This window comes from Trichosurus vulpecula, chromosome 2 (genome assembly GCF_011100635.1).
Source record: "Trichosurus vulpecula isolate mTriVul1 chromosome 2, mTriVul1.pri, whole genome shotgun sequence".
Classification (NCBI taxonomy): domain Eukaryota; kingdom Metazoa; phylum Chordata; class Mammalia; order Diprotodontia; family Phalangeridae; genus Trichosurus; species Trichosurus vulpecula.
Window position 1 is genome coordinate 218290774 of NC_050574.1, and position 270873 is coordinate 218561646.

The window sequence follows — 270873 nt, forward strand, 5'->3', positions numbered from 1 at the left end:
AGGATCAAGGAAAGAAAGAAGCCAAAGGCTCTTAGAGCATAATGAAGCCTCACATGTATATACCACTAATACTTTCTTCAAGAAGAGTTTCAGAAAGGGCTGAGTTTTTAAAATATTGAACCAAGCCACAGAGGGTAAAAATGAAATCAAGTAAATCTGAAGGGAAATTAAAAGTTAACCAGTTGGTTATAGATATGTCAGTCATTTTAAAATTAACTGTACATAGAAAGACCATGGGCTGGTTAGAGTGGAATTCAGAGTGAACATCAAATGAAAGAAGGAAATAAGCATTTATTAAATGCCTACTATGTGCCAGACACTGCACTAAACACTTCCCAAATATCTCACATGATTCCCCCAACAACCCTGGCGGGAGTGGGGGGGGCGGCGGTAGACACTGTTATTATCCTCATTTTACAGTTGAAACTGAAGCAAAGATTAAGTGACTTGCTCAGGGTCACACTGCTAGTAAGTATGTGAGGACACATTTGAACTCAGGTCTTCCTGACTCCAAGCTCAGTGCTCTATCTACTATGCCACACGGCTAGCTCTAACGAGAAAAAAAAATAGACATGAGAAGAGAGCAATATGTATGATTCAATCCAACCTGTGTAAAAAAACTGTCCACTCAAAAAAAGGGAGGGAGGGAGATAGATAAAACAAAAAAAAATGACTACTGTTATTTCTTAAGGAAATTTAATCATAGAAAACAGACACAACCAGAATAATAATGAATTAATAATCTTAGAAACAAGAGAAATGTGACAATCAAGGCCAACATTGTTTTAGGGTACAATTTCATTTACCAAATGTTATAGAAGAGGAACATGGAAATTGGTTGGCAACATTGTCTCACAAAATGGCACAAAGAAATCGAAGACAGAATGAATCTTGAGAGATCTTGATAGGAGACCTGGCTAAAAATCCAAGTAGTCTGTAGAGCATTTAAAGAAGGAAACTACAGTTTGAGGAAGCACAGTATCTACAAAATGGAACAGACTGGCTTAGTCATGTTTTTCCATCAGCCAAAATAGGCCTTTGTCACATTGGTAAACTTTCATTTCTATACCTGATAAAGTAGTAAAAAAGATGAAGAAGGGAAGTGGAGCATGACCTAACCCAATAATTACAGATGGAATCTGTCCTGAAGATGAAAGAATTTTAAATGTACCCAATGATTGATTCCTAAGATATCTCAAAGGAGGGAACATTGTGCAAGCATGGGGGTGGGGGGTGGGACATCACAGTGCTCTTACCAAGTAAAGACAGCTAAGAAGACAACAGCATTTATGAATACATTTTACTCATTTTCTCAAATCTATAAAATCTTTATGATAATTATATATGTATGCATTGTTGGCATCCTAGATGGATACCTGAGAAGGTGATAGGCAAACTGTTTCAGGCCATTTTATGCAATAGACTGAATTTTTTATGGCCACAGAACTAAGAAAGTAAAAAGAATGAGACAGAATCATAGATTTAGAAACTGAGAGTGACTTTAGAAGTCATGGAGGCTCCCTTTGTGTTTTTTATCTTTTGATTTAAAAAAAAGTAGTGGACTTAGTAGAGCAAAATGTAGCCTTGACAGCTCTCCTCAGACAAGCTGTCTCTCATGTGCACATCAAAATCATACAAGACTCCATGACAGATGTGCCCACAGAGACAACTTTGTTCAGTGAGCCCAGGAGTATTGGCATCAAGTAAGGTCTTAAGCAAGGAGGTAGCTATGTTCACCAAAGGTGTCTGTCATTATTATGGAAGATATATAATGTCTGAAGTCTAAAAAAAATGAGGATTTCCTGTTGTTGGAATGCTCCCTTCCAAATGTAGAATTCCAATTTGTAGAAGACAAGATACTAACTATATGAAGCCCTCAAAGTACTTTATATCTTCCTGAGAGAAAGAGATTAGCCTAACTAGACCCACCAAAAAACAAAATGGATGGAAAATATATAAATGCCCATATTCTGAAATGTAGCTAGAAAGACAGCCCATCAGATTAGTGCCTCAATACATGTGACTTGGTCAAGTGCTACAAATGAATAGAATTGTTCTCAGAATTAAGAAAAGCAAACTGGACAGAATCGAATTTGAAGATGTACACGGCGTCTTCAATGATTCCAAATTTTCCACCACGACAAAAGTTTTCTCTCTTTAAGACAAATATTTTCTCAGTGTTATTGTATGGCTGCAAACACTATCACAGTCTCAGATAGACTAAAATCACAAAGAACCCAAAGCATTGTAAGTTGTAAAGTTATAAGACTCATTGTTAACAAGAAGCAAATTACCTATGATAGTGCACAAAAAAAAAATGGCAGAAAACACTTTATGGATAATATGTTTGAATGGAAAAGTTGGTCATATAAAGTTATGTAGGAAAAGTAAGAAATAATAGCTGGATAGCTATTTTGAGAAATTTTCTAATTGTTGAGACTTTACTATGTTTTTTAAACTTGTGAAAAAAAATTCCCTTAGAATAATAATAACAATAGTTAACATTCATGTGGGACTTTTAAAGTTGGAAATTACATAAATTGGCTCATTTGAGCCTCACGATGATCCTGTGAGAGAAGATACTATAGGTATTAATTATTACTACCATTTTGCAGCTAAAGACCATGAAGCTGAAAGAGAAGTAACTTAACTATGGTCACACAGCAAGTAAGAATCAGTGGGAGACTTTGAATCCAAGCTTTCCTTGCTCCGAATCGAGCACTCTGTACACTATGCCAGAGGTTGACCAACTATGGTCAGTAGGTCAAATCAGTCCCTCGGCCCATTTTTGTAGGGTCAGCAAACTTGGAATGGTTTTCATATTTGTAAATAAAGTTTTACTGTGTTTGAATATGTAAAAACCATTCCTAGCCAGCAGACTGTATGAAAACAAGCAGAGGGAGGTATTTGACCCTCAGGCAATAGTTTGTTGACTCCTGCAGTATCCTTTCTATATGAGATGATGCTTTATCATTCTTATCTTATAAGAGAAAGCGCTTTTATCGTTAACTCAACAATTTTTTACTAATTCTTCAAAGAAAATTTTCAGAAATCTTCAAGAAGCTGTCAGAGATTCAGCCAAGGCTTTATTGCGTTGTTCCTACCATTCCTACCACCAATCTTGTGGTTTCAAGATGGCAGTTTTCAAAACAAATCAAAGAGCATTTATTAAGTGATTACTATGTTCTAGGCACTGTTGACCACTGGTAGTACAAAGAAAAAAAAAACCTCCAAAATAGTCCCTGCCCTTAAATAGTTTACATTTCATCAGGAGACATATGCTCATATTAACAAAGACAGAATATAACAAAGTGCATAGTCATTTCAAGGGCCTGGGGTTACTTGGAGCTGGGAGCGTAAGGGAAAGATTTGAAAAGGAAGTTATCTTGAGTCAGCTTTGATAGGAGTTTGGGAAAGTAAGAGGGAGAAGTGAGGAGGAATTGCATCTCAGACTTGGGGGACAGCCAATGGAGAGGGATGGAGATAAGAAATGGAGTTCCATGTACAGAAAACAGTAAGGATGGTTGGACCACAGAATGCAGAATAAGGAGGAAGTTATGCGTAATGAATCTAGGAAGGTAGATAGGCTTTAGCCAGATTGTAAAGGACTTCAAAGGCTACACTAAGAACTTGTATTTTATTCTAGACTCAAGATGCAGTCACTGGCTCTTTGTGAGAGAAAAATGCCATGCTGACATCTCTCCTTTAAGAATATCATTTGGGTAGCTGTGTGGAGTCTGGAGGGGAGGGACTAGATGTAGGGAAGAAAGGCAACCATCATCGATTAATTACTTATATGTCAGGCACTATGTAAGTGCTGGGGATACAAATACAAGCAAAAAGAAAGACTGCCCTCAAGAAGCTTACATTCTAATGGCAGAAGAAAATGCATAAAAGAGAACTGGAAGGGTCAGGGAGGGAAAGAAGATAAGGGGTGCCCATGAGACGACCTCTAAATCCATAGAGTGAGAAGCAGAGCCAGAAGGGGACCCAAGCATGGCTGGTTTGTGTCCATTCCCAAAATAAAGACCCTGAGAGGATCTCACCAGTGGGATATCGGTGCTGTCATTGTGGAGGGATATTGTAAGATGAGAAGGCCCCAGGAGATAGGGAAGTTACCGTATAACATTGTTCACACCAGATTCATATGGGAAGGCAGCGACAATGCTGAATGAGTTCTTGTTTCAGTTTTCATTGGCATCATCAGAGCAACATGGATTCTAACTCCTCTGTTCCTCTGACTTGCTCTTCCAACCAAGGTCTGAGCACCCCACTCCTCCTGTGTCAAGAGCAAGAGGACAAAGAGGCCAAAGACTGAGTCCCATTTTGAGGGGGGAGAATGGGAGGTAGAGGGATGGGGAGAGCCATATGGCCTCAGAGGGAGAGATCCTGATTCCTTTTCTTTGATCCCATGGTCTCATTGGCTGTTGTGAGAAAGTCACCAGCTCTGATATTTTATATTCTAAGCATCCTTCTCTGGTCTATTGTTCCATGTTCTAAGATGCTTTACATCTCTAGTATTCTGTGTTCTAAAGTATCTCCCATCTCTGATACACTTCGTTCAAAATGATATTTGTGTTCCAAGGTCTCTCCCAGCTCTAACATTCTATGTTCTAAGCTCTCTTTCAATGAAGATGTGTTGAGTCTGTGATCTTAATATGATAACATACTCCAAACTGAATTCATTATCTTTCTTGCCAAACCCTCCCTGCTTCTCAATATACTGTCAAGGGCACCACAATACTCTTAGTCATCCAGGCTCAAAACATAGGTATCATTCTCAGCTCCTTGCCATCTCCTCCATTCCCACATCCAGTCTGTTGCCAAGACCTGTTATTTCTACTTTTTAAAAAGCATCTTGTGTTTGAGCCCTGCCTATCTTCCTCTGACGCTGCTACCACTCTGATGCAAGCTCTTATCACCTCACACCTGGACTTTGTAATAGCCTGGTGGTTGGTGTCCCTGCCATAAGTCTTTCCCTACTCCAATCCATCCTCTACTTAGCTGTCAAAGTGATGTTAAAATACAGGCCCGACCATGTCATGTCCCTCCCCTTTCATTCAATAAACTCCAATGGCTCCCTATATATCCCAAATATAAAATCCTCTATTTGTCATCCAATGCCCTTCACAACCCATATTCCCCACACTTCCAATCTTCTTATACCTTATCATTCCCATACACTTTGAGATCTAGTTACACCGGCCTCCTCGATATTCGTCAAACAAAACATCCACAGACTTTAGGCATTTTTACTGGCTGTTTCCTATGTCTGAAATATTTACCTCCTTCATCTTCATCTTCTAGCTTCGCCGGCTTCCTTCAAGTCCCGGCTAAAATTCAGCCTTCTACAGGAAGCCTTTTTTGATTCCCATTTAATGATAGTCTCTTCCCTCTGTTGATTATTTCAAATTTATCATGTATATATATATATATATATATATAATTATGATTATATAAAATATATAAAATTACAAAGGAAACCGAAGATTAATGAAGATAAAGATGTATTTTTTTCCATCCAATTTACAAACCCCCTGAAATCTATTTTTCTGTCCATGGATCAGTCCATTAATCCTACTATAAGAATCCCTGCCTTTAAGCATATGTTCAGGGAACTTAGACAGCCAAAGGTTTCTACCTACATTAATTGTTATGGTTTGTCCTCTGCAACATTTGACTTAATTGATGACTCTCTCCTACTGGATAATCATTCTGCTATAGGTTTTTATGACACTGCTTTCTCTTGGTTCTCTGAACTCTTTTTTTGTTGTTCCTTCTTAGTCAATTTTCCTGATTAATCACCACAATGTTGTCCTCTAACTGTAGCTATAACCTAAAACTCTCTCTTGGGCCTTTTTTTCTTCTTCCTCTTACTTGGTGATCTCCTCAGTTCTCATGGATTCATTTATTATTTCTATGTGGAAGACTATCAGATTTATACATACAGCCCCAGTCTCTCTCCTGATCTTCAGTCCTACATCACTGGCTACCTATTGGACATATCTAAATATCTAAATACACATCCTGGAATTATTTCAAATTCGGCATTTCTAAAACAGAATTCATCCTAAAAAATGACCTTTCTTTCACCTGCCTGTTTCTGTCAAGGCCACCCTAATCCTTCTCGTCACCCAGGTCTACAACCACAGAATCATCCTCAATTTCTTACTTTCTCTCATTCAATCAGTTGACAAGTTTGGATAATTCTAACTCCAAAGCATGTATTGTATCCATTCCCTTCTACTGACACTGTAACAGTCTTAGTTTGGGCCTTAATTAGCCATTGTCTGGGCTGTCGCAGTAACAATAGTCTCCTTGCCTAGAAGCTAATTAAGTCTAGCTAATTAATTATTATCAACTGATAATCTTTTCTTTTTTTTTTTATTTTTCTTTAATATATTTAACATATTTAGTTTTCAGCATTGATTTTCACAAGAGTTTGAATTACAAATTTTCTCCCCATTTCTACCCTCCCACCCACTCCAAGATGGCATATACTCTGGTTGCCCTGTTCCCCAGTCAGCACTCCCCTCTGTCACCCCACTCCCCTCCCACCCCCTTTTCCCTTCCTTTCTTGTAGAGCAAGATAAATTTCTACACCCCATTGTCTGTGTATCTTATCTTCTAGTTGCATGCAAAAACATTTTTGTTTGTTTTTGAACATCTGTTTTTAAAACTTTGAGTTCCAAATTCTCTCCCCTCTTCCCTTCCCACCCACCCTCCCTAAGATCAAGCAATTCAACATAGGCCACATGTGTATCATTATGTATAACCCTTCCACAATACTCATGTTGTGAAAGACTAACTATATTTTGCTCCTTCCCAACCCATCACCCTTTATTGAATTTTCTCCCTTGACCCTGTCCCCTTTCGAAAGTGTTTGTTTTTGACTACCTCCACCCCCATCAGCCCTCCCCTCCATCATCCCCCCATTTATTTTTATCTTCTTCCCTCTTCTTTCCTGTGGGGTAAGATTCCCCATTGGGTATGTATGGTAATCCCTCCTTAGGCCAAATCTGATGAGAGCAATGTTCACTCATTCCCCCCTCATCCGCCCTCTCCCCTCCTCCCACAGAACTGCTTGCTCTTGCCTCCTTTATGCGAGATAATCCACCCCATTCTATCTCTCCTTATCTCCCTCTCTAAGTATGTTCCTCTCTCATCCCTTAATTTGATTTTATTTCTTTTAGATATCTTCCTTTCATCTTCAACTCACCCTGTGTCCGCTCTCTCTCTCTCTCTGTATATACACACACACACACACACACACACACACACACACATAGATATATACATACATACACATTCACCCATATATATACATAAACATATATGTATGCATATTCCCTTCAGCTACCCTAATACTGAGGTCTCATGAATCATACTCATCATCTTTCCATGTAGGAATGTCAACAAAACAGTTCACCTTTAGTAAGTTCCTTGCAATTTCTTTTTCTTGTTCTTTTTCTTGATTACCTTTTCATGCTTCTCTTGATTCTTGTGTTTGAAAGTCAAATTTTCTATTCAGTTCTGGTCTTTTCACTGAGAAAGCTTGAAAGTCCTCTATTTTATTGAAAATCCATATTTTGCCTTGGAGCATGATACTCAGTTTTGCTGGGTAGGTGATTCTTGGTTTTAATCCTAACTCCATTGACCTCCGGAATATCGTATTCCAAGCCCTTCGATCTCTTAATGTAGAGGCTGCCAGATCTTGGGTTATTCTGATTGGGTTTCCACAATACTCAAATTGTTTCTTTCTGTCTGCTTGCAGTATTTTCTCCTTGATCTGGGAGCTCTGGAATTTGGCGACAATATTCCTGGGAGATTTCTTTTTGGGATCTATTTGAGGAGGCGATTGATGGATTCTTTCAATTTCTATTTTGCCCTGTGGCTCTAGAATATCAGGGCAGTTCTTCTTGATAATTTCTTGAAAGATGATATCTAGGCTCTTTTTTGATCATGGCTTTCAGGTAGTCCAATAATTTTTAAATTCTCTCTCCTGGATCTATTTTCCAGGTCAGTCGTTTTTCCAATGAGATATTTTACATTGTCTTCCATTTTTTCATTCCTTTGGTTCTGTTTTATAATATCTTGATTTCTCATAAAGTCACTAGCTTCCACTTGCTCCAATCTAATTTTTAAAGTAGTATTTTCTTCAGTGGTCTTTTGGACCTCCTTTTCCATTTGGTTAATTCTGCCTTTCAAGGCATTCTTCTCCTCATTGGCTTTTTGGAGCTCTTTTGCCATTTGAGTTAGTCTATTTTTTAAGGTGTTGTTTTCTTCAGTGTATTTTTCAGTATTTTTTTGGGTCTCCTTTAGCAAGTCATTGACTTGTTTTCATGGTTTTCTCGCATCCTTCTCATTTCTCTTCCCAATTTTTCCTCTACTTCTCTAACTTGCTTTTCCAAATCCTTTTTGAGCTCTTCCATGGCCTGGGACCAGTTCATGTTTTTCTTGGAGGTTTCTGTTGTAGGCTCTTTGACTTTATTAATTTCTTCTGTCTGTATGTTTTGGTCTTCTTTGTCAGCAAAGAAAGAATGCAAAGTCTGAGACTGAATCTCGGTGCGTTTTCGCTGCCTGGCCATATTCCCAGCCAACTAACTTGACCTTTGAGTTTTTCAGTGGGGTATGACTGCTTGTAGACTACAGAGTTCTATGTTTCATGTTTGGGGGAGAGGTGCCAGCTCTGCCACACCAGCACTGCTCCTTCCCCAAGAACCCCCAACCCGAACTGGGCTTAGATCTTCGGCAGGCTGTGCACCCCTGCTCTGATCCGCCACTTAATTCCTCCCACCAGGTGGGCCTGGAGCTGGAAGCAGCAACAGCGGTAGCTGCCCCACCTCCGCTGCCCCTGGGGCTGGAAGCCGAACTGCGAACTCCTTCTACTCCCGCAGCTTTTCCCACTAACCTTCTCAGCAGTCTTTGGTGTTTGTGGGTTGAGAAGTCTCGTAACTGCTGCAGCTCACTGATTCAGGGCGCTAGGGCATGCTCTGCCCGGTTGATGGTCTTGTTGGTCCATGCCGCTCAGGCTGGGCTCTGCTCCACTCCGTTCCCAGCTCCCAGCTCCCAGCTCCCAGCTCCCAGCTCCCAGCTCCGCGTGGGATAGACCTCACCCAGAGACCATCCAGGCTGTCCTTGGCTGGAGCCCTGCTTCCCTCTGCTGTTTTGTGGGTTCTGCCATTCTAGAATTGGTTCAGAGCCATTTTTTATAAGTTTTTGGAGGGACTCGGTAGGGAGCTCACATTATTCCCTGCTTACCAGCTGCCATCTTGATCAACTGATAATCTTGAAGAGTAAGGGCACTGGTAGAGACTTGAGATCTATAGTTTAGAATCCTGAGGGGAGACATAATATTCAAATCCTGGGGACCCAGTTTACCACTGCAGACAGGGTTTTAGAGAGGAGCTCCCAAGCCTGCTACAAAAGCACTGAAGATAACAAGAGATGCCTGGTCTTCTAGGAGCTGTGATATACGTCACCTTCTGAGACACAACTTGTTGGAATAAATCTTGCTTCCCAGGAAGTGCCTTAACAGTTGGTCAATAAAACATTTATTAAGTGCCTACTGTGTACTAGGCCTGGTGCTAGATGCTGTGCATAAATAGAAAGGCAAAAGATGATCCCTGTACTCAAGGAACTCACAGTTTAATGAAGGAGACAACATACAAATAACAATATACAAACAAGGTATGCGTGTATATGCATATGTATACAGACTTATATGTTCATATGTATACATGCATATATGTATGAACACCCCTTGTTTGTACATATATGGGTGTATATACATGCACACATATATACACACATGCCTTGTTTGTACATGTATGATATATGCATGTATGTGTATATACACAACATACATGGGTTATCTGCACACATATATACATGTGTACACACATGCTTTGTTTGTACACATATGGGTGTGTGTGCATGCATACACACGTATGTGCACACATACCTTGTATGTACATTGATATTTTCATGCTGTCTCCCTCATCATATTATATACATTAATAAAGATATATGTGTGAGCACATATATGTCTTCATATGTAGAGATATCTTCCAAATGCATATGTATAGTAATCTTTGGTTTCCTTTGTGATTCTATATACTTTTATTTTATGCGTTTAAACATTTCTGAGAAAGGGTCCATGGCCTTCACTTGATGCCAAAGGGGTATATATCACACACAAAAATTAAAGAAAGACTAATCTAAGGAGGTCTTTCTTTTTTTGTTCCTGATAGTGGCCACAGTCCATCTGATTTCCTGTTCACCATGACCCTTATAAGAATGTGCTGCCTGATGTAGGCTGCACAGCTGGGGGCATACTTTGAAACATCTGGGAAAATTATGTTATTTCCTGGAATCTGATCAATTCTAGCAGCAACATTTTATTTTCTATGTTAGAATGGGGATGCCTTTGACAAATTTAGAAGCTTTCACTTCATTCTGTTTTTGACAAATCTTGGAGCACAGTTTGCCAACTACTCAATCACAAGTAGGCTGCTTTTCTCTCATAATCCATCTTGCCCTATGAGAAGAGGATTCTCTAGGACATTTTAGAAAGTTTGCTACCTTTCAGGCACAAATAGAAGAAGACAAAGTGAACATTTTATGCCTTCTAAACTGCTTGGGACAAGAGATCTTAACTTATGCATTTGTTTTTAAAATATGGTTTGATAATTATATTTCAGTATAATTTCCTTTGTAATTCTATGTATTTCATTTTATGCATTTAAAAACATTATTCTGAGTGGGGTTCCATAGACTTCAACAGATGTCAAAGAAGTCCATGATACAGAAAAGATTAAGAATGCTTGACTTTGTTTCTTCTTTGTGTGAAGGAACCTACAATGGCCAAAAAGATAGAAATAGCATTATCTGTGCTAAGTAAATTAATGATATCACTCCCCCTCTCAATTCTTTTCTAAATTGTACCAAGTACTATGATCACATATGCATATATATGTGTGTCTATGGATATATTCACATATATAGACACACAAAATAACTAACAGTGAATATTTGCACATATTGACAGCATTTTTATAGTGCTATCATAATAAGTGGTAAAGTGGAGATACATTCATATTTATAATTTTTCCATTTTTTACATTTTTGCTTAGAAATAAATAATGTGATAAGCACTTTGTGATCATTACATTTTGATGTGCAGGTATGTATGAAAGTATGAAAAAGTATGAAATGTGAGACATATATGTATATATATTTGTGCATGTATATATACATACATGTAGATATATATTTAAAATTTAAGATATCAGGGGTTTTTCTCCTAATAAAAAGACAAACTCATGTTCCCCCCTTCCCCAGATTTCTTTGCCCCAGGTTCTTGCTTCTGTCAAAATTGCTGTCCTTTAATGTGTGAAAGCACTTGCTACTTGCCAGCTCTTTAATTATACAATGCCTCATTTTCACAGTCAATTGCGAATGCCATTTAACTATTGCACTAAACCTCTGATCTTCACTTCATCACTTAAGGAACACAGGACAGTCTATCTAAATTCTTCTCCTTGTACAAACAGATTTATGTTTCCCTCTGAAGTACCTTGGTCACGTTTCCAGACATGAAATGATCTTTTCAGGGCGGTGAACTCCGTGCTCCTAGGAGAGACATTTTTACACTGGGAAAGAAAAAAAAAACACTTGTGATTATAATGTAAATGATAACACTAAAAGAGAGTCAAACTCTGATAAATTATGATGAATAATCTCAGTCCCAGTGGCCCTGGAAACCTGCTAGTGAAATATACCTCCCTCCTCTTGGTGGAGAAGTGGAAGACAAGCATTGAGCTATCTGGCCCTGAGGTACCCTAAAGAGAAAGTATTGATTAGTGAGGGAGACTGTGCAGGATTCCATACCCCTAATGACTACTGACATAAGCAGGGTTTGCAGGAAACTAGAGACAGGTATCAAAGAGCAGGGTTTGTTAATTGCCTGGTCCCTGAAAGAGGGGCTGAGAGGTAACTGGCAGCATGTGAGATGGACTCTTGGGGGTGGGGGATGGGGCACTGCTTCAGGTGCAAAGACAATAGTAAACAATTAATCAACAAGTAGCTATTAAATGCCAGTTTAATATGTTACTGAGATAGTAAGTGCCAACTATGTGCCAAGCACTGTGGTAGGAAATAGGAATAGAAAAATAAGAGGGAAATTGTCTCTTTTCCCCAAGGATGTTAGAGTTCCACTGGGAGATAGAATATATACATATACAGACATATAGAAATTTTTTGAAAAGATGATTTGGGAAGTAATTCCAGTTGGTAGGCATGGGCCACAGTGGGGTGGGGATCACTTTAAAAAGCCATACTGTGAAGGATATGAGTCATGGTGAAACTATAACCATATAGACATAGATATAGATATAGATGTAGATGTAAATAGAGATATAGATATAGGTGATATATAGATATAGATGATATAGATATAGATACATAGGTAGATATAGATAGATACAGATATAGATATAGATAGATATAGATATAGATGATATAGATATAGATAGATATAGATGCTATAGATAGAGATATAGATAGATATAGATATAGATAGATAGATATAGACATAGATATAGATAGATACAGATATACATAGAGATATCTCATATCATAGACACACTCTTGCCTTCCTCCCCTAGGTCTCGCACCAAAAGAAAAGGCCAATAACGCCATGAAGGTGGATAACTGTAGATGGTACATGGAATATTGAAGGGACAAATTAATTTTTTATGAGGCTATGAAATGGCAAAAGAGAAACCCATAGCAGCAAAAACTAACTCTGACTTATAGAATAATATATATAGACCTGAAAGGACCTTAGACACCATTAAGTCCAGTCTCTTCATTTTACTTATGAGGAAACTGAGGCACAGAGGGATTAAGTGACTTGCCCAGGGTCACATAGCTACTTAGTTCTGGAAACGATATGATCTCAGGAAGAAGAGTCTTTATGACTCTAGACCTGGCATTCTATCTGTTGTGCCACCTAGCTTCCTTTATTGACTTCTCCAGCTGATGACAGATATAACCAGAAAGGACCTCTCTTTTACAGTGGACCATGGAAGGTGGAATTCTATTGCTGAACACTAGAAGACAAAAGTTCGTGCTGTGTTACATGTAATGTAATATGTTTTTTAAAGCCCTTAGTCCAGTGCCTGGCACATAGTAGGAGCTATATAAACATTCATTCCCTTCCCCCACCTTTAGCTATTTGAAAGCTCTCCACCGTTAGAGAGTCAGGAGGAAATGGAAAAAAAAAAAAGCCAGACTCTTCTCCATTCCCATTTGTACCACATATTACATGCAACATAAAAAGAACAACATAAAACATGAAATAATTCCTTTCTTCTACTGCTGCCATTGATCCATCAATAAGCATGTATTAAGTGTCTTCTATGTTCCAAACACCATCTTAGACACTGAGCGTACAAAGACATAAATGAAACCATCCCATCTTTCAAGAATATTACATTCATTAGCAGGAAACAATACATACACATGCAGATACGTACAGAAATTTAAATTACCTTTGAAATAAATACGAATACATTTAAAATACAAATGCATAAATACAATATACAAATAAGTTCATTTAAAATAAATACAAATTAATTTGGAAGAAGAGGAGTAGTAACTGTGGGATGTGTGTGTAGGGTGTGTGTGTGTGTGTGTGTGTGTGTGTGTGTGTGTGTGTGAAATCATGAAAGGCTCCATGAAAGAAATAGCACTTGAGCCAAGCTTTGAAGGAAGCTAGGAATTCTAAGAGGCCAAGGTAAGGAAGGAGCCCCTTGCAGGCATAGGGGATAACCTGAACAAAGGCATGGAGATGAGGATAGAATGTCTCACCTAAGGAACTACGAGAAAGCCAGTTTGTTTGGCTAGAACAAAGAGTGTGTGAAGGGGAATAAGATTTAATAACGCTGGAAGAGTAAGAACATCCTTATGATGTTCCATAATGGACTTCAAACAAATTAACAGAGGACACCCTCTTTTTTTTAACATTTCTTTATTCATTTTGAACTTAAATTCAAAAAGACAAAAAACAAAAAGAACATTCTTCCTCTTCTTAAATAAGGTAAACAAAGAGTATGTTTCTTAAGAGAGCCATAGACTTTCCTGCATGGGATGACACTGTGGATGTAGTATTCTTTGCGTCTCATGTTAAGGCCATTCTTTAAGCCTCTAAATTGATTTCCAATACATTTTACATGATTGCACATATATGACCTATATCAAATTGCTTATCATCTTAGGGAAGGGGGAGGGAAGGAAGGGAGGGAGAAAACCAGGAACTCAAAATTTTATAAATAATGAAAGTTAAAAATTCTTTTTACATGTAATTGAAAAAATAAAATGCTATATAAAAAAAAATAAAGTGACTTCCATCCCATTTTATGAACAGTCCAAGCATTTCACCACTGCTCTGAAGTCCTACTGCCCTTGTTTCATCCTTTCCTTCTCTATGTCCTATTCATCCATTATTTTCAGAGTAGCTGCTAAGTGAGGCCTTTGTCTATCATCCCACTTTCCCCTTCACATCTTCATCCTGGCAATGATTTATGGTGGGAATAGATTCTTCAACTCCCGAGGTACCAAGCTGGAGCTTTGTCCTGCCTTCTACCTCCTGACCCCTCCATCCCACTGTAAAGAGGTCAGTCCTGAAAGTTCGTATCCTTCGTGAAACCTTTACTGAATAATTGAGAGATGTAGTCATTTCCATGTGACTGATCTTCACAATCTGCATTCCCCGTGATATATATTTACTTATCCAAATATAACACGAGTATTTTCAGTTTCATGGTTAATGCTTGTTCTCTCTCTGTCCATGTCAGTGCAAAATCAGAAGGTCCCAGTGATCAGAAACCACATTTCTTGTCAGTACATAGAACTGTACAAAATACTTAGTAAATGCTGGGTTTTTAATGTGCTGAATTCTCAGGAACACTCCTCTCTAAAGCAGCAGTATTCTGACTTCAACAATACTCCAAGGAATTTACTTACTGAAGGACAAAAGGACCTTGCTACAAGAATAGTTTCATTTAAAAGAAATAGCAAGAAGTCCAAGAATGACATTATAGTGAGATCCTAGTGCAGACATTTAGTTTACAGTGTTTTTACCTATTATTATTTCTTTCTCAATATAAGGGCTTATATCAATAGAAAAATTTTTAGTAATGCCTGGTTTGCAAGAAGCTACCTAACTGATCAAATTTGGTTGCAATATCTTCCTTATTGCAGTTATATTTCTAGTTCTAATTCATAATTATCTCAAGTAAAAAAAATCCCTACTAAGCATAATTAGATAGGCTCCAAAATGATAATAATTATAATTACTACGACTCCTGTTTGTCTATCTCTTTGTGGTTTACAAAGCACATTCTTCACAACAACTTTGTGAAATAGATAGTATAGAGATAAGATTATTCATATTACTTACTTCCCAGAGATTTTATTAATGAGAGGAAGCATGGCACAGTTGATAGAGAACTGGCCCAGAAGCCAGAAGACCTGGGTTCAAGTTCTGCTACTGGCATATACTAACTTTTTGACTGACCACGACACATTAGAAAAGAGAAGCAAAAGCAGGTAACTATGGATTAATACAGAAAAAGAGGTAAGGCTAGATAAGGTTATCTTCTAGAGTGTTCTGAATGAGCTATCCCTGGAAAGAGAGGTTATAGACTAAAAAAGGGCTTTTAAAAATTATGTTGGAGGAAAAAGGAGAATCAAGGAAGGGATAGAATTGCTGACTGGGGCAGATGGGACAGAAACAAACCAGGTAGGAAAGTTAGAGTTTTCATTTTGTTTCTGTTCTCCTCTGCTGTATCAGTAAGGCAAGATTTATGATATCGATGGTGACCATGAATATGCCTGTATAGTTCGGAATTGCAAAGTATAAGAGACTGTCTGTATAGAAGGCAGAAGAAATAAAACATTTATTCAGACACCAGAGGATCAAATCCCAGAATCAATAACCCCAATTCGACATAGCAGTAATTGTATTCCAAAACCAGTAAGTCTACCTCAATGTAAGAGCAAGGAGATTAAAACACAGTATCACAGCAAAGAGCCAAGCCATCCTGTAACCTTCCCTTCTGCTAGGGCCTTCCTGTAAACATTCACTCATGAGTCCTGTCTGCTTGCCTGTGTCCTCTCCTCCTACACTTCTGAAAGCCCTGCTAGTTCTCAGAGCCCTTCCAGTTCTTCCTCTAGCAGTTCTCTAGTCTGTAGTCTCTGAAGCTTTCTGGTCTCTACATTGCTACAGCAAAAGGCAAAGGTCCTTCAGCTCCCAGCCAATAGAGTATCCTCTCTTCTATAGGACAGACTTCATTAACCCTGACAAAAGGTGCAGTGGACTCAACCCTGGTGAGCTCCAGTTATACCCAGACTTGTAGAGTCCTCCAGATTCATAATATTATACTGGTTTGTGGCCTGTACACACAAGTTGCCTTGCCTTCCTCCAATTCTCAGCTAAAGTTCTGCCTTTTGCAAGAAGCCTTTCCAGGACACCTTAATCTTAATGCTTTCCTCCTGAGACTATCCTCAATTTAACCTGTATATGTTTTGTTTGTGTGTAGTTGTTTGCAGGTTGTGAGCTGTGAGCTCCTTGAGAGTGGCTGGGTGGGGGGGTGGTTCTTTTTTTGTTTTGTTTTGGTTTTTGATTTTCTTTGTATCTTCAGAGATTTAGCACAGTGCCTTCCACTTAGTAGGTTCCTAATTAATGCTTCTTGTTTTGCCTTATCTAGAACAGGAGTTTTTAGCCAATCTCTCTCTCTCTCTCTCTCTCTCTCACATTGTTCCTTTGGTAGTCTGTTGAAGTCTATGGACCCTCTTCTCAGTATAATGGTTTAAATAATTGAAGGAAATGCTAAATTTCAGTTAGTGGTTAGTGAAAATAAAGATGCAATTTTTTTCCTCCTTGAAATTTGTTCATGGACTCCAAGGTGTCTGTAGACCACAATTTAAGAACCCCTGATCTAGAGTTCAGAAGTCCTTCCCTGTGATGAACTCCAACTTCCTCCAGGGACCTGTACAACCCTTTTCACTTTTGATATCTATCATACTGTTCAGTGTAAAAAAAAATTGTCATCTCTCCCCTGCACCTGCATAGTCCATCAGATTCACATTACCAGTGAAGGGCAAGATCCAGATTTGCTCTTGCTCTTGCTTTCTCTTGCTGTTCTAGTTGATGAGTGGGTTCAAGAGGTTTGGTCCAGAACTTCTCTACTGGTTCCAGGAATTCTTCTGGCATTTTACCACTACTTCCAGCTCACTTTCTTGCCATTTCTAACTTTACCCAGTACTTCTTCCCTGTTCCACCACTGCCAACTCTGGAGCCACATGGTTCTCTAATACTTAATGGTTTCCTAGAGCAGATGGTTCTTTTATGCAAATGGTTTCTGGAGGGGTTACCTGGCCATGCAGATTTCCCTCAAAGAACACCAGTCCATGTTCCTGCCTCTCTTTTTTCTCTGCCTGACCTCCCAGTTCTTATTCTCCTTTCTGTTAGATCTCCCAGCTCTCTGTCTTTAAAGGTCACAGCCACACCCAAAGATTGACCCCATTGTATAAATTGGTTTTGGAAATCATCCTTAACGTAATGTCATTGGAGCAGGGAAAGCCAAAAAATCTCTCTTCTTAAGGAGTTAAACTTGGTCAAGGGAATTTCATATCTTACTGAGGACACATTATCTATCTGAAAAGAAAATTACCATGTAGTGCATTCTGCACCTTGTGCAGGGCAACATCAGTAATACCAGAACTATGTTTTCATCAATGAAGTATATGCAGACTAGTAATGACTTGTATAAATTCATAAATGGTGTGATTATGAAATCAACAGGTGGCACAAAGCTAGAAAGGGATAGCTAAACCATTGGATAACAGATCTAAAATCCAAAAATATCATGATGGGTTAAAATGAATCCAATAAGATGAAATTCAATGGAGAAAAATGTAAAGTCCTATACTAGGGCTAAAATACAATCAACCAATAGGCTTAAAAAGGTGGAATTTGTAACTAGAGATCAATTTGTCTGAAAAAGACCTGGGTTTAATCAATTGAGAGCTCGATATGAATCAACAGTGCAACATGATATCCAAAAAACATGAATGCAAGCTTCTGCTATGTTGAGAAAGGCATCTGTCCAGAATCTGGAAAATAATAGTTCTGCTGTACACTGCCCTGGTGAGACAGCAACTAGAGTGTGGTGTTCAGTTCTGGGTGCCCCATTTTGAGAAGGACATTGAATATCTATTTGAGGTGCTTCAAAAGCCATGCCATATTGGTTGAAGGAATGGGATGTTCAGGTAGGAAAAAATAATACCTCAGGAAGATATGATAATTAAATTCATTTTCTTGAAGGGTTTTCATAGAGGAGAAGTTAGACTTAGTCTGCTTGGTTCCAGAGGACAGAGCAAGGAGTAATGAGTGGCAATTACAAAGAGGTAAACTTGGGCTCAACCAGATAGAAGAAACTTCCTGTGAATTAGAGTGATAGTAAAATTGGCAGGAAGCCTCAGGGGATAATGAGTTTGGTAGAAATTATCCCAAGAGAGATACTACTTGCTTGAGTCAATAGACCTTGAGGTCCTTCCAAATCTAAGATTGTGATTTTTGGATTCTGTGGAAAATGATCGTATTTGCCATCTACTAATTCCAGAAATGGATTCGGTTGTTTTTTTTTAAATCACTATCTTAACAGAGGTAATGTAGGTAGTAGAAAGAAAATGGAATTGAGAGTTGTAACCTGGGGTCTAGTCTTCTGGTCTTGGCTCCGATATGTCAAAAACAGGGTGCAAGCCTGTGATTTCCTTGACAGAGAGCACTGGTACCAAACTCAAACAGAAATAGGGCCACTAAACCATATATAAGGATCCCTGCCAGTGCTGATTAACTTAGAAAACCACATATTAATATTATCTATGTCTTATTTTTATTTATGTTGTTAAGTATTTCCCAATTCCTTTTTAGTCGGGATCTGCCTGTACTTAGGAGAAGGCCGTAGACCACGTTTGACACCTCTGATATAGAGGCCTCCTGGATGAGTCCATTTTTTAATTTATTTTCAATTCTTTGCTGCCTAGAGCACTGAGAAGTTTATGTGTCTTGCCTAGGGTTACATATCCAGTATATGTCAGAGGCAGGACTTAAACCTGGTTTTTATTGGACTCAAAAAGGCCAGCTCCCTATCCACTATGCCATGCTGACGCTTTGATAAATCATTTAAACACTTGCTCTTCAGTTACCTGACTTATAAAATCAGGACACTTGGCAAGACCATCTCCAAGGTTGTTTCCAGCTCTAAAAATTCTGTGTTATTTAATGCAAATAGTGTTTTTGTTGCTGTTACCACAATTATTCTGGAAGTAATTTAACTTATATATTTCTGCATCTGTAAAGAGCATGTAATAAACATGTAATAAACACATGTAATTTTAAATGGAAGTGGGGGTGAAGATCATGGTGCAACAAAAAGACAAGATGCAAGTTGATAGGATGATTATGATACAGAGAAGGAAAAGAAAAGGGGGGCCACTGAAACATTAGAGTTATGAAATTGGTTGTAGGCTTTTTGTATAGGATTTGGAGGATGCAAGACCTTTTAAGGAACAGCCTACTTCCCCCAAACTATAGAATGATCAAGAGAATTTACCATTACTTATAGGAGAGAGATCATCCAATACGGTTCACAGGAAAAAGAAAACATGGTGTTGTTTAGCAACTGTCAGGTGAATGGATACAAAGGCACTGGGTAGATCAAGGGAATATGTCAATGTAACATGAACAACCAGAAGTACTACTGCCATCCCATGACATATATCTATGGATTTCAGTTGTGACAACTTTTTAAAGCTTATTAAACCTTAAAAACAATACTCACTTCTAGCAATTGATGGAAGGATAAATGATGCCAGGAAGAACCTAGAAAGCATCTCCAAGAATTGTGAAACTCTGGGCAAGAAAGTGAAGACCGGGTTTATTTGTTTTATAATAACTGCTGGTGATTTAAGGTAGAGGCTTCAGAATAGAAAGATGTATTTGGGAAGGGAATAGTTGATTCAGGTGGTGTCAAAGGATGTCGTTAGAATTTCTGGACCAGGGTTCAATCTATAGAAATGATGGACTCTTGGCCAGGGCTAGAGTACATATAACAAGGCATGGAAGAATACATTTGCCTTGAGACTTGCAAATCTTTAAGTCCCATACAAAATCCCACTTTCTACAAGAAGTCTTTCTTGACCTGCCTTAATGCTAGCACCTTCCTTCTATGATTACCTCCAACTTATCCTGTCTATATCTTGTTTGTATAGGGTTGTTTGCATGTTGCCTCCACCCATTTGACTTTAAGCTCCTGTAATCAGTAAGGCAATAATAACAAGGTGGATGATAATTGTCAAATGCCTATGTAGTTCTGTATCACAAAGTACATGAAACTCTCCACATAGAAGGTAGAAGAGGTAAACCATTTACTCAGACACCAGAGGACCGGATCCCACAAGGCATTTATCCAATCTATTAGAGCAGTAAAACATTCAATACACAATATCGCAACATGCAACATCCCCATCCCCAAACTTCTCCCATCCCCTGCTGGGGTCTTCCCCAAAACAAACTCACAGTACAGCTAAGTCAGCCTATTCAGTTCTAACAATCACGAGGGGGGCCATTAGCAGCCATTAGCAGTCATAACTGCTCAGTCCCTCTCTCTCTCTCTCTCTCTCTCTCTGCCTCTTTCCTCTCTCTCTCTCTGTCTCTCTGTCTCTCTCTCTCTTTCTCTCTCTCTCTCTCTCTCTCTCTCTCTCTCTCTCTCTCTCTCTCTCTCTCTCTCTCTTTCCCCATTTCTTGTGACATAACTTCCTTTTCCCGTCAGGAAGCTTCTCCCACCACAAGTGACTTGGGCTTCCTGTGATGTAAGCAGGTCACAAGGCCTATTAATGGGTGGGAAGGATCTTCAAATCTAAATTGCTACCACAGCTCCTTGAAACAGGGACTGTTTTTTGCTTTTCTTTGTATCCCTGACACTTAACATGGTGGCCAGTACCAAGTAGGTGCTTTATAAAATGTGTGTTGACTCATTTACTTGTTGATTGAGATGGCTTTAACATGAAAACGAGGAAGGGGAAAAAATTGTCAACATACAGCCATTAAATCAGATATTACAGAGTAAGAGGTATGAAACAGGAATAATATTCATATAAAGAAAAGGCCCATTAATTAAGCAGAGACAATATACATAATAACCACCCATGGTATTAGATATTCATGCAAAAATACAATCAGAGAAACCTATCCATGGCACAACTGAGCTGAAGCTGGAGAGATGAGTAAATCAGAAATTATAGACCAAAATTTAATCTAGAAATCCCTAAAAAGAAGGAACAAGTTGCTCCATAACAGCTGCAAGCAGAGACTAAAAGAAAAAAGGGAATTTCCATAATGCCTACAGGAATGCCTGGAATAAATAAAGCAAGAAATTTTAAAATTAAGTAAAAATTCTAGAGGAAAGAATTGGAAGGATAATGAATAGCTTCAGAAAGAAATTGGTTAACTTTACTCAAGAAATAGACTCCCCAAAATAGAAATATATGGTTTCAGTGAGAAATATTAGAACAAAATCAAAAGATTAAAAAATAGAAGAAAATGATTTTAAAAAAACACAACTGACCTCTGGAAATCAAGGAGAGATGATTTTAAAATTATTTTTAAATTTCTTGCTTTATTTCTTCCAGGTATTCTTATAATCATTATGGAAAATACCATTTTTCATTTGATCTCTGCTTGCAGTCGTGATAGAGTCACTTGTTCCTTTTTTAGGAATGTCTAGATCTACATTAATTTTTTATATTGGTTGATAGTTACTTTGATTTACTCATCTCTCCAGCTTCAGTTCTTGCATTGGATTCTTTGCCAGGTCATTACCAACCCAACAGAGGAAGGCAGAGAGAATGGATAACATGCAATAAAGTTACATAAAAAGCACAATCATCTCACTAATGCTTATTTGTCCCTTTCATAGTACACCTATCCAGAAAAACCTTTGTGGGTCCCAATTTTTGAACTACTGTAAACTCTATTGCTCCTTGGACTCAGAATCCTGGCTATCTTTTAGTTGACTGAGCACAGCCTATGGTTTACTCCTTATGGTCATAACTTGGCCTAGACCTCTTACTTCTGGACCCCTAACGATTTCCCTTAATCACCAGTACACAAGGACCCTATCCCCTTTGGGGGTTAAGGACAAAAGCTCTGAGACAATATCTGAACATACCTTATAAGTTCTGCTGGAAGCACACATATCAGTCTAGATTCAGGCTGTTCCTTAATTCCATTTAAGTAACCCATAAATTCTATTTCTGAGGTGTATGGGGTATTCAGGGAGGATCAGCACCTCCGCTGAGAGGGCTTTCTAAGCCCTTTTCTGGGCTGCTCATCCACCTTTGGTGTCCACCTTCACACAACTATCACCTGTGGCTCCAAGAAGCTGTAGAATGCACAGAGGCCAGATGCTGGTGAAGCCTCCTCAGCAGATGGGCTAAACCAGGTTGAAGGTAACTAACAGGCTTCAAATCTGTGGTGAGTTAGGGGGATGCCTATCCCAAGCATGTGAAGATTTCTCTTGGCAGAACGAGTGGATGAGAACAATTTATTCCAATAGTCATGAAGCCAGCTTGGTCAGACATTGAAGACTCCAAGATCATCCACTGCATCCTGGGCCATTACCAGCTGTCTTGATTTTAGTCTTGCTGCTGGATTTTGATGATTCTGGAAGAAAGAGTGAGGCTGATGACTTTGTGCAGCTCTGCCTCACTTAAATCCAATTCACGTGGGAGTCAAGACATCACCCTGCAATGTCATTGTTCCTCTTAGAAAACAAAGGATGAACAACAACAACAATGTTCTATTTCTACTTTTACCTATCATTATATAACACTACTTCCGTTGACTGGCAGTGGTCAGCTATAATTCACCTCTGGTTGCTGTGGAAACCCATAATTTCATATTTCATGAGACAGTAACTAAAGTTTCTAAGAGTCTTTCCTAGGGAGTGTATACAATGCATTTTAGTTTAATCCTAATTGATATTTTACCTTGAAAGATTAGAGAGTATACTTATGTCATAGTAGCTACAAACATTTCAATCCAGGTGGGAAAAATACAAAATGAAGATAAGATGTCAGTCTTTATTGTCATTGTTTGATATTAATTCAAGAAGAATGTGCCTAGACAATGTTACTAATAGCACCAAGAAAAGACATCTATGATTTTTTTTAAAAAATCTGATTTATAAAACAAAAGACTAAGTCATCTTTTTGAAAAAACTTCCCTTTTATTATGCAATTAAACAATTTTATTTTTAAAAACACAGTTTTAAACTGTAGTTAAACATAAAAGAATAAATTTCAAATTATGAATAAACCTATATCATTTCCTAATCCCTATGATTATACACTCCTATATATGTATATTTTAAATGTGCACATATACATATATAAATAAACAGATAGACATGCACATTTAAAACACAGAGCTAATGTGAGCACCGTATTCTTAATATTGCTTTTTCTTCTTTGAGTTAGCCATATTTCTGTATATTCCTGATAAAATAAGATTTGGATTATCCAAATAATTCAATTTTACATCTTTTAAATATTTCAAGGGAAAGAAAACTTTTGTTTACTTTCTCTTTCACGAACTATCCAGTTATTAGACTTTGGTTGAATTTCCAAGGGTTGTATAATTCTTAAAGACCTCTGGAGCATTTCTTGTTCTAAACATTAAAAAAAAAATTTCCCCACCTGCTGAATAAAACAAATGCTTATACAACCATTGAGCCCTTCTGTGCAAAGAACAATTTTCTCATTCTTACAGATTTGATTTGAATCTATATGTAGCTCATTGAAAAAAAATTGTTTGCCTTTTTTCACATAGCAGATTAATGCCCCATGCTTCCAAATGATTTTTCTGTGTGTCATCTTTATATCTGTGCCATTTGTATGATTTAGGTGCTTGTTTGAGGCCATGCCATTCATATGATGTTTATATTATAGTATTCAAAACAAAATCCATATTCAGTTCTCTCTTTGAAAAAGTAGCTTTATGCCCCCTTTTGAAATGTCTTTCCTTCCTTTTTAAGGAAAAATGAAGGACATAACTACGGATTGAAAACATGGTTTCAGAGGCCTGAAATCTGCTGGAAGAAACTAGTGTTCTTGAGATTGTAAGGTCAGTGGTTTAGAAATTATTATGTATATCTTAATTAACGTAGTCTAAAAGTAACTACATATGTATATATACATATATAATAACCATAAAATATTTGTGCTAATGTGTAAACTATTTAGGTAGGAAACATTTCTATTTTCATAATATTCATAATCTAAAATAAAAATATCTCTTAGGGGGATATTTGTGCTTACTCATTTCAGAAAGGCATCATTTTATCAGTGGGTTCACCCAATATATTGTTTACATAACATTCAACTGTGTATTAAAATTTTGCCTGACATTTTGTAAAATGTTAGCACTATTAAATGGGATAAAAAGTAGATTTATGATAGTTCTTTAAGACTTTCTACTTCGATGTGTTTTTATGTTTTAAATAGTAGACATTTTCTTGGTATGTTTCCCCATTCACCTCAGTCTCCTAAATGGTATGGGAACATCATAAAACTTTCAGAAATCACTGGACTTTACCCTTGACCTTTCCTGAGTTCAGGAGAATTGGATGAGCCGTTAGCCAGAGACCATGGTATCAAAATATTCCCTGCTCCCCAGCTCAATTGATCCTGCTTCAACTCGAGTGTCTAAGTAAAATGATGATAAAGATAGATGAGTCAGGAGTGTTTAGGGATGTCTTCCAGGTTGGATTTGGGTTCTTAAGAGTAGAAAAGGATACTGAGCAAAACAATAATGATGCCCACTATAAACTGACTTCTAGCTATAATAATGTATAATATAGTATTAATTTTGAAGTTAAAACTAAATTGCACATGAAATGGTTACATTTTGATGAAATAGACCAAGGAATATGCTGTCTTCAGATTATTTTGTTATCTGTCCCAATACTATATCATAATTATGCACATATATATTTTTAAATATAAACTATCTCAGTCCTAAGATAATTAACTACCTGAAGAAATGTATTCTACTTCAATTGCCACAAAATTGATTATTTAATTTTCTTTTTCCAGTATCTGCAAACTACCTTCTCTATCTCCTTCCTTCCACCCCAGCTATATCTCTCCCTTCCTAATTCACTCCACCCTTCTCTCCCCCCCTTCCAATTTTTTACATTTCCCATCGTGAATTTTTAATTCTGAGCATGCCTAGTCCATTTTTGGCTATTCTTAAAATTCCTGTTGAGCTTATATGCATTCAATAAATTAATTTTAATACCGCAAATAAAAGCATAATTAGAAAGGCAAATTTGTTTTTAAATGACACTAGCAATTAAATAATAAGTTGAATATTGGCAAGGAAAAAGAATAGAGGGAACTCATCAACAATACTTCTCCCCATCATGATTTCTGGTGGACACCATCTTTCTAGAAGGTGTATGATTGCCTGCCTAGAGGATAAGTCCCTCAGTAAGTCAGTGGCTACTCTCCATTCTAAAGGTAGAAATTCCACAAAAGAGCATATCCTATTAATAGGTACATGGTTTCCCCAGAGTTAAGACTCTTAGTACATTGCCAGTTACCCTCTAAGAGTTCCTCAGGAGAGCTCACAAGTGACCTGGGACCAAGGGGTGGCCTGAGTCTTTCACCAAGTCACAGGTCTGTTCTCAGAAGTTTAACCCCTCTCTGTTGTGACTGATAGAAATGCACTTCCCAATTCAGGCATCTGCCATAGTCAAAATCTGTACAAAAACCTAAGGAAACTGTTTTGTGTACCTAGTGATGTTTATTGCTGCAGGTCATTCCTTCCGCCTTGTTTCCTAGAGAGAGAGAATAATCCCCAATAAAGCTCATGTTTCCCTCTTTTCCCCTTTAGTCTTTCCACAGCAGCATTCTATATTGTGCTGAAGTGAAAACAAAGAAATGCACGTGGTCATGCATTAACTTTAGTTTTTTATTTGGTATATTACAACAGTATCTGTTAATTGCAAATAAAAATTTAGGTTAGTTTTTTAGTACAATACAACAAAGTCTGATTACAGCTTTTCCCAGTGACTACCAGAAGCCTGTTGGCCATTTCCCACATCCCCGTTCTGAGCTTTCTTCATCTGTCGGTGTGGTTTATAAACCCCCTTGGACTATCCTTACCTTTCCTTTACACTGTTTGACTTAGATCAACCTCCTTTGTCATATGATTACTGGTTTCCATGACTATACCCACTCCTGGTTTTTGTTTTTGTTTTTTAATTCTTCAACACTGATGCCTTGACTCAGTCAAATGCTTAGAAGGCAATTCTGTACATCACTATATCACACAGGGCTCAGCATATGCTAGCACAATGAATGCCAAACCCAAATGTGAACGACTTTTGGTTTATTCGGAATTTTGTATTGTCCGTACCTTTAGTGCAGTTAAGAAAGTAGGTTGCTATTACCACTTTCACCCTGCCTTGTGCCTAGTTGACGACTCACTGAAGTATAATATAGGAGAATGTGGTACAAAATAGGAACCTGCATTACATTCCAAAAAAGACAATCCTGCATTGCCAAAACTGAGAATCTAATGTTGCAGAAATAATTGTGTATAACAGCTGTGAAAAGATGCAGAATATGGACGTTGCCTCTTTTGTTCTTCCAACTCAAAGCATCAGGCTCACCAGAGGACTTAATCATTCCCCCACTGACCTAGAAAGGCAGATACTTTAGGAAAGATTGAAAAGTATAAACCCCTCAGGATCCATATGCAAATAACAGCTGGATGAGTGAAGAGACTGGCAGGGGTGGGGAGGAATGTGCTCTCTGAAAAAGGATGTGCTAAAAATGGAAATACATGATCACATGCTTCTTGTGAAATTTCTCAAAGTCGTTTAGACCTAAAAGGTAAGTTATGTGATTATATTAACTAAGGCAAGTAAAACGAAATGTTCATTCGGGAAGAAAATGCTATGGCAGATATATCACCCAAGTGTTGTCTCTACATTCAATTCTTCTTCACTGTATTCCCATAGATTACAGTAAACCAAATTTCTCCTGAAGCCTTCGATAGGTGGCTGGCATATGCCACCACAAGGAACTTTTACAACTACTTAATACCCAATTTGAAGAATGTTACAGACCTGAAATCAATTTTTTAATGCAGTGAGGAATTTGATACACCCATGTAGTATAGAAGCAGATATCATGCTGACAAGGCAGGTAGAGTACTTAGCAATATGGGCTCCTTATGCCAGTACATCCTATGAATACCCAATGACTCAGTCCTGCATTTTGTTGTTGTTTGTTAAAGGAGACTACGTTGTCTCATTTGCTTTCTTTAGAGCCAACTAAAAATAAATGTAATAAAACTGAACATATGCCCCGTAAGCACTTCCTAAATGTTCATTTTAATAATGGTTATTAAAGCAAAAGGAGCAATTAGACTATTCTGCATCCTGACAGCCCCAAAAAGAACAAAAAGCAAACTCATATTGTAATAAAAGATGATGCATTTGCTAATGCACGTGATAGCATTTTGCCCTAATTGTTCAAATAAAAAATAAGTCTCTTAATCAAAACCTACTTATCCCACTATCCTTAAGAGGTATAATGAATAAGGTACTGGATTTGGTGACAAAAAAGACCCGGATTCAAATTCTACCTCAGCTATTAGCTGATGTTAGATAAGTCACTTAACTTCTCTATGCCTCAGTTTCCTTATCTATAAAATAAGGACTCAGTGGCCCCTAAATTGCCTCCACTCTCTACATCTATGATCCTAACATGGAAAAATTTCCACAAGAAGGAAGGTAAGGAAAAAGAGAGACGGGGGATAGCTAATATTCTTCTTCAGAAAAAGAAATTTGAGCCTAGGAAAATCAGTACCTCTTTTTAATCCTTGATTTTTAGCAAAGAATTGAACATTGGAGTAGAAGTTACAGGAGATGCTTTATACTTCCAGAGTAAGTTATTAAAAAGAAGCAGCATGGCATACTGGCCAGAGAGATGACCTTGGAGTTAAGAAGACCAGCATTCAAATCCTCCCTCTGACAAGCACTGGCTGAGACCCTAGACAAATCAATCAATTTTTTAGTGCCCCAGACAACTCTCTAAGAGAGTAAATTGCAGACCAGATACCAGTGTGCTTTGGTAAAGGGTGTTTCTTCTCTGGGATTTCCTAATAACCAATGAGATCACAGGTCCAGATTTAAAAAAGCAAACAATTATGATAATTTACATAAGGAATCATTATGTTAACCTCATGTACTTGCTCAGTGGTATGTGCTTTCTTTCTCCCCAAAACTACAGGCAATCAAAGTTATTGTTGTTTCTAAACATGAATCTTCTTAGACCTCATTTTTACCTTTGGTTGGAAATTTGATTGAAAAGAACCTATGGAGTTTGGGCCTGAGAGGTGGTTGTCCAGAATGAATGGTTTGCATCCCAGATACTTTCTGACTCCATTTTCTATGACACATTCGGAGGGCATTTGGGCATGATAGTTTACCCACAATAGCGGGCAACTAGTTTACCTGATCTTTCGAGTTCCTTGTTAAGGTCATAAAGTTTAAAAGGATTCCAAGGAAATTACAAAACATTTCTTTCTGAAACGCTAAATCACCTCCCCAACTCAGCCCTGCTCTTTAGAATGTGATCAAGAACACAGCTAGATAAGCAAACAAGTGAGAATTTGAGATCGATTGGAGATGAAAGATCTTTTAACCCAACCTAGTACTAAAAATACAGCAATCTTCCAAAAACACAAATATTTTTAGGGCAGAAAATCAAAGGGAAATAAACATCGACAATGGGATTATCAAAGGGAGATTAATGCCTTATACTGGAATAACACGTAAAGTAAGGATTAGAATCCTGCTGAGGTCTTATCTTAATTAAACCAAGACATATAACTTTTGGTTACACACATTGTTGCAGGGGAGAGAAGTAGAACAGTTCCAGTGAGGTCATAAAGCCACAGCTGACATTGTCTGTACCCAGTAAAACAGAAGGAAAGGCAAGGTCAAGTTTGTCAGACTCCAAAGAGAGAGACCAGGTTGAGAAGAGAATTAAATTAGAAGAGAAGTTTTTTCCTTTAAGGCTTCTAGTTAAAATATGATGAAGGGGTATAAATAGAAAATGGCAGATTCTTTTCCTTGCTTGGATCCATATGATCCCTTTATCCTAGGCCAGCTCTCTTGGACTTCCTGACATTTCTACTAAGAATTCCAAGCATCCTGGGAGTCATTTCAAAGGTCATCTTAGTCAATCCTTTGTACCTCTAGCAGCTCATCGTGGTCATGCTGCTGATGCTAGGGTTCTGATAAGAGGAGAAAAAAAATCCATTTCCTTCTCTACCTGCCTTCACTCTCTGTGGTGTTTATGGGAATTAGAGACAGAGGGAAGTTAAGAAGGAATAGAGAAAACAAGATAAAACCACTTTAAAAATAGAAAAAAAAATTGACTCACCTTATGTGGCAGTAATTGCATAAGCAATTACATGACAGCTATTTCTAAGCCTTCCTTGCCTAGCCACTTTATTAAAGAATCTTAAAAACAAAACAAAATAAAACTTCAGATTTACTTTGTCCTCTCTGAAGCAAGGTAAGCAGTCATAAGTTTTTGTCTGTAAAGAGACATATAAAATTTTTATTAAAAACATATTTGAGGAAACCATCTATAAGAGAGCAAACCTTTTGAGGCAACGAACAATTTGGGGGCAGAACTGTGATGATTGTAAAACATGGTTGATTCAATGTTTCCCCTTCTAGAGTTCTGAATAGCATTGTCTAGTTCCAGTCATTCCCTCTATACACTCATTATTGGGACATCCCTGCACCAAATACATCCAGCCAGCATGTAAGCAGTAAGTACAAAAGCCTGGGACGAAGGTAAAAATCCAGTTTTGTTAAAGTGAATCAATCCTGCAAATTTAGTCGAGTTGAATACAAACTAATTCTTGCACTCTAGTAGTTTACAATCCAAAAGGGAGGATACAAACCAATGCAAATTTTAAAAAATAACCACAAACAAGAAACAAATAAAAAAAATGAACTGGACTGCCATACAATTGCATAAAGGTCAAATAGGTATGTAAATCAACTCAAAAAGTATTTCATCCACATTTATTAAGCACCTACTATGCAACCAGGTCCTGTTCTGGGTACTGAGGATTCAAGTACAATGAATAAAACAATCCCCAAATGCAAGGAATTTATTTAAATTGTGTGCATGGTATCAGGGAAATTGTATACTAGCTAGCACATGGTGGAGGAGGTGAAAGTGAAATAACAGCTAATTTTTGTATAGCACTTTACAAATATTGTCTATTTTGGTACAGCAATCCTCTGTGGTAAATACTGTTATTATCCCCATTTTACAGATAAGGAAACTGAGGCTGGGGGAGAGTAAGTGACTTGGATTTGAACTCAGATCTTTGACTCCAAGTCTAGCATGCTCCCCACTGAGCCAAGTAGTAGTCTAAGAGAATTACTGCCTTTCTTCCAGATCATCAGTAAAGGCTTCCTGGAGGAGGTGTCGTTTAAGTGGCCTACTTAAACATATTTTTTTCCTTTGTTGAATGCAATGTCCTCATCTCCTGCTTTCTGCTTTCTTTAAACAAGGGCTAATTTCAGTCTAGTTTCTGCCTTAGGATATGATTAGGTTTGAAGTTCTTGGCAGCAAGTCAAACATGTGATCCTAACAGGTTGTGTTACTTGGACTTGGTTCTTCCCTTTAAAGGGATAGCTTTTCTGAAATGATGTCATTTTTATCTCACTCCTGGTTATCTTCAAAAATGAAAAGAAAATATATATTTTGTATAGGAGATATTTTTCATATGGCTTCATAGATTAAAAAAAACCCAATAAGTAACAGATGGCAACTTCTTTCAGGAGGGCTTAAAAAAATACACCCAGGATTTACCGTTGTTTTCTTCAAAATGACCTAACTGTTCCCCTCAGGAAGATGATATCATGAAGTTTCTTGATTATGAATGTTCCCTCAACAGTCATTCAAGGGACTGCCTTTAGTGTATCTTTGATTTCCAGGGTTTAGTACTGTGTGAGTGCAACCTCTCCTGGAGTCAGTGAATATGACTTTAGATGGTAGACTGCAAGCATTGAAGAAATTGAAAAAGCATTGAAAGAAAGCATTGAAAGAAGAGGCATGGAGTTGTTGTTTTAATTAACAATTTAACTTTCCAAAGGCTTTTTAGGCTGTGAAACAAGCTATGTGATATAGCTCATATCCAAGAAACATATAATTAGATGAGCACATCTTATTATCCAATAGCATTCCATTCTGTTCATTTTTATCTAAGATATGGTATGCGTGTGTGTTTTCCCCAGAATGCACCCATGGAGATTGCTTAGAGCACCGTTCTTCTGCTTTGCAATCCATCTTCAAACGTACCTAGCAGCAACTGGTTTTTCTTATTTATCCTTCCCTATCTGACAATCTAATGAGGTCAGAGAGGGCTTAACAAACTTGGTAGAAGAGGTCAAGGTGTCTCATGCACACTGTTTGGTCTGTGTTGATACTTGGCTATTGATGCAGTAGAGAAATGTATAGAAAAATGAGGGCACAACCAATTTCATAGGTGGCCTTTACTCTCTCTCTCCCACAGACCACAGGATGAGCTCTGAGGCATTAGCAAAAGTCATCTTTGAAAAAGGGAAACAGGAGAACTTTCACTTTATTTTTCTGTAAGCTAAAATGTCGGGGTTTTCCCTGAGTCCCAGAGATGTTTCACTAGATTTTTTTTTAAATCTTAGCAGGATACTGCTTATATTCTAGAGAAATAATGTATTTCCATTTCACTCCCTCCTGTGACAGGCATATGTGAAATATAAAAGTATTAAATTACTTTCACATTTAAATGTGGGGCCTGTAGTACAAAGGCAACATCACTGACAAAAGGTATCTTAAAGAATACACAGAGCATATGAAAAAAATTTGTTTTACTCTTTTCACCAATCTGGTTTGGGATTCTTTAAATGCTGTTTTTGACGATAGGACTAAGCCAATTTTAGTACACAATGTACTACCCATGACTAACCCTAAGCACAGAATACAGTAAGTTCATCTTGTTGGTCCTTTAAAAAAAAAGGAAAGTATAATTAAAAAGCTGGAATGTGAATTCAACAAGCATGTTTATGTGACTTTCTGGGAGACGGTCTTGTTTTCTCTACTAATGTGCCTGGGAATTGAGTAAATTGGGTATATTTGGTTATAATATATTTTGTGAGGTTTTAGCAATCAAAGCATTGTATAAAAAAAGTTAAAGCAAATTGGTTGTTGAAACAGTGGCTACAATGACATATAAGGCCTGGTTTTAATTGCATATGCCTACATAGAGATTCCATAGGCACTTGCAATATGCTCATGTTTGGCATTTGTAGAGGAATAACAGATGCAGTTATTGCCAAATTATTTGTTGCATCTCAGTCTTAGTTAAATCAGTGCATTGTGAGGACGTTAAAAGAGGATTTTTAATCCAACTTCTGTGGCATTCTTCTGAAGAAATCAAATACCTTGAAAATATCCAGGCACATACTTAGGTCATAGAAAAGAAAAATAAAGGCATCATTTGGGCCTTCAAAAAATTGATGTGCTGGGAACTCTCTTTGTATTCTGAATTTTTGCTTTTGGTATTTGTTTTCTTTCTGTCTTTCATTTTCCATTCCTACATATCCACTTTCTATAGTAGCCTGGTTTTTAGAAGAAAGAAGAGGAAAGGAGAAAAAAGAAGAAAATGGTTTTCCAACATTTGACAGAAACTTTGTCATCTGTGGCTCAAACAGTACTATGTGGGTAGATGCCCACTCTCTGAAAGCTTAGATTTGGTCTATAAAAAGAGAGATGATACACAAGATAGCCTTCCTGAAATCCAGGATAGAATGGGAAATTCATTGAGCTCATAAGCACTATTAGACACTTGTGCACCAGCCTTTTAGAATTTTATTTCTGCCCTGTCTTGATGTTATGTTTATGGTTATAGATTTTTTCTAAACTTTACTATCTGGTACAGAAGCTAGAATATGAAGCCTAAGAATTACAATTTGGAAACAGGTGGCTGTCTTCTATTATCATCATTATTAATAACAAATACTTGTGGAACCCCCATTAGATTCATAACATTGAACTAAGTGCTGCTGGACTTTGTAATTATTCTTTAAAGCCAGGGATTTTCCATGTATTGGTCCTAGTTGCTAATATTATTGAGATGACAGTTAAAACGGGAGATTCCTCTGAACTGGTTGAGTTGTAAAAACTGATTCTAGTTCAGAGAATTCCCTAGTAGTATATACTGAGACACACCTTGTTTTCCACACTGGACCCCTCTACAAAAGAGAGGACATTCGGCAATATATTATGTGCCTGGCACTGTGCTAAGCTTTGGGAGCACAAATAAGAAAAGAGACAGTCCCTGCCTTTATTCTAATGGGGGAATACAATGCACAAATGGTATAGGTGTATGAGGTTCAGTGGAGTGGAAACCAAGCAGAGATACTGATGAAAAATGCAGAGATATAGTCTTTCTATATAGTGCTGCCATTTGTCAGAGATCTAGGATGATCAGTTGTCTGACCAGTGCTCTGCAGAGCAGGAGATTCTTAACCTGAGGTACACACACAACTGTGGGACCATGGAGAGACTTTGGAGACCTGGGAATTTGTTTTTAATCAATATTTTGATAACTATTTCAATAGAATTGGTTTCTTGTGTAACCCTATGAATTTATAGTATGTGTTTAAAAACATTCTGAGAAGAGGTCTATCAGTCTTCTTCACTGCCTGAAGGCCATGATATAAAACAGGTGATGAATTACTGATGTAAATGAACAATGCTGATTGACCACTGTGATGGTTCTTTAAAAAAAATAGCATACCCAAATGAAAAAAAAAAGCTCTCCTTTATCATACCCTTCTCACTAATCTTCAAAACACCAATTTAAGTACTTTTCTTTGAGTTTTCACTTCTCCCTTCCTTCCTGTCCAAGACAGACAACCTGTTCCATGGGCAGGAGGGGGAAGTTGAGGAACAACACTGACTACTATTTTTGTGCTCAGCTACTGCTTTTTCATATTGCTGAGGATGGGACTTAGAGAGCTGGGAGGAAGTTATTTGCAGAGCTCTGGAGAGTTTGCCAGGAGGGGGAGGAGATGTTTGCAGAGGAAAGGAAGAGTGTTGACTGTCTGGTGAGGGTGTTCATAGAATGGATCTCAGGGGACATAGATGCCCTTATCAAAAGCAGCTTTGCCTTGAAGTTTCTAAATTGAACTCTTCTTCACTTAACGTATTGTAGTAAATAGTGTTTCTAATTGTTATAGAAGATTGACTATAGGAATGAACAATTTTATGAAAGCATAACATTTCTTAACATCATCTGTTACTCTTTATGTTTCATAAACAAGAAAAGTCCAGGAAATTGTTGACAAACTCCCAAAAAATAATTCATTCTTAACATTTCTTAACCATGTTCATGAGAGTTTGAACAAAATCCTTGCTTTCAAGGTGTTTACAATCCAAAAATTAGCAAATCTCTGAATTTTCTAGAGAGGAATTAGACCAGGCTAATTAGAATTTTAATAAATGAACTTTTCTGGCTATCTCAAACAATTCTCTTCAGTAGACTTTTTCTTTCTCCTCATCTTCAGTTATCCACTTTCCTTTTTAATCTGCTTTTTCCTTCATTTCTTATCTATCACATAGCCTGGAATTTCTTCTTTCCTTCCCACTTCCTTTGGTGATGAGTTAATTACCAGAGCTCATTTCTCATGGATTGCATCTGTCTTATGTGTACTTGATTTGTTTGGGGTGAGGCCAGTAAAGTTGGGTATTTCCTGACTAGCGGGAGAAAATCCAATTCAGCAAGTGAAGGAAACAGTATAGTCAATCTTGCCCATAAGCTAACCAGACCTCGCTTTCGAAGGCTCTCTCACCCATAAAACTCTCCCCTACTGTATAGAAAACGGGACTTGGACACACCTGAAAATATACTTAGCTTATTTCCTAATTTTCCTGACCTAGGTGGGCAACAGCAGTAGATAAGATGGGGTTTGGGGAGTCAAGCCAAGCCAATAAGCATTTGTTAATTGCCTGCTGTGCTCCAGACACCGTTCTAAGTGCTGGGGTTACAAATAAAGGCAAAATCCAGCCCCTGCTCTGAAGAAGCATATTCTCTAATGGGAGAGGAGTAGTTTTGGCTAATGTTAACTATGAGCAAGAAGTTATCATCCATATTGCCACTATCATTCTGTTCTTTTTAAATCTTCTTCAAAAGTAAATTGAGTAAATACTCAATATGCCACAGAACACAGAATGTTGGAATCAGAAGGTACTTTACAGATCAGTCAGCCCTCATTTTTTCTTTAGTATGAAGAAACTTAGGGGCTAAATGATTAAGGTCCCACAGATAGTACATGGCAAAGAAGGGATCTCAATCTAGCTCATTTGACCTTAAAGTCCAGGGCTCTATTCACAGACCAAGATACGTCTCCCTCCAGGAGCCAGGACTGTAAGTCTGATACAGATATATTACAGAAATAGGTTAAACAAACATATCCATTCAACCATGAAAATATTTGCAATAAAGATAACCAAATGGGTTTAACACTGTTAGTTAGGAGAAGGTTGCTATGAAAGCTACCTGTCAACGAGGGAGAGACCGCCACTTCCCTCCTATTCAGGAAAGCCTTTTTATAGAATCTGGCCTTATGATAACTATGATACAGTGGAAGGAATGCTGTACTTAAGAGTTACCAGCCCTGAGTTTAACTCCTGCCTCTGCCAAAAAGCAGGACCTTGGGCAAGTCATTGTACCTTTCTCTCTGAGTCTCATTTTCTTCATCTACAAAATGAGAACATTGGAGTAGGTGTATACTAATGTCCCTTCCAACTAGAGAGCTCTGATCCTATGGTTCTATGGATTCAATGAGTGTTTGCTGAGCACCTTCTACTCTATGTGCAAGGAATGTCTGGATAATAGGAAGAGGAAAAAATGATTATTTGAAGTTTTCAAGGCTTTACAGAAGTGCATTCTAGTTTAGGCTTAATCAGTGTAGCTCCTAAGCAGTTAGGTGGTGCAGTAGATAGAGTGCTGGGCCCAGAGAAAGGAAGACTCATCTCCCTGAGTACAAATCCAGCTTCAGACATTTACCCTGGACAAATCACTTAATCTTGTTTACCTCAGTTTCCTCATCTGTAAAATGAGCTGGAGAAGGAAATGGCAAGTCACTCCAGTGTCTTTGCCAAGAAAACCCCAAATGGAGTCATGAAGAGTGAAATACAACTGAAACAACTGAACAACAACACCATCCATCTCCCTCCTTCCACTCTTACTGGCTCCCCCATGCTGTTTCTTCTGCTATTTTCATTCCCATATACCCCAAACCCTCTTGATTCTGTTCCTCTAGCCCCTTCTTACCATGCCCTTTTGTGTTCCCTTTCTAGGTAACTCCACATCTTGGTGGAGGAGGAAAGGGTGGAGAATAAAGTTACTCAGTGTGGTAGTAAGGTAGAGGAAGTCCAGAGTACAGTCTAGTGAGGAATTAGACATGGTTGGCTGGACAACCTCTTTAAATGGCAGTTCTGGAAGGAGCCATCCAATCAGGAGAGGTCACAAGGGCAAAGGATACTTCCAATATGTTAATTCCAGGGCTGGAGGGAAGCTTCAGGATAAAGAGCTAGGGAATGGTAGAGGAATTTTGGAATGCAGCCTGCAAAACAAATGACTTTTAAATGTCATTTGAAAAAGTCTTTACTTACATTATCTCACTTGAGCCTCACGATAACCTGTAAGTTATACTACTTTTGTACAGATCGTGAGATCATATATTTAGAACTAGAAGAAACATTAGAGGCCATCTAGTTCAACACCCTCATTTTAAAGAAAAAGAAACTGAGGGTCAGAGAGGTTAAGCCACTTTTTCTTATAATTACCCAACTAGTAAGTGTCCAAGGTGGACTTTGAGCTCAGGACTCTTCAGATCCCAGGTCCTCCACTAATTTCCACTATAATTCCATACTACCTTTCAATCTCAGCTGTCCCAAAAGAAATCCATGTCCAAAGAGAAGTATCTACTCAAGCTTCTCTGAGATGCAGCATATTTAAAAGAGCACTAGATTTGGAGTTGAACCAGGGTTCCGAGCCCATCTCTTTTCCTTACTACCTGTGTGTGGTCAGGCAAGGCACCTTTTTTTCAGCTTTAATTTCCTCGCCTGTAAAATGAGTAGGTTGGACTGAATGGTGTCTAAGACTCCTTCTCTCTCTGAGTCTCTTTGGTCCCTAAGCTAAGTTCCTTTGTCTTAGTTCCATTCATTGCAAATTTTCTTACAAGGCATCTCAGACTGAACAAGTCACGATTAACTCAAGTGCAACATGATCAAAATGAAGAGGTTCATCTTCCTTCTGTAACCCTTTTCCCTCTTCCCAAGTTCCCACTCAGTGATCTTTCAGGCCAGGAATATTGGATAATCTTCACATCACACAAGGATTAGTGGTCAAATTCTGCTACTTATTTCCACGCAGCTTGTTCTGTGCTTATCCTTACTGCTAGGGCTTTCCTTCCGGTCCTGATGAAAATTTCAACCTCAGGCATTGCCTCTGTCCAATTTTTCTAAAACCACTGCTTCTCTCTTGTTTTTTTCCTGTGTCATCTCTTTCTTAAAATCTCCCCAGGAGTTTCCCATATCTTATGGTCAAGCCCCAACTCTTCACTCATCAGGATGTCCTAAATCACTTAACTTTTTCCCCCCATTTACCCTTATCGTGTGTCCGGCTTCCTCCATTTTAAAATTCTTTTTGTGCTTGTCCCTCTTTTACTTTTGAGTCTTCTCAATAGCAAAACTATATGTTTGGCCTTTCTTTCCCATAAAGACATCTACCTTCCATCATATAGCTCCTGAAAGCTAACTCTTCCCCCAAAGCCTTTCCAAAATTAATTAGATAAGACAGAACCATTGCCCACCCAAATATGGGACTTATGTCCCAATAATGTGAGTAGCCCTTTCTTCAATTCCTACAATATCCTTACCCTTGACCTGTGATATGGATGCCTTGTTTCTTAATGTATTGGTTTCACATTTCAGTTCTGCTTGCACGAGAGTAAGGAATGTTTCATTCATTGTACTTGTATAGCCAGTGTTTACCATAGTGCTTGGCACATGATAGGTGCTTCATAAATCCTTGTTGAGTAATTGATTGATTCTGTTCTGTGTACTTATACTTAGGTCAGGGCAGTTGTCAGATCAAGTCAAGTCAACAAGCATTTATTAAGCACCTATTATGTGCCAGACAACTTGCTAAACACCAGGGAGACAAAGAAAGGCAAAACCAGTCCATGTTGTCACAGAGCTCACAGTCTAATGGGGTAGATAGCATGCAAACAACTGTACAAACAAGATAGATACAGAATAAACTGGAGATAATGTCATAGGGAAGACTCTAGCATTAAGGAGGATCAGGGAAGGCTTCTGGTAGAAAGAGGGACTTTGGCTGAGACTTGAAGGAAGTCAGAGAAGGCAGGAGACAGACATGAGAAGGGAAATCACTCCAAGTGTGGAAAGGATAACTAGTGAAAATGCAAACAGTCAGGAGCTAGAGTGTCAAATTTAAGGAAGGGCAGGGAGACCAACCAGTCACTGGAAGGTAGAATTGGTGGAGGGGAATAAGGTGTAAGAACACTAGAAAAGTAAAAAGGGGCCAGGTTATAAAGGGCTTTTAAAAATCTAAGAGGAGTTTATATTTGATGTTAGAAGTAATGGAGAGTCACTGGAGGTTATTCGAATAAGGGAATGACATGGTCAGACTTTAATGGTAAATTCCTAAAAGACAACAAGGACCAAGGTGACTCAGTTCTCTTTGTACAGAACCTTATATAAAACCCACTCACAATAACATGCCTAATGAAAACTTTGTAATTATGGATTTTTTAAAAAATTATTTTTCCTTTTATTAAATTCACATTTAATAAGAATTTATGTTTGAACTCTGAGTATTCCACTGTTAGCAATGACTAATAGTGGGAAAACATGGGAGATGATACAATAAATCAGCAAGCTAAAGGAAATCCTTTCTGGTAGGGGACAGATAATGGGTATGGGCCCTGTTGGTTAACCAGTGTATGAGACTGATACCTGTTGTTGAAACAGATGCTGAAAATTCAGGTACTAGAAATTAGGAAGCCTAAATCCTTGAACTTTGGAGATTTTAGGTTTTCTCATAACGAGCCAATAAACCCAAATGAAAGAATAAAGAGTCAAAAGCAATTGACCAACAAGTTAATCCCTAATAAAACCATGGAGAAGTCAAAAATGTTCTCCAGCCTGAACCTATGAACAATTAATATTCCTGGCTGCAAGAATGCTTTGTCTCACTGAGGTATATTACTGGCAGGCTCCCAGATAGCTTTCTCTTTTTGCTCCAAAATGAATAGAATTTGCCACTGAACTTGTTTATGTTATTTGCTTCAGTGACTTGCCTTGGCAAATTACTCCCTGCCTTTATTGTTAAATTCAGTGTACTGCTAGCATTTTAATTTTAGGTTGTAGCCCAGTGTTTAACATTTCCCCTAGTGTAAACAATATTGGATAAGTTGATATTCTGTCTGAGACAGAAGCTTTAAAAGTACCTCTTTCTCAATTTGGAAGACTTCTACCCAATTACCTCTAAGTCTATGGGATTTTTCCACTCAAAGTAAGACTAATTTTACTTTAAATTTTCAAAATTGCATATGAAAACTCAAAATAGTAACATTATGCCATTATACAGGGCTCCTTCCCCTGTCTTTCTTTAACTCATTCATTTATTTGATTATAGATCTAGACCTGTAAGGGACCTCAGAGATCATCTACTCTATCCATTTGTTTTACCGATGAGAAAATTGATACCAGTGAAGTTATTGGACTTGTCTAAGGTCATACACATAGTATACATCAGAGGCTAAATTTGAACCCAGGTCCTCAGACTCCAGTGCCAGGGCTCTCTCCACTATACCATGCTTATTATGTGTCTTTATTATGTGCCAAGCACTGGAGATACAAATATGAAAAAAAAACCCTATGAGAGTAGGGAGATACTCTTAATTTTAACCATGTAGTCAGTTCCTACTTATCATAATATTCGTTTTAAACCTCATAGCCTTTCCAATTAGTGATCTATTGGCCTTTCTATAATATTCCATATCTGTACCAGTTTTATTGCTATCTTACTTTTTAGTTTCTAGAATCCCCATTGGACTGGAGTCCTAGAAAGTACAAAGACTAGGACTATAAACTCAGATTTTTTTTCTAGAGTGACTGAAAAATTAGGACACTTTTAATGCTGCAATTAATCAATCTATGTCAATAGTTACTAAGCAAGTTTAGTTGGTCATATTTTTTTAATTTATTTATTTATTTTTAGTTTACCACACACGGTTCTACATAATTTTGAGTTCCAGATTTTCTCCCCTCCCTCCCCCCTCCCTTCCCAAGACGGCATGGAATCTCATACAACTACTATGTATAACTTCACATTGAATTAATTTATACACTAGTCAAGTTGTGGAGAAGAATTATGAACAATGGAATGAATCATGAGAAAGAAGAAACAGAACCAAAAAAAAACCCAAAAACAAAAGAGAAGCAAAAAAGGCGAGCATGTAGTGCGCCTCAATCTGTATTCAAACTTCACAGTTCTTTCTCTGAATGAAGATAGCATTCTCCATCGTGAGTCCCCTGGAGTTGTCCTTGCATGTTAGGTTGCTGAGAAGAGCGAAGTATGTCAGGGTTGGTCCTCACGGAATCCGTATATCTGTGGCTGTGCACAACGTTCTCCTGGCTCTGCTCCGCTCACTCAGCATTATGTCGTGTAGGTTTTTCCAGGTTGTTACGAAGTCTGCATCATCCCCATTTCTTATGGCACAATAGTATTCCATCACTTTCATATACCACAGCTTGTTCAGCCATTCCCCAATTGATGGGCATCCCTTGGATTTCCAATTCTTGGCTACCACAAAAAAGAGCCGCTATAAATATCCTTGTACATATGGGTCCTTTTCATGCTTGTGTGATTTCTTTGGGATACAACCCTAGAAGTGGTATTGCTGGGTCAAAGGGTATGAACATTTCTATAGCCCTTTGGGTATAGTTCCAAACTGCTCTCCAAAATGGCTGAATCAGCTCACAACTCCACCAGCAATGCGACAATGTTCCAATTTCCCCACATCCTTTCCAGCATTTATCATTTTCCTGTTTTGTTATTTTAGCCAATCTGACAGGAGAGATGTGGTATCTAAGAGTTGTTTTGATTTGCATTTATCTAATCAGTGATGATCCAGAGCATTTTTTCATATGCCTATAGATAGCTTTAATTTCTTCCTCTGAAAACTGCCTGTTCATATCCTTTGACCATTTCTCAACTGGGGAATGGCTTGTATTCCTATATATTTGGCTCAGTTCCCTGTATATTTTAGAAATGAGGCCTTTATCAGAGATACTAGTTGCAAAGATTTTCTCCCAGTTTTCTGCTTCCCTCCTAATTTTTGTTGCATTGGCTTTTTTTTGTACAAAAACATTTCAATTTGACATAATCAAAATTATCCATTTTGCATTTTGTAATGCTCTCTATCTCTTGTTGGGTCATGAATTCTTTACTTTTCCACAAATCTGATAAGTAAACTATTCCTTGCTTTCCCAAATTACTTATAGTATCAGCTTTTACTCCTAAATCATGAACCCATTTTGACTTTATTTTGGTATATGGTATAAGATATTGGTCTATGCCCAGTTTTTGCCCTACCATTTTCCAATTTTCCCAACAGTTTTTGTGAAATAGTGAATTATTAGCCCAGAAGCTAGCCTCTTTGGGTTTATCAAAGAGTAGATTGCTAAACTTGTTGATTTCTCCTTCTTGTGTACCTATCCTATTCCACTGATCCACACCCCTGTTTCTTAACCAGCACCAGGCAGTTTTGATGACTGCTGCTCTGTAGTACAGTTTAATATCTGGTATGGCTAAGCCACCTTCTCTAGCATGTCTTTTCATTAATACCCTAGATATTCTAGACCTCTTGTTTTTCCAGATGAATTTTGTTATTATTTTGTCCAGCTCAGTGAAATAATTAGAAATCAAGAAAACTATTGAATTAATAAATAAAACAAAGAGCTGGTTTTATGAAAAAAACCAATAAAATTGATAAACCTTTGGCCAATTTGATTTAAAAAAAAAGAAAGAAGAAAATCAAATTACCAGTATCAAAAATGAAAAGGGTGAGGTCACCTCTAATGAAGAGGAAATCAAAACAATAATTAGGAATTATTTTGCCCAACTGTATGCCCATAAATTTGACAACCTTAGAGATATGGATGAATATCTACAAAAACATAAACTGCCCAGGCTAACAGAGAAGGAAGTGAAATTTCTTAATAACCCCATATCAGAAAAAGAAATTGAGCATGCCATCAATGAACTCCCTAGGAAAAAATCTCCAGGGCCAGATGGTTTTACATGTGAATTCTATCAAACATTTAAAGAACAACTAATTCCAATACTTTGTAGACTATTTGGGAAAATAGGTGAAGAAGGAGTCCTACCAAATTCTTTTTATGATACAAATATGGTACTAATACCCAAACCAGGTAGAGTCAAAACAGAGAAAGAAAATTATAGACCAATTTAATTTTAAATAAAATATTAGCAAAAAGACTGCAGCAACTCATCACAAGAATAATACACTATGACCAGGTAGGATTTATTCCAGGAATGCAAGGCTGGTTCAATATTAGGAAAACTATTAGCATAATTGAACATATCAACAACAAAACTAGCAGAAACCATATGATCATCTCAATAGATGCAGAAAAAGCCTTTGACAAAGTACAATACCCATTCCTATTAAAAACACTAGAAAGCATAGGAATAAGTGGAACCTTCCTTAAAATTATAAATAGCATCTACCTAAAACCATCGACAAGCATTATTTGTAATGGGGATAAACTAGATGCATTTCCAATAAGATCAGGGGTGAAACAAGGATGTCCATTATCACCCCTATTATTCAATTTGGTACTAGAAACATTAGCTGTAGCAATAAGAGAAGAAAAAGAAATTGAAGGAATTAGAATAGGAAAAGAAGAAACTAAATTATCTTTTTGAAGATGATATGATGATTTATTTAGAGAATCCTAGAGAATCAAGTAAAAAACTACTTGAAATAATAAACAACTTTAGCAAAGTTGCAGGATATAAAATAAACCCACATAAATCCTCAGCATTCCTATACATTACCAACAAAGCCCAACAGCAAGAGATAGAAAGAGAAATTCCATTCAAAGTTACTGTAGGCACTATAAAATATTTGGAAGTCTATTTGCCAAGACAAACCCAGGGCCTATATGACACACTTTTCATGCAAATAAAATCAGATCTAAATAAATGGAAAAATATCAGTTGCTTATGGTTAGGCCAAGCTAATATAACAAAAATGACAATTTTACCTAAATTAATCTGTCTATTCAGTGCCATACCAATTGAACTCTAAACTCATATTAAGGCGTCTACCCAGATACCATTGCTAAAGTCTAAATTTTAGTGGCTTCAAGTATGACCACATCCAGCTGGCATATGAATGCTGTTGACCACCCATTTTGTTATTGATTGCTGTTCTCATTTTTAGCTTCAATTATCCTTTAAGCATATCTGTAATTCATTCATTTCTCTTATTTCTAAATTATGCCCCAGAACCATTTTTCAAATTTTTCTTTTTAATTTCAAAAAGGTTTGTATAACATTTTTAGCTGTACATGTTTTCCTTTTTAAAAATGTTGTGAAATGTATTGTCTTGTCCAAATAGTCCCAAATACATACATGTGACCAAGTGGTATTTTTTTTTTTTTACTGCTAGGAGTATGACCCTCTTCTTTGGACCTGATTGTCTGAGTGTTAGGGTATACTTGACAATCTATCATCAGCTTAAGCCAATGACTCTCACTTTATCACGTAACCTGGCAGCAAGTTGTCATTCTCTTGACCCAGATTTTTTATACACAATAATTCTGCGCTTACCCGAGGAACATAAAGGAGCAAGAATGACTGATATAGGAGCAGGTAGATAAAGATAGTAGGTCTTTCTCATACTATCTAGTGTTTCTCACCCTGTCTTTACGATTCTGGAGAGCTAAGCTTCTGGTTTGGGTCCTCTATATATCAATTGCCATCATTCTGCAGTTACATGGTACAGTGGATGCAGTGTTGGACATGGAGTCAGGGACATCTGAATTATATCCTGCCTTATATCCTTACTTGTTGTATGACTCTGGATAAGTCACTTGGCCTCTCTGTTTCCTCATCTGTAAAATGGGTATCATAATAATAGCCCCCTACTTCATAGGCTTGCTATCAGGATCAATTGAGATGACTTATGCAAAATGCTCCGTAAATATTAAAGGACAATATTACTACCACCACCACCACCACCACTGCTACTAATGACAGCATCCCTAGATCCTTCTTTTTGATGTACAGCTTCAAAAATAGTAGGTCTGGAAGCTGTTTCTGTTAGTGTCCCCAAGGTCTCTCCTCTCTCCTCAGTGAACAGTTCCATATCCTGGATCTGCCATCTGTACCTACAAGACGTTGCCTGGTACCCAGGAGGTTTCTTCTATCCATGTACATTACAGCATGTATTTGTTCTGTCTCGGTACCTGGAACCTGGGTATGTAGTTATGTGCCATTTGGATTGGGCTTTCAAAGATGTGTAGGAATTAGACAAGTTGAGCTGGAGAGGAAGTAAATGAGCATTTATTAAGTACCAACTATTTGCCAGTCACCGTGTTACATGCTCTATGAATAATCTCATTTAATCATCACAATAACTCAAAGAGATAGATGTGATTATTATCCCAATTTTATAGTTGAGGAAACTGAGGTAGATGAAAATCAAATGACTTGCCCAGAGTCATAAGTTAGTCAATGTTTGTGGCGAGATTTAAACTCAGGTGTTCCTGACTCCAGGCCCAGGGCTCTATCCACTGTGCTAACTGGCTGCCTCTAGGGGAGAAGGCATTTCATGCAGAGGAAAAGTTGCAACTCTAGGGAGAAAAAAGTACAAATCACTTTTAAGATCTGGCTCTCTACAGAATTTTCTGAGTTTTTTTGAATTGTCTAGAGAAGAGGGTCATGTCACAGTTCCATCTCTCTATAAGTTCACCAAGGCAGAACACAATTTCAATGAGGTTCTTTTGGCTTAGTTTAGCACCCATCATATCAATCTTAACTGTAAGATTGATAGTAGAAATTGCAGTACCTCATATTTGGGTGGTGCCTTATGATTCCAAAGCATTTTCGTGTGTATTATTTCATTTTATTCTCACAACAACCCTTTCAGCTAGGCAGGGCAGGAATTCCCTATTTTACAAATCTAAAAATTGAAGCCAACAGAAGTTAACTGACTTCTCCAAGGTCAGAGAGCCAATAAATTACAAAATCAAAACTGGAATCCAGGTCCTAGCATTACCCCATATCATCCTTCCCATCAATTGTCCACACTGAGCTAACTTGAGGGGGGGGGGTTGCCAATAATCCCAAATTCCCTTTTATACATGGCTCCTGTGAGGTAAAGGAAATGTGCAAATTATGCTATGGGAACCTCTCAGAATACAATATAATTTTTCATGATAAATATGTAAACTAATTCTAATAATGTCCTCGGTTTGTAGAAATAATGTATGCTGAAGACCAGGGTGTCCCAGCAGCTCTAAATTAAGCTATCTTTTTCTACACTCACCCTGAATCTACTCTGAGGAGAGAACAACTAGCATTCTCTTTGATGAAAATAGCTCTAAGTGTAATGCCTGAACATTGCAATCTGTTCTCTACACTATTGCCAATGGGATTTTTCTGAAGTGCAGAACTGACCATGTCATCCCACTACTCAGTAACGCCAATGGTTCCCTGTTATCACTAAGATCATGTACATCCTGATATTTAAGGCTAATCCCAGCTGGTCCTTTCCAAGTCTTCTACCATATTTTGTTTACCTTCACATGCTCTACAATCTAGTCATCCTGGCTTACTTGCTGTTCCTCACACATGAATCTCCATCTCACATCTTTTTGATTGATTAATATCATATATAAATATGCTCTGGTGAAGCAAACTTTCTCCTATGCTGAACCTTTAAAATAAAGTTAAACAAAACTTTGGTTTATTGGAATGAAGATTTTATTTATAAAATGCATAGATGTGGTATTTTAGTGATAATTTAATAGATCTGTAATCATTAATTAAAGTAGCCATACTACTATAGATGGAAAGATTGAATTAAGTAAATCAAATAAATTAATTTTGATTCCTATCTCCACCAAAAACAAACTTTTCAGTAATATGACTTTTACCTAGCATACCTCTTTTTTTACATTCTTTTTCATATGTTAAACTTAGAATATCAGTCTATTTCAAGTGTGCTAAAAGGAAAGTCCCTTCTAATAAGAAGAACAAATAAAAAGAATACTGGAAGACCTTAGAGACAGGGGAGAAAAAACAGCTAGTGGTATGGGAAGGTATGTGGCATAGTTAAGAAAGACAAATTGGACAGCTTGGTCAAGGAAAAGGAGAAGAAAATCCCCAGTCCTCAAATTAAATGTGAGTCAATTAATGTTCTGATTATACCAGGAAACCAGCTAACTGTCACCTACTAGCCTCCTTGAGGAGGGAGGTAACATGGTTCAACTGTTAGTGAGAGATAACTTTTTCTCTGAACTATTTTAGGACAGGTAGGGAACTTTCTGTTTGTTGAAGCATACTTTTTTTAATTTAGAGGAGAAAAAGTCATCTAGATTTTCATATCTTTTTTTTGAAAGCCTTCTTCCTAAAGGATAGGTATGAGAAAATGTCTATTCTTGTAGCAGAGTCATAAATAAGAGCATTTGCACCCAGATTGGAACAAACCACAACCCAGGCAAGCACACAGAATGTGACCTTCAAATCAACTTTTTTAAGGGGAAGGGGGCTAAGAGGAGGCAACCAGGGTGATTCTTACAGTGGTGCTGACCTTGAATTATCACTCAGTCATTCTCCTTGACTATCACGCGCCCTTTGTTGCTTTCATTTTCTGCACGCAAGGATGGTGGGGACAGAGCGGGCAAGACCTTGGGAATAGTAGTGATTCTTTCCTCTTTTTATGAAGTGATATGTGTGAATATCAGTGAAGAAGGGTAACTGTTTAGATAGCAGTACCATTGCAGGCACCCATTTCCAAATCTGGTCATGTTTCATCAAAGAGTTCTGGCATTCTGCTATGGGAGGCCTTTGTCTTGGGACTATCCTTACCTACCATCATCACAAAGAGAGAGGGATAGTTTCCCAGGTCATGCATATGTATGGATATAAACAAAGTTGAAAGCAGGAAGCAGGGTAAGAGGTTGGGGAGGGGCGTCCAACCTCTCTTACATTCTGAGACTATAGTCTTGCCAATCCCCCCACATACTGTGGGACTGACAGTGCTCTGGCTTGTGGAGGTTCCTTGTCACCTAAATCTCTTTTCCAACAGAAACCATGGGATAGCTACTACCGCAAGAGCTTTCATTGCTCTCCAAATTTAGTGCTGTAGAACAAAGCCCTGGTCCCTCCAGTCTATTGATGATTTTTTCTCTTGGGTAAGGCTACTGTTGTTTGTTGTTTTTGATGGCGTATTTTAATTTTTTTTTTTTTTGGCATGGTGAGGTAAGAAATTACTGAGAGTAGATGTTAGTGTCTCTTCCTCTAGGGGTATTTAAGATAAAAGAAAATGCCATTCTTTGTGGTTAAAAGCTCTGTAATCTCAATTCAAATGGAATTCATGAAAAGTAACCTCATGTCCATTAAGGTTATATCCCAGTTAAACATAGTAGTATAGGCTCTATACTACAGAAGCAAATACATACAAACTCTGGTAGGGCCTAGCATCATCATCATCATCATCATCATCATCATCATCATTATCATCATAACTAGCATTACTATAGCATTTTCAGGCTTGCAAATTGCTTTGCAAATTTTATCTCATTTTATTCTCACAACAAACCTAGGAGATAGGTATTTTTTATCATCCTTCCCATTTTCCAGATGAGGAAACTGAGGTAGACAGAAGCTAAGGGACTTGCCCAGGATCATACAGCTAATAGGTGTCACAGACCAGATGTGAACTGAGATCCTCTTTAAGCTAGCTCCAGCATCCTATCCAACACACCACTCAGGGAGTCAGCAGTCAATAATGAATAAGTGCTAGGGATTACAAAAAAAGGCAAAAGAGCTTCCCTGTCCTCAAGGAGCTAGCAATCTAATGGTGGAGAAAACAAGCAAACAAATATATACAAACAAGATAAGAACAGGGTAACTACAGTGAGACCAAGCTACCTGAGTGTATTAGCAAGGCAATAAACACAAAATCAATGATAATTGTGAATATGCCTATGTAATTCTGCATTGCAAAATATGAAAGACTATCCATATAGAAGGTAGAAGAAGTGAAACATTTATTCAGACACCAGATAACCAAATCCTATAACCAATAAGTCCATCCCATCCAAGCAGCAGCCAACTGTAAGCCCACATTATCAAACCAGCAAGGAACTTAAAACACAACATCACAGCATGGAGCCTCACCATATGCACCCCCCCCCCGCCCCCGCTAGGGCCTTGCCACCAACAATCACTCACAGCACAGCCATGTCTGCTCTCTCCCTCAGCTCTAACTGCTCTGTCTCTGCATTTCCTGTGACACACTTTTCTTTTCCTCTCAGCAATTTCCTCCCACCACATGTGACTTAGGCTTCCTGTGACATGATCAGGTCACATGGCCTATTAATGGGTGGGAAAGTTCTTCAAATCTAAATTGTTATTACACTGAGTCGGAAGAGTCTCATCACCATTTTCACTGCTGGGTCCCAAAGCAGATCTTGAAGACCACCTAAGAGTGGATGATCTTTAAGTTTCTTCCAGATCTATATTGATGATCCTACGAACCCTTAACCCATTGTCCTGTTGGGAAGTTGCAAATGGCATTGGTGAAGGTAACATTCATTCTGATGAAATGATTAATCACTGAGGTATGAAAGCATGAAGTAACACCCTCCACAATGTGTATTGCTTAGTAAAATCCTAACCACTTCAGAACTGAGATAGAGTTGTGTTTTTTTCTGGTATATGCCCTGTGGTGACTTTCTTTCTTAGAATCTGTTTTCCCATAAAAAGTTTATTCATTTTAGAGACATCAGAAGTTATTTCATAAGAGTCATTGAATCTAGGAGATCTTATCTTGGCTTAACAAAAGCACACATATTTTAAATAGTTTTCACTAAAGCAATGAGGTGCCTGCTTTAAATAGGTTTCTGAGAATATCCCTAGAATGGAAGGATACCCATTTATTTTTCTCTTGTGGTATAAGAGCATCCTTCTAATTGAGCAAAGAGGGGTTTTTCTTTTTGGCTAGATTTTTGGCTTTGACTTAAAGAAAAGAAAAAACAACCTACTAGACAGCTAGAGAGCATAGTGGATAGAGTGCCAGGCCTGGACTCAGGAAGACTCAAATTTGGTCTCAGACACTTACTAGCTATGTGACCCTGAGCAAGTCACTCAACCCTATTTGCCTCAGTTTCCTCATCTGTCAAATGAGCTGGAGAAGGAAATGGCAAAACCACTCCAGTATCTTTGCTAGGAAAACCCCAAATGGGGTCATGGAGAGTCGGACATGACTGAAGCAACTAAACAGCAACAAATCTACTTGTTTCTTCTAGTAAAAAAGTTCTTATTGACACTGAATTATTTATTCATGCAGCTCTTGTTGAAGTGTTTCAAACTGCACCTAATTATATGTTTTAGTCACCTTGAAATGAAATATTAAATACAATGCTGATTTATTTTTGGTTTTTATTTTTCAGAAAATTTCCTTTGAGCAAGCAGATTATAGGATATAGAATCAGAAAACCTTGATTCTACTCCCTGTTGGTTCTACATGCCTATTGGGTTCTAGATGTTCTAGGTGGGCAAATAATGTAACCCCTTGAAGCCTCAGTTTCCTTACCTGTGAAAAGGAAATAATATTTCTACTCTATCTCACAGGAACATGCACATAGTAGATAGATATTTTAAAATGTTGGCTAAATTAAATTAAATGGGGATATTGTGAAGAAAGCACTTTATAAAGGTCTTTATGGTACAATGGATAAAGTTCTGGATTGAGATTAAAGGGCCTGAGTTCAAATTCTTGTTCTGCCACTTAATACCTGTGTACTGTAGGCAAGTCATTTAACCTCTGTGGGCCTCAGTTTCCTAAGTATAAAACAAAGGAATTGTACTATTAGATGATCTCTAAAGTGCCTTAAAGTTAGAAATCTAGTTTTTTGTTGTTGTTTTTGTCACTTTTCAGTCATGTCCAACTCTCCGTGACCCTATTTGAGTTTGGTTTTTCCACAGGGATACTGGAATTGTTTGCCACATCCTTCTCCAAGCAGACAGGGTTAAGTAACTTGCCCAGAGTCACACAGCCAGTAAGGAAGTATCTGAGGCCAGATTTGAACTCAGGAAGATGAGTCTTTCTGACTCCAGGCCTGGTACTTTTATCTATAATTGTGACTGAGTGACTTTTTATTTTTATTTGTATTAGGGTTCCTTCACAATTGTTCAGTCATTAAGTTTAGGAAACAGAACATTTGTTAGGCTTCCTTCTGAGGCCTTGGGGAATAAACTTCTTCAAGTATATGTTTTGGAAGTAACTAACATGTTGACTACTGTCTTTGTTTCATTATATAATAAAAACCCATTTTGTTTTACCTTTAGAATTCTTAATGGGCATACCAAGTTTCATTCTAGTCACCTTATGTCCAAAAGTGTTTGTCATAATATACCATAGAGAAGATAATTAGGGCATAAGAGAAATAGTGGTTTATTATGAAATGTAATGATTTTATTATGGTCTAAGATTGATTGGTTTCAAGGTACTTTGAAATCCAGAGTACTTTAAAGATCACATATCCTGAAGAATTAAGAGATGTCAATGTCACGTGATAGCCCATGGAGGAGTTTATCAGTAATCCTTTTGTCATTTATTTGAGAAAGTTGGGATCTGAATAACAGGTGAGGCAGAATTTGGAAGGAAATCATTTACTAGCTTTTGATTCTGGGTATCTGTCATCATTTAAAAAAATAAAAGCACACTCTACTGTGGACTAAGCATTCTTTAGATGATGGGTTTGGCCTGAAGTGGGCTAAAAGATAAAACTATATGTGTCCATGGTATTGTCTCAGCTACTCCTTTAGAGAGATTTCTGTTATTGGGTGGAAGAATAGGATTGAAAGGATTCATTATGGAGCAGGATTAATGAAATTGTAATTTTCTTTATCATGGTTTCCCACTCTGTAGCTTTCGTTGCCCTTTGTATCCCTTTGATTTCCAGTTCCTCTGTGTATTTTTCCCTTGTGAGTGATGAGGAAGACTTTTATGGATCTCTTCTGGTAAAAATCCTTTTGAATCCTGGCATAAAACAGTATTTATTTTCATCATTGTTGAGATTGTTTATTGATCGAGGGATAGATTGATTGATTGTCTTGCTTATTTTAGTGATATCATTTTTGGCTTAAAGTGGTGCTTCACTTTATGAATACGAAAATACTCTTCCTTTGAAGAGTATTTCCTTTGAATTATTTCAAGATAAGATATACTAGTTTTCTCCAGATAAATGATATTGGTGTCTGTTATTTATGCATGTATTTCCTACTTGATGCTTTAGGTTAATTTGTCATCTTTGTTATTTATATCTTTTTAAACACTGACATATTTGGAACTGGTGCTAATTAAGACTTGATAGTTAGACTATCATTATTAAAATGCTTCCAAAGATTGGTGGATGACTATTTTTCCCCACTCCACTACTGATCTAATAATGGAAGGAAAAAGGGGGAGCTTGTGCATAGGGAACTGAGAGCATAACAGTAATCCATGGAAAAGAAAATACCAGTTTTAAACTTTACATTTAAGTCAACAAATCCAAGTTAATGGTAGCATAATGGCAGATAAGATAAGCAGATTCATTCCTCTAGTCCTGCAGGACCCTGATATCCTTTCTCTTCTCATGGTGTGTTCATACTGCTCTCTCCCTGTGTGTCTCATCTGGGCTGAGCAGGTTTGACTCTCTGAGCTTATTGCTCTCTGCAGCACAACTCCCAACGGCCAGGGATGACAGAGCTAATGCTTCTCAGATATGTTGCCTGCTTTGACCCATTGGCCATGTCATCCCACTGAGAGAGTAACTCCTTTGCAAGATGCCATGACATTTCTTCTATATGCCATTTAGAAGTTGGCTCCTTAAACTATAGGATTCTTATGGTTCCATCAACTGTTTGATTGAGATAAGAGACACACCCTTCATGATTTCACCTGTCTTAATGGAAAAACAGAGCTGAAGCATGAAATGTCCCATCCAATTGTATATAAAAAGTGAGGCACTAAACAGTATTAGGGCTGGTGAAATCATGAAAGCTATGGTTCTTATTCCCATCAGAAGGGTGAATCGTATCATATGGCATATCCCCCATTACTAAACTCCCTTTCCGGACTACTCCCACCATCTGCCTCCTTCACTCTTATTCATGTGCTATCACAGGTACCTGGGAATACTACAGATTTTATATTATATAATCTCAGTGGGCCCTCATGGCATCAAAGCAATCCCTTTACATTTTCCAAATCAGTTTGCTGTTCCACCCACCACAATAGCTTTTCCAAACCTTTTCAACCCTCCTTTAGCTTCCCACAGTGTTCCTTCACCCCACCCTCTTAGCCGAGGATCTCTGGCATTGAGAAGATCCAGCACAGATTCCAACTTAGTCAGTCAATAAGCATTTATTAAGTGCCCACTATGTGTCAGGCATTGTGCTAAGCGCTGGAGATACAATGAAAAGCAAGAGAAGTCCCTCCCTGCCCTCAAGGAGTTCAAGACAACACATAAAAAAGTAGGTACATGGAAGTGTGGAGGGGGTGGCAATACTGGATCAGGGCATGGGCATGGTGAAGTAACTACCCTGGATGCCCTCCTCCAATGGAAGATCTGAGAGGAGCTCTCTGATGTCCATCCTCCTCTCTGATGTCCATCCTCTACCCTCTGCAATAGGAGGGAAAGAGGGGCCCCAGGGGCAGGGACATTAAGGAGGTATGAGTTTCAGAGTTGATATCATCTTACAGGATAATGGCCTTCTGGAGATTTTAAAGTCCAAGACAGTAAGCCTGATTGGGAAAGAAAAGTAGTTCTCTATATGGTGAGATCCTCCAGACTATCCTGTATGCAGACGATATCAGGCTGGTTGCATCAATCTCTACTAGACTACAGAACTTGTTGAATGATATTCAACCCTCAAAATTAATTTGGCCTAAACATCTGGAAAACAAACAGGTGAAGACAAAACCAAAAAATAAGTGGATGAAAAATGCCTTTTGTTCAGAATTTAAAATGTAGTTAGATAGACAACTTATAGAGCTAATATAGACAATGACTTGGACCTAGAATTTTAAAAAAGAGGAGCAAACTGGTCTTGATTGACTACGAGACATTACAAGTCTCCTTAATGACCCCCCAACTTCTCTCTGAATTGGAGGCCTATCTTTCTAATATCAATATTTCACCAATATGTTTGCATGACTGCAAGTCTCTGAAGAATTAAAACCAACTCACTCAGAGAATAATGGAAAAGCAGTTAGCAGTATATAATAGAGAAGAGCTATCGAGAAGAACCAGAGAAAAGGTAGAGCAGTGGATAGAGCACCCTGCCTAGAGCTGGGAAGATTTATCTTCTGGCCTCAGACACTTAACTAGCTGTGTGACCCTGGGCAAATCACTTAACCATGTTTGCCTTAGTTTTCTCATCTGTAAAATGCACTGGAGAAGGAAATAGCAAACTGCTCCAGTATCTTTGCCAAGAAAACCCCAAATGGGGTCACAAAGAGTCAGACATGACTGAAAACAGCAAATCACATGATTATAAAAGAGGAAAAACTGGTACTATGGTGAGAACAAAGTAACACAGATGCATGGCTCATATGTTCAGCTAGTATAACCATAGGGTTAAACTGTTTTCAGTGAACTCCCTTTTCTTAACATCTCAAACCCCTTGATATCATCCTCCACTGTCTTCTACTTTACTCTCGACTCTTATGACAAGGTTGTGCTTCTTTTCACTAATGCCAGCCCCTCCCTATACTTGATCCCCATCCCCTCCTGTCTTTTCCCACAGACTGTCTTTAAGTCATTTGCTCTCTACTGATTTTTTTCTCTGATGACTAGAAAAGTACTTCAAACCTTTCCTTGACCCTGCCATCCCCTCAAGCTATCATCATATATCTCTTTTCCATTTCTTAGTCAAACTTCTAAAAAAAAGCTCTCTACACTTGCTGTTTCCATTCCCCCTCCTCTCACTCACTCTTCAACCTTTGGAACTCTAGCTTCTGATCTCATCATTCAACTGAAACTACTGTCTCCAAAGTTATTAATGATCTCTTATTTGCCAGATCTGATGGCCTTCACTCTTTCTTTTCCTCCCTGTACCATTTGACATTATTGACCACTATCTCCTCCTAGATAATCTCTACTCTCTGGATTTTAATAACACTGCTTCTTTTTGATTTTTTTCCCTACTTATTGGCCACTCGTCAGCTTCCTTTTGCAAAATTATCATCTACATAATGTCCAATGACTTTAGCCATTTGTCCTGGCCTCTCTTCTCTCTCTACTTTCACTTGGTGATTTCATCAACTTTCATTGGTTTAATTATAATCTTTAGGCAGACAAGTCACACATGTAGGTATTTAATATTATCCTCTCTCCTCCATCACCAACTCCCCACTCAACTTTTGAAATTGAGTTTCTGTAGTCATCTCAAACTCAACATGTCCAGAAAAGAATGTATTGTATTTGCCAACCCTTCTTTTGAACTTTTCAATTTCTGTTAAAAGCATCACTATCCTTTTAGTCATCCAGGTTCACAACTTCAGAGTTATCCTTAACTCATTTTCCCTCACCTCACCACCTCCGATCAGTTACCAATTCTTTTCAATTCAGCTTTCATCATATCATTTGCATCCATCCATTCCTTTTTTTTACTCATATAGCCACCACCCCCAGTTCAGGTTCCCATTACTTCTCTCAAGAAATATTGTAACTAACCTCCTAATTGTTCTCCTTGACCCAAGTCTCTCCTCTCTTCCATCTATCCTACATACAACTACCAAAGTAATTGTCCAGAAGAACAGGTCTGACTAGGTCATACCCTACATAATAAACTCCATTGGCTCCTCTTACCTCTTGTATCAAATGTAAATTTCCTTCCTTGTAATTTTCTCCCGTTCTTTCCCCAACCTACCTTCTCCAGCCACCTTACTGTTCCATATATCCAACATTGCACTTCCTGTCTCTGTGGCTGTGCCCTGGCAGTTCCAAATTCTGGAATGCACTCCATCCTCACATCTGCCTCCTAAAGATCCATTGTCTCCCCTCCCCCCCCCCCCCCCCCAGTACAAGGCCAGGTGTTACTTTCTACATGATTGCCTGATTCTCCCAGCTGCTGGTACTATTCCTGAAAAAAAAACTGTTTTTAAAAATATAGATATTTTATATATACTCCCAAATAGAAAGGAACCTCCTTGAGGTCAAAGATAATTTTGTTTTAGTCTTTGTATTCACACTGCCTAGCATTGTACATCCAGAAGCCACTTAGCAAATGTTCTTTAGTTGACTGGTTAGTCAAGAGAAAAAAAAAAGATTTTCTTTCTTACCACTCCCCCCACCCCCAACACACACATTGGATGTATTCCTTGCAATAAATTTAGGCAAGCAAATGTACAAGAGTCACACAGGATGGACAAACATGCATGAGTTGCCATTTTCATCATTGAGGAGAACATCCAGAATGATGACATCACACATTTCTTTTAGTATCCAGTATCATAAATGGTAAAAAATACTAACTCAAAAATTATTTCTTTTATTTTTACCTTAGTTCATTGTATCCCATGGAAAGATAATAGCAATTAAAAATCATCTAGCCCAAGCATTTTATTTTATAAATGGAGAAACCTGAGCCTCAGATAGCTGAAGTGACTTGCCCAAAGCTAGTATTCTCGTTGTTGCTAGAATATATATATATCCTGACTCTTGGCCCAAATGAATGAATATAAATTCTTTTCTACTTGTCTTTTCTTCCCATTTGCCTGTATAAAATAACTACTTCTGAGGCTTAGTTGAAGGGATGCTGTTACTTGATTGTCTTCCCATTCTCCCTCCCTTTCCCCAGTCCATCAAATTGTACCTATCATTTCACTTGGAAAAAAAAAACTTTTAAAACATGCACACAACACAACCTATCAATAATGTAACATCTCAATAAGAGCACCTATGGCTTCTGAAAAAAACTGGCAAAGCCAATCAGTTGCCAACCAGTTGGTAATTGCATTAAATTTAATATTACTAGCCAGGATTTCTTTAAAAATCCATAACCAATGTAACTCCAGGAATTCAAATATTTCGAGATTTTCCTAAATAGCACTGGTGAAGAGTTCAGCTAATAAGCATTCTTCCAAGGACTATACTGACATTATTAATGATTCTGGGACACAGACAAGTAAGTTAATAAAAACCTATCTTAATTTCAAATGCCAGTGGAGATACATGGAGGGAAAAATCAATGCTGATAAAAGGAAAGTATACAAAATGTTACTTCTGGCTTGTAAAAGTATACTATAAATAAGAGACTATTTTCAAAAGCAGTTCTTTGTATCTGTTTAAACTTTGAATGGATTTTATATGGTTCTACAGAAGAATAGAAGAAGGGAAAGAGAACAACCAATTTATTTTCAAACAAATGAGAATAATGTTAACAGCTCAATTAGGTGCTGACATTTTCAAGCTAGCTAAGCATCATTATTTCACAAGGGAAGGCTAGGATTTATTTGTCCAATCTGTTTTATGTTTCCCATGTGTGTGAACGGAAAATGGTCCTTTGGTGGCCTTTTTGTTGACAAAGAAAACTAAGAGAAGACATGCTTTCTATTTCCTAGCATCTTCAAATTCTTTGAACAGTCTGTAGTTTGACTGATGTCAATTTTTAGAAGTTTAGATAAGTAGCAAAAGAGCATTTAACTGATGAAGTCAGTTAAACATTTGTTAATCACCTACTATGTCCCAGACACTGTGCTAAGCCCTAAAGTTACAAAGAAATTCAAAAGACATTCCCTCCTCTCAAGGAGCTCAATCTAATGGAGGAGGCAACCATATACAAACAAGCTATGTAAAGCAAACAAATAAAAAACCCATTCCTGTCTGACCTAAGATGTTTACCTTCTGAATATAGATTCTCTGGGGTTCTAGAACTACAAATAAGATGAAATTTAGGGATTTCTTCGGGGTGAAACTCCTTGTCCCTCTCTCCTCCCAGACCAGGGACACTAATGTCTTTGTTCATTATCTATAGCTTCTTGGATACGTGACTTCTCTTGGCTTTCTCTGATGGATCTGATCAGTAGTGAGCATGTTAACATATGGACAAATTCTTGGGGGACTGAATCTATCCCCCCCACTTTGATTTCCTTTCTCTGCCTTTGAACCCAAGCATAGATGACTAATATCTTAATTTCAAATAACCAGGTTTGTTAATAGCAAATTTGCACCTGGTACAAGTGGCACCAAATACATAGAAGGGAAGAAATATCAAATTCGCCCTCAGTTCAGCTGGGGGTGCTAAGTGCAATGATGGAGAGCCTGGTGCATTGTGAAGCACTTGCTGTACATTGGGGAGGGGGAACAGGCAGGGGTATGGATTAACCAGGCCAGGGATAAACTTCAGCTGAGATGAAATTAAGATTGTTTTAAATCATTAAACTTGCTGATTAAATGCTGAACTCTATTGTTTCTACACCAATGAAGTATTGCAAGTGCCATCGATACCCTCTCAATTTTGGTGCCCTAGGACATAGCCCTGGTGCTCCCAGTCTAATTACGGCTTAAGTAATAATAGCTATTCTCAGAACATTTTCATAGTTTACAAAGCATTTCCCATACATTGTCCCACAGAGTAGAGTATGGAGACAAGAAGATCTGAATTCAAATCCTGCCTCAGATATTCAGTAGCCATATAACTCTAGGCAAATCATTTGACTGTATCCTGCCTATTTCCTTACCTGTAAAATGGGTATAATAATAGCACTACTGCACAGGCTTGTTGCAAGGATTGTATGAAACAACACGTAAAATGATTTGCAAAACTTAAAGTATTAGACTAATGATATTAATTGTCATGGGCAGATAATGCTAATATTATAAAAATGACAATTCTACCTAAGTTAATTTACTTATTCCGTATCTCATACCACTCAAACTACTAAATAATTATTTTAGAGAGCTAGGCAAAATAATAACAAAATTCATATGGAAGAACAAAAGGGGAAGAATGGGTGAAAAATGTGAAGAAAAATAGCTCAGCAGTATCGAATTTCAAATTCTGTTACAAAACAGTAATCATGAAAATAATTCAACTAAGAGTGGTAAGTAGATCAGTGGAATAGATTAGGTACACAACAAACATTTGTAAATGACCATAGTAATTTAGTGTTTGATAAACCCAAAGATCCACAGTTTGGGGCAAGAACTCACTATTTGACAAGAATTACTAGGAAAACTGGAAAGCAGTTTGGCAGAAACTAGGCATAGACCAACATCACACTGTATACCAAGATAAGGTCAAAATGTGTTTATGATTTAGACATAAAGGAGCATATCATGAGCAAATTAGGAGAACATGGAAAATTTTATGTGTCAGACTTATGGATAAGAGAAGAATTGATGACCAAAAAAGAGATAGAAAGGATCATGGGAAACAAAATGGATAATTTGGATTACATCAAATTAAAAAGGTTTTATACAAACAAACAAAACCATTGTAGTCAAAATTAGAAAGAAAGCGGGGAAAATGGGGGAAACTTTTACAGCAAGTTTCTCTGATAAGGCCTTTATTTCTTAAATAAATATAGGGAACTGAGTCAAATTTATAAAAATAAGAGCCATTTCCCAATAGACAAATGGTCAAAGGATATGAACAGGCAGTTTTTAGAGGAAGAAATCGAAGCTGTCAGTAGTCACATGAAAAAATGGTCTAAATCACGATTGATTAGAAAAATGTAAATTATAACTCTGAGGTACCATTTCACAACCTTCATATTGGCTAACATGACAGAAATGGAAAATGACAAATGTTGGAGAGGATGTGGAAAAATAGGGACACTAAAGCACTGTTGGTGGAGTTGTGAACTATCCAACTATTCTGGAGAACAATTTGAAACTACACCCAAAAGGATATAAAACTAGGCATATCCTTTGATCCAGCAATACCACTATTAGATTTGTATCCCATCAAAGAAAAGGGGAAAAGACCTATCTGTACAAAAAAATTATAGCAGCTTTTTTTCATGGTGGCAAAGAATTGCAAATTGAGGGGATGTCCACCACTTGGAGAATAGCTGAACAAGTTGTGGTATATGACTGTGATGAAATACTATTGTGTTATAAGAAATGAAGACCTATATGAATTGATAGAGTGAAGTGAGCAGAACCAAGAAATCATTGCACACAGTAATAGCAATATTGTAATGATGTTCAGCTGTGAAAGACTTAACTACTCTGATCAATATGGTGATCCAAGATAATTCCAAAGGACTCATCATGAAAAATGCTATCCATTTCGAGAGGGAGAACTGTGCAAATTCTAGTATAATTTTTTCACTTCTTTTTTTTCTTGCTTTTTTTTTTACTACTTGGCTAACACGGAAATATATTTTGCATAATTTCAAATGTATAATTGATATCACGTTGCTTGCCTTAAGTGGAGGGGCTGGAGGAAGAGAATTTGGAACTCAACATATTTTAAACAAATGTAAAATAAAAATTTTAAACCTAAAAATTTTTTTTAATTGTGGGACAAATGCTAACTCTCATCTTCCCAGTGTAGGAACTTGTTGAATCACAGCTGTAAACATTTTTAGTATTGTAGTAGCCTGCTGGTTGCCTTCTCTATCTCAAATTTTTCCTTACTCCCTTCCAGCCTCCACTCATCCACATGATTTTCCTAAAGCACAAGTCTGAACGTATCATTCCCCTATTTAACAAATTCCAGTGTCTTCCTATTATTTCCAGGATAAAATATGAAGTCTTCTGGCTTTTAAACCCCTTATAACCTGGCCCCTTCTTACCTTTTTAATCTTCTTACACCTTACACTCCATCTCTGGACTCTCATACATTTTAACAGTCTCTCTCTCTCTCTCTCTGTCTCTCTCTCTCTCTCTCTCCCCCTCCCTCCCTCCCCCCCCCCCCCATCAGAGAATGCTTTTCCTCCTCACCTTTGCTTCCTAGCTTCACCGGCTTCCTTGAAATCTCAACTAAAATCCCACCTTCTGGAAGAAATCTTTCCTGGTCCCCCTTAATGCTGGTGCCTTCCTTCTGAGATTATCTCCAATTTATCCTGACTATATCTTTCTTGTACACAGTTGTCTCCACGTTGTCTCTCCCATTAATAATAGCTAGAATATATATAGCACTTTAAGGTTTGCAAAGAGCTTTACAAATGTTATTCCAACAACCCTGGGGGGGTGGGTGCTCTTAGTATCTCCATTTTACAAATGAGGAAACTGAGATAGAGCTGAGGGCCTTGCCCAACCAGTAAGAGCCTGAGGTAGCCTTGTCATTTGGGTCTTCTTGACTCCAGGTTCAGTGATATAGACACTGTGTCACTTAGATCGTGAAGTCCTTGAAGGCCCTCACTGTTTTTTGTGTCTTTGTATCCCCAGGAATTAGCATAGTGCCTGGCACACAGTAGGTGCTCAATAAGTTAACTTCTTTTTTGTTGTCGTTCTTCATCTTCTTCCTCCTCTCCCTCAATGTTCTCTAGTTACTTCTCCCTGCTAATGCTACTTTTAGTTAAGTCAGCTTGCCCCATCTGTTGTTCTAAGCTAGCTTTCGATCCCAGTCTTTTAAGTCCCTCTGCAGTCAAGATGGTGGCTACCATTTTGTGCTTCACCTGCCATATGCTCTACCTTCTTATCTTTCCCAATTATATTTTTTCTTTCACCTAATAAAAAAAAAACAGAACTTTTCTCCTCCTAAAGTAGCTCCCTTGGATCTCCCTTCTAAGTTCCTTTTCCTTTTTACATGAACTTAGCTTATTATTGCCTGAAGTTCAACAACTACTTGCTCAACATCATAAGGAAGGCTAAATCTCTTATATTCATAATCACTGACTGAACTTAACCACTGCCCCTCACTTGTTCCCTTTCACAGCTGAAGCTAAGGGCAATCTGATTAAGTTTTCCTAGTATTTATATTAATGCTTATGCTATATTAATATATTTTAATATCCTAATAGTTCTTTAGATAGGCATCGATATTATCATGCAAATGATCGCAATAGAAGGAAGGACGGACGGTTATTCCATCACATACTTTTCCCGTGATACCCTAGCTGTTTTCCGCATTTCCACCCTGCATAAATGTTAGGAACTGTTACTATTCTCTTTTCAGCCTCCCCCAGGGCTTAATCACAAGCATAAATGGAGAATTTGCACATCAGTTATTCTTAGGTGTGTCTTTCAGTGAAAATATTTATCCTCAAAAATTCCTACAGATATTGATAAACCATCCATTCCTAGAGCAATAGGCTCTCAGTTGTACAAAGTTGTACAGTGTACCCAGGGGAGCTCAAATGTAGCATTTTGAAACAATAAAAATTACTTGAAACAAGGTGATAATTAGCAATCCAGATGGTCCCCACATAATGACAATATTTTATAATGGTAGCACTCTGGTTTCAGGAGCATGAAAAGGGCTGAAATGAGTGAGCTATGTTCTTGGCATCCCTCCCAAGTCAGAATCCTAATTTCATGCTGGTAGCAGTGTGATACAGTGAAGAGAGCTCAAATCAGAATCAGGAAGAGCTACATTTGAATCTAGCATCTGACACTTACTAGCTGTGTGACCCTAGGTAAATCACTTAGCCTTTCTGAACCTCATTTTCCCCATCTGGTACAACAGCTGTAATACCTACCTCATAGGGTTATCACGAGGTACAAAAAAAGTGCTATATAAATGCCTGTTATTATTTTCCCATAGAAACATGGCCTAGATGACTATTAAAAGGCTCTTTAGCTAACTTATTGGTTGAAAGGACATCTAATCATCTATGTGAATCAACAGTGGGCCTGGGAGCACAGCCCACTATTTATAATGTTGTCTCTTTGTATTCCAAATCCCTAGTAGCAGACTTGTAAACAAACTTTTAGAATGCAAAAGACTCATAAATTGGGAGCTTCCAATAGTCTGAATTCTTCTAATATTCTATAGTGAGCATTCTCCAGTGCTATTTAAAGTCTTTGGTAGTTCATTCAGGTACCTGCCTCTCCAGTCTTCAGCCCTGGGGTATTATAATTATTCTCGAGAATAATCCTATTTGTTATGTGTGAGAAATGTGGTTTTGGCGATCACTGGACTTCCTAGGCAGGGCCAAAGTCCTGAAGAAGAACCCTGTGATAATCCCTAGGGAAGGCTGTACAGACCACAGGACTCCCAGAGGAAGACCAAGTGGTAGCCATCCCTTAATCTGTGGGGATCACAGGGCTTCCTAGGGGTCAGACCCTAAGGAAGACCCAAGTGATGGCCCCTTAGGATGGCAGTAAGATCACAAGGCTCCCGAGACAGGGCCAGAAGTCCCATGTGATGTCCCCTTAAGAAGGCTGTGCAGACCACAGGGTTCCCCAAGGGAATCCAGAGTGGTAGCCCTCTTAACACCACAGTGGGGATCACAGAACACCCCAAGACAAGATCCAGGAGTAAGCCTGGCAAGCTTCCGCTGCCTGTTGCTTCCCTTCACTTGACCTTAGGAAAATCCATGTGATTTGCCCATTCATACCCAAAGAATTCAGGACCAGAGTGGGCAGAGGAAGGCATTTTATTACGCTCCCCGGGAGAGGGGGTGCAGTGCTCGCGGGAACACTCACACTGATACAGCTGCAGGAGCAGGGGTAACCATTCCCTCCACTCCTGCTAGAGTCATGGTTAGTTTACAATCTTTGTTTTTTACATAGTTTTCCTAGGTTATATAGTTTATATAAATAGGATAATGAGGATACAGAAGCAAAAGTGAAGTTAATTAGATTTTCCTTGTCTTAGTTTAGGATTAAACTATATTCTTTTACTTCCCCTATTTTCCCTCTTTAACATATGCAAATTACGCAAATCAGTAGGCCTGGATTCTTGACCAAGACCAGACCCTAGATAAGCTTGAACAGGTTCAAGTGGGTTTGGCCTCTCTAATTCCCCAGACTGCCTTCTCAAAAAGTATGCACATGCGTACAAGCCTCTGACCTCTCACCTGACCGACCTTGAGGCCTGGTCTCTGCTAAAGCTGGGGTGGGGGAGGGCAGGGAAGCACACTTTTAGTTCTGTGGAAACAAAACTCCTCCTCCCATTTCTTACATTATGTATGGTGTCTTATACAGTGGACTTGGATTCAGAGATGTATGTTTAGTTATTGCCAACAAACATTTATTAAGCACTTCTATGCCAGAAACTGAGCTAAACACTGGGAAGACAGAAGAAAGGCAAAAACACAGTCCTTGCCCTCAGGAAGCTAACATTCTAATGGGGAGACAACATGCAAATAACTCTGTACATTCAGGATATAGGCAGTGTAAGCAGAAGGTGGTCTCAAAGGGAAGGGTAGAGAGGTGAGGGGCATAGAAAAGGCCTGTAGAAAGAAGATGAGATTTAAAGGAAGCCAAGGAATCTGGGAGGTAGAGTTGAGGAGGGAGAGCATTCAAGGCAGAGGGAACATGTTTAAGTACGGACTTCACCTTTTACTAGCCATGACCTTGATCAAGTCACTTAAAGCCTTTGAGCTTTTCTTCTTTATCTGTGGAATGAAAATAATAATACCTACAGAGTTGTGGAGAGGGAAGCATTGTAGAAGCATTTTGTAAACTATAAAAATATGAGCTGTAATTCTTAACTAAACTCAAGGAACTCCTTGATGCTTGGCAGCCACAAAAAATTCCACATCTAGTACAAGCCCTTTGGGCAGCTTGATGGTGCAGGGACTCATCTTCCAGAGTTCAAATCTGGCCTCAGACACTTTCTAGCTGTGTGACCCTGGGCAAGTCACTTAACCCCATTTGCCTCAGTTTCCTCATCTGTAAAACTAGATGGAGAAGGATATGGGAAACCACTCCAGCATCTTTGCCAAGAAAACCCCAAATGGAATCAGGGAAGAGTTGGATATGACTGAAAAACAACTCAACAGCAACAAGCTCTTTATTCTTTGAGATAAATGAAATTGAGGCCTAGAGAATTAAGAGTATATACTCACTCAAGGTCACACAGATAAGTTAATGCCAGACATGAATTAGCTCCAAAGAATTCTGTTGTTAGCAGGTGTGGCATTTGTGGGTCTTATATCTCTGTGGTCTATTATTGCTCACTGATCTGGCAAAGTTTTTAGGCTACTTTGATGAGCTTAAGAGAATTTATCATCTGTAAAATGTGAATGTGGAGAAGGATGAGGGGAGAAAGGTGTCAAGCCAACAAATATTTATGAAGTACCTTCTATGTATCAGGCACTGTGCTAAGAACTGGGACTACAAGGAAAGGCAAAAATAGTCCCTGTTTTCAAGAAGCTCATGATCTAATATAAGATAACGTGCAGACAACAATGTACAAACAAGATATACTGAGAATAAATTAGATATTCTCAGAGCAAAGGCACTAAGGTTAGGGAGACCAAGGGAAAGCTTTTTGTGGAATGTGACACTTTAGCTGAGACTTGAAGAAATCCAGGGAAGCCCAGAGGCAGTGGTGAGGAGGGAGAGAGTCCAGGTATGGGAGAAAACCAATGAAAATGCCTAGTCAGGATATGGAGTGTTGTGTGTAAGGAACACAACACAGAGTCCAGTGTCAGTGGATCTCAGTGTGTGTCAGGGAAGTAAGACTGGAAAGGTGTCAGATTAGAAAGGCTTGAAGAACAAAAGATTTTATATTTATGCATGGAGGTAGTATGTGGCCATTGGAGACCAGAGGATGGGAGGGTGACATGATCAGATTTACATTTTAGGAGGATCAATTTGACAGCAGAAGGGAAGAGGATGGTTTAGAGTATAGATTGAGACTTGAGACAGGGAGACCAACTACCAGACTATTGTAATAGTCCAGGTTTCAGGTGATGAAGGTTGGCACTATGGTGTTGACAGTATCTGAGGCAAAAAAGGTAAATATATCAGAAATGTTGTGAAGGTAGAAATGAAAGTCTTGGCAGCTGACAGAGAGAGAGAGAGAGAAGAGAGAGAGACATAGAGAGTTAGGAATCAAGGATGGGTGGCTGAGAGGATGGTGGGGTACCTTAAATAGCGATAGGAAAGTTAGGAAGAAGGAAGGGTTTGGGTGAAAGATGAGTTCACTTTGGATATGGCAAGTTTCAGATGTCTACCAGAAACCCAGTGCTAGATGCTAGGGACCAAGAAGGACAAAGATAGTGCTTGCTCTCAAAAGGCTCATCTTTTAATAGGGGAGCAGCATATATAAAACAGGTACAACACAGAGTAGATGAAGACAGTTTTTATAGTGTTTTCTCACTGGGTTAGGCACAGGAAAATTATCTTGGAACTTAAAAGATTTGAATTAGAGAGGCTAGCCTTCACCCTTATCCCAGGTGAAGTTGAATTATATTAATATAGAATATACAACTATGATTTTTAAAAAAAAAGACACTCAAATAAACCTGACCATTGAGTAATTGTAGTGATGAATCTTGACCTTGGAGAAGAAGGAAACAGGCACTTAAGTGCCAGGCTCTATGCCGAAGCTTTACAAATATTACATCATTTGATCCTCACTACTACCCTAAGAGGTAGGTACTCTTATTATCCGCATTTTTTACAGATGAGGAAACAGAGGTTAAGTGATTGCTCAGGGTCATGCAGGTAGTGTGTGAGTCTCCATTTGAACTCAGGTCCTCCTACTCCAGACCCAGGGCTCTCTCCATTACACTACCTAGAAGCCATATAGAAGTCCCACTGTCCATAAAGGAGAGAGGTGTATGAGTATGAGTACAGAATGTCATGTATGTGGTTACTGTCACTTTATTTTTGTTGAACTTTTTCTTTGTTACAAGAGAAGCTTCATTTTGTGGGTGAAGGTATAGATCTGAGAATGACTATGATACAAAAATGAAAGGAATAAATATAAACTTTATTTCTAAACCATAAATTAGAGCATTCCCATCCATAGGACACTGCTCCTAATTCTCTAATGAAGTAGAGGTATGGTTCACAGCTCGGTATTATTTTTAAGATGTAAAAAAGTAAAGTATTCCCTTGTAATTTATTTTCATAGCCAAATACAGCACTACCAATCACGAATACTTGCTATTGGTTCTTACCCAAATTGGACAGTTTATCCTCTTTCATCTATGATCTGTCTCAAAGACCTTTTTAATAATTTTTTTTGAAACATAACCATGTTCAGGTCCTTCTTTATGATTTATTAGGTATTTCCCTGATATTCATGTTGGCAGATGCACAAATGACTAGCCCCATTTTAGAGATGAAGAAATAGTGTTTCACAAAGGTTAAATATCTTGGGCAAATTCACACAGTTGGCTAAGCATCTGAGTCAGGACTTCACACACACACACACACACACACACACACACACACACACACACTAGTGCTTGCAGGTAACTCTAGAAGATGGTGAGTTACAAGTTGCAGATTTGCATAGGGAGAAGAGGTTCCCTTACCAGGATATCCCCACACCAATAGAAATCTGGGCCAAAAGATAATCAGAGTGAAAAACAGTAAGAAGATAAATAAGAACAAAAGAAAGCTCACAAGCAGAAAAAGTTTGCAGATCTTGACCTACCTATGGTATCAGGGGACTGATCCAGATGATCAGTTGTATGGTTCTTTTAACCAGGTTCAACTAAAAATATTTTTGTCTGTAGTCACAATTTCTACTGTGTTGATTCAGTTCAATTTAGTTTCCTAGCAAGAAATACAAAACTTAGATTAGACACTGTCCTCACGGCAGTATGGTAGGGGGCTTTGACATAGACACAAACAAATATAATACAAAATAATGTATTGTAGACTTGTTAAGAATGTGCGAAACAAAGTGTTAAAGATAAGGTCCAGGAACAGGGGTAGGGAATGAAGGTTTTTCTTTTGTTTGTTTTTGTTTTTACCAATGTAGGGACAAAGGAAGACACTGCAGAGAAGGTGGCATTTGAACTGGGCTTTCAAGGATGGGTAGAATTTCAAGCAGAATAGCACTTACATAAATGTGCTAGTGATGTCATGCATTACTCAGTCTATTGTGACTTTGCAAGTCCAAGTCTTTCATGACTTTGCAGGCCTTCAGTTAACTACCACAGTTCCATTTAGCCTCCCCAGAAATCTTTGATTCACCCTTTGACTCCTAAAGGAAACTGCACACATGTCTACACATAAGGATTTTCATGTCGGTAAGACCATTCTGATCGTTAATCTTCTAGTGAAATGTCAATGACTTCTAAGAACACTCAAAAGTGACTATTGGTAAGGTGTGGTTTCCAATGACAGAGGATCTGAGCATGGGGCATATGATGTAACAGGAACCAGGTATTACATCTAAACACCTAGTTTATCTCCTCATACTTTCTTCTTCAGACAGTAAGGTTGGTCTATTATAACACAGAAGGCAGGCTTATAACCTAGTGAAAGATTAGCAATCATTAGAGGGCAGAGGAAGAAAAAAAGAGAGACACTGTGAAGGGGGAAAAGGAAAACCACTGACATGGATCTATGATTCAAGAGACAGAGATTATACGTATTTCCTTCTGTTTTCATCAGTTCTTCAATACTATCAGAGGTTCTGTTGTTCACAACTTTGACACCTTCAATAAATCACTGATACTGGGAGGGCAGGGAGCAGGAACAGAGCTCAATCTGTTGGAGGTAAAAGAAACAGGATCATAGGCGAAACCCATCAATTATCCCTCTCCATGGATGGAGGCCAACCTTTGGATCAACATTAGCAGTTGTAATATTTCACATGATGTTTGGGTTCCTCTCAAAATGTTAAGAAAAAGAAAGAAGATGTAGTCAACACTTTGACGAGCTTTCTACTAAGCATCCTATGTTTTGCTTAGTGTATAAATGCACTAGCCCAAGCTAAATGTTGAGAAAGTGACATTTTTAAGCATGGAAAAAAAGAAACTATAATTTACCAACAGCCTATGTTTCAGAAAAAAATCCTAAAGTCGTCACAATCACAGAGAAGTTGTTAAAGGAGAGGAGGGAAGTAATGATAGAACTAATAATCGTATTAACAAAGAAAACAATATCCAATTATCACCACTCAGGTTTGGACACAATGGAAATTAAGTTGGTATAATTACAAACATATTAAGAGACACAAAGGATAATAAAAATAGAATAAATGGAAATTGTCAAAGTCTACATTTCTTCTATTTCCTCCATTATTCTGGTTTCTTTTGGAATAAATCCCCACAGAAATGCTCTTTTTAAAGAAAATCCCCAATTCCCATTTTAATCCCCTTTAACCCTAAGACAGGGGTTCCTGTCTCTATTACTTTCCCTGGGTAAGATATGAATCTTTTATGTTTTCCTGGTCAGGTTTTGTTGTTCGTACTGCAAAGAATGGAAAATTTCCTTGAAAATCCTTTAAAGTAGAGATTTCAAATTGGAATGGTTAGGAGCACTCATTTAAATCCCAGAACTCAACTCTAACTATCTGCTCCAACAAAAGCTTGAAGATGTGAGTTGAGCAGTCACATCCCTTTGACACCCACTCCAGCTCTAACAAACCGCTCCCAATTTAGAAACATTCTCTACCCATCCATCTTTTCCTGTATCCTCTTACTCCATAAAGCACTATAGCCAGTCTTCTCTATCTCTACCCAATTCACTTTTCTTTCTCTTCAAAGGCCATCCTATTAGTCCTGTTAACCACCACCCTTCTGTTGTTTTCTACATTCACCCCACCCCTCTCACATTGACCGTTCTGTCCTAGTATGAAAGTGCTACCAAAAAAAACCCCAAATCTCAGAATATCCACAAATCATTTCCTTAACTTGTTGATCAAATATAAAATATAAATCCTCTTATAGAACCAGGCTTTTCCAGTTGATGCATTTGGCTCACAAATCTGCTCTTTTACTGAAGTGTGGTTAATCTCGTGAAACTGTTTGTCTCAATAGTACTCTTGATATGATTTGGCCCACTGAAGCTTCGACATTAGAGAAGGGGGAAATATTATTTTTTATATATGGCTAGAGTTGTCCACATTCACAGACTACATCCAGGGCCAGAAAATAGCAATTTAAATCCTCTCTTCACTTCATATACTAAAGATAAATATTTCAATTCCTTATATTACTTACTGAGGACAAAAAACTTGTCAAATATACTTCTCCAGCTATACTTTGAAAAGGGCTGAGTGGGTGAAAAACAGTTTAGAAAAGTTGCCAAGACAATCTATTTAAAAACTTTGTACCTTAGTTTTCCCATCAGTAAAATGGAGGATAGTATTAACTCCTTTCTTCCCTCCTTACAAGAGGACTATAAGATAGTAAATGAAAGCTTTGAATGTTTATACAAAATGACTGAGAAAAAAAATATAACTCAAGTGCTGGATAAATCAAATATGGCAGGAGAAGACTTCCTCTTCCCAAAGTTATACTTAATAATGTACTTATAAAAATAATAATGTATTTTTATAATGGAGGCAGAGAATGGAAAGAATCTTTTCCAGGTCTTCCCATACACCATTTTTTCCTTAAAAATTCATTTGTTAAGAATTTCTCTGCTTATTCCAGCATAGCGTAGTTAATAGAATATTGGACTTGGCATCAAATAAGACTTAGGTTAAAATATTGCTTTTGATATTACATGGGCCATCACTTAACCCCTTAATTTTTCATTTTCCTCAGTGGTAAGAACAGTATGATAATGCATGTAGTACCCACTTCATAGGTTTGTTGTGAGGCCCAAATAACATAAGGTTGTTAAAACATTTTTTGCAAACTTTAAGGTACTATAGAGATGCCAGTCCTTACTATTATTCTAAATGAATTCCAGCTTTTCTGAATTTTTATTCTGGCAACATAATTGCCAAGTTACTAAAAACAGAATGTTCCTTGGTTTGCCCATATGCAAAAATTCCATTTAATCCACCTTCCCTAAATTTACCCTAAATGTTTTAAAAATTGTTTCAACATAGACCATGTTACACTTTCTTTCTTGCCTTAGTAAGGTTTTTTTTTTCTATTTTTTGTGACTAAACTGGCATCTTACTGTTTGTGATGGAACAGGACGTTCTTCCCTTTGAGAGAGGTAAGAAATAGACAGTAGTGATAGACACCCAACTAGCAATGAATTTCTGCTTTGCAAATCAGTTGTTCTGGCCCATCTGTTTTAGGTTTGACTGAGTTGCTTTCCTTAGTCAGTTCCATACTAAATAGGTGCTTCTTTGTTGTTATATAAAAGAAATAGACTCCATTGCAATTAGTACTTAAAAAAAGACATTTGGGCATTTTATACTATTTGAAATAGTTTTACTTATAGATGTCATACATTTACAGAAATCTTCTGTTACCAGAAATGCTATTTTTCATAAAATATCACATTACAAAATATTGGTGGATGATGATCAAGTAATCTTAGTCTAGCACATACTTTTTAATGACAACATGCCCATCACCTAAAAGAAATTAGGATCTAAAGGTAATCAGATTACACACATATGACCTGTATCAGATTGCTTGCTGTCTTGGGGAAGGGGGAGGAAAGAGAGGAGGGAGGGTAAGAGAAAAATTTGGAACTCAAAATCCTGCAAAAAATGAACCTTGAAAACTATTTTTACATGTAATTGAAAGAATAAAATACTATTTACATAAAAATAAAGGTCATTAGACTTTGGTCCTAAAGGAACTGCTATGAACAAACCAGTGATTTAAATGTCACAGAATTTATTACACACTAAATGCATTAGTATGTAAGCTCCTTGAGGTCATAGAGTATTTTTTTTTTGCTTTTAAATTTTATCCCTACCACTTAGCACAGTGCTTGGTACTTTGTAAGGGCTTAGTGAATGCTTGTTGATTGATCAATGAATGGGATTAGGTGAAGAGAGAAACCTGTCTAAAAGAGACTGGTATACAAGCATAGGGAAGTCAGTAACAAACTTGTGTTTTATTTTGTTTAATGCACGTATAGGAGAGAGAGGCAAGAACAGGCATCGGAAGACGTGCATTTGTAAATAATGTTAGCCATGCTAGAGCTTGGAATGAATTAAAGTCGGTGAAGGATACTTAGGACAACAAAAGAATGGCCTTTTTTCAGTATGGTGAGGCAAGAAGAAAATCAAAGAGCACTTTTTCCCAGAGTGGAAAGGGCTCTGACAATGAACCATGGATTGAAGGTAGAACTACTCAGCCCTTATTTTGTGTTTGTTTTCTCTACTAGGAAGGATAATCTTTGGGCTATGGAGTAGCAAAAACAAACAAAAACAAAAACAAAACACACTGAAACCTACATGGATGGCATAATAAGAAAATTGCTAGTTGGCCTCATTGAGTTCAAGTGATCAGATTGAAATAAATGAAAATGAGAGTGATGAAGGAACTGGTATATAGAATTGCTGAGCTGATGCCAGTGATCATTTTTAAACTGTGCAGAATGGAACAGACATGAGTGACAGAAAGAAAGGTAGGTGTCATCCTTATTTCCAAAGGTAGGAAGAGGGTAGTCTATAAACTGCAGGTAGTTGAATTTGACTCTCTTGATGATTTTATTGACTCGTGGGTTTAATTATTATCTCTATGCAGATAACTCATAGACAAATGCAGCCTGATTCTCTCCTGTGAGCTTGAATTGTACATCATCAATTGCCTATTGAACTGGATATTCCAGAGCCATGTCAAATTTAATATGTCAAAAACAGAACTCATGATCTTTTCCCAAAACTCATCCCTTTATCAAGCTTCCCTATTACTATTGAAGACACTACCATTCACTCAATATCCCAAATTCAGAATCCTTGGCATTATTCTCAACAAAAAAACTTACTCTCAATCACCCCACATATTCGATCAAAATTACCAAATCTTTCCATTTCTATATGCACAATATTTCTCACATCTAACTCCTCTCTTCCCAACATCCAACATCTAATGATGGCTTTCATCACCTCTTACCTATGCTATTACAATACCCTCTTAACTGGTCTCCCTGCCTCAAGTCTTTTCCCACTACAACAGCTGCCAAGTGATTTTCCTTAAGTGCTGATTTGACTGTCACTCTCCCACTCAATAAACTTCAGTAGCTCCCTGTTCCCTATAGAATAAAACATGAACTCTTCTGTTTAGTTTTTAGAGTATTTTACAACCTGGGTGGGCCCAACCTCTTTCCAGTCTCATTATACATTAAATTCCCCTCCTTCACACTGTGATCCAGCCATGCTGACCTCTCTTTTCTTTCCACTTCACACTCCATCTCATGTCTCTGGATTTTAACATAGACTGTCCTCCACACCTGGAATTCACTGTCTCCTGACCTTTTTTTTTGAGACAAAAAGAAAAAACCACTTACTACACGAAGTCTTTCCTTATTGCCTCCCCTTCTGCTAGTGCTATTACTCTTTAAATAATTTATATTGATTCTGCAAATACAAATGTATGTATTTATCTCCTACATTAAATGGTAAGCTTCTCAAGCGTGGCAATTGAACTGTTCTTTATATTTTTAAACCCTCTACTTAGCACAGTATCTGATACAGGAGCTTAATAAATTATTTAATTAGACAAAAGAGAGAGAGAACAAGACACATAAAGGAAGAGAGTGAGAGAGAGAGAGAGAGAAATAGAGAGAAATAGGCAGACAGAAGAGGTACAAAGACAAAGCCTTGGGGGCAGGAGTACATAATATGGATCATAACTCAGATAGGTAGGAGGAAAGAACCAGGAGAGAACAGTGTCACCAAAAAACAAACAAACTCAACAACAGAAAGGAGAGAACATCCAAGATGAGGTGAATATTTTGAAATGCTGCATCAAGAAAGATGATTGATAATCTTGGATAGAATAGCTTCAGTCAAATGGTAGAGTAGAAAGTCAAATTGCAAAGGAGTAAGAAATGAGTAGGAGGTAACGCTGTGGAGGCAAGATTTGCATATGACATCTTTTAAGAAACTGGGCTTCAAAATGGAGAAAACACATAGAATAAAACCTGGAAGGGATAGTAGGATCAAGTAAAGATTTTTTTAAGGGTGATGAAGGTATGGACATGTTAGTTCATATAGATGTCAGGGAAGATGGCAGAGATTGATGCGAGAAAGAGTGAAAAAATCCATCTATCATATCCTTCAATTACTTAAAAACATTATTCTGGGAAGGGTCTACAGATTTTACCAGACTGCTAAAGAGGTCCATGACACACAAAAAAGATTAAGAACCTCCATGACAAAGAGTCAACAAGGGAAGAGCAGAGGAATTGCTATACAATGGTGAGAGCCCAGTTGAGAACAGATAATATAATTTTATAGTGGACCCAATCAAAAAGATGTTGTGACTTCCTCCAGTGGGATTCAGCACTATGCCAGTAGGAGCAGAGGAGGCTCTAACTCTGGTGGGAGTAATCCAAGTTTCCAGTCTGAAAAGAGAAGCATGGTAATAAGGCAAGGAGGCAAAGAATTAAAGGGTAAATTACAGTGTGAGCTTGAATCAGTGAATTATAGGAATATAACTTCAAAGGGAGGAAGGACAGAGGAGGTATATTCAAATGAAGGCTGGGTGTTCACCTGGCCATGTTGCAGAGGGGATTTCTCTTCAGGTACAAATTGGACTAGATTACCCTTGTACTTCATGGACATGATGACTCTGTAACAAGAAAGAGGAGGGGAAAGGGGCCACAATAATATTTGTGAACTTTAGAAAATGAAGCAGGGTAAAGACCTGTTACAATCTGTGGAATGGTCAGTTTTGTTAAGATAATCAAATCCATCCAGGCTGAACCATTTCTCATCAACAATAGAGATTGTGACAAGCTTGTAAAACAGTCCCAGTCTTATTTGATTTCTTTTATGTTTTATAATATGTTCAAGGACACAAGAACATGGAAGATGGTGTTCAGCTCTGCTTTTGGTCCTCTGGGATACTTGCAATTCAACAGACTATGAGCATTATCAAAAGTCCTTGAGACAGCTATCTCAGAGCTCTATAAACACATGGACAAAAAAAGTCACAGAAGAAAAAAATAAACCATTTTGCAGGTGGTTCAATGTACCAGGAAAACACTTCACAGAAACAAATATTTTTATTGTCAATGCAGACTAAAATTTGCCACCAAATTCTGTTAGTTGGAGAGACTTCACTCACTTCTAATATACTGATTGATAAGTGTACAAGTCAGCAATACAACAAAACTGTCAGCAGCTGTAGCTTTTCATTCCATAGCCCTGAAATGTCAGGCATTCTTATCCCCAGACTTCCAGATACTGTCTATTGCTGAGACAGAAAGAAAGTCCAACCCCTCTGTTCTTTCATCTCCCAGCTGTTCTTGGACCACACTGTACACTTAGCAAGAAAAAAATGCAGCCTTTAACCACTTAATCACCCCTTCCCCTAACCTTCCTTTTCTATTCTGATGCTAAATGCTTTCCCCACTGCTTCATCTAGGTTTTTTTCTAGGTGCCTCTCTGATTTTTATTGCCCTAGTACCCCTACCTAGGGCAGCTAGATGGCACAGTGGATAGGTCACTGGGCCTAGAGGCAGTAAGACTCATCTTCCCGAGTTCAAATCAGGGCCTCAGACACTTATGAGCTATGTGACCCTGGGCAAGTCACTTAACCTTGTCTGCCTCAGTTCCTCATCTATAAAATGAGATGGAGAAGGAAATGACAAACCACTCCAGTATCTTTGCCAAGAAAATGATGCAATGGGGTCACAAAAATAGTCTAACGTGACTGAATGACTCCTTCCTAGTTCCAACCTTTTTTAAAAATGAAAATATATTCCCTTCTTCATGAAAATAAAAGTATTCTTTTTTATATGGCTGACCAACAGGGACAGAAAGCGTTATCCAAGATATAACATTTTTTTCTACCTCTCTCCCCCTTTCTTTATTCTCCACTGTAGGTATTTGTGAACAAGGGATATTTGGGAGGGGAATTAATGAAGAGCAGAAAAAAGAGACTGTCTTTTGGGAGCCTCATAGATAGAATACGACAGCAATGTGGCATCCAGGTTTCAGATGCACTCTCTAGAGTGGAAGTAGTGTCCAATTTTCTTTGTCACTGTGAGACTTGGAGACATAAGGCTTTGTGAAGAGTTTCAGCAGCATGGCTCCAGAGTCATGCTTAACCTTGCCATAAAATCCTTGGAACAGTTCCACAGCTTCTATACAGTGAACTAAAATGAAAGAGTGTTGCCGGCAAGTTGAGGAAGATGAATTTAAGTATACCTTAAAAATGCTTTATTTGAGAAATACGAACTAAAATCTTACCAAGTTAATATTGCATAAAATGTGAATACCACATAATTAGCCATAGGATTGAGAATATGTAGTAATATGAACATTAGAGGTAAATAATAAATATATGAAGGATCCATAATTTTCTTTACCTTGGTGAACTTCAAATGCCTTTCTCTGTGGGAATTTCCAGCTAAGGAATAATAGTAGTTCTAACACAGAACCTGAGTTCAAATCTGGACTCACCCACTTACTAGTTGTATGACCCTGGGCAAGTCATTTAACTCCCCCTCAGTTCCCTCATCTGTAAAATGGGTATCATAATAGCACCCCCTCAGAGCTGTTGTGAGGATAAGATGAGGTAATGTTAGCACTTTGCAAACCCCAAGCCATTACATAAATTCTGGCTATTATTAATTTGCCTAAGGCTGAGCATCTAATATATCCAATTGAGGATCAGCATAGATTAGACCTTTCCAACTGGAAAGGAATGTAGAAGTCCAACCTTCTCATCTTACAGATGCAGAGTCTGCATTTGAACTCAGGGCTTCTGATTCCAAACCCATCATTCTTTCTACTGTAATATGCTGTGTCTTACACAATCTGTGAAAAATGAAAATTCTCCTTCTATAAGCTCATGAAATATACCATAATGACACACAAAAGGCACAATTTCAACTGCTGGCTCCAAACTGTATATTCCTGGGGAACAATAGCAGTCTTTTCCTGGTCTGAACCCAAGACATAGAAAACTCTTTACAGGGATGGAGATCCCCCATTCCTTTGGACTCACTGTCTCAGAAAGTTGCCTAGGGAACGAAAAAGAAAGGTGAATTGCCCAAAGTCATCTCGCTCCTTTTTATTAGAAAAAAACTTGATCTAGGATTATCTAACTCCAAGATTGGTTTTCTACCGATTGTACTACATTTCATATCATATGTACTACATTTCATATCAGCGGCTATATACAAAGTTTTACTATGGTTATCAGATGTTTGGATAATTGAGAATACTCTCAGGATATCCTATGATATAAAAGAGTAGAGTTACAGATAGCAGCAGTTACCATTGTCTTATATAATTCCCAGTTAAAGATAACCAGAGATCAGTAATTTAGTATGGCCTGGGCTTCTTATGCTTGTTTTTTAACAAATGGTTTGATTATCTTAGTTCATAACTGCTAATTCTTTAGGGGAAGTTAGCACATCAAAATGTTATTTTTGACCCTATAATCAAAATAATTCTGCTTGTTTTTATTATTTTCAGGGCTAATTGGGTTTTTAATGCCCTTTTAATATGCTAACAGAACTGTTACACAACTAATTGCTATGTGGCTACTTAGCCGCAACCATACACATAAAACATTACCACCTTATAGAAAGGATAAGAATAAACAATGGAGATATTTAACAACCCAAATCACTCAACATGAAGTTAAGTGACTTCTTTCTTTTCCATATAAAAATTGAGCCAAAGGTACTAGCAACACGTGACTAAGTAGTTAAATCTTTGATAAAAAATAAGGAATGGAAAAGAACGTAGTCAAGAAAAGACTGTCACAGAAACAAGTTAGAAAAAGCATTCTTCATGTCAGAGAAATCATAGACTGTCATCGATAGGAAGCTATTGAATCCAGCTGATTTGCAGACTTGCCTGCAGGAATTTCACTTATTTCTTGTATTTAGTCATGTTGTCTGATTAATATGAAGAATGGAGGTGGGTTTCTTGATGAGGACACTGATTTTAATCTACATGTAAAACATATATATTTGTCTAATGTAAGTAACATAATTAGGTTCAGTGGAATAGATTTCTCCTCTTGAAGTCTCATGAGAAATGCAGAGAAATTTTTTCTACCCCTTGAACTTTTTTCCATGATACTAAAGTGTTTGTCTTATATAGAATGTTAATATTTACTGGACAGAGTTACTTAGGAGTCTGGATTTGAATTCAGGCTCTCAAGGTAAACAACTAAGTGAGTAAAAAGTGAAAACTATTTCTCTCTAAATATCCATTCTATACTTCAGTCAGCCAATCAAAAAGCATTTATGCAGTGCCTACTGTATGCCAGGCACCATGCTAAGTACTGGGGGTACAAAAGACAAAATTGAAACTGTCCTTACCTTAATGGAATTTACATTCTATAGGGGGAGAAAATATGTGTATTTAAGGATACATGAAAAATATACAAAATAAATATCAGGTAATTTTTGAAGAGAAAAACATTGGAATCAGAAAATGCCTGATGGTGCTTGATTTCAGCTTGGACTCCAATGTTTCCAAAGATGCTTATTTTTTTTGCATGTAGGCATTCCCTCCAGTGATACAGATACCAATCATTCTGTACCTTAGAAGTCTTTAAAAAAACTTTTTTCAATTATCAATCATTTATTTTTTTCTTGCTTCTCCCTCTCTCCTACTGGTTATATGTGTGTAGAGGGTGGCAGAAATCCCTTGCAACAAATAACCATAGTAAAGCAAAAAAAAAATGCTATATTGGCCACATCTAAAACTATGTGTCTCATTCTACTTAGTTTGTCATTTCTCTGTTAGGACATGGGTAGCAGTCTTCATCATTCCTGTGGAATCATAGTTAATCATTATATTGGTCAAAGTTCTTATATACTTAAAAATTGTTTATTTTTACAATGATGTTATAGCATAAATTGTACTCCTGGTTCTGTTCATGTTACTCTGAATCAATTCACCAAAGTCTGGCTTTCTCTGAATTTCCTAAAACACAATAATATTCCATTATCTTCATATAGCATAACTGGTTTATCCATTTCCTGATAGGCAGGCATGCCCTTAGTTTCATGCTCTTTCCTATTATGGAAAGAACTACTATAAATTTTTTTTTGTACAAAAAGGTCCTTTTTCTATTTCTTTGATCCCTCTGGTATACATGCCTAGTAGTGGGTGGTATCACTGGGTCAAAGAATTTATAAATAACAATTGCATGTCTCTACCAAAAGTGCCTCAGTGGGCCTATTTTTCTGAAGCCCTTTTGACATTTGTCATTTTCCATCTTTGTCAACTTTGCCAATTTGTTTAGTATGAGGTAAAACCTCAAAATTGCTTTAATTTATATTTTTATAATTATTAGTGATTTGGAGCATCTTTTCACATGGCTAGAGATTGCTTGGGCTATTTTCCTTGAGAACTTAACAGACCATCTTTAAGAGTTGTTGTGTCCCCCAAAATTCAGCATGTGGTGGTCAGCCTCCTGCTGGTAATGAGCTTCTCTAAACTTCCTGGCTTCTCTGAAATGAGAAGACTTTTTCTGATTTAGTAGAAGCTGCTGGCAATCTGCTGACATGTTCTAAGATCACAAGATTTAGAGGTGCAAGGGTTCTTAGGTATCCCATAATCCAAACCATTCATTTTACAAATGAACAAATGGAACCCAGAAAGGCTAAGTGATTATACCTACCTCACACAGGTAGCAAATAAGAAACTAGGGCTCCAAACCTCAAACCCCAAATCCAGGACTCTTTTACCTCTTTCTTGAGATCTGAGGGTCTTCTGAATGCCACAGTAAAGCATCAGAGTAGGACTTTGGTGGAGAGTCTATTTCGTCTAAACTCTGGGGAGAAGAGCTTCTTTAACTAGATTCCTACAAGCTTTGTGCCTTACTAAGTGGTGTCCTATAAGCACTCAATAAATGCTTGTTGATTTGACCTGAAATATAGGTGCAGCCAAATTTATCTTGAATACCACAACAGGTGCCACAAATAATGTTGGTACTCAACATTGTCACCATAATAATTTCATTTAAGTTACCTTTGAACCCTTCCACTTTATCTTTAACTGGGGGCTGGGTGTGGAGAGGAAGAGGAGAGACTCAAAGGGCCAACTGTGTCTTGCCAAAGATTAGAACTCAGAACACGCTATGATGGTTAAACTCTTTCAAGGACTCTACTCCACTTACCCTACAAACATTTTTGCTACAAATAATAGTATATGTTTTGTCTTTTTACATCTTGTCACATTTTAGTACTACATGTGTTTTCATTTTATAGAGGCAGCTAAGGAGATAGAGTAGAGGAGATAGAGTGTTAGGTCTGGAGTCAGGAAGACCTAAGTTCAAATCTAGCCCAAGACATTTATGACACTCATTAACTGTGTGACCCTGGGCAAGTCATTTAATCTCTGTTTGTCTCAGTTTCTTCATCTATAAAATGGAGATAGTAATAGCACCCACTTCTCAGTGTGGTTGTGAAGATTCAACATTTGTAAAGCGGCAAGTGCAGTGTCTGGCACACTGTAGGCACTATATAAATGCTCATTTCCTTTCCTCCATTGTACCTTTGTATTCTGTGCCCCAACGTGTTTCAGATTAGCTCCATTTCCTAATTCCATCTAGGAAAGGATCTTTGCAATCTTCTCTGATCTGGGCACTGGGAAATGAACGTCTCCTTTGTGTCCTTCTAGGATAGAGGGGCTCACCTAATTTGCTCTTTCCTACAGTTATATGCTTTTTTTGGATCCCTTTATATTGTTAAAGCTTAGAGGGATCAGGCCAAACTGCATCATCTTCATCCCCAAGTAACTTTGCATAGTAACTTCTTAATATCTATGTTCAGATGACTTACCTACATTTTTCACATGCCAAGCAGAAGCAGCTATGAGTTTATTCCTACCATTTAACCTGCATCATTCAGAACATTAGTTTTCTGCCTCTTAACATCTGCCATTTTGCTAATCTAACAAGCAGATGTAATTAGGGATCAGGAGAAATCTGTCAGTGAGCTTATTTGCTTTCAAGGTTATATTTTTGCCCTGAATTTGGAGTCACAGAAGTTTTCTATTTTCTCTGTGGAACACTAGGTTGTATCTCATTCATTAGGTCATATAGAAGCAATGGAATGTACAGGGTGGGAAAAATACCAGGCTTGAAATGGTGAGGTCAAATACCTCTTCTAACAATTAAGCATTGTATGATCCTGGGCAAATCACTTAACTTCTCTGGGCCTCAGTTTTCCTCATCAGGAAAATGGAGATAGGAACACCCATAGCATCTACCTCACAGAGTTGTCATGAGGGTCAATGAAAATGATGTGGGTAAGTTGTTAGACAAATGACCTACTACTACTTACTCCTCCTTACTATTCCTTTTTCCTTAATAGGTCAGAATCAAACTGAAGGAAGGAACATTTTAATTATAACATTACTCACTAATAATATTCTTTTGGGACTTCCATCCAAGTTGGTTCAATTTTTTTTTCACATAGTCTCATTTACCCTCCCAGCATTAAGCCCTTTATAGAGTGTCAGAGATGATAATCTCCATTTTATAGATGGAAATAATAAGCTTCAGAAAGCTAAAAGGCTTTTTGCTTATGTCAGTGTCGCAAGATTAGTTTAATGTTCTCTATGTCTCAGATGCTAAATAAAAAAAAGGTTTTAGGCCTAGAAGGGACCGTAGAGATCATCTAGTTAGCCCCACTCCTATCTTTCAATGTGATGGGTCTGATACCTGCTCCCTTTCTCCTTAATTCTAAAAATCACTGCTCTTTGTGTAGTTCCTTGCCTTAAACTATTTCCACCTCTTCTTCCTCAGACTTCCTGCCTCTCTCATAACTTCCCACTGGTCTTCTGCTGCTGTCAAAGTCATCGTCTCCTCTTGCTGCTTTAGCCATGACCCTTTCTCTTAAAAAAAAAATAACGAACTTTTGGCATTTTCTTAGTGCCCTCCCTAATTATCAAAAATACTCCTCATCTTCTATTTCAAAGACCTTCAGCAAGGTGCCATCATCATCCTTTGTCTCCTCCTGCAGCTTGAAGTTCAGATGAGGCATGTCCCCCATGCTACTCATATGATAAGAAACTACATTTATATATTCCTTTAAGTTTTGCAGAGAACTTTCTTCATGGCAATTCTGAAATAAGGTTTGCAGGAATGACTTTCTCTTTTTTACAGATGAGGAAACTGAGTCTCAGAGACATTAAGTAACTTAATACTTGCCAGAGTTAGCATTTAAACCTTGGTCTCTCCTGACTCCAACTCCAGCATGCTTCTCAATCTACCTACTGTCTATGATCCTAATCTGGTCTCCAAGTCTTCTCACATGCACCACCTCATACTTAAGTTTCCCCTTTTCCTTAGTCGGTCCAAAACCATCTCTGAATTTCTGAAATACAAATTCCTCCATCAAATATTTTTGCTTTTAGTTACAGACCTATGGTTTTTTATATTCCTAGAACTCCTAGAGGGTAATCTTCCTCTTCTAATTTAGAACCAGGAAAAGTGCTACGGAGGAAAGCCTTAGAGAATTGACTGGGACACTGAGAATTTAAGGATCATACTCTGGAGTCTTCCTAAAAGGCTAAGAAGAGGAATTAGGTGGTGAAGTAGACAGAGCACTGGGCTTGGAGTCAGGAAGACACTTCTTGAGTTCAAATCCAGCTTTAGACACTTACTAGCTGTATGACCCTAGGCAAGTCACTTAACCCTGTTTGCCTCAGTTTCCTCATCTGTAAAATGAGATGGAAAAGGAAATGGAACACTTTTCCAATATCTTTGCCAAGAAAACCCCAAATGGAGTCACAAAAAGTCAGACATGACTGAAAATGACTAAACAACAACATAAGGATAAGAGACTATAACATAATCACAGATTTAGAGTTGGAAGGAACCTTAGAGATCTAGCTCCTTTATTTTGTAGACGAGGAAAGTAAGGGTCGGTGAGGATGAATTCGTTATTTGCCCAAGATCACCTAGGCAGGATTCAAACTCAGGTCCTCTGACTCCAAATCCAGTGTCCTTCCACTTCTCTTTATGGCATCCAGGGGAGATCTGATGGTGGCTTCTCCCAATCCTGCTCATTTTGTCCTTCTCTATTGCCTCCTACTTAGATCTCAAATTAACTTACCCTTTGCCATATTATGTGTATCCTTAATGTTCATTCATATTTTACAAATTTATTCTTCTTCCTCTGTTTTATATGTGTCTTCTCTGCTTCCTATTAATTTGTGCCTTTTATTTATACCCTCCCAGAGGGACTGTGGATGAAATACCTGTGCCATCTACAATTACCTTTAACAAATTATTTTATAATTATTTTTTTTATTTTATATTATTTTATTTTGATTATTTTATAATGATTATAATATCAGTTTCAGGTATACCAAGAATGTTTTGATTGCACATAACTTGTGTTTGTGCAAGATTCTTTTCTCTTCCTAACTCTCCCAAGTTTCACCCTATCTCTGCCCTCTTTCACAGCCACAAGCCCCTACAACTTGCACGTCCTGTCTCTCCTTTTAGGGAACTACCTAAACAAGTACTCTTTTTCTCCTACATATTGTTATTGCCCTTGCACTTTAAGAACAGACTTGAGTTAATCCAGGGCTTTGGAGCTGGCTAATCTTGTGACTGTTAGACTTCATTATCAGCACAGGATTATCCTGAGGGAATCAGACTAAGGAGAAGGGGGAGAGGGCAAAGGAAGGGAGATGTGTGACAGGGTGCTAAGAGCACCTCATTTAGTCAAGTGTGGCCCCATGGATAAATACCAGCAGAAACAGCTTATCTTTCCAAATGTATTTTATATTACTTTTCTCCCGTGCATTCTACGTAATAACCACAGTTTCCTCAATCTCATGCTTTCCTCCTGCCTCTGTGCATTTGTCTAACCTGTCCTTCTGCACTTAGAATATATGTCCTTCACATCCCTGTGGCTCAGACCAAGTGCTGCTTCCTCCATGAAGCTTTCAGTGATTTCCCTCTCCCAAAACATTCTTTTTCCCTCCAATAAACTTCACGCTGACCGATTATATTTATTTGTTTAAATTGCATACTATACTCCTTCAATTATTCCTCCTTGGTAAATTTCCTGAAGGCATGCTCCATCCATGTGGACTTTCATCTTTGTGTCTCCAGCACCTTTACCATCATGACACCTTTACTATCTGTTGTTAAGTGGTCTTTCAATCATGTCCAACTCTCTGTGACCCCATTTGGGGTTTTCTTGGCAAAGATACTGGAGTGATTTGCCATTTCCTTCTCTGTCTCATTTTACAGATAACTGAGGCAAACAGGGTGAAGTGACTTGCCCAGGGTCACACAGCTAGTAAGTGTCTGAGGCCAGATTTGAATTCAGGAAAATGAATCTTCCTGACTCCAGGCCCAGCACCCTATCTGCTGTGCCACCTAGCTGCCCCTCTTTTACCATAGGTAGTGCTTCCTTACTTTTGAATTGAGAATTTGGATCCTAGAAGCACATGTTATGTCACTTCTTGGTTTAACCTAAACCCTCTTCAATTCAGTTCAGTTCCATGAACATTTGTTAAATGGTTCCTATCGTACAAGGAAGCATGCCAGACACCGTGAATTTAAAGTCAAAAAATGTAAAACAGTCTGGGCCCTCAAAGAATTTACATTCTCAAATTAGTATAATGAGGGAGGTAGCATCAATTTGCCAAAGGTCTGTGACTGATTCACTACCCATGTTGGGTATCAAGCATATTTGATCCCAATCCATTTTCTGGAAGTACAAAAGAGGAAATGAAATGATACTATGGTGTTTCCTTAACTTACGTGAGAAAATTTGGTTCTAAGAGATAGAAAGGGGACAATGCTAAGAGATGTACAAATCTTTTGTGAATTTGTGTTTTTAACATAATAAATTGCATTTAAAATGTTCTTTTAGTCTCAATTGGAAGTTTCTTCCTTAAACTGTTAGCTTGTGTTTCTCTGTTCATTTCAAATTTAAAGAAGTCTTGGCTGATGAAACTGTTATATAAGAGAATATGAACAGTTGTTCATTATGTAATGTGAGAATCAGAAATGCCGCTACAGTCCTCTTGCAGAGTAGCTGAAATACTGTATCTGAATTTTGATTGGAATCATGAATATTTTGTAATTTTCTCTAATCTTGCATTAATTTAGCAGATTTGTGTTAAATCATATCCTGAATTGAATTTCAAATTTTCCATATGTGCATTTTAAAAAAAAAATGATCTCCCATAGTAGAAAGAGCACTAGCAACTTGGGTTTTAGTATTGGCTCTGCCACTGCCACTCACTGGAAGTGTGACTTTGGTCAAGTGTGTTCACATCCAGTAAGCCTCAGTTCTGTAAAATCAAAGGGTTGGAATAAATGGTAGGTAAGCTTCCTTTAGGATTGATTGCTCCATCACCCTGTTCTGCCAGTTGAACAGTGTTTTGGTAAAAGTCATGTAAAATACTCCTTTGAAACGGTCAGATTCCAGGTTTATTTTACTTATTTTTCCTCAGCACTTTTGATGGTGACCTACCCTACTGAAAAGAACCAAGGTACTAAAAGATGAGTTGTTATTAAGTTAAGTTGTACTTCCATGCCATACTTTCCAAACAATTTCGTGTTCCTACTTTACAGATATAGAAACTTTGGCACAAAGACATTGAAATTGCTTGTCCCAAGGTTGTATGTATGAGTCAGTGCTAGAACTGGGAAGAGAATTATGGTTTCATCATTTGCTCTGCTTCTTCAAGCTCTTGGTTCATGCTCTGCTACCTATCTTGAAACACCTTTTTCAACATCAATGAATTCGACAGACTGACTGTTCCCATTTATAATGTTAATATTGCTGTCTGTAATCTCCTCTTTGTGGAAACAATCTTTCCTCGATAATTGGCTTTCATTACTAGCTGATTTATATTCTCGATACCTGTATTATTTTCTTATCACTAATTTCTTTTCTCACACACACACACACAAACATCACATATAAATATATACACACATGTACATAAAGTAAACTATGCAGAGATGTATTTTTTTCCAACACCAACCCCAAGAACTTGGAAATAACTTTATTTTCTGCTGATCCTTTCCCTCCATTTGGCAAGCATTTCATGTCACTGTTTTTGAAGTGCTGCAGTAGGAAAAAAATGGCTGCCTTTTGTTTATTTCCCTGTACATTAGCATGATGACATCATCAGTGATATTAGCCAGAATGTATATGTTTTTAAGAACTCAGATATACTATTAAGCTTGGAATATGATTTTATTTTCAAATATTGCCTACAAGGTTTTGTAACAGCTTTAGCATCGGGTAGACAAAAAAATAATGTGTATAAATACTTTGGTGAGAGAGCACACACACACCACACAAATAGGGAGATTTAAAAATATTTTAAAATACTTTTCTCAGCATCAGGAGGAAAAACCCCCAAACAAATTGAAGGGGTTATAAAGCATAGGCATTGTAACATTAATTGTATTCTTTAGTAATAATAGTGTAAACAAAGTCAATAAGGTGTTGTTACTACTGTTAATACCCTTTGACTATTCTGTATTTTTTTAAATAAAAAATTTAGATGAAACCTGAAATCTTGTGAGCAAATTGGACATAATTTTCCAGAAAACAATTTAGTGTTAATGTGAAGGTCTAATCCTAAGGTCTAAAAAAGTTGAGATCATTCTTTGCTGGATTAATTATTGCATGCTTTACAAACACTCCTACAAATATACGTTAAAGGACTGACTCTTTTTTACTTAGCTAAACACAGAGATAATTTGTTCTTTGATCCTGAATCATGATGCTGGCAGGGTTTTTATTCTCATTAAGAAGTAGAGGCTCTAGCTTTTGTTGCACTTCAGCTTGTGTTTGTCACATGATTTTTGCTGAGCTTAATAAGCAACAAGCTGTCAATTACCAATTCAATTTAGGGAGATTTTGAAAGGGATAAGGAATGGTTTTGTTATTTGTTTATTAATATTTTTGTTGAGTGCAATGTGACTAAATAAACTGTATTTTGGTTTGGTGTCTCCATTTTTCAAAATTGTGGAAACAACTAGAGTTTAATTAACCCTTTATGGGCTTAGAAAGACAATTTGATGTTAATTTAATATTTATGAAGCACTAGGTTTCTGTAAATATTGGGTAATAGTCACGAAAACCACTTGTTAAAATTGAAATCAGATCAGGAGTGCCATATGCTTTGTAGAGGTAGAAAATAGACAGTCTGAAATAAATCACTGCAGTTTTAAGAATTGACATTAACCATGTGTCAGATCATTAAATGAGGTTTTCTTTAAAAATTCAATCATTCTTCAGGGGATTACCCTTTTTTTTGGAGACCTTAGCTTATTGGTTAATCATATAGTTCTTATATTCACTTATAAAAAATAAACACAGTATCACCTGTTTTCTCAAAAGTTGTATATAAGGTGTATGTCTGTGAATACAATAGATACTCATAATCTCTTGGTTAATGAAGATTTTCATTAAGGAGATTTTCATGGAAAGCATTTTTAGAAAGCTTAACATTTTACAAAAATAAATACTAGCAGTCCCTTTAAGAGTGGAAACAACATTCCTTTATTGCATTAATATAGAAGTGCTTTTAGAAGGCAGGAAACAGTATAGTGCATTATGACAGACTCCCCCTCCCCCGCCTTAACTATTATGAAGCCTCTTATTAAAATAAAATCTAGTTAACTTCTTTTGAATTCCAGCTGAAACATTTTCTGTAATAATAAAAAAAATGTTGCAAAAGGATTTCCATAATTTGTGCTGCATTAATGACTTAAAGCAGCTCCATAATTTGTTATTCCTTCCTCATAGTAGACCTCAGCTGATAAAAATATCCATAGACACAGTGAAATCAGTGGCATGCCTAGTTCTCTCAGACAAAACTCCCATGTGATCACATGTAGGCAGACTCAGTGAGACTGAAGCTGTTCAGCAAGCAGTAGGTAATGAGTCTTTGTGCAGAGTGAAGCTCTTGTCCCTGAACAATAAAGCATATGGTACCAGCAATAAAACACAGTGCTGGGAAATTTAAGAAGATTCCGCTGGAACCAGGAAGACACAGTGTCTTCGGTGATGATGGCACATATTATAAAATGATAGTCAATGTATTTTGGACTCTAATTAATAAACAGTGCATGGACTAGGACTACTACAATTTGAACAGGTCAGTTATTTTATAGATTGCTCAAACACTTTTTTTTGCTTGATTGAATTTAAATGAGGATAGTGTTGTATGTTGTTTCTTTAAAAAAAAAACTTTGCATGTAAGATATTTGCAGCATATAGGCTGACTGATACACATGAATTGATCCAACACTGGATAAATTGTTGATGTAATCAGATTTGTTATGGAAAAAAATGTAGAAAAAAAGTGTGCGTGTGTGTGTGTGTGTGTGTGTGTGTGTGTGTGTGTGAGAGAGAGAGAGAGAGAGAGAGCTTATTATACTATACCCCAAAAAGTTATTTAAGGCATCACAAATTTAGAAGGTGAATATAAATGAAATCCATTTGTGAATTTTTTAAAAAATCTGTCCAGAAAGCAATAGCATAAAATGATAGCAATATAGAGATCAAATAAAAGGCTTCAAATTCAATTTTTTCCTGGAGTTAATATATACATATATATAATTATGTATTATTGCTTATATATATTATATAGACATATAACATACACATATAAACACACATTTTGGAGCTATTAGTTTAGATTTCTAAGGAATCAGGTGCTGTATAAATCAAAGATTATATATTTTTATTGTTTTCCTTTAAAAGGATGTTTGATTTTTAAAACAATAAACATTTTCCCCGTAAAACTAAGTCATTATTTTGAAAGTGTTATGATCCCAACTGCCTTTTAGAGCAACATGTTTGCCATTTATAGCTTTTAACTGTGTTAATTTCAGTTATACATTTTTTGTCATTTACTAGATCTTTTAATAGTATGGGAATAATAACGAAAACCTTGTTTCACATAAATTGCTCCACATCTGCAAACAAATTAGCTTAATTTAAAGGGAGAAAGGATTTAATTATGTGAGAAAGGTATTTTCCCATTGATTCACCATTAAGAAGGGCAAAATGTGTTTATGAACACACTTTCGCACATGAGCATCTATATGTGGAATATAACCACATTTCTTATTTCCTTGGTCTCTGAGCATTTGAGAAGTTCAATGTTTGAAACAGGGGGTTGCCGCCTGTAGGAAGGGGAGACACAGTGGATAATAAAACAGTCTTAATCATATTTCCAAAGGCAGATAAGCATCTTCATTTTTGTCCCTAGAATTTTATCATGTAAACAGTAATTTAACTTAACATTGTGTCTTCATTAGTGTATAATTTCAACAAATACCGTAGGCTTTAAATTGTTTCATTTTCATTTGCTTTTTTTTCCTTTAGAAATTATTTTCATGCTACACATATTAGGTTGATATTATCCTACACATTGAAGCACATATTTTGCATGTTGTTATAATAGCCGCTTATGATATTTGCACAGTGACTGATAGTCATTTATTCCAGGAAATGTGAAGGGAAGCAGAATGAAGCCAGGCCTTTTAAAACAACAACAAAAGGAGAAATCCTTCATGTACAATATTATTTCTGCCCACAGCATTGTTCATTTTTGAGAGGAAAAAAATTAGCTACTTGCATTTCCAAAAAAACAGAGAAGTTGATGAGAATTTTAATCGGCCTACCCCATGTATTTAAATGAAGTATTTGACTATTTTGGTTTCCTTGGAAACCACAGCTGCTACAGCTAGACTTTGTTTGGGGGTGATCCTAGGGGGTCTGCAAATAAAGAATTTAAAAACGTTTATCCCTTAATCAACATTAGGGGAAAGCACGATTTTTGACAGCCCGATAAAATGGGTGCCCATTTTTTTTTTCTATAGGCTCTCCAGTGATTCAGGTATTCTGGCTGAACCGCAGCTCTACAATTTCTTACCCAGCATTCCATTTCAGCTCCTGGCAGGCCTTCCCCAGCCTTATGCAAATGAGAACAGCACAGTAGCTTTGACTGCAGAAGGGGAGGGAGACAGAAATGAGTTCAAAGGTCATAGGACTGGTAGAAGGCTGGAACAGTTGAATGAAAAAATGAAAAAAAATGTAGTCGGTTTTGCAGCAATCTTTAGCAGGCAGGAGAGGAGTTAAATGAAGTGGTCTTGGCTGCCCGGAGTGAAGATTGCTCAGGACCTATGCAGGAGTAGAAACGTGAACACAGGTATAGTGGGGGCATGACTGCACACGGTGCCTGATTTTATTTCTGTGATAGGCATGGGTTTGAATGGGAGCAGCCCCACTTTTCGTCTGTCTTAGAAGCTGTTTTGGGGTCCTAGGATTTCTGCCGTAATTGAATTGTTTTAGTCTCAAATGCACATAAACCGTTTTCTGGTTTCTGTAATTAGAAACACAATGGCTAGGGCTTTTGAATGGCATTTTGTCCGGATGTAGCTGTTTGAATGAGAAAATTAAATCGGGTTTTCAGTCTCTCTACACTTTTCAAAAGCCCGCAGGTTTGATACTTTGTAGCAGGAACAGGTAGGTAAAGATTCCAACCCCGCTCCTCTAGCTCTTAGGAGATGTTTTAGAATTTAAAAAAAAAAAATAGATTTATCTCTTGATCAAGATTTTTGTTGATATGATTGGGGTTAATTGATGGAATTTCTTCTAATTTGGGTACTGGAAAAAAAAATTAAGCACCGCTAAAATTGAGATTTTGGTATTGAAAGTTTTTTTTTTTTCATTTCTTATTTGGTTGTTTAAAAATTCTGTTGGTTGTTTAAAAATTCTGTGTGTCTTTCTTTTGGTTTTCCCATTCTTTCTAGTTTTCTTGACTAATTTAAAAACCTATATTATTATGAGCTCAACATGTTAAGCTTCCTGTGATTCTTCCTTTACAGTTGAAATAACTGCTTAGATTGCAAAGTGATTATAACCCATGATAAAGGCTATAGGTCACTGGACTGACTCTCTTTATTAGTGTGTTTAAATATAATAGCCTTATAAGCATGTATTTCATTATAATGAACAAATAAGATTGACTGGAAGCCTAGAGATATGTGTGTGTGTGTGTGTGTGTGTGTGTGTGTGTGTGTGTGTGTAATCATGAGAGCATTTTAGGAATTTCCCTCCCTTTCCTCAATTTTAAAGTATGTAACTTAATAAGCTCTTCTCTAGTCAGAGTGATCTAAATATAGTTACTATGTCAGTATAAATTGAGACCATATGAGGCCATCAGTGATAATATTGGTAATAGAAAATAGTATTCTCACTTATGTCAGTTTGCTTCTCTCTGTTATAGTTGTTGGGGATGGGGGGTGGATTTGTTGCAGAAAAGTGAAGTAGCAAAAATAATGTCTAGTCATGAAATGATTGCCGTTTGCTTCTTTATTTGTATAAGACATTTAAGATGTTTTACATGCAGAGAACAAATATATTTATGTAAATTTAATTGTCTTCCACATAGAAAAGAGAGAGTTAATTTCACTGTAATGATTGAAACCTGGTAATTTGGCATGTGTGTGTGTGTGTGTTTGTGTGTGTGTTTTAAATAAATAGGAACAAACACAGAAGGGTATCATTTAAAGTTGTGAAGGACAATTATGCCAAATGTTTATGGAGCACAGTGTGGGATGGTCATTCAGGGCCAGATTCTCATTCTTTATCACTCTGCTAGGGCATTGTGACATGTTTTTTTTCAGGATCCTAGTATTGACTTAAAAAACCATTTAATTTCATATCTTACGTGATGCGAAAACAAACAGTAAAATTGCCATTTTCCTTTTACACATTTTCTCTCTTTGTAAACTTCCTACCACAATTAGGTTAAAAAGTAAATATATTCTACTGATCTTTTGAGTTTTCTTGTATTGGATGGACAATGAAATCTTGTTGTCAAATCAAATTTTGCACTGTTGTTTGAAATGTGCCTAAAATCAAAATAATGTCTAATCGAGCAAGAAATTAATGTGTCCTGGGTTCTTATTTGCTTAAGTTATAGTCCATATCTAAAGACTTCATGTCACTGTTTTAGGAAATTGATTTTTTAAGATGTAGCTACTTTGGATAATCAAAAAAAATTTTTATTCTATGTCGAATATAAACATTTGTAACTCTACTGATGCATTTAGTTTCTACCTGCTTTGTGCCTCTGTGCCTCTGGGGGTGGGATGTGTGAGAGGACTGTGAATGAATGTGAATACAAATTCACTTAGGCTGTCCCATTCCATTAGCCATGTAAATGGAATTGCCACCACTTTAAGCTCCCCAATAAATAATGAAAACACTGTGGGTTGGTGGGGGCAGGAGCTCATTGTGATTCTTGAGAAAATGTGATATTAGATCTACCTTGTCATCTATCCCCTATCTATCATGTATCTATCATCTATATCATCTATCTGAAATTGTTAAGGTGTCATGAATGACAGGAAGTCTGTATATGCAAATGCAAATTTCTTACCTGAATATCCTGGGTAATTTGTGTCTCAATGCAAATTCCTTCTAAATCTTGGATTTTTTCTGCATTGCATAAAACCACAATTTGTATAGAGGGAGTGGACTGAGGAAGTGGGGTGCTGAATCTGTCTTTCCATTGGTATGGGGAGTCCTAAGTGAGGAAACTCCCACCACCAGTGCAGGCAGGCTACTGTTCCAAGACTAATAATCTCAGAGTTGCGTGAGGGGTTAAGTGATTTGCCGAAGGTCCCACCACCAATATGTTTAAGTGGCAAAATTTGAATCCAAGTCTCATGACTCCTGAGACATGCTTTCTATTCACTTCTCCACCCTAACAGTATACAAATCATTTCTATGAGCAAAAAATTCTTAGCCCACTTATCTAAACTTAAATAAATAATTTTGTTGGTATAGATAAAACTCCAGTGCCTTGCACATAGTAAGCATATGAAAATATTTACTGAATGTTAATTGTCAAATTTCTAAAATTAAGCTTTTATGTCTTTAAAAGTGTACCTTATTTTCATTTGAACTTCTATTTAAGGATTACAGCATCATTGTTTTAGAACTGGAAGAATCCCTAGGGGCTATCTAGTTAAAGAGAAATGAAGGCTTTTGTTTTGTTATTTCCCAAACTATGTGGGGTTGTTTTTAAACTATGCAGTTTGATTACAAGAGATTCTTCCAATATAAAACCTTCTATTTTATGCAACTGTTAGACTTGAGGAACAGATAGCAGATCATACCAAAGTGGGGCAGGTATAATGTATTCGAGAATCTTCAAGATTTTTTTTCAAAGATAACTTGTCTCACTATCTGACTACCTGTCTGTCTTTGTCATCATTTGAAAGTAGTTACCCTGTCATAGCCTTGGAAAAAAGTGGCACCATCAGGGTGACACTCACTCAGACTAACATTAGGTGACATAGCCTAACCTGCAACCCACTTATTCCCTTCTCAGAGTCCGTGTAAAATATTGTTTTCCATCTGAGTATGTTTTCTAAACAGGTAATTGGTGCCTACAAAATCTAAGGGGTGGGGGTGGGGAACAGGAAAAAAATAATCAAATGCCAAATGTGATTCTTCTAAACTTGTACTATCCCATAACAAATTTATCCATGCCATCCTTCAAAAAAATAATTTAACCAGACCACATTGTAAAAGCATAATGGTGGAAAACTGAAAAGTAGATGCTGTGCATTTTCTTCATTTGCTGGAGACCAATTCTTCCAGTTCTCTCCCTCCCCAAAGCAGAGCTTGTTTCTATGCCCTTGCTTTTCAGTTTTCTATCATTTCATATCAGTTTTACCCAAGGGGCTATGCAGAATGAAAAGGAGGTAAAGAAATGTAGGTCAGCATATACTTTTGGTGGAAAATATGCCAAATCCAAGCTTTATATTATCCGAAGGAAGACATAAAAGTATCATTTATTGTATATACACTGCTCATGTTCTACTAAAGCAAAATTATTAATTTATGTAGCAGTTTAAGATTTATAAAGGACTTTCCTCACAATAGCCCTGTGAGATGGAGAGTGTAAATATTATTGTCCTCATTTTACAGGTGAAAAAACTGAGATGAAGGATTATACAGTAAATGTTAGAGACATGCTTCAAAACAAGTCATTTGTGACTACAAGTCCAGTGTTCTTTCCACTAATAGTATACCACTTCTATAATAATGAATTATATATTTATGCTAGTGTACATTTGGAAGGTCCGCATATTGAAGACGTAATAAAATTGGCCATATTTTCTGTATGGTCCCACCAAACTCATCAAAAGATAAATAGGTGTGTTAAATAAGTTTTAGCCTGTTGAGATATGCAGCTTTATTAATATTTTAAGAGATCTACCAATGTAAATCATAACTTAACATTCCCTGGTAACCCAAAAACATGAATTACCAGTGGTCTTAGCATCCTTTTCTACTTAGTGGTGGCAATAAGCAAAGAGCTTATACCTGGCCTTGCATTCAAAGTCTTCCCAAAATATTCTTTATAAGCATAGCCTGTAAGAATTTAGGGCCAGGCCATGATGAGGCAAAGAAAAGGAGAACATTAGTCATTGTAACTTTCAAGAATTGATAAAATTCATTATGAATGAATTAACCAGGCAACTAAAGATTATGACTTTTAAACACTTAATTTTTAAAAAAATTTGAGCATTTTAGAGTATTTCTAAAATTTGCTATACATTATTACCATGTATTTTTAAACACAGAATGCTGATCAAAGTTTAAACTTTTCTTGATGACTGAGCTATCATTTTGAACATCAGTTACTATACTGTGCAATAATATATTTATACCTTTAGAGGGCTATTAAGATAGATAGGGATTTTTATCCTTACATTAAATGGCCTAGGACTACTATTTATTCTTTCTCCTTCCTGCCTGTCTAATTAACATTTGTCATTTCTGATACTTTTAGTACCCTTAGAACCCCATTCTGTTTTTTTCTAGTCCAGTATCATCTGGAAAACTAGATATCCAAGTGTGTAAAACACATTTTATACAGAAATCTAAGTAAGGAAGGCACTGGAGTAGGGCCTTAACTTGGCTCCCTATGTCTCTTACAGAGAAAAATGGCTTTTTAAACAACTTTCTCAATCTTTTGGCTTACTTCTGATTCCTGGATGCTTTATGAATCAGTGAGGTTACCAAGAGCCTGACCACTGAACAAGTGGGACATTACTGTATGTGCAGTTTTGAAAACCTGTCATGTTCAGTCCTAAGTTGGTTTGGTTATACTTCTAGTGTATGGGTCAGCAACCTCAAGCCACTTTTGTCCCAAAGATAAAGAATGATCAAGCCACATGATGTGTTAGAAAAAGTATTTGACCTAGAATCAGAAGAATTGATTTCCCAACACTATGCTGGGCAAGTCACTTCACTTGTCTAGGCCTCCATTTCCTCATCTATAAAATTAAGATGCTGGACTACCTGGGCATCAAGACTCTTTTCAGCTCGAGTTTTATGACACTATGATCCTATGATCACCGACTCCAAACCTTATGATTTCTTTAGTGACATATGGGCTGGTCAATCATTAGCAATCATTCATTCCTCCACGAATCATTCAACAAACATTCATTAAATACTGCTACTGCATAATATATGGTGTTAGACCTGGGCATATAGAGAAAGGAATAAAACTTAAATCCCAAACCTCAAGGAGTCTTGTAGCAATATAAATAAAAGTACACATGTAAATATAATATAAATTATTACAAGAGTGTAAATACTTTCCCACTACTTATTAGAGTTACTGTCCACCACAGCCTCACTCCCTGATACCACTCAGGCAAGAGTTGCTATATGATTGGAATCTATAATGCAATCACAGAATTAGAGATCAGAGGGACTTAGGAAGGCATATAGTCCAACTTGTACCTGAATAAAAATCCCTCCTATAAAATTTCCATTATGCAAATGGCCATTCAGGTTTAGCTGGAAAACTTCTAGTAAGGAGAAACCCACTATTTCCTCAAGGCATCCCATTTTCCTTTTTTTTTTTTTCTAACAGTTGAGATTTTCTCTTATATTCAGCACCTAGGACAGTGACTGGCACATATTAAGTGTTTAATAAATGCTTGCTGAATTGAACTGAAACTTAAATCTTCCTCTTTGCAACCTCTACCCAGTAGTCCTGATTTTGCCTCCTAGCTCCAAGTAGAATGTCTAATCCATTTTCCACATGATAACCCTTCAAATACTTGAAGACAGTTATTATATTCCAACCACATCTAGATTTTTTTCTTCTAAGCTAAATGACCTCAAGTCCTTATATGGCATGCTTCTTGAGACAGGGATAATATCATAATATGGAATCAATAGTAGATTCACCTATATTATTTTTAAAATGGTAATTAATATTAATAAAATGCTTTATACCTTTAATTTAAAAGTTTACTCGTATTCTTCCTTTATATTCAGAGCAGCATGGTAAACTAGACGAGCTTTACTCAGATGCACTTCTGATGAGTAGAATGTGAAATGAAAAATTAAGTTTCACTTTTCCCTTATCATTTCATCTGTGTGATTCTGTGTTTCCAAAGGAGATAGGATAAAATGAAATTCAAAGCTCAAAAATCCTTTAATAATCACTTTAAGAATGATTTGGTCTTTTTCATTGTGTAATTCACAGGCATTTAATTGTCCTACATGTCATCCTCTGTTTGGAAAGTTAGTCAAATGAATGGTCAATCTTCACTTTTTATGGACATTAAAAAGACACATTTAGTAAAACATAACGTATAGGTAATTGTCATTTCCTTAGAGATTACAAGAAGCTCTGTGGAATTTACAGTTTTAAGGAAACAGTGGGAATGTCATTGCTACAGGTATTCAGCAAATGCCACTAGGTAGAAGAGAAACAGAAATAATATTTCAAACAGAACTTGGTCCATCAGGACAATACTCTACTCTATCAGATACCCAGGTTAGAGTGTAAAACTATGTAGCCTTTAATGGTCTGTAATCTTTTATAAATACACACACACACACACACACACACACACAATATAACCAAACATTATGTTCAAAGCTCTGTAATCAGTTCTCATGGAAAGATAAATACACGTTAGTTGGCTAACCATTAATTGACTACCTGACAAATCTTTTTTTCAGGTTCTAACTGACCTGGTGAAAGGCATTTGTAATTCATTGCCCTTTAGTAGATTCTTAAAGTTTTCATTTTTTCTGGTCATTTATGAATGTGAAATTTTATATATACATATATACAGATTTAGCCAGTTATAATTTATGAAACGTGTAAAAGTAAGGCTGCTGCAAATTGATTTTGAACATACAGGACGCAGTGTTTCCAACCAAGACTGTGCCTGCATATTTTAAAATAACATTTATCTTTCTTTGTTCTTACCTGAGTAACATGTGTGGTTAGTATAAAGAAATGTTGCTAATTTTCACAGATCATATGCAAATATTTACTTAGTCCTTTATAGTCACCACTGCTTGAATGTGTGATAGATACACATGGCATTACTAAGTAGGGATTTTTTTTCATTCTTTGTACTTGTATCCCCAGTGCCTTCCTTACACAGTCCCTGATAGTTAGTAGGCATTAATAAATGCTTATTGATTGGTAATGCATGATAATTGATTGGTAATTTATAACAATGAAAATATTATAAAGGCCTACTGTGAATCCCCTTGTGAAATGGAGGTGACCATGTATTCTTGAAGACTGTGTGAAAAGAGGAAAGAAAGAAGGAAGTAAGGAAAGGAGAGAGGGAGAAAGAGAAGGAAGGATCCTTACTAGATGCCAGGCACTATGCTAAGTGCTTTCAAATATAATTTCATTTTATCCTCAGAACAATTCTGGAAAGTAGGTGCTGTGATCCCCTTCTACAGTTGGTAAAAGTGAGGCAGACAGTAGTTAATTTCACTTCAGTTTAATTCAGCAAACATTTATTAAGCACTTACATTTTCAGGTACTATGCTAAGCATTGGCAATAAAATAAGAAAAACAGGCAGTCTCTACCCTCAAGGAGCTGACAATCCAAAGGTGGAAGACCATACAAAAAAGGAAGCCAAAAAGCGACGGGTTGGGGTATGGGAATGTTGCTCTGTGAATTAAAGCCAAGTAGAGCTGCTGATAGAGAATGGAGCTACTGGGAAGGCCATGAACTCTCTATAAAGACTTTGGGAAGAGTTTAGTGCCCTATTCTTCTGCCCTCCAGGGGCTTAAACGACTTGACCAGGGTTTCTCAGCTATTAACTCCTTGAGGCGGAATATAAACTGGGTCTTCCTGACTCTAGACCCAGTTCTCTATATATTATGGTGCCACTTAGCTGCCTCTAGTATGAACCTGGCTAGATTCTACCCAAGGCTTTGAGCATGGGCCAAGTGATGGAGAGGCTCCTCACTAGATGACTAGCTATCAGGTGACAGGTTTTTCATCCACAACAACTTGTGAAACAGAAGAGATGCACGAGTGTCCACATGGATAAAATCTCATACCTTGAAGAATTTAAAAATTCAGATGAAATTATGTCAAACTAATATTGTCCAGAGGTGGAAGAGAATTGAAGCTGTTCAGAACTCTTGAAACTAAATTTCAAGTCTAATGGAAGAAGTGCTAGAGGAGGAAATCTGAGGAGCTGGGTTTATGTCCTTGCTCTGCCACGGGTCACCCCTGTGACCTTGGCAAAATCATGTCTTTTCTCTGGGCTTAAGTTTCTTTATAAAATGAGCCCCTATTGTACTAGTTGATCTCAGAGGTCCTTTCCAGATTTAAGTCATAAGAGCCTACTTTATTTCTTCTTTGGAAATCCTATACTTTACGTTATGTCATAAATTAAGGATGTAATTTAACTGTCCCAAAAAGATCTTTTGTTGGAAATATACTTGAAAAGTTAGTAGTCTTCTGCGGAATTGTTCTCATTTCTGTTCTGATTTTGGAAGAACCTTAGAGAAAATGGTGTCAGTGACCTTTATTTTTAGAATTGTAAGCTGTCTAGAAGAGTATTCTTTGAGCTAACTGCAAAGTATTATTTGCTGCTTAGCAGAAAACTTTGAAAAGAGATTCAACCAAGACTCTCTTGTAGTTTTCTCCATGTGAAAAAAATGAGGCACAGCTATATTAAAGCTGAGTTTGTTCACTGTGAAGAGTAGGTAATCCATTTGTTCTCATTACTTTGGGTGATTTGAACACTGATATATAATACTGTGCAGTGAAGAAGGCCATTCCTAGAAAATAACGGCTTTCTTTCCTTCTACCAACTCATTTGATATGAATGCCAAGATTGTTCCCTTTATTGATGAGGGGAGAGGGGTCAGTGTCAACCTTTAGATTCAAAAGAGTTAATGAGCAGCTAAAAGCTAGAAAGTATCTTTCCTTCCTTCCTTCCTTTCTCTTTCTTTCTTTCTTTCTTTCTTTCTTTCTTTCTTTCTTTCTTTCTTTCTTTCTTTCTTGTCTATCTGGATCATCCTGGGGTATATGGGGCTTATATGTACAAGTTATAATAATGCAAAACAAGTAGGCGGAATTCTAAGCTTTGCCCTTTACAGACCACAACCTCATATTTTTCCTGTGTCTGTCAGGCAATGGGGCTTGAACAGATGGGTCTTACAAACCATCCAAAAGTATTGGCTTAGCTTCACAGGATCATGGGAAGTGATTTCTAAAAATGGGAAGCATCCAGGATCCCTTGCCTTCAATTCTCTAGAGTTCAAATCCAGATAGGACTAAACAAGCTGATCCCAAGCACTCTGAAGCATGCAGAAATAGTCACTATGGTAACCAAGGGCTGAACTAGATAGGGCTTTATAATCTTTTCCTGGAAATCTTTTCCCGGGTAGAGAGTTAGTCTCTATATAAAATAGAACCAAACTGTATTGTGATGGAGTTCAGTTTCTTGAGTTTTTTTGTATTGTCTGCCATTTAAAAAAAATCCTACCTCTAGATCTTTGCTTGGGTATGTTTCAGATTCTTAAATATATAATGGGTTTTACTATTAAATCTGTGCATTTGTGAATATGATTTGAGCAGGAGAGCCTTCCTGGATGGTGGTTTCCATTTTGGGGCTCCTCACAACATTCAGGATTTATCTTTCATTTCTGTTGTGAGTAGTTTCTAATTTGTACCAGTAGAATCCTTGTAGCACATTCCTTGAGATTCTGTTAACCCAATGAATATTTAATCTTATATTGTATAAAGTTTTGTTAATTTACCCTGTCCTTGGCAAAAGAGGCAGAATGGTATAGTACAGAGATCTGGGCCTTGAATCAGGAAGACCCAGGTCTTAGTCCCGCCTCTGACATATACTAGCTATATGACAATGAACAAGTCACTCAGTGCCTCCCAACAATTCTTTCAGACTTTAAATTACAGAAGGGTTGCTGAGTTGCATCAGTGGAGAGAATTTTCCACACATGGAGTACCAAATATTGATAAATCAAAGATCTGGACCACTACCACCAAAAAAACCCTTGGCATATTCCCAAATCTTAAATCAGGACAGTCTTAAAAAGCAGCCTTATTTTATTCAAATATACTAAATTATGATAACCATCTTTTAAGTGGTTTCTTTTATTCTGGACTTCCTGATAATTGTGTGGAAAAAAAAGAATGTCCTATCTGTTAGCCGCTCTTTCGTCTCTACTGCTTTTCCTTCAAGAGCCGGCATCATTTTTCCATCAATTGCTGTCCAAAATAGTTAAGCACTAAAGAAACAATGTAATCTTACAACGACAGCATGATAATCGTTCAGAATTCTTCTTGTCTAGGTTTCTATTTGTGGATTTTAAAAAAATTTATGGAAGTCTGCCAAGTCCATCAAGAAACTTGGCTGACACTTCTTCATTTTTAATAGCAGGTACATAAAATTAAATTGAAACCTGCTTAAGGATTTGACTTTACCTGGCATTTTGGTCACATTTTCAACAATTATAACCAAGAGAGGTAGGATGCCATAGCAAAAATAACACTGGATTAGAGTCTTGGGGTCTTGGATTTGAATCCCAGCTCTCCCACTTACTCCAAATTGCCTAACCTACCTGGGCCTCTGTGTCATGGGATCATAGATTGAGTTAGAAGAGAACTCACAGGCCTTCTTGTCCAACTCCTTCATGTTTCTTTATCTGTAAAATTAGGGAGTTGGCATAAATGACCTCTAAGTTCCCTACCAGCTCTAAATCTATGATTCTATGACCTTGTTTGACAGGTTTGTTTTTTTGTTTGTTTGTTTGTTTTTTTGCCATTTTTGCATTAACATTGAAAGCTAATTTGTTTTTGGAAAGGCCATATTCTATATGGTGCATATTGGTACTTTAAGACACCCACACATAGATACTCACATTATGGTGAGGAGCTTAGTTGCTTAAAACGTATTTGTTAAAAAGATCAAATTTGCTAGTTCAATTACTACACAGAATAGTTGTTTCATACTGCTCTTTGGATAAAACTATTCCATGGCCTAGCCTTTGTTGTCAGTGGAACCAGATAAGAATATTTGGAAGAATTCTTCAAATTCATCCTTACAATTGGGAAAGCAACCCAAAGACCCAGTGTTATTTAATTAATCTCTGGTATAAAAGGTTATACTCTTGCTTCCTGAAACTCTTTGTCCTGTGATATCATGGTCACTTTCCAGCTGGTTTCTTCCTCAATACCATTCCCTAGATCTTTTGGGGGAACAGAACTTCTTTGTAAATGGAAGCAACTATTCCTCAGTCCACATCCACTGATTTTGGGGTAGGTTTCCCTTTCCCTAGAGTATTGTATCATTTTCTTCAAATCTCCTTCAAGTCATATCCCTTATCCCAGCCCCATTTTCATACAATTAATTAGCACCAACCACACAACATAGAACCAGCTTGGGCAAACACCTCTAATGCCATAGCCATGCCTTGTGCTATTAATAGAGTAAATGGAGCCAGGAAGATCTAGGCACCTAGACCCTTAGTGACCACGTGAAAGCTCCTCTCGGAGCTTCAGGTTCCTCATCTGTAAAATGGGGATAGTAAACAACATTTACCTCACAGGGTTGTTGTAAGGCTTAAATGAGATTATGTATATAAAAGTGATTTACAAATCTTAAAATGTTTTCAAAAGGTGAGCTACTATTATTATCACTCTATTATCCAATGGAAAAGTGAGCAGGGAACAGAAACCTGGCTAGAAGCGTGTTTGGCCCACTTGAAGCTCTCCACTGGCAAACTGTCAGCAGCATCTTTCCTGGTGGTGCTGCCTCCGTGAAAGCACCTTGTGAGATTTTACCTTGCAACATCCCAGACAAATTCATGTCCTGCTGGCAGCAGATACAGTAATCTCCTGCCAGATGTGTTTCTGAAGAGGCTATCTTTGTTGAATGAATGGATTTGCAGAATATGTGCAATGCTGAAAATTCAAAGTAGTCTTTGTACTTAGGTGCTTTGCCTGATTTCAGCCTTTTGGCAAACTATTTCTTCCATGTGTCCATTAGAAAGTGGTGCATGGGGATTTTCCTCTCATTTCATGGCATTTGGCATTTTGTTGTCCAACAATTAGTCTGCAATTTGCCAGAAATTGCCCTGTTTTTATATTCTCCTGCCTTCTGGTCTCTCTGAGCTTTCAGGAATTTTGCCTCTACCTGTTTTGTGTAGTCTCCTTTCCTTCTGATTATAAACTTGGGAGCTAAAAGGAAGAGCACCTAGTCCAATCCCTGCGTTTCTAACGATCAAGAAATTGAGAAATACTCAAAGAGTATTAAGTGGCTCGCCTAAGATCCCACAGAAAATATTTCAAATCTTCAATGGCTCTGTGTTGCTCTTAGTGAAGAGGTTAAAGAAAAATGATGATGATAGGGAACCATACATTTTTAGGGGTGCTCGAGACCCCAAAATACTGACACATTGGGTCCTGCCGAAAGAATTCAACTCAAGCCTTCTCAGCCAAGGGAAAAGACAAAGTTCATTAGGGATTTACCATAATGGGTTGTCTTAAGAAATCCCACCCCTTGTGACACCTGTTTTCACAAGCAGGCCAGATTCAATCTACTGAGCTAGTTTGAATCTGAGTCTGAGAGCCTTCATGGAGGCAAGATTGAGATTATATATGCAAAGATTATAGGAGGGATTGAGGGGTGCTGGGGTTACTAGAGAAGAGGTTTAGGGAGGGACTTGAGGAGGAGTCTAAGGAGGGGCTTGATGGGACTGAGATGAGATCAGACTCCAGGGACTGGGATGAGGTCAGACTGGGAGGGGAGGGGAGAAATAGCTAAAGACTATCTGGAGATGAAAGACAACAGAAGGCTAGGGTAACTGGGCTAGGGTATAGATATTTTGATCAGGATTAAGGGTGGGAGGTAGCTGGACTGTAGAGGTCTAGGCTAGGTAGAGATTGGGGCCTAATGATAATGTAAGGCCCATGGCCTTAGGGGAAGGCCGGATCTAGTTGGAAGACTCAAGGAGAGTTCAAGGGGGTTCCCAGAGACTGTGCCCTCATCATTAGGATGAATTTCTTAACCTCACATTTAAGACCTTTCACAATCTGGCTTTCACCTTCCTTTACCATCTCATTTTGTATTTTTTCTACCTTATTTCATATTGCTTTGTTTTAACCACTTGTCATTCCAGTTAAATGGCCTCCTAGCTATTTCCCATACATGACCTTCTGTTCCATCCCTTGCCTTTGTACTTTTGCTTAGGTGGTCCCTTATGTCTAGAATGCATTCCCTTTTGAGCAACCGGAACTGGTTGTTTGTTTGTTTTTGTTCTATATATTTTTCTCACCTTGCATAGTGTCCTACACACAATATGCATTTAATATATATATTTTTACTTAATTTGAACCTATGTATCCTGGCATCCATCCCTTGTTTAATCCAGTGATCTTTCCATCATTACACAGTCAGCTAATCAAGAAAGGGTTAGAATGGTGGTGAGTAACACGACTGAGAAGAATTTTGAGGCTCAAGTGAGGAAGGCCAGAGTGATAAGCATGAATAAATGACAGAAAGAGGGACAGAAGTAGGGCTGTCCAATTCCTTTAGCCATCCTTTGATCATATAGCTGCTGTATGTGACACAAATGTGTTTTGTGACTGTTGCATAGAAATCATGAGGAAATCTTCCCATTCGTAGATTTGGACCTCAAAGGAAACTTAGAGAGCCTTGACTCCAACTTTCTCATTTTACAAATTAGGAAAGTGAGGCATAGTAATGATAAGTGAGTTGCCTAGAGTCACACAGCTAATAAGTGTCTGAGGCCGAATTTAAATTTATTCAGAAGCTTTTTCCAATTCAGTAATTTTTAAGAGAGCATAAAGGATCCTGAGACCAAAAAGTCTGAGAGCTGCTGGCTTAAGAAATTGTTAATAAAATTCATGAAGAAAAAAAAAGTATATTGATTAACTGCTAGCAAATACCGTTGGGAAAACACAATTGTTGTGTAAGCTCAGGGAAGTTTGTCTACATAAATACTTTTGAAAAGATAATTGCCAAAAATGTCCAATGGGTCTTACATTTGGTTAAAACTATAAACTGACGCCACCTCCACCCAAACCCTGATGGTAATTTCAGTTTTATGAATAACTGAAGGGTTATTCTATAAGAAATGATCATTCACTTTTTTGTTATTTTTTTGGCCACTCAAAACAGAAAAAGGAAAAATGGCCCTTAACTTCCAGTGAGTGTAAGATAGGTAGTAAGAAGTTGCTGACTTTGGGTATAAAATGGGAGACTAGGGAATCATTTTTTAGGATACCATTAAATTGTAATAGAAAATTACCTGGTTATAATTTCAAAGGAGTCCAGGTGACCAAACTGAGCTTCTTTTTCTAGAAACATTAGCAATTTACATGTCAATCCATCTTTCATTTGTGTTGTGTAGAGGAAAGTGCCAAAAAAATTTGATGCAAACGCTCTCTCTACTCTCTCAACTGGTCATTTGACCTTTCTGAGCCTCACTGTCTTCATCTGAAAAAATGAAGCCTGGACATAGGTCCAGCTTAGCACTAGATCCGAATTCCCTCTTATGCATTATTTCCTCTTATCTAAATTTTAATCTAATTTTTTTTTACTGCCAATCCCCTTTCCCTCTAAGCTTACCCATTCTATTTCGTCTCTAGGGATGCTAGGAATAAATATTTCATCAATTAATTGGACTTTTAATGATAGTGTATCTGTTGTTTTTAACTCAGTATTTCAGAAGAGCAAGGGGGCACAAGCATTAATCGTTTTCTATTACTGCTCCATAAATGTGCCCAGCAGCTACTGAGCAATGGGCACATCTTATGTAAAGAGGACGATGTCCTGTTTGTGAGTCAGAAATAACAATTCAATTTCAGGATGTTTAATAAAGCTTTAAACTGATTAGGACTTGATTAGCATTTTCTAGGGATTGTAAAATGGCACTGGAGAGGTGGCCAAGGGGTGAATTCAAGGAGCATAATACACTATTGTTGGTTAAGAATAAAGGACAGATTATTTAGAGGAGTTCTTCAGCTTTCAAAACCCCCGCTCCCCACAAAACTTGCCTTTGAAATACCAGCTTAGGGCAGATGAAATATTAAGTCCCCCTTGGGTGACTTTCTGAAGTCTAGTTGCATTTTGTGTTACATTGTGTTATGTGGAACTCCCACTGAAATCTGCAGGGCTGCAGGTGTACCTTGTTTTGTGAAGGAGAAACATTCTTGGAAATTTTGTCAACAGCAGTACACTAGGGAAGACTATTAAAGGAATCCTGCAGAAAATCCTGCTGTGTGATAAATAGGAACTGAGGTTCTTTGGGGGGAAGGATTCATTTTTGCTTTCCCACATGGCCTTACATTGAGATTTTTTAGATAGAGAGCTCTATATAACTTTGATTAATATTATATTATATATATATATGTTTGCATATAAAACATGCTATATATACATATGTACTTGTATATTTACATATGTATATATTTGGGTGTATACATACACATATTTGTTGCATTGACTTGGAACTGAATGTTTGTAAATCTGAACATTTCACGTATTGGTTTTATTTAAAGTGGTGCACGTGTATGAATATGATTATGATATTTAACATTATAGAGTAAAAAACAAGAATATTTGGGAGTGAACATGGAAGAGGAAGAAAAAATATTTCTCTTATTCCATTGGTTTCTTGCAGTACAATGCAGGGGTATATCCACCACTCTAGAAAAATAACACATGAAAATTCAAACCTGGAAAACATAGAGCAATTTTGTAACATTTTAATACTTTTTTTTAATACTTGCAGGGCAATTGGGGTTAAGTGACTTGCCCAAGGTCACACAACTAGTACATGTGTCAAGTGTCTGAGGCCAGATTTGAACTCAGGTCCTCCTGACTTCAGTGCCAGTGCTCTACTCACTGTGCCACCTAGACACCCCACTTTTGTAACATTTTAAAAAAGGATAGCCCTTACTTTTTGTTGTTCAGTCATTTGAGTCACGTCTGAACTCTTCATGACCCTATTTGGGCTTTTCTTGGCAAAGGTACTGGACTGCTTTGCCATTTCCTTCTCCACTCATTTTACAGATGAGGAAACTGAGGAGAATGGGGTTAAGTGACTTGGCCAGAGCCACACAATTACTCTGTTAAAGACTTTATTTTCATGTCATGCTGTTGTGTGGGGTTGTCCTGTACTTGCTGATACCTACATCAGTGGAGCTCTTGAGCATGAAAAATGTAGAACAATTATTCAGGAAACAGACGAGTTAAGTTCAGAGAGGCTTATCACTGAAGAGGTGGCCACCAAAATGATAGTTAAGAACAACTCATGAATAGTACTGGAGAGTTGGAATCTACATTGGTGCAAAAAGTATCTACATCAATGACTCCCTGGAGTATTGAAAGAGATGCTTTTTTATCCACCCCCCCCCCAAGAAAAACTATTAAAATCTCATTAAAGTTTAAAATTGCATTAAGATTTTTGGGAAGAAAATCTTTATTACCAAAATATTGATGTCTTTCAGTATGGAAAATCTTAGATAATTTATATACTTATAGATTGTAGGTTGTCAAAAATTCTGTTGCAGTAGCTCAGAGGGGATAATTTGACCACTATAGATTCTTTCTCCCTCTGTAAAGCATCTATGATTGATACCACTTTGATGGTGTCTCAGTTAGGCTTTCTTAGGAGTTACAAAACAATTTTCTCATATCATTTGATCTCCTGCTAAAGATCAAATGCAAGTGCAAATATTAAAATCCCCATTATTTCAGAAGATGAAATTCAGGCACTGAATTTAGTGACTTACCTGTGGACATATAGCTAATATGTAGCAGAACCCTAGTTCAGACTCCACTCTCTTCCCTCCAGATTCAGTGCTCTTTCCACACACTATCAAATATTAATTTAAAATAAGATTTTCAGTCAATTGTTGTGTTTAGAATGGGTTTGAAAGTTTTGTTTTTCTGAAGGTTCTACTTATTTCCAAACTATTTTATATAATCAAACTGAAGATCTCAGTTCTGTCACAAGCTAGCCATGTATCCCTGGGTTGGCCTCATAACTTCCTTTGGTTTCACCTATAAAATGAAGACATTGGACCAGATGACCAGTAAGGTCTCTACCAACTCGGAAATTCTATGAGTCCATAAATCAATAAATAAACTTTTGAGATCTTACTACATAAGATAAATACCTTGTGTGTATTTAATTAAAATAATGAAAAACTCTGTTAAGACCATTTAATACTTACTATATATGTGTGTATATATATGCATATATATACATATATAATCTGCTAGATTATTATGCAAGGCTTACAAAACAAGTAGTGTTTCATGGAATAGTGAAATGGTAGTATTTAGTTGGTGAGTTTTACTCATGCCTTGATTAAAATACTGCTTCTTGCTCTATTTAATGACAACAATAGCTTATGTTTTCAAGGTGTATCCTTTTATATTACATTATGTCTCTATGTGGCATTGGCTATTTTGAGTTCTCTATGCTATACTATAGAGCCTTTATTTCAAAACATTTATATGAACTTAATGATTTTAAGTCCCATTGAGGTAGGCATAGATATATATTATTGTTCACATTTTTCCAAATGTGGAAGCCAAGTTCAGATCCGCAAAGTGGTAAAAGGAAAAAAAATCATCATCAACAACAAAAACAGATAGAAACCAAATCATCTCATTTGCAGACCATTAGGTGCTGCATCGAGGCTACCTCATTCTTTCTGAACATTGAAATCTCACTTTCTAGAAGACAGACAAATGGAGCAGTTATTATGATATCATCCCCAAAGTTCATATATGGATTTGGATCAGTTATTCAACTGGAGCTAGGATAAAGGATATAATTTAGTCAACAAATATTTTCTGAATATCTATGCCCTCTGCTTATTAAAACCTAAGTTTTAAAATGGTGATAGGGATATGAGTGTTCATCTAGAAGCAACAGTATCTTGAGCTCAGGTCTTCCAGGGCAGGGCAGCTAGGTGGTGCAGTGGATAGAGGGTTGGCCCTGGCCAGAAGCTACATCTTCCTGAGTTTAAATCTGGCCTCAGACTAGCTGTGTGACCCTGGGCAAGTCAATTAACCCTGTTTGCCACAGTTTTCTCATCTATAAAATAGGCTGGAGAAGGAAATGGCAAACCACTCCAGTATCTATGCCAAGAAAACTCCAAATGAGGTCACGAATTTGAAGCCAGGGAATCTGGGTTTGAGTACCGGCCTTGATATTTTTTAGTGCCCTTGCCTTCCCTGGACTTTAGTTTCATCATTTATGGAATGATTTTGGACTAACTTAAGAATTCTTAACATAGATTGTGTGAACTTGATTTTTTTTAATGTTTTGATTGCTGTATTTCAAAAGAATTGGCTTCCCTTGTAATCCTGCATATTTTCTTTTATGAACTTTAAAACTTTTTTCTCTGCAAAGGAATCCATAGCCTTTACTAGACTATTAAAGGATTCCATGGCACAAAAAAAGCTAAGAATCCTTGGAATCAATAATCTATCTAAACTCCCTTCCACACCTAAAATCTACATCTCAACAGCCAGGACTTAAAGGAAATGAAACTGGTTGTCTGCAAGGAAATGAGCCAGGTTGGAAGCTGAATTGAGTAATTTGAAGAATGCCCCAAGGTAGAAAGTAAAATAATAATAGTAACAGTAATATCTTTTCCTTTTACATTGCCAGAATTTCTCCCAGTGACCCCTCCTTTGACCCTTCCAGAGAGCCATCTCATATAATAATATTTTTTAAAAAGAAAAAGGAAGAGAAAAAAAAATAATCAAAACCAATAAATACATTTTAAAAAATAAAAAAAGATATGTACAATATTCCAGACCTATGAAACCCCAAGTAGGTCAGGGGTATCTTCTCCTATTTCTTCCTCGGAGCCATACTTATTGTTTGTAATTTTGCAATATTTACTTGTCACTGTTTTGTGATTCTTTCCATTTGTATTGTAGTCATTGTATATATTGTTTTCTTGGACCTGTTTACTCTGCATTAGTTGGTGTTAAGTCTTTCCATGATTTTCTGTATTTATCATGTCCATTGTTTCTCACACCGTAGTAATATTCTGTTCCATTCGTGTGTCACAATTTGTTTAGCTGTTTTTCAATTAATGCCACTTAAAACATTTAAAAGAAAAAGTCTTTATCTTAACATCAAATGACTTAGAGCTGGAAGGGACTTAAAAGTCAATTAGCCTAACATCATAATTTTATAGATGAAGAAGTCAAGGCAAAGTTATACAAGTTGTAATAAGTCGCAAAGCCAGGATTTGAGCCCAGGTTTACTGGCTGCAAACATGACTACACCACCATCAGCAAGACTTTATATGTTTCTTTGCATTTTCTTCTTTATACTCTTGTTGTTTAGACATCAGTATTTCTTCATAAGTTTTGTGTCAGGTAGGCATAAAAGTTGTGTTTTGGAAGTAATCTATCCTTGTACTTATTCATCCTAGTCCAGTGGTTATAAGCAGGCTAAACTGAAGAGATTGCAAAAAAAAATTCTTTCACATTAAGCTAAATCTCAACAAGTTGAACCCATTCAGAAGCTACAAGAATAAAACCATCTGTTGTGTGATTGTATTTCAGCTGCTAAAATTTAGACTAGTCTTGTGTGTATTCCTTTTGGAAGGCCTTGCTAAAAATGTATTTGCATCCATGTAATGGGTTATGGTCAGACATACCTAGCCGTCCAGCTATGCTTCATGTTCTTTTCTGGCAATCTAACCCCTACTGTACCCCTCTAGATCAGAGGTATTGAACAAGTGTCCCAAAGGCAGCATTTGGCCTACAGCATTCCTGAGAGCAACCCAAATTAGATTAAAATAAAATTGGGAAATATTAACAAAATAAAAATCAATAAAACATAGATAATATTAATATGTAATTTTCTAAGTCAATATGCAGCCTACAGGAATCCTTATTATGATTTAGTGGCCCCCATTTCTATTTGAGTTTGATACCACTCACTGTCCTACACCACCAAGCCTCCAAACAACATTCTCTGAGGGACTTCACCCATTCAGCTTTGGAACTCATGCCTTGGGGTCCATGTTGGTCCTGTGTTGTGGGAGAGTACATGAACATAAAGTCATGTGACACTCCATATCTAATCAGCCTCACCTGTACCTCTTACTTCCACCACAGGTATCTTGCCAGTAGTTTTGTTGTCAGAGGTGAATCCTCCACGCCTCCCCCCACACCACACCCAACCTTCAGTGCCTCCCTCTGTGAACCATAATCAAATCAATACTGCCATTGCCACTGGAAGGGGCATGACAATTGACTGCTCTTTGCCTCCACTAACCATACCTGTACCTTCCCATATCAAAATATTTCTCCCTTGACACCACTCCCCTACATGTGTTGATTCTGCTTCTTAGAATGTAAGCCTCTTGAGAGCAAGGATACTTTCTTTTTATATTTGTATTCTTAGTGTTTAGCACACCCCTCTTGGTGTATATAGTGAGAGACAGAGAGAGAGACGGGGAGAGAGAGAGAGAGAGAGAGAGAGAGAGAGAGAGAGAGAGAGAGAGAGAGAGATGTTATGCAGTTATCCTTTCCACATTGTAACTTTCCCCATCATGGTTTCGATATATTGCAGGTTGGCATAAGAAATTAAATGGGACTTTTTGGGGAAATTTGTAGAGGCTGTCACAGATGACATGTGAAGGCAAGCAGACAACACAGAGGCTATGACCAAATATTTAACCCAAATTTTACAATAAGGTACTGTAAATACCCCATAAAAGAAAAAGAAAAAATTCAGACTTCTTCTCTGGTACAAAAGGAGGGCCAAAAATTTTTATGTGGATTTTCCAGATAGCAGGGGCACTGTACCCCTAATCCTCATGATGGAGAAGGGGTAATTGTATGCACAAAGAGCTTAATAAATGCTTTTCATTTATTCATTCATTCATACTTGCATATGGTTCCATGAGCCTCAGCTGATTTTTTTCCCCTAAGGAGGAGGGATTAAAGACATTAGATTACATGATATTCATCAATCAATGTATTTTTAATCCAAGTGAATTACATTTTAAATATTTTTAAAAAGTGATCATGGCATTGGAAAAGTTCTGCCCAGTGATCATTCCATAGGAGAAGATACAGCCCAGCTCATGTTTAAAAAACCAAATAAAAAATGCCTTCAGAGACCTTGGCTGCACAGTCAGCGGTCAAATGTTTCAATGCTTCATTGCTCCTGTCCCTGTTACAGGTACATGTGACAGTGCTGCAGCGATGAGTGGAATTTTAAAGAGGAAGTTTGAAGAAGTCGATGGCTCCTCACCCTGTTCCTCCGTGCGGGAATCAGATGATGAAGTTTCTAGTAGTGAAAGTGCAGACAGTGGGGACAGTGTCAATCCATCCACTTCTAATCATTTTACCCGTGAGTACTGAAATCACATCTGGTGCCAGTTGTTTTGTTCTGCAGTGTTAAAAATTGTGTTGGCTAAGACATATTTTTAACCTACATGTTTATTGGGAAAAAAATTTAATGGGTCTAAAAAGATCCACAGAGCTATTGGCTAAAGTTGAAGTATTTTTAGGCAGCAGTATCATTAAATCCTGTAATATGGCTTTGTTAACCAACTGGTTCAATTTTTTCAAAGGATACAGGGAAGGGAAAGGGCTCATTGCTGAGTCCCAGTGGCCTCAGTTGGGAGAAGGTAGATTTGTAAGAAATACGGGGTTCAAAAAGTCATAAAACTATAAAATTTTCAAAGTAAAAAGACTTTTAATTAATCTAATTCTCTCATTTAAAGTAATTGCACATTTTTTACATCCTTCAAAAAAGGGCCAAGGAGTTAAATTCACTTATATGTGCATCACCCAAATAAGCTACCTCAGGTTTAGAGTATTTAAGGGCTTATATTCACTCAAAAGCATAGTGCATGAGCCCCCATTAATGTGTTTATTTTTAATAGTCAGCCAGAGGACACAATTAATTCAAAGCAAAAGTATTTAATGGAATACCATATAAGAAAAGTTAACAATAGAACATTCCCTCAAAAGCTAAAAGCACATTCTTTATGCCATAAATGGGAAGAGTAGATACAGCTTGGGAACACGTGGATAGGCATATGTGTATGGACCGGGTACTTGCATATGGGGCAACTCATGTCTTCTGATGATGTTACTGTTCTTCCTCCCTGACCTTGTTTCCTACTTGAAATATATGGTGCATAATCTCAGCCTGGTAACTATTCTTTGTCATGTAGGCATGCCATGTAGTGTCTGCTGGTCTCAGCTGGCTACTGTTTAACAATGCCGCAATGCTCTTGTGTCCGTGTCGGTCTTATAATTACTGAGTGCGTCTTGACTACCAGCTTCTAGGCTTCATCTCTTCAGGGAATTTGCTGTTAACTTGGACTGCTTACATTCTACTAGAGTGTGGTAACTAGAAATTCTTTCTCTGGCAAGGGCAGACCAAGGGCTCTTTTCTCATAGTCAAGGCTATGTATGAGTCATCATAGGCAGCAAAGAGCCCAGACCAGACGAATGCCCCAGGCTAAGATTAAGTTTAGCTTTGGAACTCAATTTCTTCCTGCTAATAGGGGTTTAGGGTATGCTCCTCCCAGTCCTCTATATAAATCAGTAAGTAGGTCCTTGTAATTCTAGTTTAACTTTTTATCGTCAATTTGCAGTCCTTCGGAACCCATGAAGGCTCCCCTTCCACCAAAATGCCAAGGGCTGGCTCATTCTGAGGCCACCCTATTTGATCAATTTCTCCAAGTGATTGAATGAAGGTAGGGAGGGATACCCAACAAAAAAAAATCAGGTAGAGTCCTTTTCAGCTTTAGGGTCCCTCTCAATCCTCTCTTCCATATTCTGGCATATGGTGTGTGTGTGTGTGTGTGTGTGTGTGTGTGTGTGAAAAAGCCTTAGACTCAGAATCAGCCAAGCTACTTAAAGATATGGTGAGAAGTAAATACCTAAGGATAAAATGAAAGAGGCAATATCTAAAATAAAATAGAGGTGATGTAGCTTAGTGAATAAAGTGCTAGAATTAGAGTCAAAATCTGATTCTGACACATTGGCTGTGTGACAGTGGACAGATGACTAAACTCTCTGTGCCTTAGCTTCCTCGTTCATAAAATGGGGATAATAATACCAGAAGTACCCACCAGCGAGGGTTATAAGACTCAAAGGAATACAAAGACAGTTTCCAAACGTTAAATCCTTATACAATCAGTCAATAATCAAACAGTGGTAAGTACTCTGGTATTCCAAAGTTCTTGGTGCAGTTTTAAGCTAAGACCTTTGGGACTCCCGGTATTTATTTATTGGGCTAGATTTGTGATTTCATTTGTATATGGAACTTTCAGTAAGGAAATTCCCTCTTTAGCAATGGAGGTCATCACCGGCTTTACAACTTAGAATCTTGGAGAGTTTCATGGATTACTCAGAGCTCAAGTGACTTGTTCAGGGTCACACATCCGGTATGCATCAGGCATGAGCACTTGAGACCAGATCTTCATGACTTCAAGGCCTTCCGGCCTCTCAAAGCACTCTATAAAGCCCAGTTATTGTTCTTTTTCTTATTAATTGGGGAGCTACTTTTTATTCTTACCTGTCTTCCAAATTTAGGCAGAGAAATTTTATTCTATCTGTAAAACAATACAGAAAACATCTATTATTTGGGATTCGTACAGTTAAAATCTGTTATTAAATACGTCATGACAAAGCTTGGCCACATATTTTTATGAAGGGACGCATTTTCATGAAGTCCTTGCTGGGTTGCCCACAAATTGCTATTACAAAGTTAGCGTCTGAAAAAATACCTGTTTGCAAATATACAAAAATAAATGGCTAAAATTTGAAAGACTTCTTAAAAAAGAATAAACTATCTGTCTAGACATGTTTTGAATAAGGGTAAGTCAAATTATGTCATGTTGTTTTATAATATGTGCATATTTGTGAGGATAAATTGGGCATTAGAAGTCACTTACAAAGGTGCTATGTAGGAATGGGAGCTAAATCTGTGATTTCAAGCCCATAAACAATCATATACAAACTCCCAAGTGAGGAAACTCCCTATGAGTGCTCTCATTATTTCTGGGCTAAACTGTTAAAATAACTTTCACATTGATCTCTCTGCTTCAACTGTCCCCCTACTCCAGTCTATCCTCCACTGAGATGTTGAAGTAATTTCTTAAAGTGTAAGTTTCAACCATGTTATCTTCTACTCAATGAATTCCAGTAGCTCCTTTTTTAACTCTAGGATGAAAATCCCGTGTCTGGAATTAAAAATTCTGCCTTCTTTCTCCCTTTCAGGTCTTCTTATACTTTATTTCCCTCCATGAATTCTAAGATCCAGTCCTATTGGCCTATTTGTTATAGCTCACACATCTTTGTCACATCTCATGCCATCACTTTGTTATATCTCACTCCATCTTTGGTCTCTGCTTTTGCATTGGCTGTCTCCTATGCCTGAAATTCTCTCCCTCCTCTCCTCCACTTCTCAGACTCCCTGGCTTCCTTCAAGTCTCAGCTAACATGCCATCTTCTGCAGGAGGCCTTTTTAGTTCCCCCTAGCTGCTAGTGTCTTCCCCTCCAAGTTTACCTTTCATCTATTCTTTTTTTGTTGATTCAGTTTTATTTTATTTTCAATTCTGAATTCTCTCCCTCCTACCTCCCACTTTCCACCAATGAGAAAGCAAAAAACAAACAAAAAGTCCCACAAACAACCTCCCCTACCCAAGCAAAACAAATCCCTGCATTAGCCATGTCCAAACATATATATGGCTCACTCTCAATTCTAAATGTATCTTATAGATACTTAGATATTTATATGTCCTCTCCCCTTCATAGAAAGTGAGCTCCTTGAGAGCTTTTAACTCTCTTTCTAGCTTTAGTGCTTAGTATAAGACTGGGCAAATAGTAAGCACTTAAATGTTTGTTGACCTTATACAGTTTTGTTAGGATTAAATGAAATAATATATGTAAGCCATTTATGTATGACACCTATTATCATTTCTAGAGACTCATATTTATTGATCTCCTTAAAGTATAGTATTCAGAGCCAAACATAACTCTCTAGATGTGGTCTGACCAGTGCAGGATGTAGTGGGACTATTACCTCCCTTGATTTTGAGACTTTTCTTTCTCTTAACATAGCTTAAGTTTACATTACCATTTTTATGAGCAATTAATTCTAATCCATATTGAGCCTGTGGTCAATTAAAAAGTCTAAGCCTTTTTCTTACAAGTTGTTTTCAAGTCAGTTCTGTTGTACCTCGTACATGTACAGCTGATTGCTTGAAAAATACAGAAATTTAAATTTCTGCTTTTAAATTTCATCTTGTTGGTTTTGGCTTAGCATTTTAACCTATAGGGAAAGGCAGAGGCAAAGGAGAACAGGAGTATGAAAGAATAAGAAATGTAGAAATACTTGGAAGGAGGTCTTAACTGATTAGTCAAAGAGAAATGAAAAAAGAAAGTTGGTTATTTATTTAAACTTTGTCTTGGAAATAGTTAGTTAACCCCAAAATCATACCTATAAACTGAATCCAACTATTAATGTATTCAGTTCCCAATTTAGTTGGAATTATACAGCTGGCAGTATATAAGAGACTTTTCCAAAGTCATCACAGATGGCTGGATGTCCCTACACATCATGAAGATTTTCAGATAAGGAGCTTCCACAGTAAGCTTCTTACTTGTCTTATAACCATTATGGTGAGTTAGAGCTGGTTTAAGAAAGCCATTAATTTAAGCCCATTTTCTTTTGTTTGGTCTTCAGTCACCATCCTTACTATTTAGGAAAATAAAGATTGACATCATAATCTTAATAAGTGTGCTAATCATTCTTGCCTTTGTGGAACAGACATTATTTTGCTTCACAGGCCTCCCAATCTTTCCTTGACCTTACCCTTGATCTCTGACCCGTGGAGATATACTCATGCAAACACATTGGCCATCTGCCCTCCTACAAGTTTTTTTATATGATCTTTTTTGTATGTGACCACTTCTTCAGTTATGTCAGCTCTCAAAATCTTTTCATCAAGCTATATTTCTTTTATTTCCAGCCTTTTTTGTCTTGATAAGTCTCTCACTAATATAATTTTTATAGCATTGTTTCTTTAGGCTGCCTTGCCCTTGTAGTTCATTGTTTCACTATCATTTAATTATCCCTTTCATTATACATTTTATATTATAATAATTCTGTTAAGTTTCCATAGCCAAAAGTGATTTTCAATCTATGAAAGTATGTGTGTCCCACTTAAAGAAAATGTGAATATATCTATTTATCTATATAAATGTAGAGAGAAATAACTACATATATAGATATGAAATAAACTAGAAATAAATTTCTGAGTCATTATTTACATTTCAAAGAGGGCTTTTTATATAGAAAGGGAGCTTTTAAGTACAGAACAAAGACGGGGGAGGGGGTAGGATGGGAGGTGGAAGATGACCAAGAAATTCAGCGGAACCAATGCTAATTAAAGATCAATTAAGGTGAAACATTTGTGTGTGTGTGTGTGTGAGAGAGAGAGAGAGAGAGAGAGAGAGAGAGAGAGAGAGAGATTTGGGGAGTTGGTTTAGAAAAAAAATATTTTACCCACAGCTTCTTAGGAGCACATCTGTTACCTATTGCTTTTGTTATATCATGGTTGTTTGATTTCAAAAATTGGTTCCAATATCAATTAAAAATATTTGCTGCTCTGTCCATCCTGACCCTGGGGTAAGATTAATGAAGTATTTATTCATTGCACAGTCTGCCCAAGAGTCTTCCACTGTGCTGGTCGTGAGTAGTGGACTTTGCTCTATCAAGCATGTGAGCAACCTTCTAGTCAATCATAAGACCAGGAAAGCCTCATTTTCTCTGTGAATGTGGAACTCCTGAGGCCACACAGCCATAAGCAACTTTAGGTGGAGTACAGAGATTTTATCAGAGTGACAAGATTATCTTATCCATCCTGGATTTACAAAGTGTAGAGAGTGGCTAATAAACCCTCCAAAGGGTCAGCTGAAGTACCTTTGTGTTTAACACCAGGGATTGAAGACAAAATGACTTGTTGGTTGCAAAAAGTTTAATAGCAGAATGGCCAAAACACAGATCTCTATGGAAACATAGTGGAGTGGGTAGGGGGAAAGGAAAACAATGGGACTTGGAGGTAGAGAGACTGTCATACCATTTGAAATGAAGTTGAGATTCGCCATAGTTTGTCTATTTGCCCAGTATAAGTTTGCAAAAATGGTTATTGCCTGCCTTATTAGAGACCCTTGATATGACAAATATGCAATAAATAGGGGGACAACCATGGTAATTTAACTTTTAAAATATTGGTCCTTTAAAAGAAAAAATGAAAAATTATGATTTTAACTTGAACTGGGAAGTCAATATACACATTAGTTTAAAACCCTCCTCTTAGCCTTATTAGCTATGAGACTGGACAAGTCACTTACTTCTTTGTTTAGCTGGGTCCTGCCAAAAGAATTCAACTCAAGCCTTCTCAGCCAAGGGAAAAGACAAGGTTTATTAGGGATTCACCATAATGGGTTGTCTTAAGAAATCCCACCCTTTGTGATGCCTGTTTTCACAAGTTGACCAGATTCAATCTACTGAGCTAGATTGAATCTGAGCCCCTTCATGGAGGCAGGATGGAGATTATATACACAAAGATTGTAGGAAGGATTGAGGGGTGGTCTGGGGTGACTAGAGGAGGGCTTTAGGGAGGGTCCTGAGGAGGAGTCTAAGGAGGACCAGATAAGGTCAGAGTCCAAGAACCAAGAGAATGGAATTAAGGGTGGGAAGTAGCTGAAGGTATGGGTATTGATAGTATCCAGGGTGGGAAGTAGATGGACAATAAAGGGTGAGCCTAGGTAGAGATTTGGGCCTAATGATAATGTAAGGCTTATGGCCTTAGGGAAAGGCCAGATCTAGTTGGAAGATTCAAGGACAGTTAAAGGGTGCTCCCAGAGACTGTATTCCAGATTCAAGGGGGTTCCCAGAGACTGTGCCCTCATCACATTGACTACTCTCTGATGCCTATATCCCATTATAGTTGGTACCTATAGGGAATCATTTGCATGCTGTTGGCATTGTAGATGGGATATACTTTAAGAATTCAACAAACATTTATTAAGCACTTACTATATTCCAGGTACTATAATGGGGCACTAGAAATACAAGGATAAAAATAGAAGCAGCCCTTGTTCTGAAGGAGCTTAAGTTTTATTGAGAGTAGCAGAAGAACAACCTGTCCAAGAGTAAATACGGTACTTGGCCCGAGACCTTCCTAATACTTTGGGCTCATACCAGATCTGATCAATTCTGGGGGCTATTTTTAAGTTTCCCAGTACAGTTTGTGTTAGAATTTCCACAGATAAAGGTAAGAGTGTTCCCAGGCTTTCTCATAAGCACTCAAGGTAGTAAGTACATCTTCATAGAGAACATGCTTTATTTCATTGTACAGAAACCCAGAGGATACAAGCAAGAGACTTAAACTTAAAGAGAGCCCATAAAGTAAAATATACATAATAGTTTTCTGAAGGAATTCACATTCAAATGGATTCTGAGCTTTGGTTTAGATTTCCCCTAGAAGGGAAAATATGTCGGAAAATAAGGTTCAGTATTAAAAAATGAAAGTGGCAAAATGATTTTTTATGATATGTAGACTTAGAAGGCTTATACCTTTATATCATGAATACTTCAAGAAGAGAGTTAGAAGGCACTTAACATGGTATTCACAGAACACCACATCAAAAAATTAAAGTTAATATCTTAACCAATAGAAGATAACTGATGACTCATAATTTGAACTGTCCAACAGCGGAACGACTACTTCTGGGGGTTGGTGAATGCCTTATTACTAGAAATCTTTAAGAAGAGATTGGATAATCCCTTTCTGGGATGTTGTAGATGAATTTTATTCTTGAGGTATGAATGAGATTAGATGACCTTCTTCCATCCTTGAAGGTTCTATGCTTAGCCAACCTTTGTTAATATGTCCCAGCCTCAGAGCAATACCTCCATGCAATAACTCTGCATTTTGAGAACCTCTGGAGACAATGACTTAACCCTAAGAAGTATTTTGGGTAGTAAAAATTCCAATCAGGTTGTAGGAGTACATGTTGGGTTAGCAAGGCTCCTCCCTGTCCAAATAAGCGCCAGTACATTATGTCTAAATAATAATAGTTAACACTTATGTAGTGATTTAAGGCTTCCAGAGTCTTTTCCATATATTATCTCATTGGATCCTTACAATAATTCTGTGAGTTAGGTGCTATTACTGTATCCATTTTACAGATGAGGAAACTGAGGCTTAGAGAGACTAAATGACTTGCCTAGGGTCACAAAGTAAATAAGTGTCTGAGTGGGGGTTTGGGAATCCAGTTCCTCTTCACTCCAATTCTAGCACCTGATCCGTTATATTACCGCCCCCTTTAGAAAGAGCTGACTCTCCTGTCTGGGCTAATTGCATGTTTCACACATACTTGCTTTTCTGTCTTCCATCTCTCTGCCTTTGTACTGGCTGTTTCCCATGCTTAGAATACCCCCCCTTCCTCACCTGCACTTCTTACAATCCCCAATTTCTTTAAGATACTGCTCAAGTACTAACTTCATGATGTCTTTCCTGGTCCCCCCGAACCCCAAGGGCTGGGGCGACTCCTCCTGCTAAAGCTTCTTTGTGATCATTTGGTACATACTCTTATATACTCATATCTGTACATATTATCTCTTCCAATGAAATATAAGCTCCCCAAAGACAGGAACTTCTACTTTTGTCTTTGTTATCTCCACTCCTAAGCATAGTGATTCATAGCAAAGGCTTAATAAAAGCCTATTGGTTAATATTCAAATATAGCATCTTGTTTATATCGGGCATGTGTAGATATAGAGAGACAGAAATGCCAAGTATCATAGGACTGTGTTTCTAATTAGTGCTTTTCTTCATAAATCATTCCTTTTAATCCTTCATCAATTAGGTGGCTCTTTTGAGAACTCTTTAGTTGGCCTATTTCTTTGCAGTAATGATATGCCCAGGAGTGAACATCTGTACATTATAGTTAAAGCAGCTTTGAAGATAGTTTTTTAAAAAGCATTAAACTCTCAGAGATTCTCCCCCCTACAAATTTCATTGGTTCCACCACATTTATCAGGGTATCTAAACCCTTATTCTACCTAGTCTTGCCTCCTTTTTGCTACTTTTATTACTGAAGAAGAGCTGAGTTTATACGGGGATAATGAATCAACCAGACTCCAGTAATTAGTCCACTTAGCCCCAAATCTAGTCAATTCAAATAAATGACAAATGTTGCTATTTTTTAACTGAATCGATCAGTTACATAGTTGGATTCACCAAATTGACTGGTGACTTTGGCACTCAGTAGACACAACCAGAGACTACACAGGAATGAGACTACTGCATATAAATTCCCCCTCTAGCAAAAAATTCCAGGAAATCCAACAATTAGGCCTCTAAGGAGAAGAATGTATTAAATTTATGTTGGGCCCACTGCCTAATGATTAGCTAGAAGCCTAGCAGCATACAGTATTAGTACTAAAATAAACTTTAAATACAATCTAGTCCAACCCCCTCATTTTGTGGAAGAAAACCAAGGCATCGAGGCCTTAAATGACTTTCTCAAAGTCTCACAGAGAAACTCAGGTCCTGGTCCCTTCACTCCTGTGCTCTTTTCACTCCCCCACATGAATACTCTTATTATTAGGCCATGACAAAAAAAAATCACTATTTGATTTTTATTAGCTGAATTAAAGTATGGTAATGTAACTTGAATTTCCAACTATACTTTCCCATAAACCCAATAAAAATTGATGCATAAATAGCTTCAAAGCATCCACTTACCTAGTGATAGGCCAGTCAAGTTGCACAGAGTGTCCCTAAAGCCTGGAGACATAGGCAAAAATTTTCAACATTTTATTTATTTAATTGGAATATTAACAGACCTTAGTCTCCTTGACTTCTTTTTCTGGGGTGTGCTAGAGGAGAAAGTGTACTCAATGAAAATCACAGATGCAACAGACTTGACTGAACGTATAAAAAGCAAATGTGCCAAAATTGATGGCAATGTGGAGTTATTGCATCTAGTTCACGTGAATCTTGCAAAGCACATCAACCTTTGCATCACAAATGATGGAAATCATATTGAAGATGTTATTTGTTAATATTCCAATTAAATAAAATGTTGTTGAAAATTTCATTCATTTCATTTCTTGAAAATATGCATTTTTGCCTACGTTTCCAGACTTTAGGAACACCCTGTATGTAAGGGATTGTGAGCAAGATAACCTTATTAAAATATTAGATGAACTTACATGAACCTGTGAGTAAACAGCATCCTCAGAAGCATATCTATTTATACTAAAATTGGATGTAACAATATGTTGTATTAGTGTCTATCCTGTTCTCTAAAGCTAGTGTTATAAAGGGATTCAAGTATATGTATTTTTTTTTCCTGGGGTTATGCAAGGTAGAGAAACGAATAATATAAGTCTTAAACTGTGCCCACCAAAGTTAGAGAATGTTCCTTCATTGAATGGCCCTTTATTAAAAACCAGTAGGTATTATGTGTTACGATGTATACAAAGTACAACATGGTCATCCATGCCTAGTCATATATCAAGTAAACTTACAGTTAAAATACGGCAGTTAGAATATGCACTCAAATAACTACGTTATAAACCAGCTCATGATTGAGTACTATCAAAGGACTAAGGTGTCTCCTAAATCCTACCAAGAGACAGAAATGTAAGATAAAATGTGATCTAATTAATTGTAACATGTGTTGGTAATGTAGTCATTATGTAAGGATGATGGTCTGCTGGGAGCCTAGAAAAAAAGCCAGTGGGTCCTGAGTGTTAAGTGACTCTCATGGCCCACCCTAAGTAGGCCAGCTCCAGCCATGCTTCGGTCTGCATTCAGGATATCTTCTCACCATCTGTCTTTCTAGTGCATGCTTACTTTCCACTCCGCCCCCAGTTCTTTGCACATAGCAGGCATTTTAATAGCTTTTTTGTCGAATGTAACAACTCCCTTACTATCATAAGGGCAGCAGAATACAGTAGAACAAACATTTGACAAAGTCCTGAGACTTGGGTTCTAATCACAGCTCTGCCAATAATTAGCTGTATGTGAGAGGGGATCTGTCATACTGCTTTCTCTGGCATTCATTTTCCTTATGTAGAAAATCGGAGTGTAACGATTATCCAAACTCCCATCTTGCTCTTACATTCTATGATATTTCACCACTATTTTTTTAACTAACCAAAATATGATTTATACTTGAACATGATGTAAATTTGAAAATCAAATTATTTTAATGAGAAAACAATAGTTTACCTTTCCCCAAGCAGGATGCTATCTGTAGTACATTTTTTAAAATGATATTAAAGATCATTATATGTAATCAAATCTTCTTTGCAAATATTTACATCTAAATAAATGAATTTCCACACATGAAATGTTATAACTTTTCAGTCACTCCAAGTCTCTAACAAGGTTGTTTTGTCTATTCATTCCAAATTAAATCTTTCTAGTAATAGTTATAGATAGTATGCATAGATATTATGACCTACTCCTTTTTTTTTACTTTCTATTTTTCCTGGTAATCCTTACTCTTGCCTGTATCTTAATTATTATATTACTTTAATATTTGTTGTCCAGTCATTTCAATTGTGTCCAAATCTTTGTGACCCCATTTGGGGTCTCTTTGGCAAAGATACTGGAGTGGTTTGCCATTTCCTTCTCTGGCTCATTTTATAGATGAGGAAACTGAGGCAAACAGGTTTAAATGACTTGCCCTAGGGTCACACAACTAGTATCTGAGGCTGGATTTGAACTCAGCTCTTTCTGACTCCAGGGCAGGCATTATATCCACTGCACCACCTAGCTGCCCATTACATTAATATGTCAGGGTTTATTTACCAACTCCTATTATTAAACATATAAGTAATTTCTAGTTTTATTTTTATGTTTTTCCCTTTGTTCTAAGACTCCCTTCTCTCTAATTACTCTTGTTCTTAAATCATCTAAGTAAATGTACTTAAATTTGCTATGAAACAAATCCCAGGAGGTTATTTATTTTCCACTATTTCCTCAATCCTAATCTCATTTTAGAAAAGGGGTTAAATGAGAAAGATTGAATTTAAGGTGAAAGATTTGCCTGGGGTTCAGAACTGCAGAGATTATCCTAAAATCCCTTGCCAGTAGCAATAGCAGCAGCACAAATTACTCCACTGTCTAACTTCCAAAAACCAGGAAATTGCAAGATAGATGGAGCTAGTGTCTCTGGGACTGGAAGGGAATGAGCACCACTTACCAGTAGGTAACCTGAGCAGGAGACAGTTCTATGGCCCAGGCCTGGAATTCCCTGCCATATGGCTCAGAGCTGCCCACTTAATACCTGGGGAAAATTGGGCACCATAAACCGAGTGACATGGCCATGTTGTTATAAGTAAATGAGGCTTAGAAATCCAAGCACTTTGATTCCCAGGACTGGGCTAGCTCTATGGACTCCTGCCATTTGGTGTTAGCTGCCAATTTCCTGGAGGGGTCAAGCAGTCACAGAAGCATTGGGCAGTGGATAACTGGAGTAGCTAGGGAGAAACATCTACAGCAAGCATAGCTATGGCCAAAAAAAAAGCCGATTTTTTTTCCTTGAGAATGATAAATCAAGGAACAGACTGTTTCAAAATTTAGATTTCTTTCCAAGTCTACAATCAACACAGAATAAATCATTTCCCTAAATTCTGCTCATTCTCCTTCTTAAGCTTCAGTACTTCATTGGCTCTGTCAATCAGTCAATAAATATTTATTAAGCTCCTACTATGTGCTAGGCAATATGCAACGTGCTGGAGATAGAAAGGAAAGTAAAAGACAGTCGCTGCTATCAAAGAGCTCACAATCTAATGGTGGAGGCAACACACAAGCAACATTGCACAAATAAAATGTACATAGGATAAATTAGAAATAATCAACAGAGGGAAGTTATTAGAATTAAGAGGAATTGAGCAGGATTACCATTAATGGTGCAGATTGCCACTTTTACATGACTGCATTTTTTTATTTAAATTTTTTAAATTATCTTTTAAAATTTTTATTTAATTCAATTTTATTTTATTTTCACTTTTGAATTCTCTCCCTCTCACCTCCACATCCTCCAAACATTGAAAAGGCAAGAAAAACAAAGACAGTCACAACTGTCATACATAACATCTTATTCTGTGCAGTTCTCATCAATGTTCTCTGTAGAGGCAAGTCCTTTAAACTTGATTTATCTGAGCATTAAGAGGTCTACCTCTAGTTTTGTTTTTGTCTTAAAAAAATTCATTGGGTTCCAGTACAGCACTGTGGACAATCTGTTTACCTTTGCTCTCACTGTGACTAGTCCTAACTCTTTTTCTTAGATGATACCTTTTATAGCACTTCTTCCATAGGGGCTCTTGTTGGCACTCAGCTGCATCCTACTTATACATATTAGATGTCTCTCCGTTGTCCTTTGGGTCATTCACAATATTGGTTCATTGGAAATTGTAGCTTTTGATGATTTATAGATAGATGGCATCGGGGAAGAATAATACTGTTAGAAAGAAGGGTTTAGTCCCTGAGAGCAGTTTAAGATTATTCAAAATGTTACTGAATTTCCCAAATTCAATTCATCTGTTCTTTTATATACAATTTTGGGCCCAGTTCATTGCCCATGTGAAGTGCCTGTTCAAGATATACTTATATATCATTCAATGAGCCTGACATTAGTATAAACATTATCTACCCAAACAATTCATAAGCCTAGGATCTGAGATCTTTTGTATTTTATAGAATTAAGAACCTTAACTCACATACCCAGTTATGTTTACTAATAGCTAAAAAGATAATTTCTTTACATTTTTGTGTTGAATTTCTAATAGTAACAATCCATTAAGTATAGCTAACTGCCTAAGTGAATTTGGTTTGAAACAGACAAATTAATTGATGCTTATGAGTTATTTTACATATATAATACCAAGAAACACATTGGTATTATAAAGCTCTATTAACAAATAGCCTTCATATATTACAGAATGCAATGATTATCTCTGAGAATTTCTGCACTTTAGTTTTCACAGAGCTGGTGGAGCCTTGGAACCTTTCTTTGGTTTTAACCAAAGCTCTTGCTTCATAGAAGTGCCATGATCTTTGCAATTTCCTCCCCTGGGGCAAATCTTTTTTTTTTTCATTTACCTTTAAGATCACCTCATGATTTGAAAGCATGAAAAAGTTAGTTGTGGATACTGCTATTATGAAGCAAAAATCGAGTAACAACCCACAAGCCATGGTAAGAGAGCACGGTAAGGCAGTGGTTTACGGTGAAGAACAGTTTAAAGGTTCAAAAGAGGGCAGGGATTACCTCACTTTGAACTTGTATACCTTGAACTTAGCACACTAATACTTCAAGCAGATAGGTAATGCAGTGGATAGAGTGCTGAACCTGGAGCCAGGAAGACAAATTCAAATCTGGCCTCACATACTCACTAGATGTATGACCCTGGGCAAGTCATTTAACCCTGTTTCCCTTAATTTCCTCAGCATAAAATGAACCAGAGAAGGAAATGGCAAACCACTACAGTGTCTTTGCCAAGAAAACCCCAACTGAGATCACAAAAGGTCAGACACAACTGAAAAACAACTGAACTGAATTAATACTTCCTGGTGGTCGCTTGAGTCGCAAAAGCAAAGGCATTGGTGTTCATACACCTAGTGACTGACCAAGTTTAGTTTCCAAGTCTACTGGTTAATGACAGCCAACTAGTTGAATTGTAGACTAGTCTAATAGTTTTATATGTGTGTATGTGTATATATAATGTATACATACATAATATACACATACACATATAATAATCGCAAATAAGATGCATGGAGAATCATGAATAACAAACATTTATTGAATTTCTGAGTGCGTACCACTAAATTAGGTATTATCAGATTTCTGAGTATCAATAAGTTGTAGTAGCTGCTTTGTGAGTATAAAGGCAGAGACACTACTGAACATTTTTATAGATTTGTCTATAATGTTTTACAAGGAAGGTTTATTGGAAAAGATGGCTTTTGAGCTGAGTCAAAAGGAAAAAAAACCAATGTAGTTGAAAAGAATTTTTTTTACCTTCTTGAGAGAAGAATTAGATACATGGGAAAGAGGATAGTTCATGGAGGTGATCATAGCAGGCTTGAGTCTGTGATGAGATTGTTTGGCACCATGAGACTGTCTGATAGAAGGCCTTTTCAGGTCTCCAGTTAAGAATTCATACTAAATCTAAAATGACAGTAAAGAAAATATGATTCTTAGCATCAAGGAAATCAGATGGTTTAGGGGGAAACAAAGAACCACCATCACAATTTGAAAGAAAATCCCCCCTATACACAGATTAAAAGTTCTATAAGGTCATCTACCATTAATACGACCCTCTTCTCAGACAACAGAATTAAGAATGCTAGAACTTTTTCCAATGCCCTATTATACTTCATTATTCTGTTTTGTGAGTAGCAAATAAGAGAAAAGAATTGAAAAAAAATATGATAATCTAAACCAGCCCTTGCCATTGAAGCATTATTGTCTAAAATTTAGCTCATTTTTCTTTCCCCACAAATCTGTTCTAAATTTACTGCTTCCATCAATATCACTATCATTCCTTGACTTTTCCTTTTCTCTTAACTCTCACATCCAGTCATTTGCTAGGTCCTATTCCACTTCTGTGACATTTCACATCCATACCCTCTTCCCTGTTCCAGTAAATACTAACCTCATTATAATTCATTTACCTGTTACAACTGCCTATCCTTCCCTCCAGTCCACCTTTCATGCTGATGCACAAGTAATCTCCTGTATGCATAATTTTGTTTATGTCCTTCCCCTGCTTTAAAAAAAAATCATGATGAATATTCATTATTGTCTGCCTACCATTCAAGGCTTTCCACAACCTGGTTCTACTTTTGAAGCCTTCTCTCTATTACTCTCCTCTATTCACTCTATCCTCTATGCAAACTGAACAACTTACTAGCCTACAAAGACAATGTATTTTCTTGTCTTTTCACAATATTCTTCCCCAGACCTTTCTTCCTGATCTTTACCAGTTGAATTCCTATCTGACCTTTAAAGTCCATCTCAAAACACCACCTTCTTCATGAAGTCTTGCCTGCCTCTTCCAGGTGGTCATGACTATCTCTGACATCACATGACAGTCTTTTTTGTAATTTATAGCTCTCCGTTTTGGTGTCATCTCCCAATTTGACTGTAGACTATAGGCACTGTGTCTCATTTAACCTTGTTTATTCCTTCTGGCACAATGTTTTGCACACAATAGAAACATAACAGAGTTTCCTATTGATTATTAGAGCATGCATCCTACCATTTCACCCTGTACAGCTTCCGTGTCTTAATGGATGAAATGGTCATCTATTAATTTTCACCAGAAGGAAATGTTTTCTCATAATCAGTTTTCTTTTTTTAACTTCATCCCATTGTTTCTATCTATGCCTCCATTTACAAGACTAAATAGTATCTTTCCTTTAAACTCTATAAATGATTAATATTCCTTATCTTAGTCATCACTTAATGATGCTCTAAAGATAGCCTCTTTCTAAACTTGTGTTGTAAATGACTTTCCATTCGTTTGGTTTTTTGTTTCTATCTCTCCCTCTAATCATTTTTTAATCTCATAGAAATATTGAATTATCAGTTGATTAGGATTTATAACATTTCTTTAGATGAGTAATCTTGAAATACTTTTGTTCACTTTCTTTCTTAAAAATATCCCATGTTTGTCTTATTTTTAAATTCTTTTCCCTGTTGTCTAGAGTTCTCTCTTTATAATATACTAGATTTTAGAATCAAAAGTCATGGGTACACAATTCCTAACTCTGCTCTTTACTATTTGAGCGATGTTAGGCACTCAACCATTCTTGGTTTCCTCACCTTTAAAATGTGGGATTAGAGGACTTCCAATGTTCCTTCCATCTATAATTCTATGGTGCATACACATACATATACATGTGTTATACATATGTACACACATAGAGATATGTATGTATGTATGGCTAACTATTGTAGGCAGTTAATAGACTGAGTAGATAGAGCACTAGACTTGGAACTTGATCCCCGGATAATCTAAGTTCACATCCTACCTCAGACAGCACTGTATGATCCCGGGAAAGTCAGTTAACTTTTCTCTGCCTTAGTTTCCTCAGCTATAAAATAAGGATCACAATAATACCTTCTTCAGAGGGTTGTTATAGGAACCAAATGAGACAGCATACATAAAGCACTTTGCAAGCCTTAATGCATTATTTGAAAGTTAGCTATTATGACTATTATTAAGTTGTCTGTCTTAGAAGTATCATATTGCACATAGCTTTTGGTTCTCATTAGCTCCCTATATCATTTAATTCCTTCATTTAGCCTTCCTTTTAGCCATGCTTACATGGAAGGAAATGGATGATGATTCAGTGAAGGAGATTGAAAGGAATCCTCAGATAGGTAGGATGAAAATCTGGAAAAAGAAGTAGTGTCATGAAAATCAAGGGGAAAGAGAGTATTCAGGAGAAAAGGAGTGGTTAACAGTGCCAGAAATTGCCACGGTCAAGTATGATGGGGACTGAAAAAAGGCCATAAGGTTTAGCAATTCAGAAAAGCTTGGAGAAATCCATTTGTCATCGTTGTGGATATTGCCTCCAATAGTACAGGTTTCAAACATCATACAACTTTGTAGATGAGTTTAAAGGATCATTATAACTGAAAAAATGCATTGCCTGGCAGCCAGTCTGATGATGAGATTCTCCAAACTTGTTCCATCTGCCCTTGGAGAACAGAAATGGACTTTAGGTCTGTGCTCAGAGCCTTACTTACTAGCTTAGTATAACGTGTCAGAGCTGGAGCTCCTGTCTAATCCTGTAAGATCTGAGGGTCAGTATTATGCCAAAATGAGTCATCAGAAGAAACCTTTAGTGAATGTGTTAACCCAGGAGCACTAAAATCATATTTTTTCTGTTTTTAAAATATAGCAAATGCATTTTATTTCCTTTCACAAATCCCTATTTTGTGCTTGGAATCTTTTCAGGGAAAGCTGATTCTATTAATACTGTAGGAGACAAAGTCAATAAGGTGAATTTAAGTGTAGCCTCAAAATGTTTCAGAAATAGGAACAATTGCCAGTTTTGTGTTTTAGAAACTGTGAGTACACTCTATTTAGACATAGTTCAGAGGGAAGAAAATAAAAGAAATGACCACTTTGTTATTTCACATGATTTTTGGTTGTTGTTGTTCAAGTGTTGGATTAGTTGGTAATGTGTGTACAAAATTGCTATTTTCCCTAATTGATTATAATGATCTTGCCCTTTGATCTTGACAAATATTAACCCATAAAACTTTTTTGAAGATGGAAAAATATTGATATTTATTTAGGTATTTCTGCTATTGATACTTTTTAATAATTACTTTACATTTTGACTTTGAGCTCATTCCTTTATTTAACAAATATTTATTAAATGTCTGCTTTATGCAACACCTTTTGCTAGATGCTAGAAGATACAAAAATCAATAAGTTATAGTCTTAGCTTTCAAAGAGCAAAGAGTCCATTAGGAAAGATAATTAATGTATAGAAGTGACCATAATACAAAATAGAACATAATAAATTAATGAGATACATGCTAGTTTTGCCTTTATATTTGTATTTGCGGGACTTAACACATTCTAAGTACTTAAGTGCTTTTTCATTCATTCATGAAAGTTCATATATGAAGTCATTTTTTGGTGAAAAAAGAAGGGATTAAAGGCTTCATAGAGAAGGTAACATTTGGCCTAGAGGTCTTAGAAGGGTGGATAGAATTTCAAGTGGAGATGGCAGAGGAGGAGAATATGAATAAAAATATTGCCAACTTTATATTTTAGAAACTAAACACTCAGATTTATTAAAAACTAACATATTTAATAGTGTAGAGCCAAAAGGCAAAGATGGGTAAAAAAAAAAAGTCACTGGATATATAGGGAGCTACATGAATAAGGGCAACCAACTATGAAATGTGTAGAAGTTTGTCAGTAGAAACAAATGTTTGCCTTTGGTTACAATGAATGTTGGTTGAGAGATTTACATCCGTTCATTTAGACCCTATTATAACAACTGTGTAAATAAAAGTAGCATTATAAAATAAGAAGATTATATTCAAAGTGAGGAAATCCAGGAATGTCAGAGAAGAAAGCATAATGGGGAGTATGTGGATAGGGATTAATGGAAAGGGAAACAAAAGAGATATGTGACATAAGATGATAGTCTAGGGCCAGAAGGGAACTTAAAGGTCATCTAATGCAATCCCCTTGTTTGACAAATGAGGAACCCTTGTCATCTGGTGACTCTGGTTCTTTCTACTGTCCCATGATGAGAGAACCTACTGTGGGGCAATTCTGGACAAAACAGACATGAAATTATGATATTGTAGCAATGGGAACTTCAGTAGTCCAGATATCATCCGGAGTTCTCTTTTTGCCAAAAGCAGAACACTTGGTAAGCTGTTGACTTACCTTAGGTATAATTTTATTCTTCCAAAGGAATAGGAAATAACTAGGGAATGCTCTTCTAGACCTGACTAAGGGATAAGGAGGGATTAGGTCCTGAAGTAGAGATGATAGGATACTTGGTGGGGAAAGGGAATTGATCATTCTGTCTTAGAGTTTGTGACAAAGAAGAGGAAAGCTATTCATGATATGGCTCACACCAGAGAGTTTAAAAGGTTCAGAAAAAAAGATAGGTGAGACCCCATGGGTTAAAATTCTACAAAAAGTTGGCCCGAGAGTGTATGTGAGTGTGTGTATGAGTTTCCATCATGAAAGCAGAAATAATGACACTGATTTTTTTTAAGAGGAGTTGCCCACAGAAATTGATGTGGATTCATAGGGAATACAAATGTTTTTTGATATATCTAGAAGATTCAGGCAAGAGAAAGCAATGAAAGATGAATACAAAAGAGAAGAAGTAATAGGAGGAGTACAAAAGCTCAAATGAGCTGAGGTTGGTGATTTTAAGGTTAACAAGAAGTTTCTTTAACTGTGCTAGGCAAAAGAAGAAGGATCCTTACTTTGGATAGAGGCAACAGTGATAATAGGTGATGCTATGAACTCTGATTTTGCTTCCATTTTCTCTGCCAAGGAGAGTGTTTTTTAGTCTGGTGAAAAGAAGGTTTGGATTTGATGCTCTTTCACACCATTTAGCAGTAAATGTTCTTTAGAACATTTACTTTAGAAAGCTGGTAGCCAAATGACCACACAAGAAGGAGAAAAGACAATACATGCATAGAACTTAAGCATCCACAGACATATTTATTCAAATGAAATTTGGGGTTGCCATCAGCTGGTTCTTGTTCTCACACCATGATTCAGGATCTTGGCTTCTGGTCGGTATCATCCCTGGGCACTTCCAACTCAGGAAAAATTCCACTAGGCCTATGGAATCGCTAGCCCCAGGCCCTACTTCTGAAGTCACTGGTTTAAGGGCCTAACTGGGTTGTAGGTCCATAAATAAAACAGTAGCTCAAGGATGGGGATTCCTTATGTACTGTACAGGAGAAATCTTAGCTCCACAAATGGCCTATAACATACCCAACAAGTTTTCCTACTTTTCAATTTTTCTTTGTACTTCTGAGTATTTTAAGTGGGGGTGGGGATTTCATAATCTATTGTCTTGTCATTACTTATTGCCTCCATTCTTCAATCTATACTTTGAGCCTCACACTTGTTTGAGGAGGTAAAGAAGGGTAGAAAAAAGGAAAAGCAAAGGGATCACCTGGGTTGCCCTTGGTCTAAAGTCTATGAAACATTCTTATCTGTATGTGTCTAGGGATTCACATAGATAGCATCATCTATACAGCTATAGCTCCTTAGGTTTGTGAACAAGGATCCTCATGGCTCAGATATACAAGGTTAGCAAATAGCAAAGAAACAAAAAAAAATCACCATCAGGGTTCCTAGATGGTTGATCAAGGGAATGCGACAGATATAGCATGTCTAGATTTCAGCAAATCACTTAAAAAAAAACTCTTATGTTATCTTATAGACAAATATGTCAGCTAGATTACAGTATCATGACACAGATTCAAAAATTATATGAACCCAAGAGTAATCATTAATGGGTCAGCAGCAATTAAGAGGAAGATCTTTAGTGTAGTGCTCCCAGGGATCTTACTGGTATAACATTTTTATCAGTGACAATTGAAGACTTAGATTTCAATTTATTAAGCACCTATATGTTCTAGGCATACAAAAACAAAAATGAAATATTCCCTGCCCTCAAGAAGCTTACTACATTCTCCTAGAGAGATATGACACATATACAGTTATACAGTAAATATTTGATTATTTCTACAGAGATGAGGACTTCACTGAGAAGTTGAAGGAGAAGATAACAATTCTGAGAAATGGAGATATAGACGTTGAATTCTTGTCAAATTTGCAGGTTAAGTAAAACTAGAAAAGCTAACACATTGTAGGACAGAAGTCAGAAGACAGAGTCAGAAGATTTTAATAAGGCTTGAATGATGAACTGAGTCTAATAAAATAAAATTTAATGGAAATAGCATATAAGCCCTATATCTGTGTTCAAAAAAATAAATTTCACAAGTATGGGATGACATTAGACAGTAGTTCCCATAAAAAAGACCTAAGGGTTTTAGTAGACTCCAAGATCAATTTCCATCAATAGTTTAATATGGCAGCCAAAAATCACTAGACTAGATATAGCCATATTATCTAGAAAAAGAGAAATAGTCCCCTTATGCTGTTCCCCTATCGAATCCCTTCTGGAATGTCACCTTCACTTCCGGGGCCGATATTTTAGAAAAGAAGTTGATAAGCTAGAGAGTACAAATAGGAGGGTGACCAGGATATCAAAAGAATTGAATTCTATCCTACATAAGGGTTAGATTAAGGAACTAGGGAAGTGTAGCCTGAAAAGGACCAGAGAACCATGGAAGGATATGGTAGCTATCTTCAAGTATTTAAAGACTACCATGTGAAAGAGGGAGTTGTTTCCTTTGATTCCAGAGGGTAAAACATATGTAGAAATTTCAGAAAGGCAGGTTTTGGCCCCTTGTCAGGAAAAATTTATGACAATTAGAGTTGTGCAAATGTGGAATGAACTTTCATGAAAAGTTCCAGGTCCCTGCTCATCATAGGTCTTCAAGGGAAAACTGGATCACTACTCAACATGGGACTCTATAGAAGGAATTCTTGTTTAGATATAAGGAAGAATAAAAGGCCTTGAAGATCCTTTTCAGCTCTGAGATTCTGATTCTTTAAAAAGAGCAATTTATCTTTGCTGATAGTGTATCATCTTCATACATAAAAGATGGCATATTGCAATCATTTTTCTTGACACTTTTTGAGTTTTCTTCACCAGTGGTTTTTTTGCCCCTTGTATTCTTTAAGTAGTTGCCTATGGAAATTGGAGTTCATTATATCAGTATCATTTTGACTTTAAGGATTTTCTAGTCATTTAGTATAACACTAAATAGCACTGTCAGTTATTATTTACTCACCACTCAAAAATATCATTGCACTTGCACTCTCCTACGCACTGTATAACTCAGAATGTAAAGTGAAAAACAATTGCAGAATTCAGGCATTTATCAAGAGAAGATAAACTAGAGAGAATACAGTATAAATAACTTATATAGTTACATATTGATGAGTATACCCACTAATCTAGGGGTTCTAAACCTAGGCTTCATGAACTTGGTTTTTAAAAAAATGCTATATTTCCATAAAATTGGTTTCCTTTGTAATTCTATTTTTTATTTTATGCATTTAAAAGCATTGTTCAGAGGAAGGCTTTACAAAACTGCCATAGGGGTCCATGTCATTAAAAAAAGGCTAAGAACACCTGAAATAGAATTCTTGCGTATAGAGATCATGTTTTATTCTTTCTATTTCCTGTAGCACATACATTGCAATAAAAACATATTTATATTACAGTTTACCAATCAACTTCCCCACAACAACTTGTGAGGTTGTGAGAATTATTATCCTCATTTTACAAATGAGAGAACTGAAACTGAGAGATTATCACTTAAATGAATTTAAGCAGATAATAAATGTTATGTCCTTCACAGGTGCTAGGAGCACTTCACAAGAGGGGAAGGGAATAAGCATTTATATAGTACCTATGTTCTAGGTACCTTAAAAAAAAAACCTCTCTCATTTGATCTTTAGCAACCCTGAAAGGTAGGCATTATTATCATTCCCATTTTACAGTTGAGGAAATACAGGTAAATTGACTTGCTCAGGGTCACAGATTTAATAAGCATCTGAGGTCAAATTTGAACTCAGGTCTTCACGATTCCAGAACCAGCACTCTATCCACTGTGCCACCAAGCTGCCTCTAAGAAGTGTGAGGTTGAAGGCAGTAGTCTATTACAAAAGTTGGAGGGTCCTAAGACCTTGCCTTAGGGTCTAACTAGATTTAGACCGAGAGAACATGGGTTCAAATCCTGACTTTCCTATTTAATACTTGTTACCTTGGATAAGGCACTCTACTTCTCTAGGACGCAGTTTTCCCATTTGTAAATTGAAGTGGTTGGACCACATATTTTGGGCGCATATTTGGTCCAAATCTAAGTCACTGTCAGTTTTAAATCAATGGTCCTGTGGTGAGCTTGGTAGCCTTCATAGCAGTAGCATTCAGTTTTAACTTGGACATAGTTACTTCTTTCCCATAGTACTTTCTGCTTAAAAGAACCAGATGAAATAAGAACATACCATGCCTCCATATGGCAAGGAAGGGTTCTTCAGAACTTGACTTAAGATGGCAGCCTTTCCTTTCATTCTTACCCAGGTAAAACTTGGTGTCTAACTGAGAAAATAGCTCATAGCATTATAGAGATAAGGATCCTTAATAGTTAAAAGATTGAGATGGCTTGGGGATCCAAAGAAAAGGTAAGCCTTTTCTATCATCCCTTCCCCTCCCCTCTCATTCTAAACCAGTGGTTTTAAAAGCTTTAACTAAAAACAAAAGAGTAAAGAAGATAGTAATATGATGATTGGCTACCTATTTAAAAATTGTTCTGCAAATATTACGGCATAGATCACTGAAGTCCTATTCTAATGCCTCATGAATAAGTAAATGAGTGAAAAAGGAATTATTCAATGCCTCTTGTGTATCAGCTGTAGTGCTAGGCATTGAGAATACCAATACAAAAAAAGTGAGCCAAATCCCTTTCCTCAAGGCAAAAGAATTTTGATCCAGAGTCAGAACCACGTTTAGTGTACTGTCAAATGTCATGTCCTTTCCAGAGGTTTGATTACTATTTTCTGAGCAAGAGGTTAAAAGAAGGGAGATAGGAGGAGGGCAGAGGTAGTTAGATTTATGTCCATGGAAGCAGGGCAGGTGGCAAGTTCCCTAGGGTGGATAGGGATGGCTAAAAGGGACCAGTTAGATTTAGTGGGTTAAATGAGTTTATACCCACTCACCAATCAGGGCAGCTCTACTCTAAGATGTTCCAAAGTTAAATGGACAAACTGGGTGTGGAGTGGGGAAATACTGAGGTCCAGTGGGGAGAATGTTGGTCCCTGTGGGGAGAAGAATGGCAGCATTGGGGCATATGACAAGGTGCCCAAGGTAGATAACTGGATGGGATATGAAGCATGTAGGTCTCTCTAGATTTTCTAAATCTATTCCAGCAGAATACAAATTTTAGCAGATTCTTTGCAAGATGGTAGGGCTCTAATGATGAACTGAATGTCTGTTGTCTAAGGATCTGTCTAATGCAGAGGCTCTTTACCATACTGGCCACTGGGTGATGAGTTTTTCAGCCAAAACAACTCTTGGAAACAGTCTCCTCTGGTGAAGTGGGGTGGTGATATACATTTTGTTGTTTTTTAGTCATTCAGTCATGTCTGACTCTATATCACCCAATAGACTTTGCCCATGGAGTTTTCTTGGCAAAGATACTGGAGTAGTTTGCCATTTCTTTCTCCAGAGTGTCCCCATTTTACAGATTAGGAACTGAGGCAAATAAGGGGTAAGTGACTTGCGCAGGGTCACACAGCTAGTAAGCGTCTGAGACTGAATTTGAACTCAAGATCTTCTTGACTCTAGGTCTGATCTCTGGTGACATACATTGGTAGATACCTAAATAAGTTTATCTCTTGACTCTATGAACTGTTTTACCTCCTACTCCCTTTTTTTCTGCTACTTTTTCTATACTATGTTCCTTTAAAACTTAAGCTCTTCGAGGGCAGGAGCTAGGTATTTTTGGTTTTTTGTTTTTGCTTACTTACCCCATGGCACACTGCCTGGAACATAGTAGCACTTAATAAATACTTTAAATATAGAGGAAATATCAATCCTGACAAAAATCACAGATATTTGTAGTATTAAAAACCAAATAAATTTTTTTGTCTTTTAGGTTAAAATGATTCCAAAGAATTGAATTTTTAAGGCACCTTCCAACTCCAAAGAAATAGAAACATTTATGTCACACGTATATCATTTTTTGATTGATAATATGTTCTAATAATATAAATTGCATTTTCATATCCTTCTTTAAGCCCTTTCTTCAGTTCAATAATCATTTATTAAGCCTGTGTAGGCATGCAGAGCACATACTTAGAGCTGGTAGAGAGAAAGGGTCAGATCAGACGGAGTCTCTGCCCTTTCTTCTCACCTGTAGGCCTTGATAGGGTTACTCTGAAAGCTTAATCGACATTTACCACATTTCAGTGGAACTTTTCCTAAATTTTGTTTAAGTAATCTTTTGGGGAAAAAATGTAATTGCATTTTTCTATCTATTCTGTAGGCATAGGTCTCAGCATTGCTGAAGGTTTTACATTTTAGTGATTAGATGCTGATTAGAGTGTTACTTATCAAGGGCTTCTTTCTTTTTACTTCCTCTAACTTCTTAGCTTTGATTATTGGTGCTTAGAAGCAGCGTGCTTTCTCTGATTTTGTTGGAGGAAGTAATATAATCAATAATTTCTTTAAATTGCTGGAATTCTATATCTCTGCAATTTTTAAAAATAAATTCTAAAGAGGCTTAAAGACATAAACTGAAACATTATTTCCCAGGCATAAAAATGAAAATTATTCAGAAACATCAAAATCTGACAGTGACAGTTTTCTTTTCAATACGATCTTGTCTTATGTAACTTTGTATCCTTGATTGCAGCGTCTTGAATATAGCAGAATTTTTAAGGAATATTTAGGGGAACAATCGAAGTGGTAGGGAGGGAGGAAGTTACCATAGGAGTATTGTCCCCAAAATAAAGAGATTCTTTGAGGTGTTACAAATGCTTGTTAAGAATCTGATATTATATATGGCCTGAAGTCTGAAAAGGGATTAAGTTTGATAGTGGATGCTTAATCAGGACTGATGGTCCAAAAATTTAAATTATAGAAAGAAAGCTAACTACTAACATCACCACCTCACTCAATAATTAATTGTAACTAGCATTTATATAGAGATTTAAGGTTTACAAAGTGCCTTTCAGATGGTACAGGCCCTTATTAACTCATGCCTAGACTATTGCAGTAGCCAGATGGTTGGTCTTCCTGCGTCAAGTCCCTCCCCACTCCACTTCATCCTCTGCTAGCTGTGAAAGCAATAAAATTTAAAATCCTTTTTGACATTCAAAGCCCTATGTACCTGGCCTACCTTTGTTTTGCCCTCGAGAGCAGCACAAGTTAAATCAGCTATTATTGTTATTAGACCCTATCATTATCATTTACTGTTTTTCTTTCTCAATCCCTTTTAATAAGGAATCATAAATTCTTTCTTTATAACTGTGTCTCACCCATTTTATCTTCTCTGCTTAATCTTAACTAGCTTCAAAGTCTTTATTGTGGCACGGTGTTGCTACATCGTCTTTCGCTTAGTGAAGTTAATCTCTATTTCCCTGTTACGTTATCTTTAACCAAATGTATGTTATAGTAACAGAATCATTTCATATTTGTATATTGCTTTACATTTACAAAGCAGTATTTCACCTGATCTCCATAACAACCCTGAGGGGTCAGTAGAGCAAGTATTCTTATCTCCGTCTGATAAATGATGAAATTGAGGCAACAGAGTGATTTGCTAAGTTGTAGAAATAGTAAATGTTTAGAAACAGTATTGGAACCTAGCGTCATATTTTTAAGGTTTTCATGTTATTTTGTTTATGGTAAAAAAAATTAATTTTTCCCCTCCCACTCCCTCTATTTAAAAAAAAAAACACCTAAAATTCTTGTGCCTAATGTATAGTCAAGTACAATAAATTCCTGCATTGACCAAGTTCCAAAAGCGTATGTCTCAATCTGTACCCTGAGTCAATCTCTTCTCTGTCAGGAGGTAGAATGCATCATCATCAGTCCTCAGAAATCATTGCTGGGCACTGCATTGGTCAGAGTTCTTATGACTTTCAGAGCTGATCATTATTCCCTTGATTCTGATCACTGTATTCTGCAACAATTCACACAAGCATCCTCAAGTATCTCTGGCACCATTCCCTTCATCATTTCTTATAGCACACTAATATTCCATTAATTCATATATCATAATTTTTAGTCATAATCCAATTTTTTAGCACCCTCTTGGTTTCTAGCTTTTTGTTACTACAAATGGAGCTGCTAAGAATGTTTTTGTACATATGGTACCTTTTTCATTCTTCTTTGATCTCTTTGGGGGCATAAGTGGTGGTATAAATGAATGAACCCAGTGTCATGTAGTACCAAGTCCAATGCTCTGTCCACTATATCACAAACTGCCATTCACTGTTAAACATTCCACATGACATCTTTGAAGCCATGGAAGTCATGAGGTAGAAATGAGGAGGGAGAGCATTCCAGGCTTGGGGGACAGCTAATGAAAAGGTAGGGGATCTAGAAATGGAGTGTTATATACAAGGAGTAGCAAGTTGGCTATTGTCCACTCCTGACTTTGGTAACACACATGTAGGTTTATGAGTCACACTCTCTGCTGTATGTGTGCGACTTGGTGAATAGAGGCCTGGAGTCAGGAAGACTTGAGCTCAAATCCTACTCCAGTTACTTACTAGCTGTGTGAACCCTGGGCAAGTCACTTAACCCTGTTTCCCTCAGTTTCCTCATATGTAAAATGAGCTGGAGAAGGAAATGGCAAACTGCTCTAGGATCTAGGGGTCATGAAGAGTTGGACACAACTGAAATGAAACAACAAAAAGCACAAGGAATAGCAAATGGGTTATTGTCTGCCCCTAATTTGGTAACACACAGCTAGGTCTATGATTTACATCTTCTGCTATTCTTGCCAGCCCTTACAGCAGGAGTCCTACAAAAATCTTGTCATCAGAATTTAAGTAATGTAAGTAGGCTTTAATTTCTATTCTTCTCCCTCACTTAAAAAATAATCATGATTAAAAATGCCAACATCCTTTGGCATATGGATTCTATCATCCATATAACACAGAGGTTCCCAACCTTGGACCCAAACAGCACTCCCCTGAAAATCTACTTTTTAAAAACTCCTTAATGTTTTTTTTTAATTTGCATCATCTCAAAAAAAATTTTTTTTTAAAAAATGATTTGTCTTACATTTAACAACTTATTGTAAATTTGTGTTTTTTTCCTGCGTTGAAATTTTGACAATGCAGTATTGCATCATGTAACCATATAGTATCGTATTGTAAACAAATCACTACAGGCAGATATTCCTGCCAATGCATGCTGGACTTCCCAACAATGGGCAACGTGCTCACCTGCCAACACTTGCTTGTTAAGACCTGTCTACAGACTTGACCACTGATTCAGTTGTAACTTACTTGCATTTTGTGTGTTTATTTGGAAATTAATGTAATCACTACAACTTTAACTCTATTATACAACAGATGAGACATGTATGAACAGTTTTTCAAAATTTTACCTTCTCTTCTTTCTTCATGCCCTCTCATTTTTATTCAACACCCCCCAATTGCCCCTGAGGCTACCACAACCCCCCCATCATTCCAACGCCCCCCCCAGGGAGTTGTATCACTCACTTTGGGAACCTATGGATAACACATTAAAGTCCTTTCATTGCATTGGCCGTTTCACCTTTTTTCCCTGTCTCCTAGAAAACAGAAGCCAAAGCCTTATGCCAACGGCCCTCACATATTTTTGTAAAAGTTTAAATATCAAACCTAGGAACACTTTTTGTCTTCAACAACTTGATTGTGCTGCTTACATTCTTAATTGTAATGACCGATGTTAAATCATTTGCATCCTCTAATGAGTACCCAACATTGGCACACAAAATTTCTCCTTTTATGTATCTTTTCTTGCTCTTGACATGTAAGTACACACAAAATCCCTTCAATATTATGTTTAGTTTCTCTTTTAGTACCATCTTTTGGGGAGGGCAGGGCAGTTGGGGTTAAGTGACTTGCCCAAGGCCACACAGCTAGTTCATGTGTCAAGTGTCTGGTGCCGGATTTGAATTCAGGTCCTTCTGACTCCGGTGCTCTACTCACTGTGCCACCTAGCTGCCCCTTTTTAGTACCATCTTAACCTGCCCATTTCACCTCTCTACATTCCACCTTAAGTTTACCACTATCATGCCTTTTCTGTCCTCTTTGGTAGATTTCCAATAGAGCTCTCGTCTGTTCCCTCATCTTCTTCACTCAGTAATGAATTCTGCCTCCGTCTTCTTCAATTTTTGAGGGTTTATTTTTTGTTTGTTTCCTTGTCATTCCTAGCATTTTATTCTGATTCTCTTCACCTTGCCCCCCATATCTTAAATTATCTTTTTGATTTTTTTAGTCTCAATATAAAACTCTGGGTGGCTTCCATACGCTAGGGAACATTTTACTGTCTCAGTTATTTGATATCCTCTTTCTTCCTGGATCCTTGAAACTGTGCCTGCTTCATTTTATTTCAAAGGAATGTGGGGGCAGTTTGCAGAAACATGGTCTTTTTTTGTCATAAAGGTAATGAGGTTCCCATTTTTATAGAAGTGCTGCTATTCTTTTGCTTTCTACCCATGGAAAGCTTTTGCTGACTATGCATTACATCTGGAAGATTTCTTGTACCACACTGATGCCATATTTTTTGTTGTTGTAAAGTCACTTTCAGTCATGTCTGACTCTTCACGTCCCCTTTTGGGGTTTTCTTGACAAAGATACTGGAGTGGTTTGCCATTTCCTTCTCTAGCTCATTTTACAGATGAGTAAACAGAGGCAAACAAGTTTAAGTTACTTGCCTAGGGTCACACAGCTAGTAAGTGTCTGAGGTCAGATTTGAACTTCCCAGCCTAGCACTCTATGCACTGTGCCACCTAATGTTCAATATAGATATTAAGGGGAAGACTTTTTTTAACCTGTCCCTTAATATCTATAGTCATTTTTAAAGCGAAAATCAAGACATATAGTCTGACAAAGAATATTCTTTTCACAAAATCCCATTAAAAGTATAAATATATGTATGTGTGTGTGTACATATATATATATGTACATTATGCACAATACATACACACATATATACTAGATAGATTTTTTTTTGAGACAAAATCTCTCTATCTTATCCAGGATGGATGGCAAATTGCTATGTATGGGCCCAACCACATTGCCATTCAGTATAGAAGCTTCATTTTTCTGACCTAAGCTGGATTGACCCTCTTTACACAGCCTGGTGGCCAGGGGCTACTTATAGTCTCACTGTCTTGATGCCAGATTTATTGAAAACATCTGATCAGTCTTATCCTTACTTAAGCTCAGAATTCAGGGATCCACTAGGTTCAACATTCTCAGCAACAGGGAATACAGGCATGTGCCACCAAACCCAGGTAAAAGTACACTTTAAAAAAAATGATTTTTGCTAACTCTACCGGTATATTACCCTTTTCTGTTCCCCATGTGAAAATCAGCCCCACTGCCAAATCTAGACTCTGTCCATCTCAGAGCTAGAAAAGATTTTAATATGTCATTTAGACCTCATTTTTAGGTGAGAAGACTAGAGAGATCATCACTTGCTACTGTCACACAGCTAGTCAGTGACAAAATTGGGGCTAATCCAGGGTTCTTTCCTCTATGCCACATTCTATTTCAGGCTTAGCTTTATAGTTTTGACTGGGAAATGCACCCGCTGTTTTTACTGGTTAACACCTCGCACAGTCTCTTTAACTAAACCACAATGTCTCCTACCTTCACTGCTTTATCCCTGAATTCTTTAGCTTTGGTTTATTAAGTGGAAGTGTTGTCTTTTTGTTTTCTTCTTTCCAATAATCCTATCCCCTTTCCCCGTTACAGTCAACAAAATAAAAGCAACTTCTCTGGGAGAAACATCAAACTTAATCCCAGGGATCTGGTTTACTTAAAGCACTCCTCTAGAATTCATCTGACTTTTATGAGTCAGGGTGCCTTGCTTGGTGGCTACTCTCATCCTTTGGCAAAGCAGATTCTTTGAATAAATCTCTTAAGCACATCTCCCTGCTTGTCTCCTCCTTCACACATGCTGCATAGGCTTCTCTTCTATGGCCCCTTTCACTTTCCTCCCTTCTTCTCATTTTTAAAATAATCTCTTACTTTCACCCTGCCACAGTTTTATTTCTTTTTTTTTTTTCCTGGCTTCCCTCTTCTTCCAAGTTCCTATTTGCAGCAGTTATTCACTGTGCCTCTAACCAGGGCCAAGGGAAAAAATAGCATTCAGCACGCCAAACTCCCACAGTTTGTTCCTTAAGCTTTAGCAGTTTTTCTACCTTCAGATTCATGACAAATGTCCACATCAGGGTTTCACTGTCCTTCTCTGTCTCTTTGTCTGCCTGCTTAAATTTCCTGCAAGTGTTCAGTCCCTTCCTAGCCTGGATGGTCTTACTAGTTTCTTCCCAATATTCCACCATTCTCACAGGTAATGTTCATTTTAGTCCATAAGTTAAGGGATACAATATGCTATTGGAAAAAAGTAACTGAGCTGTCAATCAGTAGAAAAGGATTCTATAATTAATTATTGGTGTACTCATGGGCAAACTAATTTCATGACCTCATTTTCATCTGTATAAGATCATCTTTGGACTGAATGGTAAATTTTTTATAATTCTGGCCAGTTACAAAAATTCTACCATTCAGTCCCAAGATGACCTTATATAAACGAAAATGAGATTAAAAAGTTAGTGTATATACCCACATATGCATATATACACATATATACATACACAGATGTAGATATAGATCTGGGTTAACATCCTGCCTCAGACATATATTGACTAGATGACCCTGGGCAAGTCACAGCCTCTTAGAGTTTTAGATAAATATCTATGATGGACAGTTGCAGAGAAAGTGCCACCCTGTATAAGAGAGAATTTCCCCCTTCTATGAACAAATTCCTAAGTCCAGTCTCTATGCCTATTACAGATTTATATTCCTTCCCAAATCTAAATACTCCCCCACCTCCAAAAAAATTAAAACTACTTATCCCATGCTAGTTGTCCACAAACAGAATGGCCTCTACTTTTAATGCCTTTCTTCAGTTTTTCTACCTCTTTGTCTCTCTCTGTAGTAGCCTTAATTTCGGCCCTTACCCCTGCCCCATTCTAATGCTATGTATTTATTGCCATTTCTATTTTGTTGTACACCATACTACCTTTGTGTCGATTTAACCAGTCCTTCATAGCTTCTAGCTTGCTTCTGAGTTCCTTTTCTTCCTCTTTTAACTCCTTTCTTCTCTTTTCATGTCTCAGGTTCTATGACACTCCCCACTCCACCCAAATCCTTCCTCTCCCTTCCTTCCTTTTCCTCCCCTTATTTTTCAGTAGATTTAGTTGGGAGCTCGTTGACCTCTCTCTCTCAATTTCCGCAGATGTTTTTTCTTCTCCTGCTTTCCTTTTAAGCAAGCCTGCCCTGTTTTCTTTCCTCTGCATGAGTGCTCTCTCTCTCCTCTCTCTGTGGTTCTCTTCCTGCACCACTTATTCATCCTGAGTTACTTTGTTTTCCTTCTTTTCCCCCTGCTATGACCTGAAATCCATCTTCATTTCCCCACTTGTAGTCCCAAAGCACCTTTTAATGCCTTCCCCTGCTCACAGAACCCCAGGTGGCTTTCTTTTATTTTTAGCAGCTGTTAAAATCATAGTTGTTTCATTCTCTCCCCCCACCTCCCCCCTTTGCGCTGGCTCAGCTGTGCCTGCCTCCCTTTTTACTGTGAAATGGGCGTGGGCAGTTTTGGTAAATGTGTACTTCCTTGCCACAGAGGTTATATACCACCCCCTTTTGCAAGCAGGGGTTGCTGTGTCCTTGTTCTCCATACAGAAAACTCTGCTCCTAATTACACGCTGCACTCAGATGATTTCTGGAGGCATTATAAATAGCCTGTCTTTGGCTGTCCCCTATACCATCTAAAATGACTGTCCTTAAGTGGAAAAGCACCTGGCAGGTGGCTAACACCAGACACCTCCTTACCATAGCTCTGTTTCACACTTCTATTCTCCAATCCAAATCCTAAAATTCTCTGCAACTTTTCCTGAGGCTGCTAACTCTCTTTAAACAGGTCACAATTTTTCCTTGGTTCAGAGCAACCAAGGATGATAAGGGGGGAATAGAGAATATGCCATAGGAAAATTAGTGAGAGGAACTGGAGATTTTTCTCCTGGAGTAGAGAAGATTTACAGAAAACATGATAGCTGTCTTCAAATATTAGAAGCACTCTCACTTGCAAGAGGGATTAAAATCATTCTCCCTGGCCCCAGAGGGTAGGACAAGGTGCAAACAATGGAAGATGCAGAGAGGCTGATTCTGGTTCAGTGTAAGGAAACATTTCCTAATGATTACAGGTATTGGACTAGATCACCTCTGAGGGTCCTTCCAACACTGACATTTTGTGATTTCTTTTTCATTCCTGAGGAGAGTAAAGCATCTTTAGCCTTGGCCTGCTCAGTAAGGGAGATCCCCCAAAGTTCTCCCAGCAAATATAGTCTTTTTTCCCCGGGGATCAAAATAATCCCACTTTATCTGCCAATACCCATAACAATTTCTTTGTTATATCAAGTATAAAAACACATCAAGTTCTTTGCTCACAAGCATGTGAATTAAAATGTCTCATGATTTTAGCTCCAATTGAATTACCAGGGTCACCACATATTATTTTGGTGGAATGACTATACTCCGTCTTATTTAGCCTGTCCTCAACATGAATGTTCCCTTCATTAGGTCCTCCTGCTGTCCTCCCCAAAACTGCATAGGTTGTTTTTTTTTTTATCCTTTGCCTTCTGTCATTCTCACGGAAGGCAACACCAAAATATAAGTAGCATCTCTCCATTTCCCTTTTCGTGATGATCCGTCTTCTTGCTATCATGCTCTCAGCTCTTCAATTTAATAGGGTTTCTCTCCTAAGGAATTAAAAGGTCTGCACTGCCCCTCAACACCTGAAAAAGTTTTGAAGAAAAAAATATTAAGTATGGAGCTACTATTTTAAGTGCTCCTATGCCTTTGTCTTGATCTTCAAGTCCTACATAAAATCCCCTCTTCTACCAGAAGCCTTTCCTGATCTTTGTTATGTCTGGTGCCTTTTCTCTGTTGATGATGGTTTCCAAATTATCCTATGTATGGATTGTTTGAAAACAGTAGTTTACATGTTGTCTCTCCTGTTAGACTGTGAGGTCCTGGAGAGCAGAACCTGTTGTTCACCTTTCTTTGTATCTTCAGCATTTGCACATAGTAGACACTTAATAAATGCTTATTGACTTAATGACTGGGTTGGTGGAAGGAGGAGAGCATGTAATTTTATATTCTTGCCTTATGGACAAAATTGACCAGTTATATTGCTATTTTTTTTTTGCTACAAAATGCTCTGTCTCCCTGTCTTCTTTTTCCTCCATATCCTGACCTGTCTACATGAACTGTTCCAGCAAATTCTATAGTCCCTCTCCTTCTAATGATTTCTAATAACATTCAACCATCTTTCCCACAGACAGAGCTCTCTTGATGTTTGTAATAACCCTGTCTGATAGTTTAGGCAGCTATTAGTTTTCTTCCCATTTTATAGATGGCTAACTTGAGGCATATAGTGCCTTCTCTCTGGTCATATAATTATCTTATGGTAGATGAAGGATTGGTTTCTGGATTTCATGATACACATTCTATCCACTACACAATGCTGCCTGAACAGCTCAGCGAACTCTCTCTTAACACATATGGGATATCAATTGCCCACCCCCTCCCAAATATATACATATATATATGTGTGTGTGTGTGTGTGTGTGTGTGTGTATGTATGTATATATGTATATATATGTATATATATATGTGTGTGTGTGTGTGTATTCATTCTGAAACAAGGATTCCTTTCGACATTTTTCAAGTGAAAAGTCAAATTATGAGACACTGACCACTAGAACTACTGAATTGTGGAACCAATGAAAAACTGAAGGAACAATTTAGCTTTGATCCTATGAGAGCATGCTCTCTTTTGTCCCTTTAAATTTTTTTTCCTCTTTATTTATCTTCATTTTCTACTCTGCCCTTGAATGATTCCCTTGTCTGTTTCATACTGCCTTCCCTGTTGGATCCTATAATTCCTTTCTTCTTTCAGAGCTGGGAAACCTCTTGCTGATTTCCTTTGGTTTAACTCTCTGCAGCTTAAAAGGATGGTTGGCTGCCTTTCTCTTTTGTAGTTTGGTGGAGTTTATTGTTTAAAACAAGGGTTTTGACAAAGAAATCTCAGCAGGTCATACAACACCTTAATCTCCATACCTATACAGAGTTTAAAGTGGCCTAGAATAAGAGAAAACCAGGTTACAAAGGCCAGGAGTGAGTGTTCTACGGCTTTTTTTTTAAATCTATTTTCTTCTGGGAAAATGAAATTCCTGATTTTTCAGTTTACAAGTTATTAATCATAAACATTTGCACACTGTGTCTGACTTTGTCTTTTCATCTTATAACTATTTGCTTTTGCCTCATTTATTTCTCTTGCCCTTTAGCTAACCCTCTTTTTTATCTTTATTTTCCTTTTGTTCCTTTCCCCAACGTACTTCATGGTTTCATCCACTTCTGAAATTGTTTTATCACCTGAAAATTATCTTACAAAATCTTGCCTTTTATATTGGACATTGGTCCCAGTAAGTAATAGTGGATTGGTTGGTGTCTGGCACCATGGAAAATCTTTCTAATTGGTCCAGGTGTGTTGCGGTACATTTCCTCCTGCTGCTCGTGCCCCCTGCCTGTACCCACCGAGGCCTGCTGTGAATCTAAGATATCCAGGATGTCTAAGCACTCCCAGTGTTTCCAAGGGAATCCCAATACTTTCACACACACTTTGTTCAGTTTCCCTTTCCAAGATCACAAGAAGTCAGTGAATGAAGATGTTCAGGAAGGATTTGAGAACACTTTATACAACAATAATATTGTAAAGATGAACAACCTTAAAAGATTCTGGACATCTCATCAACACAGTGACAAACCAAAATTCAAGAGGATTTAAATAATGAAACACACTGTCCACCTCCTCACAGAGAGGTGAGGCGACTCAGAGTGCAGACAAAAGAATACTGTTATATTAGGAAGGCAGAATTTATGATTTCAAAGAGAATCTCATATGTGCCTGAAAGGTTCGGAACCGCAGGATATAAGGAATTCTCTAGGCAGAAGGCAGGAGAACTAAAGCATGTATTTACACTCCACAATAACAAGCCCACAAACCAGCATCCACATTTTGATATTTTCATCAAAAGCTTCCAGGCCCAGTAAGTCTGCCTCACAAGAGTAACCAGGAGGCCACAGAGAGGCGAGATGGTATAAGGCAAAATCGTATACATGCTTCCCCTCTACGGTAAGAAGATTACCCACTGGCCTCCAGTCCTTGCTCAGCACTCCTCACTCCACGTGGGTCAGCTCTGCTACCAGCAGCTCAGCTTCAGCTGTAGGCGTCGCTGGCTCCAACTGGAAAAGGAAAGAGGGGTCTTTAAGCTGTCCTCTCCCCTCTTATTGAGTTTTCGATATCCTCAAGCACCGATATCCTCAAGCCCCACCTGAATGACCAGGGCCGATTGGTTCTTGAGTTGGTTCTTCCCCCTAGCATAGACCAGATTAACACCCAATAGGGCGTGGCTCTGGAGTTAACACCTCCCCTCAGCCAGCCCCATGACTCATCACACAGGAAGTTCTCCGCTTTCCAGAAGAGAAGCAGCAGCAACCAGCAAGGCTCAATGAGGTAAGCTGAGTCACTCAAGGAAAACAAAGGCCACTCTGGCCACAACTGTTCTTGTGGACATGGCCAATGACAAAACTTGTTTTGCTTATCTGTACATGTTTGTAATAGGAGTTTTGTTTTCTTATACACCTAATTAAATTCTAATTAATTATACACTCTGTACTTTCTCTTCCCGCCCCACCCCACCCCCATTTCAGACAGCTTTAATCCTGCCTTTCACTTCCTGCTTTTTTAAATGTGTCTTCCCGTATTAGAACGTAACCTCCTTGAGGGCAAAGACTGCCTTTATTTTTTCTTGTATTTGTATCCATAGCCCTCACACAGTACCTGGAACATAGTAACATTTAATTAATAAATGGTCCTTGACTGCCTGACTAGATATGGAACGCTATCTATATTTCTTCTATCCCACAGTATAAAGCTAATAGCAAATGCTTTAGAAGTGAATTTTTAAAAAATTTTCTCCCATTGCTACATGTAGTTCCTAGGTAGTAAGAATTTATCTAATTCCTGCACAAATCTGGCCATTTTGTTCAATGTCTTAGAAAAACATTGATAGACTTGCATGAAATAATGAAGAACAAAATGAGCAGAATCAAGAGAACGTTGTATACACTAACAGCATTATTGTTTTATGAACAAATTTGAGTGACTAGACCATTTTGACGATTACAAATACCCAAATTAACTGCAAAGGACATATAAAAGAAGATGCTATCCTCATCCAAAGATAGAACTGATAAAATAGAAGTTATGTATAGAATGATTTTACACATATATACATATTTGTGTCTAATGGTAGTCATCTCTAGGGCAGAGGGAGGGAAGAAGGAGGAAAGAAAAAAGAAAAAAAAGAAATTTACACAATAACTTTATTATATTTTAAAAGGAACAGCAATTTATACACAATAGATTTACAGTTTCATATGCAAATAAATTATTTTAAATAAATAAAATATAATGTAATAATTATAAATTAAAATTTTTTTAAATTCCAGTAAGAAAAAAACACACCAGATTTTGCCATTATTATACAAGTCCTCAAATTGCTGAATTAAAATGACCTTTTGAGTTTTGCCTTCTGTGCCTATACAGAAGCAATAAGTTATAGTGGATCGAGAGCCATCCTTAGATTTAGGAAGATCTGAGTTCAAGTCTAGCCTCCCTTCATTTAATCTCTCAGTACCCCTAGGCAACTTTAAATTGCTGAACAGTTGCCAATTTATACTGGTAGAGGGAATTTCCTCACTGTGAGTTTCTCTCCGCCAATGAAATCTCATGTCCAGGTTAAACAAAATCTGTCCAATAAAGTATGTGTTAATCTTCTTCTAAGAGGGAAAATACTCAAATGCAACCTGTGACCCAGGACCTCCCAAACTTAGGGTTCACATGAACCAGGTTTGATCCTGACCCAGAAGGGACAGTTTCTCTCTCTTTGGCTCATTACCCCAACTTGGATTACTCTAATAAAATGTCCAAATATACTGATGTCTAGTGTCCATTGCTCATGGAGGATGGAGGATGGGCTGAATTGCTGAGCATTCAAATTCTACTGCAGAGAGAAACTCTGATGGGTTAGCCACATTGCTTGTATGACAAAAGTACTTTTGCCTAAAAAACTATTTTATGGATATCTTATACAAGGCAAGCACTTAGAAGAAGCTAATACAAGGACATTCTCAAGGTCTTTCTGAAGAACTTTGGAGTTGATTTTGAGACTTGAGACATGAAACACCAGAAACAATTAGGAAAGAAGATATTTCAAAGTAAAATAAACAAGTAACAAATGCACAAAGAAAAATAAACAGGAGAATAAGAGGGAAACTATTTCCCTCATCAAAGGGGAAATCTAGTCTCAGAAGATCTCCCAAAGTGAGTGTATAGACCTTTGCCCACAAAGATTTCGTATTTGTATTTGCTGGAAGTCAACACTCATCCTCAAAGGAGGAAAATGAGATTTCCAGATATAGTAGGAAGCTAGGTGGTATAGGGGACAGCTTGGCGGCACAGTGGATAGAGTGCCAGTCCTGGAGTCAAGAAGACTCATCTTCTTGAGTTCAAATCTGGCTTCAGATACTCATTAGCTGTATGACCCTAGGCAAGTCACTTAACCCTGTTTTCCTTAGTTCCTCATTTGTAAAAATGAACTGGAGAAGGAAATAGCAAACCAATATTTTTACCAAGAAACCCTAAATGGAGTCACAAAGAGATAAACACAACTAAAAAAATGACCCAACAACAAGATTGTATGGTGTCTAGAGGGCTGGTGCTGGAGTCAAAAAGATCCAAGTTGATGAATTCTTCCTCGGATACTTAGTAGCCATGTAACCCCAGGCTAGTCACTAAATATCTCTGTACTTCATTCACTTTCTTCATCTGTAAAAATTAGGGGGTTGGACTTGCTGGTCTTTAAGGTCCCTTTCATTTCTAAATCTGTGATCCTATAATAGGGAGCCTCTGGTGTTTATTGAACACTGGGGTGACATAGTCAACCCTATGCTTCAAGAGTGTGCCCTTTGGCAGTTATGGGGAGGATAGATAGGAGAGAGGACAGACCCGATACAGGGTGACCAATTAAAAAGCCACTGCATAGTTCAAGTGAAAGCTGAGAAAGGCATTAACTAGGGAGGTGGTGATGTGATGGGAGAAAAAGTATACAAATGTAAGAAATGTTGAGATAGGATTTATAAGAGCAGAGAAGTGACAGGATATGTGAAGAGAGGAAGGGGGAAGAGTTGAGGATAACTTCAAGTCACCCACATGAAAACCCCCATATGGTACCTGTGCTTAGAAGTATGAGGGTGCTCTTGACAGAAATAGGGAAGTTCAGAAAAGGTGTGAGTTTGGGGAAAAGATAATGAGTTCTGTTTTGTATATGTTGACTTTAGATGCCCATGTAATTCAGCTTAAACCTCAAGTAGGCAGTTGGTGGTGTCAGATTGGATCTCAGGAGAGAGACTAGAGAGAGATACATTGATCTGGTTATCTTCTTGTAGGGATGATAATTGAACCCCTGGGAGTCAATGAGGTCACCAAGTGAGAGAATGCAGAGAGAAGAGGAGGCCTCAGGCCAGAGCCTTGGGGGACACCCCTAGTTAGTAAACCTGATATGGACAATGATCCAGAAAAGGAAACTGAGGGGTGGCCAGACTGTTAGTGGGAGAACCAGGAGAGTACATGTCACAGAAACCCAGGAAAGAGTATCATGGACGAAAGCGAGTAGTCAACGGTGTCAAGGTCTATATAGGAATCAAGAAGGTTGAAGACTGAAAAAAAAAGCCATCAGATGTGGCTATTAAGGGATCATTAGTAACTTTGGAGACAACTGACTCAAATGAGCGATGAATTCAGAAGCCAGATTTAAAAGGGCTGAGAAGTGAATGAGAGAAAAGAAAGTGTGGGCAACAAATTGGAAGCTACTTTTTTCTAAGATTTTATTCTGTAAGGGAAGAAGTCTAGAATGCTAAATGAAGGGTATGCTGGTATGTAATGAGCGTTTTTTAAAATGGTGGAGACCTGGATTCAGTGTGGTGCTGAAGCTGGCCAGTCACACAACTAGTAAGTGTGTCAAGTGTCTGAGGTCTGATTTGAACTCAGGTCCTCCTGACTTCAGGGCCTGTGCTCTACTCACTGTGCGACCTAACTGCCCCAAGTCATTAAATTTTCAGCACAAGCATGTAAACCATGAAAATCAGCAAATGCTACAAATCCCAGCTCGGTTTATTGTTTTGTTGATTGTCTAGACTTGAGAAAGTGATAGAGAAAATGACAATAATGCAGATTAAACTTAAAGCTTGAAGATATAAACTGAAGCATTAAACTTTAAAGTATGTTGTATGTACATTTTTTACAAGCATTGTTTTATCAGCATATATCTGCATGGATGAGTTTGTAGACAGCAGGGAATGAGCCAGGATGTAAGGAGAAATTAACAACTAGTGAGAGAGAAAGAGACAGAGAGACACAGATGGAGACAGAAACAGACATCAAAGTATGCACAGAGCAACCAGGACCCCTTCAGTGAAATGTACTGTAATTCTGAGACAGAGGCTTGACCCAGCTTATGGGTTTTTCTTTTGACTGTATAATAAGCAAGCCACTTGGATATTTTAAATTAGGATATAACTAGTGTAAACCTGAATTTTAGTAAGAATATGACCTCCACATTACTTCTCATACTGTAGAGGTATTTAAACTACATAATGAGCAATAATAATAATAAAAATAATACTTTCAAAGAAAGGTCACCAAATGCTATGCCACTCCTATCTTCATTAGTATTATATTTGTCATGTTTAAATTAAAACAAGGGCAGCTAAATGGCACAGCGGATAAAGTGCCAGGCCTGGAGTCAGGAAGACTTGTCTCCCTGAGTTCAAATTTGGCCTCAGACATTTACTAGCTGTGTGTGACCCTGGGCAAGTCACTTAACCCTATTTGCCTCAGTTTCCTCATCTGTAAAATGAGCTGGAGAAGGAAATGATAAACCACTCCAGTATCTTTGCTAAGAAAACCCCAAATGGGGACATGAAGAATCAGATAGAACACAAACGACTGAACGACAACAAATACCACCACCAGATGCTGTGCTACTCAATCTTCAGTCATATTTTGTCTATCCTGTTTAATTTAAAACACCTAACCTACTTGATATTTTTCATACTTATCTAAGAGCTGAATGCTCAACTTTGATTCATTAATGCAATGGAAGTAGTATGAATGTGTTTCCCTCATGGGACATATCAGACATTTGCAGTACAACAAGTAATGAAATGCTTTATATTGCCTGGTCCCCAGGTACTTCATTCACCCTTGCCTTTCTTTTTCTGCCACTGTTATAAACAAGTTTTTCAGATGGGAGGAATGGGTCGTAATCTTAACTCATCATTTGATATATTTTGAAATGCTCTATGCTATAGTTAATGCAAATGTTGCCTCCTCCTTCCCTAAGTTCTCCCTTCCTCTCTCCTGCCTCAATTGTTTTGGGAAAAGAACTATTTGAGTGAATCAGGCATTGATTCTTCAGTTGAGAGTTTAAAGCCACTTAAAATATGTATCCTGATTGTTGCTTAATAATAACAATTTAAGTGATTTAAACCTTGTGCTACCCTGCATTAGAGGACTTGAAAGATAATACTTAAAAAAGCAAAGCAGCTAAGGTTATTCTTTATGACTTCTTTCAATCATTTAAATTATCTGTAACCTTGTTGGGATATCGATCATTAACCTTCTGGAGCCTGCAGGTCTGAGTGACTGTCATTTAACTTGGGAGTGGGGGTAGAAAATCCACAGATAGTTCATAAAATATCAGATTTTGATATCCAATTTTTTATTATATATGCTTTTCTAGGCCTTCTACACCTACATTTTAAATGTTTGGTTAGGTTCTCCCCCCAAAAAAAATTCACAGAGAGAAGGTAATGTGTTCTAAGATGCAGTGTCCTTTGGTCATCTTGCTTTCTAAACCATAGTCATAATTTATTTCTCAAGAATATTGAACTGAACAAAAGGATTTCTCTCTGTCTCTGTCTGTCTGTCTGTCTCTCTCTTTCTCTCTGTCTCTCTCTCTCTCTCTTTGTCCCTCCCCGTCTCTCTCTGTCTCTGTCGCTGTCTCTCTCACTTGTGATCTCTCTATCTCTCTCTGTCTCTGTCTCATTAGTAGAAAAGAAGGCAGCAAGGATATGACATTATTAAACAATTTGAAGTATGGTAAAGTATGCTATAGAGCAATATCTCTCCTGTGACTTTGTATTTGTCAGAATTAAAATAATTCTTTTTTTTAACCTTCAAAGAATCTTTTGAGAGATATTCAGGATAGGGTGCATATTTGGTTGATTCCACCTTTCCCGCTTGTGCCTTTATGTCCAAACAGAGGGAAGAATAGACCAGCAGTCCCTGGCAGCTATGCTGCTCCCAAAAGAGAAGGATAACCACTCTCCCCCTGTGAGCTTGTATACCCAGCTGGGGACCCACAGGAGCAGAGCCCATAGCAAGGATTTCTCCAGCTGTGCTCGGCAAGACCTTAGGCCCCATTTGTCCTATAGCCACAGGCTTTTTTTAAGTTTGAGAAGCCTGGAGAACAGATGGCTATAGTACCTTGGGGGATGGCAAAAAAAAAAAAAAAAGAGACACTGAGATAATTTTCTCCTCACCTCCTGGATCACCTTCCCAAGAACACAGGAAATTCTCATGCATTTCTAGCCAAACCTCCTTGTGATATACATGCTAGGTGACAAGTAGAACTAGTAGGAACTGTACTCAAAAAAGTTGAATTGGGAAAATATTAAAAAAAATTGTCACTCTGAGTAACAAATATCAAGCTGTCATACACCACAACTTGTTCATACTTGTCCCCTAGCATGTATATCATTGTATATTTGAAAGGAATAGCAAGTTTGGCATAGATTTGCAGTTTCATGTGCAATCATCTTTTATTGCACTATGTTATGGAAATGCTTGTTTTATCCTATAAATTAAAAATAAAATGAAAAATATTAAGCTGTTTTCCCTCAGATAACCAGTTGCTTAATATTTTTGTTCTTCCAAAGTCTGTATTTTATCCCCATGGGTACTTCTTTCACTGAGACGACTCATATCTCCCTCTATCCCTTAATAGATGACTTCATGAGTTACTTTAATGACTATAAACCTTACATATCATTGAGTTTCATGCTTACTAAAGGACAATTCTAGAATTCTTAGAGCTTAGAGGTCATCTATCTTGATAGGCCCTTTATTTTACATTTGAATAAACTGAAACCCAAAGAAAAGTAATTTGTCCAAGGTTACACATTGAATCTTTGGCAGTACCAGAAAGAGGACTCACTCCTTCTGACCCCCAGTTCAGGGTTTTTTTGAGACAAGGCTTTTGTAGAGCAACCAGATTTGTGGAGCAACCAATTTTATTTTTCAAAATTCCCCAGATCGATTAATCAACAAGCACTTATTAAGTGGTTCTTTTGTGTCCAGCACTGTTCTAGCTGCTGGAGATACACAAAGGACAAACTACTTTCTATGGGTAAGGACTTACATTCTAATGGGGAGACAAATACCTATGTGAATATATGCAGCATAAATGTAAGGTGAATAAATACAAATATACACAATGTCTTTAACTGTAAGGTGGTTTTGGAGGGAGTGCACTAGCATTGGGAGTGTGGGGTAGAGACCAAGAGCAGCTCCCAGTGCAACTTCTATTAACCTTAGAGCACAAATTTAATGGGACTTAAAGGCTTAATTGTCCATATAGGGGCAAAAAGAGACTCTATACTTAGGGTGTATGTCATTAATATCATAGGATTTTTAGAATCAAAAGGACCCAATGGACTATCTAGTTTTAACAACTTCATTGTACAAATTAATAAACTGGTCCAGTGAAATTTAGTGACTTGCTGAAGGCTACCCAGGGAATAAGTGGATAAGTGGGACTGGATCCCAGGTCTTCTGACTCTGAAGCCAAGGCTCTTTCCTCTACCCTCAAAGAATTCCAGAATTTCCAAGTTGGAAGACATGTCAGAAGTCATCTTGTCTGAGCAGTACTTAGAAAAATGGTCCCTCCTGCAATATAACTAAGAAGCAGCAGTCATCCAGGCTCCGCTTAAACACCTCAAGCTAGGAGAAACCCACCCCTTCTGAGCCAGCTCGTTCCACTTTTGAACAGCTCTCGTTATTGGGAAGATTTCCTGACATCAAGCATAATTTTCTTCTTTGAAATTTCCACCCATTGTTATTTGTTCTGTCCTCTGGGAATAAGCAGGACAAGACTAATATCTCTTGAATTTCTCATGACAGACCTTCAAATACTTGAAGACAGGCATAGTCCTCCTAAATCTTCTCTCCAGACTAAATACCCCCAGTTTCTTCAAGTTTTCCTCATATCCTTGAAATTCTGTAAAAAGAATGTAGGAAAAATAAAAAGGATAATCCCTAGACAGCATGAGCTTTAAGAGACAAGAATCTCTGAGAGATTATGGGACTTTATTGTTTTTTCACAAATAGTATACATGCCCAGATGCAAACTTCAGATACTGCCTTGAGACAAAGTCCTAGAGACTAAGTGATCTATTCAAATGGTTGAAAGTCCTGTGAATATTTTTAGAGATGTTGTTTTCTAGGTTAATTGGCTAACTGAATAACAGCCAAGAACCTTCAACCATTCATAAAAGAGTGTTATTGACAAGAAATTTCTTTGAATGAATGATTATTTATAACTTTGTGCTATTGTCTCTGAAGATATTTTTGACCTAACATGAACTCAATTCCATTTAATTCCACCAATCTTTATTTAGCAGCTACTATGTGCAAGGGTCTGTGTATAAAGATAAATAGAAGGCAGCTTCTTCTCAATGTGTATACAGTTTCGGGATCATAGTATTATAGACATAGCTAGAAGGAACCTTAGAAGAAATCTAGTCCAATACTCCCATTTTACAGATGAGGAAATAGCCCCATAGGGGTAAAGTGACTTACTTGAGGTTACACAGACAGTTTTGTGGAAGAGCTGGTTTTTGAACCCAAGTCCTCTGGCTTTAAACTTTATGGAGGGAGCCCCAAGCTCCAACTATGTGAACATGGTGAAGTCCATTAATCTTCATGACCCTGTTTTCTTAACTGTAAGATTAGACTTGGATGGCATAGTAGATAGAGTCAGGCAAGTCAATCAAAAAGCACTTATTAAGCACCTGCTATATACCAAGCACTGTGCTAAGAGCTGGAGATATCAATGGACAACCAGTGCAAGAGCTCAGAGATGGGAGATGGAAGACTATAGCCTGAGGAATAGTAAGAAGTCCAGTTTGTTTGGACTGTGGTGTAATGAATGGGAATGATATGTCATAACCCTGGAAAGTTGTAAAGGCTTTAACTGCCAAGAAGAGGGTTTCTGATTTGATCCAAAAAGTAATAGGAAGTGATTGATTGCAGCTGACTGAGTTAGGGAGCAAGACTTCTGTTTTAGGAAAATCGTTTTGTCAGCAAACCAGAATCTATAATCAGGTTCTGAACCTTAGAAGTTGTGTGATAATAATCAAAGCACTTAACAATGATTCACCTTTACTTAGTGATTTAAGGTTTGCCACACATTTTTCTCACCTGCAATGTAGGTAAGGTGCTTTACTGATACAAGTGACTTTTCCAGGATCATACAGCAAGTTACTGTATGAGGCAGAATGTGAACTAGGCCAGCACTCCTTCCTCTAATATGCTTTCTCAACATTGAAGAGCCTCATTTTCTTCATCTATTAAATAAAGATAATGATACTTATACCACCCATCAACTTCACATGGTGCTTAGAGGAAAAACCTTTGTAAAAAGGAACTGATAAGTAGAAGTCTATATGGAATGATTTTACATATATGTGTGTGTGCATAATACATATATATGTATTTATGTCTAATGGTAGCCATCTCTAGGGTGGGAGAGGAAAAAAAGAAATTTATGTGATAACATATATTTAAAAGGAATAGCAAATTGTATATAATTTGCAGTTTCATATGCAGTCATCTTTTTATTATGCTATACTATGGAAATGTTTGCTTTCTTCCATAAAAACACAACTTTTTAAAATTATAAGTTATAGAAGAGTTCATTGATTTACTTTTGGGGAAACAGTTTCCGTATTGGGCTGTTCCCATATAAGTTGGGACCTTAAAAAGAAAATTTCTGCCTGTATTCTGGTGAGATGGTAAGAACCCATCTGGAGTATTATATTTAATTCATTTAATTCTGGGCACCAGGTTTTAGGAAGGACATTGATTAGCTGGAGAATATTCAGAGAGTGGTAAACAGGATGGTAAAGGCCCTCCAGATAATGTCGTATGAGGATCAGTAGAAGAAGAAGTTGGGAATGTTTTACCTGGAGAAGAGAAGATTAAATGGAATCTTGTTACCTGCCTTCGAGTGTCTGGTGGATGAGGAATTTGACATGATTAACTTAACCTCAGAGGTATAACTAGAAGCAATGGGTCAAAGTAGTAAAGTGACAGATTTACACTTAATGTAAGGAAAAAATTCCTAACAATTAGTGATCTCTAAAAGCAGAAAAGGCTGTTTTGGGAGGTAGTGGATTGCTCTCATTTAAGGTCTTCAAGTAAAGATTGGAAGACTATATTTCCAGTTTATTGTAGAAGGAATTATTTTTCAGATATGGACTGAAGTCTCTTTCAACTATGAGTTTCTGCAGCTTCCAGTCTTAGCCGTCAGGGTTTAGGAGTTTTACAGCGCCTATCTAGTCCTCACAATTCAACAAACACTTATTTAAGTATCTTCTGTGTTCAAAGCACTGTGATAGGTTCTGAGGCATAGAAGACAAAGTCCCTGACATCAAGGAGCTTATATTCTCTTACACTTAGAAAAAGAATTAGTAAGTTATTAGTAAATTCAGTAAATTAGTAAGTAAATTAGTAAAAAGAAAAAAGGAAACACAAAATAATTTCAAGTACTTATCAAGTAAAGGGTGGATGATCATTTTTCAGGTATTTTGAAGAGGGGATTCTTTTCTAGATATGAATTAGACTAGATAACTCCTGATACTCTTTTAGCTCTGAAGCTCTGGAATCATTTGACTCTATTAAGATGTGAAAGGAGCCTATTAAAGACATAAAGACAGGAGATAGAATACAAAACTTTGAGTATGACATTAAGGACCATTTGTTTAAAATATAGAGCATGTGAGGGGAATGATGTGAGATAAAAGTGGAAAGATGGACTTTAGTCAAAACATGAGGAGCTTTAAGGACCTGATTAAGGAGTTTATATTTTCTCAAAAGGCAATAGGGAGCAAGGGAGTCTTATGATTAGACTTGAGAAAGATTTTTTTTTTTTTTGCAGCTGAATAGAGGGTGATCAGGAAAGGGGGAGAGATTAGAAGCACAACAAGTTAGGAGGGTATTATAATAGCCCATGCACAAGGTGATAAGAACCTGAATTAGGAGGCTGAGTGTCAAGGATGACTGCAAGATGTTGAATCTAGGTATCTAGAAGAAGAGTGACACCTTAACAATGATAGGGAATTTGGGGAGAAAGGCTTGGGTTCATAAGAGAAGATAAATGCATTCCGTTTTGGACATGTGGAGTTTCAATGAACCAGTCCAGAGCCTTCTGGGGCTGAGAAGGTTTTATATCCATTCCCCTGAGGCTAGAATGAAAAGTATTAATACAGCTGGGTTTTCTCTTTGAGGCTAGTCCCCACAGGGTGAAGAAGCACAGCTGAACCTCTGATCCTGCCTGGGGGCTTTATCACTATTTCCAGGTAACATTCTCCCAGGTTGGCCTTGCACAAAATATAATTAAAGAAGGAATCAGGAGTGTGGGACAAGCTGGTTTCTAGGAAACAGAAACCTCAGCAGAAAAGTTAAACTTCAGACATGAATGCCTATCATACAAGTAGCCATGAAGTCAGTACAGGATTATGGTCTTATGAGCCATTTTCCAGGGTAAGAAATTTCACTGCTATCCTCCACAACATATAAATGTGAGTAAATAGGGATCAATGTACAAGTAACTGGTACAAAGGAGAATGATAAATTGTAAAGGAAAAGTTCTGGCAAAATGCTATGAGGAATTTATAGAAGAAAAGATCACTTTTACCTGGGGATGAGGTTGGAGGAGTACATCAGGGAATGCTAGGTAGAACATCGTGGCATTTGAATTAAGCCATGCAAAAAAAAAAAAAAGGACATCAACAAATGGAATGGTGTGGAATGGAAAGAAGCCATTCTATGGATGGGGGATGGCATGAGCAAAGGCCAAAGCATAGATTATGTGAAAGGGATGAGATAAGGCTGGATGGGTAGGAAATTAGGAGTCACTGATGGTTTTTGAGTTAGAAAGTAATGTGATTATAGAGGTTCATTATTTGCTGTGGTGTTGAAGTTGAATTGGAAAAAAGATCAATACACAAAGATAGAACAAAACATTTAAGTACTCTCTATGTTACAGGATCTGTGTGTGTGATGTTAAAAAGTTCTAGAGACAGTTTCTGGGTAATTTAATCATTTTATTAATAAGGCTAGCATGTTCATTAATAAAAAGAAGTCAGTGGCATTCTCGAATGCCAAAGACCCCTCATGATGTTGGACTTACATACTTGGAAAAGTAGGTGTTCGCAAGGGTGGCAGTCAACTCTAATTGATTAACAATTAATGAGACAATGAATATTATAATGAGAAGTAGGCTATGTTAGAATGAGGCATTTGGGATACATCACTTGGTTCACACAAGCGTTGGTCAAAGAGACTTATCAATATACATATCAAAGAGGGAATCCATTTCTACCCCAGACCTGTCTGACCAGATACAATGAACAGGAATTCACCAATTCCCTCAGTCTGGTTGAGTAAGCCTTTGAGAAAGATTCCGGCACTGGTTGATTTCTGGATGAGGAAGTAGAAAACAGAAAAACCTTGGTCCTGATTCAATAATTAGTTATTAATATAAGAGAGAAATAATCATTTCCCTCATGTGCTAATCACAAGGATGTAAATAAAAACAAGCAAGACAATCCTTGCCTTCAAGGAATTTACATGCTGATGAGGGAAGGCAAAAAAAAAAAAAGAGTTATAAAGAGATAAAGAGGTTAAAAGGGAAAGTATGTGGTGGCATAAGGAGCTGATATCCAGACAAGAAAAGGCAAAAGCTCTCCTGTGAGAGTTCAAGGACTCTGGGTGAGGTCTGAGGTTGGGGAGAGGAGGAGGAAGAGGGGAATGGATGGGGATGGTAGCCATATTGCAGACAGCATGATGATGAGATGGTGTAATGATAATGGAATATGAAGATCTTCCCCATCCATTAATAGACCTATGTGACCTGCTTTGAGCTCTGGCCCAGCTCACAGCTGTGATACAACCTGAATCACATAGAGCCCATTGCTGGAGGAGCTTGCTTAGGGAAGGCTTTCTCATACGAAGGTTTTCCTACCTTTTGGTACTAAGCTAATTAGGCACTGAGTCACAAGGGTTGTGATACCTTCTGGCTCTGAGCCTATTAGCCAAAAGTGTATATATACTCTGAGGTGAGATTTTGTTTTGGGGGTTCACTTATGAGAAGGATCTTTTGATTTCCTGGTCGAGACTCTGAGTAGCGTATGTTCAGAGGTCCCTGACTACTCAGATGTAAAGACTCTCTCGATCCGGTAGAATGTATAGCAATATTGCTTTGATCGGGCAGTTAGAGTCCTATCTGTTGGTCTTTGTGTTAATTTCTCTGCTTGCATTTTCTGTAATGTTCAGGGTGCTGACTTTTGCCTTGAACTAGTGAACGTAATTAAAGAAGATTGTTGACCCCTTTAAAAGCAGATCAAGAACCTGTGCTAGCAGGCCATCCTGGGTGTATCAGGGTGCTTGCTGTTACAGGTGGTCAGGAAGAGGAATTTAAAAGCTATTCCAATAATCTAGACATAAAAAAGATGAGGAAATGAGCTAGGGCCCAAGTAGAGAGAAAGTTATGTAGGCAGGATCAACAAGACTACATGTGATTGGGTGAAAGACAGAAGAGTCACCAGTTGACCCCAGAGTAACTTGAAGCATTGAGCTGGAAGATTAGTTCACCTGTTAACTAAGTTAAATTTAAAGTTCTAGTGAGATAATCCAGGTGGAGAGATCAGAAAAACTACTGGAACTAAAGGACTTGAGCTCTTAGGAAGAGTTGGGAATTGAGACATTTGATTTAGGAGTTGTCTGAATAGCTAGAGGCAATAATTAAATCCATAATGGTGAATAAAATCAGAGAAAGAGTAGAGAAAGGCAAGATAAGAGGGCCCGGGACAGAATCTTCCAGAACACAGGACTTGTGCGTTGAGGTTTTTTTTCTTGCCTCAGACCTCTAAGAAATCATGTTTCATTTCAGCTAGTGTGTTCATCTAACTATTTGCCCTGCCATTGTATATGTGACCCAAGCACCCATCCACTTATTAATCAGGAAACCAGTAATGAATTCAATTAGACATTACCATTGCTGCTTGAAAGGGTATGCCAGTCTCCTGCCCTGTGCCTCAACTCAAAATTCTTGTGACTGCCTAAACCAAAGCTCTCTTCTCTAGCTATCATTCCCCTAGTAGAATATGTCCTCCTTGGGGACAGGGATTGTCTCAACTCTTGTATGTGTGTCCCCACCAGCACAGTGCCTGGCATGAAGTAGATAATAAATACTCATTGATTGATTAATTAATAGAGATGGATTTTTGCTTATCCAATAGACATACTTTCATTTGGTCCTCTTAATGATAAACAGTATTTATATATAATATATGACTAGGGTTAAGAATTATAGACAACAGACAATAAAGTTTGTATCCTTGACCTTATTTTCATTAGCAAGCAACGTGTTCTAAGTAGTTCTCTAAGCAATTGAGGAAAACAACATTGTCTACATACCTGCATTTTTATGTGCATATGACAAAGTAGGAATGTTCAAATTCTCAACATACTAATGGTAAGGTATACTTTTATTTTTATGATGACTATGTATAAAGTAAATGAAGGCATTTTTTTTTTCAAAAAAGTTCTGCTGATTCCCATAGATGCTAGAGCAAAAATCTCCAAATTGTTTGTTATACCAAATGTTTATTGAAATAGTTGTTATGTGGTTTGACCCTCTTGGAGGAGAGAGAAGAAAGGATCCAAAAAGAGATGCAGGTGATGGAAAAAACAAAAAAAGTAAATAAAATATATGTATTCTAAAATTTTTATATATTTTTGAATGCCACGTGTAAAACATATCTGAATAATCACTGTTGAGTATACTTTGCTCATTTTCTGAGTAACACATCTTTTATGGTACTTTTGATATCTGCACTTGGGCTTATAAATAATGGAATTATGAAAAAAAGAAACCTATGTTCAAATATGTCATATTTAAAGATAAATCAGCATGGTAATGACATTCAAGTTTTTAAATAATGACTTGATTAAGACAGAAGAATATTCCAGTTCTTGACAACACTGAAAAAGAAGTTTGCTCAATTAATTTTACAGAGTACCTCCAAAGCTGGAGAAGTCCTGAGATGTGTGAGTGATGCTAAATATGAGTGAATGAATAAATGATAAAGTGAAATGTAAAGACATTGGTTATTTCCATGAAGGTAACAATCAGCCAACGGATAATTAGAGTATTTCATTGATTCATAAATTATAACAAATGTTATATGACTCATAGCAAATGGAAATACTTAGTTGGGTAAAATGTGACTAATATTCAGTCCCCTAAGAAGGAAATGCCATGATTACCAAGAACTTGAGAGAGAACAATAAGTAACTGGAATACAGAGTACACCAAATACCCATCATGTTCTATTAAGGAACCGTGGTCACATTAGAATATTTGTTATTAGCTAAGAACTAGAATTTCAAGTTGTGTGAACTTTGAGATCTGTTCATGTAGAAATGGGAAATATTAAATGTGACTGAGTTAAAGTAGAAAAACTGAAGAGACTGTTATCTAAAAATTCATGAGATGTCCACAAATCTCCTGTATGAATCTCGATCAGAGTGAACTTCTAATTATTTCTATGCTGGAGTCATGAGATATTTCAACTGTGGTATCCTGAATCATATGAAATACAAGATTTGCCTATGGGGCAAAATAAATGGAAAGGGGAGAGAAGGAAAGGTGCTCTTTATTTATTTTTTACAAATATCACAACATCCCTGGGAAATAGACATTATTATTATCCTCATTTTACAGTTGAAGAAACTGAGGCAGACAGGTCAAATGACTTGCCCAGAGTCATTCAAATAGTAAATGCCTGAGGCCAGATTTAAACTCGGGTCTTCCTGACTCTAGGAAGCATTCTATCCACTGCACCATCTAGTAGAAAGGTACCCTGAGGAAAAGCCAGGAGATATTATGTACTAAGAGAGTGAAAACTGCCACCTCCTTGACCAGCAACTTCCCTCAGATCCCAATGGATATAGCATAGGACATTGAGCCCAAGATACCTGGGAATAGACGTACTCCTCAGACTACTAGTCCTGCCTCCAATGTCCTCATTGAGAAGAGCAATTCTTGTGGAGAAAGACTCTCCCATTCTTGCCACTACTAACACCAATTGCCACCAAAGGCCATAGGAAAAAGAGCCCCCTCCCAGACTATTGGTCCTGCCCTCACAACCATTATTCAACGGAGGCAACCCCTATGGAGAAGGGACCGGCCATCCCCATAAACCACTGACCAGCTGCCACTGATGGAGCGGGCAGGTCAGCCTAGCTGAAGCAGCAGGGCATCCTGAGGGACGGAAAGGAGGCAGCCTCCTTTCTGTGTTCATCAAGCTAAATCACTGCCTGCATGTCAATCCAACTATTAACCAATGGGCAGAAGCTACAGTTCTGCCTCCTTGGTAGCCACAGAGCTACTAAAGACTTGGAAAAGAACTGCCACCAAAGTCCTGGGCATTACCGATGGGTTCAATATCAGCAATAGATTTTATCTCTGGAAACTACATTAAAGAAGACACATCACCGTCCACTTTGTTGATGCATCCCAAGGACTATGGAATCTTTCTGTCCAACTTGCAGTTGAAACCTATATATGTTTTTCCCCTCTGTTAGAATGTGAGCTACTTGACAGCAGGGACTATCTCTGCTTGTCCACTTATATCCCCGATTCTTAGGACAGTATTTTACATGTAGTAAGTACATAATAAATGCTTTTTCACTTATTAATTTAAGAATCACTGATAAGCATAATTTAATATTATCAGACTGATATTAAAATGCTTATTTCTGTGGTATGGTGGAAAGACTGCTGGATTTGGAATCAGGATAGATCTCAGTTCAAACCGTGCCCATTGCACTTACTAGCTTATGCCTATAGAAAAATAACTTAAGCCTTTTTCAGCCTCAGTTTACTCATCTGTAAAGTGAGGATAATAATTCCTGTAGTAACTACTCTATAAGGTTATTGTGAAGACAAATAAAATAGTATCTATAAAGAATTTTGCAAATCATAAAGGACCATATGAATGTCAGTTACTATTATCGTATGTCTACTATCCCTGAAATCCTTATTAAGAAACAAATATCCTTCACTTAAAAAGGCAGAAAAAGGAAAAATAAATAGTTGTGAGTTTGATTGTGTTTTTAATGAGTCTTTTGAAAAGGAACTTTTCCGTCCTTCACAGGCTGACCAAGTGCCAAATGTTAATAAATGTTAATTGAATTGAATTGTGTTCTACTCAGTGTCAACCTGGCTTATGGTACTTGAAAGTGGTACTAGCCATATAATTGGGACAAATGGAAATCCCACCATTTTCCCCATCAGTAAAATTTCAGTCCCCAATAAGACCATCTGTCTCATGTATTTAAATATATTCGCACCAGGACTATTTTCGAGAAAACTTCTGTATAAAGGAGATTGTCGACAACAATGTCCTATGGTAGATCAGTAGAACTGTATATACAATAGTAATTACAAGAGTTTATGGAGGCAAAGGAATGGTTCAGGGATTCTGCTGACAGTTTGGGAAATTAATGAGATTAATGAAGAAAGCTTTCCCTGAAGAGATGAACTTGTAACACATCATCGGGTAGAGTGAGGAGGGAAGTAGTAGTGCATACATATTAAATAGTTTGTGTAAAAGATTTAGAGACACAAGGGTGATCAGTTGTAGGTAACATAAAATAAACTAGACCAGAGTGGAGATGGTTCTAAAAGATCTTTTATGAATCCATTGCATCTCGGAACAAATGTTTCAATAGAAACTATATTACAGAAATGAAAGAATTTTACAAAGGTTGGTTAGATGCTCAGGCCATGGAAATTTATAAAAGCTGAAATGTAGCAGAACTCTTGTACTTAAGAGGTTGGTCTTAGAGTAAAAGTGGGAGAAGAGGGAAAAATGTTTCCTCATGTCTTTATAAGCAGAGGGGCAACCCTAAATCAAATATTGAAATAGACAAAGTTCGTGTTTTCACAGCCTATGTGTATCTCTCATCTCATGTTCCTTTTTAAGCTTCTTTCATATGCCCCAACTGTATCCCATAAAGTACTCCCAAAATACATACTTTCTCACCCCACCCCTCAAAGCTCCTAATATGTGTGACATCAGGTAGTAGTTAGGAGGAAAGCAATCTAATTGAATTCATTTAAATTAGTGTGTGTCTGATACCCCAGAAAGAATTTTGAGGCCATCAGGATTTGGAAGGTGCTATTTGTTCACTGAAATGAATCCCTACTTGGTAGAATTTCAGACAGCATAAGAAAGTGAAATGAAAAAAGAATTTCAAGCAGTACAGATGAATGTATTTTTTTGTTTCATTCTTTGTACTTGTATCCCAAGTGCTTAGTGCACAGTGCCTGGCACACAGTAGGTATTTAACAAATATTTGTTGATGGATTGATTGATTGGGGAGAATAGCCATGTACAGGCTGCTTCAAAGATTAGATCCTCTAAGATAGTCTTGCTCTTCCTCCAATCCTCCACAAATCCCTCTTCCCATCCTCCAAAACTCCAAGGTTATTTTTTTTCAGCTACTCTCTTGGTAATGAGAGAGCTGATGTGAGAAGGGCAGTGTTGAAGGGAGGCAGCTACCATTTTTATGGATGAGCCATTTGAATGTTGAGCACTATCTGTATGAGAAATAAGGTGAAGCCAGCCTATGAAGAAATTTGAGAACAATAGCCCTCAGTCTATTTGATCCAGAGGATATCCAAAGAGAAAGGACTGTTGGACTGAGAATGGTTGGAAGGCTAGGAAGTGTTAGAATAAATAAGAGATAGTCACAGGATTTTCCAGTAGGAATAGAACTTATTTTGGATGAAAAATTTTAAAAATGCTCTTATTATTCTGTTCACGTCCCCACTTTATTCCAGAGAATATCAACTCTTTAATTATTAAATGAGGAATCTTTTCTCTTCCTTCTTTCCATACACTCTCTCAGACCTGAACTTGTTTGACTCTGATACAACAGTCCTTGTAGCCAACATTAAAGTAGGTTGGAAAGTGGTAATTATATGTTAATAGGGACCATCACTGTGCTTTTAGAGGGATAACTAGGAATGTGTGTAATTTCCTATAATCCCTTTCCCTTCCTGCATTTTCCCAGTCTGTTTATCTAGTACTAACTTCTCTCCTGAACTCCAGTCCCACATTATAAATTGGTTGTCATTCATCTCCACCTATAAGTCTCACAGACATCTCAAACCAAACTCATGTTTTCCCCAAGCCCATCTCTCCTCTAACCTTCCCCTTTTCCATTGACGGAACAACTATCCTTTCAGTTGCTCAGGCTTGAAAATTCTTCCTTCTTTTTTTGCTTTGGCTTGTTAACTGTATTTCTGAAATATTTCTTACATTGTTCCCTTCTCTCTACTCATATCACAACCACATTCATAAACTACTACAGTAGCCTTCTTTTTTGTCTTCCTGCTTCCATTGCCCTGCCTCTTCAATCTGTCCCCCACATAGCTGCAAAAATTATATTTCTAAAGGATAGCTGTGATTCTCTCTCTCTCTCTCCTCTCTCTCTCTCTCTCTCTCTCTCTCTCTCTCTCTCTCTCTCTCTCTCTCTCTCCCTCTCTCTCTCTCTCTCTCTCACACACACACACACACACACACACACACACAATACAGAGAGAGAGGGAGGGAGAATAATCTTCAGTGGCTCCCTATTTATTGCCTCTGAGATAAAAATATTAAAATATAAACTCCTTAAACATTCATAGTCTGGTTCTCACCTGGCTTTTCAATTTTGTTTCATATAATTTCTCCCCTTCTTGTGCTCTTTTCTAGTCAAGCTTTTCTGTTAGCTGTTCTTTGGACATGATACTTCATGTCCAGCTTCTACAACATTGCAAAAGGTCTGGAATTCCTTCTGTAATCTTACCTCCACTTATAGAATCCACTGTAGGAGCTTAACAACTGTTTATTGACTGACTGAAATACGCTGCCTCGCTTGTCATATGCTCCACATTTACTTCCTTGTGTCTGTGGTCCACTTCTCCAATAGAATGTAGAGCAGGTATTTTGTTTCATTTTTGTCTTCTCATCCTCGGTGCCTAACACAGTTTCTTTAACATAGTAGATCCTTAATGAAGGATTATTCAGTTTCATTTAATTGTTGAAGATTGTGAAGCTCCTGGGTTGCTAAGAGTTATGACTCAGTGCTGCCAAATCTCAGCATTGAAAGAAACTCCAGAGGCCAAGAAGTCAGCTCACCCCTGAAAAAGAAGCCTCTGATACCTGACAAGTGGTCACCTAGCCACGCTCCGAGGCCCTTGGTGAAGAGGACCCCATCACCTCAGAACAAAACCTTTCCAATTTTGCTATAATCATAGTTATAGTTACAGGTATTAGAAATTCTTTTCTTTACATCCAGCCTAAGTGTACTATTTACAACTTCTCCTGGGATCAAAGCTGTAGAGTTGGAAGGGGGTTTTAAGGTCATTTAATCTTATTATCTCATTTTTAGATGTGGAAAGTAAAGCTTGGAGTGGTTCAGAGACAGGTCACTAGCTAATAAGTGACAGAGATGGTATGTGAACTCAGGCCTTCTGAATCCAAATCCAGCTCCCTTCCAGTACCACGCTGCTTCTGCTTACATCTAGTTCTGCCCTGTTCAGTCAAGCAAATCCAATCATATCCTTCTTCTGCATGACTACCTCTCAGATTCTTGCCTAGCTGCCACATTTTACACCCCTGCCTCTAAGTCCTCCCTAGGCTAATCATCTCTAGGACCATTTTTTGTTTTTGTCATTCAGCTGTTTTTAGTTGTGCCCACTCTTGGTGACCCCATTTGGGGTTTTCTTGGCAAAGGTCCTGGAATGGTTTGCCATTTCCTTCTCCAACTCATTTTACAGATGAGGAAATGAAGCCTGAGTTAACTGACTTGCCCAGGGTTACATAGCTAGTAAATATCTGAGGCCAGATTTGAACTCAGGGAGATGAGTCTCCCTCACTCCAGGCTATGCAATCTATCCATTGCACCACCTAGATGCCTGGTACCATTACTGGATCCTCAAATAAAGTCCTACATTTTTATTTCACAGAAAAGGAAACTTCTCCTTTTCAGTCAGACACTGATCAGTATTATAATAAAAGAAGGGTTTTTTTTTTCTTTTATTAGGGTAGAAAAAAGACAATTAGATATGTAACCCTAATGTCCAAAATGTCTATATCACAAAGAACCCAGGATAATTTGAGTAGGGTTACCTTTCTTTTCACTTGAGGCCCAACCCATACATATGGGGAAATCTTTTAATTGTAGACTTAACCAATGTACTTGTACTAAGTCCAGACTTGTAATTGTGCTGGTCGTAACTGATCAAAAGGAATTTTATTATTAGGGAAAGAAGAAACAAAGGACATTGTACACCCTATGGTAAGTAAATTACTGTACATAGTCACCAACTGAGTATTCCCTAATGTCACTTGTAATTAGACTGGCATCTTATTATTTCAAATCACCGTCTATTCTCTTTTCAGTCCTTCCACTACTGTTTTCTGTGTCAGTTTGAAGTGGTGTCTTCCCTTAGGATTGGTGGGTAGGGAAGAGGAGGAAAAAGATCCCAGCACAGGCTAGCATATGCCTCACTGGTGAAATTTAAATCTTTTTTCTAGGGTGCTTTTAGGTTATGTTCTGTTCAAAGGCAGAGACTATCTCTCTCATGTTTTATATGCTATCCCGATATAACTAATGCTAAATAATCATAATAAATATGGTGAAAAATTACATTTCCATAGTCCTTAATGATATTAAAATCTATTGATAATGAAAATACTAGATAATATTTAGTTGGGGGTTGAAATTTTAAAAATATTAAACATTTTGCATTTAATTGCTGGGGAATATAAGGAAAATTTTGGGAAAACATAATTTGATTTCAAAAGAAAGTATTGTTTTAAGAAAGTTTTGATTCTCTTTTCTTTGAAGGAGAAATTATTCATTATGTGCTTTATGATGTATCATTTAAGTGCCTTTTGCTGGCCCTTATTATATATATATGGCTGGTTATTATTCTAAAAGCCCTCCTAACCCTTTACATTAGATTTAGACATAGTTACAGAAAGATAATTGGAATTTTAGGCCATATTTTAATGGCAAAGATTTGTGCTAATTCAAAATGCTGTTAAAAGGAAAAGGAAAAATACAAAAGGGAAAGTTTAAAGGAAAGTACAAATTTTTTTTGTTAATTCATCTTTTTTTCCCTCTGAATCCCTATTTCATTTGGGACTTATTTTCTTTGATGTCTCCTTCCCTTAGATTATAATCATAACTAAAATCTTTAGATTTGTTTCTGCTGATAGTCCGAGAATCCAAATCATTGGACTTATGAAATGAGCTTTCCAAAAACACAAACCTCTCTTAAGTCATGTCTATACAAGTGAGAGTCTATAAGAGAGTCACGAAATTTGTGTAATCTCAAGATAATGTTTCATAAGATGTTGAAACTTACGCGGAACTTGGTTCTGGCCTTCATCTAAAGATCCACAGTAGATCCATGAATCAACAGTGGGGTGTCCTGGAAAGGGCACTGGACGGGGGCATGAAATATTCATTTCTTTCCCAAACACTATCAATTTGGCAAGATTATTCTCACTATCTGGGCTTCAGTTTCCTCATAAGTAAAATGAAGAAGTAGGTTAGGTAACTTGATTTCTAATTTCTATGACTCTGTGACTTACAAGTCCTATAATAATAACAAATTATCTATAGAATGTAAGGTCCTTAAAGGCAGGGACAGTTTCATTTTTGTTTTTGTATCACTAGTGCCTAGCACAGCATAGGCTCTTAATCAGTGCTTCATTTCCTACCAGCGGCTGTGCTTGGTTTTAACTCCATCAATAACATGCTATAGCTCCCTTGCTGGGTACCCACTGGTGCTACCCCCACCTGCCTTTTCAGCTTTATCTTCCCCCTTTAAATTGTAGGCTCTTTGAGGGCAGAGATTCTTTCTTTTTCTCATTTGTATCTCTAACATGTAAGGCAGTGCCTGACACATGGGAGGTGCTTAATATGTGTTTATTGAATAGATGGATATAGTATAGAGAGGTTACAAAACACTTAACATTATCTCATGTAATCCATAAGCAGAGAAAAGGGTCAGTGAAATCAAAAGCAGAAAACCATTATAGATATATCTCTTTTGTCCTACTAAAGCCCAGATCTGTAGTCCTGGATTTTCTTTTCGGCAGGACCAATCAATGATATTTTAACAACAGGGCTCTTTTTGTTAATTGTTTCTAAACATTCACCTGACACTTCCTCCACAGATGAATTCCATATAATAATTCTGTGTAACTTCAGAGAGCAGGGATATGGATAAGCTAACTGTATGTTTTTTGTTTGTATGTATCTGTGTAATGGGGCAGCTAGGTGGCTCAATGGACTTGGAATCAGGGAGACATGAGTTCAAATCTGGGCTCAGACACTTACTAGATTATGAACCTGAGCAAGTCATGTAACCTGGTTTGCCTTAGTTTCCTCGTCTATGAAATGAGCTGGAAAAGGAAACAACAAACGACTCCAGTATCTTTGCCAAAAAAATCCCAAATAGGGTCACAAAAAGTTGGATACAACTGAACCACTGAACAACAAAGATAACAAGTGTGTGTGTGTGTGTGTGTGTGTGTGTGTGTTTAAACAGTAGATGGTTTTATTGTAGTGTAATTGGTGTGGCACCTATGATTTCATCAGTGTAGGGAACTGTCACGTGAGGTGTCTGTGCCTTTTCTGCAATTTATAGATATATCTAGGGCAGTGGTTCTCAAACTTTTTGGTCTCAGAATCCCTTTATGCTCTTAAAAATTATTCATGGCCCCTAAGAGCTTTGGTTATAGCTATCCATATTAACTGTATTAGAAATTAAAGTACATTTAAAGATTATCCACCTAAAGTAACAATAATAAACCCATTAAATGTTAATATATTAATATTTTAATGAAAAACAACTATTTTCCAAATTGAAAAAATATATAATGAAAAGTGTAGCACTATTTTACACATTTTTGCAAATCTCTTTAATGTCTGGACTAACAGAAGACAGCTGGATTCTTACGTTTACTTCTGTATTCACTCTGCTATAACGTCATTTTGCTTGAAGCACATGAGGTTGTCTCACACAGATACATGGCTGGAAAATGGAAGAGTATTTTAATAGACAAATAATATCTTGGTATTACTATGAAAATAATTCTTATCTCACAGAGCCCCTTAAAGGGTCTCTGGGACCTGAGAATCACAAGCCTAGAGCATTGGGAGGTTAAGTGCCTTGCCCAGGGTCACGTAGCACATATAAGTCAGAGGCGGAACTCAAAACTAAGTCTTACTGACTTCAAAGCCTGCTCTCTATCCACTGTCCCACAATGCCTCAACATAGATGCCATAAAGAAAAATAGCTTACACATCTAGGGATTTTCCATGTACTTACTGTTTACTGATACACAGGTACTTTTTTAGTATCTTCATAGCTAGTGTAATAAGGGAGAAAGATACAAATATTGACCATACAGATATATAGGAGGAAAAAAGAACATGTATTGTTTTCTCGTCCTTTTGAAAAGTAAGGTGGTCACGTGTAGGAAACTTGAGACATTTAAATTAATTCTCTCATTCAAAAAGTATTCTCAAATTCTCTACCTTTGCAATGCACTATGCTAGGCAGTTTGTCTCATTGGAGATAACTCAGATAATAAAGGCTTAGCTAATTAGATAATGGGGAAAAAAAACTTGATGGAGCTGCCCACAAAGCAGCAATATGGCAATATGGAAATATGGTTAAAAGTATTATGGTTTTCTCCTCTGTAAAGTCAATTGGAATAGAAGATCTCCAGCATTGTTTCCAGCTCTAAAAACTTTTGTGATTCTGTGACTTTTTGCGCTTAAATAGATTCACCGCATTTTCTAATGACAGCAAGCAGAAGGTGACATCTCAATAGCTTGAACATAAACTCTCAGAAAACAAAAATCTATCTCCTCTAAAATCTGGAGCCACAGATTTTCTTTTAAAGTGTAAATCTCCCACCACACAGAGTTGGTGATGTAACATTGAGTCATTAGATCATTTTCCTACTCCTTTGATTTTTTTTGAAATTTAGTCTTTTAGTCAGGGTAAATATGGGCAAAGGTGTGCAGTATATGAAGCAACTGAGCTTCGATGTTTTGTAGCCCCAGACAAAGTTTAGGAGCATGATCTTTTACCCACCCAGTGTTATTTTTTTTACTACAATTGCTAAGCAGTCATGGAAAAGCTTCCTTTAAGAGATGTTCTGACCTGGATTATCATGATGTATTATGCTTGACAGGCCTATATTGTTGAACTCCGTGAAATACTGTGTGGGAAAGTCATCGAGCAGGTGGATAATCCTGTGAATCCTTCCAACACGAATGGTTCATGGTAGCATTGAGAATATGTAAAATAAAAAAAAAAGGCAGGAAAATAGGTTAGTAGAGTTGAAGAAAAGCAATGTCTCCTTCTGTCACTGTGTGAGAATTTTAATCAAATGGCTTGCCACATGCAGCTTTATCTTGCTCTGAAATATTCCATGTCCCCCCAATATTTCTCTGGTGGTGGTAATGAATTGCATTGCCCTCTTAGTTGTAAGAGGACGAGGATTCTGCTGAGGAGCCATATGGTTCACATTTATTTTAATGTGTCTTTGACATCAGGAGAATTGCTGAGACAGCGGAGGAAAATGCTTACACTTTGGACTGCAGCCAGAACGGCGATTATTTATGTCTAGCAACTACTCCTTTTTTCAATAAAAAGGAGTGTTTGAGAAACATTATAGGCTTAAGATGTCACTCATATTGGGATTTTAATAAAACCAGGATGCATGTTTTATATTCTGGAAATAGATGTTACCTTAACTGCAGTGAAATTTTGCTTCTTGTGTAGGGGGTTTAGGGTTGTGTTTTCATAAGCCTTTGTACATGTAGGAGAAATTAAGGAAGCAAGCTAGGAAGTAGGTGGCACTTTTAATTTTCTCACAGATAAGCAAGAAACATTCCTTTTAGCAACACTGAAAGAAATAATACTGTGCATACATAATGCCTTCCATCTGTGTATTTTAAGGCTCTTTATAAAAGTTAATTGTTTCTGGTAATATTTCAGTGAGGTAGATGAAAATTCTTAAAATATCAATGGCGACATGGAGAAACAATTCATTGACAACTGGTATAGTGCCTCTTGAAGAGTGGTAAAAAAAAATAAAATTGTTTAGGCAATTAGGTGGCACAATAAATACAGTGCCAGGCATTGAGTCAGAAAGACCTGTGTTCAAATGTGACCTCAGACACTTAGTAGTTAAAAGCAAATCACTTATGTTTGCTTCACTTATCTGTAAAATGGAGGTAATATTAGCACCTACATCCGAGGGCTGTTGTGAGGATCAAATGGAATAGGATTAGTAAAGCACTTTGCATAGTGCCTAGTATGGAGTAAGTGCTATGTAAATATTATGAAATATTTAAATTTAAAAATTATTAAGTATTATTATTATTGACTTTGAACAAATAGTTGTTATTGGTTTTCAGATATCTTGAAAAGTTAATGTCTATGTGTCATATTATTTTTTGTAATTTCTTTGAAACATAGCATGCCAACATAAAGGAGTTTTCGTTTGGATATCATTTTCCACAATTAAAATGAATATATGGTGTATTAAGGCTAAAGTAGAATGCTGAGATTATCTGGCAAATCTCAACTCTATCCCAAAACTATTAATTAATTTCCAATCATGAAAAAAAGTAAAACTTTGGTACCTAAAAGGAATCTTGAAGGTCATCTAGTCCAACTCCCTAATTTTACAGATGAGAAAACTGAGGTCCAACATCCGGTGGCTGAGATTTGTTATGTTGTACTGAGAATCTGAAGTTCAGTTCATGGATTTTAATAATTGTTTAGTGACTGTTCCTCCACAGATGGTAGAGAAAATGACCACGAAGGGTATCAAATATAGGCTTTAGACCTAGAACCTTTTTGATGTATATAGTTCCATAGCTCAGGGGAAAGGAAAATCACAGAAATAAAATAGGCGTACAAATTAGTAGCACATATTAACACTGTTTTTATTTCTTTTTCTGACTAATGTTATGCTTCTACTTGCTTTGAGGTGGTATGCTCTTTGATGGAATGATCTTTTGGGTAACTATCTGAGACTAGCGGAAGTAATATAAGTCTTGGAATCAAAAGACCAGAATTGGAATTATAATTAAACAGCCTACCTCACAGGATTGTTGGGAGGGGCATACTCTATAACCTTTAAGAGCTATGTAAATGTGAGTTATTTTTGTCTTGTTCTACATGTCATGCCTAGTATTTATTGTGACTTCTGATGCTATAAAGGTTTCTTCTGCAGTTATATTACTGTTTTAGTGAGACATCAAGTTTGACAGCAGTATTTAGTCATTTTGTTGTAGAGAGTAACATGATTTCATTGTCTGTCCTCACCTTGTGTTTGGAAATTTTTGCTTGGAAATATGGCATTTGCTTTCATAGAACAAAGATGACAAGGTACAGCTCTTGTAAGCAGAGGAGACACATTTAATGGAGATTATTTAAAGTAAAGAATAATCCTTCATGAATAGCAATGCGAGAACAAAAAGAGAGCTTTCTTGGGAAAATAGTCACCTTTCATGAATTAATGATTTTATTAATTTTTTAATGGTATGTTCAGTTTTCAAGATTGAGAGGTTTAAAATGTATATCTATTATTGAAATGCAGTTTTCTTCATCTCTATACCATCCTGAGCAATGGACCACTGTTTTCTCCAGCCAAAGAATTAAAATCTTCAACACATAATAGATGTCTAGGATAGTCATAAAATTAAATTCAGTTTCACTTGTGCACTGAGCTCTCTGGGCTTGCCTTGTGAGTTAGATTCTCTGCAGAGAGCTGGAGTCTCATAAATGAGAATCTCTTGCTGGCTTGTGAAAATGGAGCAGACAGCCTGAATGGAAGGCAACGTGATGTGCATGTTCATACGCCAAAACAAAGCTCACGTCCCAGGAGTCATCTTTTTAATTATTTCCAATTCTTGCTTTGTTTTTTAGATTGAATGTGTTGTCTAATTGCACATCTTTTATGGAAACCTCTATGCCTAAATGTATTCTTGCACGAGATAGTTTTTATCTTTCTACTTTTTTCAAAGTATACATGTATTAAAATAATAATCTAAACAAAGGGAATTCATTTTGAATTATATCACTCAGAAGCTAATATGTACAGAAGACACAGCCGCCTCAAGGGTAATTCACTATTAAGACTCTCTCCTTATGAGGACGGACCATGTTAATGGCTTAAATAGGCTATCGGATCTTCTCTGTCAAGCATAAGGTTTGTCAGTCTTTTCAACAGGACAGTATAACGGCTAGTGTTTGTGTGTGGATGTATGCACATGTGTCTTGTGAGCTCAAATTTAGTATTTTATTATTTTCTGTTGTGGATGTGGGAGGAAGAGTAGCTGGGAAACAGATCTATTTAAGCACATAGTAAAAAAGTCTTACTACCATTTTTTTCCATTTAGCATCCCCCTCTGCAGCAATGTTTATCTAATTTTGCTTCATATTTTTTAAAAATGACATCTACACTTGGCAGCAAACAAACATTCTAACAAGGAACAAACTCGTATTCGAGGTTATGACAGACAGCATACATGTCTTCAGCAAGAACCAGTTTGCTCCCCTGCCTGTTTTAAAACATTTGTTTCTCAAGTCTTGAGGGCAGCTGTTCAGATCAAAGGCCACTGATTGGCTAGCCTTTGTTAGAGCTCCTCCTGTGCCATATTTTGAACACTTCCAGGCTCACTGTTTACACTTCATATGGAAAAGTAAAAAAGACATTTTGAAGAAACCACATCGAGAGGAAACAGTTATCTTTAATAGACTCAGGTTTGTCTTTAATAGACCCTTATTGTATTGCTTTTTCTGACATTCAGGATGACTAAAGATATTTGGAAATTAGATTTTTTCAAAACTGTGAACAACACATTTGAAGTGATAAACATAAGATAAGGCATCATCCAGATAAAGCTAATAGCTGGAAAAGCAATGGTCCATTTGGGTCTCCCCATCTCCCCAAAGAATATGGTCACACATGAAAGATGAACAGCAGGACTCCCTTGTGCAGTCATCGAAGGTCCTGTTGCTCATAACAGCTTATTAATCAGTACTCAGAGTAAATGTTTCCTTAATTTTTATGTATCAAGCTGTGTGCCAAGGACTAGAGATCCAGATAAAAAAGTGGGACAGACCTTGCTCTCGATGACCTCACATTCAAATAGGGAAAACAGTGGTGGTACAGTAGATAGAGTTCTGGTCCTGGAGTCAGTAAGACTCATCTTTCTGAGTTCAAATCTGGCCTCAGACACTTATTAATTCTGTGACCCTGGGCAAGTCCCTTAACCCTATTCACCTCAGATTTCTCATTTGTGAAATGAACTGGAGAAGGAATTGGCAAACCACTCCAGTATCTCTGCCAAGAAAACCCAAAATAGGGTCATGAAGAGTTGGACACGACTGAAAGGGGAGATGACACATAGCAAAATATTTGCTAGGGAAAGGAGTTTTCGTCGGGAAATCACAAGGAGGGTGAGTTGAGCTATAGGGCAGTCAATTGACATACACTTCCCAGAAACAGTGATAGTGTTATTGATCTGGTTATGGTGCTCAGAGAAAGAAATGGGAGTGGCAATAGGGGAAGGTATATACAAAATGGCAGATAATTGGATGGATGAATTGATGGATGGTCTATGATACATGAGGGAGCTAGATATTGTGAGCTAGGTAAATTTACACTCATCTAGTCAGCAATCCTGAAGGCTCAGCCCCAAAACTGGAGTTCCAGAGCTGAGTGAATTAATTTCCTGAAAGATTTGGGACATGGATTCTAGAAATTTGGCATGTAGAATCCTGGTCCAGGTAGGGAGAAGCAAGCATGAAAAGCAACTGGAGAAAACTGCTTGGGATAGAATCAAAAAAGCAAAAAGGGCAGTAGAATTTATTAGAAAAAACATCCATGTTGGAGACACAGAATCATAAAATTAGAGTTGGAAAGGATCTCAGTGACTATCTGAAAAAAATCTCTATAACATATTGAACAAATAGTCATCAAATAGTTGGTTAAAGGCATCCGATGATAGAATGTCTTGTCTTCCAAAATAGTCCATGCAACTTTTAGGTAGTGCTAATGGTTAGAAAGTTTTTTCCTCCTTCAAGCCTAAATTTGCATTTTTTGCACCCATTGTTCCTAGCTTGACCTTCTGGTGGCAAACAGAACAAGTCTAATTTCTCTTGGACAATCCAATCCAATCCAATTGAATACACACTTATTTTTCCAGAAATTGAAATCAAGGTCACTGGCCTGTAATTTGTTGGCTACTTTCTTTTCCCTTTTTTTGAGAAGAGGGACATTTTGCTTTTCCTCAATCCTGTGGCACATCACCTTTTTTTCACTGTCTCAGAGATCATTGATACTAGTTTAGCCATCACACTCAACAGGTCTTTTAGTACCTGAGGATGCTGAGGATGTAGCTCACCTGTGCCAAGTGACTCGTGGCTAGGTGCTCTCTTGTTATATCTTATGGCATCTTTTTTTTTTTTTATTTTGCCTAACCTAATGACAATTCTCCTTGGCAAAGAAAACAGAGCTAGAATAAGAGCTGGGCATCTTGGCCTTCTCTCTATCATCAACCATCATTGTTCCCTCATTCTCCTCAGTAACCTTCTTAACTGTTCTTTGGTTGTCTAATTTTTTTCCCAATATACCCTAAAACAAAAACAAACAAACTTTTGCTGCATTATGTTCCTTACAGTCTGATCTCATTCTGAATGTGGCATTCTTAGGTTAGAGGACCCGTTTTCAAATCCTTGCTTTCTTTGCTACTTGAATCTTTATTTCTCCCACCTGCAAGATAAAAATGCCTAGTTCAGAATTCAACTCAAGAGGAGAGAGACAGAGACAGAGAAACTCACCTGCAGCATATGTCTTTTGGGGGCCTGGAAGCCTTACCTGTTCCTTCCTTCCTTCCTTCCTTCCTTCCTTCCTTCCTTCCTTCCTTCCTTCCTTCCTTCCTTCCTTCCTTCCTTCCTTCCTTCCTTTCTTTCTTTCTTTCTTTCTTTCTTTCTTTCTTTCTTTCTTTCTTTCTTTCTTTCTTTCTTTCTTTCTTTCTTTTCTTTCTTTCCTTCCTTTTTTCCTTTATTCCTTCCTTTCCTTCTTTCTTTCTTTTCTTTCTTTCCTTCCTTTTTTCCTTCTTCCCATCCTTTCCTTCTTTCTTTTCTTTCTTTCTTCCTTCTTGAGGAATAAAACAAGCATCTCCATAATGTATAATAAAAAAGTTGATAGCACATGAAACTGCAAATCTATTATGTACAATTTGCTATTCCTTTTAAATATATAATGAAGTTATTATGTAAATTTCTTTTTTTCCCTCCCCTCAACCCTAGAGACAGCTAGACACAAATGTGTGTGTGTGTAAAATTATTTTATACATAATTCTGTTTATCAGTTCTTTCTCTGGATGGAGATAGAATCTTTCTTCATGTGTCCTTTGTAGTTAATTTGGGTATTTATAATAGCCAAAATGACTTATTTGCTCAAAGTCGTTCTTAAAACAATATTGGTATTATTGTATACAATGTTCTCCTTGTTCTGCTCATCTCACTCTTCATTATTTCATGCAACTCTTTCCATGTTTTTCTAAGATCATTGAGCTCATCATCTCTTAGCACGATACCATACTATCACAGTCACAAACCACAAACTACTCCCTTCTAAAGTACCTACCTGTGAGCACCTGTCTACCACACATTTGTTGCAAGGAAAGTGCTTCAAAAACCTGAATATGTTATGTAAGTATGAATTGTAGTTGCTTTTATTAATATTATTGTACTTTGAGTCTATCATAGAATTGTAATTCAGAGTGGTTTTCCCGTCACAGATATTCCCCATGTTCAGGCACTTAAATCATCTCAGACAAGTATGATTCCATATCCTTTAACTCTCTCAGTAAATGCATTCCAGAATCTACTGAGTGATTCTTTTCACCATGCTATTTATGATATGTTAATTAAATTAAATTCCTCCATGCCCTGGTAGAATTTGCCTCTAGTACTGATATGACAATAAACAAACAACTATTATGCAAAATAATACCAGATAAGAATATTAGAAAGTGTTATACAAGGTATGGGGGAGGGAGTTGTTTCATGTTAATACTAAAATATGATCATGTTAAAATAATTTCTGAACACATTTATTATGCTCAGATTGCCAACCCCTAGCACAGAAATTAGCCTTAAAATACTGCTTACATCTGCCCAGTCAGTTATTATTTATATAGAGTCTTCAACTTAAAATTGTGCTCCCAAATTTCTTTTGTAAATCTATTAAACTTAGAACATATATCCTGAAGAAATAATAAATTGTTATAAATGGTGGGTAGGTTTCCAGTCTCGCCCACAAAAAGCCATTTAATTTAGAGCAGAGTGTTATTTTTACTGTACCTAACCACAACTGATAACATTATTTCTATGGGAAAGTGCTTTCCCATTCCTAACTGCTCTTCCCTTCTGAGGTTAAGTTGATGGGTTTGGGGAGGGAGGGAATCTTTGAGGAAAGGAATACATATTCCTATGTATCAGTATTTTTAAAACACTGTAACTGCATAAGAGAAGATATCTATCTAGGTAAGTCATTCTCCAAGGTTGCTGACATGGGGAACTGGAAGCAGTTGCTCACCCTAGGGCTGCAATTCAGAATGTTTTTCATATAGTTTTGTCATTGTTCAGTTGTGTTCACCTCTTCATGACCCTGTTGCGGTTTCATAGTGTATTGTGGGGTCCCCTCAAAAGAATTTACAGACTCAGACCATCTCCACTCCAAGCAAACGCATTTATTGATAGTAACGCCTCTCAGGAAGTAGGCTGAGTTCCAAGAAGGAACCAGCAGCTTCAGTAAGAAAAGACAGGTAATTTTATTAATATTAAAAAGGCAAGAGGGGTTTGTCATGGGGATTAGGTAATAGGAGAGGGGTCCCAGTCTTGGTGGAATTGCACATGCACTTTTCCATAATACGTAGAAAAATCTATTGGGGTGGGGGTGGGGCATGTGTGTATGATAATGATATTAGGCTTATTATATCATTTATTATATTATTTATTATAGCATATTATCATTATATCATTGTATATTTATTATATCATAATGGTTATAATTATAATAGTCATTATAATAAACCTTTCTATGTCATAAGTTCATTTAAAGGACAGCTTTTGCTTTTACTGCTCAGGCGCCTTCTTAGGAGAAGTCCCTTCTATTGTTTTGGGGGTCACATCCTGCTTAGGCATTCTGGTGGTGCTGCTTTCTGATTGGCTGGATATTGTGGTCCTGTCTGGGATTAGATGGATGTGGTTGTGGTTGAGTACCTGGACATACCTACTGTTTCTGTGAAGAATATGAGAAATGGGTCTGGAGGCAATAGCTAGCCAGAGGCAGTGGCTGGGATTCCTTCGCATGGACATACCTGCTGTTCTAGTGGGTATGAGTTCATGGACATGCCTGCTGTTCTAGTGAGACAGTGAGGCATATGATACTGGAGTGGTTTCCCGTTTCCTTCTCATTTTTACAAATGAGGAAACTAAGGCAAACAAGGGTAAGTGACTTGCCCAGGATCACACAGCTAGTGAGTGTCCAAGGCCAGATTTGAACTCAGGAAGATGAGTTTTCCTGACTCCAGGATAGGTACTCTATCCACTGTGCTACCTAACTGTCCCTTCATATAATTAAATGGTTTGTAAATCAATCATTCCTAAATCCTAGGATTCTTGAATTTTAAATTCATTCTCCCTGATTTAGCCTCAGTTCTATGGCTTTAGAACCGTGAGGAGGAGAAAAAAGTGTCTTATTCAAGTGAGTTTGCATCTAATCCAAAGAGCAGTAATTAGGTAGCAATTTCTCTGCCTGTGGCAAAATTGGTAAGAGTATGAGGTATGTCTCACCTTCAGTCTGTAGACCCATCCTCTCTAGGGCCCTAAAGGCTCTAGGGACTTTCTCTCCAGAATCTGCCAACCATCTGAAATCTCTGTGAATGCCAGCTCAAAAATCTGGAGGTAAATTACTGCATAACTGTCTGATTATATAACAAGCATGTGATAGACTTTCCCAGAGTATTGAAGAATCTTTCAGGTATTTTTTACAATATAGGTACAGCCTTCAGGCCCTTAACAAATGTGAAAGAAGACAAATGTGTACAATAATAAAAATTATCTAAATAACTTTGATACCTTCTGGCTGTAAATCTGTGATAGGATCCTATGCCAATAAAATTAGAAGCAGCAGGATTTATCTCAATTATTTCCTGAAATGAGTGCCTTAAAGCTTTAAAAAAAATGTGTCTTTAAACGCTGGCTATGAAAGAGTATATGTATTATCATACAGTAAGTAAGTTATCGTTTATTCAATCCCTTGTGCCCACAATGTACTTGAAATCGCCATCCTAGGGAAACAATTCTCTTCAGTTACCAATGATTTTTTTAATTGCTCAATCTGGTAGCCTTTTCATTTAAAGCTTTTCACAACCCATTCCTTTCCTACCTGTTCTAATCTTGTCATATATCACTTCTTTAAATACACACACACACACACACACACACACACACACACACACACACGCCAAATTGGCCTTCTTCCTGTTCCTCACACATGACACTCCATTTCCCCAGTTCCATGGTTTTGTACACATTATTCCCCATGCTGAAATATACCCTCTCCTTACCTCTTCCTCTTGGATTCCCCAATCAGTTGCCAAGTTTTATTGATTCTATCTCCATCACTTTTCTTGTATCCTCTTTCTTTCTTTCCACTCAACAACACCCCCCCCCCCAAGTTCTGGTGTTCATTCTCTAATTAGTCCCCCTGCTTCCAGCCTCTCCCTTCTCTTCCCCAATACGTTTTCCAGGTAACTGCCAAAATGATCTTCCTAAAACACAAGCCTGACCATGTTGATCCCTTATCAGTGATTTCCCATTGTTTCTAGGGTAATTTATGAGCTGGAAATTTAAAGCTCTCAAGAATCTGGCTCCTACCTATTTTTTTTTTCAAAAAATTGTTTTACAATTATCTCTTCCACATTTCAGGGGTTAAGGATGGGGCACCCCTGCAATCTGGAAAATCTACATAAAAAATTTTGACCCTCCTTTTGTACCAGAGAAGATGTCTGAATTATTATGGTATTAATAAATGATGGTGATATTATACATACATTTTATGCATTTCTGAATTTCTTTCTAAACTTTTTCTGCATCATCTGCTGGCCTTTGCCTGTTGTCTATGGCTTCTGTGAAACTCCCAAAAAATTCCCTTTTAATTTCTTAAGCTGACCTGCAATATAGTGAAACCGTGATAGGGAATGTCACAAGTGGAAGGGATAACTGTATATCATTGTCTACATACTTTACCTTCCAACCAACCTGACTTCCTCCTGTCCCCTAAACATTCCATTTTTGTCTCTTTCCTGAAGGCTGATGTCCGTGTATAAGTATACCTAAATGTACTTCTTCCTCACCTTCCCCTCCCCTCAGTTTATATGCTCTGTCCTACAAGAAGCCTTTCCTGATTCCTTCAGTTCTAGGTGTTCCTTCTCACCCCCAATTACCTTATGTTTGGTTTTCTGTGTACATGTTTAACGGAGGGAATGGTCATTTTGGAAGAATATTGATAAGCTCTCATGTTCAGATGGGGACAATTAGGAGACAGGTCTTGAGTTCATGACAAAATAGAATTGCCCCAGGGAAAGGGGCTATTTAACTTGGAGAATAAAAGACTTAAGTAGTTAGCTATTGTCAAGTGTCTGAAGGTCTGTTATGTGGAAGAAAGTTGTTCTGCTTGGCCCAAGGGAAAGCTGAAACTTGTTAAGAAGTAAATTTAGGCTTGCAGGGCAGCTAGGTGGCACAGTGGATAGACTAGTAGGCCTGAAGTCAGGAAGACTCATCTTTGTGAGTTCAAAAGACACTAGCTGTGTGACCCTGGGCAAGTCACTTAACCTTCTTTGCCTCAGTTTCCTCATCTATAAAATGAGTTGGAGAAGGAAATAACAAACCACTGCAATATCTTTGACAAGAAAACCCCAAATGGGCTCATGAAGAGTCAGACATGACTGAAAAACTACTGAACAAAGAAAAAAATTCCTAACAAAGCTATTCCAAAGTAGAATGGTCTGCCTTGGGAAGTTGTGAGTTTCCCCTTCGTTGGAGGTCTTCAAGCAAAGGATCAGTGACGACCTGTTAAATATTTTGGAGATTTTTTTTGTCCATGTAGAGGGTATCCCAAAAGGCTTTGTGTAGTTTTAAGCAATTGAAGCTTTGTTGCACTGGCTGACCATTGAGGACACTTCTAACCCTAAAATTCTGTGATTTTCCCCCCATGTTTCTTTATATCCCAAATAACTAGCACAGTCAATTGTACATATTGATGTTTTAATGAATAATTGTCAAATCTAGCTCTTTTTAAATAACACGAGACTTCAGCTTAAGAAAATGCCTTTGGTTCCCACTAGGTATGTAGTGTAAGGCCTTAAAGAACTACCTTTAAAATCTTTACAATAGTTGTGTACTGGAAGTCTTGACAAAGTGACATAGAATAATGGTAAGACTAGACTGAAAATCACATTGTGTAATCTCATCCAAGTCATTTTGTTCTCTTTGCTTATACATCTCTCAGTTACGATTAGTCATACCAATATCTTGCTCCTTATGATGTGTTAAGGATAAAAGGCAAGAAAGAATGCAAATACTTTTAGGTAACCAGAAGAAAGTTAACCTTACAAATTTTCGGTGGAAGCATTGTACCTATCTCCTCTTTTTATATTTAAGGTTGTCTTTGAAGTCAGCCTCAGTTGCTGTCTTCTAAGAACTGTCTCTTTTTAAGAATTAAATTTTTCTTTTTAGAAATCTAGCATTAAACATCAGTACAAATGGCCACGCTTAATAAGTATTTATATTTACATCAATCGAGTTCACTGCATAAAATATAATAACTTTTTAGCCTTCTTTACTCTTCACCAAGATCCTTTGTAATCTTTTTGGAGAGCAATCTGGCTGTGAGTTGTAAAATTTCCAAAAATAATCATGCCCTTTGACCCAGAAATTACATTCTTGGGAATATATCCTGAAAGTATTATTTTTAAAACAATAACAAAAGGATTAAATGTCCAAAGGTTTTGTTTAGTGACATTATATGCAATTGAAAAAAAAACAATAAGCAACCAAAATACCCAGCAATAATTGAGTGGTTAAACAAATTGTAGTACATTAAGGTAATGGAATATTAAAATGCAATTATTATAAGACCAGCAAGCATGAGGAAGAAAAATCTGGTTATGGAATAATGCAAAGAAGGAAAAGCAGAACCAGAAAAACAGAGTATTGGTAACTACAATCATATGAAGGAAAGTGGATAAGAATGAATGTCTGTATAACTTCACATCTTCCTTGTTTGTTTGTCTTTCCATTTTCTTGTATGTGTGGATAGGTGTATATCTATATAATAAAATCATTTTAATGTAATCTCATTTTAAAGAAAATGCTCATTTTTATTATTTTTCTTACCAAATATAGATTTTATGAATGTCGGTAGATTGCATATTGGTGTACCATGATTAGTTTTAGGAAATAACAATCCTAATGTTTATGCAGCTTTTTCCATGGAGGTCCTCACTTTGGTTCCAGGTACTATTCACCTCCCCAACTCAGTCTACTTCTCAACTTGGCCCCAATGAGATTGCATATTATAGTAGAATGTCCACCAAAATAAGAACCAAGAAGCTTTTATTCTAGTTGTTTAAATTACTTTATTTCTCTGAATTTTGATGAAATGAAGGGGGTAGGACTGGAATTATCTCAAATTAATATTCTCTTCCTATAAGATTCTATGATCCTTATGTGTACCTGTGTCTCTATCCCTAGTACCTTTCTTGCTCCTGATGCCTCTTTATGTTCTTCCAGTCTCGTTTAACCCATACAGAGTAAAATCCCATTTGAGGGTAATATCATTTTAACAGAAATTATTTGATTATAATGAAAATTATTGGTTAAAAATTCATAGGACCAGAGATTTAGAGCTGAAAGAGACCTCAGAGATCATCTAGCCCAGCTTCCTAAGAGGGGAAATGCCTAAGATAACTCCTGTTTTTAGGGAAAGAGCTCCAACCTAAATTTAGCTCTTCTAACTCCAGAGTTAATGGTTTTTCCTACTATACTGTGCTTCTACCCTTTGAATAATTCTAAAAATCTTTTATATATTTGGCTGATTTTATTTTTGTGTATTCTCAATCACCAGCCAGCAGGAAAAAAAATGATGGTGTGTTTTATCTTCCACCATTAGTTATGTTACCTTAAAGAAAATTTTTAGTGTTGCTGTTTTCCAAGGGTTTCTTTTTCTTAAAGAATAACCTTAGACCCAATCCATTTTGTAAACATGATTTTCTTCTCTATGGGTATAAGTATGTAAGAGATAGACAGACACACACTTTTGTCTCTCTCATTTATTACAAGCAGCAAATTGACCCTCTGACAGCTCCAATTTCTCATTGTCACTTCATTTTTTAAAAGCTCCAGTTTCTGCCCCATCCCCATATGCCTCGAAGTAAATAAATGAACTCAAGAATTTCTCCCTTTCTTCCTTCCCAACTACCACTAACACCAATTTCTCCAGTAGTTCCATATACTATCCACTTGAAAAAGAAATATGAAGGAAAGAATAAGAAAATATAACAGTATACATAATAAAGGAACAGAACAGGAGATAGGGGTGGCCTCAGCTTGTCTTGGTTTTTTTTTTTTGGTTATTGTTGTTTCGTTTTTCATATGGTCTGTCAGTCTATGTAAGAAATTGGATGGCTCTGGTCAAAAGAATAAATATTTTACTACCTCTATTTGAGAGTAAGTCCATGGTCTCATTGATATTGGTATCCTTTAGTCTGTTACAGGAAATTATCTACAAAAGCCTGAGAATAGTGTTCCCTTTTCTCTTTTTGATTAAGGATAACCTCACAATCATGTAGATAAATCTCAAAAAGATTTTTTCTGAAGATGGGGCATGATTCCAGAGGACCAACAATGAACTGTTTTTTATATGTGTGTGTGTATGTGTATGTGTGTATATATATATATACATATATATATATATGGTGCAGAATGAGACGTGTGTGTATATACATATATATATGTTATACACACATGTATGTGGGTATGTATGTATATCCTTTGAGGGAGTTGTTTTGCTTGACTATGCACATTTATTACAAAGAATTTGTTTTGCTCTTCTTTTTTCAGTGGGGTAGAAGGGAAAGTAAATAGATTAATGTTAATTAAAAAATAGAGAAGTGGGGGTGCTGCAAATGTAGAGTGTTATAGGCATTTTCAGATGAGGTGATATTTATTATTAGCTTTACTTATTTTTTTCTTTTAATAATAATAACAGCAGTGCTTTAAGGTTTATAGTGCTCTTTACAAATATTACCTCATTTAATCCTCACAATAACCATGTGAGAATAGGAGCTATTCTCCCCATGTTACAGATGAGGAAACTTAAGCAGACAGGGTAATCTGTAAATATTTGTAATATAAAAACAAAACATCAATAAAACTTTGAAAACTTTAATATAATTTATTTTTTGAAAGAAAGTAGGCATCTGGGGTTAGTAGTTACTGATGTCCTTTCATCTGACCCCTCAATGATTATTTTTGAAGTTTTAATACCATGGGATTATACTATAGATCATAAGATCATAAATTTTGATCCATAAAGGAACTTCAAGGCCATTTGGTACAATCTCCTCATTTTCGAAATGAGTAAATTGCAACCTGTAACTTGGCCATGACATCATCTAGATTACTAAGGCAGAATTTGAACCCAGGTCCCATGCCTTAAAATGCAGTGCTCTTTCCAATGTACTATGCTGCCTTTATTTACATTTTGATTTTTTTCTCCCAACTATTATTCGGTCATTCTGTACTTTCACAATCATGTGACCTCCAGCACAAGTTTCTTCAGTAGGTACTTGGTCTGGTCCAGACACTCTTCCCTACTATATCTTCCTAAGTGTCATTCCTGCTTTCTCATGTTGTCTATCAGCTACAGAAGTGGTATAGACAAATATGGCAGTTCCAAAACTATTAATTTAATTTTTAAAGTAGCACTTCCATTGTAATTAACATTGAAGTAATTTGCTACAGCAACACATTCGCTTTCTCTTGTGCTCCAGGGACAGGGAAATACCTTCGATTTTCTGTTTCTTTGTCATCCCCATTCCAGTTCCTTCTATACATTCTCTTGATATAATCTTTCTTGAGTTTAAGTCTTTTAAAGCTAAGTCTTTTAAAGATACATTTTTTTTCTATTTGCTGCTTCATTGTGGTAATTATATTGGTTAAAATTACCATAAGAAATGGTGATAGTCAAAATGAGTATCTTTGTTGTTATCCCTTCCCAACTTCCCTCCCTTGTGATTCTTTTTTTTTTTCTTTTTGGTAGCAATCAGGGTTAAGTGACTCACCCAGGATCATATGGCTAGTGTCTGAGGCTGGATTTGAACGTAGGTCCTCCTGACTACAGAGCACTCCAAGTACTCTATCCACTGTACCACCTAGCTGCACCGCCCCCCCCCCCCAAATCCCCTGCAATTCTTTTGCATCAGTGGCTTATTGAGATTGTGAGATTGGAGTTAAAAGTATACATAGTCTCTTCTCATCTTTATTCTTTCCTTAAAATTCATGTTGATTTTGCTCTCTGCTCTAAGTCGTCAGTGGTCTGACTACACACAAACAGTACCAAGTCAGTAACCAAGCACTGGTGAGATATAGTTAACTTCATTCTCTGGTGATATTTGTTCTTTGCTATATCCAGTGACATGTGAATCTTTATACAAATATGAGGTTCTGAGTAGTTGTCTGTCCTTTGGTTTCTTTTTTAATCTTAAGGAAATTTTCTAATGTATTTTTTCTCTTGTGCTTATCTTTTTGTTTAAGTCACTGAGTATCAAGATATATGTTGGCTTTGTTTGAGGGACCCTTTCATGTTCTTTAGTGAATTTCTATACATTATCTTTTACAACAGATGATGGTGCATAAACTGCAGTTATCTGCCAAGATATATGTACCTTTGGACTAACTGGATGGGTTACCCATTTATTTTCATGTTGTAGCCTGGGCAATAGGCCCTCTTCATTCACTTGGTTTTTCCCATGTGAATTGTTAGAACTTTTGATTTTCTGTTGTTCTCATTAATGAGACCCTGCCATACGCAAAGTAAAGAATCTAGAAAGGCTTTTGCTTATATTTATCATTATCCCTGTAAGGTGAGATGACCAGGATTCTCATGAAATAATGTTCCGTATTACCTTTAGGCCCACAATGAAACAATTCTACCATATCATTTATTTATCTTTTCTTCCTTATATCTTCTAATTTCATTTGTAGGAAGAATGTGGTTGAGTTGATATGGTCCATTTCCCATTTTTGGTGTCATTTTTAGCCATTAAAGAAGAATTTCGTATTTGGAGTGCCAAGCTTTAATGTTTACATACAGCCTAAAAATTATGATTCTTTTCTCCCATTTCCCTTCACCTCCTTTTCCACAAAAGCCACCAAGAAAATATAAGAGGAACATATACTACTGAGGTCTATTTTCTATTTTAATTCATTTCATAGGTTACCCTAATTTAAGAATTCATCCTGTAGTGACCAACTGATTAATGGTTAGATACCTCTCTGTATTTAGGTATGTTGTTCTAGGGAGCACATGTGGTCTGCTAGTTGGTGCTATGATGAAATAAGCTATTTAAATAAGGAAATATAGGACAGTGTAGTAGGTCCAGGGTTTGTTTTTTTTTTCAGTCTTTTCTCACAAAACTTATCTTTTATATCACATTAAATATTAAGTTCTGAAATAGATTTCGTTCTCATTTTATATAACTTATCCTAACTCCTAACATACATATATAGACTTGGAATCTTTTTGTCTTCTAGAAGTGTGTAGGATCAACTGGTTATTTTTTTTGTTACTTCCAGAGACTGATTTTTTTTCAGTGTTGTCTTGTGATGGGATCTCATCAACCAAAACTATATAAAAATGATTCACAAGCCATAAAGCACAATATAAATATGAGATTATTATCTCATTCTCCAAAATTTCTACCCATTTGAACCTCTTTCCCTGTTCCAAAAGAAAAAAAACAAACCTAAGTTTCAGGGGACATGGGAAAGGATATCAACGAAAGTAAAAAGGACGTCATAGTATACCTCTCACTTATTGGAACTTTAGCTAAATGTCTTAATTTTTTTTTAAATGTAAATTATGTAAATGAGATCTATGAAAGAAATCTATTATCTTTAGTTTCTTTGCTATGTTCTGACGTACCATATAGACATAGTCTGGGCTAAACTCTTAGGTATTAAATATTGTTGACTTTTCAGTATCATTGTAGCATTTCAGACTTTGCAGAGACATTTAAAAACAGCTTCAAATGTTGGAATATACATTAACTATAGTCATGCTTATGGAGGACAAATTTTTCCATTGTCCTGAAACTACTTATGCAGTGACTCTGTTTCTAAATTCTATCATTTTATCTTCTGGCTTCAGTATCAAGGATAATTTTAAGATTTCTTTAATATTTTAAAATCATATTTAGTAAAAAAAAATTAGTGTGTCACAATTGTCCCATTACTATTGGAAAGGGCATATCAGTAACCATCATCCTACTACCCCCCACCCCCACAATGGATCCACACATCCTTCCTTGTTACTTCTCCAATTAAAGAAAAAGATAGCAATGTGTTACCCATGACTTTTCATCCAGAAAAAAAAAGTGCTGGGATGCTCCAGGAATTTCCTTGTCCTCTCTCCTAACCTCAACTCTGATAAAACCCTGCAAATGGTATTTTTAGTACAGTGCTTAGTACAGTACTAAAGATACCAGATAAAGGAAAAATCAAGACAAAGTTGTATCGATCATCTTTCTTCTATGACTGTCTAATGCTATAAGTATAACAGCACACAGAGTACAAACTGCCATGCTATCTTTATGGTATAGTTAAGTATCAATGTAGCTTGAATATTGAGATTCATACTAGTTAAATTTTTAAGAATATAAATAAAGAAGACAATTTCATTGATCATTATCATATTTTTGAATTTTGCTTATAGGAAAAAAATTTGACTAGCATGTAGTGTTCCAACACTTTGGAAATGACTTTGAAAATAAAGGTTTAATCATATTTTTGTCAGTCAATAAGCATTTATTAAGAACCACGTACCTGGCACTGTGCTAAGTGTTGGGCATACAGAAAAAAAAAAACATAGTTCCTGCATTGAAAGACCTCAAATTCTAATGGGGGGAGAAAACACACAAACAACTGTGTACTATGATAAGTAAATATTTCATAGTACACATTTGTTTACGAGCGAGAGAGAGAGAGAGAGAGAGAGAGAGAGAGAGAGAGAGAGAGATGGTAATCCATCCAGCTGGAGGGCACTAGCAGTGGCAGCGTATGGGGGTGGGGAAATGAGAAAAGCTGCCTACAGAAGGCAGGATTTGAGCTGAGGCTTGAAAGAAGTCATTTAAGGCAAATGTGCCTAAATTTAATAGTACTGAATAAAATGTGCTTCAAGGTCACCAGCTCTCCCTAAATACAGTGCAAACTCTTAGAATTCTGATTTCTCAAAGAATAGGAGAACTTCTCATTTTGAAATGATACTATTGGTTGTATCAGCAAACCTCATTACACTAGAATTCAAGAGACTGGAGAGAAGGGGAATTTAATATCTACCAATGATGTAAGGACCATTTGTCTCCACTTGGAAAATCTTTCAGTGTTAAAAAAAAAATCTTTTATACTATTATCTAAATAGGCTAGGGTGGCTCTAGAATTCCAAGGAGAGGATAAGGAGATGCTTTCCTCCCTGTCAGTCCCATCTCAGATATGTCTTTGCTAGTGTCCTCTTGGACATGAAGGAAAAAAATTATATCCTAAAGTATTAAACTTTTAATAATAATAGTAATAGTATCTATATAGCTTCAAGGTTTGCATTTTGCGAGTCATTATCTCACCTGCAAATATATGCTCATTTTTCCCCTTTAATGTGTTTCCTTCTATTGCAGCATCCTCAATCTTGAAACGAGAGAAGCGGCTGAGGACGAAGAATGTTCATTTTAGCTGCGTTACCGTTTACTACTTCACAAGGAGACAAGGTTTCACCAGTGTTCCCAGTCAAGGAGGAAGCACATTGGGCATGTCCAGCCGCCATAACAGTGTGCGCCAATACACCCTTGGTGAATTTGCGATGGAACAGGAGAGGCTCCATAGAGAGATGTTAAGAGAGCACCTCAGGGAGGAAAAACTTAACTCTTTAAAGCTGAAGGTAAAAACCATTGTAGTCTCTTTTCCTAACCCCTGTAGTAAGCTCATTAATTGGTGAGTTTAACTCTTAATTTCCTTACATTTCAACTATCTCCACAATTAAAATTTAGCATTTTATACAACATCCTAGGTAGTATACACTTCTGATTTTAAACAAAGCAGCATTCATCATGTTGAAGACAATACGAGTACTTTGTCAGACTTCAGATGTGCTGCAAGTGGAAGCTATGCTTTGAGATAAGGTAGAAGAGATGCTTCTCCAATCACAGACCCACTAGTAACATTCTATGAGCAGTTGGAACCACACTTGAAATTCTCGTTGATTTTCTTACCTAGGCAACACCTAGGAAATACTCTTCTGTGGTTGTCATCTGGTAAGGAAGTGGTTGTAATCCTTTTAAAGGGTCATTTTTTGAATATCAGAATTCCATGAGATTACCTCTCCACCAACCTTTATACTTTTCTTTGCTATTTCAAGGTAATCTTGGAAAGCTTTGATGTGCTTTCAAATGTTCCCTTTTTCTCTTTACCTTGCTTATCTCTGTTTCAGATATCACTGTGAAGCTTTTGCCCCAAAGAAACTGACAAGGGCATGACACACATTTTTTTGGCATTATCATCATCATCAATAATGATGATAATAATAATAATTTTGCAGGGTTTATTGCCAATTTCCTGAAGAATTTCTGTATCACCCACTAGACTTTCTTTTTCATGGTTACTTTACCACTAACCAAAATGCCATGCTTAACAAAATATTGCTTAACATTCCAATAGTGATTTCTGGTTGGCTTTTCAGTTTCCCTCTTCCCTTGTCTCCACTCACATCAACTCCATACCTCCTCCTTTCCCCCCCTCCAAAAAAAAGATGGAGATTTTGTTGTTCCCCAGGCATCAGCTTTAAAAGCAATGCACAGGTAGAGATATATTCTCTTTATCTACTAAAACTAAATTAATGGCTCCTATCCTCTGTGTATAGAGAAAGACTGTGCTCTCTGGGGAATCCTTGTTTGATGGCTGGGTATTGTGTCCTCTGGTTCTTAACAGCTGCTATGACTGTGATTTTTGTCTGATGCTAAATAGATTCATTGCGGTACATTTTGAGAGACGTTGTGTGAGTCATTAATGTTAGTGGGAGCTACACAGCTTGAGGACCCTGAGCAAGGCTGCACATTGACTTAGCTATTATTCAGCTGTATCTCGTTCTATGAGAGGCAGGGGGGAAAAGGGGAAGAGAGATAGAGACAGACAGAGATAAGAGGGGGAGAGAGAGAACAGCTAAAGCTTAAAAGGAGTAATAATAAAAATAGTACATTATAATTGATTCCTTTTTAAATTGTCTTTAGGTTGGAAATCTTAGGAAGCACTTTATTATCTACTTTTGAAAAAAAAATTATCCAGAGTGAGAGACTTACTTTGGTTTGTTGCTGATAAGAAAAGTTTACTGATTTTCCTTGGGATAAAAAAAAGGGAAAAGATATTTAAAATTCCTACCCCCTACACATGAATATGGTGTAGAAAGATAGTGGAGGTCTAATGATCTGAGCCTGATCTAATTTAAAATGAGCTGATCAGAAGCCACATGGGAAGATGCATAATGTGAAAATTACCACCAAAAATCATTTCTGAATATTATATATGCATGTATATATACATATATATTTCATATATTCGTATATATGTATATATATACTGTGATAAAATATTGGGGGTGGGGAGAATGCTGTACATTGTCTTTAAATGCCTGGGGGGGTTAACTTTTGCAACTTAATTATTTATATTTTAACATAATTTTTATGGGGTTTGGGGGAACTTATTTTTGTTTGTTTGTTTAGGGTCAGTCTATTTGTACCAAGGGATATTTTCTGATTACTATATCCAGCAATGTGTTTTTCCAACTTTTTGTAAATTTTCATTTATGGATACAGGGAAAGTGAGTGTTTTAACAAACTAATTAGGGTCTGAGGAATAGGTTCTCAGGTTCTATATTAATAATTTTTATTTTAATTATGCATTGATGTTAGGAATTGTTCAGGAATATTATTTCAGTACAAGGAATATATTCTTGGGTATTAAGAAAGTTTGTGTTATGAAATAGATTGTTTTAAAAACAAATGTTAAAGCATGTAGGTGTTTAGATACATTTAATAGGATGTTATATCAAGGTTTATTTACTGCATATAGTTTATGTCTTTTGGTTTCTAGTTTGGCTGATATCTGAATCTATGGAATAACAGTTTGATTATAATTGCATTCTTTAATTAGGTTGAAATGTTAAATTGAGCTGAAGAATACCCTCCTTGGGGATCTATGAATAGTAAGATAAAAGCGCTTTTTTCCTAAATTTTATGTCTTAATTTTTATGTGCCAGTGTTAGATACTGTTTGTGTAGAAATAATATCTTTAAAAGTAGAATAAAATTTCCATGAAATTAGGAGCTATATTCATTTTTGTCATTGTGTTTCCAGTGAATAATACATTTCCCGGAAAATAGAATCAGAGATCTAGAGCTGTGAGGTACCTGAGACAATTAGGACAGCTCCCCCCCATCCCCAACATACACACCATTTTCAGATACAGAAATTGAGATAAGGGGAAGTTATGTGACTTGCCAAAGATCACACATGCAATAAAAATCTGAGGCAGGATGTGAACTCAGGTCCTCTCATTTACGTACTATTATGTTTTCCATTGTACTCCATGGCCTGATTGTTGAATGACATAACTACTTGTAAATTGGCAGAAAATCCATGCCCAAGCTAAATATTGTTGGCCTTGACACATCAAATTGCAAATGGAAAGGAAGTTCCCAAATAGAATCTATTTGTATCATTTTATCCAGCTGATATTAAAATGAAAATAATGCTTTCATTGTTTAAAAAAAGAAAAAAGAGGTGGGGAGACTGGTGCTTTTTTACAAACTGATTAATATAATAATAGCATAGCATTTTAATGCTGAATATTTGCAAACTTCCTCCCTCCCCCATTCTAAAGGCTAGAAGGAATCTGGCAGTGATGCTGGTGAGGTTAGTTGTAGTGTGCCAAAGGGCAGGCATTCACCTAGGGTGGAATTCAAAGGGTACAGGGAAGAAACCTCGGCTCCCAAAACATCTTCCCTGCTGTTGTTTGAAATCTCATCATTAAAGAATCATTCTTTTGTGAGTATCCTTTTGGAATGTAAGAATCCCTGGGTACTATGAACAAGTCATTCCAGTCACTTTTCTCCATGATTGGAGATACTTGGTCCTTTGGAGGATGGGGATCGGGGGTTGGGAGAGAGAGGACAGAGAAGCAAGGGTACCAAAGACAAACCTGGCCTACTTCACAATGTTGCCCAGGACTGGGCCTCTGTAAGTCAGGGAAAGACCTGGCATCTAGTGGGAGCAAAGAAGTTAGGATGTAACTGTTAAGTATTTATTAATACTGTATTAGTAACCAGTAAACGCTCATAAACTAAAAATTTGAGAAGGTCTCTACTACCTATATGCATGCTTATATATGAAGGAAATTTATATATTCTCCTATTTTCAAATTGGCACTTTATAATAGATAGTTAACACAGATCCAAAGGGAAACAGTTTCTTTTTGTTTTTTTTTGTTTTTTGGCAGGAGGGAAGGCAGGGCAATTGGGGTTAAGTGACTTGCCCAAGGTCAGGAAAAGGAGTTTCTTAGCATTTCTATGTGAGAAAAATTGCACAACTGAAATAATGGGAAAATAAATTGGTTTCCACTCTGAATGTTCCTTATTTAGAGTTATAGTCAGCCCTTAATTGTCAGTCAGATGTGTTAAGGCACAATACTGTATGTTTTCTGCAATTAATCCATTTGGAGAGTTGAAGTGGGTTTGGAATGTGTTTAATTTCTTTTTTTAATATTCCAGACATTGTCAATAAGTAGTTAATAAAAGGAGCTAAGTAAATAATACCTATTTTTCTATGTGTTTCTAGGAAAAAATCTCCAACATTCCAGTTTTTAAATTACAATACTTTTTTTCCTTCTTTAATCAAATTCATTACTTGGCAGTAATCAATGAAGTCATCCCTTCCAAATGAAATGCATAGATTTCTTCATCTGTACCACATTGTTAGACAAGTGTGTTAGCCTTTCAAATTTTTCTACTTACCTATAAGAATGTTATTTAAACCTGTAAAATTAATTAAGCAACTACTTGAACATTTGAGAAACCTTAGAATCATAAGCATTTCTATACCCAAAGCAAGGTCTTCTTTAGGGTTCTGCCCTCTTTGTCTCAGAGATTTCATTTCACTTTCAGAGCTCTTGACTACTGTGTAAATGTGAATGGCTTTTGGCTCTAGATTATTCTTCATCTCACTGCAGACTTCTGAAGTACTTGGATGGCTACTGCTTAGTACTTTTATTGCATTCTTCATCAGCCACTAGGATAGCTCTCTATGACCTGGTTCTCAGTCATGGATTTTTAGTAGGAAACCTTGTTATTTTTTTTTACTCTTTTCTTCTCCATGTTGAAGAGGTGGTCATATCATACCTTTTCTTTCTGTGCTACATCTTCACTTTTTGCATCTTAGGATATGTCTTTAAGGCATAGATTACACAGGTAGTAGGACAAATGTTGTTAATGATTCCATAGAACTTGTAGAGCGCGTATTAGAATGAAAGCTATGCTGTGTTCCTTCTACCCCCAACCTCTCTTTCAGTCTCTTCTTTCCCCACCCACCAGCCTCTAGCCTTCATGTCACTACACCTTGGAACCCTCCCCATCAGAGTCTCAGAGTGCTCTAGGAACAATAGAAAATTAAAGATTGGTTATTATAGTCATTACTTTGGCCCATAATCTGTTTGTTATTGCTGAAGCTTTTCGTAGCAATCTCCATTAACACTATTAAAACTTTACCTGTATCATAGTTATTTATTTGGTTGGGTGATTTCCAGTTAGTCAAACTATCCAGTGAACACTTAATAATAATGATAATGGATAGACAGATTAATGAATAAATAAATAGAATGGACAAATAAATATGATATGGACTAAATAGCTTGTTTAAAAGGAAATAAAAGAATGCCCCCTTGCCTCTAGGAGTTTTCATCCTAAATGAGGATGGGGCAAGGACCAATGAAAATACTTGAGGATATAAGTAATGTTTATCAAGCCACATCAATATACAATTTTGACAAGTGCAGCGAGGGAATTTAAGTACATTAGGAACAGAGTTTGAGAAGGTGGGTCACCGTCAATTAAGCAATCAATCAGCAAGCATTTATTAAGTGCCCACTTTGTGTCAAGCATGATGCTAGGTACTAGGAATACAAGTACAAAGAATGAAACAACTCTTATTTGGAAGGAACTTACATTCTGACAAAGGAGACTGCACATATTTATGTAAGACTTGACAGTAAATATAAGGAGAAGGGGAATCTTGAAGGAAGTGAAATATTTGATGAGGACAATATATATTCCAGGCATGGGGCATGGCTGGCAGAAAGGTACTGAAATGGAAGATGAAGTGCCATCCATGAGGAACAGAGAGAATGCCATTTTGACTGTACCTTAGAGTGTGGGAAATGGAGAAATAGATTGGGGGCAGTTTGTGATGGAGTTCATAGTTTGTCCTAGAAGCAAAAGGAAGCTAATAGAGTTTACTGAGTTGGAGAGTAACATGGTGAAATCCGCCCCTTAAGGAAAATCACTTTGGCAATTGTGTCGAGGGTTCATTGGGGTGGGGACAAACTTGAAGCAGGGATATGGAAAGTGGCATTTTTTCTTTAAAATTCCATGCCTGATCAATTCAGATAAATTTTGAAAATTGTCTTCCTTCAAAATATAATTAAATAAGCAATTGTGTTCAAATATTGTTTCTGACACATAAAACCTCTACGACTTCCAGCAAATCCTTTAACTTCCAGGGCTTCAGTTTCTTGAACTAGATTAGACTGCATGGCTCCAAAGTTTCTTCCAGGATCCTCTGCTCTTACATCACATCTTCAATTCCACTCTGCACAATTGACATTCATCTTTTAGAGCAGTGGAGTCAGCAAGATTTATTGTGCTGGTCAGCTTTGTAGTGACCTCTTCTCAGTTTATTAAGTACTGCCAGCATTATGCAATGTATGACTTGTTTAGAGAGAAGAGAAGAAAAAGATAAGAAAACTTCATTTACCTGATGATTAGACAGCCATTATGGTACAGTCAAAAGAGTTTGGTCTTTGAGTTCAGAAGCTCAAAGTTTCTTGAGCTGGGCTCAAGTTTTGACTCTCACTGGCTAAGTGATGCTTGGATAAATCACTTAACTTTTTGAGTCTCATTTTCATCATCTGGAAAATGGGGTTAATCACGCTGGAACTGCTTTCCTCACAGTGTTTTTGGTGGGAGGGAAGATTTTGTAAACCTTAAAAGGCTATAGATATATGAGTTGTTATTTGGTACCGTGAAATGTTGACTTCTTTTTACATGGCGACATGCAATTTGACAAGTATTTATTTAGAGCGTTTGCTATGGGTTCTGAATGCTGATTGAATCATTGTGATGTAGTGGCTTAATCTGTGGTTTTCAGAGTCTAGCTTTTTCTCCTTTGAGAAATTGCCATAATATTTGCCCATCTCTCAGCCTATTCTTCATGATATCTCAAAGATTACTAATATTTCTTCTGTGATCTCATTTATTACTCCGGGATATAATTTGTCAGGATCTGGCAACTTGAAATCATTGAAAGGTCTTGGTGTTTTTTGACTATCTCAACTTTTCATTCCCTTTTAATAACATTTGACCTACCCTTTCCAGTTTTAGGATAATTCTTATGAAGATCATATCCTTAATAAAGAAGATAGAAACAAAAGAGAAGTTAAATAGTTCAGCTTTCCCTCTTTTATCTCTTAACATTATACCACGTTCCCTAAGCTGTGGTTCTATCACTTTCGTGTTCTTCCTTCTTTTTCTTAGCACCCTCTTTCATTATTTCCTCATGTCAATAACTTATAAGTGACCAATATATTGTCAGTAACAAGTATAGCTTCCACATAGAATGATGGTCTACACTGCATTATTTTCATAATTTTTCAGACACTTCCACTCACTGCAACCAGAATTTATATTAACATTAGGAAATCATAATCTTCGATATTTACCAAAAAGACTGAATCACAGCTCAATTGTATTTAAAAGGTACTTAAAGACTTGAATCTGATCCTATGAATATTCTATTTGTTTTGTCCATACCTATTGCTTAATTTACTTGGGTCTTAATAGTTATAAATTGTTATATATACTATCTTTCCTGATCCTCCACATCAACCCTGTGAGATGTGGTATTTTATTATTGTTTTACTGATAAGGAAACTGATAATCTAAGAAGTGAGGCATGGTATCTGGAACTAGGGATATAGTAATCATCTCAATTTGCTCTGCCCTCCTCAGATAACTTTGGGAATATTGTATGAAATTCTAGATGGCAGATAACAGGAAGGGCCTCAGTAAGCTGGAGAGCTTCCCCAGAAAAATGACCGTGGGAGTGCAGGGCCTGCAGATCCTGCCATGGGAAGGATCAGTTGAAGGAACTCAGAATGTTTAGGAGAAGAATCAGGGGGGACATGATAATTGTCTTGAAATCTTTGGAGGGTTATCACATAGTAGAGGGAACACACTGGTTTTCTTTGGCTCTGGAGGGCAGAATCATGGCTGATGGTTGTAAGAAGCAATGGGATACATTTAGGCTTGTTTTGGGAAAAATTCCTAACAACTAGAGATGAACCAATGTAGAATTGACTGCCTTGGGAGGTAGTAGGTGGCCTGCCATGGGAGGTCTTACCACAAAGGCTGGATGACCACTTATTGGGTATAATGTAGAGAGAGACATTTTCCAGGTATGTGTTCTAGTGGACAGCCCCGGAGATCCTTGCTGATTCAGTCATTAGGTGATTTTGTGACTTGCCTGAGATCCCTCAGCTGGCAAGTGGAACTCGCACGTAGTTTTCTGTGTTCTTCTTGAGGTTCCTTTCACTTAGACCCACAACTGGGAAGACAGCAGATAGACACCCTTCTAAAAAGGATTTTAGTATTTCTACTTATGTAAAATATGGAATGTTATTACTAACTTTACAAATGGCATAAATAAACCTTCTTTAATATAAAGAAATAATGAAGCTTTGCTTTCCTCTAAGTGTCTCATAAGAATAAGGTAATTGAAGCTGAGGAGGAGGGTATTGAGTTTGAATGCAGTGCTTGGCCACAAAAAGGAACAATTGTGAAGATAAAATGATATGATGAATATGAAAATATTTGAAGATGCCATGCAAAAATAAGTTTTAAAAAGTACAAAAGATCTATACACACATATGTATTTGGATATAAATAATGGATAGGAAAGACTGGAATACTGTGCAGTGCCTTTCTGCATAAATCTCTCAGTATATTGATAACTTAGTAGGCTACAGACATATGAATTTTTCACCCTCCTTTGCGGTTTTTGAGGAGGAGGTAGAGCATGAAAGGTAAAGTTGATCTTGATCATAACAGTGATGGAGAAAGATAGAGGGTGTGTGTCTGTTCATGGATAAAATTAGTGTTAGAAGAAGCTATATAGATGGACAAGGGTCTAGAAAAGTATTTGGCAAGTTGGTTTGGAGATGAGAAAATTTTCTCTCCTCCCTACTCACCTCCTTGGCAAGTGCACAGATTTGTCTCGGACTGAAAAAGTATAGAATGTATCAATAATAGATTGTGGTGCTAAGCAAAATCTCCATTATTATCAGAAGACATTTATTTATAAATGCTTTGAGAAGATGTTTCTTCACTAAAGTTGTCAACAAATGTTGACAAAGTGCTGCTTGTGTGCTGTGCACTGTGCTGAGTGCTAGCAATACAGAGAAAAGCCCTACTCTAACACAACGCCTTATTTGAATGTGGAGGTTTTCAACTAGGTGAGTTTTGGGCAAAATTCCTGGCAATTTTTCTACTTTTAGTATTGATCCAGCAAAAGATTCTAACTCTGTCATCTGAAGACCTGCCCCCATAAATTCAGAGATTCATCCCTAGAATTTTGCTGCCAGGTGATGAAATTTTTGGCCATAGCAATGTATTAAATCATTTATGCTAGTGGAGAGGGGTTGCAATCTGTACCAGCAGAGGGATTATCCACCTGAATGATATCACTGATCTCTGAAGTCTTGAAGACATCAAACAAACCTGCCCTTGATGACTTTACTTCATGTGAAACATAATACTTACACATGGGAAAAAAATACAAGAACCAAAACAAAAATATGAGGATGAAAGACAAATGATATGTCATATGTCATGGCAAAAAATTAAAGACACCAAAAGAAGAATAGTGGAATGTATATATTTTTTTAATTCAGTTTTTTTCAGGTTCACATTTTCTCTCCCCCACCATCATCTGAGAAAGCAAGAAAAACAAAAACAGTCAAGCAAAACAAATCATCATGTTGACCATGTCTCCCCACCCCCCCACCCCAAAAAAGAGACAGACAAATAGACAGCCATGTCTCAAGCTGCACTCTGAGTTCATCATCTTTCTATCTGAAATTATATAGGCAAGTCTTCTGGAATTGTAGTTGATTATTGTGTTGATAGGAGTTCCTAAGTCTGAAAGCATATTTCTTGAGCTTGCCTTCCCACAGTGTAATGGATGACTTTAGAAATTCAAACATTTACAAAATATAAACACAGTATCACTCTGTCACTTTAGGAGTGTTTGCACGCAATCCTTTCCCTACCATTCTCCCAAGACTTTCATCTCTTTTGCTATTCTCTGTTACTTGAAGGTAACAGAGAATAATATAACATTGTAATAGTCCTCCTGGGAGCAAGAGCAGCTTTAGGTAGCATAGAATAGGCCATGTATAAAAGAGAGGCCAAAAACTGGAGGCAGAAGGATCAAGAGGTTGGATATGCTACACTCCTAAAATCTGAATTATTGTCCTTTGCAATGGACTATGGGTGATCACATGTGCCATATCTCTATAGACAAATTATCTTGAGAATCTTCCCAAGTCCCTTGCCCCCTATCACCATTGTTTTGTTTTGTTTTTGGTAAATAGATTTGGGGGAGTGGATTTGAAGGACAGAATTACAGAGACTTAAAGATACCACATATTATGGTGGTATGTATATTGTACTGAGGCACAGAAAGCCAATGGAAACATTTACATATGAGAAACCAAGAGCTGTGTCTATTTATATCTCTACCCATGTCATTCGATCTCTGTAGGACTCAGTTTTCTCATCAGCGAAACAAGGATTTTGAATAAGATGGTCTCTGAAGTCATTTCTTACTGCTCCAAAATTCTCTATTTGAATTGGGGAGGGGAGGAACAACCAGAGAATAAAGGAAATCGCCAAACTTTTATGATTCCATCATTAGTAATAATGATAATCAAATTAAACAAAGCAATTGCTAACCCCCAAGGATAAGTCACTAAACAGAAATCCAGCTTACAATTTTGGTCAATGATTTTCCTTCTCCACAAATATTGGCCAGACTTTCTAGCTAAGCCTTCTGTCTATCCTAAAATAATGCATCAAATGCAAATGACAAGGTATAAAGCTGAATATGTAATTGGAAGGAATCAGAAAGAATAGTCCAAAGAATTCTATGTTAAGAGTGGGTGTATAACAGATTGGAGCTGTCCTTATACTAATCTGGAAGGTGTCTTAAGGAGGTGGGACTTCAAGAACTTTAAATGATAGAAAGGAAAAGGCCACTTAGCAAGGCTAGAGGGATATGGGTATTGTCATAATAGAGCGCTGCTTTAGAAACAGCTTGGAAGTGGCACTAGATGAACAGAAGGAATGTTTTGGGGCAAGCTGGTGAAGGGCTTTGAAACAAAGTTTTAATAATAATGATGATGACAGTTGACACTCAGATAGTGCTTTAAGGCTTGCAAAATGTATTATGTACCTAATTTCATTTGATGCCCAAAATCAATTGAAAACAAAGTTAGGGCATTTACAAAAGTAGAATTATTTTGCAGGGTTAAGGGCAAAGTTTGGTTAGGAAGCATACAAAGAACAACCAGTCAGGGTGACAAAAGAGGACAGGATCAACAAGGGGGAGTACTCTACTCAGTTCTAGTGATTATAATTATATGGCATACCTACAAAAAGAAAACCAGAACATACTCAGATAGTATAATGTTTTTGTGTTTAGAGCTTTGTGGAACTAGCAGTTCAAATAAAAAGCAGACAAAAGAACAGAATGAGAATGCAGAGTAGTTGTGCAATGATAATAATTACAAAATAGGCTCTATATTTGAACATGTAGCCTTGTATTATTTAAGCACTTTAAGATTAAACATGCTAGACCTCATCCTGCTACCTTTTGAATAAAAATCTGAAGACTGAGACTGATGATTTTTTTTAATTCAATATCAGAAGATGTTGGAAAATCATAAACAATATTCCTTCCACAGTTACTAGAATGTCCAAAGATTCCTTCTAAATTATCCCACAGCCTAGAATCCAATTAACGAAGCATGAAAAGCACCCTGGAACTCTTGTACATCATTATTTGCTTATGCTATACATGCATGGGCCACCTTTGCATGAATTAACAGTAGAGTACTCTGAGAAGAAATAGGCATTTTCATTGGCACTAAAAATGAGGGTGTTACACTTAATATCCTCATCTTCCTTTGGTGACTCATCTTGGCATAGAAATGACCTTGATTTCTTGAAGGCTACACTATACCAGCAAAATCCAAGCTCTGACATGTTCTATCATTTTGGAGAGCTTTTTAAATATATTCATAGAAACAACAAATGTCTGCTTTCTAAGGAACAGACCCTGGAGAGGCTCATCAGCATGATTCTATATGCTCAGTGATGAATCCTTTGGACAATGGCAATGAAACAAAGAAATATATGAAAAAGTCCCTTGAGTGGCCTCTTTCTGCTCCTGTAATGATGGTGCCAGAGTGGTGAGAAAAGAGACAAAGTGTGCTAAGTATCACACAGTTCTTCAATAAATAACACTAAAAAATTTAACTGACACTAAACAACTCAATCAACACTAAATAGTAAACATTCAATAAACATGCTTTAAAATGTTGATTGAGTGACTCTAATAATATAATTATTATGACTCTAAAAGTATGATCCTTGTCCAGTGACTAATGACTAGCCATCATAATTAAGATTTCGGGATGGTGGGGGGGGGGGGTGGTCTGTCAAGTTGAATGGGGAAAAAAATCTCATCTTTATCTTCATTCACCTCTCTCTGAAATTTATCATTTCCTTCAATTGTGAATTAAAAAAAAACATTCTGAGAAGAGGTCCATGGGTTTCACTAGACCACCAAATGGGGTTCATAACAGAAAAATGGTTAAGGACCCCTAACATAAACATCTTTATAAATGAAATCAGAAACCAGGTAAATGGCGGGTAATGGACAGGTATATGGTTGACCAAAGTAGGCTGCAGCATATTAAAGCAGAGTTAATTGCATAGGAGAAGCAACATTAAGGATATTACCAGACTGACATAAGACTGAAAGGAAAGAAGTTAGAGGTAAGCAATAGGATGCCCCAGTCCCACACCCCTTTATATAATATCTGGCTAATTTCAAGAACTTTAAAGGAGGGTCCTAACATATTGGGTGAATCCCTGGTGAGGATTTAGGTGAGGACTTGAACACAGGATGAGAAGGGAAGGATGAGTTATAACCTGTACCTTTGAAGGGAGAACCGCATCTAAGAGATCACAGACCTTTTGAATTATGTGTTATCATCAGAGGATGGTAGGATTTAAAGCTGGAAAGGAAATTGGTGATCCATCCTGTACTTTATACTTGAGGAAACTGAGGTCAGGGGGACAAGGGCTTCGAGGAGTTGCCCAAAACCACAAAAAGTAAGATAGACCCAAATACTGAGGGCAAATTAGTTACTTGTGATGAAACAAATTAAAAATTCCATTTTTCTATTACCATACTTCACTATATCATTTCAGAGTGCTGGCAATTTGTAAGTGAATAAACTAGTGTTCTTTTGGTGTTGAAATATTTAAAGCAAGGAAATGGAACAATCAGCATCTTACAAAGGAAAACAATCGAATATCCTGAGGTGATCCCTATTGGGGAAGCAGAATTTCAATAAGAGTTGGTTGCCATTTTGAAGCTGAGAAAGCTTTATGTCAGAGTCTTAAGGGAAAGTCAGTTGATGTTAGAACTAGAGAGTCCATGTAGTAGCTGGGCTCTGCGACTCAGAAAACTAGCTTCCTAAATGTTGAGTTGTAAAGCAGAACCCATACAGGGTTAAAAGAAGGGCAGGGAGAGAAACAGTTTAATGGTCAAAGTAGAAATATTCTATAGGGTGATTTTTTTATTTACTTTTGCTCTGAATGTCATATGCCATTTATTTATTAATGATTCCATTTAGTACTTTGTGAAACCTTGTATAGTTAATGAAAAGTTATTTTTGTTAAGCTTTCTAATATTCTATGTACCATTTTATCAGAGTTCATAAACCTGCTCAGACATGGACTCTTCTTCCTCATGTTGGCAACTAAAAGCCTACAAACTAAGATGACAGTTAAGTGACATTTTATAAGTTGTAACTATTAAATAATACAGCTTTTAAATGCATTTTGTCACTGAGGCTATTGATATTGTTACTGTAGCTTTAAAAGCCAGATTGGAAGCAAGAGATTCATTTTCTTGTGTGAGTTTGGAAGCAATTCCAAAAGGTGAACAATGAAACTGTATTATAGAATAATGGTCTGCCCTCCTAGGACCCCTACTTTGAAAGTTATGCCACTCTTTAGGATGCACAACTTTAGGATGTTTATTTTTTTTAATGTTGTTTTATAATTACATCTCATTTTGAAGGAATGAAAAATCAATTATTAGGCATGCTTTTTTGTTGTTGTTCGGTCATGTCTGACTCTTCATGACCCCATTTGGGGTTTTCCTGGCAAAGATACTGGAGTGGTTTGTCATTTCCTTCTCCAGCTCAGAATTAAGTGACTTGCTCTGGGTCACACAGTTAGTAAGTGTCTGAGGTCATATTTGAACTCAGGTCTCCCTGTCTCCTAGCCCAGTGCTCTACGCACTGTGCCACCTAGCTCCCCCTCATTAAACATACTTAGAGAATGTGAAGCACTGTGCTAGGTGCTAGGAATACAACTGCAAAGATCCGACAGCCTTTGCCCTCAAGGAATTAATATGATAATAAGGGAAATCAACAATGCTGAGCCTACATCTATTAAAAGGGGTCTCTAATGCTCTCTTGAAGCAGGTCACTGCTGCTCCCAAAGCTCTTGGGCTCAGGTCCTAAGATGAATCTATCAGGGTCTAAAAAAAAAAAAGTAGCAGTCAAGGTGGTGGTGCTGGTTGTTTGATATGCCGCCCAGGATATGTTACTCTGTCTCTCCCTCTGGGTGCCTTGACGCTTGGGGTGGGGGAGTGGGATAGACCCAAGATTTTAGGAGATCTCTTTTTTAAAGGTAGGTTTTGTAGCCTAAAATTCTACAAGGGAAGTAAGTTCAGGAATAAAATTTTGACAATGCAACCAATTTTAATGAAAAAGAAAGAGGGAGTTAGCTAAATAGACTCAAATGAATATGCAAGAGACTCACTTAGATCTAGCAAGACCACTACCAGTCCTATCCCCCCAAGGAGATTAAAGAAAGTGGGAAAGGACCTATGTGTTAAGAAAAAAAAAGCTTTTTTTTTATAGCAGCAAAGAACTGGAAATTAAAGGGGTGCCAACTAACTGAGGAATATGATATGTGAATGCAATGCAATACTGTTGTGCTATAAGAAAAAACAAAAGGAACTGTTTTAGAGAAACCTGGGAAGACTTGCATGAAATGACATAGAACAAGTGAGCAGAATCAGGAGAAATATTTATACAACATTATAAATACGAACAATTTTGAACTCCTTAAGAACTCTGATCATTGCAGTGACCAACAACGATTCCAGAGGACCAATGACGTAAGATACTACCCATCTCCTGACTAAGGATGCAGAATGAGACATATATTTTTAGACATTGCCAACTTGGGCATCTGTTTTGCTTGACTATGCATATTTATTATAGGGTTTTTTAATAGGAGGTGGGGAACGAGGGAGAGAAAGTAAATTGTTGTTAATTGAGAAAGAGAAATGAAGGTAATTTAAAAATAGAAAAACAATAACTTTTTTAAAAAGAAAAGAAAGAGGAAACTCATTGACCAATTCAGATTTTTAAAAGACATGTACTATATAACCTATACCAAATTGCTTACCATTTTAATAAGGAGGGGGAGTGAGAAAATTTGTAATTCAAAATTTTTTTAGATGAATGTTAAAATTGTCTTTACATGTAATTGGAAAAAATGAAATACTATTATAAAATAATAAAAGACATGTACATAAGATGGAAATAAGTACAAGTAACTTAGAATGAATACAAATAAGTGGCATGGTACTGTAAGAATGTCAGGAACATTAAGTCCCAGATGGAACTGAGATTTATGATTAATGCTAAGGACAACAAAAATGTCCTTTAGAATTGGAGATAATAGAAAGATTTTTTTTTTAAAGGATAATTGGACTGTTGCACTGATGGGTTAAGCTAATGATAATAGCTGATGGGAGAGACGGCAGAACTATTCAACACCTATTTTGGTGTCATGTAGAAGATGGAAACTTGCTTTACTTGCTAGCAGTGGACAGAAGTTGCAGAGCAGCAGAATTCAGCTGGATGTAAGGGGAAAATCCCTAACCACCGGAAATGCCTCCAAGTGGAATGGCGGCTAGTTTTGGTAGACAGTAAATTTCTTACCACCAGAGTTTTTTGAGCAGAGACTAAATGACCTTTGTGGGGGTATTCTAGAACTGGGGTACAAATTGGATTAGATAATTTCAAAGGTTCCTTTCAACTGTGTGATTTTTATTATTGGAATATAAGCATATATTTAAACTATGTTCTATTAACAGTGAGAATACCTTTGATAAATTTCTTATTTTTGCCATGATGTTGATTTTTTTAAATTCCATACTAATTAAACTTCATATTAATTTTACACATGAGGCTTAGCCTCAAAGCCAGGAAGATCTGGGTTCAAGTCCCTTCTGTGACACTTTGGCTATGTGACCTTGGGCAAGTCATTCAAACCCTTACTGCTCTAGGCAGCTCTAAGACCATAAGTTGCAGAGATTTTTGTTTTCTTTTATTGGTAAAGAAGGTCTCCACACCTGGGAGTTCCCTGTGTCAAGGAATCATAGGTCCAGACTCTATCCTTATTGACACAGCTTTCACTACCACAGAAACTGATGGTCTGTTCTATACCTCCTGATAAGAAAAAAATTCTTACTTTAAGCACTGATATTTAAAAAGTTTGAGAGACACAGTTTCTGAGTAATTAATGATTTTATTAATAAAAGGAATGGTCTTTTGGCCATCCCTCTTTGACCATAGAGGACTCCTGGCAGTGGGCTCACAGTTTATATGCCCTTGGAAGAGTGGGTGTTCCTGAGGATGGCAATCAACTCTGATTGGTTAACAATTATTGAGAGAATGAATATTACAATGAGAGGTGGATGCACTTCAGTGATGTGCTGGCAGAATGTTACCTCCATTATGTCATTTACTTCTAAATTGCCCAGCCTTGGGCAATGTAATCAAAGAATTTATCCCCACCCAAACCTGAGTAGAACACAATGGGCAGGAATTTGCCAAGATAAGATGGCCTAGGTGGGGTAAATTCTTGGCAGAGGTCATTAATGTTCTTCAAAGGCTGGACTTGGAACAAGGAAATGTTCTCCCCAAGCCATTGGTTATTAATAATCATTTCTCTCAAAGCAAGTGAATAACGAAAACTAGATACCAAAGCCAGACACTTTTAATGGGCTGGGTATAAACATGAGAACAATTTCAAGGATAAAAACAGAAGTCAACAAACAGAGTGGAGAGCAAGTATGAGCAAGCAAAGCACCACAAACAGGTAATGTAGACAAAATCATAAAGACCATTGTGAAAGGATGCAGAGGATTTCTGTAAATGAATGAAGATCGTTAAATGGCATTAGAGAAATGCGTGACAGAGATTTCTGTAATTTATTAGTTAGCAATTGCTGGAATGTCTTTGTCTAGTGTTCTTCCAAGGTTCCATCTATGTGTTTTATTTTCCTGAGGGCAGAGGTTCTGCTTTCTCCTCTACAAAGGGCAGGGGTTTCTTTATAAATATAGTTATCTGGCCAACATTTTTCTGTGAAGGAGAATGTCAAAGAGTAATAAAAGTATCAAAAGATAACTGTTTCTGCAATCAAAAACTATTATGGAAATTATAATTAATGAAGTTTACCAATGAATGAAAATAATCAAATAGAGGAAACATGATTATATGTATGAAATCGTTATGTGTAAAACAAATCCGTTGGTATTTTTTTAGCAGTAAGTGTGCATAAGTTTGAACTGTTTTTTCTAGAGTTTCTCATTTGGTTCTATTTCAGGCTAAGCTTCTAGACAGTTTACTTCTTTTTCTCTATCAGTGTACTCAGAATGTCCTCATTTCTTCCTATCAGAGTTCGCAGCCCATCAATGCTCTGGTCGGTTAGTTGTGTCTGAAATCCTGAAACCACAATGCAGTAGAACTTTATTTCCTGGAATATATCTTTTCTGGGAGCGCAGTATTCAGTGTCATGGTTTCAAGGACAATGTGTTTGCTGACTTAGCTTGAGATGACTTCCATTAAGATGCTATCACCTCTGTCTGTACAAGGGTATATTTATTCTAACATCAGAGCTGCCCACTACAAACCAGGTCCCAAAATGACATTAACTGATGGGTGTTTATAACCCTTCACCTTCCTCACAAAGCATGGACAATAGGTTTTAAGAACTCCTCAATTCCTGACATCAGGAAGTTCACAGTTCTAATTATTTTCATCTAACTGTTATCAGAGTGTCTAAAAGACTATAATTTTATAGTTTTAATTTTTTTCTATTAAGAAAAAGAATGGCCGCTAAAATATTTCTGACTGTGGGCGGAAAACCATTTTACTATGATTCTTTTGGGTTATACATGTCAAGTGGTATGGAATGGTTGCACTTGTTTTGGAGAGAGAATGGTACTAGAATTGCCAAATACACGTGATAAAAGTGGGCTGTAAGAATGAAATGAGCTAAGCCTCTTGTTTACTGTTCTATACTCCTAGATGACTAAAAATGGTACCGTAGAATCCGAAGAAGCAAGCACTCTTACATTAGATGACATTTCGGATGATGATATTGATTTAGACAACACGGAGGTAGATGAATACTTCTTCCTGCAACCCCTGCCAACAAAGAAACGGAGGGCGCTGCTTCGAGCCTCCGGAGTGAAAAAGATTGATGTGGAAGAAAAACACGAGCTGCGGGCCATCCGCCTATCAAGAGAGGATTGTGGCTGTGACTGTAGAGTATTCTGTGATCCGGAAACTTGTACTTGCAGTCTTGCGGGCATCAAGTGCCAGGTAAAAATCTGTGCAGCAGGGACTTGGAAGTAAAGAGATTAGAAACCCACCACTAAACAGGCAATTGTATCATGTGGAATGAATTGCCAAATGTAGAAGGAACTTGCACCAATAGACACGCAAGGGCAGGGACTCAGGTGTGAAGGTGTTAGATGAGATTAATTGAAAGGTGAACATAATAACCGTGGACACCTAGGAGACATTTCTATGAAATGTGGTTCTAAATGTGCAATACAATGTGTGCAAAAGTTTGGAGTACATTTGCCATTTGCCACTTACCAGATATCTGCACATAAGTTGAATTATAATTTACAGCACCTAAGAATTTCTCTTAGTGTCTAAACAGTAGCCCGAGAGAAGATAATGGCAATCCCAATCCTTGAAGTTTCTAAATAACATATGAGACAGCATGGTATAGTGAATCGAGGGTTAGACTTGGATTAGAATCCTGTCTCTGATACTTCCTAGCAATGTGACCTAAACAAGTTGCTTAACCTCTGTGGGCCTCTGTTTCCTCATTTGTAAAATGAGAGTTCTTACCTTATGATCCTCTAAGCTTCTGATTCTGCTATTACTGTGTCTGGTTGCCTAACATTCTACGTAGTACTCAAGTGATATTTAATTAAAGCCGCTGTATTTTAATGGAAGGAATACTAGACTAGGGATCAGAAAACCTGAATTTTGGCTCAGCCTCTGTCACTGTGTATGTGACCTAGGATTTGTTCCTTTCATTGCTAAAAAGACAACATTGGATTAGTTGCCATCAGCTCTGTCATCCTCTGTTACTTTCTGTGATTATTTAACTGTCAATTTCCTAACCAACCTTGGCTTCCCCAGTAGGGAAGCTCGCCCCTGCAATAATGTGAGGGCAGTTGCTATACTCTGAGCCTACTTCCCCTCTTCAATCAATAAAAGATGACCCTTAATGCTGCCTGAGGGATACAGAGAAGGAGAAACCCAGATGTGGGAGAAAAAATGGGCAATGAGAACAGATTTACTGGTAAAAGTTATTTTGGTTTTTGCTGTAGTAGAATGACAGCATAGGAACTTGGTGCCCTTCCTTTCTCCCAAAAGAACTTAAAAATGTCTCTCACTGCCCTGGCTCCTGCCTCCTCATCCTACCATAGGCGAAGTAATGACAACCATAGCCACATATTATCATTTCTTCCGCTCTCTGGAAAGCTGAAGTGAAGTATGGAACCTTGTCTGTAAATATCTACAGAGTTCCTGGGCCCCAGTTTTCTCATCTGTCAAATGGGGGAGTTAGGCTAGCTGGCCTCTGAAGACTCTTGCAGCTCTAGGTTTATGATCAGTGACATGGAGAAACAAGAAAAAAATAAATTTAAAAAGAGGAGTTATAATCATATAAAGTCTTGGGCCTTGACAAATTGAGCTGTGTCATTTGGATACTCACAGTGTACTGATGACTGTCTAAAAATCTTGGGAAGTTAATAAAGTAGAAAAGTGCTTGGCTTTGAGAAGTTTTGCAATGTAATAGGGGTCAAATGCTAGACAGTCAAGACAAAAACAAAGAAATACATGGGAGGGCAACAAGAATACACATAACCACAAGTAGAACTACGTAGATACCCACAAAGACTGAGGATCTAAAAAGGGAGGAAGAAAACCAAGGTTAAGATTATTGGAGTGAATGGCGTCAAGTGGTGTTCATTTGGAATGTGTCTTTAGTCAAGTTACAGAGGAAGAGAAAAAAAGGGAAGAGAACATACCAAACAAGGGGGCTAGCATGTTACAATGAATCAGAAGTGAGAAAGACTGTATGAGGGGAAGAGCATTTAGAGAAAGGATGGGAAGCACCATGGAGACAGGAAGGATGATAAGGAAACCTTAGGAGCAAAGTGGGTACCTGTTGTTCAGGAATTGGCAGGCCAGACTGATAGATATTTAATGAAATGATATAAGAAATTACAAAAATGGGGAGTTCAGAGAAACCAAGGAAGGTAGATATGAGACAATACAAAGTGGGATAAACAGAACCAAAGGAACAATACACAGGGGAACTACAATAATATAAACAAAAAGAATACTGAAAGGAAGCCAAGTTCTGAGTCCTGATCTTGATCCCAAAGAACAAATGATGAACATACTTTTCTCCTCTAAGCAGAGATTAATGTGAGGGGAACCATTCTTGAGATCGTAAGTAGTTTTCATTTTAGAGCAAGCCATGAATTTGGCAGTAATTGCTATTTGTAAAACCTGATTTCATTCACTTTTTAAAAATTGAATTCTGGTTTGCTAATCACCTGCTTTGGTGTCATTTAAATTCCCTGAATCAAGACTCACACTCAGTCATAAAAAAGACCCGAGTTGTTGTTTTACTTGTCATGTTTTCATACTGTGTTCTCTCTCTCTTTTTCTTTTTTAAAGGTGGATCGGATGTCTTTCCCATGTGGTTGCACTAAAGAGGGATGTAGTAATACAGCAGGTAGGATTGAATTTAATCCTATCCGAGTCCGGACTCACTTTTTGCACACAATAATGAAACTCGAACTGGAGAAAAACCGAGAGCAGCAAATTCCAACACTGAACGGCTGCCACAGTGAGATAAATGCTCACACTAGTTCTATGGGCCCTGCTGGCCACCCTGTGGAATATTCAATTGCAGAGAATTTTGAGATCGAAACAGAACCCCAAACAACAGTGATGCATTTGCAGTCTGCAGAGGAGTTGGATTGCCAAGGGGAAGATGAAGAAGAGGAAGAAGACGGGAGTAGCTTTTGCAGTGGAGTTACAGATTCCAGCACACAAAGTCTAGCACCAAGTGAATCAGATGAAGAAGAAGAGGAGGAAGAAGAAGAAGAGGAAGATGAGGAAGATGAGAAAGGAGACCATTTTGTGGAAGGTCTGGGCACCCATGCCGAAGTTGTGCCTCTTCCTTCAGTCCTCTGCTACTCCGACGGCACGACAGTACACGAAACCCACTCTAAAAATGCCTCTTTTTACACTAGCTCTTCAACTTTATATTACCAAATAGACAGCCATGCCCCAGGCACCACGAATCAAATTCCTGAGAACTATTCCGAAAGAGATACTGTTAAAAATGGTACCCTTTCTCTGGTGCCTTACAGCATGACATCAGAGCAGTTTGTTGACTATACCCGACAAACAGAAGAGAGCTATGGTAGCTCTCATTACCCAACTGCAAACCCCTCCGTAATAGTCTGCTGCTCTTCATCAGAAAATGATAGCCATGTGCCGTGTAATAGCTTATATCCCGAACACAGGCCAAACCACCCTCAAGTGGAATTTCACTCTTATTTGAAAGGTCCTTCCCCAGAGAGATATGTTTCTACTTTAAATGGCGACAGTCACATAGTTGAGCATCCTGCTGAAAATTCCTTAAGCCTTTCGGAAAAAAGCAGATTGCACGAAGAATGCATCAAGTCATCAGTGATTGAGACCGTCCCCGTGTAATAGGTTAAGTCTCTTGCCTGGGACAATTAGCAGGAAAACTATATTTAAATGCACTGTAATTTAATTGGATTTCCTAGACTCAGCATTGTTTTAAACTGTGGACCAAGAAAACTTGGACTATGGTTAACGTTCCAGATGCTTTTTTTTCTTCTCTCTAGCTTTTGGGACAGTGGTATTGCACAAATACAAGTTCATACAAGGATTTTGAAGTAAATCAGACGTTTTTGATAAAAAAAAAAGAGCTAAATTTAAAAATGCATATTTCAGTCACTGACCCATCAAACTCTGTGAAACCTGCCAACCTGTATAGATCAAAGCTCCAAGTTTTTTTGATTATCGGGCCTGTGCAAGATTATTAACTAATACTTGGACATGATCAGATTTAGAGTCCTAATTTTCAATCTATCTGAAGTTGATGGTGACTTTTTAATGTAAAAGTAATTATTGTAAGAAAAAAATTTAATTGTTCATATGTATTTTATTTATGGTAGTTTAGCAGATCATGTTTTGATGGAAATTAACCTATGTTCATTTAAACTTAAGAGCCACACCAGAGCATGCCCACATGGATTGCCTCTAGCGTTCCATCTACATTTTTATGAACATTACTAATACGATCTGCAGATACTTTCTTAAAGGTGAACTAGGCCTATTTTTGCTATTTTCAACAAATAAATGAATCTATTTGTGCAGGTCCATACACAATTTTCTCTAAAGGTAAGGGTTAGGACAATCCTCCTGCTAGAGTCTGGATCAGTGCCTTCCCACAGTTAGTTCCAGGGAAGGAGGTAAAAGGAATTGCCACTTTATAAACAAAAACAATATAAAAATGGCATTGTCTTTGTTCTTAGCTTGTCTAGTAGCACCTTTGAGCCCTATGCCCCCACATGGAAATGCACTTTAGTGCCCTTGGCAGTACCTGCTAAGGTGTAGGGACTGTGAAAATTTTAGGGGGTTAGGGGCTGGGGTAGAAAGCTGTAATTATCGTGGGGTTTATATGATACAGTAGTCTTAAAATAATATTTTTTGTGAAAGAACAAATAAAGGTTTTCCTCAATCAGTTTGGGAATCTAAATCAGAGGTCAATAAGAGCAGAATTATAATGTGGTCAGGTTATAGGAAGCATGAAACGGACATGGATGGAGCAAGCAGACTTTTTTTTTCTATAAAAAGACCAATCTTTGCAAACTAGATGTATAGAGAGATTTCAATTTTGTAATTAACAGTTTGACTAGGGGCCATCACCCAAATATTCAACTAGGCCTTAAGTTTCTGAAGCATTATGAATTTCTCTTGCCTGGGACAATTAGCAGGAAAATCCAGAATGCATTATTTGCATTCTCTTTACCTCATGTTCCCTTAACTTATTAAAGGAACAGACACACGGAATCTAAAACATGCACTCCTGGCCTTTAGATTATCTGCACTTGGTTTGCTGGAGAAGGGTTTCTAGGATCCCATTTTTTCTGTAAATTGACTTAGGTAACTAACTAGCGTGCACTACCTTTCTTTCAATGCAATATGACACTTCACCTTGTTTCAGTATTTTGTCCTCTTGATATGAAGTATCATATGTTGTTTGTCGGTTTAAAATGTAGATTTGCCTTGCTGTTCAATGACTGCATTGCTTCTTAATTTTTATGTCTTTCAGACTTAGGTGTTTAAGGATATGGATTTAAGCATATTGTAGAATTTCGACTCTGTAGATTTCATTCAGTAGCTCTCAAATATGCTTGAATTTCATTGGAAAACCCTTGCTAAAGCTTGGTGAGGAAGGGAAGGGTTAGGTAATTTGTTCACTTGGCAGCTAGTTCTCTGATAATTAAATTATTTCTCCCTCTTCCCCACTCACTGCCCACACTGCCCCCTCCATGGCCACACATTGGCTTTTCTCTCACTGTCAAAGGACCTTTGGATTTCTTTCCCAGACAGGGAAGTAATGTGGGCTAGCGGTATCCCCCTAATAATCAACCTAATACATTAGACTTCATATTTTTATGGCATCCATTAAATATATTTGGTGAGGTTTCAGTTCATAGTGACTGATATCTTTGTTTTCTCTCTATAGTAAGAATCTAAAGAGGGCACTTCCCAGGAGAAAATGAAAAGGGTCCCTGAGAGACAAGGGTTCCTCAAAACTCGGTATAGAAAAGAAGCATATTTAATGTATTTGTGGGACTGCTAAATACACTTTTTAATCTAAAAAAAGAAAGAAAGATCTTGAAATGTCCGCAGTGCAACAGCCTGGGACTAGTCTTTTAAAAGAGCCATAAAGATCTGTGATCTGTGATCTGTGACGAGGTTGAAGGACAAAAGAAGGTTTGGCTTCTCACCTGAGAGCTATTTATAGGATCGTTTGATTTAGTGAGAGTTAACTTTCTAAGGCAGCAACCACATCTGATGATTTTACTCTTATCAAGGATAACTGGCTTCTATCTTTGAGCTTTGCTTCCAAAGTGATCCCTAACCCAGCAGCTGCTTTCTCTCCTAGGTAATCAGGGGAGAGTATGTGATGACCCTGCATATAGGCAAGAGAATTATACCTTCCTATTCTCCAACAGATTTTCCACATTTTCACTATCCATCCTCCCTCCATATCCCCCCCCTAAAAAAACAAAACCCAACAACGTACACTAGCAGCTTCCTTCCACTTTCTTCCTTTTCCTCCCTCAAAGGGTATGCCAAGTGTCAGATATATGACTGGCAATATGCAGAGGCATACTTTCTCCTTAAATTCTAATTGTATCTCATTGTCTGAAAAACATAGCAATTTTTTTATCTGGATTGCATTTTTGGAAATACATGATCAAAGATATATAGATATACATTATATAGAGAGAGAGATGATTATGTATACAGATACAATGCATATATGTATATATGACATATAGATACATATGCATAGATATGTACACATGTATATATCCATACAAATATATGCATTAATATCTGTATATACATCATATCTCTCTATATATGTGTGTGTATATATCATTGGGTCTATTTTTATTTTGCTCTTTTTCTGAGTAAAGTTAATAGAGCACAGAATTCCCACTGCCTTTTCCCCCATCAATAATCCCTTTATTCAACAGTAACTGCCCACATGCCAAGAAAATTAAATATTTCTTCAGAAGTTTAAAAGGGGGCGGCGGTGTTAAGTAGGAGCCAGCCAAGGGATGTATTTGTAAAGTCCTTAGTACTGAGACTCACTAACCTGACCAGCATCTGTTGTATTGCCTCAACAACTGTTGTTCAGTCTTTTTCAGTCATGTCCGACTCTTCCAACCAAACCAAATTATAGTCCCTTTTGCCACGTAGTCATTCACAACCCATTGCAAAGCTTCTTTCCAGATCTTGTTTTATTCCAACCCTGTGCCTTTTACCTCTCAGTCACTGTTGAGACTGAATTGATTTATAAGTCAAGCGGTTAAAGCAGCTTGGTTCTGGGGGAAGAAAGAGGGGAAGGAAAATACCGTTTTATTCTTTCTTCATTTCATCTCTTGACCATTAAGATATAACTAAAACCAATCTATCTCCTATACCCTGTTAGATGAGTGAGAAACCAGTCATTTTATCTTGGTTAAAGAAACCATCTGTTCCCAGCAGGCTAGCCACAGATGAGGAGGAAAGTACCTGAAATGGAAAGTCCCCACTACCAAGTGTGACCCAAGAACCCATGCTTGTATTTTAAAGTTTCACTGTTCATCCAAACATGCATAAAACAAAAGATGAAGAAATTGTGTTTAGTTATTGTACTGTTAGGCAATCTGCCTTCAGTACCATACAAGCCCTGGGCCAAATTCCAGTTTTTCAGTCAAAAAACATTTATTATATGTTTATTATGTGTCAGGAGTTGTGCTCAGTACTGGAGAAAGGCCAAAATAAAAAGTCCCCCCCATCTTCAAGGAACATATAAGATGTATATAGCATATATGGAGGATAATCTGAAAGGGGAAATGGAGCATTAACAGCTAAGGGGGAGGAGGAAGTCTATTTCAGATGAATTTTCAAGAAAACCAGAGGACAGAAAGTCCTCTTCAGTTCAGAGCTTCAGGTTTTAAAGGGACACACCCTTTGCTCTTACCTTTTGTTGTTTTTCGGTTGTATCAGTCATGTTTGACTCTTCGTGACACCATTGGGGGTTTTCTTGGCAGAGATACTGGAATAGTTTGCCATTTCCTTCTCCAGCTCATTTTACAGATGAAGAAACTGAGGCAAACAGGGTTAAGTGACTTGTCCAGGGTCACATAGCTAGTAAGTGTCTAAGGGCCAGATCTGAACTCAGAAATTACTTCTGGCCCTTCCTTCTATCCACTGCACCACCTAGCTGCCCTTTTCTTATGTTTTAAAGAGATGAAAATATTAAATCTGACCTGGAAGACTAAGGATGTCTTCTACCTAGTTTACACCTACCTATTATTGCTATCTAGCACCAAATGCTGAGAGGATTTGTAGAGTTTGTTTCTGAGGGAAATTTGAGGTAGAAAAATGCCATGAAGTCTGTCATGCAGGTTTTTTTATTACAGCATTATCATTTGAATAATTTTATGAAATGTGTTCTAATAAACATTTTCCTTTAATTCTATGCATATCCTAAAATGGTGCCTCATTAATGTAGAACCATCCAGGGTACAAGTACAGAGAATCCCCCTTCTTCTCTTCCTTTGGGAAAAGTTTCATGAATCAAATCTGGCCTTATAGAGAAGCGTTAGGACAGGTCAAATGAAAAGACATAAATGAAGAGGAAGCTATTTACACCAGGATGTTACTTTAAATGTTAGATCTACATGTGATACTAAAATAATACACACAAACCTTCTAAACTGTCACAAACGGATGCTGAGTCACACACAACAAAAACCCAGGAAAACCTCCAGGAAATCTCAGAAACATTTTGGAGCACTTTTAAAACATGCTGTTTATATCTAGCTCACTGAAGGTAACAAAATCCTTGTTGTTTTGCACTCCCCCTTTGGCATCCACAGAAAGGTGTCTTAGCAAGTGGCAGAAGTCACATCTGCAAGGACTGTATCCCTGCTACCTGAAGCCTACCCTTTGAGAATTACAGAAAAGCTTCTACACCATCCATTGGAGGTGCCTTTGTCTCCTGAAAACAGCATTATGCAAATGGCAACCTAAAATGTCCAATAGTCAGGGTTTTCTTAATCATTGGAATGCTTTATTGACCCTAGAAACAATCCTAATCTTAAATAAGTTGTAGACATCAAGAACTCACTCTGGGAATGCTTTCTAAGCACTCGGAAGGGATCTAAAGACTATATTCTTAATCAGCCTCAAGAAAAGCCTTGACCCCTGGGAGTTCTGTTACAATCCTACAATATTCTTCTTTTTTTTTTTTTTGCTGGGGTAGAACTTTTAAATCCACACACCCCAAGTCATCCAGTTATATACAAACAAGATGGCTGCTCTGGTCAGAGGCTTTTTTTTTACATATAAGTGGCTTTATTGAGCAGGAAAAACAATGTTAGAAATTTGAAAAAACTACTGGGATTAATAAAACAGTGCCTTGGGTGAAAAAAAAAACATCTTGCCCAGCTGTCATCTATTAAGAGTCATTAAAAAGACCTTGGCAAAGGCATGGTGGGCTTGATTCTTGTTCTGTACCTTAAAGCCAGGTCTTAAAGGACTGAAGCCAATATGCAGAAGTGGTTCATTAAAAGGTTGACATCAGAATCACAGAATGTTAGAGACAGAAGGAATCTCAGGGTTCATCTAGTTCAATTACCTAGAACCCTGAGTTTCATGTATGCTTCTGAGCAACCATCTCCTTTGTTTCCTGCTAGTTACAAATCATTTGAAGATCAATTTTAAAATATCACATTGTTTAAACGGTTAGTGAATGACTAGTGAGGTTATAAAATATCAGCATGTAGAAATTTTTAAGAGTGCTTCCTTCACATTTTGCCTACTGATTCTCCAAGACTTTGTGTAAATGTCTTCTAAATTGGCATCCTCTAAAATTCCATTTTGCTGACCCCATAATCTTTCAGACTTGTTTTGTAGAGACACCCAAGTAATTGGCAATTGTGGCGAATGTAAATATTTTTCTCAATAGGCCATGCTTAAGGATTCCATGAGGCCTGGGTTTTATCTAGTGTTAGGCACCCTTTCACTGGTCTAAACTTCTGCTGTTTGTGTGAGCAAATATTTAACTGTTTTGTTTTTCCACTCTGAGAGTAAAGAGGCCTTATTCAACAGAATCATAGAGGGCAAGAAGGTACATCAGAACAGGGTCCAAATCACAGGCAAGTTTGAATTTCTTTGCTGTTGGGGGTGGGAAACGAGATACAAATCTAGAAAATCTAGACTATGAAGCCATTAAAAGAGCTTAAGTCACTTTTGATTACTCATTTTACTAGTGGCAACTAGAGGTCACCAACAACTACAGGGTAATTATTTTTATTAGATAGTTTAAACTTCCTTGTAATTCAATAAAAATATTTTTGTGGGATCATTTTCTTTCATCACCAGTAAAAATGCTGGTGGAAATAAAGAGGCAAATGAATGGTAATTAAATTCATATTTGATATTCAATGTACTAATTATATAATTCCTTTCTTCGGTCACTTTATCCTTGTGATGATAGGGTAGTTAACGGAATAGCAAATATTTAAGGGTGAATGTGAGGCTTTTAAAATAATTTAAGAATCAAAAGTGAATTAGAAGAAACCAAGAGAACATAGATTTGTGGTGGATATAGGTTGGAAGTTGATTTAGGCTGTATGTAATTAATTCTAGTTTGAGAAGAGATTCTTTGTTGTCTTTTTTCCCCCTTTTCCTTTCTTTGGCTTCCTCCCAATCTTCTCATCTGGCCTGGAATTATCTGGAATTATTTATTAATAGGTACACAGAACAAAACTGGCAATCACTTGGCTAATTTAGAAAATTTGGCTGCAGAATATTTCTGTTATACTGCATCACCCAGTAGGATGGCAGGCCACCTCGTCCTCCCTGTGGAATTTTAAAGCAGGAAGGGACCCTTAAAGATTTAGTTCAAACCCCTCAGTTTACAGAGGAGGAAACTGAGGGTCAGAAGGGTTAAATGACTTGCCCGTTGCCATAAGGCTAGTTACTGTCAGATTCAGGATCCAAAACTAGTTTCCTTTGGAAATCCCCTGATTCTGCCCCTCCCCACAACCAGGCTTTCTCCATATTGTTGGAGCCATTTAACAGAAGGGTCTTGAGATCTTTGGTCTTATATGTACCATTCATGGTGTCAGGTTTTAAGAGCTTGGTAACACTGGTTTGAGTCCTTGGGTTCTACCTTGCTTAAATCTCTTCACTACTCTGAGCCTGTTTCCTCATTCGCCATGAGGACAATAATACTTGAATTACCACCTACCTCACAGGGGTGCTGAGGAAAGTATTTTGCAAACTTTAAATTGCTACATAAATTATTATTTACCATTACCATTATTACCTTTTGACTTTGTTTAGTGACACTGGCTCTTTTCCATCCTAGCCCACAAATTCTGCCCATCTAGCCATCAATAAAGGTACTAGTTCTTTTAGAACAAAAATTCAGTGTAACACTATCTTTTGGGCTTAAGTCCTACTGACAACCTGTTTTGTTTTGTTTTGTTTTTTCACATAGAAGTAGTGAGGAGAAAATATGTAAGTGTAACCCAAAACTGCATTTTCCTAAAAGGGAATTTTTTTAAAAACCTGAATCTCTAAATGTGAGAAATTAATTGCCTGATTTAAAACAAAAAACAGTTTAGGCTCCAGTAACCAAGCAGATATGTCTGTGTCTTGTTCTTAGAAGGGTTGCTGGTGGCAAACTTAGTATTTACTATATAGAACATGGTTGCTGTTAGACAGGAATAGCTATTTATTTGTTAAAGTCATGTCCCACAGTCTAACTGCAGTTCTCCTATCAATCAAGTTCACTCATTTGGAATCCTGATTAATCAGACACTGACCATGCCACAGGGGCATCTTGGAATAGTTTGTCTTTTCGAAGTTGCTCACAATGGCAAGCTGTGTGTGAATAAGGGACAATTGGAGATCTTTGATATTCTTCAAATCTTAAAAGTCTAAGACTGGAAGAGATTTCTAGAGGTCATCGGCCATCCATCTACCTCCAGGGAAGACTGTCTCTCAGGCATGCATGACCCTAACAGGATAGATACCCATCTATTCTTTCACATCTACAGGGAAGGTTTCCTTGGTAACCCAATCATTTTCCTTAGTTTCTTCCTACAATTGGAAAGTATCTTGACAGGTCTTTATGGACTGGGCACCTGGCAACAGTTGTACTGATTTGGCCCATTGTGTCAGAGTATTCAAATCTAGTTATGTTTTACCCACAGTCATTTTAGGATTCTGCAGAACTACCAACAAGCTTCATTTTTTCTCCCTAATAAGAGATGATAGTGTTGGTACAACAGCTGGTGATCTCAAGCTCTTTCAGCAAAGTTATTGCCATTTGATGATTGGGGAGATGTCAGAAAGAGTGATTGTTCCAGAACCCCAGGGGGAAGTCAGCATCCAAGCCAAGATCAGGTGGCTTGACTTTTAAGCTAGACTGTTTTCTGAGACATTACAGACACAAAGACTGAGCTTTTCTTGGCCCTCAAGCTATAGAATAGGTGCTCCTTTATTAACCTCCCTTTCATCTGAAACAATAATTCAGAGCTTTCTCTCTCCTTGGGAGACTAGACTAGTTTTGGAAGGGGGAAGGGGAAAGAATAAAAATCTCCTGAGACGCAGCAACCAGCTAGCTCATTCAGCCCCTTTGTCTCCAAGTTAGTTAAACAGCAGCAGCCTGCCTTCTCAGGGTTCTTGGAAATGATTTGAAAAGCTGTCATGTTGATGAGGGCTGAAAAAGGAGGGAGAGGTGCCTAGAGCAAACCAGGGTGGCGACTTTTCTGACTACATGATTTGACACATGCATTCCTGCATGTTTAGAGGTACTGTGATAAAATGTTCAAATTTAGTCTCAACACATCGTCAGGCAAAGGATATTCCTTTTACAAAAGTCACATTAAAACAGGGGTTCTTAATCTTTGTGTCCTTGACCCCTTTGGCAATCTGGTGGACTCCTTCTCAGAATGATATTTTTAAAGACAAAAAGTAAAATATTTGGATTACAAAGGAAAACAATTATATTGAAATAATTACCAATATTTTCTTAAAGTTCATGAATCTTAGGTTAAGAACCTCTGTGTTAAATACATTTTTCCCCATTGAAATTAGAATTCTTCCCTTGTCCCTCCCATGTTGGACATACTTAGAGTCTATTTGGAAAGAAAATACTAACATTGGGCAAACCATGGTAAAGAAGAGAGAACCCCCACCGCCAAAATATCGGATTATTTCCCTGCAGCTGCATCTCTTCCCGGCAAACATCCTGATGCCCTTGTGTGAAAATAGCCACAGCTCTGCTTTGAATACCAGTGCACACAAACTACCTTACCTGCTTAAAAATAGAAACTTCTCTACTCTTCATGTAAAGACTGTTCAATGATTTGGCCTTTGTTTTAATGGACTGTAGGCACTTCTCTGGAAATATGTCTGAAGTATAGTTTGTGAAACATGTTCAAAAGTGTTTGATGTAAAATAAGCTCTAGACATTTACGGTGCAGAAATAAATAGTCAAAACGCTGTAGATTGCAACTCTGGTTCCTAAGAGCCTCTGCCGTTATTGTGTCTTAGTAGAGTTAATCTGCTTTCTCTTTATTTTCTTGCATTTCTTGTGTAAAAGCCTTTTAAGATAAAATTATTAATACATATGTACTGGTTAATGCCTGTTAACATGGAACATGGCATTTTGTTATTTCCATGTGTTCCACTCAGCATCACAGGGTGTATAAATACCAGTTTGGTAGGAAAAGGTCACCTGACATTGATCTTCAAAAATGCATTTTCCCCCCATTTGAAAAGTATCATTGGTGGCATGGACAAATGTCACCAACTGCCGTTGCTTTTTTACCTTCAGCAGTCTGATTTTTAAAAGTCGATAATGCCTCTGCCTTCAAGCTGGGGTGGCACCTGCCGTCAAGGGATTCTCCTAGTAGAATGTACCTAATAGTGAATCAGAGAAAGGCACTGTGAGGTCTCCTTCAGTCTATAGAAACCGGTCTGTCATTCAGATTTTAGGCACTATTTCCACACAAGGGAAGTCTTCTTTTCGCAGAGTAGGGTTATTTGGTGGAAAATTGGTGGCTTTTGGTTTTTCTGTGTGTGCGTGTCTGTGTGTGTGTGTGTGTGTGTGTGTGTGTGTGTGTGTTATACACACATGCATTGCTTTTTCCTTTTAACACAACCAAAAACTAGAGTAGTACAAAGTACTTGCCATTACAATTGGGTTATGTTTTTCATTTGTTTTTGTTGTTATGTTCAATTCTTATTCCTTCTGTAGATAGGAATAGTACCATAAGAACTGTTTTTATTACTGTTACATAAAACCTGCTGACTTGTAAGAGGTGAAAGGGACAAATGTTAAACAAAAATCCATACCGATAGTCATTTTACACTAGAACCTCATGTTATATGTTATACATTAGATTGATTTCTCTTGTGCATAAGCTATAACATCAAAGATGCCAAAGGGTAAATGAAATAAGCTACAATAATATTCAACAGAAGTTAACCTGGACCTTATGTTGTAATAATTTATTCATATTAGCTGTAGTCTTCTGTATTTATATTTTCCGTATTTATTATGAATGATATGAAAAATTGATGTATTTATTGTGGCTTATTATTGCAGTGTATATATTACAAATGAGCATTTTTAAGTATTAATCTGATTTCTTTTGTTAGTGGCACTTGTATTATGCTGTACTTTTTATTATATATTGTACAATATATTGTCCGTTTGTTTGCAGCAAAGTAAAACAGGTTTCTACATTATATCAAATACTGCATCTCTGAACTTTGCATCCTTTGTAACTTACTCCTAAAACCGCAGCATAACACTTACTCCCACAAGATCACCTGCAGGAATATTTCCCTTTATGTAAAATTTGTGGGTCAATTCAATTTGGGTCAGTAGCACTTGATTTACATACAATTTCAGAAATGTTTTGTCCTTATTTTTTATTTATAATTAGCAAGGGACTCCACCTACCTCACCTACCTGAGCTTCCTCCAGCTTTCTCTACTATCACCTGATTAGATCAATTGTAAATAAATGCAAAAGCCCTAGCCTAGGTTAGTCTTCCACTCCAAGCAACCTCTTCAGATTTTACTTATGCAAAGCCAAATACCCAAAAAGCTATGTGTACAATCCCTAATTTAGTTATGTGGTGAAGTTCAGTTTTTCTTCCTTAAAGCAGTGCTAACTATACATTCATTTTGTTATAAGAATATATGCCAACAAGTTGGCTGTTTATTGTTCAAAAACCATTCATTCACGGGCAGGCCCAGGGAATGAGTCACTTTCCTCAAGAATTTATAGGCCTATATATTTGTAACTAATTTTGATTTTCTTGCCCTCCAATGGGTGGGGGAAGGAGAGAATTTGAAACTGAAAATATAATAAAGGGAGAAGCTAGGTGGCACAGTGAGTAGAGCACTGGCCCTAGAGTCAGGAGGACCTGAGTTCAAATGCGGCCCCAGACACTTGACACATGTACTAGCTGTGTGACCTTGGGCAAGTCACTTAACCCCAATTGCCCTGCCTTCCCCCCTCAAATAAAATAAAATTGGATTTTAATTGTTTTAAAGAACTTAGTCTTAAGTGAGGAATTGGGGTGTAAGCTTATGTCAATAGATATGTACAAAAATAACTGATTGAGGAAGAAATGGCAAGGCTTTCAGAGAAGGGAGAGCCAAGTGAACAAAAGTCTCAACAGAATTTTTTTCATTTTATCCTTACAACCAACCCTGGGAGACAGGTGCTGTTATTATCCCAGTTTTAGAAATTGGAAAGTTGAGGTTGAGATAGGTTAAGTGACTTGCCCAGGATCACATTGCCAGTAAAATATGAGATAGGATTTGAACTGAGGTCTTCCTGACCCTAAGGCTCCCACTCTATCCACTGAGACACCTAAATGCTTAACCTAGGTAACAGGTAGTACAGGGCCAGATTATGAAGGGTTCTGAAAATCCTTGTGAAAAGCGTTTTTTTTTGTCCCTGTAAATCAGCAGGTCAGTGAGACCCCTTTGAAGATAGTTGATGGGGTGAAAACAGTGTTTTAGAAAGATGAATACAACAGCAATATGCATGATGGAAATCTGGAGAATGGAGTAATGAGGCCAGTCCCAAAGCTTGGGCAGTAATTTATCCATCAAGTGAGAAGACCTCAGACTTGGGCTGTCATTAGGACTGGAAGGAAAGCAATGGTGAACAAAGACATTTCAAAGGGAGGAACAACACACCTGGGTGACTAACTGGGAGGGGAGAAGAAGAAAGCATCATAGATAAATCCAAGGCTTTCAATCTAGGAGACAGGCAAAATGGGGTTGCTAGAACCAAAATCCTGCCTGACAGACTAACTCTGGGCACTCTACCTCGTTGGGTCTCTGTTTCCCTCATCTGTAAAATGAGGAAGCTGAATTCAATGACTTCTAAGGCCCCTTTGAGCTCTATGTCTTTGATGCTATGAATTTGGGGTCAGGTTGAGTTTGAAGTGATGGTAACTATATTTTATACACACACGTATAGGTTGTAAGTAAAATGTTTTAAAATAGTAATAGACTTAGAGATATGAGATAAAGATTTAGCAAAAAGTTAAAGTGAAGATACTAGATTTGGGAGTAAACCAATATTTATTGAGTACATATTCTGTGCAGAATACTTTGTGACTCTTAGGAGGTGATACAAGTATAGACGAAAACCGTGATCTCTGCCTTTGTGGGACTTATAGCCTAGGAGAAGGTACTTGGGACACATACAAAAACCTAAGAGAGTGGCATGTATAGTGATAGAAGTTCTGAGAGTGGGGAAGGGAATAAGTGTTTATTAAACTCATCCTATGTGCCAGGTACTGTGCTAATGACTTGACACATACACCATTTGATCCTTACAACAATTCTATGAAATAAGTGCCTCATTTTACAATTAAGGAGACCGAGGCACATCGAGGATAAGTGACTTTCCCAGGGTCGCACAGCTAGTATCTGAGGTCATATTTGAACTCAGGATTTTCTGACTCTAGACCCAATGCTATATCCATTGTACCACCTAGATCTCTAGAATGCTATAGAGGAACATAAGCCCAAAGAATAAGAGTCCTGGGGATGTATGTGTTCAAAATAGAAAGGAGAAAAGAAAGGACAGCATCTCTGAGCAGGAAGTTTCAGTGGCTAGGTGAGGAGAGAGTTATTGTGTTCTTTTAAGAGCCTGTGGCTAAAATTAAGAGTAAATATGTAAACATAAGTCTTTTTTTAAGAATTTGTAACTGGCCCATCTTCAACAGGATCCATGTTGCTTATCCACCTTGGTTTAAGGACTGCATAAGTACTATTACGCAGAATGAGTCATTCCATCATTCTTCAGGAATAATTTTTCTCATGAGTCTAAACTTCCAGGTGGCATCTCCTTCTGGGGGAGTAGGTGCAAGGGAGATTCCCTGTGACAATGACCAGCATAGGATGTTGGCCATCACCACTATTCCAGCAAGTCATGGCCTTTGCCTCTTTAGCAAGCCAATTACCTGAATCATTCAGATGGAAATTTTACTTTGCTTGAATTATTCAGAGAACTAAAGCAGAAGTAGGCCTTTGCAACTGAATAGAGGAGATAATTGCCTCACTTAACCAGGAGGGACTGGTGGCGGAGAAGGTAAGAATCGTCTCCCAAACACATTTGCCAAACAATACCTGACTTTCCCTAGGGACTTTCCTTGGCCTGGGAGCCCTACAGGAACAAGTTTGATTCTTACTAACTCTTGGGTGGGTAATAAAGCCAGGCCAGCAAACCCTCTGCTTCGAAAGAATGGCTTTGTCCAGTTTTCTTCCCTTTCTGGCCAGATACAAGGCTTCTCAGCACACGCTTTCTGGAAGGCCCTGAGAAAAGAAGAGGCAACATGTGTGATGTCAAGTGGGGATTAGTCCCAGGTGCATAAGAACAAACAGGTCTAAGAAGATGATCCTGGTGAGCCCATTGCCTTGAGACAAGTCTGCCATCCAGGCCTCACCATCTTCATCATCATCATAGCTAAAGCTATATAACATAGCACTTACTCTGTGCTAGGCTCTGTACTAAAAACTTTACAATTCTGATCTCGTTTGATGGGAGGTGGGTGCTACTATTATCCCCAGTTTACAGATGAAGAAAGTGAGCCAGACAGAGGTCGAGTGACTTGCCCAAATCTTCTTGACTCCAGGCCTGGGTCTCTATTCAATCTGGTAACTACTGCCTCTATGGCATTTATTATAGGAGGAAGTCAAGAAAGAGACTCATAACAAGGTCCTGGCAGTCAGAGGACAAGTAGCAATGTTCTTGGTGTAGGTCCTACATAATGGAAGCTTATCTAACAGTAAAATGATTCATTCATGTTTAAACTTTAGTTATTCACCAATGACATTGTATACATAGGGTGGGGAGTCTTTGGGAATGGAGAGATTAGAAAATAAAATTCAGTCAACATTTAGAAAGGCCGATAAGTAGTATAGAAGATAGAGTGTTGGGCCTGGCATCAGGAAGACTCGTTTTCCTGAATTCAAATATGACCTCCAATACTTACCAGCTATGTGACCCTGGACAAGTCATTTAACCCTGTTTGCCTCAGTTTCCTCATCGGTAAAATAAGTTGGAGAAGAAAATAGCAAGCCACTCCAGTATCTTTGCCAAAACAAAAAACAAAGCAAAACAAAAAACAACCCAATGGGGTCACAAACAGTCGGACATGACTGAAAATGACTTAACAACAACAGACATTTTGTAAGCATTCGTTGTGTTCACAGCAAAAGAAATGGAAGCCATTGTCTCAATTCTATTGAAAAATTTATACTTGGAAAACAGTAGTGACAAATGAGCCCAAAACAGAAATTAGTGACCCATTGAGTGACCAGTTGTAAAATTCAACCAAAAACTTCGTTTTCGTAGTCTGTTAGATTATTTTAATTTTGCAACGGCTCCCCCTTCTGGACAACTTGCTGAACTTTCTTTAGAATTCTTAAATCCTAAAATGCAATTTAAGATTAAAAGATCATATATTTAGATTTAGAAAGGTTAGAGGCCATCTAGTTCAACCTTCCCATCTTACAGATAAGAAAATGGGGGCCCAAAGAGATTTAAGTGACTTGTTTGAGATCACACAGGTAATGAGTACAAAGCACGTATTTAAAAACAGATGCTCTAAATTCTGGGAGGGAAAGGGGAGGGAAGAGCCGGGTTTTCCACTATACTGTAATGTAAAGATTTAAGATAAAGACAAAAGGGCTATTTAGGTTTTTATATTTATTTTGAAGAACAATGTTATATTTTAATGTCATAATAAAGTATATTTGGTGTTCAAGACAATTTTTAAAAAGGAAACTGACTTTAAAAAAAAGCTTTAGTCCACCAGGATTCATCTTAGTTTTGTTTTTAATTATAACCAAAAAGTATTATAGGGACATGCTTTCTAACAAATATGCCAAGAAGTCATAGGTCGGCTGAGGTTTGGACTAGAATGGCCTCTGTATTTCCTTCAAACTCTGTGATCCTATGACTTTTAAGAATCACAGAATTTGAGAGCTGGACAGAACTTCAACAGGCCCCTAGTCTAACATTTACACAAAAGGAGTCTTTGCTATTAACACACTATGCAGATGGTCATCCAGCCTCTGCTTAAAGGCCTCCAAGAAAGGGAACTCTTTCCAGTCCATTCCATTTTTGGACAGCTCTAATTAATCGTTAGGAATAATAGGAAGTTTTTTCATGATATTTAGTCTGGCCTCTTTGTGACATCTACTCATGGTTCCTAGTTCTGTGTTCTGGGGCCATGGATCCTTTAAATACCTGAAAACAGCTGTTATGTCCAGCCTGAGCCTTCTTTTCTCCAGGTTAGACAACCCCAGTTCCTCCAACAAATCCTATTTCCTTCAAAGTATTCACACCACAGGAAGGTGGTGAACAGCAGTTAGGCCAAATATGATGATGTTTCTTCCCTTCTGGAGAAATCTTTAGTCTGAGATATATTGTTTTGAGACCTTGGGTCATGGCAGACCTTTATTTATCCTGCAATGATTGTTTCAATATTTGACAAAAGTAACTCCTGAACTTAGTCTGGTAAATATATCAAATCAAATTTGAAAAGACCAATTTGAGATCCTCTAGCTGCAGGGGGTTTTCCGGAGGAAGTGGGAGCTGGGGCACTTCCCCAGAACTAAATTGCAGTGCCCCCTATTAGCAGACCATGAATAAAAATGTGAATAGGTCCTTGAGGGCAAGCATGTCTTTAGCAACTAGCATAACAGACTGGAACAATAAGATCAAATTGAGTAATTGACAAAGATTTGGAAATAGCTAAAAGTATCACGGAGCCAAATCTGGTAAATTTAACAGGCAATCAAATTAAGTCTTACAATTTTTTGATAAAACTAAATATAATCATAAAATAATGTAGGGGTTTTTTTGTATGTTTGTTTTTTGTTTGGGTTTTTTTTTTAACATGGCTGATAAACTGGGTTTGTTTGCAAAAAAAAAGTTTCAAGAAGGTTTGGGTAGGATTGAGAGAACAGCATATAGCCTCCCCAGTCTCTATTTGGAAGGACAGCCTTGATTTGAATGCTTAGATTCTGTGTCTGTATGAGAGGCAGCGCGTCATAGCAGAAAGAACCATCTTTGGAGTCAGGAAGAGTTCAAGTGTTCACGGCCAATCTAACATAGACTAGCTATGCAACCATGGGCGAGTCACCTAACTAACGTTTCTGTGCCTCAGGCAACTCTCAAAGACAAATTCCCAACTTGAACATGTGGAGGCTGTATAAGAACCACCATCACCACCATTACAGCAACATTTATATAGAGAGCCTACTATGTTCCAGGCTCTGTGCTAAGCACTTTTTTACAAATATTATCTCATTTCTTCCTCAAAACAGTCCTGAGAGGTGGATGCTATAATTATCCCGATTTGGTATTCAAGGACAAATGAAGTAAACAGAGATTAAATTATTCATCCAATGTCACACAGCTAGTGTCTGAGTTCACATTCGAACTCAGATCTTCCTGAGTTAGCACTATCCACTGCACCACCTAGCTGTCCTCCCCACACCAATAAACTCATAACGGTTGTATCAAATTCAAACAGAAACTGATCCATGCATAAAGATCCTTGTATTTTAAGATATATTATTATCAATGTTTTATTGTGTTTTTATTTATTTTGTTAAATATTTCCCAATCACATTTTAATCTGGCTCAGGAGCACTTGGGAGTATTGTAGACTTCGTGTGGGACACATGAGTGACACCTCCACAGTGGATTTTTGTTGTTTAGTTATTTTTTCAGTCATGTCTGACTCTTAATGACCCTTTTTGGGGTTTTCTTGGCAGAGATTATGAGTAGTTTGCCATTGTCTTCTCCAGCTCATTTTGTAGATGAGAAAACTGAGGCAGATAGAGTTAAGTGACTTGCCCAGGGTCACACAGCTAGTGTCCTGAGGTCAGATGGAGTACAGGAATTGGGTCAGGAAGACCTCAATTCAAATCTCACCTCTGACACTTGGTAGCATCTCAGTGTCCACGGGCAGATAAATTGCTCAACCTCTGGGAGCCTTAGGCAACTCTCTAAGACTTTCTTACAAATGATCTTCAAAACACACTGACATGGTTGTTTTTAAAAATCAGTCATATAACTTTACAGTCAGAACATCAATAAAAGTTTTCTGTCATTTTACTGTTATCAAGAAACCAATTTAGCAGCTATTACCAGGCTAACTGCTTGCTGAACCATGAACTATGATTAATAGAACCAAGGTTTACTAGACAAAAACATACTGACATTGAAAATTTTATGCCTTAAAAGCGGCTTTGGTTTTACAAGGTCACTGTAATGTAAAATATTATTTGTACTAGCAGGATGGACTATATCAACTTAATTTCCACATATTTAAGTTGTCTGTCCTAAATAGGTTTTTAAAAATTATTCTTTAGTGTTAACAATAAAAGTTACCACTGGAGTTAATACTGAAGTGACTCGGGAGAAAGGAACATTTCTTTCTCCTATGGGGGAACAATGAGTCCAGGGTTCCCCCTCCCCCCACCCCAACACAAAAATGTAGGTGTCACTAGAGGAAGCCAGCATAGTCTTTTGGAAGTAAAACGCAATTTAGTTTGAGGTTTCTGGGTTGGTTCGTTTGTTTTTAAGAGAGACCACCTGATTTAAGCTTGAAACATCCTTAATGAGTCTTGTGACTTAGCTAAAATAAATTGCTTTGGCCCAGAGGCTTCCTGAGTTTTATTTGGAGAGCTGAGCAGTGAAGTGAGAAGAGCAACAACCCAAGACCCCAAGGTTTAGGGTCAGGAGGACTAGTGAACTCACTGCTGCAAGGGGAGGATGCTGCTCGTGTAATGGGGCTGGCAAGGCACTAAATGCAACTGTGGATCCCACAACATTTCATAAGGAAAGACTTCAGGCAAGTCTCACAGCAAGTGGGTAGCCACGCTCAATAGCATTAGAGATAAATGATTACTCACCATGAACAGTCCAGAAGCAAGCTCTCTTTCTTCACTCTCCCATTTGTTTCACTCCCTTCCTCTTGGATTCTTTCCAAGACGGAAGTGATCTTTGTAGAATGGGTACCACGCGTGTTGCCCTGTGCTAGTTGCTATACTGAAGGACCAGATCCTTGCCCTCTAGGAACACAAGCTCTATTCACATTTTTGTTCACATTGAGCTAGTGGGTGGCATAGCAATTGAGATCTGGGGGACTACCCCAGCTCCCACTTCCTCTGGAAAGCCCCCTGCAGCTAGAGGGCCTCAGCATAGCCACACAGGCTCTATTCTTAAGCTTATTCTTCCATTTGAAATGGAAAGTACAGCAAATATTTAATGTGTGTTGACTGAAGCACAGCCTTGTTAACTGCTACTTAAATAGGGTCTTGCTTGTATTAACTAATCTTTCTAACTTTAAATATACAGTGGGACAGGTCTTGTATTGGGCTACAAGTGGGCCAGACTCAATCTACAGAGCTAGATTGAATCTGAGCCCTTCATGGAGGCAAGATGAGACTTATATACAGAAAGACTGTGGGGGGGATTGAGGGGTGGTCAAGTAGTCTGGGGTGACTAGGGGAGGGGTTTAGGGAGGGTCTTGAGGAGGAGTCTAAGGAGGATCTTGATGGGACTGGGGTGACTAGAGGTCAAGACCCCAGGAAACAAAAGAATGAGATTTTGATGGGATCATGGGTAGGAAGCAGCTGGACGGTGGAGTGGAATGCTAGGCTAGGTAGAGATTTGGGCCTAGATAATGAAAGGCTTGTGGCCTCAGGCAAAGGCCAGATCAAGTGAGAAGATTCAAGGTGAGTTCAAGGGGGTTCCCAGAGACTGTACCCTCATCAGGTCCTCCCTCTGACTTGGTTGTTGTTGTTCAGTAGTTTTTTTAGTTGCATCTCACTCTTTGTGACTCCATTTAGGGTTTTCTTGGCAAAGATACTGGAGTGGTTTGCCATTTCCTTCTACAGCTCATTTTACAGATGAGGAAACTGAGGCAAACAGGGTTAAGTGACTTGCCCACACAGGGTCACACAGCTTGAAAGTATCTGAGGCCAGATTTGAACTCAGGAAGATGAGTCTTCCTGACTCCAGGCCTGGCACTCTATCCACTGCACCACCTAAGTACCCTGGTCTGATGTAGACTAGGCAATTAATCAATTAATCTCTCTAGATCTTAGTTTCCTCGCCTGTAAAACTTGGCTGAGATTGGGAGCAGGAGGGAATGGGGACGGGGGAATGGAGGAGGGCATGAGGAAGGAATGGGGGATAGAGGTGAGGTGGGGTGGGGTGCCAGTGAGCCCTAAAGTCCTTACTAGCTCTTTAAATCATTAGTCCAGTTCCAATTAATCTCTATTGATGTAGGGATTCGACCAGCGATTTCATTGGTATAGGAAATGGAGAAATAAAACAAAACAAACTATACAAAGACAATGTAAAGCAATAGTCTCATCCACCATTGTAAAAAATTATTTGATGACCTTGGATAAGAGACAGGATTACTTCAACCCTGCGGTCTTAAATAAAAGATTTCTTTAGCAATGGTAAAAGATTTAGTCCCCTCCTCTTCCTTTTTTGCCCTAGTGTAGCCAAGCTTATCTCACTTGGACAACAAATTCTGCCAGCTGATTTCCAAATATTCCCCCAGAAACCCCAACTTTGTCTCCCTCTTTGGTCTTCTGTTGGCTGTCTGTCCTTTCCTTCCACCTTTACACTGGGGATTGGATGTTGGGACACAAGTTCTCCCAAGATGAATCCTTTTGGAGGGGTCATTTTCCGCCATGAGGCTCTCTAAGCTATTAGAACAAATCTATTATTTTCTTTCAATCTCTCAAGTTATTTGACCTCCAGTCTCATCTATGTCCAGGAACTCTTACTGAGAAATTCCCCAATGGGGACTCCCAGATGAGGAAATTTTCTTTACCAGTGTAGGTTTGCACCCCCTCTGCACTTACGTGTCTTGGACTGTGGCCAGAGCAATGAGGAAGCTGAGTGTCATACCCAGGGTATGACTCCTCAGACTTCCAGGGCATTTCTCATTCCACTACACCCTGATCTCTCTCTCAGCTTCCTCACTTTCTGGACAGTAAGTTAAATTGAGATTCACAGCTTAGGTTGTCCTGCCTCTAAGCCTGGCTCTCTAACCATTTCACCATACTGCCTTCTTGTTCTATTAAGCTTTATTTTAAAATTTGGAGTGTAGTAGTGTTCCTTGTGCATAGATAAAATGCCAAAAGTACCCCTAATTATTCTGCTGACAGAGGCACCTGCCCCTCCCCTGCCTGGAGTAGGGCCTTTTCTACTTTCCTTTATTAGTTTGATTTCGGGGGCTTGGGTCATTGAGAATGGCTGGGTAGCCAGAAGGGAAGAGAGTCCTTAAAACAAGTTTCTCCTGTAGGCTGACTAATCCTGATGCAACAGGATTTGTAAAATCCCCTTGGGGCTCTGAAGCCTCGATGGGTTGCAAAATTGGACAGGTAATCTGTCTGAAGGGAATAATTACCAGCCTGGGGAAGCAAGGCTTCACCAACTTTGTAGAGACGAGATTGAAACCTTTGGTTTTTGTGTCATTATAGGATGACTGCAAAGTTTTCAAAAGGCTTTCCATATGAAGTTCCCTATTTAGAAGAGAAAAAATTTCCTTAACAGGGACAGAGTAATCAATAACAAGGTGTGTGTTTGGTCTCCGTCTCTTCCTCTTTCCTCTCGTATGTGTCAAAGTCAGGAGTTGAACTCAGGTCTCCCAGGCTCTAGGGCAGCTAGGTGGCTCAATGGATAGAGTGCAGAATTCTGACCTTACTAGCTATGTGATGCTGGGCAAGTCACTTCACCCTGTTTGACTTACTTTCCTTATCTGTAAAATGAGCTGGAGAAGGAAGTGGCAAACCACTCCAGTATCTTTGCCAAGAGAACCCCATATGGGGTCACAAAGAGTCAGACATGACTGAACAACAACTTCAAGGCTTCAAGGCATGCCCTTTACTCACTACCAAAAACAACACCTGAATTCATCATTACTTTTTACCTAACCACCATTCACTAAATCATTCACTAAAAGCTTAGGTGTATTCAGAGCTTAATGGTCCCGCAATTTCTTATACTTTTAAGGTCACAATTTCTTCTAAAACACCTACTGACTTATATTATCCCACTGCCACCACTCAAACCCTCCAGCTTCCCACTGCTCACAAGATGAAATGCAAATCTTAGCCTGGCATTCCTCGTCATCTGTAAATTCTTTCTTCTGTTTATCTCCCCAACCTCATCTCACACCATTCATCTTTTCTTGAAAAGACCAAGAAGACTGTCTCCTTTCTTGCTGGCTTTACTCACACAGTTCATGAAATGTCCTCCAGTTCTTCTCTTCTGGTCCAAGTGCCACCCTTTAAGACCTACTTCAAATTTTCAACTCAAAGCTCTTACATCAGCGATCCTGGTTTAATTAACTTAGCTCAATCTCCTCTTTAAATTAAGGGCAACTAGATTAATATTTTACTTAAAGTGAACTATGCTTTTCCTTCTCTAAGGTTTACTCCTTTGATGACCATTACCTGGAATAGCACATGGCTCAATGAAAGTCCTCACCCACTATATAATTAAATTTATAAGAACCAGTTAGCACATCCTAGGCATTACTTTGGCAGCAATAATAAGCATATGTTCCAGAGTAAATTACACACACTCAGTCTTCGCTCTGCATCCAATGAAAGGATTTGGCTAAGTATAGGGCCCAAGTGACTATGCTGAGTTTTGCCAGCTGTAGGGTCTTCCCCAGGGGAGATGGGTGGGTACTGGAGCCACCCAGATTCACCTACCCAGGCCTAAGGCACTCATCCTCGGCACTAGTCATTTGGTACTTAACAACAAGAGGCAGTCTTTCAACATGTCCTCTCTCCCCAGGGAACTGTAAGTCTCTTGAGCTGTGGGGTTTTTAGCTTCATTGTATTCACACAATTTAACAAAGGTGCAGATTCTAGACATTCGATTCAATTTCAATTCAATAAATGTTTATTAAGCATCTATGATGTGCCAGGCACTGTGCTAAGTATTGGGGATACACAGACAAAAAAAGAAAGACAGTAGCTGACTTCAAGGATCTTACAATCTAATAGGCACTCAAATGTCTAGTAAGTGTGTCAAGTGACTGAGACCGGATTTGAACTCAGCTCCTCATGACTCTAGGGCTGGTGCTCTACTCACTGCACCTTCAATCTATGATCACTCAAGGGTTGATGATGATGGGCCAGAATATAACTGATTTCTTCCAAAGTCAAATTTGATCATTCCTCCCTTACTCTAGTTTCTGAAGAAAGGGTGGTCCTTTTCCTCACCAAGGCCATTCTGTTTACATGCATCCTTGATCCCCTCCTCTCTCAGCTCCCAGCAGATTGTCTCACCATCATCACCAGTCTCTAATCTTAGATCATCCCCTGTCTTCTGGTTCCTTCTGTGCTGCTTACAATATGATTCAATCACCCCACTCGAAAAACAGCCCCAAAACAAAAAACAAAATTCTCACTCAATTCTCTCTCCAATTATCCTAAATCTCTTTTCTCTTTCTCAGCTAGACTCCTTGAAAAAACCATCTAAGAGGCAGTAGGATAGACTAGCACCAGCTCTGGAATCTGGAGGACCTGAGTTCAAATCTGTCTTTAGATACTTACTAGCTGTGTGACCCTGGACAAGTCACTTAACCCCAATTGCCTCCCCCCCAAAAAAGTAGTCACTCATGTGGTTCCATTTCTTCTCTTCTCACTGCCTTCTAAACATTCTGCAAATTAGCATACAGTCTCATTACTCAGATGAAATGCCTTTTCTCAGTCCTCATCTTTGAATTCAACAGCAAGATTTGATGCTGTTGACCACTTTCCTCTCTTCCTGTATATTCTCTCCCCTCTGGTTTTTCATGAACATGTCATCATCCCCTCCTTTCCAGTTTTCTTCTCCTCCCCTCCCTCTCCTATCTTTCCATTCCTTCTTAGTTTCATGTTCTAGAGCTTCATTCACATCATGCCAATTAACTATGGATTTTTCCCAAGGCTCTGTCCTGGTCCCCCTTCTCTTTTCTCCCTACCCTCTCTCACTTGTTGACCTTATCAGCTCCTCTGTGTTCAATAACCATTTCTATGCAGATTATTCCCAATGAATATATCCAACCCTAGTTTCTCAACTAGGTTCCAGTCCGGCATCACCAACTTTATATTGGATAAATACCACAGGCATCTCAAACTCAACACATGAAAAATGGATCTCATTGTACTTTCCTCCAAACTCACTCCTCTCCCTAATTTGTCGATTATGGTGGAAGGGAAAAGGGAAGGGAAGGAAAGGGAACAAGTATTTATTAAGTGCCTATTTTGTGCTAGGTACTATCCTAAGGCATCATCATATTTCTGAGAATCATTTAAGATCATTTGAACCCCAATAAGAGCCAAAGCCTGAACTAATCAACCAGAAGAAGCACCCTGGCATAGCAGACATGTTTTGCTTTCCTCTCTGAGTGAACTCAAAATACCCCTTTCTATATCAGCAACTGAAGCTGACCAGGAGCATTCTTCTCTTTATGACCACTAAGGACCAGACACTGTCTTGAATAGTGGGACTTATCTTGGTATTTTATGGACGTATGCTATGTAGGGGAAACACAGATATCCAGGGATCATGATTTCAATTGACGTTTTGTCACTTTTCTTATTGTATTTACAACCTATTCAACGAGGAAACTTCCTTTGTCATGCTATGGTTACAAACATACGGAGGCTATAATTTTTGGATGATATAGACAGCCTGAGTCCGGACTACTCGAATTGCATAAAGGTCTTCCATAACTTAGTTACTTCAGTCAGAATTGTCTTCTTACTCCATGGATATGTCTGCTGGCTTAAGGGAATAAACAATACGAATATATATTGCTTAGTTTGTTTGCCTCTTTAACCAAACTTCCAATTCCCCAGATTGCAACTTTGATGTTGTTCTTGATGCCTCACTCTTATTCACCCCTATCATGTGCCACATCCTTCATTCCTATCTCCGTTATTTCTCATATATTCCCCCTTCTCTTCAGTCACTGAACTAGTTCAGGTCCTCAAATCTCATAATTAGACCGTTGAGGTCACCTTCTAATTGGTCTCCCTGCTTCAAGTTACCCCTCATTCCTATCCATCCTCCCCAAACTGCAAGAGTGCCATTCTTAGAGTCCAGTTTTGATTGTGCCACCTCCCTACTCAATGCTTTTCCATTGACCCTCTCTTACCCTTAGAATCAGAATCCTCTGTTTGACATTTAAAGATCTTGATGTCCTAACCTCTTTATACTTTTTCAGTTTTCTTACACATTATTCTCCTCTATGAACTCCAGGTTCAATCATATAAGTTCAATAATTGCTCTGCCCCATACATGACCTCCATTTTCCGTTTGCATGCCTTTGCTTGGAATGTTCTTCATCTTTACCACCGTTTCTTAAAATCCCTGGTTTCTTTCTTTTAAAAAAATTTTTTTATTATTTTATTTTTAACCTATGGAATAAAACAAACATTTCCATAACATAATGTAATGAAAAAGGATGATTGCACATGAAAATGCAAATTATTGTGTACAACTTGCTATTCTTTTAAAATATATAATAAGCTTACCATGCAAATTTCTTTTATTTCCTGTTTCTTCTCCCATTTCCTCTTGGTTTCTTCCCAGTGGTTTCTTTCAAGACTCAGTTGGTGGCATCTTCTACAAGAGAACTTTCCTGCCCCTTCCTCCACCATGTCAGTGCCTGGTAACTACTCTGTATGTATCTTTATACACCTATATATGTATATGCACATGTTAGGTCCACATGTTCTTCCTCCCATTAGACAGTAAGGTCCTTGAGAGTAGAGACTGCTCCCCTTTTGTCCCTCAATCCCCATTCCCTAGAACAGTGCCTGACTCCAGCTACTTAATAAATGCTTGTTGATTAATTAACCCTGAGGGAAGAAACTTTAAAGAAGGTATCATTGATGTAGATAATATAATCATATCTCTAAAACTAAAAGGGATTTTGGAAGTCATCCAGTATAACCCCTTATCTTATATATGACAAAACCAAGACACTATAAGGAAAATAAAGGACTTGGCCAAGGTCATGCAGATAGTTTGTATCAGAGGCATGATCTGAAACCAGGCCATCTGTTTTGAAGCTTGCACTAATTATATCCTAATTCCAAGAAAATGTATTTCCCAGTTATCTCTCCATAGAAAACATTATCAAGGTTAACTATAACCTAGGGGGCAATCTCAACGTCAAATTTAACATTTATGCTTTGCTTACTTAATCCCTTTCATGATGGGAAGGAGAGAGGCACCTCTTTCTTCACAGTTATCACCAACTGGGTTGATGGGCAGTATTTCCCATACCTCACCAGAGAAGTTCCTTGGCATCTTTTAACCACAGGTGCCAACTCTGTGCAGCTAGGTGGCACAGTGGATCGAGTGCCAAGCCTGGAGTCAAGAAGACCTGAGTTCAAATCCAACCTTAGACACTTACTGGCTGTGTGACCTTGGGCAAGTCACTTAACTCTCTCTCAGTTCCTTATCTGTAAAATGAACTGGAGAAGGAAATGGCAAACCACTCCAGTATCTTTGCCGAGAAAACCCCAAATGGGGTCACGAAGAGTTGGACATGACAGAAAAATGACTGAACAACAAGAAGCCAGCTCTGATCTACCAAGATATCTCAATCCTTAACCGGGTGAATTTGAAGCTGACAAGCTTGTCCCTGGCAGTCCGGCTTAAGAAGGGAGCAAAGCTAAATACTGATCACCAGCAGCAATATATTTCATAAAGAGCTAGGACAAAAAATTTGTAAGTACTGGACTTGGAATAAAGAAGACCTGAGTACAAATCCTGCCTCAGATTAATCTCTCTCAGCCTCAGTTTCCTCATCTGTAAAGTGGGGATAATAGCACCTATTTTATAGGGGTTTTCTGAGGACCAAATGAGATACCATACATAGTGTTCTGAAAAACCTTGAAGCACTATGTAAATGCTAGCTATTGGTGATTGCAAGGCTTCGGAGAAATTGGGAGGATTCTCAGCAAAAGCGTGGGTACCCCGACTTAAACACTTCCAAGTCCCATGATATTTGGAGGGTTAACAGCTCTATTAAAGTCCTTTGTTTACTCTGGTGCTGAGCACCAACTGCCAGAGAAGAGAACAATCCATTCCCCATATGGTGTAGTTTGCAGGGGGAAGGGAAATATAGATAAGGATGAAGACTACATAATTTTCCCTGACTCTTCCTGAATCAGGCATTCAGTGTGGCTTCAATATCTTGCTTTAACTGAATCCCCAAAATATGGTACCTACCTGTATTCAAAAGTAAATAAATCTGAATCCAATTGGAGGGAGGGAGGAAGAATTATGTGACTAGACTGCTGGGGAATGGGATAATTATGTTTCAGTGTTACAGAACCACAGAACATCGAAGTTGGAAGGGACCTCAGAGTCAAGAAGTCCATCTTGTGCCAGAATAAGAATCCCCTCTGAAATATGCCCGACAAGTGGTCATCCAGCCTTTTCTGAAAGAAAAGGGGGGAAACCACTATTTCCCAAGGAAGCTTTTCACTCTTGGATAATTCTAATTATCATTGAGGCAGTAAGGTGAATGCAGTGAATAGAGCATTCAGCCTGGAGTCAAGGAGGCCCAAATCCAAATCTCCTCCCCAACCCCTGCCCTCGAAATAGAAAGTGATTCTTCTTCAAACACCCTTACCTTCCAGTTCCTCGGTTTCTTCATTTCCCATGATCTACTTCTCCATTCCACTTCAGCTACACAAAGAGATGGTCATACCTTTGATCTTGCCATTAGCTCCAAAATGTACCATTTAAATGCTCACTCACTCTGATATTCCCCTATCTAATCACAACCTGGGATCATTCCATTTTTCTCTCTGCCTTGCAACTCCAAACCCTGTTCTTCATCTTCACCAAGACCTCCAATCCTTAACCCCTTAGTTCTTCCTCAGTCTTATTACCTCTGCATTGGCTCTACTCTCTTCCCTTCCTCATCTGGAGCCCTTGGAGAACCAGTTCATTGTTTTCTCTTGAATCCTTTGCCCTCAGACACTATCACCAATCTTACCCTTCTAAGCTTTAGTCAAAGATTATTCCTGGTCATTTCCAAGTTAAATATGTCCAAGTCCTTCAATAAATTTTTTAGCTACTAAATCAAATGGTCTTTTTTTTTTTTAAATCTTCATTATTTTTGAGCTTTAGACACTGCTGACTCTACCCTCCTGGACATTCTCTTCTGACACTGTGACAGTGCTCTCTTGATTTTCCTCTTAGCTGACTGTTCTTCCTCAGTCTTGTTGAATCATTATTCTCTTCTTGTCCACTAGTTATGTGGTTCTTCTAATGCTAGGCCCTCTTCTCTACATTCTCTCCTTGGTAATCTTATCAGTTGAGCCAGATTCAATTATCTTAATAAAGACTAAGTTTACATTAGCTCTTTTTTGGTGGTTGTTGCTATTTCACACTATCAAGACATATTGAGTTTATAATCCACTAACAGCACCAGATTTATTTTGGACAAACTTCTGTCTAGCTATATATGAACTCATTTTGGTCATATCATATTATTGAGTTTACAAAGTCTACAGGACATTTAGATAGAGTAAACAGATGGAAAAATAAGACTTGTGACCAGGAGAAAATTAATCAACCAACATTTGTCACCTACTATGTGCCAGGCACTATGCTAAATGCTGGGATTACAAAAAAGAGGCAAAAAATCGCCCCCAAGGAGTTTATAATTTAATTGGTTAGATATGACAAATTAGTAGGGCTATATTTGTATATCTTGTTTGTACATAATTGTTTCCACATTGTCCCCTTCCTTTAGACTGACAGCAGAAATGATTTTTGCCTTTGTATCCCCAACACTTAGCACAGTGCCTGGCACGTAGTAGGCACTTAATATATATTTATTGGCTGACTAAAGCATTGCTTATGCTCAAACAAATAGAAATGGATCCCCATGGGCTGCATATTGATTTCGAAAATCACAAATTAACATTTTCTACATTGTATTTTTATTTATATATATTTTTTCTGTTTGGGGTCTTCTCAGTTGTATCTATTTTTCCCACTTTTTTTATTAGATTTTTTATTTTTAGTTTACTACACTCAGTTCCACAAGTTTTTGAGTTCCAAATTTTCTTCCTTTCACTCCCCCCTCCCTCCCCAAGATGGTATGGAATCTGATATATGTTCTACATATACCTTCGCATTAAACTTATTTACACAATAGTCAAATTGTAAAGAAAAATTATGACCAATGGAATGAATAATGAGAAAGAAGAAACAAAACCAAAAAAGAAGAAAAAAAGTGAGCAAATAGTTTGCCTCAATCTGTATTCAGACTCCGTAGTTCTTTGGACGTAGATAGCTGTTTCCATCGTGAGTCTTTTGGAGTTGTCTTTGAACCTTGTATTGCTGAGAAGGGTCAAGTCTATCAAAGATAGTCATCACACATGCAATATGACTGTGGTTATGTACAATGTTCTCCTGGTTCTGCTCCCCTCACTCGGCATTAGATCTTGTAGGTCTTTCAGGTTATTATGAAATCTGTATGTTCCCCATTTCTTATAGCACAATAGTATTCCATTAGCAATTTCCCAATTGATGGGGATCCCTGTGATTTCCAATTCTTTGGCACCACAAAAAGAGCTGCTATAAATATTTTTGTACATATGGTTCCCTTTCCCACTTGTGTGATCTCTTTGGGATACAGCCCTAGAAGTGATATTGCTGGGTCAAAGGGTATGCACATTTTTATAGCCCTTTGGGCATAGTTCCAAATTGCTCTCCAGAATGGCTGGATTCATTCGCCATTAACATTCCACCAACAATGTAACTGTTCCAATTTTCCCACATCCTCTCCAGCATTTATCGTTTGCCTGTTTTGACATGTTAGCCAATCTGACAGGAAAGATGTATTGCCTAAGAGTTGTTTTGATTTGCATTTATCTAATCAATAGGGATTTAGAGCATTTTTTCATATGCCTATAGATATCTTTAGTTTCTTCCTCTGAAAACTGCCTGTTAATATCCTTTGACCATTTCTCAATTGGGGAATGACTTATATTCCTATACATTTGGCTCAGTTCCCTGTATATTTTAGAGATGAAGCCTTTATCAGAAACACTGGTTGTAAAGATTTTCTCCCAATTTTCTGCTTTCCTCCTAATCTTTGTTACATTGGCTTTGTTTATACAAAAACTTTTCAATTTAACATAATCAAAATTATCTGTTTTGCATTTTGTAATGCTCTCTATCTGTTGTTGGGTCATGAATACTTCTATTTTTGTTTAGTTTGTTAAATATTTCTCAATTCCATTTTAATCTGGTTCAGGCCAAACTAGGGAGTTTTGAGGACACTTGTAGCCTGAGGTCAGTGAGTTTGATCCCTCTGGTTTAGACCATTGAGTATTTCAATGACTTTCCCAGAGTCACACAACCATTATGTGTCAGAGGCAGGATGGAACCCTAATCTGTCTGCTCATAGCTATTCCCATATATTTAAAGGATTATCCTCTGTAGGAATACGCCTTATTTGGTTTGGCTCCAGAGAACAGAATCAGGAGCAGTGGTTCAAAGCTATAGAAAGATAGACTTGGTTTCAACACAAAGAAAACCATTTGGCTCTGTATAGAATTAGAACACTTCAGGAACACAGTGATTTTCTCATTACTAGAGGCTGTCAAATGAAGGCCAGATAACAAAATACTTATTGGGTATGTTGTCGGTGTGTTTGTGCTTTGGATTTTGTGGTTGTTGCTGTTCAGTTGTGTACTCTGAGGGTCCATTCTATTACATCTTCTTTTCTGTATCCTTCTCCTGAGTCCTTAGACTCACAATTCTTTCTCTTCATGTTTTCTTAGGTCTACCAAGACAACACTATATAGGATCTCCAAAGACAGCCAAACACCGAAGTTAGCTACACCAGTGTGGTGGATAGAATAGAGTGCTAGACTTAGAGAGAGGAACATTCATTAGCTGTGTGACCCTGGCTAAGTCACTTGACCTCTGGGCCTTAGATTCCTCCTATGTAAAACAAGGAGGTTGGACTTGGTGATTATTTCAAAGTAGCTCCCAGCTCTAACTCTTTGATCCTGTTCCAACCAATCAAAACTCCATTTCCTTCCTACAGGTGTTTCAGGAAGGTGTTAGGAGGAAGCAATCTGGTGGAATTCATTCACACCAGTGTGTGTGAATTAGCCCTTAACCTTCATGGGGGTATTTTCATTTGTAATAATAATAACTCACATTTCTTTAGCGTTGAAAGGTTTGTAAAATGCTTAAAAATATTATCTCATTTTACCTTGATCACAGCCCTGGGAGGTAGGTGCCATTGCTATCTCCACTTTTATAGATAAGGAGACTTGGGCTGACAGGTTAAGTGACTTTCTCAGTCACATAACTGGTAAGTGTGTTAGGACTGGTATCAGCTGGAGATCAGCATTGACTTGAATGAATTTCATTAATTTGGATGAGTCTCTAAACACCCTCCCACCCCCACCGGGTCCCAGGCCTACTAAAACAAAAGCTGATACTACCTTTCCATGAATGTTCAAGTTAAAATCGGACTGGGGCCTGAGTCTGAGGCTTGTTTTGAACTCAGGCCTTCCTGACTCCAGGTGGAGTACTCTACTCACTGATGATATTAAATTAGAGAAAGGAAGATCAGAGAAACATTATCTAATTGTTGTAATGAAATAATAAAATGAAATGATGAAAAAATTCAGGCAGCAGGAGAATTGATTTATTTTTTTTTGCTTGTAGACCTGCTTCCAGGTTAGCTCCCCTAAGCTATCCTACTTATCACAATTTCTTCCATTCTGAGCTCACAGGTTCTCTAAAAAAGTAAATAAATAAATAAATTTTAAAAATCCTAGTTTTTCCCCAAAGGGCAGTAGTACAGTGATAGGGTGGCCTTTTGTATGACTTGCTTGTAATGATAACAGGTGACATCTTTATCCTGATTTAAGGTTTGCAATGCACATTACATACATCATCTCATTTGACCTTCATAATGAGCCTGTGAGGGCGGGTGCTATTACCATTTTACGAATGAGGAAACTAAAGCTGAGGAAAGTTAACTGACTTGTCTCAGGATCAAACAGCTAGTAAGTTTGGACTCAAGTATTCCTGACACCAGTTCCAATGCGTTATCCATTATGCTACCTAAAGGAACCACACTTGATTCCCCCCAAATGCCTTTACTCAGGTATCAATCTGTCCTGCTTTAAGAATAGCCATTTCCTTCCCTTGGCAATCATTTATAATAACTCCATTTACAGAAATTTCCTTAATGCCCAACTTCCCAGGGACACAGCTTGGTAAAGCAAAGCACACCTGTAGTGCCCTATCTAATTCACATCTCGGTGATTTCATAGCCCTAATGAAACAGCTGGAGATCAGCACCGATTTGAATGAATTTCATTAACTTGGTTGAGTCTCTAAACCCCCTAGAGGCCTACATAAACAAAGGCTAACAGTGCCTTTCCATAGAATTCCAGGTTAATATTGGACTGGGGCCTGTGTGTTGACTCAAACAGATGTTCAGCGATTTGGAGAGACTTTTTTTTGTTGACCCAGCACACCCACCTCCCCTCCCAGAAAGACAACAGTAGCTCTCCTCTGTCCTTTCAGAGCCCTTGGCATTCCAGCCTGCTCCAACTTACTTCAAAGTGCTGCTACCCCTTCCAACATTAACTGATGACCTAATTTAGTTCCTTATGAAATATTTATTGAGCATCAACTGGGCCAAGCTCACCTTAAATGGTCACACAAAGGCGAGTCCTAGTAGGCTAGTTTTCAGTTAATCAAAAGCATGATAATGAGACTGGAGGGATGGCTGGTATCTGGCAAGGAAGAGGTAAAACTTAAGGAATATTCAACAGATTTTGGGGGGCAATACCCACAATGAAGTAAACTATGAGGAAAGAGCCTTTTCTTTTCCAGGGTCAGATAAGCCACGTGGTATGGTAGAAAAAAAACACTAGCTATGGACTCGGATGTGGACTTAATTCTCACCTCTGAAGCTTACTACCTATGTGACCTGGGACAAGTTAGTTCCCTTCCCTTGATACTCAAGATCCATGGACTTTGTAGATGGAGGAGCTACTATCTATCACCTGAAAAAAATAAAATCTTATCTCATCTCCTGGTGGCCAGCTATCTGGTAGTACTCCTCTTGGATTCAGCTAGGACTAGTCCTAGAGACAGAAGACATATCAATCAATCAATAAACAAGTATTTACTAACTGTGTGCTAGATGCTAAGTGTGGTGCCAGGCACAGGGAATATAAGTAGAAAGAATGAAACTGTTCCTCTTTATATTCTAATTGGGGAGACAACCAGTACATATAAAAATGTAGACAGCATAAATATAAAATGAATACAAATATATACAAAATAGTTTAATAAAAGGTAGTTTTGGTGGCAGCTAGGTGGTGCAGTGAGTAGAACACCAGCCCTGGAGTCAGGAGGACATGAGTTCAAATTCGGCCTCAGACACTGGACACACTGATTAGCTGTGTGACCTTGGGCAAGTCACTTAACCCCAATTGCCCTGCCTTCCCCCTTCAAAAGACAGGTAGTTTTGGAGGAAAGTCACTAGCAGCTGGAGGAGGGATCGAAAAAGACTTTATGAAGATGGTACTTGAGTTAGAGCTTTAATTTTTCTAAAGACTGGATCTCTCTATCTTGCCCAGCCAAGTAGGGGCCATCCTATGGCCCAGTCCCACTCTGACCGGCACAAAAGCTTTGAGCTGCTCTGTTTCTGACCTTGCCTTTTTGTGCAACCTGGGTTCACCGTATTAATGCCAAACTTGGTGTGGACACATTTTATCTTCACAACAAACCTGGGAGATAAGTGCAATTATTATTCCCATTTTCGAGACCTGTTCAACTGGATCAAAGACCGTAAGAAGGAGAGTCCACCACTGAGTGTATACTTAAGGGCCTAAGCTGGCATTCTTAGAGATCAAGAATCTACGGCTGTCTCCACACCAGGATGAGGCAACAGAGTAGGACTTTAGTGAATGAATTATGAGCTCACATTTATAAAGGGATTTTCTACTTATGAAGCATCTCCCTCACAACCCTCCAAAATGTAAAATTCCTCCAGAAATCTTGGTTTTTGTATTAGTATTCGCAGTGCCTAGCACCGTGCTGGGCACATCATAGGTGGTTAATAAGTGAATGTTGAGTGACTGAACTCCATGAGGTAGATAGTTCTACTGTTGCTTTCCCCATTTTAAGGTGGTGAAACTAAAAATCAGAGAAATTAAATGATTTTTCCAAGGTCATAATGCTAGCAAGTGGTCCACAGCATTACATGATTCCCTTCAGAATTTCACTACATGACAAAACATAGTTTAAAAGGAATTTATCTTTCTAACCAGCACCAGTCTGAGGTGAAATGTTTGCTCCCTACTCTAAGCTATCTTCCTTACCTGGACAAGCAAGTTCCAGAAGTTTTACCTTGGGAGATTCAATCCTTTGATTAAAATGTAAACACCCCAGGGAAGATCTGACATTAAGCCTCAGCCACATTCAAAAGTCTTGAATATAAATGGGGTTGTTGTTCTTGTTCTTCATGCTGGAAGAGGACCAATGCCATCATGAGGGCGATGTCTTGACTTGTGAGGCAGAGCTGCAAGTCTTTCAGCCTCACTCTCGCTTTCATTTTTTATTTTTAATTTTTTAAATAAAATTATTGTCACTTTTTGGGGGGAGGGGGCAGGACAATTGGGGTTAAGTAACTTGCCCAAGGTCACACAGCTAAGTACATGTGTCAAGTGTCTGAGGCTGGATTTGAACTCAGGCCCTCCTGACTCCAGGGCCGGTGCTCTACTCACTGCACCACCCAGCTGCTCGTCAGTCTCTCTTTCAGAGTCTGTTTGAACAGGAGTTGGGGAATTCTGTAAATGGGTGTAATTGCGGAGGGCAATACTAATAAATAAGAGGGAGGTGGCAGGTAGATAGGGAGCCCTGCCTAGAAGTCCTGGTCCTGCTATTAACACATACTGGACTATGAGTCACCAAACCTCTCAAACTCTCTAAGGCCTTAAGTTTCAGAATAGTGGCTCAGTTGCTTTAGTGGAGGATGTTTTCTTACCATGAGTTCCTTACAATGAAATCACAAGTCTTACCAATGAAATCACATTGAGTCTATTTCTTTTTTAAGATTAAAACAAAATTTCCAATTTTATTTTATTTTCAGTTCCAAATTCTTCCCCTTCGCCTCCCCTCATTCATTTAAAAACAAAGCCCATTACAAATATGTATTATCAAGCAAAACAAATTTACATATTAGCCAAGAGAAAGGAAGGGAGGGAGGGAAGAAGGGAGGGAAGAAGAGAGGGAAGAAAGGGTGGAAAGGAAGAAGAGAGGGAGGGAGAGAGGAAGGAAGGAAGGAAGGAAGGAAGGAAGGAAGGAAGGAAGGAAGGAAGGAAGGAAGGAAGGAAGGAAGGAAGGAAGGAAGGAAGGAAGGAAGGAAGGAAGGAAAAGAAAGGAAAGAATGAGGGAGGAAAGAAGGAAGGATTGAAGAAATGAAGAAATAGCAAGAGAAAGAAAATGCTTTTATCAGAACTTTGAATCCATCACTTCTCTATCTGGAGATAGACAGCATGTTTCATCATGATTCCTTAGTGGAATTATGCTTGTTCATGACATTGATTAGTTACTAATTCTTTCAGCTGATCATTCTTATGAAATAGTTTTTACATAAATTGCTCTCTTGGTTTTGCTCACTTCACTCTGAATCAGTTCATACAAGTTTTTCTAGGTTTTTCTGAAACCATTCCCCTCATTATTTCTTACAGCACAATAGTAGTCCATCACATTCATATACCATAACTTATTCAGCCATTCCCTAATTAATGGGTATTCTTAGTTTCCAGTTCTTTGCTACCATAAAAAGAACAGCTATAAATATTTTTGTCTATATAAGTCCTCTTCCTCTTTCTTTGATCTCTTTGGAGTGTAGACCTGCCAGCAGGATGACTGAGTTAAAAGGTATGCACAGTTTATAACTTTTGGGGCATAGTCCCAGATTGCTTTCCAGAAGGGTTAGATCAGTTCACAACTCTTCCAAGAGTGCATTAATTTTCCCGTAGCTCCTGCAGCATTTGTCATTTCCCCTTTTTCCCCTTCAATTTAGCCAATCAGATGGGTAAGAGGTAGTGCCAACAAGTTGTTTTGATTTTCATTTCTCACATTATTAGAGCACCTTTTCATATGACTATTTATAGCTTGGATCTCTTCCTCTAAAAACTACCCATTCATTTCCTTTGATCATTTATCAACTGGGGAACACAAGTCTGGTTAAAAAAAAAAGGAAAACTGAAATTAGGTTTGATGAAAGGGAGTGGTGAGAGCAGGAGGGCTGAGAGGGAGAGGAGGGAAATAAGGAGGAAAAGAAACTGAAAGTGGATAGAGAAAACCGCAAGGGAGGAGCTATCTACATCATAGTTTTGCCATGGCTTCTGGACTGCTTTCTAACTCTCATGGATTTGGTTGCTTTACTTTTAGAAATGCTCAAAGCCTAAAGTTGAAAACGTGTACCAAGGGTCAGTCACACTGCTATAGTTGAAAGAAATGGGCCTAAAAATAATAACCAAATAGAAAAGGACAGGAAGTAAACATGATTTCTATCATCATCCACTGGACAGATGGGAACTAAAAATTATTGGTGCACCTGAAAAACAAATATGTCAACTATAGATGCCATCAACACTGTGATTGTATCCATAGACCGATATTTTGGTTTTATGTTTAAGGAGATGTCTATGTAGAAGAAAATCTTTTTTTTTAAATTTTTGTTTTTTGTGGGTTGAGGACATGTAGAAGTCAGAGCAGAATGTTGCTTGCATGGATGCTCTATCTTATGAACTGAGTTGCTACAAGGAACAAGACTTTTGTGACTAGAAAGTCAAAATATCAAAAATTTCAATAATTTAGTGTTTGAAACTTGATCTACCCCAACTGCTCAAACACTCTTCTTCCATTCAGTAGTTCTACTGTCCCCACCTTTCCCTTGGAAAAGGGGGAATTTAGGAAAAGCAAAGTACTGGAAAAAACTTAAAGTTAATCAGGTCCAACTCTCATTCTAAGAGGAGGAAACAGAGGTTTTAAGCGTGACTTGCTTAAGGTCCCACAACTAGTTCATAGTAGCTTAAGGACCAGGATTCATGTTCGTGATTTCTAGTTCAATGATCTTTCCACTACATCATTGTGCCTCTCATTCCTTGGAAATACACCCATATAAATAAGCACACAGTTCTTATGACTTCCTCATCATTTGGCCTCAATATAATAGAAATACTTTTTAAAAATTTTTTTTTATTTTATTACACTTGTTCAACCTTTTTTCTGTGATACTTGCGGCACTAAAAAGTCATCTGGATTGGTTCATGTGCTTCTTTCCTTAAACCTACAGAAAGCCAGTGGATTAATAATTGTCCAGTGAGGGAAAGTAGTTGCTCAAAACCTAATAATCGACCCTAGCCACCAGGCCAATGGTGTCTTCTAAGTCTCTCTGGTGCATGCTGGGGATAGACTTCCTAAAGGCTACTAGCCAATGAATGAGTCAAAGAACAAATTATAGAAACAACTAATAACTATAAAAGAAAATGGTAATGATGAAATAATACACTAAAATTTCTGGGATGCACTAAAGCAGTCTTCAGGGGAAAAATCACATCCCTACAAATATACATTGACAAAATAGAAAAAGAAAGGATTAATAAACTGAAATGCATTTTTAAAAATTGGAAAACCAACAAATAAAAAACCTAAAATAAGCACACAAGGGGAAATATTGAAAATTAGATGGGAAATAGATAAACTGGGGGAAAAACACCACGGAAACAATAAATAAAACTAAAAACTGATTCTTCGAAAAGATTAATAAAATCGACAAACCCTTAACTAATCTGATTAAAAAGAGAGCAGAAAATCACGTCAGTAAAATCACAAATGAGCAAGATGAAACCCAGAAGAAATATAAAGAATAATAAGAACATAGTATGCATAGTTATATGCTAACAAAACAGAGGACACAAAAGAAATAGAGGAATACTTTCAAAAACAAAAAAATGCTCAAGTTATCAGAAGTACAGATAGAGACCTTAATCACCCAACCTCAGAAAAGGAAACAGATCTAACTGTAAAAGAACTACCAAAGGGGGAAAAAATCTCCTGGTCCTGATGGATTCACAGGAGAATTCTAAAAAACTTTTAAAGAACAATTACTGTACAAATTATTTTCACAAATTGAGAAGGAAAGAACCATATCTAAAAGCTGGTAAGCCATTAGAGGACACTCAAACAAGCAGATGCCAAAACACCTCACCCCATCACCACTATCATTGAGTCTATGGCTTCCAGCATTGACACTAGATGGATTTGGAATTTGATGTAGGGCAGGGCTGTCCAACCTTAGGTTTTTATTGAAACAATAGACAGTATATTTTGATTTGCCATTTTAGTGAGAGCTCTGCAGGATTTCGGCTTCATTTACTTAAGCATTTATATAAATTTCTATGCTTTTAGGCAGGCCACCTAAATTGCACTGTGCCCGTGGGTCTCATTTTGGACAGCCCTGATCTTGGAGATGAAATGGAATATCACTCAAAATATAAAGATATAAAACCTGTGACCTGTACATTGCCATCTTGACACTCTTCTTTTTCTGCTCCTAGCTTCTCTGACATTCACAAATATTTGGTTAATGTACTATGATCACACAGTTTATTAAACATAGCCAAAAAAAGTGGGGGGGAGGGAAGGAAGCCCCAAAATAGGACCATCTATTTCCAGCCATTTTATAATAATTCTGCTTGTCCTCCCAGACCTTTGGAAGATAGTCAAGGAAACTACTGTCCCCCTCCCCCCAAACCCCATTCCTTTAGCTAATGGAAAGGAGTAAGTGAAGGGTGTGTTTGTGTCCAGGACCCTTCTCAGCATCAAGAACTAGAGCGAGGAAAAGCAGATGGAGAATTAGAAAGTAGTCCTCTAGCCCCATAGAAACCACCATAGTTGGAAGTCTTGGTACCTAGGATCCCCTCTTGTCACGGTTACCACTTCCGTCTTTGCTCTAGGATCAGAAAGCATGGACAGCACTGGGGTTTCAGTCACCAACCAATTGAATCTTGGGCCCCTCATCTTGATGCTCCCCAAGAGGGAGCAGAAGTAACTTGTGACCTTTCCCCCAACCAACCCTATCTGAATCTTCCTCTTTTCCTAGGAGTGCCACCACTTGTCACTGTATCCCTCAGGCCTAGCACCATGCCTGGCACACAACAGGCACTTAATAAGTGCTTAATTGATTGATATGCTGTTTCCACAATCTGGCTAGCAGCTTCTGTGGGGGTGTAAGATCCACCCACAGCCAGCACCCAGAAAGCTGCCTGCATGCTGGGAAAGCACAGGTTCTTTTGATCTGCTTTAATAAGGAAAGCAAAGTTGAAGGGGTTGACAAGCTTACTTTAATTCAGCATACAGACAGCATTCACTTAGTTCAGGGGAAAAAGCCAGAACCCTGAACTTCAGAACAAAATACAAACAAATTACAAACATCAACAGACAGACCCAATACAATTCATAGTTACCAACATCTAGGTTCAGCCCGGGAGCTCGGAACAAGGGCTGGCCCAGAGTCACATTCTCCACCACTGCTGCAGCAAAGAGCTCCAAGGAACAGACAGCCAACCCCTGGTTTTTATATCTTTTTCAGCGTCAGGGGTGAGTCACACATGTGACTCAGCCATGTGACCTAGAATCATCACAAAGAGGCAGACTTAAACCCACGTGGTCTAAAAGCCTCTGCTGTCCCAGACATGTAAACTAGGCCCTTCCTGGAGTTAGCCCCACCTTGGGCCCCACCTTAGTTGCCAATCCACACCCACTAAGGTTTTACACTTAATAGGGGTCTGGGCCTGGGGCTTAGCACCTAGTGAGACTCAATCAAAGACACTGAATTAATCAAAGGAAACAAAGGCCAAACTCTTCAAGGGCACTTGTTGAACTAAGTGCTAAGGAGCCCATTTTGATTACCAACACATATGCCTGGTTAAGAAGTAATTATTGAACACTCGTTAGAAAAGATAAATGCAAAATTTGTTTCTCTGCTTTCTGTTAACCAGCTAGTGTCTATCATTGCCTCTCTTTCCTGTTATTAAACAATAGTAAAAACATGTTGACTTATGCATGTACCCATTTGTCTGGCTAGAACAGATATAAAGATCCTGCCTCTTTTTATTGGCTTAGAGATCAAAGTACATAGTGTTTATTAACTTAATGTGGGATGGGCCTAGGAGGATGCAGCCTGTTAAAAAATTCAGAGATAACTCATAGAACTTCAGAGGTCATTAGTCCAATGCTCTCATTCTACATATGAAGAAAATGAGATCTCCAGAGATTAAGTGTCCTGTCCAAGGTCATACAAGTAGTAATTGAACTGAGGTTAAAACCCATCCTTGGACTTCAAATCCATCACTCTCCACTGGACTATGCTGAAAGAGCCTTTGCAAAATGACCAATCACCACTATAACAGATGATCTGGAATAACTCATACTGACCTTGTGAATATTTCTTCCTTTATAAAGCATACTCAGCTGGGCAACAAAGGGGAATTTGATCACTCAGCTTTGACTCTTGTTCCAAATGATATAGAATACGGAATCAGGAAGACCTGAATTCAAATCCTGCTTCAGACACTTAGTAGGTACGTGATCTGGGCAAGTCACTCTACTCCTCTCAGACTCAGTTTCCTCATCTGTAAAATAAAGAAGTTAGACTTGATGACCTCTAAGTTCCCTTCTAGATCTAAATCTTTTGTTCTCTGATCCTCCTTCTGGTTATATGAGCTTTCTTAGGAGTCAGAAATGCTAGGATATAGGATGATATTGGGACTTTGTAGCCAGATACCAGTTTATCACTTTCTTAATATGCACATCTTATGAGTCAACTCTTCTGTTGAATACAACAAATAGTCTCCTTATCCTGAAATCTGAAAGAAACTATTCACCTAGACTTAAACAGATGACATAAAAAGAGAGACAATTTCAAGCAATTTTAATTCATTTTCTTTTATGCAGTAAGTGCCTGCCAGAACGTGGTATGCAATAATATTCTTGATGATTAATTTAGAGACCAAAGTCCATGGTAGTAACAGAATCAGAATGACAGGATCAGAATGGAAAGGCATCTCAGAAACCATGTCATCTAACCCTGGCCAGGCCAGATGTCCCTTTTACAATATGACCAACAAGTGGCCGTCCAATTTCTGATTGAAGATTTCAGACAAGTTTATTTTTTAGTTTTTGGACAAGTGTCAGGGAGTGGGGTGTGGGGGAAGGGGGACAAGTAACCCATCTTTTCCTTTGAGTCCAAATTTCCCTCTCTGCATCATCTCCTTATTGTTCCTAGCTTTGCATTCTGAGTCAAAGTAGAACAGTTCCAATCTTTCTTCCATACAGTAGATGGCAGCCATCATGTCCTCCCTACCTTCACCCTAACCCCTACAAGTCTTCTCTGGTCTACCCTAGACTAAACATCTCCCACTTCTTCAACTAATTCTGTTTTGGGGGAAAAGATGTTTTTAAAAAATTATAAACACAATAGAAACATCTAATTTTCAATATATAAAGAAAAGCAAAAAGGAGGAAATTTTATGTGAAACTGTGAACTTCCATGCACATTTTTTTCCTTCTACATATGAGGAAAGTATAATTCAAATTTTACATAGTATTAACAGCATTGCCCTAATCTCTGTGTCTCCTCTTACATTTCTTTCTGCTCACTTCTATTTTTTTAAGGATTCATTGATGCTCTTTTCTTTCTTTTTTAGTATTATTATCACTTCTTTTACCCTCCCAATTTACTTCTCACCAAAAAAGGGAAAGAAAATTGAAAAGCCCTAACTTGCATTGTCTTGTAAAACAAATCCACATGCTGACTGTATCTGAAAATTGATGTCTCATTTTGTACCCCTTATCCACCTGTCCAGACCAAATGATCTTTTTATGGTGTGGTCTCTCAAGGTATCAAATCACTGGAGTCACTTATCTCCGTAAATTCTCCAGATTGATGTCCTTCCTAAAGGTGGTGCCCAGAATTAAAACAATCCTCTGAATTGTGGTCTAGAAAAGGTAGAAAACAGAAGGACTATTACCTCCTATGTTCTGGACGCTGCCTCTCTTAGTGGAGCTTGAATTCATATGAACTTTCTTGACTACCACAATACTGTGACTTGGTAGCCAAAGGTGACTCATAAAGTTTATTAAAATCCTTAAGTCATTTTCATTGGTTTGTGTCACCTGCAAACTAATGGCAAAGAAAACAAATCTTCTAGTTATTCATCTCAACTAAGATTACCAAAAAACATCTTAGGAGAGAAATATAATGACCTTACTATTCTTGATCTCAATATTAAGGAATCTGGGGGAAAATCACTACTTTGTAAAAGTATGTTAGACACCTCTTATGAAATCTCATTTTCTGGTGATTTATTTCAGAAATTTCCCATTTCACACAGACATTTCAGTAATTATGTCACATTAACACAGGCAGAGGGAAACATAACATTGCTAGTTTACTATTAAATAAATGTTCCATGCAGGGGTGGAATAGAATCACAAAAGCTTCTTTTCCTTGATTTGTGTCTAAAACCAAAGAGCTGCATATTACACTGAGTGAGACACACAGATCTTTAAATCTTGGATTCCTTACCTTTTTATGATACAATTATAAACTAGGTTATTGCTTTTCTAATGAGGGGGGTCTAACATCTGTTAAAGGTAGTGTTGAGAATACTATAACCATTTGAATAATCTCAATTGCATACAGGTCTCTTAAAAAGGTATATTCATTCTTCCAATACTTTTATCCAGTCATTGTAGAAGAGATAGAATTTAAACAAAAGTGAACCTAGTAGAGTGGAAGGGCAGACAGGCAGCACAATAGAGACAGGGCCAGGCCTGGAGTCAAGAAGGCCTGAGTTCAAATCCAGCCTCAGACCTTTACTAGCTGTGTGACCTTGGGCAAGTCATTTAATCTCCATTTCCTTACCTGAAAAATGGGGATAATATTTTTTCTGTTATCTTGTAATAGAAAAACCCCAAACAAACAACTTTTTAACATGATACAATCTGAATAATAATAATTAAAAAATAATGGCAATTACTCAAGTACTAAAAAAAAAAAATCAGGTAGCTAGGTAGCACAATGAATAGAATGCTGGGCCTGGAGCTAGGAAGACTCATCTTCCTGAGTTTAAACCTGGTCTCAGACGCTAGCTGTGTTACCTGGTGCAGGTCACTTAACATTGTTTGCCTCAGTTTCCTCATGCGTAAAATGAGCTGGAGAGGAAAATGGCAAACCACTCCAGTATCTTTGCCAAGAAAACCCCAAATAGTGTCACAAAGAGTTGGAAGTAATTGAACAAGTAAAGTTGAGAGATCCCTGGATGTGGAATCAGAGCACCTACATTAGAATCCTGGCTTTACCACTTGACTACCTGTATGACCTTGGGAAAAGAATTTAACCTCTATAGGCCTTAGTTTCCTCATTTATCACTATGATACTATGAATTGCCAAAACCTGTTTTGTCAGTGTTAAGAGACATGAAATAAAAGAGAGAAGAAAAATATAAACTATGACACAGGAAGAGAGAACACGGTGACTGATTCCTGTGGCTCACTATCTATTTGTTGAAAGCAATGTATGCATAAAAAGCAAACTAGAATATAAACAATTCAAAAAAAATAAGTGTTGAAGCCAAAATTTCTTAGTGTTACCTTGAGGCATCTGGCAAACAGGGAGAGAGGTTGGCAGTTGCACGTTTAATTGCAAATGTGAAAAATTCCTGACTCTCAGCTTCATCTATCACTCAAAGATGTGATTTAAAGGAGATAGTTGAGAGGGTGCCTAGTACCTGTCACAAATGTAGAAACATTAACTCTGTTGCTGGGATGACAGTAAATATCCGTGCTTTCATCCAAGCAGGAGTTCTGCCCTTTGCTTCAAGAAACGGCTGAGAGAAAGCCTTTGATATAGTTTGAGAGTAAAGTGTTTGAAGTTCTAAATAGTCCTCCTGCGCTGAAACACAAACAGTGTCTTAGATCTTCTAACAGTTACAGTTAGGTGGAAGAGAAACATGAGGACACAATATGCACCAAAGAAGTTATGCAGGGAAAGATAAAGAACAGACTCTGCCCACTATTCTGTTTCCTCCCATATCCAAAGAAAGGAGGTGTAGAGGGGCCAACGTGTCTTTGTACAACTATCAATGTATGAGAGGGCACCAGGATTTTCTTCCATAGGTGCACCTGGGTTAAATGTGTTTGCCATACCACCTGGATTTAAAGGTTAGGGGAGGGAAAAAGTCAGTCATCATTAATTTTATAGGCCCAGAAGCATATTTTCAGAGTTAGTTCAACAACCAGAAAAAATAGATGAAAATTAGATCAGGATTAAAAAAAAATCATTGAAATCTTCAAGACTATGAAATGATATAATGCAGATGATTATAAGTTCCTTCAGGCCAGGAAATTGCCTTTCCTGCACAACCCAGCACATTGCATATAGTAAATGCTTCATGAATATTTGAATGAATGGACATTATTATTCAAACTAAACAATGCCCCACCTGGCTAAAGATAGCCTTTAAATAAAAATTAGGACCACATACCACAATAAGCTCCAAATAGATACCAGACCTAAGTGTAAAAAGATTGCTTTAAAGAAAAACTTGAGCATAGAAGATTTTTCAGATCTATTGTGAAAGGGAGAATTCTCAACCAAAGGAGAAAGAGGATCATTAAACATAAACAGACCATTTTAATCAAAACAATTAAAAAGATTCTTCATGAAAAGAAAAATCACTACACCTTGAATAAGAAGAGAAGCTGATGAATGGGAGAAATATTTACATCAAAAATCTCTGGTTAATGTCTGATAACCCAAAATATACAGGGAATTAACACAAAAATGTAAAAACAAGAATCATTCCCCCCAGTAAATGAAGAGGCAACACTGTGCAATGGAGGGGGCTCTAGACTTAGAAGTTGGAAGACTCAGGTTAAAACCTACCTGACAATCGTTCTGTAACCCCAGACAACAATAAAGTTTAAAAAGTATGCTTTGATCTGCACTCAGAGTCCATCAGTTGGGTTTTTTTTTTATTCTGTATGTGGATAGCATTTTCCTTTGTCAATCCTTTCTACTTGTCTTGGATCATTGTGCTGCTGAGGAGAGTTGAATCATTCATAGTTGATTATCACACAATGTTGCTGATACTGTGTAGAATGTTTTCTTGGTACTGCTCATTTCACATTGCATCAGTTCTTCCAAGTCTTTCCAGGTTTTCCTGAAATCTGCCTGCTCATCATTTCTTATTGCACAATAGTATTCCATTACATTCATGTACCACAGGTTGTTCAGCCATTCTCCACTTAATTGGCATCCCCAATTTCCAATATTTTGCCACCATGAAAAGCACTCCTGTAAGTATTTTTTTGCACACATAGGTCCTTTTCCCTTTTTTTATAATCTCTTTGGGATACAGACCTAGTAGTGGTATTGCTGGATCTTTTGGGCATAGTTCCAAATTGCACTCCAGAATGGTGGGATCAGTTCACAACTCTACCAGCAGTGCACTAGTGTTCCAATTTCCCCACATCCCCTCCAACATTTAGCATCTTCCTTTTTTGCCATATTAGCCAATCTAATGGGTATAATGTGGTACCTCAGAGTTGTTTGAATTTGCATTTCTCTAATCAACAGTGACTTAGAGTACTTCTTCATGTGCCTATAGATAGCTTTAATTTCTTCATCTGAAAACTGCCTGTTCATGTCCTTTAACCATTGGGGAATGGCTTGTATTCTTATAAATTTGACTCAGTTCTCTATTTATTTGAGAAATGAGACTTTTATCAGACACTTACTAATAATGTTTCCCAGCTTTCTGCTTTCCTTCTTATCTTGGCTGCATTGGTTTTGTTTGTGCAAAAGCTTTATTATTTAATATGATCAAAATTATCTATTTTATATTTTGTAATTCTTTCTATCTCTTGTTTGGTCATGAAACTAACTCACTTAACTTCTTTAAGAATTTGGATGCTATACCTACCATTTGGTATATATATGTTTAGTATTGCTATTACTTCATTATCTGTGATACCTTTTAGCAAGATATAGTTTCTTTCCTCATCTCTTTTAACTAGGTCTATCTTTGCTTTTGCTTTGTCTGAGATCAGGATTGCTATCCCTGCTTTTTTTTTTTAATTTGGCTGGAGCATGATAGATTCTGCTCCAGCCCCTTACCTTTACTGTGTGTCCCTCTGCTTCGAGTATGTTTCTTGTAAACACATACTGTAGGATTCTGGTTTTTGATCTACTCTATCTACTTCCATTTTATGGGAGAGGTCATCCCATTCACAGTCACTATTACTGTGTATTTCCCTCCATCCTATTTTTCCTATTTGTCTTCTCTTCTCCTTTCACCTTTTCCCTCCTCGACAGTGTTTTGCTTCTGTCTACCACCTCTCCTGGTCTGGACTCTTTCCTGTCAGTTCTTCCCTGACCCCCTTTTATTTAATCTCCACTCCTATTTTCCTGTAGGGTAAGATAGATTTCTATATTCAACTGATTATATATATTATTCCCTCTTTGAGCCAATACTGATGAGAGCAAGGTTCAAGCGATGCCTGTCACCCACACTCTCATTTTTTCCTTTATTGCAATAGGTTTCTGTGAAATAATTTACTCCATTCTATCTCTCCCTTCCTTCTGTATCCAGTGGACTCCTTTTACTCATCCCTTATTTTTTTATGGCATTACCTCAAATTCACCTTATACCCATGCCCTCTTCAGGGGTGGGGAACTTGTAGTCTCGAGACCGCATGTGGCTCTAGGTCCTCAATAAAAGGTCCTCTTAATAAAAGGATTTGTTCTGTAAAAGTTGGACTCTGTCAAAAGTCCACACCCAAAGACTTAGAAGGCCATATGTGGCCCTGAGGCTGCAGGTTCCCAATCCCTAGACTCAATGTATATTCCATCTAGCTGTATTATTAGTGGTACAATTTTTAAGAATTACAAGTAACTTCTTCCCATGTAGGGATGTAAACAGTTCAGCTCCATTGAATCCCTTATGTGTTCTTTTCCCTTTTTAGGCTTCTCTTGGGTCTTGATATTGGAGATCAATTTTCTTGTTTAATTCTCATCTCCTTATGAAAGCTTGAAATCTCTGTATTTCATTGAATGACCATTTTGTCCCTTGAAGTATTATGCTTAATTTTACCAGGCAGGTGAGTCTTGGTTGTAGTCCTAGCTCCTTTGCCTCCCAGAATATCATGTTCTATGACTTTCAATCCTTTAACATTGTAGCTCCTAAGTCCTGACTGTGACTCCCTGATATTTGAATACTTACAGTATTTTTTCCTTGACCTGATAGTTCTGAAATTTGGCTATAATGCTATCACATTCCTTGGAGTTTTTGTTGTGGGATCTCTTTCCTGAGGTGATCTGTGGATTCTTACAATATCTATTTTGCCCTTGCCCTCTGGTTCCAGGCTATCAGGGCAGTTTTCCTGGATATAATTTCTTGAAACATGCTGTCCAGGTTCTCCCTTTGATTATGGCTTTCAGGTAATCCAATGATTCTGACATTGTCTCTCCTGGATCTTTTTTCCAATGAGGTATTCTACATTTTCTTCTATTTTTTCATTCTTTTGAATTTGATTGATTCTTGATGTCTCATAGAGTCACTAGCTTCCACTTGCCCAACTCTAAATTTTAAGGAGCTGTTTTCCTCAGCTTTTGTACTTCTTTTTCCATTTGGCTAATTCTACCTTTTGAGGAGCCGTTTTCTTTTTTCCAAGCTGTTGACTCTTTTTTTTTTTCATAAGTCACTCTCATCATTTTCATTTCTTTTTCCAATTTTTCTTCTACCTCTTATGATTTTTTTTTTGGAGGGGGAAGGCAAGGAAATGAGGGTTAAGTCTTCTATGATTTTTAAGCTCCTTTGCGAGATCTTCCATGAGTTCTTTCTGGGCTTGAGACCACTTCCTGTTTTTATTTGGGTTTTTTTTTTGACCATAGGTGTTTTGACATCATGGTACCCTTCTGAGTTTGTGTCTTAATCTTCCCTGTCACCATAGCTTTCTATGTTCAGATTCTTTTTTTTTTTTTGCTCATGATTTTTGGCCTTTGTTCTTTCTTTTAAGTTTAGGTTCTACTCCCAGAGTAGAAAGAGTACTACCTCAGGCTTCTTGTGCCAGGGGCTGCAGGCCTTGGCTGTTTACCTGGTGCCAAACTGACATTTTTCTGAGGCCCATTGGGGACCCTATGTCTGGTGCTACGCTGAAGGGGTGAGGTGGCTGGTGCTGCTGGAGATTATAGGGGTCTGGCAGCTTACTCAGTGCTAAGCCAGGATCCTAGTGCTGGTGTCTGGCATGTGCTGAGACCCAGTGGAATGTTTTTTCTTTTTTATCTGTTTGTTTCCCCAGGGCTACACTAAAGCACATGATATTCTGGCTGCTGGGGTCAGTTTGTTCTCCTGGCTTTACTAAGGCACGTGGAGGGTCCTGGGTGTTGGCATTTGCCTGCTCCACAGCACTGGGGCTCAGGTGCTCCTGCTCATTGGCTGAGATGGAGCTTGCTGGGACACTTCCTGTCCTAGACTGTGTTCCCATTTTACCCAAGTGAGACAGACCTTTAATGCCAATCTTCCAACTTTCTTAGGCTAAAAGATTGTTTCACCTTGTCTTTTTACTGGTTCTGTTGTGTCAGGATTTGTTTTGGGGCACTATTTTATGGCTGTTTGGAAGTAAATATGGGAGAGCTGCAGCCATTTACTGCTTACTCTGCCATTTTGGCTCTCAGAAGTCCAAGTCATTAACTTTAAAAAGATCAATGAAAAAGGTAGTTTCAGACTTCCTTTTCTAGGTATTTTATTATAATTGGAATTTCTAGTCAGCTTAAAGTCTATCTATGCTTTTTTAAATTAATCAATCATCTTTCCAACCAATGAGGAAAATTTAAAAATACGGAAGTGAAAATTCTTTACCATAGCACTTTATGTTGCCAATGCTGATGTATGAGAATAATATTAAAATGAATGTACATTTTGAAGTTTAAAAAACTACACTGCCTCAGTGAGTCAAACTTACGATTCCATCCAGCTAAATATGCCATCTCTAATTTGTGATGGGCCATTGACCTCAAAGGTCACAGGAGACATATTTTCCTCCAAAACTTACTCCTCCCTCCGACTTCATTATTCCTAATGGTAGCACTACAATCCACAAAGTCTCCAATAATTGAAACCTTGGTGTTAACTGAGTCTTACCTTCTTCATTTCTCCAGCTATCACATCCCATTGATTCCACAACCACAGCATCTCTCAAGTCCGTCCCCACCTTTTCTATTCTATCATCAATATTGTATAGACACTCATCACTCTCTTCTACTATTGCCATTACCTCTAACAAGTCATCTATCCTTCTTTCCTTTCTCTGACACATCCTTCTGATTTCTGCCAGACTGATCCACACTTGGTGCAGATCTGATTATGCCATTCTTTTTTTCCGCAAAGCACTGGGTGGCTCCCCATTACCTACGAAATAAAATTTGAACTCTCTTACCCATCATTTAAAACCCTCTAGGATCTGACACCACTCAGCCCTATCTTACACTATTCTCCTCATGTTTTTCACTCCCGCCAATCTGAACTATTCATCAACCATCATAAATGCCTTTTAATTGGCCTTCTTTCTGCCTTCGTTCTAGATTTTTTACACTTGACATACCCTATATACCTCTTCTTACCTATTCATTTGAAATATTTGTCCTTTTGAAAAAGTCAATCTGAAAAGCCACTTCCCTCCATGAAGTCATTCCCAGCTTCAAACTTCCCCTAGCAGTTTGCATTCCTCTTAATCACTGGTGCATTATTTTGTATTAGTTATTTGTTCATACAAAACTAAGTTCCATGAAGGGAGGGACCATATCTTATCTAAATTTTAGATGTCTTCAGAGTCTAACAGAGTTCTCTGCTTATAGTGATTTAAATATCTGCAGGGCCCTGATAATGCAAACATTAAAAAATGACAGACAGTCCCTGCTGACATTCTACAGGTATGGATATTATATAAATAGCTAACATTTATATGATGCTTTAACATTTGCCAAGCGCTTTCCATGTGTTATCTCATTTGATTTGATGAACATGGGTAAACATAATACAAGGTAGGTTCCAGAGGGCAAAGGTTAGATATAGACATGGCACTTTAGGAAAACCAGAAGAAGGAAAGAATACTTCTAGCTGAGGAGGACCAGAAACAATTTAATGGAGGATATGGTACTTGACCTGAGCTTTAAAGAGAAAAAAGGGATACTAAAAGGTAGAGATGAGGAGGGAGTGGATTCCAGGTGTGAGGGATGGCCTGTACAAATGCACAACCAATAATTCAGTTTAAAAGGAACGTAGAATGGAAAGGAGAATAATGTGAAATAACGCCAAATAAAAGTAGAAAGATAATAAAAATGTTGAATTAAATTGAAAAGAAAGAGGAGCCAAATATTCTTGCTTCCTTTAGCAATTCATTATGGATTCATCTAAGCGTATTTTAATCTATCCACATATTCAGTCTTTTGCAGGTAATAAATTCCACATGTACATTACCTGCTCTGTGTAATAGTACTTTTGTTTGTCCTCAATTTACCTTCTAAAACTTCGAGATTACTCACTTAGTTGAGTACTCTGAAACTTGGCTAACAAGTCTATGTTTATCATGTACATTCATAGCTTTATGGACTTAGGTCACATTCCATTGATAGACCTTTTTATTCTAGTTCTAATATTTTTGGTCCCTCTCCATATATTGCCTCCCTGGTTATTTTAGCTGTGCTGCTCTGACCCCTCTATAGTACTACCTATAGGAAGAGGAGCAATCTTTCTTGAAAAATACAGCCTCCCTACAAACCTATGAAGAACACGACAGGTGACGACCTTAGTCCAGATTCTGGCAAGTATGAAATCTTTGCAAGCCATCTGCTAGGGGACTTTCAAGAAATAGTGGACAGGAGAAGATTAGAGGAGGATGCCAGAAGAGAGAGAAAAAGAAAATGGAATTTGAGCCAGGAAGTTACCCCATAGGTACATCTAACTTCTGCAACTGAAAAGAGGCATTTCCTCTTTTGTGTGGGAAGTAGCAGCTGCAGATGATGACTTCCTCATGTTTCAAATAAGGGATTGGATTGGATGTTCTCCCTCCTAAAGAAGCACTTTTGCTTGACTTACGAGTTCCATAGAACCAGTGATAAAATGGAGAATACTGGTAAAGGGAGAAATGGCAAGAAGTCAAAGCTGGGAATAGGAAAATAGCTTTAAGTCCTGGGTAAGGAAGTCTCTCACTGAGCAAGACCTGCTTTTCTTGTTCTCTGGGTCAGAAGCTAGGTAAGATAAGGAATCCTATAAAAGGATGCAGCTGGGAGTCCACAAGAGAAGTATTTCCTTGATAGATTCAGAAGTTACAGTGCTATGTGGGGGGTTGGGGAGGGTGGTGTTAGGGGGCAAACCAGGGACAATGCCCTGAATTTAACCCTTTAATCTCCTGAATGTCTGCCCTGGGCCCCCACTATCCTGATTACCAACTGTCTTGCCTAGCCTATTTCAGGAAGGTCCCAGACATACCTTACTTCATTCTTTATTCTCCAGTCATTTTCTCAACATTAGCCACCTAACATCATGCCTTTACCCTGTCTTCTATTATCTTCCTGATGTAATGTCATGGTCTTCTTTGAGAACAAAGGACAAACCACAAACACCAACCCCTCCAAACATCTGAACATTACTGATGTTTAATAATAGCAACAACAAATGTCTGTATGATTTGTAGTTTGATCCTCACAATCCTATGGGCTGTACCACATTGTTCTTAGCCAGTCACTATCCCTACTTAGGGCGTTAAATCTTCATTCTAGCCTAAGGTTCCTCCTCTTAGAGACAGAGCCAAAAAACCACATGTTGGTATGATAATTATAAAGAAGAGGGGAAAGCATGGGCATATAGCAATATAATTTTTTTAATCTTTTCAATAATGCAGCCTTTCTTCCAGGGTCTAAGGAGTAAAGCAGCCAGGTGGAACAGATATTTTCAGCATTGGGTTTTTATTTTTTTTTTGTTCCCCACTTATTTTGTAGTGTTTTGTAATACATTACTCTTTAAAACACCCGAGAAATGTGTTGTTACTAGAAAGCATAGAAATAGGAAGGGAGGGAGCCCCAAAAAGCTGAAAAGGCAAAAGCCAAATAGAGAGCACCAACTGGACTGGTTGCTTGCTTACTGGCGTAAGAGAAGTGGCTTCATTGGAGTAGAATTAGAGAAAAGAAGATAACCCACTTTCTTCCCAAGATCAGGTCCCAAAGCACTATGGCTTAAATTTTATCTAAGATCATAAACTTGAATAGGGGTTAATATAAAGTCTTACACCTAGCTTAAAAAGGATTAATTCACAAGGGAAAGATGTGTCTAATAGCAGTCTGTCTGAAAAATGATTGGGGATTTTAGTAGTCTGAAAGCACGATTCAACAATACAACATGACAAGCCAAAAGGCAAATGCTGAGTCATAGTCTAAGACCGCAGAGGTAATAGTCCTGCTGTATTCTGTCCTTAGTTAAGACAAGTGGACTATTGTGCTCATTCGTGGCTGTCACATTTTAGGAAGTATGTGGAAAAGCTGACTAGCATGATGACTAGCCATATGAAAAGGTGACTAGCATGGTGAAGGGTCTCTAGGTTATGCCATATGGATATCCACAGAAAGAACTGGGGGTATTTAATCTGGAGAAGAAATGGGTTTGGAGGGTATGCATAATAGCTCTGTAAGCATATTAAAGACCACCCGTAGAGGAGGGATCATTCTGATATTGTTTCCAAAAGATAAACAGGAATGATGCATTGAAGTTGAAATAAGGCAAATTCAAGCTTTTAAGTAAGGAAAAACTTTCTTAGCTATAGCTATTCCGAAGTGAAATGGGATTACTTCAGGGGTTAGTGGGTTTTCTCTCAAGAAAGGGATTTAAGCAAAGGCTGAACTTTAGTCAGGTATATTGCAAAGTAGATTCTAGTCTGGTATGGAATGGATCAAAGAGCCCCTGAGTTCTCTTACTTGCCTAATTCTGTGACTTTTCACACGCCTAGGTGATTTTTATATCATCTGTCAATTGCTGAGATTTCACTGGGCCTGGCCCTCCCTCAAATCACAGAATCTGATTTGGAAGGGACCTGAGAGGCCCTCTAATCTAACACTCCTCAAGTGGTCACCCAGAATCCATTTGCGAAACCTTCAAGTGATGAGAAACCTATTATTTTCTGAGTTTGTTGTGAGTGAAGAATTTCTAAGCTTTAAAATGTTACACAAATGTTGGCTGTCATGATCATCATTATGAATGACAGTAAGCAGCAAGTCTAGTGATCCAGACATTCAACATTCTAAATCTGCTCTGAGACGATGTGGTTGGACAAGTCAAAGTACCTTGTCTGATCATGTCTATTCTTTCTAAAAAAATGGAAATTTAGACTAGGTTTAGACTAGTCAGATATATCAGGCATTTCTTTTATTTGTGAAAAACAAAAAAATAAACAGAACAGTAACCTTAAAACATGTTGACTTTAGAGGGGGAGGTGTGTGAAACCATCAAAGATTTTTTGAAAGTCTAAACTATATTGCATCTACTGGCTCCCCTCTATCCAAGTGAATATTTATTCCATCCTCAATGTTTACAGGCAGGCAGTCTCCAACTTATACTGTGACTAACATTCCAAAAGTTTAGGAATAAACTATCCCAAATAGGAATGTGGAAACATTTTCTTACAGAAATAATTTTCTAAATGATTAGATTTTAAGCCAGCCTACAAAAATTCTGTTTAATATCATTAAACCCTCATACTATAAACCTTAGCCACCACTTCACAGCATTATTTCTTTGGAAAGATATGTTCCAAGCCCCAACTGAAGTCTAAAGAAGAATTCACTATTCCACATGTGGTACACAATCCTCTCTCCAAATACACACATATGAGCACGAGGAACACTTAACTGTAGCAAGTGTTTTGGGTAAAGGCAGGGGATTTGGCTCCTGAGGATGGATTTTAAGAAGGGATTGGAAAGGGTTTTGATAGCTGGGGTCATGACTAATGGCTTCATGGAGGGGATTTTGTGATAATCTTATTTGTTAAGAAGGAAGCATTTCCCATTGTCTCAAGGGCAGCAGCATAAGCTTTGGATGGTGGGGAATAGAAGGCAGTTGTGAGAAATTCTGGTTCTGCCACTTCCTGACTTTGAACATTAAATTACCTGGACCTCAGTTTCCTCAACTGTAAAATGAGCAGGGTAGACTCGATCATCTTTAAATCTCCTTACAGATCTAAGTCTATGAACCTATGAATAGAAAACATTGTAAATAGAGACTTTTCCATTACAAGAACTATATTTCTCACCATGTTCAATTCTTCACTGATCCTACCAACCTGCCCATCATAGAAGTGTGCCTCACTAATTTCTGAAAGCCTTCTTATGAATGAGGATCACATCAGCAGTCTGCCAGTCTACTGATATGATGGCCATTTGTAATGAATCTCATTTGGCTGAATGATACAATTTCACTTGAATTCTTCTAAAATTCTCAGGTGAATGCTGTCTGGTTCCAAGTGAATGACTTTCTATTAACCACTGTACCAAGAGTCAGAATTTAAGGAAATTCTTCCCATTCCAAAGATGCCATTCCCTAATAAAATAATTTGTGTGAAGAATGGGAAAATGACAAGAAGGTCCCTGAACTAGGTAAAGAATATGAATTGCACCCCCCAACCACATTTAACATTCTTTAATCATTAGAAGAGGTTGCCAAAACAATTTGCTTTGCTGATGCTGAAATAAAAGCCAGGGGCCCTATAGATGAACTAAATTAACTGAAGATCACCTTTGCCTTCCACTAGATGCATCCTAGTCTCCAAATGGCGATAAAAATGAGGTTCTGAAAGTTGTAGATCTTAACTGACCCGCTGCAATAAGAGGGGGTGAAAAGGCTACATAACTTTTGCTGTGATGAGAAGTAGCCCAACATCTTTTCAGTTTTAATCACAGTACAAAAATGTATGTAGAGAATGTTGATTCCCTTTTGAAGGGAAAAAAGTTCACTCATATTAATACTATGTTTATTGCCAGCATGACTGATACAAAAGAGCAGAAAGGAGTAATTTTATTTTATTCATTCCTAGACTCACTGATTATTGGCACTGACAATTGTATCTTTGCATATACCTGGCTGGGGCAGCTCAATGGTGCAGTGAATAGAATGTCTGTCCTGGAGTCAGGAGGATCTGAGTTCAAATCTGGCCTTCGATATCCAGCCTCAGTTCCTTATCTGTTAAAAAAAAAATTCAGTTTCCTCATATTAAAAAAAAAAAAATCTCTGGGTACCCACCCTAATGCAGAATTAGGGAATTAAGGGTTGGGAATATTGTACATACTGCCAGACATGGCTGATTGTGTTAGTTGGTTCTGTGGAATTCTTTTTACCCCTCTTAAATCTTTGTGAAGGCAGGCATGGTGGCACATGCTTGGAGTCTCTGGGGCTGGAGAGGCTGAGGGGGTGTGGATCTCTTGAGGGTGGGAGTTCTAAGCTGCTGAAAAGATGACTGGGGTATGCACCAAGTACAGCAATGATATGGTTAGCCCCACGGAGTAGAGGGCCACAAGCCTATGTAAGGAGGGGCGAACTGGCCCACATCAGAAAAAAAAAAAAAGAGCAGATTACAACTTCCATGCAGAAAAGTATTATGACCAGGCCTATAAGTAGAGGCTGAATTTCCAGCTCAAGTGAGAGAAAAAATGAGATCCAGTCTAAACAACAACAAAAAAAATCTTTGTTTGAAAGGGATGGCTCTCTGGGTAGGAGAGGGTGAAAGATATATTTAGAAATGAAGGAAACATAAAAAACAAATTATATGGATAATATTAAAAGACAAAATCAGGGAGTTCTAATGTATTTTAAAATAATAGTTTGATCATAACTCTACATTAACTTAATCAGTGACAAATAACATTCAGCATTCAAAAGATTTTGTTTTTGAATTCACACCTCAAAAATCATGAGTAATGAATAGTAACAGAAAAACTGACATTGGTAAGCACATTTTCAAATCATCTTTGATAAATGCTTAAAACAGGCTGAACGCATAACAAGAGTAAGGTATAACACATGGACAAAGAATTATTGCAATGTTTAAAAATATTTTCAAAAAACCTCAAAGAACATCTTCTGTCAGTCAGTAAATAAACATTTTCTAATTTACCTATGTGCCAGGCAGTGTGCTAAGTAATGAAAGCATATTAAGTGGACATGCATGAAGGATTTATAGGAGGATATGGACAAGAGTCACATAAAATGAACTGAGGATGGGTTGTAATCCACAGTGTGAGAGAGTACATTAATGAGATCACAGATCCACTGACATTTTGAAGTATTTTAAACCTAAGGAACATAAACAGTAACTTACTTTAAGAAAAGCTATTTAAGGAAGACAAGTGCTTTAAGTAAAGTATCTAACTTTTTTTCAAACAAACAAATAAATATACGTATATCTGTGTGTATACCTATCCCCTCAGAAGTGCTGTGGGCAGCAATAGTTATCATCATTTTTATATTCCTCTCCCCGCTTTAAATCAATAAAGAAATTAAACAAGAGAGAAATTAAGTTTCAGAGTATAGTATAGAAACCAGTTCTTCTAGAATCTATGATTGAATCTATATTCTTACTTTTTGCTATACTTACCTTCTCCTATATCTGGATGAGATGTGAGATACTGCCCCACCCCCACCAACAAATTCCGAATTTATCAAAATAAATATTTTAAGTATAAAAGCTTAGCAAAAAAATTTTTAATCTCATTTTTTACTGCCCCCTTCCCCCTATCATTTTAGATGTTTAACCCAAACGAAAAAGATCACAAAATGAAAGGAGTTGTATTGAGGATTTCTTTATTGTGTTTTCCACTA

At 37.6% G+C, this 270873-nt stretch overlaps 1 protein-coding gene across 2 annotated transcripts; it reads left to right on the plus strand.

Moving 5' to 3' along the window:
• Positions 1–24167: 24167 nt before the first annotated feature.
• On the plus strand, positions 24168–216972 carry CSRNP3 (cysteine and serine rich nuclear protein 3). 2 transcript variants are annotated; one of them, XM_036747691.1, is made up of 5 exons: positions 24168–24256; positions 111050–111220; positions 192030–192289; positions 210418–210714; positions 213103–216972. In XM_036747691.1, exons 2-5 carry the CDS (start codon positions 111073–111075, stop codon positions 214147–214149), a joined length of 1752 nt encoding a protein of 583 aa, XP_036603586.1. In that variant the 5' UTR covers positions 24168–24256; positions 111050–111072; the 3' UTR covers positions 214150–216972. The 2 variants fall into 2 exon arrangements, with proteins under 2 accessions (XP_036603586.1, XP_036603587.1); XM_036747692.1 differs by lacking the exon at positions 24168–24256 and adding an exon at positions 87347–87598.
• Positions 216973–270873: the final 53901 nt, after the last annotated feature.

Bases quoted from the DNA above. Each gene is read 5' to 3' on its own strand.
- CSRNP3 (XM_036747691.1), top strand. From the start codon at position 111,073: ATGAGTGGAATTTTAAAGAGGAAGTTTGAAGAAGTCGATGGCTCCTCA. The intron at 111,221-192,029 runs GTGAGTACTGAA...CTTCTATTGCAG, and splicing joins CACTTCTAATCATTTTACCC to CATCCTCAATCTTGAAACGA. The intron at 192,290-210,417 runs GTAAAAACCATT...CTATACTCCTAG, and splicing joins TTAACTCTTTAAAGCTGAAG to ATGACTAAAAATGGTACCGT.